General features: G+C 40.7%; 2 protein-coding genes and 2 long non-coding RNA genes across 15 annotated transcripts; 1 reads left to right on the top strand and 3 right to left on the bottom strand.

The window, feature by feature from the left end:
* Positions 1–14,892: 14,892 nt before the first annotated feature.
* On the bottom strand, positions 14,893–22,994 carry B3GNT6 (UDP-GlcNAc:betaGal beta-1,3-N-acetylglucosaminyltransferase 6). 2 transcript variants are annotated; one of them, XM_055281342.1, is made up of 2 exons: positions 22,523–22,603; positions 14,893–17,335 (listed from the first exon to the last, which is right to left on the bottom strand). In XM_055281342.1, exon 2 carries the CDS (start codon positions 17,333–17,335, stop codon positions 16,163–16,165), a length of 1,173 nt encoding a protein of 390 aa, XP_055137317.1. In that variant the 5' UTR covers positions 22,523–22,603; the 3' UTR covers positions 14,893–16,162. The 2 variants fall into 2 exon arrangements, with proteins under 2 accessions (XP_055137317.1, XP_063497863.1); XM_063641793.1 differs by lacking the exon at positions 22,523–22,603 and adding an exon at positions 22,912–22,994 and having other exon boundaries at positions 16,163–17,335.
* On the top strand, positions 19,875–21,963 carry LOC129483928 (uncharacterized). Its single transcript, XR_008658332.1, has 3 exons — positions 19,875–20,078; positions 21,318–21,422; positions 21,897–21,963. It is a non-coding gene; the product is annotated as an uncharacterized lncRNA (long non-coding RNA).
* Positions 22,995–33,460: 10,466 nt separating the features above from the next.
* ACER3 (alkaline ceramidase 3) lies at positions 33,461–190,085 on the bottom strand. Of its 11 annotated transcripts, XM_063641397.1 has the most exons (13): positions 189,010–189,277; positions 182,683–182,830; positions 137,343–137,453; positions 107,357–107,479; positions 102,387–102,439; positions 85,777–85,829; positions 76,098–76,179; positions 71,258–71,293; positions 63,064–63,122; positions 41,985–42,086; positions 40,330–40,434; positions 37,324–37,369; positions 33,461–36,831 (listed from the first exon to the last, which is right to left on the bottom strand). In XM_063641397.1, the coding sequence occupies exons 3-13, from the start codon at positions 137,428–137,430 to the stop codon at positions 36,778–36,780; spliced, it is 801 nt and encodes a 266-aa protein (XP_063497467.1). In that variant the 5' UTR covers positions 137,431–137,453; positions 182,683–182,830; positions 189,010–189,277; the 3' UTR covers positions 33,461–36,777. The 11 variants fall into 11 exon arrangements, with proteins under 11 accessions (XP_063497467.1, XP_063497465.1, XP_063497466.1 ...); XM_063641395.1 differs by lacking the exons at positions 182,683–182,830; positions 189,010–189,277 and adding an exon at positions 189,848–190,071; XM_063641396.1 differs by lacking the exons at positions 182,683–182,830; positions 189,010–189,277 and adding an exon at positions 189,848–190,060 and having other exon boundaries at positions 33,461–36,884.
* Positions 190,086–206,599: 16,514 nt separating this feature from the next.
* LOC134736898 (uncharacterized) lies at positions 206,600–235,103 on the bottom strand. The gene is made up of 6 exons (XR_010121361.1): positions 234,834–235,103; positions 218,482–218,619; positions 213,849–213,998; positions 211,062–211,183; positions 210,064–210,128; positions 206,600–207,376 (listed from the first exon to the last, which is right to left on the bottom strand). It is a non-coding gene; the product is annotated as an uncharacterized lncRNA (long non-coding RNA).
* Between the last annotated feature and the right edge of the window lie 18,786 nt (positions 235,104–253,889).

Below are 253,889 nucleotides of genomic sequence, written 5' to 3'. Positions count from 1 at the left end.
GTGGGGGTGGGGGCATATGGCTGGATTGGGTGTGCAAGGGGTCCTGGCTGAGCCTTAAGATATTTAGGCCCAGAGGAGGGGTCGATCTGGTGTCCCCTTGGGTGTGGGGACAGGAACCCATTTGCTAGGAAGCTTTGGTTTCACCTGAAGGTTTCAAGTACTCTGGCAACTAGAGGGTCCCCAAAGTGTGGGAAGGAGCCCCTGCCCCACCACAGCTGGGCCCTTGGGCTCCCATTTGAACAGGTATTGGGTGAGGGCTGCCAGCAGGAGTCTCAGGCCACCCAGACAGCTGTGCTGCATCCCCAAGAGTTTAGGGGCCGGGGGCTCCCTTTTCCCCACTTCTGTGCAGAGCCCAGTATTGCTCAGCAGGGGCAGGGCAGTGCTTCAGAACACTTCAGCCTGGACCCAGCAGTGAGGACGGAGGGGATAAAGGAAGGGGACACAGGGAGGGGCCTGGCTGACATCTGGCGCAGAGCATTCGGGCAACACTCAGAGCCCTCACCTCACCTGCATGCTGGGAAGCTATGGGAGAGGTGGGGTAGGGTCAGAGGCAGTTGGGGTGTGGAGAACTCTCCATGCCCCTAGGTGCTTCCACAGGGTCCTAGGACCACTCACTTTCTAGGCACAGATGCTCAGATCTTCTCCAAGCTCCAGGCCCAGGGGTCCCAGTCTACTGAATCCTCCTACCCTAGTCACTGCACTCCAAGGGCCAGAGCCGAACCAGTCTTCCTCTGGGCCCTGACAAGCACACCCCATCCCCACCCCCCACTTTCCAGGGACCAGCCCTGCAGGTCCAAGATCACTTCCTTCTCTCTTCTTCTCCCCTTTCCTGCCCCTCAACACGCCAAGGCACCATGCCCTGCTGGGTCCTGCTCCTGTTACCCCTGGACCCCTCCACTCCTTTCTTCCCACAAGAACAGGTGCACTACTGCGCACCACCTCCCCACCATACCCAGGGCTCCCTGCCCCAGATCCCGCTACCCCAGCAGTGCATGAACTTGCTCAAATCCAAATCCAGTCCTTTACTCTATTGCCTAAAACTCGGCGGGGCACCAGGTCTCACGCCTGTTGTCCTAGCACTTTGGGAGGCCAAAGCAGGTGGATCACCTGAGGTCAGGAGTTTGAGACCAGCCTGGCCAAAATGGTGAGATCCCATCTCTACTAAAAATACAAAAATTAGCCAACCATGATGGCGGGGACCTGTAAACCCAGCTACTCGGGAGGCTGAGGCTGGAGAATCACTTGAACATGGGAGACAGAGGTTGCAGTAAGCCGAGATTGCGTCATTGCACTCCAGCCTGGGTGACAAGCACAAGGCTCTGTCTCAAAAAACAAAAACAAAAACAAAAACAAAACAAAATGAAAAAAGAAAAAAAACAGCCTCTTGAGAGCAGGAGTCAATAATCAAGGATGACATTTTAAAAACTGACGTCATCCCTGTGTTCTTGGGAGCATCAGAATTAATCTTCTGGAAAGACTGCTCTTCTGCTGGGAAAATAGGTTAATGGAGCTGTTTGTTATTCACAGACTAGGCTGAGTCTGGGCTGCTGGGAGGAGGGGGCCTGCATCACGACAGAATTATTCCATAAATGACTGTCCCAGGGTGCAGAGGGGCATCTCTAAAGAAACCGTTCTAATGTTGATTTAACGCTAAGAGCCTGGCAGTTTTCCCTGCAGCCCTGGGGCAAAGAGAGGTTGACCCTTCAAAGCAAGTGGTGTTTCCTGATCATCTGGCTTCCCTGGCACACAGCCTAGCTTTGGGCAAGGGAAGGTGTCTATAGGGACCAAGGGGGCTATATCCTCACTTTGAGGAATGGGGTCTGTGGGGTAGCCTCCGCCTCCAGGTTGAAAGGCAGCTATGGAATCAGTGTGACCCACTTCCCCGATATAATCAATAGAATAGGCATGGCCTGCCTTCCCAGGCCTGGAACAAACAAGCACCCTGACCTCTAGATTAGCAGAGCATCCAATTTCTCTGTATTAGAGCCCTCCATCCAATTATAAAGAAGAATCCAATGGGGAGCGTGCTTCCTCTATCCAAGGGACCAGTAGTGCTTCCAAATCTCCACAAGTAGTGCCTTGTGGAGATATTACTGGAAAGGACTCCCAATCCAGACCCCAAAAGAGAGCTATTAGATCTCAATCAAGAAAGAATTCTCTCTGAGTCCACACAGTGAAGTGAAAGCCAGTTTATTAGAGAGGTAAAGAAACAAGAGAATGGCTACTCCACAGGCAGAAGAGCAGCCCCGAGGGTTGGCTATTTTTTTTTTTTTTTTTGAGACAAAGTCTCACTCTTGTCCCCCAGGCTGGAGTGCGATGGTGCGATCTCGGTTCACTGCAACCTTCACCTCCAGGGTTCAAGCAATTCTCCTGCCTCAGCCTCTCGCGTAGCTGGGATTACAGGTGCCTGCCACCACACCTGGCTAATGTTTGTATTTTTAGTAGAGACGGGGTTTCACCATGTTGGCCAGGCTGGTCTCAGACTCCTGACCTCAGGTGATCCACCCGCCTCGGCCTCCCAAAGTGCTGGGATTACAGGCATGAGCCACCATGCCCCTGCCTAGAGTTGGCTATTTTTATGGTTATTTCTTGTTATATGCTAAACAAGGGATGAATTACTCATGAGTTTTCCAGGAAAGGGGTCAAGGTTTCCCAGAACTGAGGGCCCCTCTTTCTTTTAGACCATATAGGGCAACTTCCTGACCTTGCCATGGCATCTATAAACTGTCATGGCGCTGGTGGGAGTGTCTTTTAGGATGCTAAAGTTCATAATTAGTGTATAATGAGCAGTGAGGGTGACCGGAGGTCCTTTTCATTGCCATCTTGGCTTTGGCAGGTTTTGGCTAGCTTCTTTACTGCATCCTGTTTTATCAGAGGGGTCTTTATGACCTGTATCTTGTACTGACTGTGAAATCCTAATTAGGGAGGGGGAGTCAGGCTGGAGGGACCAAGGGAAAGCAAAAAGAGAAAGCAGATGAGCTATAAATCTGCCTTTCCTCATGGTCCAAGACACGTAGCCCTCCTTCACAAATAACTCACAATCTTCCTGTGCCCAGCTATCACCAGACCCTGATAGAAAATGCAAGTTATCTCACTGCAACCCTGCCATTATCAGTACTGCACAAAGACCTCTCCAGCACACAGCACAAGCATCATCCAATAAAATCCCAAGCAAGCCTTTGTCTCCTTACAGTCAGCTCTGCTCTTGCCTGCCTGCCCATTGCTTTCTTGCAACGTATTTTCCTACTTTCTCAAATAAATCTGCCTTTCTTTATCTACAATTGTCTTGGTAAATTCTTTTTACTGCCCACTCGACACTGGCCCCAGATAACCACTACCCGAGACGCTGATCTCCTATCTCATCCTCTGACAGAGAATGCCTAAGCTCCTGCGGATGCAGCCCAGCAGGTCTCAGCCTCATTGTACCCAGCCCCCGTTCAAAATGGAGTTGCTCTGGTTCCAAGGCCTCTGACAGAGAGACCTGGAGAATGGGCTTCTGTGCCCCACCTGGGGGATGTGGCCGCTAAGGTGTGGTGGGGAGGTGACCCGAGTGCCCTTGGGTGTCTCAGCTCTGGGTAGAGCTCTGTGGGCCTGCAGCAGGCTGGCCAGCTAGGGCCTACCAGTGCCTTTGCTTCCTGGGCCCTGTTTGTCCAGCAATGCTGTGGGAGCCCATCTTTCTCTCCCTTCCCCATGCACTCTCTTTTGGGAACCTTTGAACATGTCCCTGCTCCCTCCCCTCTCCCCCAGCTTCCCCATCTGGTCTAGGCTTAGAGAAAGAGTCTCCTGCTGGCCTTCTCCACATGGAGCTTCCCAGGCTGGTTTGGCCCTGGTACAGAGGCTGACGTGCCCACTCCTTGGTCCTTGGCATAACATCACCATCATGGTTTGATTGCTTTATTCCCTCTATCCCCATTCCCATTCCACCCCTGCCAGAGCCAACTGATCTAAGGTGGTTAATGTGCATCTTTTTGCAGGTGTGCTTGGGTAATGTGTCTTGTTTATTTACAAAAATATAATTTTATCTCCTTCTGTTTCTTACTTTTTGCACTGAGCACTGTTTTTAAGATCCCTCCTTGCTGCTATGCATAATGTATTGTTGGCTCTAATGACGGTGCAGTATTTTGCCATGGCGTCTCCCCCACAGCTTACTGCCTACTCCTCGGGGGGTGGACACCCAGGTGGCCACCAGCTCCCTGCCACCTGGAATCACTCTGCAATGAACATCCTCCCACATGCGGCTTATGAGCTCTTCTTTGGAATGCGTACCTCAGAGTCCTGCCGTTGGGTGGCATGAGACACATGGGCCACCTAATTTAACAACAAAGACAAGATATTATTCAGAACGCCACCCCCACCCCGCCCCCCCATTCCTCACTGACCCATATCCGCACATCCTTGCCAACACTTGGCATTTTTAGGTCTTTCTAATTTTTGCTCATCCATAAGTGCAGACATCTCATTGTTTTAATTTGCCGTTTATTCCGGTCATTCACAATTTTGAGGATCTTCTCACGTGCTGCGAAAGTGGGGCATTTCCTCTTCTGTAAATATAGCGTGATGTTGGCCTCTTTTGCCCACGCTTCTGTTGGGGTTTTGGTTTGTATATTCTAGATATTGATGCCTTGTGGAGTTTAGACAGTATACGTGTCTCTCCCACTGTCAGCCTCTATTATCTTTGTCCTTGTTTGTCATCAAACAGAAATCTTTAATCTTGATATATTCACATTCAAACTTCAGGCCAGGAGTGATGGCTGAAGCCTGCAATCCCAGCACTTTGGGAAGCCAAGGTGGGAGGATCACTTGAGCCCAGGAGTTCAAAACCAGCCTGGGCAATATGGTGAGACCTCATCTCTACTAAAAATACAAAAATTAGCCAGGCATGGTGGTGCACGTCTGGAGCCCCAGATGCTTGAGAGGCTGAGGCAGTAGGATCCTTTGAGCCCAAGAGATGGAGGCTACAGGGAGCTGTGATCATGCCACTGCACTCCAGCCTGGGCGACAGAGCAAGACCGTCTCAAAAACAAACAAATCTTATGGTTTACAGCTTTGAAATTTTGTTTGAAAAGCCCTTTCCCACACCTAGGCTGCAAGATAGTCTCTGATAGTTCCTTCCACTATCCCTAGAGTTTCACATATCAAATTTAGGTCTTTAACTCAGCTAGAGTTCATCCTTGAATGAAGCATTGGGCAATAATCCTGATTTATATTTTCTGTAGAGTTGAGCCAGTTTTCCTCACAGCATCTACTACAGAGATGTCTCCCTGCATGCTCCATTCCCACAGAGGCAGCATCTACCTCCGAGTTCACTCCTTTGTTCACTGGGCTGTTCTTTTATTTGTACCATGCTGTTTGTATCACCACAGCTTTGTGGTGCTATTTGTGATATCTAGTAAGGCAAATTTAACTCTTATATTTTAAGATTAATTTTGCTATTTATTTACATTTTAGAGTAAGTTTATTGAGCTCCTTAAAAAAAATCCAAATGGATTTTTTTATTAGGGTTGCTTTGAATTTAAAGATAAATTTGGGAAAAATTGATCTCTTTATAGTATTACATAGTTTATTTTTACATTTTTATTTATGGATTTAAAGTGACAAAATTGTACATATTTACCATGTGTAACATGACGTTTTGAAATATGTATATGTTATGGAATGGCTCACTGGAGCTAATTAACTTTTATTTTTTTGAGACAGAGTTTCGCTCTTGTTGCCCAGGCTGTAGTACAAGGGCGCAATCTCAGCTCACTGCAACCTCCACCTCCTGGGTTCAAGCGATTCTCCTGCCTCAGCCTACCAAGTGGCTGGTATTATAGGCATCAGCCAGGCATGGTGGCGCACACCTGTAGTCCCAGCTACTCAGGAGGCCGAGGCAAGAGAATTGCATGAACCCAGGAGGCGGAGGTTGCAGTGGGCTGAGATGGTGCCACTGCACTCCAGCCTGGGCAACAGAGCAAGACTCCATCTCAGAAAAAAAAAGGGCCGGGCGTGGTGGCTCACACCTGTAAGGACTTATACAGTCACTTAATTCCTAGATGCTTTCTAATTTTTGTTGTTATTGTGGTTGGTATTTTCTCCCAACTTTTTATTTATTCTTTACAATGTCAATCTAGGCCGGGGACAGTGGTTCACGCCTGTAATCCCAGCACTTTGGGATGTGGAGGTGGGAGGATGGCTTGAGCCCAGGAGGTCAAGATCAGCCCTGGTAACATAGGGAGACCCTATCTCTACAAAAAACCAAAAATTAAAAAATTATCTGGGCCTGGTGGTGCACACCTGTAGTTCCAGCTACTCAGGAGGCTGAGGTGGGAGGATCTGCTTGAGCTCAGGAGGTCGAGCTTGCAGTGAGCCGTGACTGCACCATTGCACTCCAGCCTGGGTGACACAGTGAGACTCTGTCTCAAAAAAAAAAAAAAAAAAACAAAGAAAGAAAAATCAACCTTCAGAAAAGGTGAAAGACTAGAACAATGACCTTTCTTTCAGAAACTATGTCCCTCACTTGGACTCATGAATTGCTAATGTTTTGCTGTATTTACTTTATGCTTTATGCTTGCTTACAAACATTCATTCTTTTTTTCTGAACCATGGGAAAGTTCCAGACATCATGAATGGTATATATATTTTTTAAATTTTTCTAGCTGATTATGCCTGGTATAGAGAAAGGCTGTTGGTTTTTTATGTTGACCTTGAATCTGGCAATTTTGTTGTTACAAGGCAAAACATTTTTTTCCTTTCTTTTCTTTTCTTTTTTTTTTTTTTTGAGATGGAGTTTTGCTCTTACTGCCCAGGCTAGAGTGCAGCGGCGTGACCTTGGCTCAATACAACCTCTGCCTTTAGGGTTCAAGCGGTTCTCCCGCCTCAGCCTCCTGAGTAGCTGGGATTACAGGCACCCACCACCAAGCCTGGCTATTTTTTAAAAAATGTTTAGTAGAGACGGGGTTTCACCGTGTTGGTCACGCTTGTCTGGAACTCCTGACCTCAGGTGATCCTCCTGCCATGGCCTCCCAAAGTGTTGGGATTACAGGTGTGAGCCACTGCACCGGGCCAAAACATTTGTTTGTTTTTAAACTACAACCACAATTAGAATTACATTTTATATCATGATCCTATATCTTTACTCTCTTTAATTCACTTCATATTTCTATTTCATTGTTTTTAATTTTTTTATATGTGGGTTTCAGACTCTGAATTGATTTCAGGACCCAAACGTGGGCCTCAGTTCATGGTTTGAAAACCACCACTGAAGACTGGGGACCTGTCGTCTGGGCTCCCCCAGGCAGTACACCCAGTTATAGGCCCTGGCCACGCTCCATGCCTTCCTCCGGCCGGAGGCTGTAGCCCTGGCTGACTGAATGCAGAAGTCCAGGGGCCGACAAACATTCACAGTATTTGTGTCATTCAAACCCCTCACAGACCGCCTTCCCCAGGGCTGGATTCTGAGCGAGGGTCACACCTGGGCTCCCTGCCCTGCCGCAGATCGGCCGTGGGACGCTAGGCTGGCCGCCACTTCTCTCAGCGCCCTCTTTCCCATGCATGGGAGCCGGGCAAGGAGGGCATTTCTCAAAACCTTTCAGGCTTGGACTTCCTGTCTCTCCATCATTATTATTTGCTCTCTCTTCAGGGTTTAGGGGAGTGAGTCGGTGAGGCATTGGGGTGGAGGAACTGAGGTGGGGCCTTGCCTTTGAGCTCTGCCATCCACCCTGCCTAGCTCTGCATGCATCTGAGGTGGCAGGGGCTGGGACGCTTTCCTGCCACTGAAAGCGTGAACAATGCTATGGCTGGTTTATTTTTTCCTCACTGGTGTGTGTTCTATTTTCAGTAAGTTTTAATTGAAATGTGGATTCGGGTATATTGTGTGAGATAGAACACTCCCAGGTGCCCCAGTGACTAGACGGCCAGATTATTGTCTGCCTCCTTTCTCTGAAGCTTGGAGACCCGGCCTCTGGCCTTGTGCAGCTCTAGCCTGTGGACTCTGGGAGTAGTGGGCCCAAGGCATGGTGGCTGGGGTGGTGATTAGGGCCCAGGAGTGGCAGGCAGGAGGCCCAGGCCCTTAGTCCTCGATGCCCAGCAGGCTCCGTTGATCTTGGGCGGGTCTCTTCCCTACCCAGGCCTCGGCCTCCACGTCTTTCAAGTAGGGACGATAATCCTGTTTTCTGGTTGCGGTGAGGACACAAGGAAATCAGGGGCTTAGAGGTACTTTATAACATGATGTCTCTCTACATTACTTTATGCATTTAAAAAAAATATCTTAATACAGCCAGGCGTGGTGGCTCATGACTCATCCCAGGACATTGGGAGGCTGAGGTGGGAGGATTGCTTGAGCCCAGGAGTTCGAAACCAGCTTGAGCAATACAGGGTTAGTGAGCCATTAGTGATCAGTGAGCTGTGATCTATTGCACCACTGCACTCCAGCACTCCAGCCTGGGAGACATAGCTATAAGACATAAAGATACATAATATTTATACATATAAGAAATGTAAGATACATATATCTTAATATAATTTTTAATTATTTTCTTGCATTTATTCTTTTAGATTTAGCCCTGAGTATAATTTTGTTTCTATTGACTTTAAAAAATGACTTTTCCTGGCATACATATACCATAGAATACTATACAGCCATAAAAAAGGATAAGTTCATGTCCTTTGCAGGGACATGGATGAAGCTAGAAACCATCATTCTAAGCAAACTATCACAAGGACAGAAAACCAAACACTGCGTGTTCTCACTCATAGGTGGGAGTTGAACAACGAGAACACATGGACACAGGGTGGGGAACATCACACACTGGGGTCTGTCGGAGGGTGGGAGTTTTGGGGAGGGATAGCATTAGGAGAAATACCTAATGTAAATGACGAATTGGTGGGTGCAGCAAACCAACATGGCACATGTATACCTATGTAACAAACCTGCACGTTGTGCACATGCACCCCAGAACTTAAAGCATAACGAAAAAAAAGAAGCTAGCTGAAACCTACCAAAACCAAGATAGCAATGATAGTGACCTCTCGTGGTCCTCACTGCTCATTACATGCTAATTATAATGCATTAGCATGGTAAAAGAGAATCTCACCAGCGCCATGACAGTTTACAAATGCCATGGCAACGTCTGGAAGTTACCCTATATGGTTTTAAAAGGGGAAGGACCTTTATTTCCGGAAATTGTCCCCCTTTTACCGAAACCTCATGAATAATCCACCGCTTGTTGAGCATATAGGTATACTCAGTCAAGTAGCCTGCATTGCTGCCCTGCCTATGTAGTAGCCATTCTTTTGTTTATTTACTTCTCTAGTAAACTTGCTTTCACTCTAAAAAAAAAAAAAAAAAACTTTTCCTGACAGCTTGTTGCTACTATATAGGAATTAAATAGTTTTTTTGGTCTTTTTCTTTTTGAGACAGGGTCACCAAGGCTGGAGTACAGTGGCACGATCAGGGCTCACTGCAGCCTCGACCTCCCGGACTCAAGCGATCCTCCCACCTCTGCCTCCCGAGTAGCTGGGATTACAGGTGCCACCACCACTCCCTGATAATCTTTGTACTCTTTGTAGGGATGGGGTTTCCCCATGTTGCCCAGGCTGGTTGCAAACTCTTGGGCTCAAGAGATCCACCCGCATCGGCCTAGATTTTTGTATATTGATTTTTTATCTGGAGAAGTTGCTACCTTTTCTTAGTAATCTAATAAATTATCTGGAGGGTTTGTGCGCGTGTGTGGTTTTTTTTTTTTGGTGGTTTTTCTATGTAGACTAATAGTTCTTGAAGAGGTGTACTGCCCCCTAGGGAGAGATTTGGAAATTTGCAGGGGAGTTTTATTTTTTGTTGTTAGGCCCAAGAATTCACACATCAAAATGAACATTTTATTTTAAAGTATTTTTCTGTTATTTACCTCATATTTACATAATTTACAGTAAAAGCATTGTATTGGCTTTTTGAAAATATGTGTGTGGAGGGCTATATTATCTAAGTATTTCATTTCAGGATGGAGAGAGTGGCATTAATTTGTTACAGAAAGGGAAGTTGGATCTGATAGGGTTCTAAACTTCTGAGATTTTGAAAAAGTTCTTCCTCTATTTCCAATTATTATATTTCTGTATCTTTTCTTGTCTTGGTGTGCTCTCAAGTTCTGGACAATTCTGAACAGAAGTAGTGATAATGGGTATATCTCATCTTGCTCCTAACTTTAAACAAAATGCTGTCAAATGCTTTCACCTCTTACTAAGATTTTCTTTAAAATCACTAATGGATGTTGAATTTTAATCAACGTCTTTCCCATTGCCTCTGAAATGCTCATATTTCTCTTGATGTAATGTGCCTCATTGACGGATCTTCCTGTCTTATTTATGTAGTTTGGCTGTTTTTCTAATGCTAAGCCCCTCTGGAATTTCTGGTATAAACACACCTCCGTCCTGATAGATTCTCCTTTTTACATGTCACCGCATTTCGTCTGCTAGCATTTTGTGTAAGATTTTTGTTTCCATCTAGGTTCCTGAGACAGGCGCATCATCTTCCCTGCTCGTGGGATCCTTGAAGGGTTTAAGTGTCAAAGTCATGCCGGCCTCACAAGGGGCGTTGGGGGATCGCGCTCCGGGGTTGCTTCGCTGAGTCCGCCTGTGTGCGGGATGCGGGGGTGCGGGGCGCGCCCCCTGGCGGCCGCGGGCCGCATGAGCCGAAAGAGCGGGGCGGGGAGCGCCGGGCCAGTACCGTGGGGAGCCATGCGCCAGGTGGCGCGAGGTGATGCCGGGGCTGCGCGGGTACTGCAGGCTTCCGTGGACCTGGACACGCGTGCAACCCAGCTTCGGAGACGGGGTGGCCAGGACCCAGAGTCCCCTAGCCTACCCGTAACGGCGGCTTCCCGAATCTCGGGGCCGGCAAGGTCCTGAATCTTCATCTCTAGGAATAGAATGGGGATAATCCGCCTGTCTGTCAGGGAAATGGGAGGAGGCTGTAAAAGCATTTTTTGTGTGATTTTGTGTCAAAGCACAATTCGGACCTTCCAGAGGACCCGTCCGCATTCTGGCCTCAGCATTCTTGTTTTCTCCTGTTTCTTGTAAGCCCTTGACAAATGGGAGCTAGGGGCAGGGAATTCAGAATTAATGACACTCCGTAATCCAGAATGAGAGCTCGCATCATGAAGGTCTGTGTGGAAGAAGCACTCTCGTTTGATTCATTTCTGTGCATTATTTCATTACTGTTGATTTATTCCACAAATATTGACTGGGCACTGTGGTGGGCATAATAATGGCCCCCCAAAAAGTTGCCCATATCCTACTGAATACCTGGAACCTGTGACTGTTACATGTTACCTGAGAATGTTACATGTCGCATGCCACCATGTTACACGGCAAAGGGAAGTAAGGTTGGAGGTAGAATGAAGGTTGCTTATCAGCTGACTTTAAGATAGGAAGAGGATCCCAGGTTATCTAGGTAGGCCCAGTGTAGTTACAGGGTCCTTGGAAGTGGAAGGAGAAGGCAGGAAAGTCAGAGAGTGATGTGGTTGTGGAAGCAAGGCACCAAGAGCTGCCACAGGGTCGGTTTTGAAGATGGAGGAAGGGGGTCTCTGCAAGCTGGAAAAAGCAAAGAAATGGATCCTTCCCTAGCACCTCCAGTAAGGAGTGCATTTGGCGGGTAGAACTGTAGGGTAACAGATGGGTGTGCTTTTAAGCCAAGCTTGTGGGAATTTGTTACAGCAGCAATAGGGAACTAGTACAGTATCCTAACACAGGGGTCCCCAACCCCTGGGCCAATGACCGGTATTGGTTGTGGCCCATTAGGAACTGGGCTGCACAGTGGCCGGTGAGCAAAGCTTCATTTGTATTTATAGCTGCTCCCCATCGCATGCATTACCACCTCAGCTCTGCCTCCTGTCAGATCAACCACAGCATTAGATTCTCATAGTAGCATTAACCCTATTGTGAACTGCGCATGTGAGGGATCTAGGTTGCGTGCTCCTTATGAGAATCTACTGCCTGATAATCTATCACTGTCTCCTATCACCCCTGATGGGACTGTCTAGTTGCAGGAAAACAAGCTCAGGGTTTCCACTGATTTTACATTATGGTGAGTTGTATAATTATTTCATTATATATTACCATGTAATAATAATAGAAATAAAGTGCACAATAAATGTAATGCACTTGAATCTTCCCCAAACCATCCCCCACATTGGTCTGTGGAAATATTGTCTTCCATAAAACCAGTCCTTGGTGCCAAAAAGGTTGGGGACTGCTGTCCTAACAGATACAGTCCACACCACTGGGACAGATGGCACTCATCCACTCATCCATTCACCCCTAAAGCATGTAGGAGTATTTGTTATGGCCTGCTCAGAAAATAGATCAGCAAGGGACAAGTGGCTGTGGCTACTAAAGGCCCACAGCAAGGGCTGCAGAAAGGTCACAGAAGTGCCACCTCCTCCTGCTTCCTTCAACCTCTCAGAGCTGCCAGTAAGCCTGCAGAATGACAGTGCCTTCCTATGTGGTTTACAGAGGACTTACATGTCCCTGGCATGGAACATCACCGTGGAAAGTGTGTTAGTCCATTTTTACACTCCTATAAAGAATACTACCTGAGACTGTGTAATTATAAAAGAAAGAGGTTTAATTGACTCACAGTTCTGCAGGTTTAACAGGAAGCATGGCTAGGAGGCCTCAGGAAACTTATAATCATGGCGGAAGGCGAAGGGAAAGCAGGCACCTTCTTCACAGGCAGCAGGAGGGAGTGTGTGCCAGAACGAGGAAGTGCCGAGCTTTAAAATCTTCACCTCTCGTGAGATCTCACTACCACAACAAGAACGTGGGGGAAGCCGGCCCCATGATCCAATCACCTCCCGCCTGTCCAATCCTACGTGTCCCTCCCCTGACATGTGGGAATTACAATTCAAGATGAGATGTGGGTGGGGAAACAGAGCCAAATCACATCAGAAAGAGAGGCTCAGAGAGGTGAGCTGACCTGCTCAAGTTCCAGGAGCGGGAGTGATGGGACTAGCCATGGGTTCCCTCTGCATAAATCTGTGACAGCCCTGATGTAAATCAGACATGGCCTCTCCCTCTGAGAGCAGCCAGTCTACTTGGCGAGAAACAAGGGATGAAAGGGGACACAGCAGGTGACTTAAGTGCTATGGTAGGAATGTTTATGTTTCCCCGGAATTCTTTTTTTTTTTTTTTGAGATGGAGTCTCATTCTGTCGCCCAGGCTGGAGTGCAGTGGTGTGATCTCGGCTCACTGCAAGCTCTGCCTCCCAGGTTCATGCCATTCTCCTGTCTCAGCCTCCTGAGTAGCTGGGACTACGGGTGCCCGCCACCATGCCCGGTTAACTTTTTTGCATTTGTAGTAGAGACGGGGTTTCACTGTGTTAGCCAGGATGGTCTCTATCTCCTGACCTCGTGATCTGCCCGCCTCAGCCTCCCAAAGTGCTGGGATTACAGGCCTGAGCCACCACGCCCGGCCCCCCAGAATTCTTACGTTGAAATCCTAGCCCTGAAGGTGACATGGTGATGAGGTGATGACGACAGAACCCTCACCAGTGGAATCTGGGCCGCTGTAAAAGAGGCCGTGGGAGCTTGCTTGCCCCTCCCACCATGCAGGGACACAGCAAGAAGGCAGTAAGGAATGGGCCCTCACCAGACACCAAACCTGCCGGGACCTTGACCTTAGACTTCCCAGCCTCCAGAACTTTCAGAAATGTTTGTAAGACACCCAGTTTATGGTATTTTTGTTACAGCGGCCTCAACAGACTAAAATACTAGCAGGGCAAGGCTGCTGTAACAGAGTACACAAACCCCAGAGGCTCAAAAATCATAGAAGTTTTTGTCTATATTGTTCTGTCCATAATTTTTTTAAAAGCATAAAAGTTTATTTTGTCTTCCTCAGGAGTCTGAACTGAGTATTCCAGGTTGGTCCCCGGGCTGCTCTGCTCTGTGCAGGAACTTAGGAATCCTCTTTTCTCTGCCTTCCTCTAGGTCAGCGGTTCTCTGCTAGGGTGAATATGCCCACCAGGGTAAATTTGGCAATGTCTGGAGATATTTTGGGTGTCATGACTTGGGCTGTGATACTGGTATGTAGTGAGTGGAGGACATGGATGCTGCTGAATGTTTTACAATGCACGGGACTGCCCCCTACAACAAAGAACTGTCCTGCCCCAAATGTCAGTAGTTGAGAAACTTCCACTTGGGCCTGGAGCATTGTCCTCACCTGCAAAGTCAGAGCTGGGTCCCAGGCCCATCCATGTTCCAGCGAATGGGAAGGAGGAAGAGAGCATACGCAGGCCCAGGTGCCACAGTGATCCTCATCCACTCGCGTCCATCCATGAGGGCCTAGTCACAGGGCCACATCTAACTTCAGGGGACGGGGTGCTGGGAAATGGAGTCTAGGTGAGTGCCCAGGAGGAAGGGGGCAGCCGACTCAGGTGGGCAGCTGGCAGCTTCCCACACAGGCGTCCTAACTGGTGCAAGAGACATGAAGGATGGAGGTGGCTGGAGGACATTTCGGTAACCAGGTCAGGGCTTGTGCAAAATGCAGAGGCAGGAGAGAGCCTGACAAAGCGCAGGCACTGCCACCTGGATGGAGGCCGACAGTGGGAGGGAGGGAACAGTGAGTGGCAGCTGGGTGGCAGGAGCCTGAAATGCAGGACTGAGGAGTCTGGTCTTTGTCCTGAAGGCAGGGAAGGACCTGTGGCCAGTCTCCTGACTTTCTGCCCAGGCTTTTTCCTCCCTGAAGGTGAGTCCCTCGTGTCCATCTTACATAGCTGGGACCTTGCTGACACACACCTCTGCCTGCCCTTAGGCCGTTTCCTTGATTTTCTGTGTTGCCAAGATGACTAGCAGCTGCTGGAGGTCAGGACCACAGCCTGGTTCTCAGAGCCCCAGGCACCAAGTTCCCACCCACCCCTGCAAACTCTTTTTTTTTTTTTTTTGAGATGGAATCTTTCTGTGTCGCCCAGGCTGGAGTGCAGTGGCACGATCTCGGCTCACTGCAACCTCTGCCTCCCAGGTTCAAGCGATTCTCCTGCCTCAGCCTCCCAAATAGCTGAGATTACAGGCACGAGCCACTATGGCCGGCTAATTTTTTGTATTCCTAATAGACAAGAGGTTTCACCATATTGGCCAGGCTGGTCTCGAACTCTTGACCTCGTGATCCGCCCTCCTCGGCCTCCCAAAGTGCTGAGATTACAGGCGTGAGCCACCTCGCCCGGCCCCACAATCTTAACCACTGTCCACTTCGGTCTCAGATCCCCCACCTCCCGAACACAATTCTACACACCTGCCTCCACAGGCTCCCCAACACTGGCCTCCATGTTCCCACCAGCGTTTCTCTACTTCGGACTCCCCGGAACTCCCTGCTGGGTTGCCCAAGGCCCACTGACCCTGAGGCCCAGACCCCGGCAAGGAGCCTGTCTCTGACCCGTGGGGGTGAGTATTGGCGGGCAGGACCCAACCAGGCCATTAGCTTTGGTTGGGGTGAGTGTGGAGGGGACCACAGTGGTGTGCTGTCTGGGAATGCCATGGCCCTGGATTAGTCAATGTCTGACCGGGCCTCTGGTTTCCACTTTGCACGGTGAAGATTTCTACCTCACGGTGTATACCGTGGGAAGAAGGCCACCACATGCGTCTCAATTGCGTGCTGGCTTACTTCTTGGGGGAGGGGGAAGCGGGATCCACCTGACACTGTCAGCCCAGCTCCAGCTCCACTCACTTGTAAACAGTGGAAATCACAACTGACATTTGTAGGCACATGGCAGGGGACGCTGATCCTGGCTCCCACGCTCCCAGGTCTCCCTTGCTCCACTGCTCACGAGGACCCGAGTGTGGGAGCTAGGTGCCAGGAAGTCTTGCAGAGAGGGCGGTGGAGCTGGGTTTGCGAGGATGAACAGATAGTCTAGCCGAGTGGTCCCCAGGCCTAGCTGCCCATTCGCATCACTGGAGGAACTTAAAAAATACTTAACACGTCTGGGTCCACCCCAGACTAATCAAATCGAAACTTCGGGAGATGGAGCCAGGCTGTAGGCATTTTCCACACCCCCCACCCCAGCTGATTTCAGTGCGCAGCTGGGGTTCAGGTGCACAGAGCTGGGCAGGACGTAAGGTACCCAGAGCGGGAAAGCTGCCTGCCTTCTCAGCACGGACACCGTCATGGGTGGAGGCCCGGGGCTGAAGCCGCCCAACTGGCCTCAGGAGACCCGGTGTCCCCGGTCACAGCTGAGCGCGGGGCTGTGCAGCGCCTTCCACATGAGCAGCATCTCGTAGGGCGCGAAGCGGTGCACCAGCAGCAACTCGCGGTACATGCAGGGGTCGAAGGAGGACTGCCGCGCGCCAGGCAGCTGCACGCCGTAGGGCCGGATGCCCTCGTGGCCGCTGGGCGCCAGGCCGGCGCGCTCCAGACACATGCCCATGTAGGCGTCGTCGATGGGAAAGAGCGGGGTGTGGCGGGCGGCCGCGCGCAGGGCCCGGGCAGTAGGGCCGGACAGGAGGAAGCCGCCGCCGCTGCAGTATACCGGGTAAGCGGACCCGGGGAAGAGCTGCGGCGGCACGAAGTACTTGCTCCAGCTGTCACGGATGGGCACGGAGCCCTCCATGAGCTGGCCGGAGAACAGGTGGCGGCCGGGTGGCTGCGCCTGCAGGAAGCGGACTACGTTGGCGGTGTGCACGAACACGTCGTCGTCGCCGCTGAGCAGAAAGCGCGCGTGCGGGCAGCGCGCAGCCAGCCAGTCGAGCAGGTGCAGGTGCTTGAGCGTGAGGTTGAGGAAGGTGTCCGCGAAGGCCCACTGCAGCACGTCGCCGTGCTCGCGCGCCTCCAGCGCCACCAGCTCCGCCAGCCGCTCCACGCGCTCCTCGTCCTCGGGGCCCGGGGTGCCCAATAGGAAGAGGCGGCGCACTGGCCGCCCGCTGTAGCTGTGCTCCTGCCCCCACGTGCGCCGGATGAGCTCGCGTCGCTCGTAGTGCGCAGGCGCCGACTTCACGGCCAGGAGCAGGAACACGCCTCGGCCCCCGGCGCACTTGGCCGGTGCATCCCAAAGCAGCGGGAAGTGGCGGCAGTGGCGGTACCGCAGGAAGTCCTGGATGCGTGCAGGCAGCTGCTCGAAGTCGGCCGTGGCGTTCGCCGAGGCGTTCGCCACGCACGGGGATCCGGGGACGAGCTCCGAGGGCGGCGCGTCAGCCGCGGGAGCGTCGGTGGTACCCTCTGGCGTCTCCTCCTGCGGGGACCTCTCCTCCCGCGGGGACCTCTCCTCCCGCGGGGACCTTGGAGCCTGGAGGAACCACTGCTGCAGTGCCAAGAAACTCACGCCCACCAGGAGGCAGGCCAGAGTCTTGGCAGTCAGGGACCTGCGGCAGGGAAAAGCCATCTGTGGGGGAAACCGAGTCAGAGGTGAGCCGGAAGTCGTCTTTGACACCGGCGGGACGCCACCCGTACCCCGTCACTTCTCTCCCAGAACCCAGCTTCAGCCCCTTCTCAACTCTGCTGTTAAGTGGTAAAAAGGAATCAAAATCCAAGATTACACTGACGGTCTCTGGTCTCCCACACTCCGGACCGTTCCTCTGACCTTCAGATCTGTGTCTCTCTTTGCCTCCTGACAACACCGCCGCACAACCCATCACGTAGCCCAGCGGACTCATCGTCTGAGTCTCCATCTTCCCCTGAACCCATACCCTGCTGTTCCCATCTCCGTTCACCTGACTACTACAGCCAGAAGCCCCAGCCTTCTTCCTTGTCCTTCTCAGCTGCTACCTGCTCTCCGCATCCTGTTGATTCTGCGCCCTACATCCCTCTCACTTATTCCCTCCTCTCCACCTCTGTCCAGCCCGGATCATCTCTAATCTCTTCCCCTCGTTGGCACCTGAGTCGAGGAAGCATGAGGTGATAGCACTGGACTCAGACCCAGAGCCGAATTCTACCTTCCCGACTTCCATCTGCACTGTCTGAACAGTCAGTTCCGATGGCTGGGTCTGAGTGTTCTCATCTGTGACAAAGCGTTAGTGAATTCCTACTGCAGGGCTATTGTGAGCATGAAATGAGCATGAAGTGGCCAGTGACTGGGTGACACGGGTGATATGACCTCATGGGTGAGATGACCTCCACGGCATCCTCTAGCTCTGCCTCCTCATTCTACCTGCTGGCATTATTTGCTGTTCCCAAACATTCACCCTCAGGCCCTCTCCTGCATGTAGCCTGCCCAGGTGCACCTCAGGCCTGGCCTTCATGAAGACCCCCAGGAGGAATCCCAGGTCAGAACAACCTTTCCCGTATTTAACTGTGCCCTGCTAGAAATTCAGTCACATCAGGTTCTGCATCTCAGACCGTTGGCTATTTATTTATTTGTGACAGGGTCTTGCTGTGTCACCCAGGCTGGAGTGCAGTGACGCCATCATGACTCACTGCAGTCTTGACCACCTAGGCTCAAGCAGTCCTCCCACTTCAGCTTTTGGAGTAGTTGAGGCACTTTACAGGAGCGCGCCACCACACCTGGGTAATTAATTTTTTTTTTTTTCTGTAGAGACGGGTTCCCACTATATTGCCCAGTCTGGTCTTGAACTCCTGGGTTCAAGTGATCCTCCCACCTCAGCCCCCGAAAGTGCTGGGATTACAGGCATGAGCCACTGTGCCCCGTTCCTACTCTCTCCTTAAAACAGACTACACGCTCTCCTGCCTTTCCTCCTTTCTTTTTGACCATGTTTCTCAGTTCCCTTTGCTCAGTTCCCCCTCTCTAATAACCTCCTCCTCCTCCTCCCTCCCCCTCCTCCTCCCCTCCTCCCCCTCCTGCTCCCCCTTGTCCCCCTCTTCGTCCCCCTCATCCCCCCTCATCCCCCTCCTCCCCCTCCCCCTTGTCCTCCTCCTCCTCCCCCTCCCCCCTCCCCCTCCCCCCTCCCCCTCCCCCCTCCCCCTTGTCCCCCTCCTCCTCCCCCATCCCCCCTCCCCCTCCCATCCCCCTCCTCCTCCTCCTCCCTCTTCCCCACTCTTCCTGCTCCCCATTCCCCTTCTCCTCCTCCTCCCTCTTCCCCCCTCCCCCTCCCTCTTCCCCCCTCCCCCTCCCCCCTCCTCCTCCTCTTCTTTCTTTGTTTCTTCTTCTCCTTTTTTTTTTTTTTTTGAGACAGGGTCTCACTCTGTCACCCAGGCTGGAATGCAGTGGTGTAATTGTGGCTCACTGCAACCCACACTTCCCAGGCTCAGGTGATCCTCCCACCTCAGCCTCCCAAATAGCTGGGACCACAGGCATGTGCCACAGTGCTTGGCTAATTTTTTCTATTTTTTGTAGAGACAGTGTCTTGCCATATTGTCCAGGCTTGAGCTCAAACTCTTGGGCTCAAGCGATCCTCCCGCCTTGGCTTCCCAAAGTGCTGGGATTACAGGTGTGAGCCACCGCACCTGACCTCTCTAATAATAACCTTTAATAGTGGAAGGCCTCTAGGGCTCTGACTTAGACACTCATTTCACCTTTGTCCAAGACAATCTCCTTCACCATTAGGACCTCCGAGCTCCAGAGCCACATGTCCATCCAGCCCCCTGACTTAACAGCTCCATATGGCTGTCCACAGCTACCTTGGATGCTACTTGAACTCTCATCTTCCTCCCCCGAGCTGTCCCAGAGTGCTGCCATCCACTGGGTTGTTCAAGCCAAAAACCTTGCTTGACTCCCTCCTTCCCCTCATTTCCCCACCCAAGCCCCGTTGATTCTTCTGCATTTTTCATCAACCTACATGCTTCCATTCCCTCTGTCAACAGGTTGTTCCAAACTAACATTCCCACCTCACATGAAATAGCGTCCTGCTTGGCGTTTCTACACACTGTCTTGCTCTTGGCCGACCTCTCCCCTCCCACAGCTGGAGAAACCTTTGAATTATGTAGATTTATGTGCCGCTCCTCATGCTCTTTTCCTTAGCTTCCCTGTGATCCACCTGGCCTTGCCCTCAGCCCAGTGACAGCTGTTCAGACTGCCAGACCTCTTGCTACCTCAGAGCTTTTCCTTGTGCTGTTCCCCTGCCTGGATTGACTTCTCTCTCCCTGCTCTGTCTGCTTAAGAACTCAGTCTGTGGGTCCGCTTGACAAGGCATATTCTTGAGGAAGCTTGAATGAAGCTCAAAGTAGACCAGGTACCCTGTTAGACATTCTCAGCATGTGATTTGTTTAAAGATTATCTTCCCTCCTAGGCTGTAAGCATTTTAAGGGTAGGAATCACACCGGTGTTCACCGTTGTATTACCAGCGCCCTGCATATGGTGGGAGGTTAGGACGGCCGAGTAGTAGGAAATGCCGGCTGCCTGGATTCAAATTCCACTGCCGCTGCTTTCTAGTGTCGTGATTTTGAGCACGTTGACTTAAGCTCTCAAATACCTGCCTCTGAAGAGTTACTGTGAAGACCAAATGATAATGCGTGTAAAGAATTTACTACGGTCCTTGGCACATAGTATTCAGTAAATATTAGCTGTTAGGATTATCAAGGTGCCGATAAATATTTGCTGAAAGACTGCTTTTCCAAGAGTATGTGCTCAATAAATACTTCCAGGTAGTTTGCACATAGGTGTTATCAGATTGAACCCTACTGCTTGTGTATTACAGTCCATACACAATGTCTAGCACACAAGGGGCACAAAGCAGGCCATCAGTGAAAGAATGGGAGTGGTGAACTACAAATGCAAGTGTGAGAACCCTGCAAAGATGTGGATGTAATCACCGAGTGCTGATAAGAAATACTAGAGTATTATATAGTATATCGCTCTTCACTTATTCCTGCTTCTGTGTTAGAGGAACTGTGAGAAGAGGGCCTGCGAGATAAGCTATGTCTCTTTTACCATCAACTGTCTACTCAGTGCATAGTCCTGTGCATGGCACATTTGGGGAATGCAGTATTTTTTTTTCAATGAATGAAAGAATAAAAAATGAATGAAAACAGAATTTGGAGTCTGAATAACTGAGTTTGAGCCCCAGCTTCTTTCCTGAGTTAATCTCCTAGGTTTCAATGTCCTCATTTGAAAAATTGAGAAAGTTAACACTCATTTTTCAATGAGGAAAGAATCCTGTTTATGTTAAAGTGCTACACAAATACTAGTTAAAAAAATTAAGCATCCCCCATCATTTCTGGAAAGAAAAGTAGTCTTCTTAAGGTAACAAATCTTGTTTCAAAGAAATTTGCATTTACTCTGATAAAACGGATAGAAGATCTTGGATCACAGCCAACTTCTGATGTAAAGGAAAAGGTGTTGGTCCAGGCCCTGTTCCCGAGGACGGTGCTGGCTCACTCAGCTCTGTTCTTGGATGCCACACTGTGCAGCCTGAGGGCTTTGACTTGCTGTGAAGCATTGGGCATTTCTCTCTACGGTTCTTTTTCATCAGGCATCCTGGAGCCCGTGCACCTTAAACTTGCCCAGCCTCTGCTGGCCCTGATCCCTTGTCTCTCAGGACACAGCTCAAATACCATCTCCTCCAGCTCACCTCACGGTAAGTCCAGGTCAACAGAACCTGTCTCCTTGTTGATGTCATGGCTGTCGAGTAGCAAGTTTGGTAAAGAGGACAGATCTGCCACTTATTCCATCCCTTTGAACCTCAAGTTCCTTGTTGGTGAGACTTTGGGCAACTCCTTTATCTCAGTGTCTCAGAATTATATGAGTTAATTCATGTAAGGCATTCAGAGCCATGCCTGGCGTGTAGTAAGCACCAGAATAACATTAGTGGTTGGCTAACACAGGAGACCATCTTTTTATGGATGAAGTCTAGCCTTCTCACACAGTATGGTATAAATTTCCTCTTTATAAGCTTTATAAAGTTCCTCTGTGATCCTCTACAGGCATTTCTCACTCTATTTATTGCCCCACACATATTAACACATCCATTTATTGCTTGCCTTTGCAATGCTATTCACTCTGCCTAGAATTCCCCCTTCTTGTTCTTTTTCTCGGCTCACTGCAACCTCAGGCTCCCGGATTCAAGTGATTCTCCTGCCTCAGCCTCTCGAGTAGCTGGGATTACAGGCGCCCACCACCATGCCCAGGTAATTTTTATATTTTTAGTAGAGATGGGGTTTTACCATGTTTGCGAGGCTGGTCTCGAACTCCTGACCTCAGGTGATCCACCCGCCATGGCCTCCCAAGGTGCTGGGATTACAGGCGTGAGCCATCTCACCTGGCCAGGAATTGCCCCTCTTCTTTTCCCAGGAACTACTTTGGTCATTCCCTCCTCTGCTTTGATGCTGAGATAGATAGCTGGAACACAGACTCCTGGTCCACCCACCCACCCCCTACTATCCCAGGGTATTCCTGGAGGAATATTCGTATAGCAGATATTCGTATAGCAGAATATTCATATAGTAGAAAAGGCAAAGAAACCTTTTATTAGCTATTAGGGCCTTGGCCCCAACCCCCAGCATGAAGCCCTGAGCCCTGGGGTCTGCACTGGACCTGTGCAATAGGGGCAATTCTGTCCTCATTCCTCTCCCCTTGGCCTCCCCCTGTTTCTTGTTTGGCACTCTGATTAGAGGGGAATGCGAAGAAGGAAAAATGCACCTCCTTCCCAATAGGAGGAAGCCCAGGCCCCCAGCTTACCTGCAGTGTCTGAGAGAGAAGAAATAGACAGGAGCCATCCCCAGCCTGAGACTAGCCTTTAATCCCTTTACTTCACACACTGAGGTTCCACCCCAGGCCTGTGGCTTCGTTCAGTCCTCTTGAATCTGACCAATCCATGACATCACCCCTCCTCCTTAGGGGTAAGGTGAAGAGGGGGAGGGCACTACAGGCTTCCTTAGCCACCAGTGACTGCCTGCTTCCTCTTTAAGCTCAAATGTCCTTAGAGTGTGGGTCCAGTGAATCTCCTTGGAGGAGATTCTCTACTAAAAATATAAAAATTAGCTGGGCATGGTGGTGGGTGCCTGTAATCCCAGCTACTCGGGAGGCTGAGGCAGGAGAATCACTTGAATCTGGGTGCAGTATTGTACCTGTGCTCCTGGAGAAGGTGCATCTTGTCTGTAAAGACAGTGTGTGGTGACGGACCTCACGTGGAGGCCCCCTGCGAGTTGCCTGGAAAAGTGTATTGTGTGCCTTCAGAGGCAGAGGCAAACTGCCTGAAGGGCTGTGGAAATAGGCACAGAACGTAACAGGTTGGCCACATGTGTAAGAGTAAAGTATTTATTGTTGTTGATTGAATAAAATCAGTTTAATTTTAATATTAGGTATGGGGCCCTAATGGATGGGATCACAATGTTGTAGTGATCCATCACAGGGTACCATATATACACATTTATATATTTAAAATAGAGATAAAATCTATATTACATTTATATATTAAAATATATAAATATATTTAAAAATATAAATCTATATTAAAATGTATAGACATAAAAAATATATATATATTTCCAGATTTGAGCATAGGCAAAATTGGGCTGCCAAATGGAGAAGTAGTAGGGGATAATCACCCTTTTTAAAAATAAGGTTTTTTATAATGAGTTTTAATCCTTGAAGGGCCTGCTTCTACTTACATTGGGCCATATTAACTATAAAATGGGGGCTCATGGGGTCCCATTTTATCAAGCCAATTTGCAAATGACAAAGAGACACTTTAATTTTAATTTATTATTATTATTAATATTGAAACAGGGTCTTACTCTGTCTCCCAGGCTGGAGTGCAGGGGCACTATCAAGGCTCACTGCAGCCTCAGTCTCCTGGGCTCAGGTGATCCTCCCATCTTAGCCTCCCAAGTAGCTGGGACTATAGGCACACACCATCACACATGGTTAATTTTTGTATTTTTTGTTGAGTTGGGGCTTTGCCATTTTGCCCAGGTTGGTCTTGAACTCCTGGGCTCAAGAGATCTTCCTGCCTTGGTCTCCGTAAATGCTGGGATTACAGGCATGAGCCACCATGCCCAATAGAAAATATTTTATAGCAGTGGGTATATGAGCATGGGAAATTTAGGCAAGGCTACACTTAAATTGAGGCATACGCATTTAAAAATTGTTATATGTCGTTACCCTCTCAAGATTATAGGGTCAGAGTGTTTAGTGGGATCCCCAGGTATAATTATAATTTGACCCCCAATATTAAGTTCATGAATTTTTGACAATTAGTACATTTTCACAAATGTTAAGTTAGAACCTATGTTGTAGAGGCACAAAAACCAATCAGTGCTGTTTTTAATCTTTTTGTTATACAAATTCTTTAGTATATAAATTAGGAATCTTGAATTTCCAATTAAATCAAATTGTGGAAAATATAGCATATATACAACTTGCCATCTATATGTATATTTATTTATTTATTTATTTGAGATGGAGTCTCGCTCTGTCACCCAGGCTGGAGTGCAGTGGCTTGATCTTGGCTCACTGCAACTTCCGCCTCCTGGGTTCAAGCCATTCTCCTGCCTCAGCCTCCTGAGTAGCTGGGATTACAGGCATGCACCACCACACCCAGCTAATATTTTTGTATTTTTAGCAGAGATGGCGTTTCTCCATGTTGGCCAGGCCAGTCTCAAACTCATGACCTCAGGTGATCCACCCACCTCAGCCTCCCAAAGTGTTGGGATTACAGGCGTGAGTCCCCACACTCAACCTATTTATTATATTTATTTTAAAATATGTATATAATTTACATACATTATTTTATATGTAGTTTATATTTAAATTATATACATTTATTTATATATAATTTATACGTACCTTTTATTTTCCTCTGTATCTAGGGGTTTGTTCATAAATCAGTAAGTAATCTAAGGCTAGCATTATGTTTCCTAGATTTGGTGTTTGCTCAGTACCTAAAGTTTAAAGTTCTAGGCTGGGCACGGTGGCTCACACCTGTAATCCCAGCACTTTAGGAAGCTCAAGTGGGTGAATTGCTTGAGCCTAGTAGTTTGCAACCAGCCTGGGCAATATAGTAAAACCTCTTCTCAACCAAAAAAAAAAAAAAAAAAAAAATCAGTCAGGTGTTGTGGTGCACACCTGTAGTCCCAGCTATTTGGGAGGCTGAGGTGGGAGGGTTGCTTGAGCCTGGGAGATTGAGGCTGCAGTGAGCCGTGATAGCACCACTGCACTCCAGCCTGGTCAACAGAGTTAAATAAATAAATAAATAAATAAATAAATAAATAAATAAATAAATAAGGTTTCTCTGCTTTTCTTGGACTTGTAGCTACCTAAAGCATTAGTCTCTCTTGTTTGATTTTTGTTGTTGTTGTTTTTAAGGCTTTTAGCCAGCAGAAGCTGTGGGTGTTAATTTCAGCCTCTAGTTGATAAGAGGAAGGAGGAAAGGGACCCACTGTCTCTAGGAAGGAGGCGCTGTCTGGGATGGCCCCCTCTGCTAAATAACCAGTCCATTTTTTCTCCTTTTAAGTAAAAATTTTAGAATGGCTAGCATTTCTAGGTAACTAAATAGGAAGATTTCTCTCTCTCTCTCTCCTCTCTCTCTTTCTCAATGTTTGCGTGACAAACTCTTGGTGGTATCCAGTAGCCCCCTATTGTTTTGACCTTACAAATTGTTACTGGAAAAACTTTGGGAGTGACCTGTAGCATACTGGATTCACAGACAGCTGCTTCCCTTTCCAGGGTGCCCTAATCGACATCTGAGGGGTCGGGATGGGGAGCAGGAGCGACCACAGCAAGGAATGCAGCAAAGGAGGCCCTGGCCTCAGCAGCCCTCACTCTTGGGAGGCGCTGTGGGACTCCGGTGAAGTGACTCCACCAGCGGCTAGGACTAGGCAGTTAGATCCTTTCCCCTGTCTCCACTCACTGACACAGAGAGCCCAGTGTCAGATCACCCCTTTCTGACTGTTACTCAGGAGGAATGCTGCTCTCCTAGAGCGTGATAGCCCATGTCTCTCAGTAGTGAGATGGAGGTAGAGCTACACTGTCCTCGCCGCCTCACTCTGGCTGGACACCAGGACTTCGTCATTTATAGTCAATACAGTCCTGACCACTACTAAGACCCTAGGTCACAGGGACAGCATGCCTGGCTCAAGAGGCAACACACCCCCAAATAGTGGCCCACTGTTTAGGATCCTCATAATCTGAGGAAGGGAGGCTGAGGTGGAAGGGAAACACACCTTCCTTGCCATGGAACCTGCCCTATGATGGCTCAGGGGAGCCCAGCGGTTCAGAGGTTGTCTGTAGCCACTGCAGTTTCAGGTGACTCCCCAAGACAGCACCGACAGCAGCAGTAAGCAGATGGCAGAGCAGCATGTTGGAGTGGCAGCAAGCAGGGTGCTGCCCAGACTCCCTGGGCTGTGTGATACAGACAGCCACTCACAGCAGACTTTGGAATTGTGTCCCAGCCACAACCACAGTCCTGCCAACTACTACAATTGTTTCCAATGAAACTCTTTGTGTTTCTCTATTCACTTAGCTGGTGGCTGCTGGAGACAGTAGCTACCTTAACGGTGATAGAGAAATGTGAATAGTTTCATTCCAAACAGCATCCTCATAGCTTGGTGACTTAGTGGACATTCTGTGACAATGTTCACCTCTCATCTCTCAGGCTCCTCGTCCCTCTTACTAATTTACCTGGGGGAGGTGCCTGGATGAGAAGAATGATGGGGGAAAGAGGTGGGAGGAAGAGAGAGAGAAGGGGAGGGACTGAGTGCGGGTTTCTGATGGGGATGGTGAGATACATCTAGAGGATTAGGAAAGCCCTAAGACTCATGGGCAACTTCATGGTGGGTGAAGGACTAAATACGGAGCTGGGAGTACTAATTAAATCTGAGAACAAATGAGGGCAAGAGAGCAGCCCCCAGGGAGGGACATGACCACTTTCCTCCCAGTCTGTGCCCCACTCATGAGAGTCCAGAGCAGGTTGACTGAATGACTAAATGAATTTTGTTAACTTGTTGTCTTCAAGCCCCCTAAAAACTCATCTTTTCTCCTTGGCAGATACATCTTTTGGGAAATTTGGGAATGATTCGAAGTGGAGAGAAAGTTAAATGAGAGTAAGGTTATTGGAATAAAATGAACAGACTTTAAGACAAACAGCTCTGACCTCTCCAGGAGGTTTCTGGAATGGCCAGGGAGGAACTTAGTGAGACGTATGTAGTGGGTGTGAGTGCCAAGGGTGGCTTCAGAAAGGTATGTACTGTTCAGAGACGGAATTAACGCACTTCTGACGCCTTTTCAGCCTTCCCCTTTACAATGGGTGGGTGTTTTAATCTAGCAGAAAAAGTCTTAGTCCAGTGCGTGTTCTGCCACACCCTGGTCTGAAAAACTGGGGCGGGATAAGGCAGAAAAACCCATCTCCACCTCGAAGGCAAACAGGTTCTGTGAGCACAGGCCAGCATCTGATGACCAGGAAGGAGAGAAGGCCGGACAGTCCCTTGTTCAAGGTTGCACTGGTCAGTGAGAGAGGGAAGAGGGGTTGACTCCTCTCGTTTGTCCAGTTTTGAGGTACCCCTACAGGTCCAGGCCAGGCAATCTTATAGGAAAGATACCATTCAGAAACCGTTATGATTAGATTCACACTACACCGTGGTGCTAACCCCTAAGACAATCCTACATTTTACAGATGTGGAACCCAAAATTTAGTTGTGACTTGGCCATAACCACACAGCTTTTCAGTGGAGGACCAGGATCCTAAGCTAGGTCTTCAGATGCCCCAAAAGGAGATAACTTTTCTAACAGTAAGTACCTTCTCAGGGTTAATGCCAGTGGGCATCCTGCTTGGAGCCTGCTGTTTCAATGCAGTGTCATGTCAGGGTTATTGCCTTCTACCCCTCAGCCATGTAGCTATCTCTGCTGACAGCCACTGTGCCTCTAGCCCAGCCACGGACATCCAGACTTTGAGGAACTAGAACCCAGGCCCTCACCCAGGCTTCCTTTCCAAGTGACTGGTGATTGTCTTTGGTTTGAGATGCTCTTGTCTTTAAAAATTCCTCTACCTAATCCTTAAATGGTTTGGTTTCTAGGACTCAGTCTGAGACCCTCTTTTCTTCCGTGATCTCATCCACTTCCATTTCAATTAATATGTATGTCCATGATTCTGGTTTTTTTTTTTTGAGACAGAATCTTGCTCTGTTGCCCAAGCTGGAGTACAGTGGCACAATCTCAGCTCACTGCAACCTCCACCTCTAGGGTTCAAGTGATTCTCCTTCCTCAGCCTCCTGAGTAGCTGGGATTACAGGCACGCACCACCATGCCTGGCTAATTTTTGTATATATTTTTTTTTTTTTTTTTTAGTAGAGACGGGGTTTTGCCATGTTGGTCAGGCTGGTCTCGAACTCCTGACCTCATGATCCACCCACCTTGGCCTCCCAAAGTGCTGGGATTGCAGGCGTGAGCCACCGCGCCCGGACGCATCATTCTTAAATTTACATCTTCAGCCCAGATCTCTCAGCTGAGCTCCAGATCCACATTTATTATGTTTAAGCTCTCTGCCAGGATGTCTCACACAGTCTACAAACTCTGCAAATCCCAAGTGTACTCTATAATACCCTAAACCTTCTTCCCATGTACCTCTGATATATTGGAGTTTGTATCTCCACTGCCACTATCCACCGTTCTTCCTCTATCTGGTATCCCTACATCCATACTAGCTCCCTTTAATCCATCCTCCATCTTTTCCAGAGCTTTCCAAATTCTTTTTTTTCTTTCAAAGATGATGTTTCTGTTGTCCAGGCTGGAGTGCAGTTGATTTTAGCTCATTGCAGCCTGGAACTCCCGGGTTGAAGCGATCCTCCCACCTCAGCCTCTTGAGTAGCTGGAACTACAGGTGAGTGCCACCATACCTGGCTACTTAAATTTTTTTTGTAGAGATGGGGTCTCGTTGTGTTGCCTAGGCTGGTCTTGAACTCCTGGCCTCAAGCAGTCCTCCCACCTTGGTCTTCCTAAGTGTTGGGATTACAGGCATGAGCCACCATGCCAGGACAACCAAATTCAAATTTGTAAGATGGCTTTCAAAGCCCTGTGTGATGTCATTCCAGTCCATCTCTCCAGAAACTCACCTCTGGTTCCCTCTGCTGTAAAGGGCCTTTCCCCTACCTTCCTTAATACCTCTCATCCTTCAGTTCTTGGTGTAGATATTCATCTTCAGGGATGTCTTCCCTACTCCAGCTCCCTCGTATACCCTCCTAGAACTCTCTATACCCTTCCTCATGACACTCATCCCAAATGTAATTGGCACAATTACTTGTGAGACACTAAGTGCCATGAGGGTAGGTATCTGTCTTATTTTTCACTGTATTCCTAGCACCTAAAACAGACTTTCCAGTTCATTGAATGGATGGCACATAGTAGGGCTCAATAAATGGATCCCCCCATTTTCTGCTTTCTCATTTCCTTTGAGAATCAAGCCTTACTTTGGGACTAGGCCACCCTATCAAGTGAGACAGGTCTTGCTTTCTTTCTCATCTAAGAAGACCCACTTGAGGTAGACTGCATTCCAGTCCAGGGCAAAAGAAAGAAAAAAAGAGCTGAAAAGGCCATCCCAGAACTTACTGGAGAGAAGCCCAGAATAAGTTCATAAAATTTGCTAAATCAAATGACAGATGCCGCAGGTGTGTACTGTTCAGGGTGAAATAAAGCCATCCAAACTCCTTTTCAGCCATTCCCTTCACAAAGCACAGCCCAAATGGCTTTGCATACTCATGTCTGTGTTTTGTCAGGTAAAGGTTCCTGGTTCGCCTCTTGCTAGCATCCATCTGTTCATTTAGGCAAGGCTGCCCCACCCTGACACACAAAGGAGGGACTAGCTGAAGAATGAACCATATGGTCAGCAATGACTAAAACCACCCATTCCAGCAGGCTTGGCTAAGAAAGCTAATATTTGAAAAGCTGTGGTTTGAGGAACTAGGTGAGTTGTGGGAAATTCTAATTTGTTTTATATCTTGTAGATGGTACGTCAGTTAAAGTTATAAACCACAGACACACATGGCTTATGCAGGACCATTTTTTCTGTTCCTGATCTGTCCCTCTTCATTGTGTGAAGCTGGACGGTTCATGTGTTTACTTCACGGCTCCTAAAGTTTAAGATGCTGTGTATTTAATATAAATGTTTAACTAAAAAATTATTAGCTTTTAACCTTGTAACATACTCAGGTTTGGAGTAGAAAGGTACTGCAGTACAGTGTTAGGAGCCCAGTGACAAAAAATTCCCAGGATAATGACTGGATGTCATTTCCATGAAGAGGCTTGCTGCTGGCCTGTACTGCCAGCTTAAGCAAACTAGGAAAAGATGTGTCCTCTGAGATGCAACCCTATCTTTGGCAGGCTAAGCACAGGCTAGATTTCAGCCCCTCATTCACCCTCCTTCCTCTCTCAACTGGGTGCCTTTGTGTAGTAGATAAACTCTATAATTACACATGGTAGCCCTGCCTTTATATGAATGTATAGATTTTAAAAATATAAATCAGGGATGAAACACTACCAGTAGTCTTATTCAAAACAATATCATTTAATTTAATATTTTCACCTATGAGAGGTAATGAATACGGAAATATAGTCTCCATTATAGCAGACTGGAAAAAATACATTATCCTACTATTTTCTAGAAAAATGACTGTGGCATTAGCAAATCAAATGGAAAAAGTGAATAAGCAGACTGAGATTACCTGAAAATAGTTAGTTGCTAATAAGATTCAGTACAATGTATGTTTATTAAATAATCACTACCAGAACAAACATCTGCAACAACTATGAAGTTAGGAAATGCTGTATTAGCTTGAACAGTTTATCTGTTGGTCACATTAATAAGTGACTCAGAAATATTAAAATTATGGAAATGCATGACAGTGAACAATGCCACATGAGTACAATAAGCAAAAATAGATAATGGCCTCTATATCTTAGAACAGACTCACTTATACATTGGTATGAATAATTTAGTTCTAAAAAGAAAAATCCAAAAGAAGCCAAGACTAACTGTGGAAAGGACTTTGAACTTTTCCCTTTAGAAAGTTTAAAAAAAAAAAAGAAAAAGAAAAAAGTGTACATGACTACCACAGCTTGACAACTACCATGTGGCACATTTTATATGACATGAGAAAAAATGGTCAAAAGATCTCAACTTTCTGGAAGTCAACTCAAAAGCTGAGGGCAACTAGCATTTTTGGATTTTACAGTATAGAATGGAATTCCCTTTATATTGAAAACTAAATCATGGACCTTGCTCATAGTAATTTTTCTCAAAGGTTTAGGCACTTTGCAACAGGCTATTGCCAATCTAGAAAAACTGATATGAAAAAATAATTCAGTCATGTAACTATTAAATACAAATCATGTGATTACATTCAACAAAGACATGAGATGTCTTAAATGGATAACATATTTTCATTCTGACAAGTGCACACTAGAATCACCTTGCAGAGAAGTGCAGTTGGGCAGTACTGCTGTACTGTACCACTGTACCACTTGCTGACAGTCTAGAGCAGGGGAGACAAACTCCCAAGCCAGAAAATAAACATTTTAGGCTTTGCGGGCTACGTACAGTTTCTGTTGCATATTCTTCTTCTTTCTCTGTTTAAACTTCTTAAAATGTAACAACCAGCTGGACGTGGTGGCCCACGCCTGTAATTCCAGGACTTTGGGAGGCCAAGGCAGGCAAATCACTTGAGGTCAGGAGTTCAAGACCAGCCTGGCCAACCCAGCTCTACTAAAAATACAAAAATCAGCCAGGCATGGTGGCATGGCGGCATGTGCCTGTAGTCCCAGCTACTCGGGAGGCTGAGGCAGGAGAATCACTTGAACCTTGGGAGGCAGAGGTTGCAGTGAGTTGAGATCCTGCCACTGCACTCCAGCATGGGTGACGGAGAGAGACTGTCTCAAAAAAAAAAAAAAAAAAAATATATATATATATATATATATAAAGAATAAAGTAAAATAAAATAACCATTCTTACCTTGCAGGCCATACAACTGCAGCCTGGATTTGGCCCATGGGTTGTAGTTTACCAACTCCTGATCTAGACCCCTTTGATATTATGACACATTTTTATCATTTTCTTTTAGGCACAGATGATCTCTGAATGAATGCTTATAGGGAACCATATGTATATGCATAAAGATTTCTCTAATAAATATGGTTGCTGCAACTTTAGAGTTAATTCTGCAAACTCAATTTAAAAGTGATGATTACAGATCTGGCATTGCCAGATGTTTCAGAAGCTTTATGACAATTTTGTGATTATTTAAGTTACCAATGACTAAATTCAGTTCAAGTATCAACACTACATTTTTAAAGCAATGAAGCAGGTCTTGTAAGGGTCGAAAAGGAACTGTATGCAGAGCAGTGATCTGTGGCTGGTGCTATACTGACTGATGGCTGCTGAGCTAGAGTGGGGGAATTTTAGGTCACTTGTAACCTGTAACTGAATTTCTTGATTTGGATTTTAGGGTTTTCTATTTAAAAAAAATTCTTGTGACCAGTCTTCTACACTAGCTGCCTTTGAAATCAGGTAGTAATTAGCTGAATTTAATGACAAAATGAAGACCTTGAGAAATAATATTTGTTATTTAAAGTACATGAAAATGAGTGGTCAGTACTGCTCAGCTTTCCTCCAAAATGGCTAAATGTGTATCACAGCAACAGAAATGCTGTAGCTAACAAACGACTTAAGTTCTTGAATGATGTCTTCTCCTTAGCTGCTTTGCTGGCCTATCAGAGAAGACTGTGCCTTGGTGAAACTTGTTGTCCCTTACAGTTTCCACTTTTCTTTCAGCAATGTCAAGGTTTCATACTCAAGGCAAAAGTTTATACTCCAAAGTCAGAGTTTTATCTTCAGTTTGAATTTCACGTGTAGAAGTGCCCATATCTGGGTATATGAAGCTGACTGGGCTGATAATTTTGGAGAAATGGTGAAGTCCAGTGGAATGCTCCCAAGGACCTCAGCAACACCAGTGGCTCCCCCATGTAGCAATTACGTAGTCAGATATTTTAACAAGTATTTCCTAATTTTTTTTTTTGAGACAGGGTCTCACTCCGTTGCCCAGACTGGCTGGAGTGCAACAGTTAAAAGACAGTATTGAAAATTTCCAGCCAGCTGGGTCAAGATGACATGATTCCTTTTTTTTTTTTTTTTTTTTTTTTTCATTTTGCAGCTCCTTCCATAAAGGGGTTTAACTACTTTAAATCAAATTTTAGTCTTTTTTTTTTTTGAGACAGAGTCTCGCTCTGTTGCCCAGGCTGGAGTGCAGTGGCACGATCTCGGCTCACTGCAAGCTCCGCCTCCCAGGTTCACGCCATTCTCCTGCCTCAGCCTCCCGAGTAGCTGGGACTACAGGCACCCGCCACCACGCCCGACTAATTTTTTGTATTTTTAGTAGAGATGGGGTTTCACTGTGTTAGCCAGGATGGTCTTGTTCTCCTGAACTTGTGATCCGCCCGCCTCGGCCTCCCGAAGTGCTGGGATTACAGGCGTGAGCCACTGTGCCCGGCCCATTATTTTTAAATAGTTAGAACATAGTGAATAAGCTATAATTGTAGACACTGAAAAACAAGACAAAGTGATCAAACTAATTATAGCATTGACAGGATGCAAAATGGAAGATGGAGGTGGATCTGCAAACAGCCACACAGGTGGAAATTCCAATTATAAATGGTTCTCTTTGAAATGTCAGTTTTACATAAATGCTCATCCAGCAGCATGTCATAAACCACAGGGTCAAAACAATTTCTTGTCATGTAAACATGGAGTTGGTAGCTAAAACTCAAATTTAGCAACAAATAATTGTTTTCATCAGACTCATAAGATAACCTTAAATTGTTAGATGCTTTTAGGGCATTGGCTAATTTAGAATTGGCTGGTATTTTAACAGAACTTAATTTTTGCAGGCATTTAAAGATTTTCATGCATTATGTACCTGAAGTTTTTGTCTCCTAATTTTCTTTGAACCACACCTCTTCTCCTTATTATAAGAAAAACCTTCTTAGGGTAAGGGAAGCCCAAATTAACTGTCCTGAAATTTTGCATTATATTTAAACCATAGTATTTGATTTACTTCTGTCAAACAAAATACTACTATTTGGGTTCTCATTTGTAGATTATTTAAAAGCAAATGTTTTTCCTGTTAATTATCAATGCATTTACTATCACAAGGGTTAAAAAGATCACTTCAGGTGGTGGGGATGTTTCATGAAACACCACCGTGGGGAGTAGGTAGTGGGCAGGCAGAGTGACAATCAGCTTAATCTCCTTTCACCTAGCTGTTCTTTAGAAAACCAAAAATAAAAGTCAAATTGCTTTCAGTTTTCCAGAGTGAAAATGGAGGCACAAGAAGGATATTCAGATGTGCAAACAAATTGCTTCTTTTACATTCTTATAAAGTATTTTTTTTTTTTTTTTTTTTTTTTGAGACAGAGTCTTGCTCTGCCACCATGCCCGGCCTCACAAAGTATTTTCTAAAATATAATTTGCTGTAGGGTTCACAGATGAGCACTTTTCACATTAGGTGATATGCAAACAAATCATTATTGGCTCAGCAGGAAACAGACTTTTTGTACACTCTAGTTAACATGAAAATTTCCAATAAAACAAATGACAGCGGGAGGGGGTAGTGAGGAATCCAACCCTGTAATGTCCACCTAGAATCCGAGTAGGAAAAAATAAAGCTATTGAAATAAAGATAATTTAGTAGTATCCTATAGGTCACCAGTGATTTCCATAAAATGCTGCACAGATACAAACTCTTGAGTGTGTTACTTAGTTGCTAAAAAGAGAGCCTTGTTTGAGGCACAGCTGACTTGGAACATTAAAGAGCCTGGCTTCCCTTTCTGCTTTCCATTCTCCCAACAGAAACAAGGGTCTTCAAAGAATTGGGCAGTCTTACAGTTCACCTTGGGGTGTAGATGACTCTCCACTGTGGTGCTGGGCAATTTTATTGAACAGGTGGCTACTGGTGGTGATGGCTGAACCACTCATTAAACAAATTGCTCTAAATGGCCTCAGTATCAAGGTATGCTCTCTCTACCCTTAATCTGACTTTAATCCTGCAGAACCTCAATCTTACCATGTTTAACAGCATTGCCATGTAGGATATGCCTTTATTCTACACTGTATATATAGTCTTTATGCAGAAGTATATCTAACTGAAAAGTATAAAAATATAATGGTGGAAAACAAATGAATTAAAAAATGTATCATGGCTGATAGCCCAGGTAACTGCAGGTGAAATGTAGCCAGAAGTCAGAATCTTGGCGCAAAATCAAGTATAGTCTTACAGGCTGTGCCTTCAAATGGTTTAGTTTTATACCCTCTTAAGGCAGAACCAAAGTTCTCTTAATGTTTTGGCAAGTGTTTTTCTTCCTGGAGGATCATAAAAGTAGGCGGAAGAATCAGTCTAATGGCTTGTTGGCATGCTAAGGGAAGGATGTCAACTTGACATCCTTGGATGCTTGGTTAAAAACTAAGGTTAGTAGGTGAAGAAAAACAACAGAATAGTTTTTGGTTTTAAATTTGTACAAAGGCTACTTACTGAATACTGGAAAAAATGACAAAAGTGTTTTACCATCTTTGCATAAGAAAAAATGATTTTCCTTTTGAAACTGTAGCTCAGGATTTAATCTTAAGTCATGTCATCATGTGGTAAAAACAATCTGGATTTTACAATAATTTATATAAAGCAAAAAAAGTCATAAAAATGCTAAATGATGCAGAGCTACAAATATGATGATACATGAGCAGAGGGGTCAAATCAGATTTTTACTCCAGGCAGGTGTTAAGTTTGTGAAAAGTGACGCAATTTGTTATACATTCAAATGCAAATTAGAACTAGCTGCCTTACGATGAGATTTCACTGTCATTTCTTAGCACCCTAATTTTTGTGGGTTCTGTAGGTTTCAAGTAACAGAAACTTACATCTATTTCCTGCAGCAAATTAAGGAGCAGATATTTTAATACGCTTTATGTAAATAGGATTCTGATCATTTTAGCTTTAGTTAACGCAACATACTTCCCTGGGCACAATCATGACCTCTCTGAGAACTGGAAAATAGTGCATAATTTAAAAAATCAGAGTGTAATGACATTCCCTGACAACTTCAAATAAGTTATGTGAGGAGGATGAACTATGGGTAGTCTAGACCACCAGTCATATTTGTCTAGTCGTAGAAACAGTGACAACTTAAAGATCTGCAAAGATCAGAGCAGAGCTGGCTGAAGGTACAGCATTCTATACATGTCCTCATGGAGCTTCAGAAAGGTTATAAGATGACCCACTCATTCTGGTTGGCTGTGGCCATAGACAGACACCATAAATCCTGGGATGTGGTTAAATACTGGGGCAGGTCTGAGCTTGCTTATGATCCCCCGACTAACCCTGGAACAGATAATGATGAACTACACAGAATCCCACAGCTAGCTCTCTCTCTCTCTCTTTTTTTTTTTTTTTACCTTTGAGAACCATCCACGAGATTAATACAATATTAATCAAATCTGACACAGCTGAGTGCTGGCTCACAGCTAACTATCTGGATATGGGGTTTTGTTGGCTCTTAGCTGACTGTTTGCATTATTTAATCAAATATTAATAAAGGTATAATTCACATGCAACCCTTGACAAAAAGAAAAAAAGGTTAATTTCTTATAACCAGCACAAACTGTTAACCTGTTAAGAAAAGCTCAACTGTTTCTGCATTTGAGGTGTACACACACATCATCTCTGTTTCTTTATAAACTGGAGCGTGAAAGGAGGAGGGGGACAAATGAGATAAAGCCATGAGCTAAACACCCAGCAGGCCCCACTCCTTATTCTCTGTGTGGGTGGCAGCATTAGTCAGAAAGTCACTCCTCTGCTGTGATGGTCATGACCTATTTGAACTTGTAGATCTTTAAGGATTTCCTTATTTATTCTGCCAGGTCTATGGTAGGTGCTTGTTTGTTTTCTTGGTGGAATGATTCATCAATGCTTCCTGAGAGGCTCAAACAGGATCACTGGCCAGATTCCAAAGATAAACTGGGGACAAATTAGGACAAAATGAGAAAAGACAAAATTGTTCCATGTTATCCCTGAAAAAGAATGAGAAAGAATCCATGGGGCTATGACTGTACATAGGTTTGCTAGTGATTGTCCTGGTATTAGCAGCCTGAGCAGAGTTTATTCCTTCTAGACTTGGACCAGATATCAGAGAGTATTTTTATTGAGTTTATTTAAATTTATTAAGCTTTGACTTTGTCAAGCATGGAGCTGGGCATATAAATTATCTCTGATCTTTAAAACAACTCTGCAATGTAGTTACTAGCAGCTCAATTTTATTGTTGAAGAAACTAAGGCTTAAAGAAACTTGTCCAAGAACATGCAGTAGTAAATGAAAGATTCAGTGCCTTTGGTTCCAAAGCCTGTGTTTGCCCCACTACCTCTCCAAACTCCCCTTTCTTCTTCCACCTCCATCCTATACTCCCAGTACCATACCCCAACACACACACAGGACCTAAGAAGTGGACTTACCTTCACTTTTGGCCTATATCTCAGGTAAAGTGTTCTTGTATACAAACTGAAAGAAAAGTGGGAGGGGGAAAGCTTTTCAGATTCATTTTTAATTCATGCAAACAGGCGTACTGACAAACTTAACCATAGGGCTTCTGCATGTACGAAGCAAAAACAACATGAGTATATATGCTTCATTTGTTCAGCAACTGTTTTTTTTTTGAGCATCTACTCAAAATATTCAGTAAACCATGCTGTAAATGGATGTGCTGTAATCTAGGCTTTGTTGTTCCATTTTATAGAGCACAAGCAGAGTACATTTAGCATAATTCTTTTTTGTTTTTTTTTTTTGAGATGGAGTCTTGCTTTGTCACCCAGGCTGGAGTGCAGTGGTGCAATCTCGGCTCACTGCAACCTCTGCCTCCCAGGTTCAAGCAATTCTCCTGCCTCAGCCTCCTGAGTAGCTGGGATTACAGGCGCCTGCCACCACGCCCAACTAATTTTTGTATTTTTAGTAGAGACGGGGTTTCACCATGTTGGTCAGGCTGGTCTCGAACCCCTGACCTCGTGATCCACCCGCCTCAGCCTCCCAAGGTGGTGGGATTACAGGCGTGAGCCACTGCGCCCGGCCATATTTAGCATAATTCTTAAGGGCCATAGGACTTTCAAAATAGAAAATGAGCACTGACTTCAGCTTAAGGTCATCAGCTACATTAACTCCAAACAAGAGAGTCACAACCTGTCCTTTGAAGCTTTGAAGCCAGGCATTGACTCTCCTCTCTAGCTATGAAAATCCCAGATGGTATCTTCTTCCAATAGAAGCCTGTTTCATCTACATTGAAACTGTGTTGTTTAGTGTAACCACTTTCATCAATAATCTTAGCTAGATCTTCTGGATAACTTGCTGCAGCTTCACCTTGCACTTTTATGTTATGGAGATGGCTTCTTTCCTTAAGCCTCATGAACCAATCTCTGCTAGCTTCAAACTTTTCTTCTGCAGCGTCCTCACTTCTCTCAGCCTTCACAGAACTGAAGTGAGTTGGGGCCTTGATCTGGATTAGGCCTTGGCTTAAGGCAATGTTGTGGTTAGTCTGATCTTTTATACAGACTACTAGAAATTTCTACACATCAGAAATAAGGCTGTGTCACTTTCTCATTATTCATGTGTTCTCTGGAGTAGCACTTTTAATTTCCTTCAAGAACTTTGCCTTTGCCTTCACAACTTGGCCAACTGTTTGGCACAAGAGGCCTACCTTTTGGCCTATCTCAGCTTTCAACATACGTTCCTCAGCTTAATCATTTCTAGCTTTTGATTTAAAGTGAGAGATGTGTAACTCTTCCTTTCACTTGAACACTTAGAGGCGTGTAGGGTTATTAATTGGCCTATTTTTAATTTTGCTTTCTCTTAGGGAGTAGGGTGGCTGGAGGAGAAGGAAAGAGACCGGGGAATGGCCAATTGGTGGAGCAGTCAAAACATACATTTATTAAATTCACCGTCTTATATGTGCATGGTTTGTGGTGCCTCAAAACAATTACAATAGTAACATCAAAGATCACTGATCACAGGCCAGGCACCTTGGCTCACAACTGTAATCCCAGCACTCTGGGAGGCCGAGGTGGGATGATCACTTGAGGTCAGGAGTTTGAGACCAGCCTGACCAACATGGTGAAAGCCTGTCTCTACTAAAAGCACAAAAATTAGCCAGGCGTGGTGGTGGTGCATTGCCTGTAATCCCAGCTACTTGGGAGGCTGAGGCAGGAGAATCACTTGAACCCAGGAGATGGAGGTTGCAGTGAGCCAAGATCATGCCACTGCACTCCAGCTTGGGGGAGACTCTGTCTCCCAAAAAAAAAAAAAAAAGATCACTGATCACAGATCACCATAACAGATATAATAATAATAAAGTTTGAAATATTGTCAGAATTACAAAAATAAAACACAGAAACATGAAGTGAGCACATGCTGCTGGAAAAATTGTCACCTATAAACTTGCTTAATGCAGGGCTGCCACAAACTTTCAACTTGTAAAAAACACAATACCTGAAAAGCACAAAAAAAGAAAAAGTTATGTATGCTTGTTTATTTTGAAATCAAGAAGTGTGATGTTTCATGTCTGCTCTTTTTCAATATTTATCTGGCTACCTGTGGCCTTTTGTGGTTCCATATGAATGTTTGTTAGAATTATTTTTTCTATTTCTGTAAAAAAATGCCTTTGGAATTCTAAATGAGATTACATTGGATCTGTAGATGGCTTTGGGTAGTATGAACATTTTAACAACTTTGTCTTTTAATCCATGAACACAGGATGTCTTTTCATTTATTTGCATCTTGCTTAATTTCTTTTTTGAATATTTTGACCTAGTTAGAGGTCTGTTCTGTTTCTTCACAACTCATTCTTGGTAGGTTCTATGTTTCTAGGATATTGTCCATTTCTTCTAAGTCATCCAATTTGTTGGCATATAATTGTGGGATTCTTCTTATCTCTGTGGCAGCACTGTAATGTCTCTTCTTTTATTTCTGATTTTATTTATTTGAGTCTTCTCTCTCTTTTTTTGTTAGTCTAGCTAAGGTTTGTCAATTCTGGTGATCTTTCAGTACCCCAACTCTTAGTTTCACAGATTTTTAAAAATTTTTCTGTTTTGTTTATTTCTTCTCCATGTTATTTCTTTCCTTCTGCCAAATTTGGGCTTAATTTGTTCTTCTTTTCCTAGTTCTTTGAGGTGTAAAGTTTTGTTGAGATCTCTCTTCCTTTTAAATGTGGCATTAACTTCTATGAACTTCTCTTAGTACTGCTTTTGCTGCATCTCATAAGTTTTGGTATGTTGTATTTTTGTTTTCACTTGTCTCAAGGTATTTTCTAATTTTTTGACTTCTTTGACCCAATGGTTGTTCAAGAGTGTACTATTTAATTTTCATGTTTGTGAATTTTCTAGTGTTTAAAAAATATTTACATCATCCTATTTAAAGAGTAAATAAAAAACAAAACAAAACTCTAGTACGAGGCTAAAAAAGTCTCTATTTCCTACCTGAAAAGGATGTGAAGATAGGAACCAAGGCCAGTTAAAATATGCCACCATGCATGAAATTGTGTGGTAATACCTATGATAGGTGGTACCTTCTTTCGAAAGTTCCTGTGTGGAGAGAGGGAGAAAATCACCATGTTAAATTTTTAAAATATTTAGCAACTAATGCTGACAGTCTTAGAGCATTTTGAAGTATCATTCTCAAAACAGCAGTTATTTAATTGCCTTAAGTTTCCTGTAGTCTGCCACATTGTTATCCAAAGTACATTCTGAGGAACAGTATTCAACAATGATAATTTATGGTCAATCTGTGTCATCTAAACCCTCAGCGACTTCTCTCTCTCATATCTTTTTGAAGCAAATCCCAGATACTATATCATTTTATTTCTAAATATTTAGTATGTATTTCTAAAATATGAAAACCTCCCTAAAACATAACCACATTTTCACACCTAAAAATAATAATACTCCCTTAATATCATAAAAGATTCAGTTACTGATTGAAGTTCCAAATTTCTCATACTTTATTTTTTTAAATAGTTGGTTTGTTTGAATCAGAATCCAAAAAGTGCCAACACATTGTATCTGGTTGGATATATCTAAGTCTCTTAATCTATATGTTCCTCTTCCCTCTTTTTTTCTGCCTTTGCAAATTTTTTTTTTTTTTTTTTTTTGAGACGGAGTCTTGCTCTGTTGCCCAGGCTGGAGTACGGTAGCATGATCTTGGCTCACTGCAACCTCCACCTCCCCAGTTCAAGCAATTCTCCTGCCTCAGCCTCCCAAGTAGCTGGGATTACAGGCACACGTCACCACGCCCAGCTAATTTTTGTATTTTTAGTAGAGACAGGGTTTCACCATGTTGGTCAGGCTGGTCTTGAACTCCTGACCTCAAGTGATCAGCCCCCTCGGCCTCCCAGAGTGCTGAGATTACAGGCATGAGCCACCACGCCTGGCTGTGCCTCTGCAATTTATCTGTCGAAGAGACCAGGTCATTCATTCTGTAGATTTCTCACAGTCTGAATTTTGTTGATTGCCTTCCTGTAGTACTGTTCAGTACCTTCCTCTGTTCTCTGTTTATGCAAAATTTTTAGTTCACAGGATTTAGAGTTGGAATGACCCATCTGTTTAACCTATTCAGCATACTCATTTCATGGAAAAGAGGGCCAGAAAGACAGTGTCTTAATGACAGACTAGAATCCAGAGACCTAAGTCTAAGATTCAAACTCCTGTCAATATATGATTGCTGACAAGATGGTAAAAGGAACACTTGCTTTTTTAGAAAATAACATTAAGCACATGAAAGTGTATATTTATATACATATATTTCATATGCTTATTACAAATCAGTCTTCTTTATTCAATGAAACAGATCAGGCAGGTTTCAAAGGAATAGTCAACATTTGATTAACTATACAGTTCTGTGATGCCCACACACACAAAACCCAAACTCTACAGAGGTTATGAAATAGTCTTAGGTCCAAAATTTTAGGTAATTTAAACAGGTATTCCAATAACCTCACTTTATTATACTGTACACATCTTTTAAATGTCAACAATAGTAAAAATTCATTTCAGGGCACTACTATTTCTATATGTTTATAAAATTCTCTACTTAATGCTTCCAAAAATATTTCTGAAGGAATGAAAATATATCTTACCTCAGTGACTCACAAAATATGTTATCTATATTCCAAAATAAAAATCCCAATAAAAATATACCCAATGATGTATAACCCAGTCCTCTAAGCCATGGATAAACCCTGTGGGGGGAAAAAAGAAAAGCAAAATAAAATTTTCTCAAGTCATGTCACAATCAGAAATTGAAGCCATCACTTTCTTCCTTTTTTATAAGGGCTGGGATCTCACTATGTTGCCCAGGCTGGAGTGCAGTGGCTATTCACAGGTGTGATCATTGTACATTCCAGCCTCGAATTCCTGTGCTCAAGGGGATCCTCCCATCTCAGTCTCCTGAATAGCTGGGAATACAGACATGTGCTACCACGCCTGGCTGGAAGACATCACTTTCATGAGAAGGAAAAGTTTTTGTTTATAGTAAAAGCAGACCTGTCAAGTTTTCTAATAATTTGCCTACTATATGTAGCCATTAAAAGGTGCTGAGAAATAAGCCACTAGACTTTAATAAATGTATTGGGAAAGTACCTGATAACTTTTTTGGTCCCATGGAAAAGGCAGGGGGATAGTGGATTAGCTATCAATGTAGGTTGAGTCATATGCTCCATGTAAGGCAATGTAGTTACACATACAAAGACACACACATTCATTCATTAAATCACTTAATAATATATATGGAGTGCTTACTGTGCACCAGGCATTGTTCTAAGCATTTGGGAAGGTAGTGGTCAATAGGTAAAGTTTTTGCTCTCAAAGAATTTACAGTATAGTTGGGGGAGGTAAACAATTAAATATGTAATTATAATTGCTTTGAAGAAAAATAAGGCCTGATAAGGAGACAGTGATATGGAGGTATTGTGGATGGGTGTGCATGCACACACATACCACACACAAAATGTTCAAATAATCCCTGTGAGGCAGGTATTACTATTTTTACTTCACTGATGAGAAAATTGAAGCTTGGTGAGGTACTGAAAATAGTATCAGCTTACCTATGTTTTATAGCTTCAGTGAGGTATAACTGACTTACATTTAAACTATTAAATATATTTAAAGTGTCTATCTGATCAGTACATCTGTATATACCCATGAAACCACCACCACAATCAAGATATCCACCACCTCCAAAAGCTCAATTTGCATTTTTTAGAATGCTATATAAATGGAATCATACCATATATACCCCTGATTGTATAGCTTCTTTCATTTGACATAATTCTTTGAGATTCATCTATGTTACTATGTTATCAATACTTCATTTCCTTTTATTGCTGAGTAGGTACTCCCTTGTGTGGTCACAGCACAATTTGATTCTCTGTCCAAATGTGGGTTTCCAGTTTTTGACTGTTACAAATAAAGCAGCTATGAACATTCACAAATAACACTTTATATAGACATATGTTTTCATTTTTCTTGGGTAAATAGCTAGGAGAAGAATGGCTGGATTGTATGGCAGGTGAATATTTAATTTTTCAAGATACTGCTACACTGTTTTCCTAAGTGACTGTACCATTTTACATTCCCACCAGGCATGTATAAATGTTCCAAATGTTCCACATCTTCATCAGCAGTTGAAGTCAGTCTTTTTCATTTTAGCTGTTTTGGTAGGTGTGTAGTGGTATCTCATTGTGGTTTTAATTTGCATTTTCCTAATGACTAATGTTTTTGAGCATCTTTCATGTAGTTATTTACTACCCATACATCTTCTTTGATACATTGTTGTTTGCCTTCTTATTATTCAGTTGTAAGAATTCTTTCTATATTTTACATGTAGGTCCTTTGTTGGATATATATTTTGCAAGTAGTTTCTCCAAGTCTGTGGCTTGCCTTTTATTTTCTGAATACTATATTTTGAAGAACAAAAGTTTGAAATTTTGATGAAGTTCAGTTTGTCAATTTTTTTCCTATAGTTTGTGCTTTTTATTAATAAATCTTTGCCGAACCCAAAATATCTCCTATATTTTCTTTTAGAAGTTCTATAATCTTAGTTTTTACAGTCAGAGATATAATTTACATTTGGAAATAGAATTCACTTCTATTTAATTTTTATATTGGTGTCAGGTTGAAATTCATTTTTTTTGTCCTAAGAATATTCCTTTGTTCCAGCACAATTTGTTGAAAAGATTATCTTTCTCCACTGAATTACCTTGACATATTTGTTGAAAATCAGGTCAGTATGGGTGTGTGGGTCTATTTTTGGATGTTCTATTGATTTATATTTCATTATTACCACCAATACAGCATTGTCTTAGTAGCAGCATAGAGTAAGTCAAGTCATGCAAGCCCTCTAACTTTGTTCCTTTTCAAAAACTGTTTTGGCTATTCGCAATCTTTTGCATCCCCATGTTAATGTCAGAATCAGTTTCTCCATTTTTACCAAAAAGCCTGCAGAACCTACAAATCAGGATTGGAGAACTGGCATCTTAACAATATTGAAGTTTCTAATCCATTGAATGGTGTATCTGTCTATTTGTCTAGCTCTTCAATTTCTCTCAACAAAAAAACTGTACAGTGTAGTTTTCAATGTACAGATCTTGCATATTTTGTTAAATTTAATCCTTAAACATTTAATGTATTTTGATGTTATTGTAAATTATACTTTACAAATTTTACTAATAGTTCACTGCTAGAACAGAGAAATAATGATTTTGAATATGGGCTAGAATCTTGTGACTCTGCTAAATTTCACTTATTGCTTCTAACAGCTTTTTTCTTTCTTTCTTTTTTTTTTTTGAGATGGAGTCTTGCTCTGTTGCCAGGCTGGAGTGCAGTGGCTCAATCTTGGCTCACTGCAACCTCTACCTCCCAGGTTCAGGCGATTCTCTTGCCTCAGCCTCCCAAGTAGCTGGGACTACAGGCATGCGCCACCATGCCCAGCTAGTTTTTGTATTTTTAGTAGAGATAGGGTTTCACCATGTTGGCCAGGATGGTCTCGATCTCTTGACCTCGTGATCCGCCCGCCTCGGCCTGCCAAAGTGCTGGGATTTCATGCATGAGCCACCGCACCCAGCCCTCTAACAGCTTTTTTTTATACATGTCCTGTGATATTTTCTATAAATGATCATGTCATTTGCAAGTAAAATGTTGGGTAGGATTTCCACCAGTATAATGTTGAATAGAAGTAATTATATATTCTAGTTTTATTCTTGATTTTTAAAGGGATTAAAAAAATACATGTCATGACTAGGTGTTTTATATGCTACAGAATTTATAGGTTAAGAAAGTTCTCTTCTATTACTAGTTTGTAAAGGGTTTTGTTTTGTTTTAGAACATAAATAGGTGTTGAATTTTATGGAATGCTTTAGTCTAAATCTTGGTATCATTTAATTTTTCTCCTTTTAATTTTTTTTCTAATTTTCTAAAGACTGGTCTGCCTCTGTCCTTTATTTTTTAAATATGAATGGCAATAATAAATTTTTCAATTTTTTTTTTTTTTACTTAACTGTAAGTATTGGCATATAAGTGAACGTAAAAAGTGATTAGTTTAAAAATGATCAGGAAAGCACAAACCTGGCAATGTATGGAAAAGGCATTATTACCACTGTTTGATGAAGGTTCTCAAGAGAAGATGAGCTTAAAAGAGTCACAGTCTGGCTTCAGCTTTTCAGAGTTTATCATAGCCCCCATTTGAGGAAGGCAAGAATGAGTCCCAAGAAACATAGGCCTCAACACAGTGAAGGCTTCTGGCAGTGTGGGCCAGGTACTGAAATATGACAGGAATATGATCAGTGGGGGTAGGGTGCTATCTGTTTTCTGCTTCTAAACTTACTTACCATGGCCAATCTTCAGCTCTCAGGGGCAGTTCAAAGCAAAACTCTTCTGTGGGGTAAAATGAATGTCTTTGGTTATCCAGGTAGCAGGGTGGGAAGGGGAGAGCAAGAACATCAGCACATGATCCATGCAAGGCTAAGGGGACTTACTACCCATATAGTATCAGGTGCAAGAGTGTAGAATACAGAAAGCACTCAATATATGTCTCTCTGTATCTCTCTCTCTATCACACTGCTTTATTCTGGACTGCCTGCCTGTCTAGCATACAGCTTTCATCTGAGAAATCCCTTTCCGTCACCTGCACCTTAGGAACTGACTTCACCTCTCTCTTTCATTGGATCTCCTGTCTTGTATCCCACGCGCTCCTCCTTTTTGTAGTACTCTCATTTTGGTGACGCACATCTTTCAGTAGGTTCTTGAGCAATATTTAGTGGGATGTAAGTTTTTTGAGATCTTGGAATGTATGAAAATATATTTTTCTCTGTATTTTACTGATAGTTTGGCTGCTTGTAGAATTCTAGCTTAGAAATACTTTTCCTTTAGAAATTTGAAGGCATTGGTCTCCTAGTTTCAATGTTGCTTTGGCAAGCCCAAAGCCATTCTGATTCCTGATCCTTTGTATATATTGCTGCCTCTCAACTTATATACTTCTGGAATCCTTCCTTGTTCTAGAACTCTGAAACTGGCATAAGTCTATTTCCATCCATTGTGCTGGGTATCCAGTGGGCTCTTTCAGCCTAATAACTCATGCTCATCAATTATGTAATGTTTTCTTGAATTATTTTGGTAATTGCCTCTCTTCCATTTTCTCTATTCTCTGCCTCTGTCTCCTTTTTGACATGGTTCTTCTATTCTGGCTCAACATTATCTATTCAGTAATATTGCTATTGAGTCTATTCTATCTGCCATTTCTTTTCTTTTTTTGTCCTATACTCAGAGTGGCTTCTTTAACTGTGTCTTTTAAACACTTCAATTCAGCTTTTCATTTTATAATTTTTAAAAAAATTAGACAGAAAGTCTTGCTTTGTTGCCCAGGCTAGAGTGCAGTGGTGTGATCATAGCTCACTGTAACCTCAAACTCCAGGGCTCAAGTAATCCTCCCACCTCAGCCTCTCGAGTAGTTAGGACTACAAGAGCATGCCACCATGCCAAACTAGTTATTATTATTATTATTTCTGGTAGAGACAGGGTCTCACAATGTTGCCTACTGGTGTCAAACTCCTGGCCTCAAATGATCCTCCCACCTTGGCCCCCCAAAGTGCTGGGATTATAGGTGTGAGCTACTACACTTGGCTCATATTTTTAATTTTTAAGATTTTTAAAATTCTCTGAACGTTCATTAAAAAATACCATCCTATTTTTGATTCATAGGCACGGTATATCGCTAGGAATATTAATGAATTAATGATATTTATTGTTTATGAAGCTTTCTTCCTTCTGCATAAGTTGGTTCCTCCTTCCCTTATTATTTGTTTTGGCTTCCATCTATCATATTGGATTCATTCATCATGTGTGACACGTCGCCTCATTTTTAATAATCTAAAAAGGGAGACTAAAAAGGTGATCATAAAAGCCCTAAGCATGTGGTTAGGTCTTTGGACTAGTAACCTTCACTGTAGGGCTATTTTGCTGGGACAGATGTTGAGGAAATCCCCAGTATCAGTATTTTTAGGTCTTTTAGGCCGACCATATTCCCTAAAAGAAGACTCTCATTTTTTTTTGCCTAGAGTTCTTTGCAGTCAGCACTCAGAATGTATAACCTCACCCAATTTCCCTGATTTCAGTATGCTATTCATATGCTCAATTGTGCCTGGCAGAATTTAGTGTAGACATGTTGTTTACCCTTTCCAGAGAATAAACCTTCAGACTTCTGTAATTACTCAGTGCTATGAAATGGATGAGGGGATCTGCTTTTAACCAATTCTCCTTATTTTAGATCTCTCTTCTATCTCCTTTTCCAAACTGCCTGTTACTGCTAATGCCTAATACTTGAGAAAATTCTGTGATGTAAACCGAAGGTTCCTGGCTCAGAATTTGTCTTTCTTGGGCCTGTTAAGGCAGTTAGCAGTACAGTAGTCCATCTATGTTCCAGCTTCTAACATTTTATTGAGTCTCCTCCTTGTGGGCTTATTTCTTTTAAGTAAATTTCTTTGTTGTAGTTTTAGTGGAGTTTCAGAAGGGAGCAAAATTAGATACCTAGTGATCTTCAGTATTGTGTTTCTGTTTTGCCTTTCATTAATTTCGGCCCCTTATTTCCATTCTTCATTTCTCTTCAGGTGTACTCTGTTGATCTGTTTTCTAATTGTTAAAAAAATTTTTTTAAAGGGGCAATGCTAATCTTTGTATTGTTCCAGTTTTAGTATATGTGCTACCAAAGCGAGCTTTGTTTTCTAATTCTTGAAATTGAATGCTTAGTTATTTTTCAGCCTATTTCTAATGTAAACATCTAATGTTATAAATTTCCCTCAAAGAACCACTTTACCTATATCCTGCTTAGATTTGTAGAATTTTCATTATGATTCCATTCTAAGTATTTTAAAATTTCCATTATGATTTCTTTTTTTACTCATGAGTATTTAGACATGTGGTTTTAGGTTTCTAAAAATGTGGGCCATTTTGACTAATTGTTTTGTTTTGTTTAAACTAATTACACTATAGTCAGAGAACACCTGTGCATGATACCAGTTTATATTATTTTATTTTATTTTTTGAGCCTGAGTCTCGCTCTGTTGCCCAGGTTGGAGTGCAGTGGTGCGATCTCAGCTCACTGTAACCTCTGCCTCCCAGGTTCAAGCGATTCTCCTGCCTCAGCCTCCCGAGTAGCTGGGATTACAGGCACCCACAACCATGCCTGGCTAATTTTTGTATTTTTAGTAGAGACGGGGTTTCACCACGCTGGCCAGGTTGGTCTCAAACTCCTGACCTCAAGTGATCCACCCACCTCAGCCTCCCAAAGTGCTGGGATTATAGGCATAAGCCACCGTGCCTGGCCAATGATACCAATTCTTTAAAGCAGGGGTCCCCAACCCCGGGGCCATGGACTGGTACTGGTCTGTGGCCTGTTAGGAACCAGGCTGCACAGAAGGTGAATGGTGGGCAATGAGCATTATTGCCTGAGCTCTGCCTCCTGTCAGATCAGTGGTGACATTAGATTCTCATAGGAGCACGAACCTTATCATGAACTGCACATGCAAGGGATCTAGGTTGTGCACTCCTTATGAGAATCTAATGCCTGATGATCTGTCACTATCTCCCATCACCCTCAGATGGGACCGTCTAGTTGCAGGAAAACAAGCTCAGGACTCCCACTGATTCTACATTATGTTGAGTTGTAGAATTATTTCATTATATATTACAATGTAATAGTAACAGAAATAAAGTGCACAATAAATGTAATTCTCTTGAATCATCCCGAAACCATCCCCCAACCCCAGTCCGTGGAAGAATTGTCTTTAATGAAACCAGTCCCTGGTGCCAAAATGGTTGGAGACTATTGCTTTAAAGTTTGTTGAACCTTGCTCTAAAGCTAATAATATCGAGTAGAATTAATAATTATTCTATGCATGCTTGAGAAAGGCGTACATGTTTTAAATGTTAAGAGTACAAGATCATTTTCTTATTGTGTTACTCAAATTTTATCTATATCCGCATTTATATATTTTTTTGTCTGAGTTACTGTGTTAAAGTATCTCAGCATGATGGAGCATTATCTATTTATCTTTGTAAATTTTGTCAATTTTTGCTTAAAAATTTCCATATCAGTTTAGAATTGCCATTTCTTTCTGGTAAATTGAATCTTATTACTAATCTAGTGAATGCAATTGTTTTAAATGATGCCTTAACTTTTTGTTTGTTATTAAAAGTTCTAGTCCAACTTTCTTTTGGATTCAGTTTTTAGAATCTTATTTACTCCTCCCTGTTTCTGAAAGATATTATAAAGTCAATTACCATTTTTAGTGGTTAGGAAAAATGCTTATGTAAACATGAAAACTAATCATTGAATGTATTCTCTTCCCAAGTAACAAGTTTCTTGACTTAGAAACTATGTAACTTTGATTATCCCCTTCCATTGTACATGTTATTTTGTCCATTTGTTCCACTTTGTATATTTTTATTTTCTCAAATGACACATTATTTTAAGCAGTCACAATATTTTGTTCAAATATTCCCATTGGTTTATCATTTTTTTTCTCCTTTATTTTTCTTTCTTGCATCTCAGCTCTTCTGCCTAAAGAGTATCTCTTAAAAAGTCTTCTAGTGAAGTGTATTGGCAAACTCTCTCCATTTTTGTTTGTTTCAAATTATCTTTATCTTACCCTTGTTCTTGAAAGATATTTGGGTATAGAATTCTAAGCTGATGGTTAATTTCTCTCAGTACTTTAAAGATAACCGTCCATATGTGTTTTGGCTTCCATGGTTGCTGTTGGTAAGTCTGCAGACCAACAGTTATTCCTTTGTTGGTAATATGTGTTTTTTTTTTTTTTTTTAATCTTTGAATGCTTTTAAGATCTTTGTCTTTGGATTTCAGCATCTTCAGTATGCTTTTTCTACAGTTATCAATGAAGATTCAATTGTAGATAATAGTAACAACTAGATTGTAAACAGAAAAGAATTTAATACTTTCAATTTCAACAGAAATTCTGAATGAGCAAGTCACAGGCTTTTCAGGAATGACTGACGAACACTACCACAGAAAAATCTTGCCAAAGGAACTTTTTTCTTTGTCACAATTAGGAATCTAGAGAATTGGGAAGCCTCTGGACCAACTTCTGCACCCAGCATCAAACTACCTCAGTATAATTCACAGATCAGGAAGCTGCCATCAGACCTGTTTGCACCAGTCATGATGCATACCCTAGATCCACACCAGTAAATGGATGTGTTACATACTACCACTTCTCTTCCCTCACTTAACTGGTTCTGAATTCAAGCCTCATGTTAATACATGTGATTGGCAGAACCTGCAAAGTTCTGTAGGTTGGAATCTTACCTGCAAAAGAAATATGGGAAATAAAGCTTTTAACCTTTTGGCATCTGTAGTACTGGAAGGCACACTAGAAGGAGGTTGGAACCATGCTAATCTATCACATCTGCCACACCTGGGAAAGATTTCCATTTATTTGTCTTGCTTGGAATTTCTTGTTTTTGAAGTCTTTGTCCTTTGTCAGTTCTAGAGAATTCTCATCTATTATCCCTTTGAATACCTCTTCTTTTCTCATTTTTGCTATTCTCTCATTTTGGAAATGCAATTAAATGTTATTTCTCTGGGATGTTATCGGGCTTATTTCTTTAGGTTATCTTCCAGTTCACTAATTTTAACTTCAGCTGTGTTAGTGTATTTTTTACTTATCAATTTTTTTATTTCAATGATTTTATTTTATTTTTCTTTTCTTTTTTCTTCTTTTTGAGATGGAGTCTCATTCTATCACCCAGACTAGAGTGCAGTGACTGATCTTGGCTTACTGCAACCTCCACCTCCCAGGCTCAAGTGATTCTTCTGCCTCAGCCTCCCAAGTAGCTGGGATTACAGGCACCCACCACCACACCTGGCTAATATTTGCATTTTTAGTACAGATGGGATTTCACCATGTTGGCCAGGCTGGTCTCGAACTTCTGACCTCAAGTGATCTGCCTGCCTTGGCCTCCCAAAGTGTTGAGATTAAAGGCCTGAGCCACCGCACCAGGCCGATTTTATTTTTAATGTCAGAAGTTCTTTGATTCCCTTTCATATCTTGATTTTCATTTTTGATAATCTCCTGTGCCTTCGTCTCATTTTTGATTTCTCTTTTATTAAATATTTTCTAAATTGTTACTTTGTATTTCAGCATCTGATTTGAGGGAGGTTATTTGTTTTTCCTGACTTTTGTTTATGGTGGCTTATTCCTTCCCGTGGTTTTAGAATTATTGATTATGTACACGTTTGATCTCCATCTACAGAAATCCAGAGGGGCCTCCATTAAGAATACATTTCTTTACAAATTCTTAGGGGAGTCATTTTTCCTACCTAAAACTGAGGCTGAAAGACAAGTTGCCTGTCAGTTCTTTCTATTGGAGAGCAAATTTTTTCTAGCCCAGCCCTTCACTGACAATATACCTCTTTAATGGTCCTGGCTTTATTTGTATATGTGTGTGTATGGTGATGAGGAAATAGTTCCAATTGCTGGTCTGAAACATACCAAAAACTTTGCCTTCTGTTTTGTGGCTATTCAAACCTAAGGCTCTGGTTTCGTGATATCTTCAAATGCCTTGAAGTTTACCACAATCTCTCTCTCTCTCTCTCTTTTTTTGTTGAGACAGGGTCTCACTCTGTTGCCCAGGCTGGAGTGCAGTGGTGTGGTAACGACTCACTGCAGCCTTGACTCCCTGGGCTCAATCAATCCTCCTGCCTCAGCCTGCTGAGTAGCTGGGACTAAAGGTATGTGCCACCACACCTACCTAATTTATTAATTTTTTTTGTAGAAGTGGGTTCTTTCTTCTTTGCGAGGCTGGTCTTGAATGGCTGGGCTCAAGCACTCCTCCCACTGTAGTCTCCCAAAGTATTAGGATTACACGTGTGAGCCACTGTGCCTGGCCAGTTGACCATGATCTAAGTACTCATTTGTCACTGTAGTTTGCAGCTCCTTCTTTGGATTTGATGCCCCCTCCAGATCTCATGTTGAGATGTAATCACCAGTGTTCCAAGTGGGGCCTGGTGGGAGGTGTTTGAGTCATGGGGGCGCTCTCTCATGGCTTGGTTCTGTCCTTGCGGTAGTGAGTGAGTTCTTAAGAGATATCGTTGTTTAAAGTGTACGGCACCTCCCCTACTCTCTCTTGCTCCTGCTTTTGCCATGTGGCATGTCTGCTCCCCTTTGCCTTCTGCCATGATTGTAAGCTTCCTGAGGCCTCCCCAGAAGCCAAGCAGATGCCACACCATGCTTTCTGTAAAGCCTAAAAAATTGTCAGCCAATTAAACTTCTTTTCTTTATAAGTTACCTAGTCTCCAGTATTTCTTTATAGCAATGCAATAATGGCCTAATACAGATACTTTGGATTGTTATTATTTGGAGACAGGGTCTTGCTCTGTTGCTCAGGCTGGAGTGCAGTGGTACAGTCGTGGCTCAATGCAGCCTCAGTGTCCTGGGCTCAAGTGATTCTCCCATCTCAGCCTCCCAAGTAGCTAGGACTATAGGCATGCATCACCACACCTGGCTAATTTTTAAATTTCTTTTTGTATAGACTAGGTCTCCCTATTATTGCCCAGCCTGGTCTCAAACTCCTGGGCTCAGGTTATCCTCCTGCCTTGGCCTCCCTAAGTGCTGGAATTATAGGGATGAGTCACCATGCCTAGCCTGGAATTTTATGTTCTTTTGAACTCATCTGGGCATTTAAAGGATGTTTTTGTTATATTATATTTAGAATTTCTAGGTGTTTTGTTACAGGAGGAATTTTCAGATGTTTCATCAGACAAAAGTAACAAAAGTTTTAAGAGTTTCAATTTGATTTTAAAAACATTTATGGATAAACAGTATCCTGGGATCCAGGGATTGCCAGGATAACTAAGACTTTAAGAAGCTCACAGTCTAGTTGAGCAGACAGATAAGGAAATAATGACCAGTGCTAAATGAAATGATCAACAAATGGACATACAGGAAAGAAGTTGTGGCAAGACAGATGGAAGAAAGTTGCTTTTATTTCATAGGATTGCCACTGTTAAGTGCTTTTTAAAGGTCTGTCATTTGTGTTTCTAAAAGTATTGGTACCCTATCAGACTTGATTTAAGTCAAGGACTGTATTTCATGCTTCTTAATATTTACCTAAGGGGCCTAAATTAAAAACAATAAACTGAGACTTGGGCTTCTGGGAAGATGAAGTAGATATACTTTTTCATATTCATTTCACTAAGTAAAACTAAAACTGCTGGGCATTATATATAAGACAAACATAAGAAGACCCTGAAAGGTGTTGAGAAGAAGCAGACTAACTAGGGACTTTGGGGCCTGAGAAGTGGTGAGTTCCATGTGTTTTCTTTTTAAAAAATTAATATTATTTTAAATTGATAAATCATAATTATATACATTTATGGAGTACAATGTGATGTTTTGACATATGTATACAATGTGGAATGATTAAATCAAGCTAATTAACATGCCCATCACTAATTTTTTTGTGGTGAGAAATTTGAAACTTGCTATCTTAGCTATTTTGAAATATATAATACATTATAGTCACCCTGCCATGCAATAGATTCTCCACTTATGCCACAAAGGCTGAATGGGGAGCCTAGACTTCCATCCTTATCAGGGTATTAGAAGGTGCTTCAATCCCATGCCAGGTTAAGGAGGCCGAGTAGTGAGGGCTTGCGACTCTCATCCCCACCCACAGTAATTAGTTCCTCATTCTCTTAGAGACCATGTGAGGAGCTTGGATATCTATCTTCCCGTGGCAATGATGAGACACTGTTTTCCCTCCCTATTGGGGTAGTGTCAGAGACCTACTGGAGAGTCAGAATTTTCACCACTGGCCGGAGATACCATGGCCACACCACTTGGGTGTCAGTGGAAACCAGATGAAATAATAAAGCAATCGTTCCCCTCTCAGACAAAGCAGTGGCCTAGTAGGGAGAGGGAGCTCCCATCTCAGCCCAGCAGTTAATCAAGAGCCTCTTCTCTCCCTGACTTGCCAACAGAGGCCAAGGAGGAACCTAGACTTCTACGAGTACCTGGCAGTAATGAGGTGGTACTCAGGGACCTGTGGGACTATAACAAAAGATCTAAGTGTCTTGTTATTGGTGTCCCCCAGAAGGAGAGGAGGAAGAGAGCAGGGCTGAAAAGTACTTGATAAAATAATGGCAAAAAACTTCTAAATTTGTTAAAAAACAAAATAAAAACAAAAAAACTCAACAATTCCCTAACTAAAAACAACAAACACACAGATTCAAGAAGCTGAGCCAACCTCAAAATATGTGATTTTTTAAGTTATTTTTTTTTTTTCCCAAGAGACGGGGTCTTGCTCTGTTGCCCAGGCTGGAGTGCAGTGGTGCAATCCTAGCTCACTGCAGCCTCGAACTCCTGGGTTTAAGCAATCCTCCTGCCTCAATCTCCCAAGCAGCTGGGACTACAGGTATATATCACAATGCCTGGATAATTTTTATTTTATTTTTTAGAGATGGGGTATCTCTATGATACCCAGTCTGGTCTTGAACTCCTGGCCTCGAGCGATCCTCCCACCTCAACCTCCCAAGTATCTGGGATTACAGGCATGAGCCCTGCTCAAACATGTTAAACCCAAAGAAATTCACATTAAGACAAACTATAGCCAAACTTCTGAAAACTAAAGACATAGGAAAATCTTGAAGTAGTGAGAGACAAACAACATCTTTCAAATGATAAAGGATTTTTCATTAAAAAAATGTGAAAGGCAGAGGAAGTGCCATGACATTTTTCAAATTCTGAAAGAAAATAATTGTCAACCTAGAAATTTATATATAGTAAATACATCCTTTAGGGACAAAATAAATATCAAGACATTTTTAGGTGAAGGAAACCTAAGAGACTATATTTCCAGGAGACCTACCCTAAAAAATGGCTAAAGAAAGTTCTCTAAACAGAAAGGAAATGATGAAAAAAGGGATCATGGAACATCAGGAAGGAAGAAAGAGCAATGGAAATGAGTATAAATGTGGGAGGACACAACATGTTTTCCTTCTCGAGTTTTCTAAACTATGTATTATGATTAAGGCAAAATCATAACACTGTCTGATATGGTTCTAAATGCATAGAGACAAAATATTAAAGACAGCCGGGCGTGGTGGCTCACACCTGTAATCCCAGCACTTTGGGAGGCTGAGGTGGGTGGATCACCTGAGGTCAGGAGTTTGAGACCGGCCTGGCCAACATGGTGAAACCTTGTCTCTATTAAAAATATAAAAATCAGCCAGGCATAGTGGCAGCGCCTGTAATCCCACCTACTTGGGAGACTGAGGCAGAAGAATTGCTTGAACTCGAGAGACAGAGGTTGCAGTGAGCCAAGACTGCGCCACTGCACTCCAGCCTGGGAAACAGGAGCAAAACTCTGGCTCAAAAAAAAAAAAAAAAAAAAAAAATATATATATATATATATATATATATATAAAATACATATATATATTATACATATATATATAATACATATATATATTATACATATATATATTATACATATATATTATATACCAATTATATTTTAAATGGGTCACGGTAAAGGCGTTCTTATGAGTTGAATTTTTCACCTCTCAAAAAGATATGTTGAAGTCATAACTCTAGTACCTCAGAATGTTACCTAATTTGGAAATAAAGTCCTTGCAGATATAATTATTTAAGATGAGTTTATATTAGAGTAGGGTGGGCCCTACTCCAATATGACTGGTGTCCTTATAAGAAGATAGCTATGTGAAGACACAGAGACATGGGGAGAATGCCATGTGACAAAGGCAAAGACTGGAGTGATGCAGCTATAAGTCAAGGAATGCCAAAGCTTGCCATCAAACTACTAGAAGCTAGGAAGAGAGGTAAGAAAGAATTTCCCAACTGGTCTCAGAGGGAGCATGGCCCTGAGACATTTTCATCTGGGACTTCTAGCCTCTAGAACTGTGATACATTTTAGTTATTTAAAGCCACCTAGCTTGTGGTACTTTGTCATGGTGGCTCTAGGAAATGAATACAGACACGTGAAAGGGAGGTAAGTTTTCTGTACTTTACTGGAACTGGTAAAATGCTGATTAACATTAGACTCTGATAGGGTATGTATATATAAAGTAATACTGAGAGCAGCCACTAAAAAAGCAATACAAAGAGAAACATAAGCACTATAGACACACTAATAGCGGGCAGATCGCAAGGTGAGGAGATCGAGACCATCCTGGCTAACACAGTGAAACCCCATCTCTACTAAAAACACAAAAAATTAGCTGGGCGCGGTGGCAGGTGCCTGTAGTCCCAGCTACTCAGGAGGCTGAGGCAGGAGAATGGCATAAACCCAGGAGGCGGAGTTCGCAGTAGGCCGAGATCGCGCCACTGCACTCCAGCCTGGGCGACAGAGCGAGACTCCGTCTCAAAAAAAAAAAAAAAAAAAAAAAAAAAAAGAATAAGTTTAAGTAACTCACAGGCAGGAAAAAGCATACAAAACAAAAAACCAGAGAGAACAAATAGAAAACAAAAAATAAAATGGCAGTTAAGTTCTAATATATTAATAATTACGTTAATATAAATGATCTAAATACACCAATTAAAAGAAATTGGAAGAGTGGATTAAAAACATGACTCAAACTAATTCAACTATATAATGTCTAAAGGAAATGCATTTCAAATATAACAATATGATCAGGTTGAAACTAAAAGGATGAAAAAAGATATGCCACACAAACATTAATCAAAAGAATGCTATGCTAATATGGATATATTAATCAGATAAATTAGACTTCAGAGCAAAGAAAATTACCAGAGTCAGAGAGGAACATTACATAATGACAAAAAGGCCAATCCACCAAGAAGATATAGCAATTCTAAATGTCTGTGCATCAAACAATAGACCGGCAAAATGTGTGAAGCAAAAACTGATAGAATGAAGGAGAAATAGTCAAGTCCAAAATCATGTTTGGAGACTTCAATATTTTTCTGTCATCAACTGACAGAACAACTAGATAGAGAATCAACAATGATATAGAATAACTTAAAAATGCCATTGAGCATTAAATAGCTAAGTCGATGGGCTTGGAGCACAAACACTGCACATTTCAAAGAAAGGACTGGCTCTTGACTGGCTCCTGGGAGATAACTTCTGAGACCTTAGAAAATCCTGCCCAATAAGAGTGTCTTTGTATACTTGACACTTTGGGCCATGCCAGATAGTTTATGCAACTAACGTGATTTATAGGAAACACCTATTTTTATTTGCCTGGGGTCTTGGGCCATGCTGTATCAGTTTGACCTTTAGGTAACAAACCTTAACTATGAGTATAACAGCTTTGCTGAGTTCTGTGAATCCTAGTGAATCATCAGACCTGAGGGTAGTCATGGGGAACACTGACACAACCATCAACCAACAGGATCTAACTGAAATATGTAGAAGATTTTATCAAACAATAGCAGAATACATATTCTTTTCAAACAAACATGGAACATATGCCAAGATATCCTTGGCATAAATATCCTTGGTATAATCTGATCCATAATACAAACCTCAACAAATTTAAGAAAAATGAAATCATGCAGAGTGTGTTCTCTGACCACAATGAAATCAAACAAGAAATCAAGAATGACAATAGGAAAATCTCCAAACACTTGAATGTGAAACAACATACACCTAAATAATCCGTGGGTCAAAGAGGAAGTCTCAAGAGAAATTTTAAAAAATACACTGAACTGAATAAAAATGAAATACAACATACAAAAAGCTGTGGGACACTGCTAAAGCAGTGCTGAGAGGAAAATTTATAGCACTAAATGCTCATTAGGAAATAGGAAAGTCTGAAATAAAAATTTAAGCTTCCATCTCAAGAACCTTGAAAAAGGAAATGAAAATAAACCCACAACAAGCAAAAGGAAGAAAATATAAAGAATAGAAATCAATGAAATTGAAAAATGAAAAATGGAGAAAATCAATCAAACAAAAGTCTGGTTTTTAAAAAGATCAATAAAATTTGAGACACTTCTAACAAGGCTGACCAAAAAAGAAAGACAGAAGACTATCACATTACCAATATTAGGTATCAAACAGATTATCACTACAAGCCCTCTCAACATCAAGAGGAAAACAAGGGAATATTGTAACCAGTGCTACACACATAAATTTTGATGACTTAGATGAAATGAACCAATGCCTCAAGAAACACAAACTACCACAATTCACCCAAAATCAATCATTTGAATAGCTGCATGTCTTCAACAAGAGTGGAAGAAAAAAGAAAAAAGTGAATAACTGTATGACTATTAAAGAAGCTGAACCTGTAATTTTATTTTTCTGCATATGTTTAAACATTTTATTATGTTAAAATATTCATAAAGTTTAACTTTTTAACCCTTTTAAAGTATATAGATCTGTAGCATTAAGTACATTCACATTGTTGTGCAACCCTTACCACTGTCTATCTCCAGAACTTTTTCCATCTTCCCAAATTGCACTTTGTACCCATAAAACAATAACTCTCCAATGCCTTCCCCAGGGAACCCCCTCATCCTACTCCCCACCAGGCCCTGACCACCATTTTATTTGTGTCTCTATGAAGTTGGCTACTCTAGGAACCTCATATAAGTGGACTCATGTAGTATTTGTCCTCTTGTGACTGGCTTATTTCACTTAGCCTAATGTCTAATAGGTACATCCGTGTTGTAACAGGTGTCAGAATTTCCTTTATTTTTAAAATGTGTAATTTTAAAATGCCCCAAAAAAACAGATTTCCAGGCCCAGATGGTTTCACTAGAGAATTCTACCAAACATTTAAAGAAGAATTAACACTGATTGTACACAATTTATTCCAGAAAATAGAAGGGAGCAACATTTCCCAATTCATTTAATGAAATGTATAGTATCCTGATGCCAAAACCAGAAAAAGACAGGACAAAAAGTAAAAACTACAAACCAGTATCCTTCATGAATACAGATACAAAAATCCTTAACAAAATATTAACAAGTGAAGAATTCAGAATATATAAAAAGAATTACATATTATAACTAGTAAGATTTATCCCAGGATACAAGGCTGGATCAATATTCCCGTATCAATTAATATAATCCACCTTATTAATAGACTACAGAATAAAACAGTATGATAAAATCAATTGATACTGAAAAAGCGTTTGACAAAATCCAACACCCATTCATGATAAAGAAAATTAGTAACAATGTATTATAGGTCCATCTATGATAATGAAAGTTACGATAAAAATAAAGAATAGAGGATATAGTGTGTCTCCTCTGATATTCATATGTTAGAGTCCTAACCCCCTGTACTTTAGAATGTGACTATTTACAGATAGGTTCTTTAAAGAGATAATTAAGTTAAAATGGGGTCATTAGGGTAGACCTTAATCCAATATAACTGGTGTCCTTTATCAGAAAAGGAGATTAGGACACACACACAGAGAAATCAGACCCAGGCATGCACAGAAAAAAGACCAAATGACCACCTTCTCTCTGTGTTCTCTGTGTGGCCAATTGCATGCCAAAAAGCGGGGTGTCAGAAGACACCAAACCTGCTGACACCCTAGTCTCAGACTTCTAGCCTCCAGAACTGTGAGAAAATAAGTTTGTTGGTTAAGCCACCCAATCTAATGGTATTTTATTATATGTGGCAGCCCTATCAAACTAGTATAGAGGGCAAATTCCTCAACCTAATAAAGAACATCTATAAAAAACATACAGCTAACATTTAACTTGATGAAAGGTTAAATGCTTTTCCCCTAAAATTGGGAACAAGGCAAGGAGATCTGCTGTCACCACCCTTACTCAACATAGTCTTGGAAGTTCTAGTCAGGGCAATAAGGCAAAAAGGAACTAAAAAGCACACACATCAGGAACGAGGATATACACTATTTCTATTTGCAACAAATCTTAAAAACAAATCTACAGGGCCGGGCACATTGGCTCACGCCTGTAATCCCAGCACTTTGGGAGGCTGAGGCAGGCAGATCACGTGGTCAGGAGTTTGAAACCAGCCTAGCCAACATAGTGAAATCCCGTCTCTACTAAAAATACAGAAAAATTAGCTGGGCATAGTGGCGGGTGCCTGTAATCCCAGCTACTCGGGAGGCTGAGGCAGGAGAATCACTTGAACCTGGGAGGCGGAGGCTGCAGTGAGCCAAGATCGTGCCATTGCACTCCAGCCCGGAAGACAGTGCAAGACTCCGTCTCAAAAAAAGCAAAAAACAAAACAAAACAAAACAAATCTACAAAAAAAACTTTCCTAGAACTGACTTCAACAAGGTGGCAGAATAAAAGATAATCAACTGTGTATCTATATAATAGCAATGAACATGTGGATACTAAAATTTAAAAATACAATATCACAACTGCTTAAAAAATTGAAAACTACAAAATGCTGATGAAATAAATTAAAGATCTAAATAAATCAAGAGACATACTGTGTTCATGGATTGGAAGACTCAACATAGTAAAGATGTCAACTCTGCAAATTGATATGCATATTTAATGTAATTCCTGTAATTCCTAAAATCTCAACAAGATTTTAAATTTAGACAATATTATTCTAAACTTTATATGGAAAGGCAAAGGAACCTGAATAGCTAGAGCAATTTTGAAAAAGAAGAATGAAGTGGGAGGAATCAGTCTGTATGATTTGAAGACATATGGCCACAGTAATCAAGACTGTGTGGTATTGGTGGAGGGGGAGACATCAATCAATCAATGGAACATAACCGAGATCCCTAAAACAGACCCACACAAATCTACCCAAATAATTTTTGACAAAAGTGCAAAAGCAATTCAATGGAGAAAGGATAGTCTTTTCAACTAATGGGTCTTAGAACAGTTGGACATCCACATGTGAAAAACAGAACCTCACCCTATGCCTCACACCTTATACAAAATGAGCTGAAAATAAACCACAGACTTAAATGTAAAATGTAAAACTATACAATCTTTTAGAAAAAAAACATAGGAACAAATCTTTGGGATCTATAGGTAGGTATAGAGTTCTTAGACTTGACACCAAAAACACAATCCATAAAACTGATAAATTTGACCTCACTGAAATTAAAAATGTTTGCTCATTGAAAGAGAGGATGAAAATTTATAGATTGGGAGAAAGAATTCACAAATCACATATTTAATAAAGAATTAGAATCTCACAACTCAACTGTAAAAACAATAGAAACTGTCCTTATTATCTCTTATAAAAAAAGAGAAACCAGGCAAAGACATGAGCAGAAATTTTACCAGGGAGAATACATATACATATGGCAAATAAGCACATGGAAGGTATGTTCAACATGATTAGCCATTAGGGAAATGCAAATTTAAAAAAACTTCATTAAAAATAGTGACACTACCAAATTCTGGTGAGGATGGAGAGAAACTGGATCACACATATATTACTGGTGGGAATGTAAAACTGGTGGAGCTACTCTGGAAAACAATTCAGCAGTTTTGAGGAAAACTAAACATGAATTACTACAAAACCTAGCAATTTCACTCTGGGCATTTATTCCAGAGAAGTGAAAACTTGTGTTCCCATAAAAACCTGCATTACAATTGTTCATAGCAGCTTTATTCATGATTGCCCAAAACTGGAAACAATCCAGATGTTATCCAACGGGCGAATGGTTAAACTGTGGTACATCTATACCATGGAATACTATTCAGCAATAGAAAGGAATGAATTATTGACACACTCAACAACTTAGATTAATCGCCAGATAATTATGCTGAGTTCAAAAAGCCAATCTCAAAGGTTATATATATGATACCATTTATATAACATTCTTGAAATGACAAAAACAGAAATGCAGAACAGATAAGTGATCACCAGAGGTTAAGGACAGGGAGTGAGGAGTGAGGTGGGGCAGGAGGGAAGTAGGTCTGGTTATAAAAGGGCAACACAGACATCCTTCTGATGATAGAAATGTTTTGTATCTTGACTGTATTCATATCAAGCCTTGGTTTTGATATTGTAATATAGTTTTGTGAGATGTTACAAATGGAGGAGATTGGTAAAGGATACTGGGATCTATTGTTTTTTACAAATGTATGCATTTCTACAGTTATCTAGAAACTAAAAGTTTAATAAAAAAGAGAAAAAAGAACAAACCCACAAATCATACTACTTATTTATTGAACACCTGTTGTGTGGCCAGGCCCTATTTAAGGTAATCTCATGAATGTTATTTCTTATTTAATTTTCATGAACGCCTAAAGATTATACCCATTTCCCAAATAATCTTTCATGAAATACTAATTCTTTGTGACATTAGCAGCCTTCCTTGGAGGTACTATGTAAAAGGAATTCCCTAGTCAAGTAGGTTTAAGAAAGACAAAAACAAATTTTTTTTTAACTATAAGATTTTTAAGGTCTCTAATATCTAATGGATTTTATAAATATTCAAAATGAGGCCATCATAGACAGCTCTCTTTAATTTTCGCATGTCTTTAATTTTGGAACCCTAGTTTTCACATGATGCCCATTAGCAACTTATCTGAAGACCCAGTATTCCTTATAATATAACAATAAATGTTGGGTTATAGTTTTCTTGCAACATCTCTACTGAAGTGAGCTTTTATGTGTTATTTTGATTTAGGCTATAGATTTACTGTTATAGGTCTGAATATACTTCAATCATAGTGCAGATGATCCAAACTACTTACCATGTAACAATATAAATAGATCGAAGTACTAATGTAAAGACCAACATTCCATACATGACCTAAATAGGAACAGAAAATGAGGTTAGTACAATCATTATTCTTTGGCAAAGGAAGTCTATTTTGCCTACCAAAATAGCCTTCCCAATTAAATGTAAATATTTATTATCCTTCATTATATTTTAAAGAATAGAATTTTAAAAAATGTGTTAAATCACTAAATCATGCTAACTTCTGAGGAAAAGTTAAGAGCCTGCTTAACTTTATTAAATAACCAGTATCAGAAGTCCTATATCAATTTTAATTCTGAATGGATCCTTGAAATTTTAAATATCTGCTGAAACCTGAACAAATGCTGTAATTTTGCCTCATACTCTTTAGCTCCTCTCTTTAGCTTTGCTTTCAGCAAATACAGTAATTGTGCTTCCCACTTTACAATAGTATAAACCTGAATTCTTTTAACTCTTCTAAATGCCTCTGCATTCATATGCATCCTCCCCTGGCATTCTTTTTCATCCCTCGTCTCCAAAAAAGGTGCCCACTTCTTGACTAAGGTTAATCCATTTTCCTGTGTTCTTTATTCTATATGTTCCCACATCTTCCTAGTGTTGGCTCTTCTTTCTTTTCTGTATTGAGTATTAGATGAGTATTAGTACCTGGAAAATTGAACCTAGTGGGAAAATATGATTTAGCAAATACATATAAAGCCAATAGTTGGGAAAGCACCAGCCAGATCAAGAAGTAAATCCTTGTTAACCCCCCAGAAGTGCTGCATGTGTGTCTTCCCAGTCCAACCCTCTCCCTTCCTTCTTAGAGGAAACCACTCTCCTGACTTATATAATAAACATTGTTTTGCTTTTCTTTATATAATTACTAACTTAAACTAGTCATCTACAAATGCATTCCTAAGTAATAATAATACTGTTTGCTTTTGAGTTATAATAGAATTTTGATTAAGTTTTATTTTATTATTCTTATTTCTTTTGAGGCGGGGTCTTTTGTTGTCTAGGCTGGAGTGCAGTGGCATGATCAGAGCTCACTGCAGCCTTGATCTCCCAGGCTCAAGCCATTCTCTTGCCTCAGCCTCCCAAGTAGCTGGGACTAGAGGTGTGCGTAACCACATCCTGGCTAATTTTTTTTTCTTTTTAGTACAGACGAGGTCTCACTATGTTGCCCAGGCTGGTCTCAATCTTATGTGGATGAGGGTACAAAAGAAGCTGTGTATATGAATAGCTCTGGGTCTTCTGATGAGATGAAGAGGCTACATCTGCTATAACTCTCACCCTGTATCCTTCTATAAAGCTGAGTAAACATAGTATTAGATTAAAGTTTATTAGGGTCTCATTGCCAGCTTAAATCCATAACCACAGCTATACTGCTACAAATGGTGGACAAGAAAGGCATAATCCCTATACTCACAGCAATTACAATCTAGTAAAGGGAGAGAGAAGTAACCAGGCAATTATAATATAGTCTTATAACTCTATGGCAGGAACTGTACAGAGTACTTTATAAACACATAGGAAGGCCACCTAATCCAGATTTATACAGTAGAAAGTCTTTCTGGAGGATATGGTGTTTAAAATTTTATACCTGAAGCTCATGTAGCAGTTACCTTAAAAGAAAGTGGAAGAGAGTTATTGTCATATCTTATATTCTAGAGACAAGGAGGAAAAAAAGATCCTTATAGTATATCGTTGGAATATAGAAAAGGAAAAATGGAGTCAGAGACCAGAGGTCAAATCTGGCTTTTCAAGTCATGTTAAGGAGCTGGACTTTATATAAACAGTAACAGAGGCCAGGTGTGGTGGCTCACACCTGTAATCCCAGCACTTTGGGAGGCCGAGGCAGGTGGATCACTTGAGGTCAGGAGCTCGAGACCAGCCTGACCAACATGGTGAAACCCATCTCTACTAAAAATGCAAAAATTAGCCAGGTGTGATGGCAAATGCTTGTAATCCTGGCTACCTGGGGGCCTGAGGCACAAGAATTGCTTGAATCCAGGAGGCGGAGGTTGCAGTGAGCTAAGATTGCACCACTGCACTCCAGCCTGGGCGACAGAGCAAGACTCTGTCTCAGGGAAAAAAAAAAAAAAAAAGGCTGGGTGGGGTGGCTCACGCCTGTAATCCCAGCACTTTGGGAGGCCGAGGTGGGTGGATCACCTGAGGTTAGGAGTTCGAGACCAGACTGGCCAACATGGTGAAACCCTGTCTTTACTAAAAAATACAAAAAATTAGCTGAGCGTGGTGATGGGTGCCAGTAATCCCAGCTACTTGGAAGGCTGAGGCAGGAGAATTGCTTGAACCCGAGAGGCGGAGGTTGCAGTGAGCCAAGATTGCGCTATTGCACTCCAGCCTGGGCAACAAGAGCAAGACTCCATCTCAAAAAAAAAAAAAAAAAAAAAGGAAAAATAATGGAAAGCCAATGAAGGTTTCACCAATAGATAACATGGTCAGACTCATGTATTAGAAAGATGTCCCTGTTGTGCTGAGTGGAGAAAGAGAGGGAGGTGAGACTGACAGGAAACAGACCAATGATAACATGTTGCAGTAATCTAAGTGAGAGACAGAGACCTGAACTAGGTTAATATCAGGGGAGATGCAGAGAAGTGGCCAGATTAGAGAGGGATTTAGAGTTCAGACTAATCATTAATTTGAATGGAAGTTAGAGAGGGGGAAAGACAAGGATGGCCTGGTTTGTGGTATGGACAGTTAGGTGCATGGCAAAATTAATTATTGGATTAGAGAATATATGAAGAGAAGAAAGACTAGGGAGAAAAGTAGTGAGTTCACTTCTGCATATACGTTCAGAGTTTGATGTGCCAGCGAGATATCTAAGTAGAGACCTCTAGCAGAAGTTGGATACCTAGGTCTATAGTTTAAAAGAAAAATCACAGCTGAAGAAATAGAACTGTCAGCATATAGGAGTCAAAGGGAATGAATTTCCCAGGGAATATGTTGAGCATATGAAATGATGGATTAGGAAAGAACCTATGCCTTGGCAACATCATGGGACTTTTTCACATTAACTTTCTGCTCTCCAGAGCACCCCTACCCCATACTTTTGATGCTCCCCACTGCTGGTGGCCTACCTAGTATTCATTCTCTCCTTCCGAGTATATAGAAACTGATTTTATCTGGCTGGCAGCATGTTCAGCTATGTAAGTTTGATTTCTCAACTTATAGAGGTTTTTTTTTTTTAAATAAAAGGATGAGAGAATATATACTTTTCTGCTCCTTATAATTTTTATCTAACAATACGTATATTTTTATAGTGAAATTTTCTTTCTATATTTAATAGTCATTTTCAGTCTCCAAACGCCAAAGGCTATAAAAATATTATTAGTGTTTTCTCTCTACTAAAGCAACTAATAAAAGTTAAATCAGGATAACACAGAGAAGGATGGGCTGTAATTTTAGACAGATTTGTTAGGTAAGGCCTCTCTGCTAAGTTAACATTTAAGCAGAGACCTGAATGAAGTGAGGATATAAACCATGTAGATAGCTGGGGTACTAGTATCCTAGGCAGTGGCAACAGTGAGTGCCAAAGTCCTAAAGTGGAAACATGCTTGTTCTGTTTGAAATATAAAGCAAGACTCAGTGTGACTGGAGAGAGTGAAGAAGGGGCAAGTGGAAGGACATCCCCGTAACCTAACATGGTTTTTCTTTTTTATAGCAGTTATCACCTTCTAGCATGTATGTATACTATATAAATTTACTTGTTACATCTATAGTGTATTGTTTCATATCATCCTATAGCACTGGTTTTTTAAAAATCCTTTCGCAATGGACTAGGGCAACAGAAATCAAACTTGTCTCTTTCCTTGGCTTTTTACTTCCTTCCTCCAGCCCCTAGATAGCCTTTCAATGATCTTTCTAAAATGAGAATCTGATTCGGTCATACTGCAGCTTAAAACCCTTTAATGGCTCCTGACTGCTTATAATTTTAAGCATAGTATAAAGGGCTCCTCATGACCTAACCACCTCACCGTAATCCAGACCCATCTCCTATAGCTAGGGCCAGCCATACCAAATATTTATAGTATACCAATGCTTTTAAAACTTTTCTACGAAATACTCCTAATAGCAAAGGAAGGGTGACTTATTCCCAATGGACAGAGATGGGAGAGGCACACTGAAAACACAAACTTCTTTGAAGTTTCTTACTTCATCCTAAAAATTCATGTGGTCATTGTATTCAGTTCTGTAACATATTTGTATTTGTTTTAACTTTAAAAAGTTTAATCCCAGCTGGACATGATGGCACATGCCTGTAATCCCAGCACTTTGGGATGCCAAGGCAGGCAGATCACTTGAGGTCAGAAGTTCGAGACCAGCCTGGCGAACATGAAAAAACCTTGTCTCTACTGGAAAGTACAAAAATTAGGCCAGGTGCGGTGGCTCATGCGTGTAATCCCAGCACTTTGGGAGGCCAGGTGGGCAGATCACTTGAGGTCAGGAGTTCAAGACCAGCCTGGCCAACATGGCGATACCCCGTTTCTACTAAAAATACAAAAATTAGCCGGGCGTGATGGTACACACCTGTAGTCCCAGCTACCTGGGAGGCTGAGGCATAAGAAAAATGAACCCGGGAGGTGGAGGTTCCAGTGAGCCAAGATTGCGCCACTGCACGCCCGCCTGGGTGACAGAGTGAGACTCCTTATCAAAAAAAAAAAAAAAAGTTTAATCCCTACAATATAGTTGAATAAAATAAATGTTATAGGAAAACAGGAATGTTCAGATGCAGTCAGTGATTTTGTAAACACCTCAGCACGCTACCACAAATCCCTGGGTGAACTTGTACTCCTGTTTCATGTGCAAGACTTACCAATTCACACTTGTGTACCTTAACACAGGGATCCCCATCCCCCAGACTGGTACAGGTCTGCAGCCTTTTAGGAACTGGGCTGCACAGCAGGAGGTGAGCTGCAGGCAAGTGGGCATTATCACCTGAGCTCTGCCTCTTATCAAATCAGCAGTGGCATCAGATTCTCATAGGAGCGCAAACACTATTGCGAACTGCACATACAAGGAATCTAGGTTGTGTGCTCTTTATGAGAATCTAATGCCTGATGATATGAGGTGGAATCCCAAAACCATCCCCTGGCTGTCCGTGGAAAAATTGTCTTCCACGAAACCAGTCTCTGGTGCCAAAAAGGTTGGGGACTGCTGCCTTAACACATGCTTCTCTATAGATGGAATAGCCTTTCTCTACTTCTCTGCCTGTGACATCTTGTTCATCTTCAGGACTCTCCTGAAGCCCCTCTCTGAGTCATCTAAGTAGACAGAGCATACCCTTGTCTATATTACCACTGCTTTTACATATTTATCACAAGACTTATATACTGCAATTATTTTTTACAAGTCTGTATTACTGATTAAACAATGATCTTCTTGAGATTAGTGGCCATCTTATTTGCCTATGTATATTAACGTTAGTTAACATTTATTGGGTGTTTACTATGTGAAAAGGGTTTTATACACATTATTTCATTCAATCCTCAAACTTAGGAGGTTATTATAGAGATAGGGTATAAGTTCCTTGAGGGCAGGGCTTGTTATTTTATTCACTAGTGTATGTATCTCTTGTGCCTAGTACAGTGCCTGGAACATTGAAGGCACTTAAAAAGGGTTTGTTCAGGCTGGGCACAGTGGCTCACACCTGTAACCCTGCCTGAGCTTCACCGAGGCAGGGGCTGAGGTGAGCAGATTGCTTGAGCTCAGGACTTTTGAGACCTGCCGGGCAACATGGTAAAACCCATCTCTACAAAAGATGCAAAACAGCCTGTTGTGTATGCCTGTAATCCCAGCTGCTTGGGAGGCTGAGGTGGGAGGACTGCTTGAGCCCAGGAGGTCAAGGCTGTAGTGAGCTGTGATCGAGCCACTGCACTCCAGCCTGGGTGACAGGGCCAGGCTCTATTTCAGAAAAAAGGTGGGGAGATTGTTGAACAATGAGGAAACCGAAGCTCAGAGAGGTTAACTAACTTGTCCAGGGTATACAGTTAGTAAGTGGAGGAGACTAGATTTTAAATTCAGGTCTGCTTGACTGTATGTAGATCATAAAGTCTTTGTTTTGCTGACTATCTCCAGATTCCAGCTCAGAATTTGGTACAGAGAAGGCAGACAGTAGACATCTGTTGAATGAATGAATGTCTTTTACCTTTAGATTGCTTATTTGCTTCACTCTAGCATTCCCTTATTTCTTCATTTCTGTATCCTGATTTTTAATCTCTAGGCCTAGGACACAAGCCACAGTGGGCATGGATAGACCTAGCTTTTATCCTGCTTCTCTTCTTATCAATAAATATTACTGCTATACATAGAGAAGAAAATCTTTATTAGTGGAAAAACACATGGATATTGCACTAGGGGCAGTTACTTATTAAGAGATATTACATAGTGTCAAATAGTTCTAAAACACAAAATGAAAAATAGATGGTCATAAAACTTGTAAAAATTAACCCAGAATTTCCAAATTTTATATTTTTGTGGTCATTATTTTTCTTTCTTAGTAAAGGCAAACAAGAAGTTTATAAAAACTGAGGTATTTATACAAATTAACTTCATTTATTTATTATTATTTTAAGAGATATGTTGCCTGGGCTGGAGTGCAGTGGCACAATCATAGTTCACTGCAGCCTCAAACTCCTGGGCTCAAGGGATCCTCCTTCCTCAGCTTCCTGAGTAACTAGGAATACAGGCATGTTCTACCATCCCGATTAATTTTTTTTCTTTTTCTTTTTTTTGCTACGTTTCCCAGGTTAGTCTCGAACTCCTGGCTTCAAGCAATCCTCCCACCTCAGCCTCCCAAAGGCCTGAGATTATAGGCGTAAGCCGCTGTGCCTGGCCAACTTTGTTTTTTATACTGTCAATAAAACTTTCTAAATAAAATAGTAATTACATAATGGCATCATTTCAAGTTACAATAAACAAGAAAGTGAGGTGTCTTTTCTTTTCTTTGTTTTTTTTTTGAGACAGAGTCTCATTCTGTCGCCCAGGCTGGAGTGCAGTGGTGCAATCCTGGCTGACTGCAACCTCTGCCTCCTGGGTTCAAGCGATTCTCCTGCCTCAGCCTCCCAAGTAGTTGGGATTACAGGTGCACGCCACCATGCCCGGGTAATTTTTGTATTTTTAGTAGAGATGGGGTTTCACCATGTTGGCCAGGCTGGTCTCGAACTCCTGACCTCAAGTGATCCGCCTGCCTTGGCCTCCCAAAGTGCTGGGATTACAGGTGTGAGCCACCATGCCCGGCCGTGAGGATGTCTTTTCTGTAGCATTTACTTTAGTTCATCTACCTGCAGCTGATCTGGAGAAACGCAGGCATAATAATGTGGTTATAGAATATATTTGAAAAGCCAGGTTCCAGTTAGATGATTATTATATAGCTTGAATTGTAAAAGTTACAAGAACATTAGTAAATGTTTATATAAGCACAAAATATTTTAAAACTCTTGCACTTCTGAAAAGCGTGCTTATTTATTCATTTTTGTTTGGTAGTTTGTTAAAAGAATGGTGAAAAGGAGTCAGACAAATCTGGGTTATAATCCTGGCTCTCCCCCTTAATAACTGTGTCACCCTAGGGCAAATTACTTAATATTTCTGAGCTCATTTTCCTTGAAATGTATATAATGACTCCCAATTAGTAGGACTGTTGGTGAGATTAGAAGTCTGTGTAGTAGTGAGCATAGTACCAGGCACATGGCAACACTCAAAGGCCTGCTTCTTTATTTCACTCTGGTTTCATAATGGCATGCACTTAAATCACCATTTCCTATAATAAAGTTTCCTGTGTCTGCTTCCTTCAATGTACATCACCTCCCATGTCAAAAAATGTGTTAAAAAATATTCAAGGAATTTTCAGTCTGTCTTTTCTAGATGTCATAAAAAGACTTTATGTGTATGTGCATAATGCTCCCTGGTTCTTTCTGCTTATAATAGCAATGTTGCACCTGTATTACTGAATACCAACAGCCAGCTGGACCTGCGCATTGGCTATGTCAGGTATATTCCTGTTACTTACACACAACTCCTGTAAGCATTTGAGTTTTCAACCTCCCTTTTAAACACTGAACTTCCTTAGAACATCTACCATTTCATTAAAAAAAATTTTATTTGCATATCATTTCTTAGACAAGGAAATCACAAAGCAGCCATGTATCATTAAACAATCTAATGTGTAATAACTTACAAAAAATTACCTGATGGAATATCGGCTCTTTTACCTTAAGGTAAACCTGCAAAATATTAGAAAAAACACATGTGAATGAAGTACATTATGAAGGGGGGAAAAAACCGAATCCAACTACTCTGCAGATCCCAAACCTCTCCTACTTCCCCCATCTTACTCAGACTTGAATCCAGCCATGTAAAAGCAATCAGATCAAGTGGCATGCCACAGGAGGGCTAGTATCTACAAGAGGATTTCCTCAGTGCTAGCCCTGTTATGGTGAGTAGAATGCTTTAGATCTGTTGTGGACCACTCCAAACTCTGCATCGGTATCAAGGAGGGATAAGGATACATGGATACTCATGAGGAGTGAAGAGGTTATGTTGACAATCCCCATAGCATATCTGTTCTACAACAGAGAGAACACTGGACTTAGAGATAGGAGTAAATTTCAACTTCTGCCACTTACTTGCTACATGCCTTGGACAAGTAATTTAACTAAAAGACGCATCCTTCCTCATCTGGATAATGAACAATAATAGTGGTGAGGAATGATAAGCTAAAATACTTGAAAGTGTCTAGCATACAGTAGGTGCTCAGTAAGTGAAGACATTTAAAACAAATTTCTTGTGCTTTCTTATGCTTCCAGAAATCTCTAACTCACCTTCTAGATGCATTTGCAGTTACACAAACCCTAGTTGTAGGTTCCAATGTCATGTGGATGATTAAGTTCAATGCCTAGTTAAGATTTAACATGCATGTATTGCCCTACAGGAGCACAATTTTTAAATGATATGGTACAGGGGAATCAAAATTCAAGTCATGACCCTGCCATGACTCTCATCACTTGCAAGACAAAGTTCAAATTTCTTAGCCTAACATTCAAATTCTTCCATGATTCCTTCCTTTCTGTTTGGTCTCACTATTGTCTTCTTGTCTCCTCCTCATCCAAGTCTCCAGAAAGTACTGTGCTTCCTCAAATGTGCTAGTTTCACGCTTCTGTATTTTTAAACATGCTGCTCCTTACTTTGTTCAGAAATCCTCCTCTACTCATTACTCATCTTTTAGGATTCAACTCAAACTATACCTCCTTCTCGAAGCCTTTTCTGATCCTTTCTCTATACAGCAGAAGCAACCAGTCACCTTCCTTTCTACCATTACTCTTCATGTATAAACTTTGTGGCATTTAATAGTTTGTTTCTCTCCCTATGAGACTGTAATATCTTTGATAGTAAGTACTGGATTTAGATATTTCTATATCCTCATTTAATGTAGCAATCCCATAAAGTTTTATATAATTTTATTATTTGGCTACAGAAGTTTCTACCCTCAGTACAAAAAAAAAAACCAGATTATTTCCTTTAAGCATTATGAGCTTTAAAAGTATGATGTGTATGAGATATTATATATCTGTAACTCTAAACCCAGTAAGGGAAAATGCTTTTAATCTCTGAAATTTCTTATTTCAAAATACTAATTTCCATTTATATAGGTAATGCTGTCAGATTCCTATTGTTACTAATAAAAGAAATGCAAAAGGACATGCCTCTTAAAGACATTTTTTAAAGCAAATAATTATGGAGTCCTTCCTATGTGTTAGGTATTAATTTTCACAACTAACACAAAATATATACTACTATTTTCTTCATTTAATAGATAAAGGAAACTAAGGCTGAGAGAGATTAAGTAATTTGCAAGGTCCCAAAGTTTTTAAGTAGCCTGGATCCAAACTTAAATCTGACTTCAACGTCTGTCTCTCCCACCAATTCTCTATATAAACTTGATTGGCCAGGCAAGTCACTGACAATCTCTAGACTTGATTCTCTTCTTTGATATCATAACAAGACTTCATTTCACCTCTGAAATTCTACAATTCTTTCATGATTAATCAATATGTAGTTGATATGGTTTGGTTGTACGCCCACCCAAAATCTCATCTTGAATTGTAATCTGAATTGTAATCCCTATGTGTTGGGGAAGGGACTTTGTGGGAGGTGAACAGATCATGGGGGTGGTTCCTCCATGCTTTTCTCATCATCATGAGTGAGTTCTCATGAGATCTGATGGTTTTATAAGGAGCTTCTTCCCCCTTCGCTCTGCACTTCTTTCTCCTGCCACCATGTGAAGAAGGATGTGTTTGCTTCACCTTCTACGATGATTTGTTAAGTTTCCAGAGGCTTCCCCAGCCATGTGGAATTGTGAGTCAATTAAACTTCTTTCCTTTGTAAATTACCCAGTCTTGGGTATTTCTTTATAGCAGCATAAGAACGGACTAATACAGTAGTTTAGGCAAAGTAATGTGGAAACAAGTAAATAGTGCATATGTGCCCTTTCAACCTCCTATTCAACATCTCAACTAACTGAAATCTAGCTTCTGCCTCCATCAATTTACTACTGACAGCATCCTCATTAAGGTTACCTGGTCTTCCAACTGAAAATTTCTGTTAGCTCTCAATCTTCATTGTACTCATCCTTTCAGAGGCAACTGCTCTTCCATTTTTCACTTCTAGAAATCTTTGTACTCAATGACATCAGGCTCTCCTGACTTTCTTACATCTCTGATTACTTGTTCTCAATCTCTTTTGCTAGCTCCATTTCTTCCACCTAGTCCTCAAATGTAAGTATTTCATTAGGTTGTACTTTTAGTCTTTGTTTTGAGACAGGGTCTCACTCTGTCACCCAGGCCAGAGTGCAGTGGCACAATCATGGCTCACTGAAGCCCTGACCTCCTGGGCTCAAGCAATCCTCTCACCTCAGCTTCCTGAGTAGCTGGGACTACAGGTGCATGCCACCACATCCAACTAATTTTTAAAAAATGTTTTGTAGAGACGAGGTCTAGTCACTATGTTGCCTAGCTGGTCTTGAACTCCTGGGCTCAAGCAGTCCTCCCATCCCTCCCAAAGTGCTGGGATTACAGGTGTGAGCAACTGTGCCGGGCCCCTTTAGTCATCTTAATGGCCCATGCTACTTTTTCTGGTCATCTATTCTCATATTTTTGTACTATCTATACCCTGACAATTCCCAAATCTACATCTTTAGTCCAGCCTAACTGTTAAGCCTCAGATGTCATTAATGTCAGGCACCTCAATCTTAACACATTTCATATTGAATTTATCTCTACCCCTACCCCATGGTGCAAACCTACTCATTATCTATCCTGCAAAAGCTGTTCATCCTCCAAGTTTCCTGTTTTGATTAAGGACATACTATCTATCCTGACAACCAGGCCAGGAGTCATTCTAGACAACTCCTTTTTACTCTACTTTCACCCCCTCTACTATGAAGTGGGTCACATATCCTGCAGTTTCTTACTTATGACTGTTTCTTTTCAACCCCACAGCTATATTACTCTCACCTGAGTCTCATATCTTACTAAAGCAAATACAAAAGTCCCTGGGTCTAGCCTCATACTCCTATAATCCAGCCTCCATAACCAGAGCAATCTTTCTAAAACACGTATCTGATTACATCTTTCCTTTAAACCAGTTATTGGCTCCACACTACCTTTTTCTTTTCTTCTTTTTCTTTTTTGAGATGGAGTCTCACTCTGTAGCCTAGGCTGGAGTGGAGTGGCACGATCTCAGCTCACTGCAGCCTCCGCCTCCCGGGTTCAAGCAATTCTCCCACCTCAGCCTCCTGAGTAGCTGGGATTACAGGGGAGTGCCACCACACTGGGCTAATTTTTCCATTTTTAGTAGAGACAGGGTTTCACCATGTTAGCCAGGCTGGTCATGAACTCCTCCTGACCTCAAGGTGATCCACCAGCCTCAGCCTCTCAAAGTGCTGGGATTACAGGAGTGAGCCACTGCGCCCAACCGCTCCACACTTCTTCGAGGATAAATATTTGAACTCGTAAGGCATAGAAGGGTATTTATAATCTGACATTTGTCTAATTCACAAGACTCATTCACTGCTCTTCAATTACCATATGTTCCAGCCATATTAAATCTTGCCCAATTCTACCAGTGGTGATGATTTAATGAGACAATAAAGGTAAAGTACATAGTTACAATATCTGGCATATAGTAAGTGATTGAAAATGGTAGTTCACTATGTTGTTTCAAAGTTCTCTGCCTATGAACAAACAATAGTGCTATCTACAAATTCTTCACTGCACTCTTGCCCAGGGGTCTGATGAACTCCTAATCATCAGTTAAATTCTAGTTCAAGTGCCTCCTTTCGGAAGCTTTCCTTGACCCATGCATGAAGCCTTGATTGAACTTCCTTTATCTCATCACCATGTAAGTAGTTTTTACCCCTATTATTGCAATTATTATCTTTTGATGCAATTCTTTGTGTACATGTCTAAAATCTCTAATAGAATGAGCTCCTCACAGATAGCAACTGCTTTTAATCATCTCTGTATTTCTAGTGCCTGACATGGTAAGTTTTCAATAAATGTTTTTTGAAATAAATATTTTCATAATATAAAATGCAATTTACTTGAGGAAAAAAAAAGCATTAATGTAGAATTAGAAGTCACTAGCTATCTCAACTTACTAGAGAAAAGTTAACCAATAAAAGTCACATTAGGACCAATGGAGCAGAGCCTATCTCTCATTTTTAACAAATAGGAGTTAATATGTCCATCTATGAGAAAAATTAATTTTTCCCAATTATTGCTACTAAATATTTGCTTTTTTGCTTTTTCCCTTTAAAAACTAAACAGATTTTTAAAAATATTTCAATTACAGTGAGAAGTAACATTTGAACAGGGAACAAGGGAGCAATATTTGTCAGTGTGATATTCTTGTTTTGTGTAGAAAGATTTCAGTTTGACAGCATGAGGCAAATACTGGAAGTAAAATATGTCAAACTCCATAAATGGTGAATTTACATGCTTAATCTGTTAGAAACAAAATATGACTTACTGTGGTTACTATTAAACTGAATAGAACTAAGGTAAAAAGCAGATGGTAGTTTACTGAGTTCTTGATCTTGAAGCATTCAAACCTTGAAAAAAAGAGAGAAAGAAACTTTTAAAAGAATATATAAGTAGGAACATAAATAGAATGCTGCTTTACCACGTGCCTGTATCTCTCGATGATGATAAGTGATATCCATCATTTCTTTCCACTCATAGTCTTAGAAAACCTGCACTGCCTATTATCCTCTAAGAGGCTGGAAGGACTAGGAGTAGACACATGACTTAAACTGGGACAATGAAAGGCTCTCGCCTGAGAGTCTGGAGTTTGGGAGGGAGAGACTGAATTAATTCAGTATAGAGAGTCAGCTGGGCGCGGTGGCCAATTCAGGAGGATCACTTGAGCGCAGGAGTTCGAGACCAGCCTGGGCAACAAATTGAGACCCTGTCTCTACAAAAAATAAAATAATTAGTGGGCATGGTAGTGTATGCCTGTAGTCCCAGCTACTCGGGAGGCTAAGGTGGGAGGAGAGCTTGAGCCTGGGAGATAGAGGGTCCAGCCTGGACGACAGAGCAAGATCTTTTCTCAAAAAAAAAAAAAAAAAGGTATAGAGAGTCAAAGTCATATGGACTCAAGGTCTGAGGCTGATATTTGGGGGCAGCCAAATTGAATGAAGAAGTAGATGAATGAGCAGAAGTAATCTGCAGGGAGAGAAAAATATAGCAGATACAAAGAGATGAAGCCATGTGGAGAGGAAGGAATGGCAAAAAGAGGGAAGGGGGAAGAACCTGTCCTTCCGGTTCTAGTAAGGTGGGGCCGTACTTCCTGCTATTGGGTTCCATATAATTTCCTCATATCCTTACAATAAATAAGGATATAATAAATAAGGATATAATTTCCTCATATCCCTACAATAAATAAATAAATAATCTCTCTTAATTCAAGCTAGCTTGAATAGGTTTCTATATCTTGCAACTAATGATTCCTAAGGAACATTATTGGAGAAAATAGCAGTCTATTATAATTGTCTCTTTTCTTATCTATCTCAACTAGCCTGTGAATTCCTTGTGTGCAGGAATAAATTTTATTTTTTTCATATATCTAGCACAAAGATAATGCTTAACACATAGGAGGTGTCTGGTAAATAAGCAAATATGAACAGACAATTGGCCATCAGTGAGTATCCAATCCAACCTTTGAGGACCGTGACTTGGTTTAGGCAGCAAGAGTGTTCTCTCAGTTTACTAACTGGCTGTGGGAATTGGACCAACTCTTATTTTCTTATTTGTAAGGAAAGGTGGTTAGAAGAGGCACTTTCTAAGATCTCTTTTACCTTAAATTTTGTGACTTGGACGATGAAAATATTAGGTGAAATATTAGTTTTTACTTTTAAACTCTATTATTCCAAATTCTAAAGCAAGTTATCTGTTAAGAAACCAAAGGTCTTTAGGAGGCCTGGCTTGTATTTATTACCATGGTTATTTCACTTTACTAAATATAGTCACTTTCTTATCTGTCCCCTTCCTCAGACAATGAGTTCCTTGATTCTGTATCTACAGAGCCTAGGATCATGCCTAAAATAAAGGAGGTTTTCCAGTACATGTTTCACAAATGAACAAGCACACAGAAGGCAAGACAGATTTAAAAATCATTATAGGCCGGGTGCAGTGGCTCATGCCTGTAATCCCAGCACTTTGGGAGGCCGAGGTGGGCAGATCACAAGGTCAGGAGTTCGAGACCAGTCTGGCCAACACAGTGAAACCCCATCTCTACTAAAAATACAAAAAAATTAGTCGTTGTAGGCATGTGCCTGTAATCCCAGCTACTTGGGAGGCTGAGGCAGGAGAATTGCGTGAACCCGGGAGGCAGAGGTTGCGGTGAGCCAAGATCGCGCCATTCATTGCACTCCAGCCCGGGCGACAGTGCAAGACTGTCTCAAAAAAAAAAAAAAAAAATCATTAGAGGTCTAGACTGCTTCACATATTTGATATGTTCAAAGAATATCCTAACGAATCAACAGAAAAATGAATAAGTTATCAAAGTGATAAAAGGTCAATATACAAAAATCACTTCTATTTCTAAATGCTGGCTATGAACAATTGGAATATAGAGCTTTTAAAAAGCAATACTATGGTCAAGTGCGGTGGCTCACGTCTGTAATTCCAGCACTTTGGGAGGCTGAGGCGGGAAGATTGCTTGGGGTCAGGAGTTCGAGACCAGCTTGGGCAACATGGCAAAATCCCATCTCTACAAAAATTCAAAAATTAGCCAGGCATGGTGGAACGCACTTGTAGTCCCCAGCTACTTGGGAGGCTAGGTAGGAAGATGGCTTGAACCTGGGATGAGGAGATTGCAGTGAGCCAAGATCGTGCCAATGCCCTCCAGCCTGGGTGACAGCCAGACCCCATGTCAAAAAAGAAAAAAAAGCAATACTATTGAAAATAGCATCCTAACCATGAAAAACATAGGGTTAAATTTAACAAAGATCAATTCACTGAAAATCACAAAACGTCACTGAGATAAATTAAAGAACCACATTCATGGTTTGGGAGACTTAGTATTGTTAAGATATTAACTTTCCTCAAACTGGTCTATAGAGTAGAAGAAATTACAGTCAATCTTCCAGCAGGCTATTTTGTAAAAATTGACAAGCTGACTCTAAAATTTATGTGGAAATGCAAAGGACCTAAAATTTCCAAAGCTATACTGAAAAAGAACAAAATTGAAGGACTTACTCTAACTGACTTCAAGATTTACAATAAAGCTACAGTAACTAGACAGTATGAGGATACACCCAGTGATCAATAAAACAGAATCGAGAAAAAAGTCAAGATAATTTAATGCAGAAAGAATAATCTCAAAAGATGGTTCTGGAACAACCAGATACTGGTAAGGAAAACATGATCTTTGACAAAACTAACTCAAAATGGATCATGGACCTAAATGTAAAATAAAGTTATAAAACTTCTAGAAAAAATAAACAAACAAAATATCTTTGATCCTGGGAAGGCAAAGATCTCTTAGGACACAAAAACACTATTCATAAACATTTAAAAAATAAATTGGATTTCATAACAATTTAAAACTTCTGTTCTTCAAGAGACATTAAATGAAAAGACAATTCACAGACTGTAAAAATATTTAAAATACAAATATCTGACAGGACTTAAACCCAAAATAGATAAAGAATTTTTACAATTCAAAAAGAAAAAAAGCTATTTTATAAAAATGGGGGCTGGGCGCAGTGGCTCATGCCTGTAATCCCAGCACTTTGGGAGGCCGAGGCAGGTGGATCACGAGGTCAACAGATTGAGACCATCCTGGCCAACATGGTGAAACCCTGTCTCTACTAAAAATACAAAAATTAGCTGGGGGTGGTAGCAGGCGCCTGTAGTCCCGGCTACTTGGGAGGCTGAGGCAGGAGAATCACTTGAACCCGGGAGGCAGAGGTTGCAGTGAGCTGAGATCGTGCCACTGCACTCCAGAGTGGCGACAGAGCGAGACTCCGTCTCAAAAAAAAAAAAAAAAAAGGAAAAAGGTTTGAATAGATAGTTCTTAATATAGCATATACAAGTGCACAATTAGAATATAAAAAGATGCACATCATTAGTCACTAAGAAAATACAAATTAAAACACCACAGAGATGGTATAGAACGACTAAAATAAAAAAGACTGATAATACCAAGTCTTGGCAAGGATATGGAGCAAATGGAAGTTTCATATATTGCCAGTAGAACCATAATAAGGTGCAACTAAATTGAAAAACAGTTTGGCAGTTTCCTATAAAGTAAAATATATACTTACCATACAACACAGAAATTCCACTTCTAGGTATTCCACCCAAGAGAAATGAAGTCATATATCCATACAAAGACTTGTTAACAGATGTACATAGTCCCTTTATTCATAGTAGCCCCAAACTGGCAACAACCTTAATGTTCAACACTGGTAAACAGTATAAAATGGAATACTACTAATGATATATGTAACAACATAGATGAATATATTCATCAAAAGTAATTGGCAAATTAGTGCCCTCAAAAAATATTATACTGAATAAAAGAAGCCAGTTACAAAAGAGTACATATGGTATAATTTCTTTTATATAAAATTCCAGAGCAAACTAATTTATAATTATAGAAAGCAGATTAGTGGTGGCCTGGAGGCCAGGGTAGGCATCAGTATTAACTGTAATGGCTCAGAAAAGAATGTTCTAAAGTGACAGAAATGTTCTGTTTCTCTTTCTTGCCATAAGGGTAATGGGTACATAGGAGTATACATTTGTCAAAACTCATCAAACCATACACTTAAACTGGGTCCATGTAAACTATGTGTCAATACAGTGGATTAAAAATTATTTCACTTCTTTCATTTCCTTCTAAGTGTCACTTAAAGTGTACTACAGCAGGCTCTTTCTGAATGGGGGAATATGATCATAAACAGATACTGCAGAAGATTGTTGAGGAAAGATTAGAATCCAGAGACACAGTTTTTGAGAAACAAAAGCTTTGCATGCTCTTTTTATATATTCTTTTTTATACTCTGAGGTGGTAGCAGTGATGAAACTTATGTTTAATTCACTATGACAGGACACCATGCTCCATAAAATGGCAAGCTCTATCCCTTTCTACTCCACTGTACTTTGTATGTCTCGGTTATAGTATTAATCACATCACATGAAAGCTGCTTGTTTCTGGTTCTGTTTCCTTTACTAAACTACAAATTTCTTGAGGTAAAAGGACTATTTCTTACTTAATTTCCCAGTTCCCAGTGCCTATCACAGTGCATGATACATGAATAGCATACAGTAAGTTTGTTTTATGAACAATTAAATCATTTATTTTAATCTTCATGGGAAATTTGTAAGTACTATAGTCTCCACTTTTACAAATGAAGGAACAAAGATTGACTTACTTAAGCTCATTCAGTTACTAAATATCAGAGCTGAAAATTGAACTACAGTATCAGTATCGTTATCTTCTAAGTAATATCTGCTGTTCCCTAGCACTAAAACTGTTTTTCTTTTTCTTTTTTTTTTTTTTTTTGAGACAGGGTCTTGCTCTGTCCCCTAGGCTAGAGTGCAGTGGTGGCACAATCATGGCTCATTGCAACCTCAACCTCCTGGGGCTCAGGCAATCCTCCTGCCTTAGCCTCCTATGTAGCTGGGACACAGGTGTGCACCACCACGCAAGCTAATTTTTAAATTTTTTTGTAGTGACAGGATCTCACTATACTGCCCAGGCTGGTCTTGATCTCCTGGGCTCAAGCAATATTCCTGCCTTGGCCTTCCAAAGTCCTGGTATTACAGATGTGAGCAACTATGCCCGTCTCCTAGCACTAATACTTATGAGTTCTTTGTACCCATTATATGATGGTTATCTGATTCTTTTCAATATAGTCATAATTGCTAGCTAAAGAATATCTTCTCCTAAAGATATATAAACATCAGAATAGTTTTGGCCGGGCGCGGTGGCTCACGCTTGTAATCCCAGCACTTTGGGAGGCTGAGGCGGGCGGATCACGAGGTCAGGAGATCGAGACCACGGTGAAACCCCGTCTCTACTAAAAAATACAAAAAAATTAGCCGGGCATGGTGGCGGGCGCCTGTAGTCCCAGCTACTCGGAGAGGCTGAGGCAGGAGAATGGCGTGAACCCAGGAGGCAGAGCTTGCAGTGAGCCGAGATTGCGCCACTGCACTCCAGCCTGGGCGACGGAGCAAGACTCCATCTCAAAAAAAAAAAAAAAAGAATAGTTTTTAAAATATGTTATTAAAAGGAGTTTACTGTATTTTTTTAGATCAAGGTGACAAACTATGGCTCAAGAGCCAATCTCTTGGCCTGAGCCTGCTTTTTTTGTTAGTTTGGTATTGTTTTTTGTTTTTCTTGAGACAGGGTCTCCCTCTGTTGCCCAGGCTGAAGTGCAGTGGCACAATCATGATTCACTGCAGCCTCAACCTCCTGGGCCCAAGTGATTCTCCCACCTCAGCCTCCCAAGTAGCTGGGATTACAGGCATGCACTACCATGCCTGGCTAATTTTGTAATTTTTGTAGAGACGAGGTCTCCCTATGTTGCCCAGGCTTATCTTGAACTCCTGGGCTCAAGCGATCCTCCCACCTTGGCCTCCAAAAGTGTTGGGATTACATGTGTGAGCACTGTGCCCAGCTAAACCTGTTTTTTTAAATCAAATGTTACTGGAACATAGTCACATTCATTTATTTACATATTATCTGTGGCAGCTTCCAAGTTGCAACAGCAGAGTTGAAGAGCTGCAACAGAGTCTCCTGTCCCACAAAGCCTAAAATATTTACCATCTGGCACTTTACAGAAAAAGTTTTCTGATTCCCGTTCTACATCTTTTTTTTCTGGTGGGGACAGGGTCTCACTCTGTCACCCAGGCTGGAGTGTAGTGGTACCATCTCAGCTCACTGCAGCCTCTGCCTCCTGGGTTCAAGCGATTCTCCCACCTCAGCCTCTCGAGTAGCTGGGACTACAGGCACACACCACCACACCTGGCTAATTTTTTGTATTTTTAGCAGAGACAGGTTTTCACCATGTTGGCCAGGCTGCTGTTCTATATCTTCTTACCTAACTTTGAAATAGGGCTTGATGCCATATGGGTCATAGCAGCTAGATGGGCATTCTTACTTTTATTGTTTCTGGATAAAGATCAGTCTTAGTAAAAGTAAGAGCCAACAGTGATATAGTTGGTTATAGCTAACTAAAAATAAAAGAAAAAAATCTTTCAATTACTTTAGTGTGTACCATTAACTTTGAGAGAGGTATCAGGAAGTAGAAGTCAGATATGAACTGCTTTAAATTGTGGCTCCACCACTTAAAAGTGTCTCAGGATCCTTAGGGTGTTGCTTTTCTAGCCAGAAACCTCTGTGGCTGGTGGCACCTTTGCCCAAGTTTTGTTCTGGCCCACTGGGCTCATTCTGCCCACTTAGCCTGGCAGGCTGCACTTGGCTCATGCTACCAGCCTGGATCCCATGCCTGCTAAGGGGAAGCCAGGCATGGAGCAGTGAGAGGTGTATTAATGAGCAAGCTTGGGGTCTGGCCACTGTGCACAGCCAGGCACACTGGCTATTGTAGCAGGGCAGGCAGCTCCAGAGGCCGGCATAGGCACTGGCTCCATGCAAGCCTGCGGTTTGATCAGATACACCATAAGCATCTTCCACTGTGGGCACCCCCATCTGGACAAGGGGAATGCAGTGGTGCCTGGAAACTTGGAGATGCCAGAAACCACCAAGACCCCAAAAGGGTGTCACAGCCCTGGCTCGCAGAGCCCCTAGGTCTGGGCTCCCCGAAGGGCCACAGCTCTTCTCTCCTTCTCATCGCCTGCAATGTGGCAAGCTGGGGAGAGGGATATGTTTCAGCCTTGTTTGTGTTACATCTCTTTCAGCCCACCATTTGGCAAGTCCTAAGGTCTTGTCCTGTGTCCAGGAAGAATGAGGTATGCGGACAACTGGAGGGTGAGCAAGGTGGAAAGGAGCTTTACTGAGTGACAGAACAGCTCTTGGGAGACCCAAAGTGGGTGGCTCCTATCTGCAGGCAGGTCATCCCAACAAATGTCCAGCTCTCAGTGGAGAGGAGACCCAGAGTGGGTAGCTCCTATTTGCAGGTAGGTCTTCCAGTCATCTGTGTGAGTCTGGCTGGATCTGGGGTTTTTATGGGCTCAGAAGGGAGGAAGTGAGTGCTGACTGATCCATGGGCAGCCATGGGAGGGCTTGGAAAAAGCACTGTAAGTTCTCACTCTGGGCCACAGACTCCACCTGGAACTGACAGCCTGGCCCCCAGGCTTCAGGCTGTCCCTGGCTTGAAGGTGGAGCTCCACCAGGGACTGCCCCTTTCTGCCCAGGAGCCTGTCTGCCTCCTGCCACCATCAATGTATGGCCTATGGTGCCCAGGCTGTTCTTGCCGAGGGGTGCCTGCAGGCCCACACCAAGCTGCCCTCAGTCCCTGCCTCGGCCTCCCTCCCGTGCTTGTTGGTGCCTAAAGTCCAGAGGGGGTGGAGGTGGCGGGGGGCTGGCATTTCAGCACCACCCCAAGCACATGCACACCTGGCCAGGTTGCGATAGCACCCAGGCTTGGCCACAGCTTTGCTCTGCCCTGGAGTGGGTGCTGGGAGCGGAGAAAGGCCAGGCAGTGGGAGCAGGCACTTTCAAGCCTGCAGGGGCAAGGGGCTTCCTGGAACTCCAAGAGCACAGGGATGCCCAGGTCCAGAGCCGTGGCTGGGCAGCTGCACCTGTGCCCAGGAGTGTGGGGCTCCTGCCCCACCAACTAGTAGGGGATGGGGTTCCCAACTGTTCCCAGTCCCCGCCAGCTCTGCCTCCCCTGCTGCAGCCAGCGTCTTTGCAGTGGCTGCTCTAACTGGGCTACTGCTGCCCTCAAAAGCCTTGTTACCAGGGCTTGACTCAGGCATGTGGGTCCTTACATAAGCTAGTAATTTTTTGCCCCTCCAAACACATATTCTTAACATACTTGTCCAACATTTAGAGAAGGCTGATGCTGCAGGGTAATGGGTGAAGGAGGCTTTCTCTAATATTCCCCGTGAGTTAGCTAGAGCCCAAACCTGCATACCCTAACTTACTCACATACAAGACTTATAGCTAACCTCACCTACCCTCCTTAGAAGGCACATTATTTGATCATGCAGTACAGGAAGGGTCTCACTTCCAACTTCCACACTTCTGCCACATACCCAGGCAGCCTATCAAAGTGTTCTTCCAACCTCTCCTTGAGAGGAATTGTGATCATTGTAATTTTCTCCATCATGATATATTTCCAGGGATATTTCAGTGTTCCTTAGAGACTGCTTACCTGGACAATGGCCTGGCTGGTATGCTTTTAAATCAAGCTCTGTTTTTGTCCATAGACAAGTTACTACATCTCTCTTTGCTTTACTTCCTTGTCTATAAAATGGGGACAATACCCATTTATCTTGCATAGTTGTTGAGAATTAGAGATGGCATTGTACACTGCCTAGCACAGTACAAAGTAGATAAATATTAGCATTTACTAATGTTACTATCATAATCGTTTTTATCTTTCAAGATTGATTTTTTCCCTGACATTCCGGAAATACAAATTAACTTGATAATAAAGTAAACAGAATATAATACAGTAAGAGAACTTTGGATTGGGAATGGCCTGTAAACTGTTTCCATATTTGTAAATAACCAATCAAAATAAGTATATTCTTGAGAGCATTTAGTCTACTTTAGAATAAGAAAACAAGTATCTATTTAAAAGATAACTTCAAACAAAAAGGAGATTAAGTTGACACGATCACTATACAACTAGAAGTGTACCTCACTTTTCTGGTAAGCGTCTTGTTAAACTATATTGTAGAATACAGAAACTTTATCTGAAAACTTTTATGGCACAATATGAAAATCTTTATCTAAATTTGTATACATTATTCACTTGGGAAAGGCAAATTATGCAATTTAAGCTATTTAGATTCTATCTAAATTGGCTACAGGGTTTTGAGATCACAAAAGCTAATAAACAACATTATTGTAACTTCCCAGAAATTATACTCTATATTGATATCATAAAATTTATAATCTTCTACATTATTAAAATATCCTAGTAATATAAATGTATCAGTTATATTAATCCACTATGAGGTAAATATAAATTTAAAAATATATCAAACAATGAAATTTTAAAAGTACTTACATGCAGTACACAAATATGCAACAGCTGTATATCATTGGGAGTTCATCCAATAGCTATAAGAAACAAAGATAGATAACAGGCTTGAATATCATGGAGCCGCAATTATTATGCAAATCAAAATAAAACATCAAAATGATTAAGATTTTCAGCTCTTAGACCAGGCACAGAGGCTCACACCTGTAATCCCAGCACTCTGGGAGGCCAAGGTTGGAAGATCGCTTGAAGGTCGGAAGATCGCTTGAAGGTAGGTGTTTGAGATCAGCGTGAGTAACACAGTAATACCCTGTCTCCACAAAAACTTAAAAAAAAAATCAGCAGGGCATGGTAGTGGCATGTGGCTGTAGTCCCAGCCACTTGGGAGGCTGAGGTGAAAGGATTGCTTGAGCCTGAGAGGTCGAGGCTGCAGTGAGCCATGACTGCACCACTACACTCCAGCCCAGGCAACACAGCAAGACCCTATCTCAAAAAAAAAAAAAAATTGGTTTCAGCTCTTATTTCATTTCTTTTACTAATTCTTTTTATATATTTGTCATCAAATTTACTCTGAGTATGTGTGTGTAGTTTACTGTTTTTGAACAAACAAGGTTATCATCCAAGTGTCCTAATGTACATACCTAAGCAGGGTACCTGACTCACTATTCCTGGAGGGCAGACTTGTCATTGTGCTGCTCATATCATCTGGTATTACAAACTATGATATTGTACCTCCAGAAAAAAATGATGTCCATCATCTACAGGTGCATAGGTCCTATCAGTATTCTTTTGCATTTCCATCCTTCCTGTATCACCTTAAATGGGTAAAGTGTCTACTAACATACATAAGAAGAGGTATTAATGGCTAGGGAAATAATTTTATTAATCCAAGTAAAGTATACTTCTGAGAAATAACATTTATTATTATTAGCAATGATAATAATAGTAGTAATAATAATTACAGCCATTATGTGTTAAACTGCGAGCTAGACACTAAGCTAGGTGTTGTAGATACCAATCTTACAGAGTTTATTTATCACTAGATACACATTTAATTAATTCTTTAATAAAATGTCCACTACGTGCCAAGTAATGTGTTAAGAGCTGAGGATACAATTTTAAGACACAGTCACTGCCTTCAAGATTCTAATTCTAACTTCTAATTAGAGGTTAAAGGAATGAAAGCATGATTAAATATAGAGTAAGGATTCCAACAAAAGGGGCACACAAAAGCCAAAGAAAGTGATGGCAGGAATGAAATGAAATGGGGTGGTGAAGAAAGGCATTCTAGGAAGTAGGAAGAGAGCTTATGTAAAGTGAATGATGTATTCTGGTAAATTATTAGAATTATGAAAATAATAGCATTTGTGCAAGTTAACTATTTTTAGTCATTAATTTTTTTTTTTTTTTTTTTTTGAGATGGAGTCACACTCTGTCACCCAGGCTGGAGTGCAATGGCGCGATCCCAGCTTGAAATAGGTCTGTGGATTACATGTGGTAATAAACCAATGTTAATTATTGATTTTGTTGGGAGTATTGTGGATATGTAGGTGAGTTTTTTTTTTAAGATATAACTTACATACCATAAAATTCACCCTCTTTTTTTTTAACCCCTTCAACAACAGTAAAAATTTATATCCCTTCTCTCCCTCACTAATTAAGTTTCAACAATGTTGGGCTTTCAGTTCTTCACATTTCTTTCCTACCACAGGACCTTTGCATATGCTGTTTCCTCTACTTAAGCTTCTCCTCTTCCCCTAGTCCCTCTTTACCTTAATCACTTCTGGATATTTTTCAGGTTTCATTGTATGTGCCACTTCTTCACCCTAAGGATCCTGAGACACGTTTAAGTGGTGGAGCCACAATTTAAAGCAGTTCATATCTGACTTCTACTTCCTGATACCTCTCTCAAAGTTAATGGTACACACTAAAGTAACTGAAAGATTTTTTTTCTTTTTAGTAAGCTATAACCAACTATATCACTGTTGGCTCTTACCTTTACTAAGACTGATCTTTATCCAGAAACAATAAAAGTAAGAATGCCCATCTAGCTGCTATGACCCATATGGTGTCAAGCCCTATTTCAAAGTTAGGTAAGAAGATATAGAACAGCAGCCTGGCCAACATGGTGAAAACCTGTTCCATCTACCTTTTTGCAGAAATTGACAAGCTGATCCTAAAATTCATATGAAAATGCAAGGGACCCAGAGTAGCTAAAACAATCTCAATAAAGAACAACAAACTTGGAATACTCACACTCTCAAATTTCAAAACTTGCTACAAATCTACAGTAATTAAGGCTATGTGGTAATAGCATAAGAATAGATATATAAGTCAATAGAATAGAACTGAGAGCTGATAAACTCACACATTTATGACCAGTTGATTTTCAATAAAAGTGCTAAGACAACTCCATAAGGAAAGAACAGTCTTTTCAACAAATGGTTTTGGGACAATTAGATATCCAAGTACTAAAGAATTAAGCCAGACCCCTACCTCACACCACATAAATAATTAACTCAAAATGGACCGAGACCTAAATGTAAGACCTATACTCGTAGACAAAAACACAGATATAAATCTTCATGACCTTGGATTAGGCAATAGTTTTTTAGCTATGATACCAAAAACATAAGCAACCAAAGAAAAAAAAAGACAGATAAAATGCACTTCGGTAGAACTGAAAACTTTTTTTTGCATCAAAGGACACTACTAAGAAAGTGAAAAGATGGGACAGGCCATCCGTGCTGTAAGCCTGGCAAGGGCCTGCTTGCCTGTGTCCCACATGGTAGAACTCAGCATCTGTAGGGGGCCTGCTAGGGGCAGGAAGGGACTGGCACCCAACCCTGAGCTGGGTGCTCATGCTTCCCTGGAGCTGGGTGAGGAGCTGAGGGTGTGGACAGGCATGAGGTATGGACATGTCTGTCCCTTTGAGGACCAAGATCATGACCACCACAGGGCGAGCACCCCTGGGGTCCTCAGATAAAAAGTCTGACAGCCACTGAGGATCCAGTCAGGCTCACCAGGCTACTGCAGCAGTCCCAGCAAAAGCAGGGCCAGGCTGAAGCAGTGACACCACAGACTTGGGGCACAGGGGGGTATCTCAGTGTCTCAAGGCTGCTGTAACAAGTCACCATAAATGCAGTGACTCAAAATGGCACAAGCTGATGACAGTTGTGGAGGTCAGAAGTCCAGAATGGGTCTCACCAGGCTGAAATCAAGGGGCCAACTTCAGGAGAATCAGTTTCCTGCCTTTCCCGGCTTGAGAGGCCCCATCATGGCTGTCACCTGGGCAGCTGCTCTGCTCCACGGGTCTGGCCTCACTTACGGGGCTCCAAGAACAGTGCCTAGATCATCCTGAGAGCCCTGTGGCATCACCATCACGACAAAGGAACATTTGGGATGCACTGGAAGCCCAGAAGTCCAGAGATGGGGATAGGAACCATCAGTTACTGTCGGGCACCTTGGGGATCCCACACACACCACTGTGGGTGTCAGACCCTCAGATTGTTGCCACTTTGGGAAGGGCGTCAGCAGTTTGCAGAGGACTCTGGACAGCAGCAGGGAGGAGCAACAACACAGGGGTTCCCCCCAACCCCTGACCCTGCAGACCTTCACCCCCTGGTACATGGAGAAGGTGTCGTGCCCCTGCTTCAGGAAGCCTTGAGGGAGACACATGCACCCTCAGAATACCTAGCTGGGGGCTCCTCACTGGAGGGCACTGGCAGAAACTGGTGTCAGAAAACAGCAGCACAGAGTGGATCTGGAATAGATCAGGGTGTCACAGAAAAGATGCTTCATAAGATGTGTTTCGATGAGGATATTTAAATAAATGTAATTTATGTTAAAAAAAAAAGAAAGTGAAAAGAAAACTCACAGAAGAAAATATTTGCAAATCATATCTGTATCCAGAGTCTAGTATCTAGAATATAGAAAGAAGTCTTACAACTCAGTAAGAAAAATACAACTATGGCTATTTTAAAAATAGGCAAAGGATATCAACAGACATTTCTACTATGAAGATATACAAATGGTGTCAATAAGCACATGAAAAGATATTCAACATTAGTCATTAAGGAAATGCAAATCAAAGCCACAATGAGAGAAACTACTTCATACCCACAAGATGGCTATACTAAAAAGATAAACAATAACAAGTATTGGCAATGATATGGAGAAGTTGCTGGCGGGAATGTAAATGGTGCAGCCACTTTGAAAAACAGCCTGGCAGTTCCTCAAAAGGTTAAATGACCCAGCAATTCCACTCCTAAGTATAGGTCTAAGAAAACTGAAAACATACATCCACAATGAGGGAAACTAAAAATATTTCACCCCCAAATATATTTCTTTGATATATTTCAGGACAGCGATTCAGAGGGACTAGAAACCAAAGAATAGCTAAAAAGCTGTCTTTTCTAGGGGAGATGTGCATTTGTAGAGGAAATAAAGTCAAGTAAACAACAGATGCAAACAGGCTTTGAACCACCCCCCCACCCCTTCATCTGGATCTAGGAAAGATTAACTGAGAATCTGACACCTTTAAAGGTCTGACAGAAACATTTACCAAAGGCTACCATCTATTCTTTCTGAGAGCTGCTACCCATGAAGTTTCATCCATATAACAAGGCTGCCTTTGCTAGCCAGGCCTTTCCTCTTCTCTTCCTCTTATAACCAGTCTTGCTACTGTAACCTGTTTGGCCAAGCTCCAAGCCCCTATTCTTTCTGTGACCTCAAGATGGTATAAAAGTATCAATCTTCTGACCATTTGAGTTTTTCATATTTTGTATGCCATGCCCATACACATGTTAATAAGACCTGTATGCCTTTTTTCTTGTTAATCTATTATCATTTTTTTTTTTTCTTTTTTTTGAGATGGAGTCTCACTCTGTCACCAGGAGGAGTGCAGTGGCATGATCTTGGCTCACTGCAACCTCTGCCTCCTGGGTTCAAGTGATTCTCCTGCCTCAGCCTCCCGAGTAGCTGGGACTGTGGGCATGCGCCACCACACCCAGCTAATGTTTACATTTTTAGTGGAGACGGGGTTTCACCATGTTGGCCAGGATGGTCTTGATCCTTGACCTTGTGATCCACCTGCCTCGGCCTCCCAAAGTGCTGGGATTACAGGCATGAGCCACCACGCTTGGCCTATCAGTGTGTTTTATAGACTCAAATCATTGAGCCTTTGGGGAAAAATTTAAACTTCCCTACAACACAACTTGTACACAAAAGTTCATAGCAACATTATTCATTATTCATAATACTTGAAATGTGCGAACAACCCAAATTTCCATTAATTGATAAGTGGATAAAAGAATGTGGTATATCCATACAATGGAATATTATTCAGGTAAAAAAATTAAGTACTTCTTTCTACAGCATGGGTGAACTGTGTGAAAACATGCTAAGTTAAAGAAACCAGACATAAAAGGCCACACATTATATGATTCCATTGATATGAAATGTCTAGAATGGGCAAATCCATACAGGAAGAGAGTGATTGTCAGGGGTCATTGGAGGGAGTAATAGGGAGTGGTTGCTAATGGGCATGGATTTCTCTTTGGGGTGATGAAATGTTGTGGCATTAGATAGTGGCAATGGCTCCACAATCTGTGAACATACATAAAACCACTGACTTGTACACTTTAAAAGGGTGAATTTTTACTGTTGTATGATAGGGTAAAAAAAAAAAAGGGTGAATTTTATGGTATGTAAGTTATACTTTAAAAAAAAAAACTCACCTACATGTCCACAATACTACCAACAAAATCAATAATTAACACTGATTTATTACTACATGTAATCTGCAGACCTCATTCAAGTTTTTTAAGTGTCTCAATAATATCATAAATACAAATATGAACACACACACATGTACATTGTATTTAGTTGTCAGGTCTTTTTATCTCCTTTTATCTGGAACACTTCATCAGTCTTTGAATTTTATGACTATCATACTTTTGAAGATGATAGGCCAGATATTTTGTATAATGTCTTTCAATTTGGTTTTGTCTGATGTTTTCATAATATTAAATTCAGATTACACACCTTTGGCAAGAGTATCAGAGAAGTGATGACATTTTTCTTGTCACTGCATCCTATTAGATGGCATATGTAAACCAAAAATAAAGTTCTGAGCTCTCCAACTGACTGGATGGACCCCTCTTGGCCAAGGGGACCCCAGAGAAACATGAAAACTGAATTTTTAGCCATGATGGGGAAAGGAGGTCCGACATGCCTCGTTATAATCCTCACCCTTTTGGAGTTTAGGCACAACTGCCCATGATTAAGGTTAAAATAGAGATCATAAGACTGACAAAACAGACTGTGGCAATAAACAGTCGTTACCAAATTATAATCACGGTAAGAGTTGCAAAGTAGCCATGCTAGCTAAGAGTTAAGTTACACCCTGCAAACCATAAGATCTTATTAAACAGGTTTCTTTTCTTAACCCACTATAATGTGGCTTACTTTTCAACCTGATTTTGGTATAGCATCACATGACAAGGAAATCAAAGGACCTCTTGAGACTCTGTTGTCCTGAGATAGGAATAACACAGGGTGGAGAAGAAATTCCAGGCAGCAATTTCACATGACTTAGAGTCTTTGGGCTGGTAAGATCCTGAAAAACAGGGTGTGGACCAAGCTGGCTAAGACCGATTGGATCCAGCATGTCACTGGATTTGACCTAGGTTTCACCTAGGACCTCATTACATGCTCATTAACATACTAAACCACAAACCCAGCAGCACCATTGAAATAGGTCAGGGTCACTGGTCTCGTCTAATGTGTTATCCGAGCTTGTGGTCTCAAGAAAATTAAGGAGTGTGGACCCAAAGAATGAGGTTGGAGCAAAAGTTTCATAAGCAAAAGAAGAAAAGCTGAATTGAAAAGCTTTCATAAGAAACTGCTCTCATGTCTATAAGTGTTTGAGAAACTTATCTATAAAACTGCGTAACTCCCCTTTATCTATGTAGTTGTGGGTATGTCTCTAGGTAAGCATAAAGTGAAACTTTTTGGTTGTATAATTGTGGGTTTGTTTAAAGTAAGCCCCCCTGGGGCCCACTGTGTACATGTCTGAAAAGCGAAGGAAACTTCCTGGGAGCTCGCTAATCATACAAAGAACAAAGGGCTTCTATGCTGGACTTTTCCTGCCTTGCCTGCTTATCTGTGGCTTATCTGTGCAGGTGCACTGTAGCTGCAATTTTTCAGGCACGTAGCTTCTACAGTCTGAGTTTTTCTTTTTTTTTTTTTATTATACTTTAGGGTTTTAGGGTACATGTGCACAATGTGCAGGTTTGTTACATATGTATCCATGTGCCATGTTGATTTCCTGCACCCATTAACTCGTCATTTAGCATTAGGTGTATCTCCTAATGCTGTCCCTCCCCCCTCCCCCCACCCCACAACAGTCCCCGGAGCATGATGTTCCCCTTCCTGTGTCCATGAGTTCTCACTGTTCAATTCCCACCTATGAGTGAGAACATGTGGTGTTTGGTTTTTTGTCCTTGCGATAGTTTACTGAGAATGATGTTTTCCAGTTTCATCCATGTCCCTACAAAGGACAAGAACTCATCATTTTTTATGGCTGCATAGTATTCCATGGTGTATATGTGCCACATTTTCTTAATCCAGTCTATCGTTGTTGGACATTTGGGTTGGTTCCAACTCTTTGCTATTGTGATTAGTGCCGCAATAAACATACGTGTGCATGTGTCTTTATAGCAGCATGATTTATAGTCCTTTGGGTATATACCCAGTAATGGGATGGCTGGGTCAAATGGTATTTCTAGTTCTAGATCCCTGAGGAATCGCCACACTGACTTCCACAATGGTTGAACTAGTTTACAGTCCCACCAACAGTGTAAAAGTGTTCCTATTTCTCCACATCCTCTCCAGCACCTGTTGTTTCCTGATTTTTTAATGATGGCCATTCTAACTGGTGTGAGATGGTATCTCACTGTGGTTTTGATTTGCATTTCTCTGATGGCCAGTGATGAGGAGCATTTCTTCATGTGTTTTTTGGCTGCATAAATGTCTTCTTTTGAGAAGTGTCTGTTCATGTCCTCTGCCCACTTTTTGATGGGGTTGTTTGTTTTTTTCTTGTAAATTTGTTTGAGTTCATTGTAGATTCTGGATATTAGCCCTTTGTCAGATGAGTAGGTTGCAAAAATTTTCTCCCATTGTGTAGGTTGCCTGTTCACTCTGATGATAGTTTCTTTTGCTGTGCAGAAGCTCTTTAGTTTAATGAGATCCCATTTGTCGATTTTGGCTTTTGTTGCCATTGCTTTTGGTGTTTTAGACATGAAGTCCTTGCCCATGCCTATGTCCTGAATGGTATTGCCTAGGTTTTCTTGTAGGATTTTAATGGTTTTAGGTCTAACATATAAGTCTTTAATCCATCTTGAATTAATTTTTGTATAAGGTGTAAGGAAGGGATCCAGTTTGAGCTTTCTACATATGGCTAGCCAGTTTTCCCAGCACCATTTATTAAATAGGGAATCCTTTCCCCATTTCTTGTTTTTGTCAGGTTTGTCAAAGATCAGATAGTTGTAGCTATGCGGCATCATTTCTGAGGGCTCTGTTCTGTTCCATTGATCTATGTCTCTGTTGTGGTACCAGTACCATGCTGTTTTGGTTACTGTAGCCTTGTAGTATAGTTTAAAGTCAGGTAGCGTGATGCCTCCAGCTTTGTTCTTTTGGCTTAGGATTGACTTGGCAATGCGGGCTCTTTTTTGGTTCCATATGAACTTTAAAGTAGTTTTTTCCAATTCTGTGAAGAAAGTCATTGGTAGCTTGATGGGGATGGCATTGAATCTATAAATTACCTTGGGCAGTATGGCCATTTTCACGATATTGATTCTTCCAACCCATGAGCATGGAATGTTCTTCCATTTGTTTGTATCCTCTTTTATTTCATTGAGCAGTGGCTTGTAGTTCTCCTTGAAGAGGTCCTTCACATCCCTTGTAAGTTGGATTCCTAGGTATTTTATTCTCTTTGAAGCAATTGTGAATGGGAGTTCACTCATGATTTGGCTCTCTGTTTGTCTGTTATTGGTGTACAAGAATGCTTGTGATTTTTGTACATTAATTTTGTATCCTGAGACTTTGCTGAAGTTGCTAATCAGCTTAAGGAGATTTTGGGCTGAGACAATGGGGTTTTCTAGATATACAATCATGTCATCTGCAAACAGGGACAATTTGACTTCCTCTTTTCCTAATTGAATACCCTTTATTTCCTTCTCCTGCCTGATTGCTCTGGCCAGAACTTCCAGCACTATGTTGAATAGGAGCGGTGAGAGAGGGCATCCCTGTCTTGTGCCAGTTTTCAGAGGGAATGCTTCCAGTTTTTGCCCATTCAGTATGATATTGGCTGTGGGTTTGTCGTAGATAGCTCTTATTATTTTGAGATACGTCCCATCAATACCTAATTTATTGAGAGTTTTTAGCATGAAGGGTTGTTGAATTTTGTCAAAGGCCTTTTCTGCATCTATTGAGATAATCATGTGGTTTTTGTCTTTGGTTCTGTTTATATGCTGGATCACATTTATTGATTTGCGTATGTTGAACCAGCCTTGCATCCCAGGGATGAAGCCCACTTGATCATGGTGGATAAGCTTTTTGATGTGCTGCTGGATTCGGTTTGCCAGTATTTTATTGAGGATTTTTGCATCAATGTTCATCAAGGATATTGGTCTGAAATTCTCTTTTTTGGTTATGTCTCTGCCAGGTTTTGGTATCAGGACGATGCTGGCTTCGTAAAATGTGTTAGGGAGGATTCCCTCTTTTTCTATCGATTGGAATAGTTTCAGAAGGAATGGTACCAGTTCCTCCTTGTACCTCTGGTAGAATTCAGCTGTGAATCCATCAGGTCCTGGACTCTTTTTGGTTGGTAAGCTATTGATTATTGCCACAATTTCAGAACCTGTTATTGGTCTATTCAGAGATTCAACTTCTTCCTGGTTTAGTCTTGGGAGGGTGTATTTGTCCAGGAATTTATCCATTTCTTCTAGATTTTCTAGTTTATTTGCATAGAGGTGTTTGTAGTATTCTCTGAAGGTAGATTGTATTTCTGTGGGATCGGTGGTGATATCCCCTTTTTCGTTTTTTATTGCATCTATTTGATTCTTCTCTCTTTTCTTCTTTATTAGTCTTGCTAGCGGTCCATCAATTTTGTTGATCTTTTCAAAAAACCAGCTCCTGGATTCATTAATTTTTTGAAGGGTTTTTTGTGTCTCTATTTCCTTCAGTTCTGCTCTGATTTTAGTTATTTCTAGCCTTCTACTAGCTTTTGAATGTGTTTGCTCTTGCTTTTCTAGTTCTTTTAATTGTGATGTTAGGGTGTCAATTTTGGATCTTTCCTGCTTTCTCTTGTGGGCATTTAGTGCTATAAATTTCCCTCTACACACTGCTTTGAACGTGTCCCAGAGATTCTGGTATGTTGTGTCTTTGTTCTCGTTGGTTTCAAAGAACATCTTTATTTCTGCCTTCATTTCATTATGTACCCAATAGTCATTCAGGAGCAGGTTGTTCAGTTTCCATGTAGTTGAGCGGTTTTGACTGAGTTTCTTAATCCTGAGTTCTAGTTTGATTGCACTGTGGTCTGAGAGACAGTTTGTTATAATCTCTGTTCTTTTACATTTGCTGAGAAGAGCTTTACTTCCAACTATGTGGTCAATTTTGGAATAGGTGTGGTGTGGTGCTGAAAACAATGTATATTCTGTTGATTTGGGGTGGAGAGTTCTGTAGATGTCTATTAGGTCCAGTTTATGTAGAGCTGAGTTCAATTCCTGGATATCCTTGTTAACTTTCTGTCTCGTTGATCTGTCTAATGCTGACAGTGGGGTGTTAAAATCTCCCATTATTATTGTGTGGGAGTTTAAGTCCCTTTGTAGGTCACTGAGGACTTGCTTTATGAATCTGGGTGCTCCTGTGTTAGGCACATATATATTTAGGATAGTTAGCTCTTCTTGTTGAATTGATCCCTTTACCATTATGTAATGGCCTTCTTTGTCTCTTTTGATCTTTGTTGGTTTAAAGTCTATTTTATCAGAGACTAGGATTGCAACCCCTGCCTTTTTTTGTTTTCCAGTTGCTTGATAGATCTTCCTCCATCCCTTTATTTTGAGTCTATGTGTGTCTCTGCACGTGAGATGGGTTTCCTGAATACAGCACACTGATGGGTCCTGACTCCTTATCCAGTTTGCCAGTCTGTGTCTTTTAATTGGAGCATTTAGCCCATTTACATTTAACGTGAATATTGTTATGTGTGAATCTGATCCTGTCATTATGATGTTAGTTGGTTATTTTGCTCGTTAGTTGCTATAGTTTCTTCCTAGCCTCGATGGTCTTTACAATTTGGCATGTTTTTGCAGGGGCTGGTACCGGTTGTTCCTTTCCATGTTTAGTGCTTCCTTCAGGAGCTCTTTTAGGGCAGGCCTGGTGGTGACAAAATCACTCAGCGTTTGCTTGTCTGTAAAGTATTTTATTTCTCCTTCACTTATGAAGCTTAGTTTGGCGGGATAGGAAATTCTGGGTTGAAAATTCTTTTCTTTAAGAATGTTGAATATCGGCCCCCACTCTCTTCTGGCTTGTAGAGTTTCTGCTGAGAGATCAGCTGTTAGTCTGATGGGCTTCCCTTTGTGGGTAACCCGACCTTTCTCTCTGGCTGCCCTTAACATTTTTTCCTTCATTTCAACTTTGGTGAATCTGACAATTATGTGTCTTGGAGTTGCCCTTCTCGAGGAGTATCTTTGTGGCGTTCTCTGTATTTCCTGAATCTGAATGCTGGCCTGCCTTGCTAGATTGGGGAAGTTCTCCTGGATAATATCTTGCAGAGTGTTTTCCAACTTGGTTCCATTCTCCCCATCATTTTCAGGTACACCAATCAGACGTAGGTTTGGTCTTTTCACATAGTCCCAAATTTCTTGGAGGCTTTGTTCATTTCTTTTTATTCTTTTTTCTCTAAACTTCCCTTCTCTCTTCATTTCATTCATTTCATCTTCTATCAGCGATACCCTTTCTTCCAGTTGATCGCATCTGCTACTGAGGCTTCTGCATTCTTCGCGTAGTTCTCGAAACTTGGCTTTCAGCTCCATCATCTCCTTTAAGCCCTTCTCTCCATTGGTTATTCTAGTTATCCATTCTTCTAATTTTTTTTCAAAGTTTTTAACTTCTTTGCTATTGTTTTGAATTTCCTCTCGTAGCTCAGAGTAGTTTGATCGTCTGAAGCCTTCTTCTCTCAACTCATCAAAGTCATCCTCCATCCAGCCTTGTTCCGTTGCTGGTGAGGAACTGCGTTCCTTTGGAGGAGGAGAGGTGCTCTGTTTTTTAGAGTTTCCAGTTTTTTTGGTCTGTTTTTTCCCCATCTTTGTGGTTTTGTCTACTTTTTGTCTTCGATGATGGTGATGTACAGATGGGTTTTTGGTGTGGATGTCCTTTCTGTTTGTTAATTTTCCTTCTACCAGACAAGACCCTCAGCTGCAGGTCTGTTGGAGTTTACTAGAGGTCCACTCCAGACCCTGTTTGGCTGGGTGTCAGCACCAGTGCCTCAAGCAGAAATGCAGAAATCACCCGTCTTCTGTGTCGCTGGGGCTGGGAGCTGGAGACCGGAGCTGTTCCTATTCGGCCATCTTGGCTCCACCCCCAGTCTGAGTTTTTCTCCAAGCTGCTCTATCTTGCCTGTAGCTGTGATTTTTCAGGCAGGCAGCTTTTCCAAGGACCAGCCTTAACCGTTTACCTAACTAATTTTTCTTTTTCTTCTCCCTCACTGACAGTTCCAGGAACACCTATATTTGATGTAAAAATGGGTGGCACCACAGTTCTGATAAAACTCTACCTTTTTCCAGGAATTTTCATGAATATTCCATTCCTTGGTTAGAGAAACACATAAAGGTAGCAGCCCCAAACCCCACTGCATGACACTCTCTCAAGTACACCTGCACTCCCTTTTCTTGAGTGTGTACCTTTTCTCTTTGCAATAAATTACTTTCATTATTTTTCGACTTGTCCTTGAATTCATTCTTGTGATGGTGTCAAGAGCCTAGACATTGGCTAGGATAGAGGTCCACTGGTGTTTGGGGACTTCCCCCAGCCCACCAGTATCACACCATGCCATGGTCACTAATATTGGCTCAGAATAAACCTTTAAAAAATATTTGACAGGCTGGGCACAGTGGCTCAAGCCTGTAATCCCAGCACTTTGGGATGCCAGGTGGGTGGATCACCTGAGGTCAGGAGTTCAAGACCAGCCTGGCCAACGTGGTGAAACCCCGTCTCTACTAAAAATACAAAAATTAGCGAGGCGTGGTGGCGGGCGATTATAACCCCAGCTACTCAGGAGGCTGAGGCAGGAGAATTGCTTGAACCTGGGAGGCAGAGGTTGCAGTGAGCTGGGATCACACTGTACTCCAGTGTCGCTCTGGGTGACAGAGTGAGACTCCATCTCAAAAAAAATAAAAAATTAGCTGGGCATGGTGGTGCATGCCTGTAACCCCAGCTACTCTGGAGCCTGAGGCAGGAGAATCACATGAGCCTGGGAGGCAGAGGTTGCCGTAAGCCAAGATTGCACCACTACATGCCAGCCTAAGTGACAAGGGCGAAACTCCATCTCAAAAAATAATAAGAAGAAGAATTAAAAATAATAAAATAAAAAATTTGACAGGGTTTAGTTTTTCCATTAACACATATAATTTTGATTTGTCCCATTAGCGATGATTAGGTTGCTTGATTAAGGTATTTCCCACTTGGCTTCTCCACTGTAAAGGTATTCTTTCTCTCCTTTTTAAGTATTTTGTGGAAAGGTACTTTAAAACTATATAAATATACTCTTCAACATCAAACTTTTTCTTCATTTATTTATACTCATGTATTATTTCATTTAATACATCATTTATTATCTTAGTATGGACTCAGATTTCCCATATTACTCATCGGGTTATATTATAACTATTATAACTCATTACCATTTATTTTGATGCTCAAATTGTCCCAGATTGGGCCACCAGGAACTCCTTCAGGTTGGCTTCAGTGTCCTTTTGACATATTCCCATAATTTTTTGAGCCTTTCTATTTTTTCTGGCATAAAAAGATGATCTAGGCTGATATTGTCCTTTTTTTTTTCTGCCCCAGCCCTTGGAATCAGCCCTGGTTCCTTTTAAGAAGAATGACTTTTAGAAAACAAGATCTGGATACTAGGTATATTCTTTGGCTTTGAAGTTCCCCATTCCCAGATCCTCTCATGGACAGAGCTTGAGAATGTATGTACATATGTGTGTATTAAAATATTTAAGTACGTATACATATACACAAAATACATACATATGCATATCACATATTTTCACATCTATATTTATGTCTATTATATATGTATGTATTGAACACAGGAGTTTGCACTGTTAACTCCAATTTCAATTTGTCACCACAGAGTTCATTCTAGTTTTCATCTTTTCCATATTTGCGACTTTGTTCTCTAACAGTAAGAAACCTGGCTCCCATTCTCCTTAATGTATTTATTTATTTGATTAATTACCCTGTATGCAGCATGGCTTCCACTGCTACCTCTCCTTTTCCCAAGCAATGCCCTTCTCACTCAATTCAGGCTCCAACACTCGGTGCCGGACTGCTGCTGCACCTCCACTTAGATGGCCTCTCGACTCTGCTTGTGCTCTCAGATCCTGCACTGGGCCACTCTGCCATGTAGAAGTCACCCTCACCTTCCCAGGGTACCAAAACATGGCACAAAGATGTCCCCACTATGTGGCACTCTCCCCATCCCACTCAGATTCCAACCACATGTCAAATGACCTCCCCAACTTGTGAGGACACCCTCCTTATTCTGCACTGAGCTGTCACCTTTGCATGGATACCTTGTCAACCCTGGTCTCTAATACACTGTCCCTGGGCTGCCTTGATGTGCAAATACCCTCCTCACTCCTAATTAGGCTCTAACACCCTACACTGGACTATCCCCCTATGTTGACACTCTCTTTAACTGGCTCAGGTCCCAGAGTTCTGTGATGGATGGTCCCCAACCCATGTGGCTATCCTATAAGCCACACTCAGGTTTTGACACTCCAATGTGGCTACTGAGCACTTGAAATAAGCCTAATCTGAACTAAAAAGATATTGCAGGTATAAAATATAACCAGATTTAAGAATGTGAAATACTTTATTCATAATTTTTATATTGATTATATATATATCCAGAAGTAATATTTTAGATATACTGGGTTAAATAAAATGTTATTATTATTATTATTATTTAAGATGGAGTCTTGCTCTGTTGCCAGGCTGGAGTGCAGTGGCGTGATCTTGGCTTACTGCGATCTCCACCTCCCAGGTTCAAGAGATTCTCCTGCCTCAGCTTCCCGGGTAGCTGGGATTATAGGTGCACACCACCACACCCAGCTAATTTTCGTATTTTTAGTAGAGATGGGGTTTCAACATGTTGGCCAGGATGGTCTCGATCTCCTGACCTCGTGATCCACCCACCTCAGCCTCTCAAAGTGCTGGGATTACAGGTGTGAGCCACCACGCCCGGCCAAATAAAATATATTATTATTTTCACCCATTTCTGTGTACTTTTTTTCAATGTAGCTACTAGAAAAATTTAAATTACAAATGTAGCTCAGATTTTATTTGTACTACTGTTCTAGAAGTTTCTGGATTAGTGATGGGAAATCAAGAGCTCAAAAGACTGAGGACTTGACATATATGCCCTCCTCAGAGTAAGGATGGAAACTAAAAATCCTTGGCTAGCTCTGCAGGGGTATCCAATCTTTTGGCTTCCCCGAGCCACACATAAAATTAACACTAACAGCCGGGTACAGTGGCTCACGCCTGTAAGCTCAGCATTTTGGGAGGCTGAGGCAGGCAGATCACCTGAGGTCAGGAGTTCGACACCAGCCTGGCCAACATGGTGAAACCCCGTCTCTACTAAAAATATAAAAAATTAGCTGGGCTTGGTGGTGGGTGCCCGTAGTCCTACCTACTTGGGAGGCTGAGGCAGGAGAATTGCTTAAACCTGGGAGGCGGAGGTTGCAGTGAGCCAAGATTGCGCCACTGCACTCCAGCCTGGGCAATAAGAGCAAAACTTCGACTCAAAAAAATGAAAAATAAAAATAAAAATAAATTGCAAAAAAAACCCTCATAATGTTTTAAGAACGTTTATGAATTTGTATTGGGCTGCATTCAAAGCCATCCTGGGTCACATGCGGCCCACAGGTTGGACAAGCTTACTCTAAAGTCTTGCTACCTAGAGGGACTCAGACCATTCAAATGGATGCCATAGAGACATGAAAGAATCCAGGTATCTCAGAATAAGAATATATTGTTTTGGTGAACTGATTATGTCTTTTTAAGATGTCCCCATGTGACTCTGCTCTCTAATGCTGCTCTCAATTCTATATGCCTGCACAGAGATGGCCAAAAAGCCCTATGCTATTTGTACTTGTTTTCTTTATGGACTCACCTGCTTATTTCTTTACTTCACTTAGTCAGTTTGGATCCGCATACTTGAAGTAAAAAACTCCAGAGATTACAAATCCCATCTTTTAGCCATAGTTATGTGCTCTTTTCTCAAATCTGAAGTACTTCTGAATTAAGAGAAATAAGCATTTGTCAATTTCATCATTACTAACCTGCATTTCATATTTCAGAGTCATGTGGAAGCACCAGGATCCCATTCCTACCACTGAAATTAAACAAATGAAACAAAAAATTAGCATGAAATTCTTTGTGCGTGGCCAGAGTGACCTGAGAAGACAATAAGACATTTCAAAGCATTGAGTGAAGGATAATGAAGTTTATAAAATCTAGTGGCAAGATATAGCTGACTCTTGAGTTAAGTGCTATAATTGATGAAATTTTGGTGTAGAAGAGAAGTACAATGTAAGTTATCTTAAATTCCCTCTACTAAGTGACTTGCTAGACTAACAATATTCCATTTCTGTAAAATGTATTATCTGATGCTCAGGATAAGTTTTAATGCACATAGCTGGTTAGCTACTCCTTTGCACTTCTGACCCAAATGGCTAAGGTGTATGCTTACTAAGAGCCGGTCAGTTTGTTCCTGAACTTGTTGATGCCATTGTATTTGGTTATCAGAACTATGACTGCAAAAAGAGTTGTTGCTTCTCCGAGAACTATTTAAAATGCTTAAAGTAGACTCAATAAAAATGAGTTGCTGGCCGGGCACAGTGGCTCATGCCTGTAATCCCAGCACTTTGGGAGGTTGAGGCGGGTGGACCATTTGAGGTCAGGAGTTCAAGACCAGCCTGGCCAACATGGTGAAACCCTGTCTCTATGAAAAATAGAAAAATTAGCTGGGTGTGGTGGCAGGCCCCTGTAATACCAGCTACTCGGGAGGCCGAGGCAGGAGAATCATTTGAACCCAGAAGAAGGAGGTTGCAGTGAGCTGAGACTGTGCCAATGCACTCCAGCCTGGGCAACAAGAGCAAAACTCTGTCTACAAAAAAGAAAAAAAAAAAAGTTGCTAATAAAAATCATTGTTGAATTAGGTGTGGTTGGATATCTGTTACAGACTTGGAAAAATAGTAAAAATCTAAAAAGATTCTGTAGGCAGGGCACAGTGGCACAGGCTTGTAATCCCAGCACTTTGGGAGGCTAAGGCCAGAGGATCGCTTGAACTCAGGAGTTCAAGACCAGCATGGGTAACATAGCGAGACCTTATCTCTATTAATACATAAGATAATAATAATAAAATTAAAAAATAAAAAGATTCTGTGTTCATGTCCTAAGTTTGTCCCAAGTGCCTCCATTTTAAATTATTTTCATTTTAGGGTTTTATAAAATATTTGGTTTTTAAAGCAAAGAGTAAGTACAACTAAAATTACGGTCTCTCATTCAGTGGTCATGCCCTATGTTAAATAATTGTCAAAGAATTATTTGACATAAATAATTGTCAAAATTGTTAAAACATAATTGTCAAAAATAAAACTTCAGGCCCAGCGTGGTGGCTCACACCTGTAATCCCATCACTTTGGAGGCTGAGGCAGACAGATCACCTGAGGTCAGGAGTTCGAGATCAGCCTGGTCAACATGGTGAAACCCTGTCTCTACTAAAAATACAAAAATTAGCCAGGCATGGTGGTGCACACCTGTAGTCCCAGCTACTTGAGAGGCTGAGGCGGGAGGATCACTTAAACCTGGGAAATGGAGGTTGCAGTGAGATGAGATTGTGCCACTGCACTTCAGCCTGGGTGACAGAGTGAGACTCCCTCTCAAAAATGAAAAAACAAAAAAATAAAAATTAAAAATTAAACTTCATGTATATATGTATTCAATAATTCTGTGCTTCAATATATCAAAGGTTTAATATCCAAAATTTAAAAAATTCTATGCTTCAACTTAAAAAAATTAACTGATCAAGTATCAGCCCCTATAACATCTAATAAAGCTTTTTTTCTGATTCAGTTTAGTTCAGAATTTACTGAGTGCATCCTATTTGCCAAATTCAGTTATAGATGCTGAGGTACAAAGATAAGATCCAGTCATTGGCTTCAGTGAAACATATAGTCTAATGGAAGAGACAGGCAGATAAACAGACGGTGCCTTTACATGGACATACGTGTTGAGTACCATGGAAGCACAGAGAAGGACGCTTGTGAAGGAAATCCAAGAATGCAAGAATGATGGTACAGATTAAACTTAAGGATACATAGGACTTAGCCCAACAAATGTAGTGAGTAGGGGTGTCATTAAATAATTTGTATGAAGCCACCTAAGAAAAATTTCAAACTATATGTTATTCTTGCCTTTAAAAAAATCACTATATAGATTGTAATTTTTATTCCTCAAAATGAAATGAGGGAAATAAGATAGTTATTGCACTCATCTCATTAGAGAAATAAGGAAGTGGGCTGGTTCGTGCCTTTTTTTCCCAAAAAAGTAATTAGAAGGTACAAAGGTGGATAAAGTATTCAATGCAAAGGAAAAAAAAAAACTTTTAAGTTATTTAAAGTCACACAATAACAATATACTATGAAGTAAAAAAAAAAAAAGTGAGATGGGATGATTATTCATTTGGTAGAATGGCCACTTTATCATGCCTTACTCAAGGACTGTTTTTATCAAAACCTTTTCAAAGTGGTCTCTTGATACTGTTAAATTATATAGCATTAAAGGTCTGATTTTTTTCCCTGCTTTTGCTCACAGAGCCATTAAACATCTGACTTTTTAGAGATCTCTACAATTTATTTCCTTTCAACAATCTGGGTAACACATAAAAAAAGTATTCTGATGGAAAATCTATTCTGGTGGCTACTCAGAGGTTTCAAATTCCTTTCAGGAGAGGGTAGCACTAGGTTTACTCCTCCTTCTCCTTTGTTATTTTCCTTTCTTTTAAAAAGTACTCTTCTGCAACTGACATTTCTAGACATTTAGAGTCCAAAAACATGTAATAGAACAGCATTCTCTATGCAATATTTTATATTTTGCCCCTTTAAAGCAAACCACCAAGTTTTGCTGAAGTTTATCAGGTTTCTCGAGATATAATTCACATAAAATTAATTCAAAGTATACAATTCAATTGTTTTCAGTATATTCAGAGTTGTGCAAACATCACCTCAACCTAATTTTAGAACATTTTCATCACCCCTAAAAGAAAGCCTATACCCATTAGCAGTCATTTTCCACTTTCTCTCAACCCCTCCAGGCCTGGACAATCATTAGTCTACTTTGTCTCTACAGACTTGCCTACTGGGGACATTACATCTAAGTGGAATCATACATCATGTAGTCTTTTATGTCTAGCGTCTCTCCCTTAAGCATAATGTTTCCAAGGTTCATTTATGTCATCACATGCATCAGTAATTCATCCTTTTTATGGATGAATAATAATATTCCATTACATGAACATACCATATTTTACTTATCCATTCATCAGGTGATGGACATTGCTATGTACTGAATGTTTCTATGCCTGCCTCCCCCACTCCCCAGTTCATATGTTGAAGCTCTAGCCCCTAATGTGATGCTATCTGGAGGTGAGACCTTTGGGAGTTAATTAGGTTTAGATGAGGTCATGTGGGTGTGGGGTCCCCAGGATGGGATTAGTGCCCTTATAAGAGTAAGACACTGAAGCTTGCTTCTTCTCTTTCCACAGCACAGACAGAGGGAAGGCCACATGAGACACAGCAAGAAAGTGACCGTCTGCAAGCCAGGAAGGAGACGTTTTTTGGTTTTGGTTCCTCACCAGGAACCAAATTAAATGCCACCTTGATCTTGGACTTCCAAGCCTCCAGAACTGTGAGAAATAAATGTGTGTTGCTTAAGCCACCCAGTCTATGGTATTTTGTTATGGCACCCCGAGCTAAAAAAGACATTTAGGTTGTTTCTACATTTTCACTATTATGAATAGTGCTGCTGTGAACACTTATATACAAATTTTTAGGTGGACATATGTTTTTATTTCATTCATTCATATACACTTTGGAGTGAGATTTCTGGGTCACATGGTTTAGTATTTTGAGGAAGTGTTTTTCAGAGTGTCTGTACCATCTTATATTCCCATCAGCAATATACTAATTTCTCCACATCTGGCCAATATTTATCACTGGCTGTCTTTGTGATTACAGCCATCCTAGTGGATGTGAAGTGGTATTTCATTATCATTTTGATTAGTATCTCCTTAACAAGGACCCCATTTGTTTTCAATAAATATTTACTATGTACTTAATACTCCAAGCATTTCCACTGGGATAAGTGAGTGTACAAGAGAAATATGGTTCCTGTCTCAGAACTTTAAACAAACCATTAAAAATACCAAAAGGGGGCTGGGTATGGTGACTCACACCTGTAATCCCAGGACTTTGGGAGGCCAAGGTGGGTAGATCCCTTGAGCTCAGGAGTTTGACACCAGCCTGCCCAACACAGAGAATCTTTGTCTCTACAAAGCATACAGAAGGTTAACTGGGTGTGATGGCATAGTCCTGTAGTCACAGCTACTTGGGAGGCTGAGGTGGGAGGATCACTTGAGCCTGGGAGGTCGAGGCTGCAGTGAGCCATGATTGGCCACTGCACTCCAGCCTGGGTGACAGAGTGAAATCTTGTCAAAAAAACAAAAAACAAAAAAAAACAGACAAAAAAGCCCCAACCAAACCACCAAACAAAAAAACATAAAGGGGAGTTATAGAGCTATGGGAATCTATGCAAAGAGTAATGTTATTACCTTGTCTAGGGGGTCAAAAGAGGGCTGTCTTAGAAAGTAACACTTAAGCTAGAATTTGAAGAATAAATTAAAGTTAACCAGATCAAAGAATTTTTTTAAAAAATGAGATCATTCTATGTAGAAGAGTCATCTAGAATAAAGGCAAAGTTCATGCATTTGAAGAACTAAAAGAGTTTGGCTTAAGCCATGAACAACTTGGTGTAGAGATCCAATGATGAAATTTGCATGCATGGTTTATAGAAAATAGATTAAGAAGAACTTTTAGGCCGGGTGTGGTGGCTCACACCTGTAATCCCAGCATTTTGGGAGGCCGAGGTGGGTGGATCACCTGAGGTCGGGAGTTCGAGACCAGCCTGACCAACATGGTGAAACCCCGTCTCTACTAAAAATACAAAATCAGCCAGGCGTGGTGGTGCAAACCTGTAATCCCAGCTACTCGGGAGGCTGAGGCAGGAGAATCGCTTGAACCTGGGTGGCGGAGGTTGCGGTGAGCCAAGATCACGCCATTGCACTCTAGCCTGGGCGACAAGAGCAAAACTCCATCTCAAAAAAAAAAAAAAGAAGAAGAACCTTTAAAGCCATGTTAAAATCTGATTCAGATTTGGACTTTATCCTAAGGAGAAAGTACAGTTGTTAAAAAATGACAAATACACATAGGAATTGACATAATCAGTTTTGCATTTTAAAAATATCACTGGTTACAAGGCAGGAAAATGTCTAAAGACTAGTTTTCCAATTTCAATATCAAAAACATTTTAAAGCAACCCCATATATTTATTTGTCAACTGGATACAAACTGTGGTGCCAAGATACTATACATTTTAAAACACATAAAATATAAATTTTTAAAAAGGTAAAGAAGTAACTATATACAAATAGAAGTTTTTTTGTCTTGTTTTGTTTTGTTTTTTGAGACAGAGTCTCACTCTGTCACCCAGGCTGGAGTGCAATGGTGCAATCTTGGCTCACTGCAACCTCCGCCTCCCAGGTTCAAGCAATTCTCCTGCATCAGCCTCCTGAGTAGCTGGGATTACAGGCACCCACCACCATGCCCAGCTAATTTTTGTATTTTTAGTAGAGACGGGGTTTCGCCATGTTGGCCAGGCTGGCCTCGAACTCCTGACCTTGAGTAATCCACCCACCTCGGCTTCCCAAAGTGCTGGGATTACAGGTGTAAGCCACTGCACCCAGCCACAAATAGAAGTTAAAGAGTTTTCTTCCTGCATTCCAAAGGATTTTTCTCACTCCCTGTAGTGTGTGCATCCTGCTTTAACTGCTAGCTTAAATAATGAATAAATTCCTTGCAAGGCATACATGGAGCTTCATAATCTGGCTCCGCTGATTTCTTCCACTGTAGCTTGTAGTTCAGTCACAGCTGATTGATTGCCTTTGGTCTCTGATCTCACACCATTAACTCGAGTCTGCTTTGCCTTTGCGCATCCTGTGCTCATTCTGTCACTTCTGCTTGGAATACTTACTCTTTCCATTGTTCAATCCCACTTGCCCCCAACCTATCTCTCTGTTTATTGAAATCTTATGCAACTTCATGGCTGGGTGTGGTGGCTCACACCTGTAATCCCAGCACTTTGGGAGGCTGAGGTGGGCAGATCACTTGAGGTCAGGAGTTTGAGACCAGCCTGGCCAACATGGTGAAACCCTCACTTTACTAAAAATACAAAAATTAGCTGGGCATGGTGACAAGCACCTGTAGTTGCAGCTACTTGGGAGGCTGAGGCAGGAGAATTGCTTAACCCGGGAGGCGGAGTTTACAGTGAGTTGAGATTGTGCCACTGCACTCCAGCCTGGGTGACAGAATGAGACTCTGTCTAAAAAAAAAAAAAAAGAAATCTTACAAAACTTCTACAGCCATTTTCTTGTTTGCTTTTTGTTTCTTTCAATTTTTTTCTTTTGAAGTAATTTCAACTTACAGAAATGTTGAAAGAATAGTATAGCAGATGGGCACAGGGGCTCACGCCTGTAATCCCAGCACTTTGAGAGGCCACGGCAGGCAGATCATGAGGTCAGGAGTTCGAGACCAGCCTGGCCAACTTAGTGAAACCCTGTCTCTACTAAAAATACAAAAATTAGCCGGTGTGGTGGCAGGCACCTGTAGTCCCAGCTCCTCGGGAGGCTGAGGCAGGAGAATCCCTTGAACCTGGGAGGTGGAGGTTGCAGTGAGCCGAGATTGTGCCACTGCACTCCAGCCTAGGTGATGGAGCGAGACTCCATCTCAAAAAAAAAAGAAAGAATAGTATAGTGAATTCTTGTATATGTTCTACATATTGGTTCAGATTCACCAATTTTTATCATCTGGCTAATTTTCATATATATATATGTGTGTGTGTGTGTATATATTTATAATATTTTTTCTGAACATTTATAAGTAAATTGATACATCATGTCCTTTTACTCCTTAATACTTCAGTGTGTATCCTAGATCCATTTTAAGTGCCATCTCCTAAGTCAAGTGTTTCTCTGCTTCCTCTCCAGTTAAGTCTACTATACAATGCATCCAAGAAATAATGTTTGATAAGGCCAGTAGTTATCAGCTTTTGGATCATACTGTTTTGGCCATACAGCTTTTAAAATGCTAGGCCAGTCCAGAAGCTTCTGATTCAGTGGGTGCCCTGGTACATGTATTTTAAAGGGCTGTCAATGACGGTTGCCCATGAAAAGCCAAAGATCACTGTTGGATTCTAAGGTTCATAAAGGCATAGTCTAGGTCTCCACAGTTCACTGTCACCAGAAACTAGCCCAGTGCCAGGCATATAGAGAACACTTACTAGGTATTTGATGAATGGCTGATTTTTTTCCCTTGTCCTTTGATAATCCAGCATTTCACAAGAAATAGGGCAGGAGGAGAGAAGGAAGGGGGAAAAATAAAATAAGGTGCCTGAAATTAGCTCTCTAAAGTGAACCAGATGGGGGAAACTCAGTCACATCTCCACATTTAATAAGAAATCAAGGGAGAATTCAGAAAGCATTTTGGTCACTTTCTCTCTAGTCAATGATGAACTCAAATGTTCTCCAGACACATTAAAATACTGGAAAGAAAAGAAGACCAAGAGGATCAACACTGCTATTGTGAGCTTCTTAAAATGTTTCATCATGTTGACTATATCCACTTCAAGGGAATACTATGATGTTTTAATGGGAAAGGGGAGAGTAAAAAACCCTTCTAGCTATAAAAATCAGCAAGACACAAAAGTAAAAGAGCAATAAAAGGCCGGGCGCGGTGGCTCACGCTTGTAATCCCAGCACTTTGGGAGGCCGAGGCGGGCGGATCACGAGGTCAGGAGATCGAGACCACGGTGAAACCCCGTCTCTACTAAAAATACAAAAAGTTAGCCGGGCGTGGTGGCGGGCGCCTGTAGTCCCAGCTACTCGGAGAGGCTGAGGCAGGAGAATGGCATGAACCCAGGAGGCGGAGCTTGCAGTGAGCCGAGATTGCGCCACTGCACTCCAGCCTGGGCGACAGAGCGAGACTCCGTCTCAAAAAAAAAAAAAAAAAAAAAAAAAAAAAAAAAAGCAATAAAAATATCCCACCAAAGTTAGCAATTGCTGCATAATTTATTCCAGTTAAGACTTTTATTTATGAATCTTGTGATAAAAAATAAGTTGTAACTTAAGGCTGTACATAAAATTGTTTTTGATAAGATACAGGCACTTTAGAACCTCTGATTTTAGTATATAAATTTAAAAAAGTCAGGGCTGATGCAAAACTTAGGAGAGGATCATTTCATGGTAAGGATATGAATCAAGACAAAATTAGAGGAACCAAATAAAATAATTCAAAAGGCAGAAGTGCAAATATAAGGCACATATTTAGAATCAAACATATTTTCATTAGATGGGAAGAAAAATGAGGGCAAGTATAATTTTTAGATCTTAGTAAATTCAGGAAAAGACAGAAAACATCATCCATATTATCTTTCTCTCAACAAAACATACTTTCTGTGGTTATAACAAGGCTATCAAGAGAAAATCTCCAAATCAACTTTGGAATTTTTTTCTTCCTTTGTAAATTCTGGGCCTGGCATGGTGGCTTACGCCTGTAATCCTACAACTTTCGGAGGCCAAGGGAGGATTGCGTGAGCCGATGACTTTGAGACCAGCTCAGCCTGGGCAACATAGTGACACAATGTCTGTACAAAAAATGTAAAAAATTAGCTTGGTGTGGTGGTGCACACCTATGGTCCCAGCTACAAGGGAGGCTGAGGTGGCAGGATCACTTGAACCTAGGAGATTTGAGGCTGCAGTGAGCCATGATTGTGCCACTGCTCTCCAGCCAGGGTGACAGAGTGAGATCCTGCTTCAAATCTATATCTATATTTAGATATAAATATACATACACACACACTTATATGTGTAAATATATATGTGTGTGTGTGTATGTGTATATATATATATATATATATGATCATGTCATGTCACTCTCCTGTTTAAAACCCTCCATTGGCTTTCCATTGCTCTTAGAATAAACTTTAGACTCTGGCTTATGGTGAGGCCCTGTGTGATCTAGCTCGTGCCCAAATCTCTCTAACCTCATATTCTACCGCTTTCCCTCTTGACTTCTAAGGCATATTAGGAGAAAGTTAGGAAGTACACAGATAATTACAATATGGTGCACTAAATGCTATATTATGCACTGTATTCTGTGGGAGAGCAGAAAAGTCATCTGATCCTAGCAGGAGACTGAGGAAGATTTAAAAGGCGGCTTTTAGAGAAAGCAGAGTCCTAAGTGATAGCTATGCAGAGTTCATCAGACAAAGAAGGTTAAAGGCAGAAATGTGAAAATATATATGGTACTGAAACAGCAAGTAGTTTGATACAGCTGAACTGCTGGGTATATGTGGGAGAGTTACGGAAGACGAACCTAGCAAGGCAGACAGAGTCCAGATTAGAACCCATGCGCTAAGGAATATAGATTTTCAAATAGGTGATCTCACTTAAACAGAAAATGGTTGAATAGAAAGAGGTAGGCAGGGCTGGAGAACAGGTGAAGTTTAACACCGTAGAACAGTTTTCATTATTGACACACTACAATTTATCAGAAAGTACATCTTTTCTGAAAAATTATTCAAATCACCACAAATAGGAAAATAAAGAGTGGAGAAGTTATTTAAGTCAAAGGAACAAATGTCAAATGTGTGAAAACAAAATGGGATTTATTGGTCCTTAATTTATAAAAATTAGAAATTCTGGAGATAATTTAAAAAAGGAATCTAAGCATTTTTTCTTTCTTCTTCTTGCATGCACACTGATTTAGTCACATGAAGAATAAAACATTTTATTAATATTAGGGTGACTCTTTTAGCCAACATTTCATGATGATGAAGAGCTGCATTTGACTTGCTTGTTTGTGACATCAAAGTTAATATAAAATTCATATCTGTAGAAATTATCCAGCACACTCCACAAAATAAGTAATAGGGATACGTTTCCCCATATGGTCATGTCCAAAGTGAAGACAGATACAATCAAAACAGAAATGAAATTGGAACAAGAAGGTCAGGGTACCATTTCCATCTTCTAATTAGATGTTCATATTCACACTTTACTATAGTTTTAAGAGTTTCTCAAGTGTATAATAGAATTTCACTCAGTTGGAACCTCTGGATTAAGATATCTTGGCAAACTACCAGCCAAAGTTTTTCAAGGTTACAATAAAACACAAATAGGCTCTGACACACATTTATTTTGACTCATCTGATCACAATGGAAATAGTGTACAAGGGTTTTGGCATCAGACCTAGACTAGAATCCCAGATTTATCACTTATTACTTACCAACTGTAGAAAGCTGCTTAAATCTCTTTGAGACTCAGTTGCCCTAGCTATAAAATAAGGATAATATTTGTCATGAAAGGTTGCTATGAGGATTATCTACCATGTGTCTGGCATACAATAGATATCAATGAATTTTATTTTCTAGTCTAACTCAAGCTATGAAAAATTCACGTACAAAGATGACATAATTAGATTTTGGAAGCAAGTTAGCTTATTTGCCATGACAGAAATTTAAAAGCCCAAGAGTTACAAGTTTCTTTTAAATCACATCATGGTTTACCATAATGCATAAGAAGGGACCTAGAATACATGATACAAGAAGAAGGTCATGTTTCTATAAAGTGTCAAGGCATCAGCAGCCTGGTATATGATATAAAAGCTACATATTCAGAGGTTTTAGTGTTATTAGTACTATCAAAACAATGCCAACTATGACTTCCAGGGCATGCATGGCTGTAGCTTTCCAAGTGAAGACAGCATTCACAATAGAAACAAAATGCACTATCATATTAGAAGGGTAGTAGAGTGCAGTAATTGAAAGCATGAAGCTTGGAAAGTTGTCCTAAGAAGTTTGGAGTTTATCATTATACTGATAAGAAGCCATTTAGGCTATTTAAAAAGAACTTTTTAAATTGTTCCCCATCTACCCTCAAGGGAACAGATCATTCTCTAATTTATTTTTTAACTAGTATGTAACCTTATTATAGTAACCTACACACCTACACACACACACACACACACACACACACACACACAGAGAGAGAGAGAGAGAGAGAGAGAGAGAGAGAGAGAGAGAGAGAGCCAGAATGGAGCTACAGCAATAACATACATGGTAATAGCAAAAATGAGACTAGATGTTACAATCTTTTACACCTTTTTTCTTAGAAAATAATTTGTTATTCAATTATTGTCTTATTCTAGCTCCAGCCTAAAACCCTGTGAAACACAAGCCACAACTGAGGCCTATAGGAACCACATGAAGAGCCACTGCAGCTGTCTGCTTTCCGTCTTAGGCAATTCTACCAAGCTACGTACCTGGCCATCTCATTTCATTTCCTGTTCACCGACTACATGGGCTACTTAGCTATCTGTGGTTTCTGCATCTCTGATTGGTCCTGTCCCTGGGTTTGGGCTACTAGGTTAAACATGTTTATTCAAAATGTAGTTATCTGAAAATCATACTTCCATATGCACAAGTACTGGAACTATTAACCAAAAAATAAAAATATTATTTCTGTTGGATGATGGGATTATGAATATTTTTCATTGCTTTCCCCAAATTTTTCTTCAATGTTACTATTTATCAGATTAAAAAACAGGAGGTCACTAATATTTTTGGCAAATTGGACTAAAAAAAAGAGGGGGAAATAAATGAGCTACTAAGCAAGCTGTAAAATGATTTCCAAAAATCCTTTCCATGGTACATTGATTTGATGCCTATTTCAATACTAAGTGTAATTGCTACAATTTAAAAGTCTATTAGACCAGGATGTAGTATGTTAAAGCATCCACTCAATTTCTCCTTGATAAGAGGTAAAATGTTGTTAAGATCACTTAAGATGACTTTTATTTACTCTGGCAGTGACAGACTATAGATATGATCACACTAAACTTAATTAAGCTTGCTCCATGCAAAGAATTTCCAATGGTCCTTTTCTGATGAAAATCACTTTGGGTCCTGGTGCTTCCCCATGAGGCCCTGCATAGTGTAGTGTATCCTCTCCTCTTGGGAACTGTCATAAATTCCTCTGGCTCAGGGAAGGTGTGTTGTTCATATTTTCATTGCCAGTACCTAAGAATATCAGGCACTTTGAAGGAAAAGAGGGAGAGATGACTGACAAGACACAGGTAGTGTGTATCTCCTCCGCAGAGAGGAACCAGAATAGTAAGCAGATACCTTTCAAACAGATTGTCTAGGAGAGAACACGAGGATTCACTATAGAAGTGACAAGATGCACCAAAAGTGAATAAAGAGAGGGTTCAAGGCAACTTGCCTAGCCAGGGACTGACTGAAAGCCTGGAGAGGGTCCTGGATGTAGAAAGGCAAGAAGAGAGAAACCCTCTGAGTTTCACACTCCAAAATGGGCTTTTACAATCTTGGCTAGGGAGTACCCCTCAACCTTTGTGGGCCTCAGGCCTGACACAGAAAGCTACCTGGAGATTGCCCAGAGATGTTGCTCCAGAAAGGGAATCAACGTGAAATCCCACAGGCATCCAAGCCTAGGCCAGCGCTGGCTAAATGCCATTGTGACAGCCTAGATACCAGGAATCTACAGATGAAGCTGCTCATGCTACACGGCTTCAAGGAGGGGAGGGTGCTCCCATATACCTCTGGGAGGGTCCTTACTGCCCTGCTTGGGGCTACTGTGGACCACACTCTCCAGAGCCTCTGGCTCACACTGCTTACCTGGAAGGGGCCCTGCCCTACCTAGTCCCGACCCTAGGCACCATATTGAGTTTAATGCTGGGCTGTGCTCCACCTTCAGGCTGAGTTTGGGCTGATGTGGCTGCAGCCACCACCTGGCCAAGGAGTGACAGAGAAACTAAGCTCTCCTATTCATGCTTAGGACAATACCCACCATCCTGCTGCATGCAGACTGCTGTGAAACTGAGACTCAAGCAGATCGTATTCCCCACAGCTTCTTGCCCATGCTGCCTTCCTAGGATGCACCCTTCCCTCCTGGGTCGCAGGTCCAAGGCATCGTTTAGAAAGTTTAATGCTGGGCTGTGCCTTGCCCTTTGGCTCAGTTCGAGCTGATAAGGCTGCATCTCCTGCCTGGCTGAGGAGGGACAGGGAAATCAGGCTGTCTTACATGTATCAAGGATAATACCCACTGCTCTGCTACAGACTGCTGTGAGACTGAGACTTGTGCAGAACACACTCCTCACACTTGCCCATGCTACGCACCTGAGAGGGACCTTGCTGGTCACAGGCTCCTGCTAGCACCATTTTGAGAGTTTAATGCAAGGCTGTGCCCTCAGACTGAGTTTGAGGCTACCCGGCTGCAACCACCAAGCAGCCGAGGGAGGCACAGGGAAAACAGACTCTCCTGCTCATAACTAGGACAATACCTATCACCCTGTTTGAGGCAGCTGCGGGACTGAGGACTAGCCTGCCCAACCCATCACAGCTACTAGCAACACCGACAAAGACCACTTGGCTCCCAGTGGATTGCTCCACTACCACTATTGCCGTTACCCATATCACACCAGCTGCCCAGGATACCTGCCCACATACCTGCCCACATACCTGGAAGCTGTACTTCCACTACTAGCTTGTAAGCAAGTGAAGTGCAGGCCCAAGAATCAGCCCTCCAGGACCCACTAACACTGGTGCCAGTGTATGCTGCTTTGGAGACTAAAAACAGACAGCCTACTTCTGCCACCAGCGGGGTGTGAATACTGGCTCAGCAGGTGCCCAAGCCCCCAGCAAAACTTCCCCACAGCCTCAGCTAACTATACCCTAAGCCATAGAGGAAATAACAGATACCACTGAACCTGTGTACCGCCAAAGAAGTCTTATAAAGATCACACTACTGCAGGCACCCAAAATCAAAGCCAAAGCATCCTATTCAACCAACAACATATATCTATCTTCAGGAAAAAATTCTGCCCTACAAAAGCAATTTCAAAAAATTGGAACAAGTGAATACTAAACCAGATGTTTAGATATCAATGGAAAGACATGGGAAACATGAACAAGCAGGAAACTGACACCATCAGAGGACCACAACAGTGGTCCAGCACCAGATCCCAACCAAAAATAATGCCAGATAAAAAATTCAAAATATTGATTTTGAAGAAGCTCCATGAGATACAAGAGAAATGTGAGAACCAATACAAATAAATCAGAAAATCAATTCAGGATATAAATGAGAAATTTACCAAGGAGATAAATATCTTAAACAAAAACCAAACAGAAATTCTGGAAATGAAAAATTCATTGGAAAAAAAAAACAAAATACATTTAAAAGCTTCAATAATAGACTAGACCAAGCAGAAGAAAGAATCTCGGAGCTTGAAGACAGGTCTTTTGAAATAATCCAATCAGACAAAAATAGGGGAAAAATAATAAAAAAGAATGAACAAAGCCTTCAAGATATCTGGGACTACATAAAGTGACTGAACTTATAAATTATCAGTATTCCAATGGGGAAGAGAGATCAAAAAGTTCAGAAAACATATTTAAGGAAACAGTCAATAAAAACTTCCCAAGTCAAGCAAGAGAGTTAGACATCCAGATTCAGGAGGCCCAGCAATCCCCAGGCAAATACACTGCAAAGAGGACATCACTATGGCATATTATATTCAGAATGTCAAAAGTCAAAGTAAAAGAAAGAATTTTAAAATTAGTAAGAGAAAAGTATCTAGTCACCTATAAAGGAAACCCCATCAAACTAACAGCAGACTTTCTAACAGAAACCTTACAGGCCAGAAGAGAATGGAATGGGATTATCAAAGTGCTGAAAGAAAAAAAGAATCAGCCAAAAATTTTATATCCTGCCAGAATAAATTTCACAAATGGAGGCAAAATAAAGTCTTTCCCAGAGAAGCAAACACTGAGAGAATTTGTTACCACTAGACTGGTCCTTCAGGAAATGCTCAAAGGAGTCTTAAACATGGAAACGAAAGGTCAATAATCACCATCCTGAAAACACATGAAAATATAAAACTTGTAAGTCTTATAAAACAATTGCACAAAGGAGGAAAAGAATCAAATAGGAACACAATAGAAGTTCATTAAACCACAAAGACAAAAAGACAACTAGAAAACAATTAACAATGGACAGGAACAAAGCCTCACATATCAATATTAACCTTGAATGTAAATGGATTAAATGATCCACTTAAAATATATAGATTGACAGAATGGATTTTAGAAAGCATGATCCAGCTATATCTACACACAAGAAACTCACCTTACCTGTAAAGACACATACAGACTGAAAGTAAAGAGATGGAAAAAGACATTCTATGAAAACAGAAATCGAAAGTGCGCAGGAATAACTATACTTGTAACAGATAAAATAGACTTTAAACCAAAAACAGTAAAAAAAAAAAAAAAAGACGAAGGTCATCACATAATGATAAAGGTATCAATTCTGCAAGAGAATATGAAAATCTTAAATATATATGCACCCAACATCAGAGCACCCAAATTCACAAAATAAGTATTATTAGACCTAAAGAAAGAAGTATACAGCAATATGATAATAGTGGGGGGGGTCTTCAACACATCACTCACAGCACTAGATAGATCATCAAGATAAAATTAACATAGAAACATTGGACTTTAGACCAAATGGACTTAACAGATATTTACAGAACATTCTATCCAACAACTACAGAATATATATTATTTTCATCAGCACATGGAACACTGTATAAGATATACCATGTTAGGCCACAAAATAAGTCTTAAAATTTTTTAAAAAATCAAAATCGTATTAAGTATCTTCTCAGATCACAGTGGAATAAAGCTAGAAATCACTACCAAAGGAACTCTGCAAACTATACAAACACACAGAAATTAAACAACATGCTTCTGAATGATCGCTAGGCCAATGAAGGCAGGAAGATAGAAATTTTAAAATCTTTTGAAATAAATGAAAATCTAAACAACACACCCAAACTGGTGGTATACAGCAAAAGCAGTGCTAAGAGGGAAGTTGATAGCATTAAATCCCTACATCAAAAAAGCAGAAAGATCATAAATTAACAATTCATGTCACACCTCAAGGAACTAGAAAAACAAGAACAAACCAAACCCAAAGTTAGCAGAAGAAAAGAAATAACAAAGAGCAGAAATAAATGAAACAAACAAACAAAAAAAGCAAAGGATCAACAAAATGAAAAGTTGGTTCTTTGAACAGATAAATAAAATTGATAAACCACCAGCTCGACTAACCAAGAAGAGAGAAGATCCAAACAAAAACAATCAGAAATGAAAAGGGAGACATTACAATTGATACCACAAAAATACAAAAGATCATCAGAGACTATTATAAACAACTATACACTCTGCCTAGAGGAAATAGATAAATTCTGGGAAACACACAACCTCCCCAAATTAAACCAGGAAGAAATGAAACTCCTGAACAGATCAATAATTACTAGTGAGATTGAATCAGTGATTAAACAAAAAAAATCTCCCAACAAAACAAAGTCTAGGACTAGATGGATTCACAGCCGAGTTCTACCAAACATACAAAGAAGAACTAATACCAATCCTCCTGAAACTACCCCAAAAAATCAAGGAGGAGGGAATTCTGCTTAATTCTACAAAGCCAGAATCACCATGATACCAAAACCAGACAAGGACACAAAAACAAAAAAGAAAATTACAGACCAGTATCTCTGATGAACATAGACATAAAAAACCTCAACAAAATACTAACAAATCAAATCCAACAGCACATCAAAAACATAATACACCATGATCAAGTGGCATTTATCCCAGGGAGGCAAGGATAGTCAAATATATGCAAATACAAAAATCAACATATGCAAATCAATAAATGCAAAACATCACATAAAAAGAATGAAGAACAAAAACCATATGATCATCTCAATAGATGCAAAAAAAGTATCCATTAAAAATCAACATCCTTTCATAACAAAAATCCTCAACAAGGCATAGAAGGAACATATATCAATATAATAAAGGCCATATACAACAAATCCATAGCCAACAACAAACTTAATGGGGAAAAGTTGAAAGCATTCCCTCTAAGAACTGGAACAAGACAAGGATGCTCACTTTCACCACTCTTTTTCAATATAGTATGGAAGTTCTAACCAGAGCAATCAGGCAAAAGAAAAAAATAAAAGATATCCAAATTGGAAAAGAAGAAGTCAAATTAGCCCTGTTTACTGACTATATGATCTTATATCCAGACAATCCTAAAGACTCCACCAAAAAAACTCTCAGATTTGATCAATGAATTCAGTAAGGTTTCAGGATACAAAATCAATGTACATAAATCAATAGTATTTCTATAAATCAACAATGATCTATTGGAGGGCCAAATCAGGAAAGCAATCCCATTTACAATAGTTAAATAATGATAATGATAATAATAATAATAAAATACCTAGAAATATATTTAACCAAGGAGATAAAAGAGCTCTACAAGGAAAATTACAAAACACTGATGAAACAAATTGTAGAGGACACAAATAAATGGAAAACATCCCATGCTCATGGATTGGAAGAATTAATATCATTAAAATGATCATACTGCCCAAATCAATCTACAGGTTCAATGAAATCCCTATCAAAATATCGTAATTTTCCACAAAATTAGAACAAACCTATTCTAAAGCTCGTATGAAACCAAAAAAGAGCCAGAATAGCCAAAGCAATCCTAAGTGAAAGAGAAAAGAACAAGGCTGAGGCATCACATTGCCTCAAGTGAAAAGAACAGGCTGGAGGCATCATATTGCCTGACTTCAAACTATACTGCAAGACTGTCTCAAAAAATAATAATAAATAAACAATTAACATTAATTAATTTCTGTCTCCCATGCTAGACTATAAGCTCCAATGAACATTGGTTTTGAGAATTGTAACTAGCACATAATAGATATTCAGTAAATATTTTTCAAATAAATTTTAAAATGACTAAATTCTTTTTTTTCTATCCTTTATTTATTTATTTTTTATTTATTTATTTTTTATTATTATACTTTAGGTTTTAGGGTACATGTGCACAATGTGCAGGTTTGTTACATATGTATCCATGTGCCATGTTGTTTTGCTGCACCCATTAACTCGTCATTTAGCATTAGGTATATCTCCTAATGCTGTCCCTCTCCCCTCCCCCCTCCCCCCAAGCTATGCTGTAAACCAGAAACCTCACAAATTACTGTCTGTTGCTGAAATATTTCTCCACAAAGCCAAAATTCCCACTTCTTTCTACAAAATCTCTTTCAACACCAACAACTAAGTGCATATCAGTTAAGGAGTTGTTATGGGTTTTTGTCAAAAAATAAAAAACTGAAAATCTTGTTATGGTATTCAGCAAATATCCTTGATTTGAAATAAAATCTCTGTTCCAGGTGAAGTTGTGTTTCTCTCTCTTCTCCCCTTCTCTTCCCTGCTTTCTGTGTGTGTGTGTTTATACACACATATTTGGTGGGGAGACTTAACTCAGTGTAAAATTCAAACATGAACATAAGAAAAGAAGTTTTAGCAAAATTTGCCTAATGTTTAGAGGTGTTTAAAATAAAGCATTCATTTTTTTCATTCACTCATCCATCGAACATTCTCATGTGTTTAGTTTGTACCAGGTATTGCTGAATGCAGAAAATCCAGAAGAATAAAACTCAACCCCATTTTTAGGAAGCTTCGTCTTATAGAAGGGACAGATACTTAAAAACAGATTATGACAGTACTATATACAGTGATATAAGTGCAATCCAAAAAGTAAGAATAAGGTATAGAAGTAGCACAGAGGAAGAAGTCATTTACCACAAGAGTTGGTGGATAAGGATTGTTAAGTCAGAAAAATACTCCTATAATCGCTACCCACTTCTGTTCCTAGCTTTACTTATTCCAAAACTCTCATTCATTGCTAAGTTGCTTGGTATACTATAGACTATACACACTATTGTCTACATGTACTTAGATTTGATGATAGTATACCAATAAATCTTTTAAAATGTTCAACAATTCTTTTAAAACAATTAAACATTTTATTTTAAAAATATTTTAAACCATTGCCCATTTAGAAAAAAAAGTTACAAAAGTATTACAATGAACTCCTATACACCCTTAAATTAGGTTTATTCATTATTAACATTTTGCATTTTATCTTTATCTCTCAATATATTTAAAAAGTTGGCTGGGTGCGGTGGCTCATGCCTGTAATCCTAGCACTTTGGGAGGCTGAGGTGGGAGGATTGCTTGAGGCCAGGAGTTCAAGACCAACCTAGGCCAACATAGTGAGAAGCCATCTCTGTTTAAAAAAAAAAAAATTAAGTATATAAAATAAAGCAATAAACACATTGTTATGTTGTTCAACTATTTGAAAGTAAGTTGCAGAGAGCATGACTCTTTACCTCTAAATACTTCAGCATGTATCTCCTAAGCATGGACATTCTCTTATATGATCATATGATAATAAGTAAATTCAGGAAATTTATCATTAATGTAGTATTATTGTCTATTATAAAGTCCTTATTCAACTTTCACTGATTCATCCAATATTGTCCCTGTAGAGCTTCTTCCCCTCATGCCCCAACCCAGAATCTAAGCTGTGATTACATATTGCATTTAGCTGTCATGTCTCTTTTAATCTGGAACAATTCAAGATGAATTATTTGTTTTTCATGACACTAACATTTTAGAAGCACACAGGACAGTTGTTTTATAAACTGCTCCTCAATTTGTTTTTTTCTGGTTATATTTTCTTAATTTCATTCAGCACTTTTGGCAATAATACTGTATAATGATGTTTCCTTTTCGGTGTATCACACCAGGAAGAACCTGCTGTCAGTTTGTACCTCTGTTTTTGTTTGTTTGTTTTTAGAGATAGCATCTCACTCTGTCACCCAGGCTGGAGTGCAGCGGCACAATCCTGGCTCACTGCAGCCTCTACCTCCTGGACTTAAGGAATCCTCCTGCCTCAGCCTTCTGACTAGTTGAGACTACAGGCATGCACCACCATGCCTGTCTAATTTAAAAGATTTTTGTTTTGCAGAGACAAGGTCTCACTATGTTGCCCAGGCTGAATGTACCATTATTAATGCTGTTAACTTTGATTACTTGAAAACAAGATGGTATCTGCCAGATTTCCCCACTGTTAACATTCTTCCCTTTGTAAATAATGAGTAATCTGTGAGGAAATACTGTGAAGTTGTAATTATCTTGTTGACCACACACTCTGACCCAATAGTTTTATATTCACTGATGACTCTTGCCTAAATCAGTTATTTTATCATTCTGTTTACATTTATTAGTTGGCATTCTACTTTTTTTCAGCTTTCTCTTCTCACCCCATTTGTTTGTTTTTTAGAATCATAAGAACTCATGGATTATTTTTTATACCACATGTTAAAATTTATTACTGTTATTTTTCAGATTATTAAGTTCTGATTGTCCTGGTTTGGCCAAACTGCCTTCTGTGTTATTTTGACATGATTCCCTCATTTTTTTTTTTTTTTTTAGCTCTTACTTTCTGACAAGATGTTCCAGGCTTATCTTGTACTTTCCCTGCCTTAGCCCAAAAATTGGCCACTTCTCCAAGAAGTTTTGGTTCCTTTCAGTGCAGAAAGACTTAAAAACCAAAGCCTAGCATTATTAATAGGTATGTTCATTGCTACTATGCTGCTATTGCTCCCAGCCCCTTTCAGACAATAGAGCATTTGAAATCAATAAAAAAAAAAAACAAAAAACATGCTGATACCTCTAACTCCAATCCAATACCACAGGGTTTTTCTTGCCTTCGCTCATCCAAATCTGTACCTCCCTTCTTCCACAGTGAGAATCCTAGCTCCTAACAATATCAATATAATTTTTCAAGGCCAGACATGCTGGCTCACCTGTAATCTGAACGCATTGGGAGGCTGAAGCATGAAGATTTCTTGGGGCCAGGAATTCAAGACCAGCCTGGGCAACATAGGGAGACCTGTTTTTACCAATAAATAAATAAGTAAGCCAGGTGTAGTGGTACGCACCTGTAGTCCCAGCTACTTCAGAGGCTGAGGTGGGAGGATTGCTTCAGCCTGGGAGGTTGAGGCTGCAGTAAGCTATGATAGTACCATTGCATGCCAGCCTAGGTGACACAGCAAGACCCTGTATCAAAAAAAAGTTTTTCATTTGCTTTTCTAACGCAATGGGTCAAGCCTGTAATCTCAGCATTTTGAGAGGCCAATGTGAGTGAATCGCTTGAGCCCAGGAGTTCCAAACCAGCCTGGGCAACATGGTGAAACCCCATCTCAACAAAAAAATACAAAAATTAACCAGGCATGGTGATGCATGCTTGTAGTCCCAACTACTAGGAAGACCAAGGTGGGAGGATTGCTTGAGTCCTGAGGTAAAGGCTGTAGAGAGCCGTGATTGCACCACTGCATTCCAGCCTGGGCAGCAGAGTGAGAACCTGTCTCAAAACAACCACCACGACAAACAAACAACCCCAAAAAACAAAATCCTAAAATGTACACAAAGACAGCTTCAGACAATGGCAAAGACTTGGAACCAACCCAAATGTCCAACACTGATAGACTGGATTAAGAAAATGTGGCACATATACACCATGGAATACTATGCAGGCATAAAAAAGGATGAGTTCATGTCCTTTGTAGGGACATGGATGAAGCTGGAAAACATCATTCTCAGCAAACTATCACTAGGACAAAAAACCAAACACTGCATGTTCTCACTCATAGGTGGGAATTGAACAATGAGAACACATGGACACAGGAAGGGGAACATCACACACCAAGGACTGTTGTGGGGTGGGGGGAGGGGGGAGGGATAGCATTAGGAGATATACCTAATGCTAAATGATGAGTTAATGGGTGCAGCACACCAACATGGCACATGTATACATATGTAACAAACCTGCACATTGTGCACATGTACCCTAAAACTTAAAGTATAATAATAATAATAATAAAAAAAATTGCTATACCCATACCACTACCAACAATAAACATATAGTAAATAAACGTAGCAAAGCGAGGTTTTCTTTTCTTTTCAGATTGGGGATATGTAATGAGAATACTATTTCAAAAGTTACTCAGATTTAGTCTGGATAATCTAGTTACATTTTTGAATATGTGAAATAGTAACATACTTTTGAAGTAAAAATACAAACATACATACTCAGAAGTGTCACTCTCTCCTCTATCTTTTCCACACCATTTCTATCCACCCCCTGCAGTAGACAGTTTCATTATTTTCTGGTTCATCTTATTTCTTTTTGAAAAAATAAGTAATGTGTATATTTTCTTTTTACTAGGAAAAAAGTTGTATACCAACTTTTTAAATATTATTTTACATTCTCATCTTTTATTTACTTAACATATCCATATCAGTTCAGTGACGTTTCTCATCCTTTCTACATCTTCATAGTACTCATGATGTACATATACCAGTTTATTCAACCAATTTTCGTAAGTCTGTTCACATTATTTTGTAATTACAAATAATACTGCAGTAACTGTGTACATTTAATTTTGAACTGTTGATGGCATATCTTCACAGAAAATTCTTAGAAGTGTGATTGTTGGGTCAAAGGATAAATGCATATATAGTTGTCAGATATTGCCAAATTCAGCTTCAAAAATTTTGTGTTCTCATCAGCAATGCATGAAGAATGCCTGTTTCTCCCACAGCCTTGCCAAAAGAGTGTTGTCAGGAGTCTGACATTTTGCCCATCTAATAAATGAGAAATAATGTATCAGTGTAGTTTTCATCTGCATTTCTCTTATTAAGTAAACTGAATATTTTTTCTTATACTTGTGAGCTATTTTTTATCTTTCTTGGAGAATTTTGTCTTTGACCACTTTTTCCTATTGAATTTTTCATCTTTTTATAATTCAATGCTTAAAATTATTGGCCGGGCACGGTGGCTCATGCCTGTAATACCAACATTTTGGGAAGCTGAGGTGGGCAGATCACTTGAGGTCAAGAATTCAAGACCAGCCTGGCCAACATGGTGAAATCCCATCTCTACTAAAAATACAAAAATTAGCTGGGCATGGTGGTGCACTCTGTAATCCCAGCTACTCGGGAGGCTGAGGCAGGAGAACTGCTTGAACCCAGGAGGGGGAGGGTGCAGCCAGCAAAGATTGTGCCACTGCACTGCAGCCTGAGCGACAGAGTGAGACTGTCTTAAAAAAAAAAAAAAAAAAAAAGAAAAATTGTATATTAGGAATATTAAACCTTTTATTGTGAACATTTTTTTTACCATGTGGCCTTTTGCTTTTGAGTTTGCTTATGCTATTTTTTGTCATGCAAAAGCGACTTTATTTTTTAATACAACGTAAATGTTATATAACAAAAGTTTTTTTATTTTTACATAATTTGTCAACCTTTTCCTTTCTTATACCTGAATTTTGAATCATAGAAAGTCTTTCCCCAAAGATTCTTCCCTATGTAAGAATGCACACACGTTTTCTTCTAGTAGTTGTAAGATTTTTATTTTTACTTTTAGGCTTCTTATCAATTTAGAATTTATTCTTATGTATAAGGCACACATCCAGTTCTTTTCCTCAGCATCACTTATTAAAACACATCATCTTTGCCCCAGTGACTAGAGATGCCATCTTTATTAATACTAAACCCCAATATAGATTTCGGTCTATTTCTGTGCTTCTTAAAAACTCCACTGTATGGTCTATCGGAATATCAGTGCTATACTATTCTAATTCTAATCTACTCTTTGCCTGCCACCATCCATGTAAGAAGTGACTTGCTCCTCCTTGCTTTCTGCCATGATTGTAAGGCCATGATTTCCCAGCCATGTGGAACCATAAGTCCAGTAAACCTCTTTTTCTTCCTAGTCTTGGGTATGTCTTTATCAGCAGCATGAAAACAAACTAATACAGGGTGTTTTGTTGTTGTTTTAGGAATTACTTTTGCATCAGTGCTATACTAAACCCCAATATAGGTTTTGGTCTATTTCTGTACTTTTTAAAAACTCCACTGTATGGTCTATTGGAATATCAGTGCTATACTATTCTAAAAATTTGTTTTCATATCTGGTAGGGCTAGTACTCCCTTAGGGCTCTCCTATTTTTTAGGGATTTCCTAGATATACTTACATGTTTATTTTTTCATACAGACTTTACTATCAACTTGTCTAATTCAAGGGAGAAAAAAGCTTATTGGTATTTTTATTAGAGTCATTTACGTTATTTTTTTCTTGGTACCACTGGCTTCTGTCTCTATTTTGTTAATTTCTGCTTTTATCTCGATAATTTCCTCCTTTTAATGTTCATTTGGTTTACTTTGTTGTCTTGTTTAATTACCTTTTGAGTTGAGGTTTTAATTAAATTTTCTCCTTTCACATTTTCTCTTTTATTTTCATTAAATGTTTAAGTCTATAAAGTATCCTTGATGGCTGCTTGAAATAAATCCCCATAGATTCTGATATGCAGAGTTTTCATTGCAAATATATTTCAGAAATTCCATAATTCAGTTTCCATTTTCCCTTTTAACCAATAATAAATAGAATATTCAATAATTCTATAATAGAAGCCTTTTTCTAGTTTGATTTAGTTGTTGATTTCTAGTGTAGATGCATTGTGATCAGAGAATGTTGTTTTAATATTTCTACTTCATGGACATTACTGTTTTCTTTTTTTTTTGGAATTTTTTAAATTTTATTTTTTAATTGACAAATAATTACATATTCGTGGAGTACATAGTGATGTTTTGATACATATAATGCATAGTGATCAAATTAGGGTAATTACTATATCCATCATGTTTTCTGTTTTTATGAACATTCTATGTGCACTTGAGAAGGGGGTATAGTCTCTATTATCAGGATGTAAAGTTCAGCATAAATCTTTAAGATTTGCCTTATTAGTTGTGTTGCTTAAGTCTTTTTAATATTTTTTTTTGTCACTTGACTTCTCTTGTACCTAGTGTAGCATAAAATCTTCTATTATTTATATGTTTTTATTTCTTCTTGTACCCGCCCCCCCCCCACAATTTCTGCCATATAAAGGTGGTGGCTATATTATTTGTTACAGAGACATTAATAACTGTTATATTTTCATTGTAAATCACAGCTTTTAGCATTATAAAGTGCTTCTTTGTCACATATAATGCTTTTTGAAGGGAATTCTACTTTATATGGTATCAACATCACTACCCCTGCTTTTTTATTATTTCTATTTCTTTGATATATTTTTGCCCATTATGTCAAACTTTTCTGAATCACTTTGTTTTAGGTGTATCTTTTGCATATAGCATGAACTTGGGTCTTGATTTTGCTTCATGAGCCAATTTGAAAATCTTTTTTTTTTTTTTTTTTGAGACAGGGTCTCACTCTATCACCCAGGCAGGAGTGCAGTGGTGAAATCTTGGCTCACTGCAGCCATGACCTCCTAGGCTCAAGCAATCCTCTCACCTCAGCCTCCTGAGTAGCTGGGACTACAGGCATGTGCCATCATGCCTGACTAATTTTCTGTAGAGACAAGGGCTCACTATGTTGCCCAGGCTTGATGAAATATATCTCTTTTTTTATAGTTAAGTCAAACAACTCTGTCATATTGTTTTATTATAATTATCACATTTTATTTTATATTTACCATCTTTCCCTAAGTAATGTGTCTTTTTTACTTTTTTCTTTTTTGTTTCTTTTCTTTTCCTTTTTTTTTTTTTTAAAGAGACAGGGTCTCACTATGATGCCCAGGCTGGTCTTGAATGCCTGGGCTTATGCAATCCACCTGCTTTGGCCTCCCAAAGTGCTGAGATTACAGGCATGAGCCACTGTGCCCAGCCCTTTTTCACTCTTTTAGATAAATTCTTTTGATATTTAGGAAAGGGGTGCAATATGGTTTGGCTGGGTCCCCACCCAAATCTCATCTTGAATTGTAACACCCACAATTCCCATGTATCATGGGAGGAACCCGGTGGGAGGTGATTGAATTATGGGGATGAGTCTTTCCCATGCTGTTCTCATGATAGTGAATAAGTCTCACAAGAGCTGATGGTTTTAGAAAATGGGAGTTTCCCTGCACAAGCTCTCTCTTTGCCTGCCACCATCCATGTAAGAAGTGACTTGCTCCTCCTTGCTTTCTGCCATGATTGTAAAGCCATGATTCCCCAGCCATGTGGAACTGTAAGTCCAGTAAACCTCTTTTTCTTCCTAGTCTCAGGTATGTCTTTATCAGCAGCATGAAAACTAATACAGGGTGTTTTGTTGTTCTTTTAGGAATTATTTTTGCATTAAGCCTTTTTCAGTACTCATGACCAGATGGACATTCTAGTACAGTGTGGCCGGTAGAACTTTCTGCAGTAATGAAGATGTTCTATACCTGCACTGCCCAATATAGTAGTCACAATCCACATGTGGGTATTGAACACTTGAAATGTGACTAGTGTGACAAAGGAACTGAATTTTACATTTTATTTAACTGTAATTAATTTAAATTGCAACATATGACTAGCAGCTACTAAATTGAACAGTGCAGTAACAGTGGATTCATCAGGAAGGAGTCATATGTACAGTATTCAATGAGTATTTGTAGGTTTAAAACTGTTTTTCTATAACTAGAGCACCAGGAGAACAACCTAGTTGGAATATAAAATACTTGGCTTATACTTCCGCTTCATTTTTTAGAAAATGCTGCTCCACTGGTATTTTCTTTGTATATTACTGATAAGGTCTGATGCCTGTGTAATTTTTGGTCCCTTGTAAGTAATCAAGGCTTATTTCCAAGAGCTTTGAGAACAATTTCATTTTTACAATCCAATAGTTTTACTTGGCTCTATCTCAAAATTGATCATTCTAAGTCAGTTTACCAGGCAAAATTGGACCTTTCAATATACATATTAAAGTCTTTTTTCATTTCTAGAAAGTTGTCTTGAATTATAATTTTAAATATAATTATGTTCCACTGGTTCCCCCCACACCACCTAGGGACTCCAATTATATGCATGTTGGATCTTTTCTGTCTGTCTTCCATTTCAATCCTTTTTTCTCTGACTCTTTTGATTTCTTTATCTCCTTTTAATTTCCTTGCTTGTTTCTCTGACTTTCTGCCACAGCCCTTATTAAATATTCAGTAGACTCTACTGTCCCTCAAGCACACTGTAATTTAGTCTTAATTTCTTTATTAAGTTCGATGAATTCTAATTTTGTTTCATCTTTTTTGAGGGGAGGAATTGAGCTATTTCTGTTATTAGTTTTTAAATTTTTGATTCATTTCTTTGTTTGAGGCTACTTAATTCAGTTAGGAGTATTGTATTAAATCTTCCTTCTGTTTCATAGTTTGTTGTGGGGAAGAAATTCTATCACCCAAATGGTTTTGATTCTCATTTTCTGTTTTTACCCTAATTTTGTATGGAAATGGGCTGCATTTTGGGGGGTCTATTTTATAGAAAGAGTAAAGATTTTAAGTGGCTTACAAGATTTCTCATTCAAGACTGCCCACTTCAGTCAGAATAGTGAAGTTTCATATATATATATATATATATGAAATATATATATATGAAATATATATATATATGAAATATATATATATGAAATATATATATATATGAAATATATATATATATGAAATATATATATATGAAATATATATATATATGAAATATATATATATGAAATATATATATATATGAAATATATATATATATGAAATATATATATATATGAAATATATATATATGAAATATATATATGAAATATATATATATATGAAATATATATATATGAAATATATATATATGAAATATATATATGAAATATATATATGAAATATATATATATGAAATATATATATATGAAATATATATATGAAATATATATATGAAATATATATATATGAAATATATATATATATGAAATATATATATATGAAATATATATATATGAAATATATATATATATGAAATATATATATGAAATATATATATGAAATATATATATATGAAATATATATATGAAATATATATATGAAATATATATATATGAAATATATATATATGAAATATATATATGAAATATATATATATGAAATATATATATATGAAATATATATATGAAATATATATATATGAAATATATATATATATGAAATATATATATATGAAATATATATATATGAAATATATATATATGAAATATATATATATGAAATATATATATGAAATATATATATGAAATATATATATATGAAATATATATATATGAAATATATATATGAAATATATATATGAAATATATATATGAAATATATATATGAAATATATATATGAAATATATATATGAAATATATATATATGAAATATATATATATGAAATATATATATATGAAATATATATATATGAAATATATATATGAAATATATATATATGAAATATATATATGAAATATATATATATATGAAATATATATATATGAAATATATATATATATGAAATATATATATATATATGAAATATATATATATATGAAATATATATATATATATATGAAATATATATATATTTGGGGAAGCAGTGAAGGGAGAAGTTGATGTATTTTGTAATTCTTTGTTTTCAGTAGGATCTTAATTCCCCTCAACGTTCTTCTTTTCTTTCACTAACACATCTCCAAAGGGCACCTCCCCCTTTCTACTTACCTCTTTCCCAAAAGTGATGCCTTTCCAAAACTACCACCTTAGGTCTGACACACTTTCAAGTCCTTTACCTTTAGACAGTACTGTGATCTACCAGATCTTAGACTGCTTTCATAGATTCTGCCTTTACTGTGGAGTTTTATCTTTCTATTGCTATTTTTGTCAAAATTAGGCCCTTGAGTCCTCTCTTCTCTTTTCCATATAGTTTTTCAAACATCTCCAAGTCTGAAACACTGAAAACAGTTCCGTTGGAACTTGGTGTTTATTTCTTACTTTAAAATAAATTGAAGTTCATGATATTCTTTCTCCTAGTAAGGCTGAAAGTGTAGGTTGCATGTAGTTCTATTTGTTTTCCTTATTAATCTGTATGTTTTTCTGGGAGAATAAGTGGACAAACTCCAACTTAGGAGGCCACCATTATTCTAAGGCAATTGGAAATCCCTCAGGTCTTTTTATTCTTATTGTTGTTACAGATTGTGATTTGTCCATGTTTTATAAATATTATGAAAACACCCTAGAAAAAAAGCAAAGGGATAAGTCCGTAGACAAGTCTTCCTTTTAAAGATAAATCAACTAACTTTCTTAAAATGCATATGAGCAACAGATTCTGAAATTAAAGTCTCTCATACCTAATAAGTAATCTAAGGTAGAATCTGACATGATTCACTATAGCTTACAGTTTTGGGATAATTAGAAGTCCTTTCTGTCAATGTGGAAATACTCACCATTAGCTAAAACAAAAGAAAGAGACTTTAGAGAGTTATAAAAAATAAATAGGGCGAGGCACAGTGACGCACACCTGTAATCCCAGCAGTTTGGGAGGCCATGGCAGGAGGATTGCTTGATCTCAGGAGTTTGAGATTAGCCTGGGCAACATGGTAAAATCCTATCTCTACAAAAAAATACAAAAATTAGCCAGGCATGGTGGCATACGCCTGTAGTCCCAGCTACTTGAGAGGCTAAGGTAGGAGGATCGCTTGTACCTGGGAGGTTGAGGCTGCAGTGAGCCGACACTGTATCACTGCACTCCAGCCTGGGTGACAGAGTAAGACTCTATCAAAAAAAAAAAAAAAAAAGCAACTCCAAGACACATAATTGTCAGATTCACCAAAGTTGAAATGAAGGAAAAAATATTAAGGGCAGCTAGAGAGAAAGGTTGGGTTACCCACAAAGGGAAGCCCATCAGACTGTCTCTTGACAGAAACTCTACAAGCCAGAAGAGAGTGGGGGCCAAAATCAACATTCTTAAAGAACATAATTTTCAACCCAGAATTTCATATCCAGCCAAACTAAGCTTCATAAGTGAAGGAGAAATAAAATCCTTTACAGACAAGCAAACGCTGAGAGATTTTGTCACCACCAGGCCTGCCCTACAAGAGTTCCTGAAGGAAGCACTAAACATGAAAAGGAACAACTGGTACCAGCCACTGCAAAAACATGCCAAATTGTAAAGACCATCGAGGCTAGGAAGAAACTGCATCAACTAACAAGCAAAATAACCAGCTAAAATCATAATGACAGGATCAAATTCACACATAACAATATTAACCTTAAATGTAAATGGGCTAAATGCTCCAATTAAAAGACACAGACTGGCAAATTGGATAAAGAGTCAAGACCCATCAGTGTGCTGTATTCAGGAGATCCATGTCACGTGCAAAGACACACATAGGCTCAAAATAAAGGGATGGAGGAAGATCTATCAAGCAAATGGAAAGCAAAAAAAGGCAGGGGTTGCAATCCTAGTATCTGATAAAAAAGACTTTAAACCAACAAAGATCAAAAGAGACAAAGAAGGCCATTACATAATGGTAAAGGGATCAATTCAACAAGAAGAGCTAACTATCCTAAATATATATACACCCAATACAGGAGCACCCAGATTCATAAAGCAAGTCCTTAGAGATCTACAAAGAGACTTAGACTCCATACAATAATAATGGGAGACTTTAACACCCCACTGTCAACATCAGACAGATCAACGAGACAGAAAGTTAACAAGGATATCCAGGAATTGAACTCAGCTCTGCACCAAGTGGACCTAATAGACATCTACAGAACTCTCCACCCCAAATCAACAGAATATACATTCTTCTCAGCACCACATTGCACTTATTCCAAAATTGACCACATAGTTGGAAATAGAGCACTCCTCAGCAAATGTAAAAGAACAGAAATTATAACAAACTGTCTCTCAGACCATAGTGCAATCAAACTAGAACTCAGGATTAAGAAACTCACTCAAAACCGCTCAACTACATGGAAACTGAACAACCTGCTGCCAAATGACTACTGGGTACATAACAAAATGAAGGCAGAAATAAAGATGTTCCTTGAAACCAATGAGAACAAAGACACAACATACCAGAATCTCTGGGACACATTTAAAGCAGTGTGTAGAGGGAAATTTATAGCACTAGGTGCCCACAAGAGAAAGCAGGAAAGATCTAAAACTGACACCCTAACATCACAATTGAAAGAACTAGAGAAGCAAGAGCAAACACATTCAAAAGCTAGCAGAAGGCAAGAAATAACTAAGATCAGAGCAGAACTGAAGGAGATAGAAACACAAAAAACCCATCAAAAAATCAATGAATCCAGGAGCTGGTTTTTGATAAGATCAACAAAATTAATAGACTGCTAGCAAGACCAATAAAGAAGAAAAGAGAGAAGAATCAAATAGACACAATAAAAATTGATAAAGGGGATATCACCACCAATCCCACAGATATACAAGCTACCATCAGAGAATACTATAAACACATCTATGCAAATAAACTAGAAAATCTAGAAGAAATGGATAAATTCCTAGACACATACACCCTCCCAAGACTAAACCAGGAAGAAGTTGAATCCCTGAAGAGACCAATAACAGGCTCTGAAATTGAGGCAATAATAGCCTACCAACAAAAAAAAGTCCAGGACCAGATGGATTCACAGCCGAATTCTACCAGAGGTACAAGGAGGAGCTAGTACCATTCCTTCTGAAACTATTCCAATCAATAGAAAAAGAGGGAATCCTCCCTAACTCATTTTATGAGGCCAGCATCGTCCTGATAGCAAAGCCTGGCAGAGACACAACAAAAAAAGAGAATTTTAGACCAGTATCTCTGATGAACATTGATGTAAAAATCCTCAATAAAATACTGGCAAACCGAATCTAGCAGCACATCAAAAAGCTTATCCACCATGATCAAGTGGGCTTCATTCCTGGGATGCAGGGCTGGTTCAACATATGCAAATCAATAAACGTAATCCAGCATATAAACAGAACCAAAGACAAAAACCACATGGTTATCTCAATAGATGCAGAAAAGGCCTTTGACAAAATTCAACAGCCCTTCAGGCTAAAAACTCTCAATAAATTAGGTATTGATGGGACGTATCTCAAAAACAAACCCACAGCCAATATCATACTGAATGGGCAAAAACTGGAAGCATTCCCTTTGAAAACTGGCACAAGATAGGGATGCCCTCTCTCACCACTCCGATTCAACATAGTGTTGGAAGTTCCGGCCAGAGCAATCAGGCAGGAGAAAGAAATAAAGGGTATTCAATTAGGAAAAGAGGAAGTCAAATTGTCCCTTTTTGCAGATGACATGACTGTATATCTAGAAAACCTCATCGTCTCAGCCCCACATCTCCTTAAGCTGTTAAGCAACATCAGCAAAGTCTCAGGATACAAAGTCAATGTGCAAAAATCACAAGCATTCTTATACACCAATAACAGACAAACAGAGAGCCAAATCATGAGTGAACTCCCATTCACAATTGCTTCAAAGAGAATAAAATACCTAGGAATCCAACTTACAAGGGATGTGAAGGACCTCTTCAAGGAGAACTACAAACCACTGCTCAATGAAATAAAAGAGGACACAAACAAATGGAAGAACATTCCATGCTCATGGATAGGAAGAATCAATATTGTGAAAATGGCCATACTATCCAAGGTAGTTTATAGATTCAATGCCATCCCCATCAAGCTACAAATGACTTTCTTCACAGAATTGGAAAAAATTACTTTAAAGTTCATATGGAACCAAAAAAGAGCCCATATTGCCAAGTCAATCCTAAGCAAAAAGAACAAAGCCGGAGGCATCACTCTACCTGACTTCAAACTATACTACAAGGCTACAGTAACCAAAACAGCATGGTACTGGTACCAAAACACAGATATAGACCAATGGAACAGAACAGAGCCCTCAGAAATAATACCACACATCTACCACCATCTGATCTTTGACAAACCTGACAAAAACAAGAAATGGGGAAAGGATTCCCTATTTAATAAATGGTGCTGGGAAAACTGGCTAGCCATATGTAGAAAGCTCAAACTGGATCCCTTCCTTACTCCTTATACAAAAATTAATTCAAGATGGATCAAAGACTTAAATGTTAGACCTAAAACCATAAAAACCCTAGAAGAAAACCTAGGCAATACCATTCAGGACATAGGCATGGGCAAGGACTTCATGTCTAAAACACCAAAAGCAATGGCAACAAAAGCCAAAATTGACAAATGGGATCTAATTAAACTAAAGAACTTCTGCACAGCAAAAGAAACTATCATCAGAGTGAACAGGCAACCTACAGAATGGGGGAAAATTTTTGCAATCTACTCATCTGACAAAGGACTAATATCCAGAATCTACGAAGAACTCAAACAAATTTACAAGAAAAAAACAACCCCATCAAAAAGTGGGTGAAGGATATGAACAGACACTTCTCAAAAGAAGACATTTATGCAGCCAACAGACACATGAAAAAATGCTCATCATCACTGGCCATCAGAGAAATGCAAATCAAAACCACAATGAGATACCATCTCACACCAGTTAGAATGGCCACCATTAAAAAGTCAGGAAACAACACGTGCTGGAGAGGATGTGGAGAAATAGGAACACTGTTACACTGTTGGTGGGAGTGTAAACTAGTTCAACCATGGTGAAAGACAGTGGGGCGATTCCTCAAGGATCTAGAACTAGAAATACCATTTGACCCAGCCATCCCATTACTGGGTATTTACCCAAAGTATTATAAGTCATGCTGCTATAAAGACACATGCATATGTATGTTTACTGCGGCACTATTCACAATAGCAAAGACTTGGAACCAACCCAAATGTCCATCAATGATAGACTGGATTAATAAAATGTGGCACATATACACCATGGAATACTATGCAGCCATAAAAAAGGATGAGTTAATGTCCTTTGTAGGGACATGGATGAAGCTGGAAACCATCATTCTCAGCAAACTATTGCAAGGGCAAAAAACCAAACACTGCATGTTCTCACTCATAGGTGGGAATTGAACAATGAGAACATTTGGACACAGGGTAGGGAACAACACACACTGGGGCCCGTCGTGGGGTGGGGGGAGGGGGGAGGGATAGCATTAGGAGATATACCTAATGTAAATGATGAGTTAATGGGTGCAGCACACCAACATGGCACATGTATACATATGTAACAAATCTGCACGTTGTGCACAAGTACCCTAGAACTTAAAGTATAATAATAAAAAAAAAACAGAAAAGAAAAGAAAATGAAAAAAAGAAACTACTAGAAAGAATCCACTTTATTTGGTATTTTTTATTTATTATGATGATGCAAGAACATGACAGAGGACAGAAGTGATTTCACTACGTTAGGCTCTGGTAGTGATTTACCCATCCATCCAGTACTTATTGAGGAACACTAAACTGCCAGACAATGGGGACGCAAAGATGATTAAGACAGTCCTCCACCTCACAGTCAAGTAGAATATAACATAAGTCACAAAAGGTTTGATGGTATCCTTTCCAAAAAGTTTAAAACTATGCAAAACTATACTATGTATACTTTTAAGGATATATACATACATAGTATAAACATGAAAACATGCGAAAATGATAAGCATCAAATTCAGCTCTTGGGGATGGGCTGGGAGGCTGAGGGGGATACAATCAGGGAGGAATACAAAGGAGTTTCAATTTTATCTGTAGTAATTTCCTTAAAAAAGAAAAAGATCTGAAACAAATATTATAAATTGTTAGGACCTGACAAAACTGGGTAGTAAGATATGTGGGTATATTTGTTATATTATCTCTATTCTTTTTTGTATGCTTAAAATATTTTGTAATTTCTAAAACATTTTATTCAAAATGCAGTTCAATTCACTGGCAAGGTTTTTGGAGTTTTAACTAAGAAGTTTCAGAATATATTCAAGTTATGTAATAACACAAAATTGAAAACTGCTTTTAGAAATCAATGAGAAAAATGGCCCATTTGAATACTGTACATTTCTTCAGATATAGTGTTATACATACCTGTGAGTGCTAAATAAGAAGCAATGTACCGTTTTTCCAGACCGTCTCTAACACTCTGAACTGCACCGAACATTGGAGGTATAATCATGATCAGGTTACTCACTGTATTCCCTTTAAGAGAAAAACATAAGAAGACATTTAGGTTAATCAATAGCACTTTAAATAAAGATACATTCATGTAGCCTTTAACAACAATTACACAAGTAACTTCTCAGAAAGACATTGGGAAGATATTTTCAAGGTGCTGAAAAAAAATTCTGTACTCACCAAAAATTTCTCACAATAATCCAAATAAAATAAAGATACTTCAGACAAATAAAACTAAAAATTTTCCACCAGCAAACCCACTAAAGGAAATTCTAATTTCTAAAGGCAAGCAAGAAAAAGATCTCAGGAAGAACCTCAGAGATACAGCAAAAAATGAGTTGGGGAAGGCAGCCTATACCGATGCACTGAAATTGTGGTCCATGGATGCAGTATGACACGATGAATACAGGATTGGCTTAATTTTGTTACTTGGAATACAAAAGCAACAAATTGCAGTTTACATTTTGTATATCTCTTTAACATTTCATTTTTCTAGTAATGTTTTAATTTCTAGTTTCTGTTTCTAGTAAAACATAGAAGGCTTAATTAATGGATCTTAATTTGATCTTTGCTCCTGTCTTCACAAAAACAAAGTGCAAACATGAATAGCAAAGGAATAGTAAAAAACCCCAGTAGAATTTATAAGTAAATAACATGGAGAAAGAAATGGCTAAACAGTATTTTATAAATTTGATTATCGGAAGAATAAAGTGGCACAATATTTTCCAAATTTCAAAAGAATGATTTTCAGCAGAGGTGCTAATATCAAGACAAACAATCAATTCACTGAGAGGGTAAAAGAAAACATTTTCAGTCAAGGATTAAAAAAATATACTTACAACATATCTTTTCTCTGGAATCAACTGGAGAATGTAATGAGTGCAAACAAGGAAACTGACCATGAGAAAGGATGACATGAGAGCTAAGAAACATGGGCTGCAATACAGGAGAGAGGTTCAAAGAAAAGGCTCAAGACTGCAAAGGGACCAGGGACCACACAGTCCATCCAAACTGCGGCAGGAGAACCAAGAACTGCAGGAAAGAAATTTCCAAGAAGAAAAGGAAGAAAAGGATAGACAATTTGATAAATTAAAAAATTTCGGGAAAAAAATGCCAATGGGCATTTGACAGAAGTGTTGGAAAAATTTTACTATAACTCATTCAACCAGTCCTCTATAACTGTAAACATTCAGGTTATTTCCCATTCTCACTATTACAAGCAATATTGCAATGAATAACCATATATATTTACAAGTGCAGGTAATACTGCAATGAATAACCATACATATTTACAAGTGCAGGTATATCTGTAAAATAGATACACAAAAATGAGATTGCCCAGTCAAGAAATAAATCTATTGGCCCAAAAAGTAGTAAAAGAAAACATGGACGCGTTGTTCTTTCTTTTACAATGAATAAGGATGGGTATAATTTTACGTTCTTTTGTATTTCTTCTCCTATGAAAGGTATTTCATGCCCTTTGCCAGTTTTTCTATTGGTTTTTCCTTTTTCTATAAGAAGGAGCCCTTCTTGTAAAAGGGATATTAATATTAACCCTATGTATTTGCTGTGGACAAATTTTTGGTGCTTTTTTTTTTTTTTTTTTTTTGACAGAGTCTTCCTCTGTTGCCCAGGCTGGAGTGCAGTGGCGTGATCTCAGCTCACTGCAACCTCCACCTCCTGGGTTCAAGAGATTCTTGTGTGTCAGCCTCCCGAGTAGCTGGGAACACAGGTGCATGCCATCATGCCCAGCTAATTTTTGTATTTTTAGTAGTCTACACAGAAAGAAATGTTACCATAGAGTACACTATCTGGCTTAGCAGTGCACATTATTTACATAGCCATACTGATATTATGGATGTTACATCCTAACTACTTATTTAGTAAAAAATTATGCTCTGACTTTATTGAGAAACTATAGTGGGGAAAGCAGGGATGGTATAAAAAAGCAAAATCCCCAACCACCAAAACTAGAAGACAACAGACAGTATCTTAAATTTACAGATCCAGAAATAGGACTGTAAGCAAGTTATTCAGAAATCTGGAGCCAAATTAATAAAAAAAAAAAAAAATAGCTGGCCAGGGGCAGTGGCTCACACTTGTAATCTTAGCACTTTGGGAGACCAAGGTGGGAGGATCGCTTGAGCCCAAGAGCTCTAGAGCAGCCTGGGCAACACAGACTCATCTCTATAAAAATAAATAAATAAATAAATAAATACATACATACATACATACATAAAATAAATGTTAACAAAGTTATTGCCAGACTTCTGTTTCCACACAAGATGAAGAAACAAGAACCAGATTTATCCTCTTACCTGAAATAAGGAGAAGAGGGGAGAAGAGGGAAGGGGAGGGGAGACAAAATATATGAAACAACTATTTTCAAGACAATAGACATTAGGCAATGATTCCCAAGAAACCAAGAAACAAACGGAGGCCCCTATGATTGCCCCTAACTTACTGCCTGGAGTACTCAAGCCACAGCATAAGGAGGGAGTACCCAGGGGGAGCTTGGCAGGCTGCCTGATGAGGAAACAAAGCGGGGAGTTCAGGAAGACCAAGGTGACTAGATTTCACAGGAGACAGTATATGAGAGACAACTTCAGAGAGAAAGAACTCAGGAAATCTATAAAGGGCCCCCTAACTATTCAGCAGAAGACTGATCAGCAGATGTATATGAGCAAACTAGTCGAAGCCAGGAAAGAATCATGGTGAAAATATGAGAGGGAACAGTACCAGGTGTTCACACATAGCCAGTAGACACATAGCCAGAGACAGTGCCTATTACCACAAGCTGAAATATTAAAATTTGTATCACACTGGGCACTGGATAAAGGAATCAAGAAGGCCTGGCCTCTGTAATAGGGAATAGCTAGTACTAGATTGAACCCTGTTCCAGACACACCTAACAAATCACAAAAGCAAAATCCAAAAGGATCAAACTGTTTCCAAGTAGCTTCACTGAAAATCAGAACAAAATTCAAGACTATTTATAGTAATACAAAAATTATTCAGCACCTAACAAAGTTAAAAAAAGCATGTTGTCTGGTATTCAATCAAAGATTACCAGGCATACAAAAAAAGCAAGAAACATGATCCATGAGGGAAATAATCAACTGGAACTAACCCAGAACAGATGTTAGAATTAGCAGACAAGGACTAAAACAGATCATAAAAAAGGCTAGAAAATGAAAACTAATCTACAGTGACAGAAAGAAGATCAGTGGTTGCTGGGGGAGAAATGGTGGAAGAGTTCAATGCAAAAGGAGGGCTTACAAAGGAATAAAATAAAACTTGGAGGTGAAGGATATGTTACTATCTTGTTTTTGATGGTTTCACAGGTATAAGCCAATGTCAAAATTTAATTTGTACACTTTAAATAGGTGCAGTCTGTTTTGTATCTCAATTATACCTCAATCAAGCTGGTTGTTTTTTTTTTTTTTAATTTTGCTTCTGGGGAGTAGAATTGGACAGTGGGAAGCAAAGAAGGGTTGGGAAAGAGCATTGCCTTCTGGTTTTGCTAAAGTTGTTTAGCATTATCTAGATTTTTTAATCTTTTTTTATATATTGCTTTGATAAAATAAAAATTGATACAGAAACCATTTAGGAGAGGGAGTAAGATCGTTGGGAACAGTTTCATAGATGTATTAAGATTTGAGCTACACCCTGAAAGGAGAGAAAGGAACAAAAATATGCTGAGCCTATTAAGTACCAGGTACTGAACTTTATATTTTACATGTGCTATCTTACTTGCTTCTCACAACCAATCTTGTGAAGTATTATTGTCCCTATTAAAAATAAACAGTAAAAGCAGGTTAAGAAATTATACAATTTATAGTATACAATTCCAAGTTCTCACAATAAGCAAATGGTGGTGGCAAGATTTTATTCCAGGTCTATCTGTTCTTATAGCCAATGTTCCTCTCACTAGATGTACTAGCACAATGTTCACACAGAGGGTGCTTATTAATGTTATTGACATTATATTATAATATATTATAATATTGACATTATATTATAATAATGTCATTATTATATTAATAATTAATTATATTAATAAATTGACATTATATTATAATACATTAAATCATAATGTTTTAAAAATTGTATCAAAGAGTATTTTACTCATAATATATTAAATGAATTTCAAACTATACAAAGAATAAAGTAATTTTCCTAGGTGGAGTATGAAAACGTAAGGCGGGGAGCCAGATAGATTGAGAGTTATATATCCAAACAGCAGTTGTCAATAGTTTTAAGTAAACCTGTAGGAGATGTTGAATATTTTACCATTCAGGAGTGCCCTAAGATTCAAACTAATGAAAATCTTTACTGATGACTAAGATAAAGCAATGGAAGCATGTCCAAACATACAGATAATATTAAATTTAGCTGAAATGTCAATAGTATGGAAGTCAGTATTACATTCCAAATTACCTGCAGGCAGGGAGTGGAGGAGGATCTTACAAACTATATGAAACTCATTTAAGGACAATGCACAAGTTTTACAAATTAGAATGAGGAAGTGCAAACCACAAATACAGGCTTGTTAGAGAGAGTAAGGACAACCCTGACAGAAAGTTCCAAAGACAGAAAGATGACAGTAGGCTATTCTGGGAGGAAAATCTCAATATACTAGTATTCAGAGGTAGAAATGGAAAGAGCTAGATAGTGGTCCTCCTACTTTTCTCTGCTTTAATTCAGCTTCTCTTTGGGATGTTTATCTATTTGTGGCAGCCTAAACAAAACAGAAATACTAAAGCATTCAGAGTAGAGACTCATATAAAGGCATAATATACTAAATAAATAAAACACAACATATAAGAAATGGAACGACTGCTATCTTCAAATATCTGAAGGATTCCTGGGTCAGATTGACAATCTGAACACGTAACTGCAGTTTTGGTGTTACAGATATAATTTACAATAGCATCAAAACACATCACATATCTAGGAATAAATCTGACAAAGACGTATAAGACATAATACTAATAAAAATCCCAAATGGTTTTGGGTACAAATTGAAAAGCTGATTCTAAACTTTATATGAAATACAAAAGGCCAAGAAGAGCCAAGACAATCTTGAGTAACAACAAACCTGGAGTATTTACACTACTAGATATCAAGGCCAACTAGCAAGGTTAAATAGAACAGGTAAGATTATAAGAACATACTAACATTTACGGTCACCTGATTTATGACAAACATAAGCCTGCAGTGTATTAGGGAAAGGATGGTCTTTTCAATACAGGATACTGGATCAACTGCATATTTATATAGGAAAAAAATTAATCTGGATCCCAGGTTCACACTCCTTACCCAAAAATAAATTCCAGATGGGAGCTTCTCTGAACCCATTCTGGTTCAAGGGCTGCCCAACTCGATAAACAATTAAAAATTTGTTTTAATTAAAAATAAATTCCAGATGTACTATAGATCTAAATGTAAAAGGTAAAACAATAAAACTTTCAGAAGAAAATATGGGAGAACATCTTTATCACCTCGGAGAGGCAATGGTTTTTTTAAGTAGGACATGAAGAGGATTAACCACAAAGGCAAAAAATTGATAAATCAGGTAAGACTGTAAAGTCAGGAAAAAAGAATAAAAGGTTACTTTTAAAAAGCTGATTTAAAGAATAATAGATATGTAATTGCTTTGTAAATAAGCAATGTAGCTCATATAGCTATACATGTTAGCTAATTTAATTTTACTAAGCAAAATAATGAACATAAAATGATCGTGGACTTAAAACTTTGGGTAAAAAAATGGTTTCAGCCCAGGCATTGTGGATCATGGCTATAATCCCAGCACTTTGGAAAGCCAAGGGGGGAGGATCGCTTGAGCCCAGGAGTTCGACACCAGCCTGGGCAACATAAGGAGAACCCATCTCTACAAAAAATTTTTAAAAATTATCCAGGCATAGTGGCACTTGCCCGTGCTCTTAGCTGCTCAGAAGGCTGAAGTGGGAGGATCGCTTGAGCCTGGGAGGCTAAGGCTGCAGTGAGCCATGATCACACCACTGCACTCCAGCCTGGGTGACAGAGCAAGATCCTGTTTGTAAAAAAAAAAAAAAAAAAAAAAGTTTAAGCCAGAGTTCAATCAGAAAAGATAAACCAGAGTAATTTGAATAGACAATTATTAACTTATAAGAGTACGGAGAGACAGGCTAGTCACAAGTAAAGAAAACTCTACAGAATAAAGGAATAGCAGATGTAAGGAGCAGCCACTACCCCTAAGGCTGAGATAGAGCATTAAAAAAGAGGTTTCCCCAAGGCTGAGATGCAGACCTTGCTGGAGAAGGCATGACCATGGTTCACTGAATAGCCGAGAAGTTGCTGTGGTGCTATGCCCACAGAGCTTGCTGAAATCTACTGTTCAGAACTTGTCATAAATCTGCCCTCTAGGGTGCCAGCTAAAGCTAATCACATAGAGCGGGGAGGTAGGTGGGCAGGGGAAGCTACTAACCACTAGGTGCTGCTGACTGCCACGTTCTGCAATAGCCTGGCACCAGAAGCTGACCAAGCTTTAAGAGCTGGGCACTGGGGAAGTCTCAGCACTGTAGGAGCCAGAAGCTATTAAGCCACTTGGACTGCAAGAGCTGGCGCCAGAGAAGTTGCCAAGCCAGCACACCAGAATCAGGAAGGAAAATCTCTTCCTCTTGCAATGTCTCTCTAGCGCCCTCTATTGACAAAATTTAACATCCGGCCAGCTGTCAAAGGAAAATATTTGACAGCTTAGGTCCATTTTCACCAACCATGCAATGAATGTTGAACTCAGAGCTAAGAAGTAATAAATTGATAACTATCACAATTATAAAACTATGTTTTCATCAATCATGACTTGGCAAAACTATAGTTGGTGAGGTTTCCCTAACCAAGAAATTAAACGTCTAAGCAGGTTAAATAATGAATTTCCCCCTTTTTCCATATTTTCTACAATGTTGCTGTATTGTCTTTATAATTGAAAACTAAAGTATTAAAAAGATGAATGGTAGAAAATAAAATTACTTCTACTCAGAGTTTAATTGGATTTGAGGTTAACTGCTTCCAGAAAATTCAATTAAAAGTTTCTGTTCTGGAAATAAAAACGAGATATTCATTCATACACCACACAATAGTGTACTAAAATATTTTGAAAACTTTTTTTCTAGAGGGAAAGTCTTATTTTGATATAGATTTAGATTTTTGAAAACTATGATATTTTTATACCCCCAAACACATTCTCCTTATAATATAAATTACAGGCAAGACTGACAACGTTACAGTAATTTCACGATTTCTTAATAGGCAAATTTATCTTTCAGCAAGGTAAACGGAAACTCAAATACCAAAAATATGAGAAAGAAAGTTTGGGGAAAAGCACAATGTGCAAAAGGGTACAATTTAAGAGAATTCTGAATGAAGATACTGTAGGAAGGTGTTTTCTCATAGGACAGTAGGTGGAGCCAGTGTGCTCCACAGTCTAAACGGTTTTCCAACATTTGGCTGAATACATAAAACCCTGAGGTGACTGGATAAACAATTTAGAGCTCGGTTGTATTTACAACTGCAAAACCATCACCCAGAGCTAAAGATAAATAAATAGAAGCATTAAAATCTAGTGAAGCTGAAAAATGATCTATATTGCTTCATTGCCACTGTGAAAAGCCCTCCTGCACAGTTAGCAAATTAGCTTGATGAAAGCTGTAACTGGTTTGAGCCTGAAAGCAACCCAGCACTTTTCCCCAATGCAAGTTCATTTTGCCAAATATTTTACTGATTCTGCAGATGTTCAAATAATGTTAAACATTCCCAGAGCTTCAGAGACTTCAGAGCTGGATGTAGATAGGGAGATCATCTAAATTCATCTTCACAATTTAGAGTAGGCATCACTGTGTTCCTATCTACTACCACCTTCTAGCTGTGTGAACCTAGGCAACTTATTTATGCTTAAGCCTTAGTTTCCTAACCTGCAAAATGGGTAAAAACAATTATATTTAAATTATTTAAATAATTGAATATGATAAAAATAATAAATATGACCAAATAACACATATAAAGATTATTTGATATGAGAAAGATCCATTGAATATTATATAGGAACTTCCACAATCTTGGTGTGTTAAGAATTAATATCTATATAGTGAACCTGCACATGTACTCTTGAATTTAAAATAAAAGTTGAAAAAAAAACCCCACATAACTACTTATGATATAAATAAAAAGTAAAAAACAAACAAAAACAGGTGCAACCTGGGAATTGTGTTGGTACTTGCACCAGCTCAAGAACAGTTATCACAAGGGAGAAGGTTTGCCTTCTAATCCAGGCCAGTAACAAAGAAAGTTATAGGGTACTCTGGTTCACGCTAAGCTTAAAGAAAAAAATAATAATAATAACCATCATATAAACGCATATTACAGTACAAGGGACTCCTTCCAGTAGCTTTAAATTAAGATAGATATCAGAAGAAAAAAAAAACAGGAAACCAAGTGTGTCTTACTTTAAAAAATGCTAAACACAAATGTAATTCAATTTGACAAACATTTATTAAGTATTTTCTACAGGCAAGGCACTAAATTGGGAGCTAGAAGAAAAATTAACAAGTGAATAACTTTGGTACCTATCCTGAAAAGTATATATAAATGTAGCAGGAAAGACAGACAGGTAAACAACTAGCAAAAGAGAGTGATAGGAACAAAGAGTACAAAAAAACCAATATACTTAGGGGGAGGGAGAGAATCCAAGATGGGCTTCAGGAATTAGATAACACGCTATGCTTTGAAAGATAAAAAGATATGCAGGAATGCGGGATTTTTTATTACTACAAATCATTCTATTTTCTTTTTTTTGTTGTTTTTTTTGAGACAGGGTCTCACTCTGTTGCACAGAGTGAGTTCAGTGGTACAATCATGGCTCACTGCAGCCTCGACCTCTTGGGCTCAAGTGATCCTCCCACCTCAGCCTCCTGTGTAGCTGGGACTACAGGCATATGCCAACACTCCTGGCTAATTAAAAAAAATTTTTTTTCTGTAGAGACAAGGTCTCATTATGTTGCTCATGCTGGTCTTGAACTACTGGACTCAAGCAATCCTCCCACCTTGGCCTCCCAAAGTGCTTAGATTACAGGCATGAGCCACTGTGCCTGGCCAATTATATATATTTTGTTTTTTTTGTGCCGACAAGGTCTTCTTATGTTGCTCAGGCTGGTCTCGAACCCCTAAGCTGAAATGATCCTCCCACCTCAGCCCCCCGAAGTGCTGGGATTATAGGCATGAGCCACCGTGGCTGCCCGAAGTTATTCTATTTTCTTTGGGATATATATAATAGTTTAGAAAAATATTTAATTTATGAAAATTAGTTTTTTCACATTATTTTTTAAAAAATGCATTACACATTCACTTTATTGCATGTTAAGTATTACTAAAAATATTTTCAAACCACCAATATTGCAGAGAAATATTTCCTGGGTAAGGGGGAAATTGTGCAGATGGCTTCTGGAAGACCTCCGGTCTAGGTAGGTTTATGGTGAAACATTTCATCTAGAAGTCTGGGCCTTTTGTCTTCAGTTTGCTGGAACCCACATTCATTAAGCAGAGCTTGTAATGATCATTGGGACTCAGTAAAAATGGAAATGTTCATGTTAAATTCAAGAGGAAGTACATTGTAGGTTTGGGAAGAAAGGCCAAGTACACAGTGGTAAAGAGCTAAGAGAAGAACTTGGGAGCTCCATATCAGATATGGCTTAGGTAAACTCTTGCCTAACAAGATGGAAGTTACAGGGGAGGGGAATGACTCTGTACAAACAGCATTTACAGGTCTAAAATGCTGCTTTGGAGAAGAATCAAAGACGAGCACACTGAGAAAGATTTAAAACAGATAAGCATGATGAAGTCATGAGCCAGAGAAGAACAAGGTAAGTAACAGGGTCTTGAAATCCCTAGAGAAATAGTTGGTGAAATGAACATTTTTGATTTATTCAAAGGTCAAAAAGGGAAAGTTTCCAAACTATGTTCAGGAATGAAGAGGCATTATTGAAATGACATAATCTGAAAATGGTTATTTCGATAATCCCTTCTTCCTCTCCACTTTTACTGAATCAAATCCTACCTACATTTGGTGAATTTTTGTTAATCATCCTACTCAAAATGACCACTCTTGTTACAGCACTTACCATTTTAATCTCTCACCTGGCACTTAGCACAGATTGCCTTGCATAGACAGATCTCTTTTCACTAAATCTGATCAACTGATATTTATGACTTATCTCCTCAGTTACATTTCTTGAAGGCAGCGGCCTTATATTCATTCAATAGCAAATACCCACTGATCATCTACTACAAAAGGCTCTATAAAGGAATACAAAGGAAAACCAGACAGACTGCCCTCATGCAAATTAAACTAGTTCCAACTTTTCAAGAGTACAGATATTTAAAACCTAATAGATATTATTTCAGATGTGGTTCAGTTATGATGTAATAAAGTTATTCTTTACCCCAAAATTAATTTAACAGATTCATCCTTCACCCCAAACTAATTCCAGTATAATTTTTCATTCACTTAGAATTAAAATGCATCAGTCAAAAATCATGAATGTATAAGACCTTTAAAATGCATTTTAAATTTAGACTAAATTAACCTTAATTACTAAAAATACAGATGACTTATTACTGTTAAAATCTCACAAAAGATACCTTCTATATTTGATATGGTTAGGTTTTGTGTCCCCACCCAAATCTCACTTGAATTGTAATCCCCAGGTGTTGAGGGACCTGGTGGGAGGTGACCAGATTATGTGGGTGGTTCCCCCATGCTGTTCTTGAGACAGTGAGTGAATTCTCACAAGATCTGATGGTTTTATAAATGGTAGTTTTTCCTGCGCTTGCACACACTCTCCTGCTGCCATGTGAAAAGCTCCAAGTTTGCTTCCCCTTTGCCTTCTTCCATGACTAAGTTTCCTGAGGTCTCCCCAGCCATGTGGAACTGTGAGTTAATGAAACCTCTTTTCTTCATAAATTACCCAGTCTCAGGTATTTCTTTATAGAGGTGTGAAAATGGACTAACACTGTTACAGGTAGTTAGGCAAGAGTGAGGCAGGGGAGGGCTCTCCCCCCACCCACTAGAAATGTCAGGTGATAGTTCAGCAATTATTGCATTGCCTCTCTAAGCAGTAAGGGTGCCAGGGAGAGGTTGTTTCCAGATAGTCCACACCTGTTAACATCGAGACAAACATGGTGAAGTATGATCTCAGTGGGGGTGGGTACGCTCCACCAGAAAAGGGAAGAAAGCCTCAGATGGGCCTGTGTATAACTCCCTGAACACACTGCACATGCTCAATTCCAAAGGGTAAGGAAAGCACTGGGCATGAGAAAGCCCACCCTAAGGGAAGAATCACGGGAAAGAGGCGAGCCCATAAAGTCCTAGGATCAAGGTAAAAGGGCCTTTTTTTTTTTTCTGTCTTCTTCTGATTTTTTTTTTAAACTTATTTATTTTTCTTTTTTTTAAAATTATACTTTAAGTCCTAGGGTACATGTGCACAACATGCAGTTTTGTTACATATGTATACATGTGCCATGTTGGTGTGCTGCACCCATTAACTCGTCATTTACATTAGGTATATCTCCTAATGTTATCCCTCCCCCCTCCCCCCACCCCACAACAGGACCTGGAGTGTGATGTTCCCCACCCTGTGTCCAAGTGTTCTCATTGTCCAATTCCCACCTATGAGTGAGAACATGCGGTGTTTGGTTTTTTGTTCTTGCGATAGTTTGCTGAGAATGATGGTTTCCAGCTTCATCCATGTCCCTACAAAGGACATGAACTCATCCTTTTTTATGGCTGCATACCATGGTATATATGTGCCACATTTTCTTAATCCAGTCTATCATTGATGGACATTTGGGTTGGTTCCAAGTCTTTGCTATTGTGAATAGTGCCACAATAAACATACGTGTGCATGTGTCTTTATAGCAGCATGATTTATAATCCTTTGGGTATATACCCAGCAATGGGATGGCTGGGTCAAATGGTATTTCTAGTTCTAGATCCTTGAGGAATCGCCACAGTGTCTTCCACATGGTTGAACTAGTTTACAGTCCCACCAACAGTGTAAAAGTGTTCCTATTTCTCCACATCCTTTCCAGCACCTGTTGTTTCCTGACTTTTTAATGATGGCCATTCTAACTGGTGTGAGATGGTATCTCATTGTGGTTTTGATTTGCATTTCTCTGATGGCCAGTGACGATGAGCATTTTTTCATGTGTCTTTTGGCTGCATAAATGTCTTCTTTTGAGAAGTGTCTGTTCATATCCTTCACCCACTTTTTGATGGGGTTGTTTTTTTCTTGTAAATTTGTTTGAGTTTTTGTAGATTCTGGATATTAGCCCTTTGTCAGATGAGTAGATTGCAACAATTTTCTCCCATTCTGTAGGTTGCCTGTTCACTCTGATGATAGTTTCTTCTGCTGTGCAGAAGTTCTTTAGTTTAATTAGATCCCATTTGTCAATTTTGGCTTTTGTTGCCATTGCTTTTGGTGTTTTAGACATGAAGTCCTTGCCTATGCCTATGTCCTGAATGGTCCTGCCTAGGTTTTCTTCTAGGGTTTTTATGGTTTTAGGTCTAACATTTAAGTCTTTGATCCATCTTGAATTAATTTTTGTATAAGGAGTAAGGAAGGGATCCAGTTTGAGCTTTCTACATATGGCTAGCCAGTTTTCCCAGCACCATTTATTAAATAGGGAATCCTTTCCCCATTTCTTGTTTTTGTCAGGTTTGTCAAAGATTAGATGGTTGTAGAGGTGTGGTATTATTTCTGAGGGCTCTGTTCTGTTCCATTGGTCTATATCTGTGTTTTGGTACCAGTACCATGCTGTTTTGGTTACTGTAGCCTTGTAGTATAGTTTGAAGTCAGGTAGCATGATGCCTCCAGCTTTGTTCTTTTTGCTTAGGATTGACTTGGCAATATGGGCTCTTTTTTGATTCCATATGAACTTTAAAGTAATTTTTTCCAATTCTGTGAAGAAAGTCATTTGTAGCTTGATGGAGATGGCATTGAATCTATAAATTACCTTGGGCAGTATGGCCATTTTCACGATATTGATTCTTCCTATCCATGAGCATGGAATGTTCTTCCATTTGTAAATTAGGTATTGATGGGACGTATCTCAAAATAATCAGAGCTATTTATGACAAACCCACAGCCAATATCATACTGAATGGGCAAAAACTGGAAGCATTCCCTTTGAAAACTGGCACAAGACAGGGATGCCCTTTCTCACCACTCCGATTCAACATAGTGTTGGAAGTTCTGGCCAGGGCAATCAGGCAGGAGAAAGAAATAAAGGGTATTCAATTAGGAAAAGAGGAAGTCAAATTATCCCTGTTTGCAGATGACGTGATTGTATATCTAGAAAACCCCATCGTCTCAGCCCAAAATCTCCTTAAGTCGATAAGCAACTTCAGCAAAGTCTCAGGATACAAGATCAATGTGCAAAAATCATAAGCATTCTTATACACCAATAACAGACAAACAGAGAGCCAAATCATGAGTGAACTCCCATTCACAATTGCTTTAAAGAGAATAAAATACCTAGGAATCCAACTTATAAGGGATGTGAAGGACCTCTTCAAGGAGAACTACAAACCACTGTTCTTTTGCTCTCTTCTCTTGGACCTTCAGGTCTCTTTCAAGCAAATTTTCCTTTCTTTCCTATCCTAAAACCTTTTAAATAAGCTTCCGCTCCTGATCTGAAAATTGCCTCAGTCTCTTTTTCTGATTTCTGTCAAATTCTTTCTTCTGAGGGGAAAGGACTGAAGTTGCTGTGGACCCGTATGGATTCACTGCCAGTAACTTGGATCTCTTCCACCGCTAACAATACAATATTTTTATGATTTATTGTCATTAAATGGCATAAAAATTTCCTCAATTGCCTTAATACATGCAAAAAAAGTTTTTCAAACAGCTATTTATTATATAAACACAAGAGAAAAATTTTTTTCTGATGACTGCACTGCCTCCACGTTACTCAGACCAAGATTCAGGATTCCCCAAAGATTAGTGATCTGGGTTCTATAACCTTTTTAAAAACAGTATGTCATTGTCTTCTTTAATCTATAAATAGAGATCACCATTTTTTAAATGATCACATAATATTACATTATATGGATATATTATAATTTGTATAATCCCTTATTGGCAGATAGTTATGTTATTTTCAGGTTTTCACACCAGAAAAAAGCAGTATTATGAACACCTGTATTAATTTCCTAGGGCTGCCATAACAAATTACCACAAACTGAGTGGCTTAAAAAACCAATTCAATTTCTTACAATTCAGGATGTCCACAGTTCAAAATCAAGGTGTCAGCAGGGGTGGTTCCTTCTAGAGCCCCTGAAGGAAAAATTGTGCCATGCTTCTCTCTCAGCTTCAGGTGGTTGCTAGCAATCCTTGGCATTCCTCACCTTGCCTTCTGCTCTCTATGTCACTACGTTTTCTTCTAAGGATACCAATCATTGAACTTAAGGAATACTCTAATTCCAGTAGATTTGATCTCAAGATCCTTAATTATTAATGTATCTGCAAATACCTATTGTCAATTAAGGTCACATTCTGAGGTTCCTGACGGACATGAACTTTGGGGAGACATTATACCACCACTAGAACATTCTTAAAAATATTTATTTCTTCATACATTTTATTAAGTTCACAAGATGAATTCCTTAGGGTGGAATCTCCTCTTGGAGAAACTCCCCAGCTTCCCTCTAAGAATTTTCTTTTTAGCCTCTATTGGGTAGGCAGCAAATTATAAGACCTTCCCCACTCCCTCATTCCCCTTGCCAAATCTCACACTAATCCCAGATTCTTTGTCTGGAAAATTAGAATTAGGACTCAAATAAAAATTATACTTTTTTGGATACTTGTAGTGAAGGTAGTGTAAAGCTAAAGCTGAGGCTTCCATATTCAGGCCAAGTATATAAGGAATGACAGAAAGCTGTTCTATAGAGGAAGAAGAAAAAGGCAGATTAAACAGATAGTAGCGGACATGAAACACCATGGTAGTGTCAGAGGCATTTGAACCACAGCAACTCCATCTTGAATAGTGGCTGGATAAAATGAGGCTGAAATCTGCTGAGCTGCATTCTCAGGAGGTTAGGCATTCATAATCACGGGACAAGACAGGAGGTCAGCAGGATGGGATTTTGGCTGATAGAGAAGCCAGCCAAAATCCACCAAAACCAAGACGGCAAAAAAAGTGACCTCTGGCCCTGGCACTGCTAATCATATGCTAATTATAACGCATTAGCATGCTAAAAGACACTCCCACTAGTGCCACGACAGTTTGCAAATGTCATGGCAACGTCTGGAAGTTACCCTATATAGTCCAGAATGGGGAGGAACCCTCAGTTCCAGGAATTGCCCACCCCTTTCCTGGAAAACTCATAAATAACTCACTCCTTGTTTAGCATATAATGAATAAATAACCATAAAAATAGCCAACGAGCAGCCCTCAGGGTTGCTCTGCCCTTGGAGAAGCCATTCTTTTATTCCTTCACTTTCTTAATAAACTTGCTTTCGATTCACATGGACTTGCCTGGAATTCTTTCTTGCGCAAGATCCAAGAACCCTCTCTTGGGGTCTGGATCAGGTAACAGTAGCAGAGACTGTAGAGAGTAATCTTAATAACTATAAACAATTTTCATCTCATTTTCATTAGAAAAATGGTCATTGTTTCTGATTTTCCTATAATCACGTAAGTATTCATCCATGTAACTTAATAATCTTTGAAAATACAATTTCGATGGCAGCATAATGTTCTACCATATAATAATCACTTAATCATTATATTTGTGGGTGCATTACACAGTACAACCAAACTACTTTCCAGAATGGTTGGACCAATTATAATCCTATTAGCAGTACATAACGGTGATTGGTTCACATATTAACTTCAGTAACATTGAACAATATAATGTCTTATTTTAAGAGGTAGAAAATTATATTATTTTTTAATATACATTTCTCTGAGCTACTAAACTATTTATATGTTTATTATTTTCTGTTTATCAATGGTATATTTTCTTTGGCGAAATGTTTATCCAGGTTATTTAACCACCTTGCGTCTTAATTTTCTCCTCTGTAGATTAGGCATAATACCTATCATGATGATTAAATATTGCAAAAGTGAACTGAGTAAGCAAGGAATAAATGTTAGTTCTCTTTTAAAGAGTTTATTCTATAATGAGATAAAACAGTTTTATTCTAATAGGGTGAAATATCTTAGAAAAATATACAGTCTATAGTAATTTGTTAGAAAAAATAATAGATTTATTGGAATTATATGTAGTCTTTTTAGAAAGCAGTAAGAAATAGTTACTCTTAAAACTTATCTGTGAAAATCATAATTTTATTATTATTATTATACTTTATGTACTGGGACACATGTGCAGAACATGCAGGTTTGTTACATAGTTATACATGTGCCATGGTGGTTTGCTGCACCTATCAACCCGTCATCTACATTAGGTATTTCTCCTAATGCTATCCCTCCCCTCGCCCCCCACCCCCCCACAGGCCCCAGTGTGTGATGTTCCCCTCCCTGTGCCCATATGTTCTCATTGTTCAACTCCCACTTTTGAGTGAGAACGTGGTGTTTGATTTTCTGTTCCTGTGCTAGTTTGCTGAGAATGATTCTTTCCAGCTTCATCCATGTCCCTGCAAAGGACATGAACTCATTCTTTTTTATGGCTGCATAGTATTCCATGGTGTATATATGTCACATTTTCTTTATCCAGTCTATCATTGATGGGCATCTGGGTTGTTTCCAAGTCTTTGCTATTGTGAATAGTGCTGCAATAAACATACGTGTGCATGTGTCTTTATAGTAGAATGATTTATAATCCTTTGGGTATATACCCAGTAATGGGATTGCTGGGTCAAATGGTATTTCTGGTTCTAGATCCTTGAGGAATCGCCACACTATCTTCCACAATGGTTGAACTAATTTACACTCCCACCAACAGTGTAAAAGTGTTCCTATTTCTCCACATCCTCTCCAGCATCTGTTGTTTCCTGACTTTTTAATGATTGCCATTCTAACTGGCGTGAGATGGTATCTCATTGTGGTTTTGATTTGCATTTCTCTAATGACTGGTGATGATGAGCTTTTTTTCATATGTTTGTTGGCCATATAAATGTCTTCTTTTGAAAAGTGTCTGCTCATATCCTTTGCCTGCTTTTTGATGGGGTTGTTTTTTTTCTTGTAAATTTGTTTAAGTTCCTTGTAGATTCTGGATATTAGCCCTTTGTCAGATGGATAGATTGCAAAAATTTTCTCCCATTCTGAAAGTTGCCTGTTCACTCTGATGATAGTTTCTTTTGTTGTGCAGAAGTTCTTTAGTTTAATTAGATCCCATTTGTCAATTTTGGCTTTTGTTGCCATTGCTTTTGGTGTTTCAGTCATGAAGTCTTTGCCCATACCCATGTCCTAAATGGTATTGCCTAGGTTTTCTTCTAGGGTTTTTGTGGTTTTAGGTTTTACATTTAACTCTTTAATCCAGCTTGAGTTAATTTTTGTATAAGGTGTAAGGAAGAGGTCCAGTTTCAGTTTTCTGCATATGGCTAGCCAGTTTTCCTAACACCATTTATTAAATGGGGAATCCTTTCCCCCATTTCCTGTTTTTGTCAGGTTTATCAAAGATCAGATGGTTGTAGATGTGTGGTGTTATTTCTGAGGCCTCTGTTCTGTTCTATTGGTCTATATGTCTGTTTTGGTACCAGTACCATGCTGTTTTGGTTACTGTAGCCTTGTAGTATAGTCTGAAGTCAGGTAGAGTGATGCCTCCAGCTTTGTTCTTTTTGCTTAGTATTGTCTTGGCTATATGGGCTCTTTTTTGGTTCCATATGAAATTTAAAGTCTTTTTTTCTAATTCTGTGAAGAAAGTCAATAGTTTTTTGTATTTATTCAAATAAAAGCTTGATGAGAATAGCATTGAATCTATAAATTACTTTGGGCAGTATGGCCATTTTCACAATACTGATTCTTTCTATCCATGAGCATGGAATGTTTTTCCATTTGTTTGTGTCCTCTCTTGTTTCCTTGAGCAGTGGTTTGTAGTTCTCCTTGAAGAGGTACTTCACATCCCTTATAAGTTGTATTCCTAGGTATTTTATTCTCTTTGTAGCAATTGTGAATGGGAGTTCCCTCATGATTTGGCTCTCTGTCTATTATTGGTGTATAGGGATGCTTGTGATTTCTACACACTTTGTATCCTGAGACTTTGCTGAAGTTGCTTATCAGCTTAAGGAGTTTTTGGGCTGAGACGATGGGGTTTTCTAATATACAATCATATTATTATTATACAATCATATGTTTTCTAAATATAAAATCATACTATTTCTAAATATACAATCATATTTTCTAAATACACAATCATACAATCAAGATGGAGTCTTGCTCTGTCGCCCAGGCTAGAGTGCAGTGGTACGATCTCAGCTCACTGCAACCTCCACCTCCCAGGTTCAAGTGATTCTCCTACCTCAGCCTCCCAAGTAGCTGGGATTACAGGCATGTGCCAACATGCCCAGTTAATTTTTGTATTTTTAGTAGAGGCAGGGTTTCACCATGTTGGCCAGGCTGGTCTCGAACCCCTGACTTCAGGAGATCCACTTGCCTTGGCCTCCCAGGGTGCTGGGATTACAGGTGTCAGCCACTGTGCCCAGCGAAAATTATAATTTGTATATAATGACAAGCAACAATAGCTTTATAAAACTGGAACTTATTGGCTTACTTTTATTTTTATTTTTTGAGACAGGATCTCACTGTGTTGCCCAGGCTGGAATGCAGTGGTATGATCTCGGCTCACTGCAAGCTGTCCCTCCTGGGTTCAAGTGATTCTCCTGCCTCAGCCTACCAAGTATCTGAGACTATAGGGATGCACCACCATGCCCGGCTAATTTTTGTATTTTTTGGTGGAGACTGGGTTTACCTGTGTTGGCCAGGCTAGTCTTGAACTCCTGCCTCAAGTGATCCACCTACCTTGGCCTCCCAAAGCACTGGGATTACAGGTGTGAGCCACTGTGCGTGGCCTTATTGGCTTATTTTATCCAATTCAAAAATAATCTTGTAAATCTGAACAGTGAGAAATCAAGGTGAAAACAATAAAAGCACTCAAGAAAATCACATACATACATATTACTTAATGTGCCCATGAGTTTAACAGTCATCCTTATTGGAAACAATATGAAAGAGAACCACAAAAATAGAGATATAAACACAAACAGCATGTCCACTAAGAATAAATTGGCTAAATAACACTAGTTTCACAATAAATTTGTTTGAAATAGTGTCTAGTGAGCTGTGATCTACAGAAGACTTTCAAGTACAGAAGCAATAACCAGATAACACAAAAGGTGCTGCGATGGGGCCACTGATCATACTCGTAAGAACTAGTTCCTGTCCCTATCATAAAGAATGCTTGTTTCCTGAATTTGTACCTCATTGGAGGGATTCACTTTTTTTGATCCTCAAAACAAATCTATGAAGTATTTTCTCTCTCTCTCTGTTTTTTGAGATAGGATCTCGCTATGTTGCCCAGGCTGGTCTCAAACTTCTGGGCTCAAGCGTTCCTTTGCCTCAGCCTTCCTGGTAGCTGGGATTACAAGCACGAGCTACTACATCCACCCTATGAGGTATCTTCAATCCAATTTGACAGCCAAGGAAGATGAAAATCAAAATTAAGTAATTTGTATAAATATATATAAGATCACACAGCTTGTAAATGGCAAAGTCAGGATTCAAATATAAGGATATTGATTATAAAATTTATTTTCTTTTACTCATTTATTTTTTTAGAGATGGGGTCTTGCTTGGTCACCCAGGCTGGAGTAGAGTGGCGTGATCATAGCTCCCTGCATCCTTGAACTCCTAGGCTCAAGTGATCCTCCTGCCTCAGCCTTCCAACTAGTTGGGACTACAGGCACGTGTCACCATGCCCAGCTAGTACTGTCATTTTAGCAATATTAATTCTTCTGATTCATGTGCATGGGATGTCTTTCCATTTGTTTGTATCCTCATCAATTTCTTTCATCAGCATTCTGAGTTTTCCTCACAGAGGTCTTTTACCTCCTTAAATTTATTCCTGTGTAATTTTTTGTAGCTAATATAAACGAGGCTGCATTCTTGATTTATTTTCAAGCTAGTTCACTGTTTGTGTATAGAGATGCTAATTTTTGTATATTAATTTTATATTCTGCAACTTTACGAATTTATTGATCAGTTCTAAAAGGCTTTTGGTAGAGTCTTTAGGTTTTTCTATATAAAGGTCACGTCATCCACAAACAGGGACAATTTAACTTCCTCCCTGTCAATTTGGATGCTTTTTATTCCTTTCTTTCTCTTGACAAACTGCTCTGGCTAAGACTTTCTGAATTTATTTAATTTAACTTAATTTCTTAAACAGTGTTTAATTTATATCAAGTGCCTCAGCAGTAAGACAAAAATTAGACTAGAAAATAAAAGTTTTAAAATTTAAAAAAAATTCCCAAATCTCTCAATCCTTTGGGCCAAGTTCTACTGGAACAAGATATTATTTTCTAGGGTACTCACTGCCCAAGTGTCAGCTTTTAAAGGTCTGAAAAAAACTGCTTTAAAGAAAACCAGCAAAAATGGGATCAGTCAGCCAAGACAAGTGTGCCACAGCAGCAAACAGAGGTTTCTCTGTGATCCAACTAAAATAGCAGTGTTGTTAAACCCCCACACACATATAACTGGAATATTTGCATGATCTTTACTATTAAGCTTCAATCTAAATACTAAATTTTTATTTTAAAACCTGGTTTTTATTTTTTTAAAAATAAAGAGAATGAAAGTGGAAAAAATACAGGGTAGATAATGAAAGAAAGAATAAAGCAGAAGGGAACCAAGACCTACTGAGTTTATATTCCTATAACCATACTAGTGACTTTATTTACATAATATCTTTTGATATAAAATATCACCTTATAAGGTGGGTGTTATCATTCTCATTCTACATATTAGAACACTTGAGGCTCAACGAGGTTAAGAAATTTTTCCAGTATATTATAGTTCCTAAATGGGAATATCTGGATTCAATCTTATGTTATATCCCTTTAACAAGAAGCTGTATTCTTCATGCCGAAAAAGCAAAGGACAAAAAAGAAAACAGAAGAAATACAACCTTCCTGCTGAAAAAGCAAAGGAAAAGGAAGAAAACAGAAGAAATACAATCATGAGTGTTGGTCTATACTAATAATTGTTAAGAGGCAATCCAACTATATAATTCTGGCAACTATAACTTGTGAGTGTGAACAAAACAACACTCGACGTGCTTTTTCCTATTTTAATCACTCCACAACAATCATTAGCACAGAAGACTTCTGTGACCAAATATGTGGGGGTTTCTCTCACAAACCAGGCAAGCAATCAATTCTACAGCAGACACCAGCTGGGTGTTCTCCAATTCAATTCAATTCTGAAGCTATCTAATTGGAGATAGCCTCAGAAACCACAGGTTGAGGGCTTGGTCCCACAAAAGAGCCTCCTCTTTTCATCAGTCACAAGTCTAGACCTCTAGACTGACCAACTGGCTTCAAGTTAGGGTTCCTACAACCCCCTCTTTGGGTTCAATTAATTTGCTATAATGGCTCACATAACTCAGAGAAACACTTACTTATGTTTATCAGTTTATTACAAAGGATATTTAAAAGGATTCAAATAAACAGCCAGATGACTCACAATCAGATTAGAGTCCTGCCTTGGTCAGGTGAAAGGAGGGCAGCAGAAGATCAGAGAGACAGATTCTGTTTCCTGAGGCCTGATTCTGAGGCCTACAGTGTCCCAACATTAGAACAAAAGCCTATAATAAGGGTTATGAAAATTATGAGCCAGGAACCGTGGATGAAAACATTTATATATATATTTTATATATATATTTTTTATATATTTTATATATCTATTTTTTATATATTATATATATATATAAAATATCACAATACTGGATTCATCTGAACCTCTATAAAATTTATTCAATTGTATTCTATATGATTAAAGAAATGATACTGTTTTAAGACAATTCTTTTATTACTGTAATAAATTTTTTTTTTTTTTGAGACAGAGTCTCACTCTATCACCCAGGCTGGAGTGCAGTGGTGCAATCTCAGCTCACTGTAACCTCCACCTCCTGGGTTCAAGCGATTCTCGTGCCTCAGCCTCCAGAGTAGCTGAAACTACAGGCGCATGCCACCATGCCTGGCTAATTTTTGTATTTTTTGGTAGAGACAGGGTTTTGCCATATTGGCCACGGGTCTCGAACTCCTGACCTCAGGTGATCCACCTGCCTCAGCCTCCCAAAGTGCTAGGATTACAGGAGTGAGCCACTGCACCCAGTGATTACTATAATAAATCATTTATCTTGTGTCCTATTTATCCTTTTCACATTTTTAAGTTTATACCTTAGTTAGCATATAACATACTGGGAAAAAATATATCACATAACTTGCAAACTAATATACATATAGTAGATGTTTGGAACATATTTATTGGATGAACATTTTGTATACTCACTATGCCTTGAAATCTGTAAGTACAGGAATAGTTAATGTGATTAGCCTTCAGTGACACTGAAGATTTTGGAGTTCAGTCTGGAAAATGGTTCTGCTTTAATCTATCATGAACAATATGTGCACTAGTTATGTGAGGTGATTCATCATTTCTCTAGTATCCTCCATTTTATTAAAATGACTTTATAATGACAAACAGGCAAAATAAGTCTTATTTATTCTGAAGATTTCATTGGGCAGAATATGCCAAGCAATTCCTCATTCATTCAACAAATATTTACTGTGAACTTAATCTATATTAGACTGTGCTAAATGCTGGGGATACAGCATTAAAGCCAGAAAGTTCTCTAACTTGAGGTATTATCAATACAGTAGAGAAAATAAACATATATATAAATAATTATAGTTCTGTCTGTAAGGTGTGGGCATGTAATTTATTCATCCAATAAATATTTATTGAGAGTCTCATGTACTAGACACTGTAATAAGCCCTGGAATACAGCAATGAACAAAACCACAGGGGCCCTCCCCTCATAGACTTTACAATCCAAGATGGTCTCAAAGATTTCTCAAATCTCCAAAACAATGAATTAATGGTAAAAAATCACAAGAATACGTGAGGAAACATGCAGCCATAAAAGAGAATCAGCAAAACAATAAACAACAGAATTAGACAAGCAAAAATGAAATATACTGAAATTATTGAATACGAAATATTGTTAAGTGTTTTTAAAATATTTAAAGAAATATAAGATAGCAAGAAAAAATAACCAAGGAAGAAAAAATAACAAACATGGCCAGGCAGATTTGAAAAAAAGAAACAATACCCCTAGAAATGAAAAATAGAATAATTAAAAATACAAAAAAGTGAATTTAGAAGAAAAAAGAAATAAGGCTGAGTTAACAAAATAAAGAGAGATGGGAGGCATAAAGCAGAACATTCCAGACAAAGACAATAATGTATGCAAATACATGAAACCATGAGCTGCATTCTGTGTTCAGAATACAAAAGCAGTACCATACAAAAGTGCAAGTGTTTAGAAAGGCCATTAGAGAGGGAGTCAAGGGGCAGATTGTTAAAGTCTTCATACACTATACTTCTCAACACTATATTTCCATGTGTGCTAATACTGATTATCTGATGCACTTACATGTTTGTAAGTACACATATGTGTATATAGCATTTAGTATTTCCAGTACTGAAATAAACCCTTGGCTAAAAGAAAACAAAGAAATAGTTATTAAGCAATGTGACAGAAAACCCTAAAATTCTCTCATTACGAATACCTAGATGAGTTGTAAAAATTTAAGAAATAATATTTTTAAATGCACAGCTGGGCTCCAAAAAAAACTAAAAGTACTTCTTAAAAGGAAAAAAAAACCAAGAGGCAATTGAAAACTAATACAGTAATACCTCAGTTATGACTGCCCTACAGAGTGTAAGAGATAAGGCAGTGAGTTGCCTATCTCAGTACCATAGGAGGTTGGGTTTCAATGCTCACACAGGAATGAGAGATGAGGCCTTGGACCACACAAGGATAGGAAATGGATCTGAGATCATCTATACAGAGCTGAGATGCTTGTGGGGCTACTTAGTAGCTAAATGAAATAGAAAAGTAAACACCCACTAGCACAAAGGAACAAGAAGACCACTGGTCTTTATTGACCTGGTTACAGGGTAAAAAGTAAAAAGAAAACAACAATTACTTCACTTGCAAATATAAAAATAAGGTATGTGAAACACAGATATCTAAAGTGGCCCTCAGATCCCCATCATCTGGTATCCACAGGCTTGTGTAACTCCCTCCTTTAGTGTATAAGCAGAAACTGTGACTTGCTGCTAACCAAGAGAATAAGACAAGGTGACAAGAGATACATGATTATGTGTATGTGATGACATTACCTAAGATTGTAGCACCCATCTTGCTGAAGTCTCTCATTTCCTTGCTGGCTTTGAAGAAGCAAGCTACTATGTTGTGGTCTGCCTATTTTGGTAGTCCCATATGTGAAGGGCAGCCTCCAGGAGCTAAGGGCAGCTTCCATCCAAAAGCCAACAAGAAACTGAAGCTTCTCAGTCCTATAACCACAGGAAACTGAATTCTGCTAATAGATTCTGCCATAGTTAAGCTTCAGATGAGACCCAGCTAACACCTTGATTGCAGCCCTGTGAGATCATAAACAAAGGACTCAGCTAAACTGGATCCAGACTCCTAACCCACAGAAACTGTGAGATTATAAATGTGTGTATTCCCATATATAAATATATGGTAATATAATTTCTGAAAGTAAGAGACTGGGGAAAAAATATGCCAGGCAAAAGAAACAGAATAGATTTTAAGGAATACATTCAATATACAGCTTAAATTTCAGATCATTTTTTAAATTAATGCCATGTTTTGTCTAGCATCTTAAAAAAGCAAATCATTTATTTATTGATTATACACAACAGCTTTATACCAGTTTCACAGCTGGTAGAGCAATTCATGAAGATAGCTATACAGCATGCTTACCATACATATAACCTAAAAAGACTCTCTTAACAGAGGGCAATAATAAGCAAGGCAGGCTATAATTCCAGCACTTTGGGAGGCTGAGGTGGATGGATCACTTGAGTCCAGGAGCTGCCAAGACCAGCCTGGGCAACATGGCAAAACCTCGTCTCTACAAAAAATACAAAAACTAGTCACGTGTGGTGGCATGCACCTGTAGTCCCAGCTACTTGGAGGCTGAGGCAGGAAGATGGCTTGAGTCTGGGAGGTCGAGGCTGCAGTGAGCTGTGATCGTGCAACTGCACTCCAGCCTGGACAACAGAGTGAGGCCCTGTCCCCCCCCCAAAAAAAAAAGTTACCTATAGTAATTAACATCCACAGACTCCAAAACAGCTTCAATTAGTTATAGTAATGTCTAGACATGTAGAAGTTTTATGCAATTTATGCACATGTGTGAGCATCATAAAAACTCATATGTACCCTTCTGAATGGTAGCACTTTTCAATGTAAGGTTTGAAATACAACATCAATTTGTATTAATTTCCTCATTTGACCTTCACAACAATCTTATTACATAAGCAGGACAAATATTGTATGCAAATATTTTACAACAATGTCTTTTCTTAATGTTTTAAATATATATATTTGAAAAACTATATACTTTTAAAAATGATAGCTACCAATTATTATTTTCTTTATGAAGATCATTTTCTTGATCCATCTAATGCAAGGCATATAAATTTACTTCACGCAGTCTCTGAGTTCTCCTTTGCTTTCTCATCACCTACTCTTATAACCTTTACCCCCTTAAAACCAATCTATCTTTAGTCTCCCAATCTCTGACTGAAAATACTTTCTAGAAAGTTAAAGACAAAAAGCCTTATCTGACATACACATATATTTGCAGACAGGGTTTTGCTCTGTTACCCAAGCTGGAATGCAGTGACATGATAATGGCTCACTGCAGCCTCAACCTCCCAAGCGACCTTCCTACCTCAGCCTCCCGAGTAGCTAGGACTACAGGCATGCACCCAGCTCATTTTTGTATTTTCTGTAGAGACAGGGTTTCACTATGTTGCCCAGGCAGGATTTATAGCTATTCTGTATCTATTTTTTCTCATCACTTATTTTGGTCATTCTTAAACTTTATATATTGTTCTCGACAGTAAGTTCTTATACTTAAAAACCCATGGTGGTATGGCTCACGCCTGTAATCCCAGCACTTCAGGAGGCCAAGGTGGGAGGATTGCTTGAGTTCAGGAGTTCGAAACCAGCCTGGGCAACATGCCAGAACCCCGTTTCTACAAAAAATACAAAAATTAGCCAGGTGTGGCATACGCTTGTAATTCCAGCTACTTGGGAGCTTGAGGCACAAGAATCGCTTGAACCAAGGAGGCGGAGGTTGCAGTGAGCCAAGATGGCACCACTGTACTCCAGCCTGGGCCACAGAGTCAGGCTGTGTCTCAAAAACAATAACAGCAAAACCCCCATAGTACCTTGAGTACCTAGGCCTGCTTTGTATGATTTCTCTCCTTTGAAATTCCATTCTCATTCTTCATCAATCCTAGTCTCCCACTATGATCAAAATCCTCCTTTGCAGCCATTTGTTTCATGAAAACGTTTCCAATTTAACAACATCTTCCTTTTTAATTATATAATTGTAACATGCTAATAAATCTCCCAAGTGTTATACTGTCAATGGTATTTGTATCTGACTTGTTCTGAACTGAGTATAAAAAGTTTACTTTCCCGGCTGAAAACACTCCAAAGGCTTTCAACTGCAAATAAAATAAAAGCCAATCTCTTTACCATGGTCTACAAGGCTAACACAATCAACCCCTGCCTATCTCTTCTAATTACTCTCCTTCTTGCCCATCATTCCCAAAACACTAATCTTCCCAAAGTTCCTAGACCAAACCAAGTCTATTCCAGCCACAGGGCCATTTGCAGTACTGCCTGGAACATCATTACCCCAGATTACCACATGCACCATCCCATTCTTCAGGGCTTATGCCAGATGCCACCAACTCAGAGAAGCCTTCCTTAACTACCCTATCTAAAGAAGTCCTCTAGCCATTCTCTATCATATTACCTAGTTTTATTTACAGCATTTATCACAATTAGAAACCACTTATATACTTGGTTAACTGTTTATTTGTCATCTTCTCTCATTAGAGTGCATTCTCACGACTACGGCTTTCTTATCTGCTTTCCTCACTGCCATTATGAACAAGTACCTAGAACAGTGCTATGATAACCACATTTTCTGGTTTCTGTATTTTACACTTTGGCATCTGGGGCCTTGCTTACCCTGGTGGAATCGCTCCTCCCAGAGCTAGCCAGATAGCAAAGGAGTGCACCTTCCGTATGCAAACCAAACAATCCAGAGCCCATAGTCCCAAATACCACATTTATCAGACTCTTACATGCTAGGCTACTATTCTCCTACCCAAATTACCCCAGGGTCACGTACCATACAACTAGTGGCAGCACCTACATCCCAGTGCCCACTGAAATTACTCAAAACTAGCCAAACCTAAGCCTACTCATAATGCCTTGCCTGTTCCTTCCTGCAGGAAGAAATAAAGCTGTATGCCCATGTTTCTCCCCACTTCCTCTGTCCCCCGACTGACCCTGGTGCTTTCCCAAGTGGCCCTACATGGTGTGTTATTCATCCTGTTTCTAGGAAACTGAGCATAAAAATTTCTTCCTGGGCAAGGGGAGGGAGAGCATTAGGACAAATACCTAAGGCATGTGGGGCTTAAAACCTAGATGATGGGTTGATGGGTGCAGCAAACCAGCATGGCATATGCACATCTATGTAATAAACCTGCACGTTCTGCACATGTATCCCAGAACTTACAGTAAAATTTAAAAAAAAACAACTTCTTCCTTCATGACAGTCATTTCTGTGTCTCTGTGTCTAAACATACCTGATTAAAACAAATCCCAGGCACCTTTAAATTAAGTGCCTAGCATATAGTACATGCAAATAACATATAAGAATGCAGAAAGGTTGTAAGTAAAGAATAAAAAATGATAATAAGTACTTCAAACCAAAAGAATTTTAAAACAAAAAGCATTAGAAAAAGAAGGATCTGGCTGGGCTTCGTGGCTCACACCTATAATCCTAGCACTTTGGGAGGCCAAGGCAGGTGGATTGATAACTTGAGCCCAGGAGTTTGAGACAGCCTGGGCAACATGGCAAAACCCCATCTGTACTAAAAATACAAAAAAATTAGCTAGGCATGGTGGCATGTGCCTGTAGTCCTAGCTATCCCAGAGGCTGAGGTGGGAGGATCAGCTGAGCCCAGGAAGTCAAGGCTGCAGTGAACTGTGACTGTGCCACTGCCCTGCAGCCTGGACAACAGAGTGAGACCCTGTCTCAAAAAAAAATTAAAAAAGAAAAATGAAAAATAAGAATCCAATTCACCTGGAAGACATCATAATCTTAAACATATTTGCACTAAATTATGCAAAATACTTAAAGCAAAAATACTTAAAGCCTCAAAATACTTAAAGCAAAAACTAACAGAATAATAATGAAGAAAATAAACAAATCCACCAACATGGTAGAAGATTTTAACACACCTATTTTAATGTTTAATAGATGAAGCAACCTTCACATGCTCCCCCTGTACAAATCAGCAGAGTTACAGAAGACTTTAACATCACAATGGGCTTGATCCAATAGATATTAAAACTAATGAACATAAGAACACTACAATGATTTGGGGGACTTTTACTGCTAGCCATAATAGAGCAACTGGGACTGGATTTTCCCTCACAGTTAACAAGTATAAAAGAGGGCAAATTCTATGAAAAAATTCTTTTCAGGCGTTGAACAACTAGGTAGCAGAGCAATGTGATCTCTGAGAAAAGGGAAATAAATGAGGTAAACTCAGCTTTCTGGAGGAAGTATTTCTAGACTTTGGTGCAAGGAAAAAAAATCCAAGCATAGCACAGCAGTCTTGCAGAGAAAGAGCTCCCAAAATTTACAAGGAATCTTTGAGTCTACCGCCAAATAAAAAACGGCACATGCTCACAGTCTCTTAGGCTGAGAAAAGAACTAATAGGGGAAGAAATAATTACTATAGAGCTGTAAACCAAACAACTACCATAACACATAGGGTTTGAGACCTTCACATTTTGACTAGAGAGAACAGTGATCATGCTGAACACTTAGAGCATCCAGTAGAGATCCTAGAACATTTTGGTAATGAAGCAAAACTAGCAAAAGAATAAAGACAACAACTCTAGAACTACTCCCAAAATATGCTTTAAAACAAACCTTGAAAGGGATCAACTGATCAGAATCTAACTCCCGGGCAGAACAAAATCCAACACACTTTAAGAGAAGACAACAAAATCTATTCACTCAACAATATCCCATTACCATGTCTGGCATCCAAACAGAAATTGCTAAACAAGTTAAAAAGCAAGAAAATTGGCTGGGCACAGTGGCTCACATCTGTAATCCCAGCACTTTGGGAGGCCAAGGTGGGCGGGTCACTTGAGGTCAGGAATTCGAGATCAGCCTGGCCAAAATGGTGAAACTCCATCTCTACTAAAAATATGAAAATTAGCCAAGCGTGGTAGCACACACCTGTAATCCCAGCTATTAGGGAGGCTGAGTGAGGCAGGAGAATTACTTGAACCCAGAGGGCAAAGGTTGCAGTGAGCTGAGATCGTGCTACTGCACTCCAGCCTGGGCGACAGAGTGAGACTCCGTCTCAAAAAAAAAAAAAAAGAAAAGCAAGAAAATCACAAAAGAAGCAATGCCAAAATGACAGTGATGAAACTGACAAAGATTTTAGATCACCTATTACAAGTATGTTCAAGAATCTGAAGAAAACATGGACACAATGGGGAGAGAAATGGAACATAGTAAAAAGGTCCATATAAACTTCTGCTTCCAGCAATGACAGAATAAGGCCCTACTAGCTAATTCCCCCTCAGAAAAATATGGTAAAATCAAGGATGATACAAAAAGAGATTGTCTGGAAGCATCGTAGTGTAAGAAGCAGACAAATTCTAATGCAGGGTACACATTTCAAGAAGGGGATTGTACAAAGTGAATTCCCATTTTCACAGCTTTTAGCCTTGGGATAAGTGCAGCTGACACAGTACATAAGAAACAGTGAAAAGTAACACCACAGGCTTGCTAGTCTGGGGAACCAAAACACTGAAGCCAGAAAAAAAAAATATGGCACTGAAGAGAATTGAGGAATCTTGAAAGGGAAAACAAAGAAAGGATCCCTAAATTCTGTCTGCCCATGTCTCTGATTGAACCATGAACCACGTGCATATAACAGATTGAAAGAAGTTCAGCTAAAGACAAATGAGATGCTGGTCAAGAAACAAGAGTGTACAGTTCAAGTCAAGTCAGTCAAGATAACTAAATGCCAGTTAAAACAACAGAAACAACACTCATAAGAAACAAAGATACCTGAATCTCCACAATTTAACATTCTTTATGTTCAGAATAAAGTCTAAAATTACCTAACATATGAAGAACCAGGAAAATGGTTCTTATTCTAATGAGAAAAGAATATCAATTGAGACTGATCCCAAGATCATCTAGATGTTAGAGAAAGCAGACAAGGATGTTAAAGAAACCGCTATAACTAGCCTCAAGGAATTAAGATAAATATGCTAACAATAATGAGAAAGATAGGAAATCTCTGGAGAAAGAAAGAAATAATAAAGAAGAACTAAGTGGACACTCTAAAACTGAAAATATAATATCTGAAATAAATTATGCACCAGATGGACCTAACAGACAAATAGATGACAGAGAAAAAACTAAGTGAACATAAAGATAGGTCAATCAAAACTACCCAATATGTATATGCACAGAGAGAGAAAAAAAGATTTTGGGCCGGGCACAGTGGCTCACGCCTGTAATCCCAACACTTTGGCAGGTTGACGCGGGCAGATCACGAGGTCAGGAGATGGAGACCATCCTGGCTAACACGGTGAAACCCCATCTCTACTAAAAATACAAAAAAATTAGCCAGGCGTGGTGGCAGGCGCCTGTAGTCCCAGCTACTCGGGAGGCTGAGGCAGGAGAATGGCATGAACCCAGGAGGTGGAGCTTGCAGTGAGCCGAGATCACGCCACTGCACTCCAGCCTGAACAACAGAGTAAGACTCCATCTCAAAAAAAAAAAAAAGATTTTTTACAAAATAATCCTAAACAGATGCTAATGAACCTATAAACTATGCAACATATCTGTAATTGGTGCCAAAGGATAGAAGAGAGAGAATGAAGCAGAAAAAAATTTGAATACATAATGATCAAAGTTTTCAAAATGTAATGAAATATAGAAATTTATAGATATGAGAAGCTCAACTTGCTGAAGGAAAATGATACCAGAAGGAAATGCAGATCCTCAGACAACGGTGAAGAACATCAGAAATGGTAAGCTACAAAAGACAGTAATGTTTCCTTTTTCTTTTAATTTATTTATAACTTGTTTACTTTTAATATGCTGATATTTGGAGGTTTATAACATATAGATGTAATACATATAACAACTATAGCATAAAGAACAAAGTAGGTAGGATATGAGCCTATATAGTTGCCTTATTCTGCAAGCTTCTACATTTTTCATGAAGTGGTCCATGAAGTGGGCTGTGAAAAGTTAAAGACATGTATTGTAACCCCTAGAGTAACCACTAAATAAATAATGCAAAGAAGAATGGCTAAAAAGGCAATAGTAAAATATTTTAATTCTAAAATAATATTCAAATAATTTGTTAAAATGCAGGAGAAGAACAAAAAAAAAGCTAGTATAATTACAATAATAAAATGATAGACCCAAACCAAACCATATAAACCAAAGATAAACCTGATAATTTGTTGCCCTGTTAATAACATTTAAATTGTTATCTGCTTGGGAATTCTACTTTTTTTTTTTTTTGAAACATTATCTTACTCTGTCATCCAGCCTGGAGTGCAGTGGTGCAATCATACCTCACTGCAGCATTGACCTCCCAGGTTCCAGCAATCCTCCCATCTTAGCCTCCCAACTAGCTGGGACTACAGGTGTGCGCCACCATGCGGGGCTAATTTCTTTTATTTTTGTAGAGATGAGTTTCACCATATTGCCCAGGCTGGTCTCGCACTCCTGGGCTCTAACAATCTGCCTACCTCACTCTTCCAAACTGCTGGTATTACAGGTGTAAGCCACCATACCCCGCCCTGGCATCTTCTTACAAGGGCACTAATCCCAGTCATAAGGGTAGACCCTCATGAACTAATTATGTCCCAAAGCCCCCACCTCCAAATACCAGCACAATAAGCTTAGGGAGTGCTGTGATAGTATACATACATAATATATATATATATGTTTTCATCCACAGTTCCTGGCTTATAACTCCTACAGTCCTTGTTATTTCTCCCCATGGCAGGCCATATAAACTAGAAAATATACTCTAATCTTCCCTCACCTTTCTGTCTCAGAGCTGGACATAAAGAAATTCTCTGCTACAATCACTGCTGTGATTGTAGATCACAAGACCCCCATTTCAGAAGAGGCCCCATCCCATACCCTGGAGGAAGGCATGCTGCACAGAGAGGCCAAGAAGAATCTGAATCTGATCCTATTTATAGCAGGTTAGTCAGAAACACAAGTAAAACAACATGGGGCTTCCGACTGGCATGGGAAGTGGAGGACAGTCTTGTGGGACTGAGCCCTCAACCTGTGGGATCTGATGCTACCAACTAGATAGTGTCAGAATTGAATTGAAAGATACCCAGCTAGTGTCCACTGCAAAACTGATTGCTTGTCTGTTGGTGGGGAGAAATCCCCACACATCTGGTCACAGAAATCTTCTGTGTTAATTGTGTTGTGAGCAGAGGAAAAACAGTTTGTGTGCCAAGAGGAAAATTTACAACTTTAAATGCTTCTATTAACAAAGAAAGATCTAAAATCAGTGTTTTAAGCTTTCATCTCATGAAACTAAAAAAGGAATACATTAAATAAAAATAAGTAGAAGGAAAAATAAACAATAGAATAAGAATAGAGAAAATTAACAAAGCCAAAAGTTGTTCCTCTGACATAATAAAATCGAATAAACCATTAGGATGATTAATCATCAAAAAACAGAGAACATACAAATTACTGATTTCAGGAATGAAAGAACAGAGTTACCCCCAGATTCCACAGACATTAAAAAAGCAATAAGGAAATATCAGAAATAATTTTATGCCAATATATTCAACAATTTAGAGGAAATGAACAAATTTCCTTGAAAAACACAACTTAAAAACCTGAAGCAAGAAACCTAACAAAAAACAAATGTCAAAAAAATATCTCTTATGAACAAAGATGCAAAAATCCTGGCAAAAATCAGTCCTGCCAAAAATACAAGCAAATCAAATCCAGCAACACATAGAAAGGATAACATATCATGTTCAAGTGGGCCAGCGAAACAAAGTTTATCTAACATTCAAAAATCAATCAATTAATCAGTCATATTAACAGAAAGGATAAAATCACATGATCACTTTGATATAGAATAATATTTGACAAACCCAACACCTATTCATGATAAAACTCAACAAGAACTTCCTCAATCAAATAAAGGATATCTGCAAAAGACCTATAGCTAACATTATACCTAATAATGAAATATTGAATTCTTTGCTTTTTAGATCAAGAAAAGGCAAGGATGTTCACTCATGATGTCATTTCTACTCAACATTGCCCTGGAGGTCCTAGCCAGTGCAATAGCACAAGCAAAAGAAATAAAACGCATAAATATTGGAAAGAAAGAAGTGAAACTTCTATTTGAAGATTACATGATTAAATGATGCTAAAATAACTGGATATGCCTATGAGGAAAAAACAAACTTCAATCCCTACCTTACACCATATGTGACAATAAATCTGAGATGGATATAGACCTGAATGTAAAGCAATTAACTATAAAGCTTCCAGAAGAAAACATGGGAATAGACAAGCTATGAAAAGCAATAACCATAAGAGAAAAAGCTGATCAATTAGACTTCATCAAAATGTACAACTTCTCATCAAAAAAAACACCTCAAAAAAATGAAGTAGGGAGACAAGGAGAAAATAGTCACAAAATATCCATCTGGCAAATGGACTTATATTCTGGATATGAAAGGAGCCCCTATTACTTAATGATAAAAAGATAATCCAATTTTTTTTAATGAGCAAAAGATTTGAAAAGATACTTCACAAAAGAAGATATACAAATGACCAGGAAGCACAAGAAAATATGCTCAACATCATCAGACATCAGGTAAATGCTAATTAAAATTACAATGAGATACCGCTACACACACTCCAGAATGGATAAAATTAAGAAGCATGACAACACCAAACATTGTTGGGGATGTGGAGCACCTAAAACTTCCATGATGAGAATGAAGAATGATACATCACTGTGGAGAAAAAGTCTTACAGGCTCTTAGAAAACTAAATATAAACCAACCCTAACCTGGCAATTCCAATCCTAGATATTTATTCAAGAAAAATGAAAATATACATTCACAAAAAGACTTGTATAAGAATGTTCAACTTCATGCATAATAGCCAAAAACTGGGAACAGCCCAGGTATCTGTCAATAGGAAAACAGATAAACGATTACATTCATACAGTGGAATACCACTCAGCAATCAAAAGAAATACACTACTGATACAACACATGGAAAAATCTCATTTCTCACAAATATGAATCTTAAATGGATTAATAAAGATTTAATTTTTTTTCAGTTTTAACTTCTAATACAGTAAATACCAATAGATTTAACTCACAGAGCTCTTTGGGGTCTTCAATAATTTTTAAATGTGTAAAGGGGTCATGAGACCAAAAAATTCGAGAATTTCTATTAGGTCACTGCAAAAGTAACTGAGGCTTTTGTCATTGAAAGTAATGGCAAAAACCGCAATTACATTCGCACCAACCTAATAGTTAAAGTTGAATATGAGCATGACCTATATTCTAACAATTACACTCCTAAGTATACACAGAAACCCTTACATTTCTGTGTACCAGAAGATGCACAAGAATGTTCACAGCAGCCTTATCTGTAACAGCAAAAACCTGGAAACAATAAAATGTCCAATGATTAAAGAATGGATAAATGAATATATTCATACAGTGGAATTCTAAACAACAGCAAAAATAAATGAACTATATTTACATCCATCAGCACAGTCAATTCTCAGGAGCATGAATGATACTAACAAGCAAAATTTGTGTTAAAAAAAAAAAAGCAAGTTGTGGAAGAATGTACATATAGTACAATTCCACTTATATAAAATATAAAACAAGCAAACCTAAAGAGTTTATTTTTAGGAAGCAAAGTGGCAAAAGCTAGGAAATGATAAACACTAAATTAAGTATACTGGTTATCTCCAGAGGAAAAGGAAGAAGATGGGATCAGGGAAGGACACAGAGGGAGCTAAATGTTTCTTTAATGATGACTGCTCTTAACCAAAGGACTGTCCTCCTTTATCAAGGTCATAATTCTCTTCATTTGTCAATCTTTAGGTTGGACTTTCTGAACACAAAACAGCCATCTGATTGGCAAGATTAATTAGATCAACTCTAGTGATCAATGGGATTTCAGAAGACAAAGTGAGATTGCCCTCATATCTGCTTAAAAAAAGAAATGGGGGGAAAAAAAGGAAAAATTGCTACTCAGAAGGTGAAATAGCTTAGAAACCATAATGTTTCATTTCAGGAAAAGTATCTTATCTAGAATCTGTCCTTATCATTTTGTATAAATGAATAAGTGAGTGAAGATCATAAAAACACAGCTTTTATAGCAGCATCAAGATTTTAACATGCATAGTTTTGGAGTTCTGACTCTAGCCAGTCCTTCTACTTGCTGTTAAAAGCAGCATGCTCTGAAAAGTTAAAGAACATATGTTAGAGCAAGAGTCTACACCTATGATGAGTCAAAGATTTTTTTTTCTAGCTTCATAACTGAATTATTTCAACCATTAGGTACTTACTTGCTTTCATTGGGTAAAATAACTCTTTTGAGTCTTGAGTATATTGCAGGTATAAATAAAATGATGCTTATAAAATTTTTTGAAATCTTCAGATGGGCTTATAAAAGTACTAACCTTTATTCTTTAGTCTCATCTTCTAAGAATAAAAGGCATGGTATAATATGACATACTCTGAGTTTTCACAATAGAAAATCAAAATTTCTCAAAACTCAACTTCAGACAGTTTTCAGTTATTTATTGCTGAATAACCATCACAAACTTCATGATTTTAAAACAAATTTATTATTACCTCTCATGGGAACAATATGAACAATAAAAAGCGCACAGGGTATTAATGTATATGTAAATAGCTTGTTTTGGCAAGAGTGAAATGTAAGTATGGCAAGGAAACGAAAGAAAGACTGAAGAATTAAAAATAAACTGGATAGCACAATGAGATACAACCACACATCCACCAGAATGACTAAAATTTGAAAGATTGACACTAAATGTTGACCAGGATGTGGATCAAATGCTCTGTGTGTAAAATAGTACAACCACTTTGGGAAAAGGTCTAGCAGTATCTAATAAAACTAAACATACACATACTCTATGACCCAATTATTCCAATCCTAAGCATTTACCTATGAGAAATGAAAATATATATCCACAAAAAGATCTGCCCAAGAATGTTTATAGCAGCTTTACTTATAATTGTCCACACCTAAAAACAGCCATGTGTCCATCAACAGGAAAATGGGTTAACAAACTGGTATATTCATACAGTGGAATCCTACCACATAGCAACATGGATGAATCTCAAAAACATGCTGAACAAAAGAAGCCTTACCCCAAATAGTAAATACTAGATAAGTCCATTTCTATGCAGTTCTAGAACAGGCAAACCTAATCTATGGTAGGGAAAAAAAATCATCAGAACAGTGGTTTTGCTGGAAAGAAGGGGTAAGATGGAAGTGGGGATTAACAGGGAAGGGGCATGAGGGAACTTTCCTGGCTGATGGTAAAGTTCCACATCTTGACAGAGGTTGTTACATAGGTGTATGCATTTCTCAAAATCCAGCAAAACTAACTTAAGATTTGTGTATTACAGGCTGGGCATGGTGGCTCATGCCTGTAATCCCAGCACTTTGGGAGGCTGAGGTGGGTGGATCACCTGAGGTCAGGAGTTCAAGACCATCTTGGCCAACATGGTGAAACCCTGTCTCTATAAAAAAAATGAAAAAATTAACTGGGTGTGGTGGCACGTGCCTGTAATCCCGCATCTCTACTAATAATACAAAAATTAGCCGGGTGTGGTGGTGCTCTCCTATAATCCCAGCTACTTGGGAGGCTGAGGCAGGAGAATTGTTTGAACCTGGGATGGGGAGGTTGCAGTGAGCTGAGATCATGCCACTGCACTCCAGCCTCGGCAACACAGCGAGACTCCATCTCAAAAAAAAAAAAAAAAAAAATTGTGTATTACATTGAATGTAAATTTTACATCAAAAGAAAAAAAACAAGGAATTAAACTTAAATGATATGCTTTAGTATTTAGAGGAAAGCAAACAGATGTCTGCAGTTTACTTCGAAATGTATCAAAAAATAAAATGAACTGATGGATGGAGAAAGGAATGGAAAAATGAATCGGTATGTAATAAAAACAAGTGTAATAAAATGTTAATGGTAGAATTGAGTAGTGGGTGAATGGATATTCACTGAAGAATTCTTCCAACTTTGTTGTACGCATAAAAATTTCATCTTAAAAAAACGAAATGTTGGCCGGGCGCGGTGGCTCACGCCTTTACGTAATCCCAGCACTTTGGGAGGCTGAGGTGGACAGATCACGAGGTAAGGAGATCGAGACCAGCCTGGCCAACATAGTGAAACCCCATCTCTACTAAAAATACAAAAATTAGCCAGGTGTAGTGGCGTGCGCCTGTAATCCCAGCTACTAGGGAGGCTGAGGCACAAGAATCGCTTGAACCCAGGAGGGGGAGGTTGCACTGAGCCAAGATCGCACCACTGTACTCCAGCCTGGCAACAGAGTGAGATTCCGTCTCAACAAAAAAAAAAAAAAAAAAAAAAAAAAGAAGTGCTTTTCATGCCATGTTAGAATTTGGTCTTTATCCTTTAGTCAATAGAAAGTCCTCAAAGGGAAACAGAAAAAGCACCTAATTATCTAAGAAGTAATCAGTCAAGGTTTAAAGAGATATCCACTGACTCAGAGAATGCAGTTACAAACGACAAACGAAAAGCCAACAGCATGTGCAAAAGCATCAGGTTAAGGATATGTGACATATAGATAATCCAATTGAACCTCCCACAGAAAACATCTAAAAATCCTGAATTTAAAAACAAATCAAAGAAGGAAGAAAGAAGGGAGGGAGAAAAGGAGAAATGGAAAGTCCACCAAAGTAAGGAATCACGTAGACCTCCCAAAATAAAGCTTTAACTGCCCCCGTCCCCACCTCCCACACCCTAGAAACTCAGGCAGGAGTTGATGCTGCAAACTTAAGGCAGAATTTCTTATCCTGGAAACCTTAGCTTTTGCACTTAATGCCTTTTAAATGATTGGATGAGGCCATTCATGTTATTGAGGGTAATCTCCTTTACCTAAAAAGTCAATTGATTACAGATATTAACCACATTTACTAAATACCGTCATAGCAACACCAAGATAAGTGTTTGACTAAATAAGTGGATATTATAGCCTAGCTGAGTTCACAAATAAAACTAATCACCACAGGTAATGAAGCCACAACTATAATAAAGCATGGGTTAGTTTTGCTTTTTTTTTTTAACTTATTTTTATTAGATTCCAATTCAACCCATCTTTACTGAGTACCTAATATTTGCCAGGTACTTCACAGTATGTTTTCACATGCATCTTGCCACTTAAATCTCATAACCATTCTTGTAAAATGAGAAAAATGATATTTGATAAGCTAAGTGATTTGCCCAAAGTCACAGGCTCAACGGAGTGAAGTCCAGATAGGAATCTTGATTCTGATTCCAAGTCCAATGGCCAGCTGTGCCATTATACCATGTACTTTCCCCAAAATAAAATATCTAGGACTTTCATGCAACCATAAAATGCTTTTACTGTCCCTTTTGGATCTATCATTTTGCTGGGTCTTAAAATGTTTCTTCATGCCTTTACTTCTTTTGAATGTTCTGCACTACCTAAAACTCTCCAGGTGAGTTTTTTCCCACTATTGGAAATAGCTGGCAAAGGAACAAAGGTAGATTCTAAAAATTGAAAACAAAAAAACAACTTAAAATCTTAACCTGAAATAAGAATGGAGTGGACAAGACTTTCATTTAAATGTTTACTATACTATGTATTCTATTATCTCAGTGATGTTCCCCAAATTACTGTTTGAGGAATTCTACTGTTCTCCTTATTTACTTACACACACACACACACACACACACACACACACACACACCCCACAATTACTGTTTTTTTTTTTTTTTTTGAGACGGGGTCTCGCTCTGTCGCCCAGGCTGGAGTGCAGTGGCGCAATCTCGGCTCACTGCAAGCTCCGCCTCCTGGGTTCACACCATTCTCCTGCCTCAGCCTCTCCGAGTAGCTGGGACTACAGGCGCCCGCCACCACGCCCGGCTAATTTTTTTGTATTTTTAGTAGAGACAGGGTTTCACCGTGGTCTCGATCTCCTGACCTCGTGATCCGCCCGCCTCGGCCTCCCAAAGTGCTGGGATTACAAGCATGAGCCACCGCGCCCGGCCCACAATTACTGTTCCACTTAAAAAAAAATCAATCATTTCTTCCAAAATGTGCTACCAAATGACAATTCTTCCCAGTTAATACCTTTGAAGACTTGAGCAAATACTAAGATTAGACTTCCAAATGTATTTAGGCTTCAAGTACCTACTAAGCTCTAGCTGCTAACTACAGACTTGAGTCTAAAAGGTGATTTCATTTAAGCTTGGGAAAGGTACTAAGAGAAAATAAGGATGAAAATTGTTTCTGAAATAAAAAAGTTCAATTTAGTTCATTACCCAGAATGATCCTTTTCAAGCTTTCCTTCACATACAGGTTTTCAGCCTACTGTTATTGTGCAGGGTAATCAACACCTAACTTGGTTTGCAAAGTTAGAAACCCAGGTTCCAGTACTAGCCCTGTGATCCTTAACAAACTGCTTATCCTTTTGAACTTACTTTCCTTACATACAAACAGAGATAACACCGAGAAAAGATATAAAAATGCTTTGTGTATGTTAAAGCCTTGCTTCTCCAAGTGTAGTCTGCAGACCAGCAGCACTGGAATCACCTGATAGCTTTTAAGAACTGCAGACTCAGCCAGGCATGGTGGCTTATCCCTGTAATCCCAACACTTTGGGAGGATCGCTTGAGGCCAGGAGTTCGAGACCAGCCCGGGCAACATAGCGAGATTCCCTGCATCTCTACAAAAAATAAAATAAAAAAATCACCAGGTATGGTGGCAGACACCTGTAGTGCTAGCTATTCGGGAGGCTCAGGCAGGAGGATCCCTTGAACCCAGGAGTTTGAGGTTACAGTAAGCTATGATTATGCCACTGAACTTCAACCTGGGCAACAGCATGAGACTCTGTCTCAAAAAAAAAAAAAAAAAAAAGAAAGAAAGAAAGAAAGAAAAGAAAAAGAAAAAAGGAATGCAGACTCTAAGGCCACATTCCATATCTACTAAACCAGAATATGTTTTTACAAGATTCCCAGGTAATCCACATACATATTAAAGTCTGAGGCCCATTGTTGTAAAGCACTTCATAGATGTTAGGTATCTTCACCATAATAAAACAGTTCATTAGAAACTTTTTGTTTGGAGAAGTCCTGTGATCTGGTAACCCATTAACAATATGACATCAACAATAACGACATCATCATCCTCAGCTCCATCATTTTCCAGACTGAGAAACTACTAAACGTGGATTCTGATCTAGGCTTCACCACTAATTTTCAATGTAATCTTAGGCAGACCACTTCTTAAGGTCTTTTTCCTTATTTGTAAAATGAGAACATTAGATCACCAGTTCCCAACATAAGGTCCCTGGACTCACTGGGGTCTAAAAAAGTGGTAAGGGAGGAAGACAGGGTAGTGTGGTAGTTAAGTGCATAGTTTTGGGATTAAATGGCTACTTCAAGACTGGGTGTGGTGGCTCACACCTGTAATCCCAGCACTTTGGGAGGCCAAGGCAGGCAGATCACCTGAGGTCCAGAGTTCGAGACAAGCCTGGCCAACATGGGGAAACCCTGTCTCTTCTAAAAATATAAAAATTAGCTGGGGATGGTGGCACGTGCCTGTAATCTCAGCTACTTGGGAGGGTGCGGCAGGAGAATCATTTGAACCCAGGAGGCAGAGGTTGCAGTGAGCCAAGATGGTGCCACTGCACTCCAGCCTCCGCGACAGAGCGAGACTCAGTCTCAAAAAAAAAAGTTCAGCCCATGCCAGGGTTTGGGGGGTAAAGTTGGGGGATGAGTGGGGGTGGTGGGTGGGGAGAGAGGTCAGATATGCCTCATTATACTCTTTGGAGTTCAGGCACACAATTGACCAGCATTAAAAAATAGAGATCCTAAGACTGACAGAACCGACTTTTTGTAGCAACAAGATACCAAATTCCAACCTGACTCTAATAAACCATCACATGATAAATAGCAAGGCCCTGAAACAAATCAAAGTACTTTATCCAAAATATACTTTTTGACATAATTTGAAATGGCCCTGCAAAGCTGTCTCTTGTAGAGGAAATTTACATTCTATAGAGAATTCCCTTCCCTTTCCAGCTTGTTTTCTGATCCTGAAGAGATTAGCTGAGAGTCTAGTATCTTTTAAAGGTCTGAATAGGAAACATTTGCCATCTATTGCCTCTAAGGGCAGCCACCAATGAGACTTCATCTACATAATAAGAACCTTGGTCTCTAAAACCCCTTATCTTAACCCAGATACTGATTTCTATTGATTCCAGGGATTTAAATAATAACTTAACTCTTTCAACCAATTGCCAATCAGAAAATCTTTAAATCCACCTATGACCTGTAAGCTGTGCCCCCTACTCAGCACTTCAAGTTGTCCCACCTTTCTAGACTGAACCAATGTATACCTTACATGTACTGATTGACATCTTATGTCTCCCTAAAACATAAAACCAAGCTGTAACCCAACCACCTTAGGCACATGTTCTCAGGACTTCCTTAGGCTCTGTCACAGGTCATGATCCTTAACCTTGGCAAAATAAACTTGTAAATTGACTGAAACCTTTCTCAGATACTTTTTGCTTTATACTATATACTTAAAACAGATGCATTTTTTTGTAAGTAAATTATACCTCAAAAAGCTAATTGCAAAAGTAAAACAGGAAGAGAGAGAATGAGAATGCACTCTGGAAGTCAGAGAGCATGAGTTTAAATCTTCGCTTTGCCACTTGCAAAGTGGAAAACTTGAGACAAATTATTTAATCCCTCTCTGCCCTAAATTTCCAGATCTTTAAAACAGGACTACAGAACCTAACTTAAGAGTTGTTGTAAGGATTGTAATAAGAGTTATTACCAGATAATACACTCATAGAACTTTGTACATTAAACCCCATAAACGTTAGCTATTATTATTTCTATTGACTATTTTTAATATTTCAAAAATCACATTGATCCACAAGAAGACTGTAATGAAAATATTATGCTGTTTTGTTTTATATCAATGCATTAAACTAATTAGTGGCTGTATCTCATATAATCATTACAGCATGGTAATAGTATCTAGAACTTATCTGATTGGGTTACATGTACCTTTGATTAATTAAAATAGGGATAAAGTATATTAACAATTGTAATTTATGTAGGAGTAATAATAAATTATAATTTATGTAAGAGTGATAATAAATTCATGGCACCCATGAAACAAATTTTTTAAAAGGTTTCTTTATAATGAAAAGGTTAAAATAGCTACTCTGCTACCACATCGTCCAGCAGTTCCACCTTTGGGGTCTTGAAGAGATATTTGTACACCCATGTTCACAGCAGCATTACTCACAATAGCCAAGTAGAAGCAACCCAAGTGTACACTGACAGAAGAATGAATAAAAAATGTGGCCCGAGCATGGTGGCTCACACCTGTAATCCCAGCACCTTGGGAGGCTGAGGTGGGAGGATCACTTGAGCTCAGGAGGTCGAGACCAGCCTGGGCAACATAGTGAGACCTCATCTCTACAAAAATAAAAAAAAAAAAATAGACAGGTGTGGTGGCACGCATCTGTGGTCCCAACTACTTGGAAGGCTGAGGTGGTGGGAGGATCACTTGAGCCCAGGAGGTTGAGACCAGCCTGGGCAACATAGTGAGACTTCATCTCTACAGAAAATAAAAAAATTAGCCAGGTGTGGTGGCACGCATCTGTGGTCCCATCTACTTGGAAGGTTGAGGTGGGAGGACCACTTGAGCCCAGGAGTTCAAGACCAACCTGGGCAACATAGTGAGACCTCATCTCTACGAAAAATAAAAAAAATTGGCCAGTTGTGGTGGCACGCATCTGTGGTCCCATCTACTTGGAAGGCTGAGGTGGGAGGATCACTTAAGCCCAGGAGGTTGAGGCTACAGTCAGCCATGATCACGCCACTGCACTCCAGCCTAAGCGACAGAATGAGACCCTTTGTCAAAAAAACAGAAAATGTGGCAAATACATACAATAAAATATGATACAGCCTTGAAAAGGAAGGAAATTCTGATTGCTACAACATGGATGAAACTTGAGGACATTACACTAAATGAAATAAAACACTCACAAAAAGACAAGTACTATATGGTTCTACTTATATGAGGTACTTAAAGTAGTCAAATTTATAGAGACAGAAAGTAGAAGGGTGGTTGCCAGTGACTAGAAGGAAGAGAAAATGGGGAGTTGTTTAATGGATACAGAGTTTTAGTTTTGCCAGATGAAGAGTTCTGGAAATTGATTGCCCAACAGTGTGAATGTACTTAACACTACCGACTACTGAACTGTATGTACATTTAAAATGGTTAAGATAAATTTTATGTTATGTGTACTTTTCCACAATTAAAAATAAATAAATAGCTGGTATGGCAACTCTTGCAGCACTAACGCTATAAAACCTTTATGAACCTATCTATGTTTTAAGTTTGTAATAAGCGATCATAGCACCTAAAACAATTAAGTGGCAGTCTGACTTGGATGCTGTCTGCATAAATCAACTCAAACTGTGTTTTTCCTCTGTTCTCACAACCCAAAAATCATCACAGAAGACTTCTGTGACCAAGTGTGTGTGGGGAAACCCAATCAGTTCTATAGCAATCAGTTCTACAGCAGACACCAGCTGGGTGTCCTCCAATTCAATTCCAACATTATCCACCTTAAGATAGTGTCAGCTCCTACAGGTTGAGGGCTCAGTCCCCAAAACTGCCCCCTTCCTTCAGACACCTGTCCCAAGTCCGGGGCTGGGGCTAGTGCAGCTTACAGAACCCAGGGAAACAGGTCTATTAGTTTATTACAAAGGATATTTCAAAGTTTACAAATAAACAGCCAGAAGAAGAGATACACAGGGGAAGGTTTGGAAGGGTCCTGAGCACGGGAGGTTCTGCCCCCATCGATTTGGAGCGCAGCACCCTCCTAATATGTGGATGAGTTCTTGTTCACCTTCCTGTCAGCCTCCACGTGTTCAGCTATCTAGAAGTTCTCCAAACCCTGTCCTCTTGAACCTTTGATGGAGACTTCACTGGACAGGCATGATTGAAGCATGAACAACCATGTTGAAATACAATTGGACAAAAAAGGTATAGTCTAATATTAATAGATTGGGGAAACCCAGCAAAGCCTGTCTGTTCAGATTCCTCTTGGCTTCTCTCTGCAGCATTCCTTCCTCCAGGGTATGGGGCAGGACTCTCTCTGTAATGAGGGTCTTGTGACCCACAGTCAGATTAGAGTACTGCCTTGGGTGGGTGAAAGAAGGGCAGGGAAAGACCAGAGAGACAGAGATTCTGTTTCCTGAGGCCTGCTTTGAGGCCTACAGTGCCCCAACATTATAATAAAAGACTCTAAAAAGGGATATGAGAGTTATGAGCCAGGAACCATGAGCTATACACACACACACACACACACACACACACACTCACAGATATATTAAACCTAAACTCTTTTGTACACTCAATTTGTCCTTTCATTTGGCCTTCATTCTTCAGTTGACTTTATGAGCTTTTGAGTTATAATTTGGAGGCAGTGCTGCTTGCCTGTCAATAACCTTCAGAGAAAGGAGCATCTTCCTTCATATGACAGGGATGTCACCTCTGCCAGCCCAGAGTCCCAAGACCAAAAAAGAAGCCTGACGTGTGCTCACTAACTTGAGGTTGCTCTTCAGGGAGGATGGTAAGAAGGAACCTGAGAAAGGAAAAGAAAAGAAATATAGCAAAGGGCTACAAGCAGTCAAATGCCTTCCATGGCATACCTGTATGGCAGAGGTAGCTGATTAAAGCCCCTTTTGTCTTGTGCTGCAGCAGCAAGGGAAAAAAAGACCTTGTTGCCCCATCTAAGTGAATCCCATAGCAAAGGTATAGAGACTGAGGGCTGCCCTACTTTCCTTCTGCCCACTTCCTATGAATAGGATGGGGAGAGGGGCAGCAAACCTATGAGAAGGAACAATACTTAGCTTGAACCATTCTCACTCGTGGACAAAAGGATATGGCAAGATGATCATACAAGATCGTAACAGCCATTCTTCCCATCCACGAAAGTCATACCAACCAGGTTACCTCTTCAGAGTGACGTAAGCCCTATAAAAACCATAACGGAATTTTCAAGTATTTTTTAGCTTCTTTTTGTTTATTTATTTTTATTTTTTAGCTTTCTGATAAACCCTTCCTCATAATATGTCAATTCTTGGACATTCCTTGATCAAATACATTTTCGGGAATGCATTTCACCTGAAAGAAAGAATGCGCCTGTTTATACCTGTCTGTTCATACTCCTGTTGGCCTCTCAGCTACTTTTTTTTTTTTTTTTTTTTTTAAGACAGAGTCTCACTCTGTCACCGAGGCTGGAGTGCAGTGGCACAATGTCAGCTCTCTGCAACCTCCACCTCCAGGGTTCAAGTGATTCTCCTGCCTCAGCCTTCCAAGTAGCTGGGACTACAGGCACACACCACCACACCTGGCAAATTTTTGTATTTTTAGTAGAGACAGTGTCTCATCATGTTGGCCAGGCTGGTCTCCAATTCGTGACCTCAAGTGATCTGTCTGCCTTGGCCTTCCAAAGTGCTGGGATTACAGGCATGAGCCACCATACCTGGCCCTCTCAGCTACTTTGAACAGAGAAGCCATCTTCAAACGGTTTTATAGTCTTAGTCAGTGACAAAATAGGTAATCAGTAAATATCTGCTGAATAAATAAAACATTTTGAATGATTTTTAACCGGGTAATTCTTTTCTGAACACCCATGTTCACAGCAGCATTATTCACAATAGCCAAGAGGTAGAAGTAACCCAAGTTTATGCTGTCAGAATGAATAAAGAAAATATGGCCTGGGCATGATGGCTCACATCATGAAGCTGTAGGTAAATCTTATTCCCCTCCATTTCCCTTTATGTAATATTTCTTCCATTAAATCAACAGCACCTAACACTCCACGTCATATAGATAGTATGTCTTGGTAGAAGGAGTTTTGAGACCTAAATTTGAATACCATTTCTGCCTCTTAATAGCTGTATGATGCTGAGCTGCTTATTTAACTAACTTCTCCAAGACTCAGCGTCCTTCTCTTTACAATGTGGTAACAACATCTAACATTCCTTGATAGGAATGTTCTGAGGATTAGAAATACACAGTCTGCACTTTGCAGGGTTTCAATATGCTCAAATTTCAGTTATCACAGTTTAGTTAAATAACACCAATTACCCAATGACGCAATTCAAATTTCAGTTACCACTGTATACTAATTGTGAGTAGCTGAATATAGTACAAACTTCACTGCTACATCTTAAGTCCACAAATCACTATACAAATAACAGAAGTACATCACCATCAGTGACCAACCAGGTCACTTCTTTCAATGTCTGTTGGTGATCAGTCACAGTGAACCTGGTACCAGTTATTCAGTTCATGTACAGAAAGCAAAGCATGTAGTTGAGTTGCCTTCTTGTCTCCTGGAGATAAACTTATGTGCCATGTTACAAAACTGAGTAACAGAAAGAGAGAATTGGCCAAGAATGATGAAAGGGTAGCAGAGAAACAAAAACGTATAATGTTGGAAGTGAAATTCCAATCAAACATAAACAGAATTATAGAAGAAACAGCTGACCATAAGAATGCTGACGCTACTGCCATTCAAGGGACTCTAAATATGTAGTCTGAGGGGCTGGGTGCAGTGGCTCACACCTATAATTCCAGCACTTTGGGAGGCTGAGGTGGGCGGATCACTTGAGGCCAGGAGTTCAAGACCATCCTGGCCAACATGGTGAAACCCCATCTCTACCAAAAAAAAAAAATACAAAAATTAGCCAGGTATGGTAGTGCGTGCCTCCCAGCTACTTGGAAGGCTGAGGTGGGAGGATCGCTTGAGCCCAGGAGGCGCAGGTTGCAGTAAGCCAAGATCACGCCACTGCACTCCAGCCTGGGTGACAGAGTAAGACTTCGTCTCAAAAAAGAAAAAAAAAAAAAAGATTCTGGGCAAGGTGGCTCACACCTGTAATCCCAGCACTTTGGGAGGCCGAGGCAGGTGAATCACTGGAGGTCAGGCATTTGAGAACAGCCTGGCCAACATGGTGAAACCCCATCTCTACTAAAAATACAAAAATTAGCTGGGCATGGTGGCACACTCCTGTAATCCCAGCTATGTGGGTGGCTGAGGCATGAGAATTGCTTTAACCCGGGTGGTGGAGGTTGCAGTGAGCCAAGATTGCGCCATTGCACTCTAGCCTGGGTGACGGCGAGATTCCGTCTCAAAAAAAAAAAAAAAAAAAAAAAAAATGCAGCCTGAGGAATTCAGAGAAAGAGAAGGCAAACTTATCAACATAAATGCATAAAGTAGTTGTGGTAAAAAGGATAAAGATGTCCCAGGAGAAATTATGCTAACAAAGAAAACCTTTGCATTAAAGGAACTCTCGGAGAGATTTCACAATCTTAAAAATGCAAAGGATAAATTTTAGAAGCTGATACAAATTATTAAAGAATTCATGAAGGGATAGTACTCATCCCGGCTGGGCATGGTGGCTCATGCCTATAATCTCAACACTTTGGGAGGCTGAGGTGAGAGGACTGCTTGAGCTCAGGAGTTTGAGACCAGCTTGGGCAACATGGCAAAACCCTGTCTCTACTAAAAATCCAAAAAAAAAAAAAAAAAAAAATTAGCTGGGCATGGTGGCACACACCTGTAGAGTCCCAGCTATGGGGTGCTGAGGTGGCAGGATCACTTGAGCCTGGAAGGTCGAGGCTGCAGTGAGCTGTGATTGTGCCAGTGCACTCCAGCCTAAGCAACAGAGGGACACCTTGTCTCAAGAAAAACCCAAAAACCTGTTGGCCTCATTAGTGTAGCTGTAGCTGGCCAAAAAAAAATTTTTTTTAATTTAAAAGAAAAAAGACAAGTGGGCATGGAAGTTCACACCTGTAATCGCAGCACTTTGGGAGGCTGAAGCAGGTGGATCACTTGAGGTCAGGAGTTCGAGAACAGCCTGGCCAAAACGGCGAAACCCCGTCTCCACTAAAAATACAAAAATTAGCCAGGCGTGGTGGCATGCGCCTGTAATCCCAGCTACTTGGGAGGCTGAGGCAGGAGAACTGCTTGAACCCAGGAGGTGGAGGTTGCAGTGAGCCGAGATCGTGAACTGCCTTCCAGCCTAGGCAACAGAGCGAGACTCTACCTCAAAAAAAAAAAAAAAAAAACTCATTCTATATTATGAATTATGTGACAAAAAGGCAAACACTGTTTTAATTACTCTTGATAAGTGATTTTTATAAACAAAAAAGTTTATTTCTCAATGCTTTTAATGTTTTAAAGTGTACTAAATAAATATGCTTACTTTTTTCATTTCCCTATCTATTCATAGCCAACAGTAAAAGAGTTTACAATGTTTGACAAAAAGTTTTAAAGGTCACAGAACAATCATAACTTTTCCCATTGATTATTAACATAGTGTTACCTGGTTTTAACTTGCATAGTCATTTGTGTGGTCCCACACTATGATGCAAAGCAAGGACTGCCTGTACCTCTAACTTCTGGCAGGTCAAGGGGCTTATTATTTTACAATGAGAGACCTTTTCCTCTGGTCTTTACGATATGCTCAAACAAAAGGAATTTAAACTGATCCTGGCTGATGCTAGGAAGAGTTTTCAGGTGCTGAAAGTGACTGAGAACTACTGCCATATCTGAATATGCAATCCCCCAAACTCTTCATTATTCCCTAAAATACATATATTCTAATGCTGAAAGATAGTTGAAAGATGGCTGAGTAAACTGAATAGTTGTTCAATTTGTCCTTTGTGATAGTATAGTATTTCATATCTGTCTTCCTTTCTTGAATATAGGGGCAAACAATGAATGTGTGATAGAAGTAATGATGGAGAGGTAACATGGACAGTAGCTTTAGAGTCAGACCTCAATGTGAACACTATCTCTACATCACTTACTGTAATCTTAGGTAAATTATTTCTTAGAGCTTCAATGTCCTTATCTTTGAAATGGGGATAATAATACCTTCTTTTTGAAATTACTGTAAAGATCAAAAGAGATAAGATATATGAAGTGCTTAGCAAAGTGTAGTACATAGTGACCACTTAGATAATAGCTATTATTACATTATCCTTAATATTAGCATCAATACTATCATTAATGTAAATACTATCATGATGTTAAAATTGCATTTGCTTTAAACACATATTTTAAACATATTATTAATCAGCATATTTTTCAAAGATCAAATTATCTTAGTTCAAGATATATTATTATAGATACTCATGACTTGCTATGGTAAGATGACTTGACCTCAACTTCCTCCAGATGATTTTCTCCCAAGGTGCATGCGCAAAGGACTGCCAACATTCACTCATCCTCTTCTTGCAACCCCTCTGTTTCCTATGTCAAAACCCTCCCTGTAGTCTGCTCAGAGTTTCCTCTTCTGAGCACATTGAGAACAAATGTCATTTCCCATTTCTCAGAGCTATCTGCCAGAACACAGTATCTTGCTCTCTCAAAGTCCACATGCCAGTTTTCTCTCTTTGCATTTTTTATTTTTATTTTTTGTAGAAATAGGGTCTAACTCTTGCCCAGGTTGGAGTGCAGTGGCACAATTACAGCTCACAGCAACCTTGAACTCCTGGGCTCAAGTGATCTCCCCACCTCAGTCTCCTAAGTAGCTGGGACTACAGGCACAAACCACCATGAAGATCTAATTTTTTTTATTTTTTATGGAGACAGGGTCTCACTATGTTGCCCAGGCTAGACTCAAACTCCTGGCCTCAAGCAATCCTCCTGCCTTGGCCTCCCAAAGTGCTGGCATTACAGGCATGGGCCACGATGCCCAGCCCAGTTTTTTCTTTTGATTTGAATCCAAAACCTTGGTTCTAAACTAAGAGTCATTATTACCTACGTAGACCCATAAAGCTGCAACTAAGGCCAGCCCCTTTTTTCTATTAAACAATTTTTTCCTCTGAAAATATTCACGAGTTTATTGAACAATGTCTGATTTAACACTTTCAGTGACAGAAAGTCCTCTGCCCCCCAAGTCAAACTTTCCCATATCATTGGTTAGGTTTTTCCTTACATTGAAGCAAACTTTTCCCCATTACAGTTGGTTTCTGCCCATAGGCCCTAATTCCAGATTCTAAATAAATTTTTAAAAAATTATTCTATATGATAGCCCATTCAATATTTGAAGACTCTTGAATTCCTCTTTTCCATGTTACACATTTCCAGCACAGAGTGCATGGTTTTACGTCTCTTTCCTTGTGGTCATGGTTCTCTGAACCAGGCATGGGCTTGCCAAAGTGATCTAACAACAAACTGGTAAAGTGCTTCCTTTGCCAACATGTGGGTTCCCAAGTAATTGCATTACAAATGATCCCTTTGCCCATATTTCTTCATGATTATGTAAAATTTATTAATTTAATAGTTCAAGAAAAGTGACTCTTAGCCTAAATCATGGTCATAAGAGAATAGTACTAAAGTCTTGAAAACTGCAAAAAGTGTTCTTTTTTTTTTTTTTTAAACTTAGCCAATTACCAGAACAGAATAAAGTGGGACCATTTGTCATGATATGCTTGCCGCTTTCCTACAAAGCCATGCACAGATGCCTGGGAGCAGGACTCAACAATGAGAAGGTTAGCTAAGAAGAGTTTCACTTCACGTCCTGAGAAGTAGATCCAACTAAAAGAAGGCAGTAATCATTAGCCAAAGGATATTCTCTGCACTTTGCCAGAAGCAGGTACCTAAAAGAAGGATCAAATATTGTGCTCTCAAAACCGGATTAAATGATAGAAAAAGAAGTGGCAGATTTCTCCTAGCCTGGCAGGAAAAATCGTCTATGAAAACAGACAGACACCCACACAGACACAGAACAAGCCCAACCTGACCAGCGGTGCCTGACAGAGCAGCAGCTAAAGAAGAATTCTTAAATCCTCAGAAGGTGCAGTCGGTGGAAGTAGTGTCCTCAGATGACCCCTAACTCCTAGATAGTTGGATAGGACAGAATGGAGCAGGGACTTGGTCCTTTGTGCTCTTGGGAGCCTGGCAGGAGCAGAAGGTACAGACTAGGTGCAAGATGCCTTCGACTCCTGGTGCAAGATGACAGTTGAATAACCATACTCGGAGAGCAGATGACCTCTGGTACTTGAACACATCCTGGGGGATAGAGGTGGGATGGTTCAGATCTCAGACTAGTGAAACTGTTTCCTGGAGGTAAGCGAGGAGGTCTAATATTCCAGTGAAAAGGGAACGGAAAGACGGTAGAATTCTCACGGACTGGGGGAAAGACGAAGCTAGGAACTGTCCCCTTCTGGTGGTGGCAACAGCAGAGCAGGTGTCCTGGGCCCTCATTCCAAGGGGCAGGGTCCTCCACTCTCCCAGCCTGGCCCCACTCCGCTCTTGGGCAGGAATTCCCATTCCCAACCCGGCTCCTCAGGCTTTCCCCCTTAGGTCCAGCAGGGGCTCCCCACTTCCCACTGCTCTTCTGCCCCCCCCAATCCTCAGGCCCCCTTCCTCCCTCCCAGACCCCGGCACTCCTCCCTCTACACACTGGACTCGCGGCCCGCTCCTCTCAGCCTCCCGCTGGCCCAGGGCGCCGCATTCCAGCTCCCGGGGCCAGGCCTGGCACCTCCCCTCGCGGCCAGGTTCGCCCTTTGCCTTCCTCACACGGCGTCTCCTCAGCCCGGTGCCCTCTCGCCCCCGCTCCCCTCCTCAGGCCACACTCACAGAACTCGGCGATGTACCAGGTCACGGAGTAGTTCTCCTCGCACCAGTCCAGCGTGGAGGTCGTGGGGCCCCAGTAGCCCTCCCGGTCCGCGGCCGGAGCCATCACGCCGCCGCCGCCGCCCAGGCGCTCAGCTCACAGTGCCGGGTTAGGCTGGCGAGCAGGCCGGCTCCGGCCCAGCCCGCGCGCTCGCTCGCGCGCTCGCTCGCGCCCCGCCCTGCCCTGCCCTGCCTCCCCGAGGGGCGGGGCCTGGCGCCGTTACTCACACGGCCCTGACGGAGGCCCCGCCCACCGGCGCCGCTGGGCCGCGGGGCCGGGCCAGGCCTGACCTGGCGCTAGGCCCACTCGGAGGGCGCCGGCTGGCCCCGCCCCTCTTCACCCTTGGGCGGGGCAGGGGCGTGATCCAGGAAGGAGCCGGGGGCCTGGGCTTCCTGGCCCGCGTAGACACGCCAATGGCCGTAGGTTGGGGGTTGCTGACATCCCAGAGGCTATTCTGTCAGGATGTGCCAGAGCCTCTATTTGTGTGTGTGTGGTTTGATTTAATCGGGGCGGGGGTGGGATGAATACTTCTATCAAGCCCTTGCTTGATTAAACCTGTGCAGCGAAGCGCCTTTATGTCTTCTATTGAGCCACAGGCCTCAAATGGAGCCCCAAAACAGAGTACCCCCAACCAATTCCCGCGATTCTCAGGAAATAAACCGTGATTTTCTGATAAAGGTGTAAGTATCTCTTTGGTACAAAGGGAAAGGGTGAACAACCCAGGACCGAAAAAAGAAAAAAGTAGGTTCTGAGATCCTAAAAAAAAGAATGCTGCTAGCTAGAGCAGTAAAGCAAAGTTTCCCTGCTTCGTTTGGGCCTCCAAGCGCAGAGGTTTCCATGTTCTAACTATAATTGTGCCCTGCTCTTCAGGCAACCAACAGCCTACCCCTACTTCCAACTTCAAAAGTCTAATACTCTCAGCCACCATCTGGGAGTATCCTAGACGGCAAAACCCCGTGTCTACGAAAAACACAAAAATTAGCTGGGCGCGGTGGCTCAGACCTGTGGTTCCAGTTACCTGAGAGGCTGAGGTGGGAGGATCACTTGAGCCCCCGCGGTGGAGATTGCATGCAGTGAGCTGAGACTGTGCCAATCCAGCCTGGGAGAACAGAGCGAGACCCTGTCTCTAAATAAATAAATAAATAAATAAATAAAAAGTCTAGTACTCCAGAGGTCTGCCAGAGGGCTCTTCCTAAAACAGATGCAACCACCCTTGCCCCTAGTGTTCAGCTACACCAAACTCAAACTTTCCCCTCTCCTAGAATGTGCTGGGTCACCTACCTTTGTTCCCACAGTTCAACTGGGACAGCCTAACTCTCTTCTCCGTTTGACCAACTCCCCACTCTTCTTTTAAAATCCAGCTCCCTGAAGCCGTCCCAGATGTTTACACCCGAGAGCTTCCTTGCCCTTTGTCCACATCCTACTGTGCTACATCCTGATCAGAGACCTTGCTTTCCATTCTTTATGGTCTTAGTATTAGGACTCTGCCTGAATACACAGTAAGAAGTGAGTATAAATGAAGGATGATACAACTGCTATTTTCTAAATAAATAAGTCAGATGTGGTACAAGTCAAAGGTAAAAGAGAGAACAAGGAGAGATGAAGAGCCCACAGCCTTTCTACAAAATAACCATAGCCAATTAGCAGGAAATAGATGCAGAACTTTTATTTGCTAGGTGCAAAACCTAGGGAAGCAGTGTATTTTTTTTTTTTTTTTTTTTTTTGAGACAGTCTTGCCCTGTCGGCAGGCTGGAATGCAGTAGCATGATCTCGGCTCACTGCAATCTCCGCCTCCTGGGTTCAAGCGATTCTCCTGTCTCAGCCTCCAGAGTAGCTGGGACTACAGGCGTGCACCACGACTCCCAGCTAATTTTTGTATTTTTAGTAGAGACAGGGTTTCACCATGTTGGCCAGGCTGGCCTCGATCTCTTGATCTCATGATTCACCCACCTCAGCCTCCCAAAGTGCTGGGATTACAGGCGTAAGCCAACGCGTCCGGCCGGAAGCAGTGTATTTTAATAGGAATAGTAGCCTCTCTGAAATTTTTCTTTTTTGAGACAGTCTTGATCTGTCGCCCAGGCTGGAGTGCAGTGGCGCCATCTTGGCTCGTTGCAACTTCTGCCTTCCGGGAATCGTGCCTCAGTACCCCCTCATCCCCATAGCTGGGATTACGGGAGCCTGCCACCACACCTGGCTAATTTTTGTATTTTTAATAGAGACGAGATTTCACCATGTTGGCCAGGCCAGTCTTGAACTCCTGACCTCGAGTGATCCACCCTCCTTGGTCTCCCAAAGTCCTGGGATTACAGGCCTGAGTTACACGCCGCCTGGCCTGAAATTTTTATTTTGAATGTCACTGAGCTTCTACTATATACCAGGCCCTGTTTGGCTGCCTGGGTGCTAGGACCACACAGAGGTAAACATGAAAGATCCAAGAAGGCCGTCTCCAGAGAGATAAAAGCCATCGAGGTGTGGGGAAACATCTATTTCTAGTCATTTTATCTCATCATCTAAAACTTCCGTTTTGTTTATGTGTTTATATAATAATCATGAGCATATATAATTTATAAATGAATGAAATATTTATATATTTGTACGCTCAAAATGAATACGCAAAAACTCATACTCAAAAGTGATTTGCCAATGAGGTGTGCAATCAGAACAGTGCAGAGACCACAACAATAGAGTATGATCATTCTTAGCTAGGAGTAAAAAAAAAAATAGGGTGTTGTGGAACCCCCTATGTGAAAATAACCCCTGACCCAGCCAAGTGACTCAAGGCAGGATGAGGCCTTGGCTGAGTCAATACTCTGCACAGTGTTCATCAATAGTGATTGATGAGGACGGAATTTAGGAGAGAGAAATTCCCCCATCCAAGAGAAAAGGTGCATTGCAGAAGTTTCACTCAGAAAACACAAAATGAATTTCACAGTTCCTTCAGCAATATCTACCTTCCTTTTTCTTTTTTTCTAAAAAATTTCCCCCCTTGAGCATAAAAGCAATGCCTGGAAATGTAAGGGACCCAGACTAGTCAAAACTATTTCAAAAGAGAACAAAGCTGGAGGACTTACACTTCCCGATTTCAACACTTACTATACTTACTGTAAAACTATAATAATGAGGACAGTGCAGTACTGGCACAAAGATAGACCTGTAGATCAAAGGAATAGAATTGAGAGTCCAGCAATAAACCCTTACATTTATGGTCAATTGATTTTTAACAAGGATGCCAAGACAATTCAATGGGGGACGAATAGTCTTTCAACAAATAGTGCTGGGACAACTGGATATCCACATGCAAAAGAATGAAATTAGAATGCTTCCTGTTACAATAAACAAAATTCAACTCAAAAGAGATCATAGACCTAAATGTAAGAGCTAAAACTATAACATTCTTAGAAGTTTACATAAAAATAAATATTTGTAACCTTGGAGTAGGCAATGGTTTCTTATATAAAACACCAAAAACACAAGCGACAAAAGGAAAAATAGATAAATTGGACTTCATCAAAATTAAAAACTCCTTTGCTGAAAATGATACCATCAAGAAAGTGAAAAGACAACCCACAGAATGAAAGAAATTATTTGCAAATCATATATCTTATATGAGACTTGTATCCAGAATATATAAAGAACTTGTAATTCAATAATTAGAAGACGAATAACTCCCAATAACCCTATTAAAGGATGAGTAAAGGATCTGAATAGACATTTCTCCAAGGAAGATATACAAATGATCAATAAAAACATGAAAAGCTGTTCAACATAGCTGGGCGTGGTGGCTCAAGCCTGTAATCCCAGCACTTTGGGAGGCCGAGGCAGGCGGATCATGAGGTCAGGAGATCGAGACCATCCTGGCTAATACAGTGAAACCCCGTCTCTACTAAAAATACAAAAAATTCACCAGGCCTGGTGGTGGGCACCTGTAGTTCCAGCTACTCGGGAGGCTGAGGCAGGAGAATGGCGTGAACCCAGGGGACGGAGCTTGCAGTGAGCGGAGATTGCGCTGCTGCACTCCAGCCTGGGCGACAAAGCAAGACTACGTCTCAAAAAAAAAAGAAAAAAAGAAAAAGAAAAAGAAAAGATGTTCAACATAATTAGCCATTAGAAAAATGCAAATCAAAACCACAGTGAGATGCCACTTCACACACCCTAGGGTGGCTATAATCAAAAAGACAAATAACAACAAATGTTGGCAAGCATGTGGAGAAAGTGGAACCCTCAAACATCGCTGGTATGTAAAACGGTGCAGCAGCTTTGAGAACTTTTTCAGTTCCTCAGAATGCTAAATGGAGTTATCATATGACCTAAGTAGTTTTACTCCTAGGTATATGCCAAGAGAATTAAAAACATATATCCACCAAAAACTTGTACAAGGATGATCATAGCAGTATTATTCACAGTAACCAAAAAGTGGAAACACACCAAATGTCCATCAATTGATGAATAGATTAATAAGTGTGATATACCCATTCAATGAAACATTATTCTGCAATAAAAAGGAATGAAATGAAATACTGGTGCATGCTACAACATGGATGAACCTTGAAAATTTTATGCCATATCAAAGAAGCCAGACACCAAGAGGCACATATTGTGATTCCATTTATAATATATGGAACATCTAGAATAGGCAAATCTGAAGAGATAGAAAGTAAATATCTGAAGAGATAGAAAGTAAATCAGTGGTTGTCTGAGAAGGGGAGCAGGAACGGGAGGTGACTGTTAATGGGAATAGGGTAAGTTTGGGGGATGATGAAAGTGTTCTAAAATTAGATTGTGGTGATAGTTACACAACTCTGTGAACATGCCAAAAAAAAAAACCCACTGAAGTGTATACTTTAAATGGCCAATATGTATGGTGTGTAAATTATATCTTAAAACTTTTTATTTTATTTTATTTTATTTTATTTTGAGATGGAGTTTTGTTCTTTTTGCCAAGGCTGGAGTGCAAGGGTATGATCTCGGCTCACTGCAACCTCTGCTTCCTGGGTTTAAGTGATTCTCCTGCCTCAGCCTCCTGAGTAGCTGAGATTACAGGTGTGCATCACCATGCCTGGCTAATTTTGTATTTTTAGCAGAGACCAGGTTTCACCACGTAGGCCAGGCTGGTCTTGAACTCCTGACCTCAGGTGATCTGCCCACTTCGGCCTCCCAAAGTGCTGGGATTGCAGGCATAAGCCACTGCACCCGACCAAAACTTTTGTTTAAAGCAATACATTCTTAAGTTGAAAAATTTAGAAAATACCAAAAAAAAGTATAAAAAAAGAAATCACTTATAATCCCACCAACTAGCAATGTCCATTGTCAACACTTAAGTACATTTTCTTCCATTATTTTATCTAATGACTTGTTTACATGATGGAGCTATTTTTGTATTTATATTTCATATTCTTTCATAAGCATTTCTCATGCTATTAAAAGTACTCATAAATATCACTTTAATAGTTACATTAGGGAGGGTGCAGTGGATCGTGCCTATAATCCCAGCACTTTGGGAGGCCAAACTGGGAGGATCTCTTGAGCTCAAGAGTTCAACACCAGCCTGGGCAACATAGCCAAACCCTGTCTCTACAAAAAATTTTAAAAATTAGCTGGGTGTGTTGGTGTGTGCCTGTAGTCCCAGCTACTCAGAAGGCTGAGACGAGAGGGTGCCTGAGCCCAGGAGTTTGAAGTTACAGTGACATATTATGCACCACTCCACTCCAGCCTGGGCAACAGTGAGACCCTGTTTCTAAAAAAAAAAAAAAAGAAGTTGCATCATATCCAATTTTATAAATAAATCACAATTTACTTAATTATGATATATTACTATTCCCTTACTACTGGGTATTTAGGTTATTTCCAGTGCTGATATTTTTTTTCAACTAACAACCCAAATTTTGAAAGCTTTCAACTAGATTCCTACTGAAAATTCTTTTTATCAGTTTTCAATGTGACAAAAGAAATCCAAGCTGTAATTAATTTTTCCATATGAGATATGTTGTACCATTTCACAACTGCAAAGGAAAATTTGAAACCACAAAAACCAAATGTGTAGGCTCACCACAGGATAAGTGATCTTAAGATCTACAAGTTACCTCTTGGCCTCTTTTACAGCTCAGTGCATTCATGGCAGCCCCTTAACACTGCCTAGCCACCTCTCTATGGGAGACATGGAGTGTCACCAAAAGACAACAGACCTCAACCTGGGGACAGAACCTTAGCCTTTCTGGGAAGGCTCCCCTGACCCTCAGACAGGGTTGAAGAGCCTCCTGTGTTCTCCTGCAGACCCTTGGTTTCCCTCTGCCGTACTCCTCTCACTTTTGGTAATAGTCTATTTAGGAGTTGGCCTTCCAGACCCTGTCCCACTCTATCTCTATATCTTCATCTGGACCTGACACAGGATTGATGCTCAGGAGATACTTATAGAACAATGTAACAATAGTGTTTACCGAACATTTACCATGGGCTAGACCCTGTTCTGAGTTTTATGTATAAATATATAAACTCAGTAAAATCTTACAGCAATCCTATGAGGTAGACACTGTTCTTTTTCTCATTTTGCAGTTAGGGACATTAAAGTACAAACAGGTTAAGTTACTTGCCCAAATATATATAACTAGTTCATAGCAGAGCAAGGATTTGAATCTAGCAGGCTGGCGTTAGAGCACAGGTGCTTAATAGCTACATTAAGAAAAATTTCTAATGGATTTGTGAAATCTTGATAATGAAGCCTACTTAGAGGATTTTACAGGGATCTAGAGAGCACTGATGAGGGTAAGTGCCATTAGGATAGAAATCATATGTCACCACTGTATGCCTAACACACAACTTGCTGAAGATTACATTGTCAATAAATACACAGTGAATGTGTATATATATATATATATATATATATACATATATATAAAAAGGCAAGGATGAGAAAAGGCACAAGAGAATACGAATTTTTAAAATGTTATTACATTTATTATTTACTTTCTCTGTTTAATATAACCAGTAATGTATGTTCCTTATGGAAAATTTAAAAATACAGATGGGAAAAAATAATTTTATTATGAATATATAATATACTAAAATAATATCTATAACTTACATAAATTATTCAGAAAAATAATGAAATGAATCTTGACATAGCCATCACCCAGTTTAAGAGATGGACCATAGCCAATTACTTGAACCCCTGTGTATCCTTCTTCAATCTCATCACTTTCCTTTCTCCATAAGCAACTACCCTCCTGAATTTTGTTTTTATCATTCCTTTACTTTTCTGTATATTTTATCATATAAATGTATCCCTGAACATATATGTTTTTGAACTTGATATAAGTAGACTCGCATGAAATATATTATTTGGAGACTTGCTCTTTTTTTTTTTGTCAAAATACTGTACTTGTAAGATTCATCCATGTTGTTGCATAAGGCATTAGTTTATTTATTTTTACTCTTATTTTTTTGGAGACGGGGTCTCACTCTGTCCCCCAGGCTAGAGTGCAGTGGCACATTATAGCTCACTGTAACCTTGAACTCCTGGCGCAAGGGATCCTCTCGCCTCAGTCTCCTAAGTAGCTAGGACTACAGGCGCATCACCATGCCTCACTGGTTTTTATTTTTTAATTTTTTTGTAGAGACAGGGTCTGGCTATGTTGCCCAGGGTGGTCTCAAACTTCTGGCCTCAAGTGATCCACCTCAGCCTCAGAGTGTTGGGATTACAGGTGTGAACCACTACGCCTGGTCAAGTTTTACTCTTTTATGGCCTTCTTTTGTATGACAATACCACAATATATTTATCAATTCTGCTAAGATGAATATGAAGTTGTTTTTCACCTTTGCTATTATAACCACTGCTATCCTGATGTTTATTTTTACATACCTTCTGACACACGTACAAGCATATTACCTTTAGCATGTTACCTATGAATGAACGTTTGCACATTTTCAAATTAGTAGATAATGCAAAGATTGTACCAATGTACATTTTCACAATTAAATTACATTTCACACTGAAAATATATTTATTCAAAAAAAATCCACAGTGAAAAAATATATAAAGAATCACCTGAGACTGGGCACAGTGGCTGATTCCTATAATCTCTGTGCTTTGGGAGGCAAAGGTGAGACAATTGCTTGAGACCAGGAGTTCAAAATCAGCCTGAGCAACATAGTAAAACCCCACCTCTACCAAACAACTAAAAATCAGTCAGGTGCGGTGGCACAGGCTTATAGTTCTAGCTACTTGAGAGAATGAGGTGGGAGGACATCTTGAGACTGGGAGTTCGAGGCTGCAATGAGCTATAATCACACCACTGCACTCCAGCCTGGGCAACACAGCAAGAGCAGGATCCTGTCAAAAAGAAAGAAAGAGAGAAAAAGAGAGAGAGAGACAGAGAGAGAGAGAGAGACAGACAGACACAAAGAAAGAAAGAAAGAAAGAAAGAAAGAAGAAAGAAAGAAAGAAAGAAAGAAGAAAGAAAGAAAGAAAGAAAGAAAGAAAGAAAGAAAGAAAGAAAGAAAGAAAGAAAAGAAAGAGAGAAAGAGGAATCAGCTGGGTGCAGTGGCTCATGCCTGTAATCTCAGCACTTTGGGAGGCTGAGGGGAGTGGACCACCTGAGGTCAGGAGTTCAAGACCAGCCTGGCAAACATGGTGAAACCCCATCTCTACTAAAAAATACAAAAATTAACCAGGCGTGGTGGTGGGCGCCTGTAATCCCAGCTACTCGGGAGGCTGAGGCAGAGGATCACTTGAACCCGGGAGGTGGAGGTTTCAGTGAACCGAGATCGCACCACTGCACTCCAGCCTGGGCAACAGAGCAAGACTCCATCTCAAAAAGAAAAAAGAAAGAAGGAAAAAGGAATCAAGAATCACCTGGAATTTCATCACGTAGTAAACACTGATAATATTTTGGTGTATAATTAGCCAGATATTTTTCATACATATACATGTTTTATTAAAATAGTTATAAAATGCAAATCATTTTGGAGCTTTCTATTTTTACTTAAAATGCATAAGCATTGAAAAATAAATGTCTTATGTACCTGCTGATGCTTATGCTTCCAGAAACATTATTAGACTAATCATCACTCCTAATTCCAGACTTTGAGACTCTACTCTGATGCCATCCTGATGATCCCAGGAAGGCATTAGACCCCAACAGCAGGACCCCAAGCCCCATTCTCCAGGCAGCGTTAGTGCTAGGGCCTGATTTTCTCATAAGGCCTGATTCTCTCATAAGACTTATTTTCTAAACTCAGAAGAAACTTGGATTACACAGAACAAAAGTCAATTTCAAGCTCCTTGAGTTAGCTAGACTTCCTGGGCCCCTTGTCTCCCAGGATTTCCCCTTGCAGACCTCTTCTATTACCTTCTATATCTTGGCCGCAGGCCACCTGCCATGTCTCCTTGCCAGTGCCCTTACGTTCTCTCCCGTTTTCTCCCGATTGGAGTCTCCTCTAGTTACATCACATCTTTGCAAAACTTGAATAAATGAAAGTCAGTTTACATGGGAATCTGCAAAATGAATTGAACGTCTGTTATCAAGCAAGCTTAGTGTTGGGAATACAGAGTATTCCCAATTTTGACCTGGTAATAAATGAAATATGACAAAACACACAAAGCAAGTTAGTAAATTCACTTTCTAATAAATATTTAAGGAATCCCAGCTGTGTGTCGGGCACTATTCTGGGCAATAGAGGAGGTAAAACAGACAAATCTCAAAGGTCAAAATGGGGTTTTCTTGAGACTGAGTCTCACTCTGTTGCCCAGGCTGGAGTGCAATGGTGTGATCTTGGCTCACTGCAACCTCTGTCTCTGGGTTCAAGCCATTCTTCTGCCTCAGCCTCCCAAGTAGCTGGGATTATAGGCGTGCACTACCATGCCTGGCTAAGTGTGGTATTTTTAGTAGAGATGAGGTTTCGCCATATTGGACAGTTTGGTCTGGAACCCCTGAACTCAGGTGATCCACTTGCCTCGACCTCCCAAAGTGCTGGGATTATAGGGGTGAGACACTGCGCCCGGCCCGGGATTACCTTTTAAAATCTTTCTAACAATCCTGTGAATTAAGTACTACTTTTAGCCCTTGTTTACAGATGATGAAACTGACACAGTGAGGTTAGGTATTTCACCCAATGGCAGCCAGATCATAAGCAGCTGAGCCTAGGCTGGAATCCAGGCAGTCTGGTGCCAGAGGCCATGTTCTTCTCTGCTGTGCCAAGCTGGCTGTGTGAGCTTGGAAGAAAGGGCTGTGCTGGACAGAGAGAACTAGAGGTCTCCTTAGAGGCCAACACTGTGGTTTTACCTTGCAGCTGAAGTGTAGGCAATGAGGCTTATGAGGTCTGCAGGGACAATGCCATCAAGGGCCTACAGGGTTTTAAGTGAGATCTTGATGTGGGTATGTGTGCAGAAGGGAGGACAGATCGACTGAATTGGGAAAGACTGAAGACATGGAGCCTGCAGAAGAGACTATTGCAGTGATAGGGTGAGTAGCAATAGTGATGGAAAGGAGAGGACAAATTCACAGATGTTTAGAGGGTAGAATCAACAGGAATTGGAGACAGACCTGTGAGGAAGGGTTGAAAGTGAAAGAGAAGAAAGTGGTAGGTTTCCAGCCATTCCTAGCTGCTAGGAAAACCAGAAAATTAATCTGGCTGTAGTAGATTGTTGTGGGTGGTTGGTCAGAGCAGAAGGCAGAGAAAGCATTTCTGGGCAAGAAACAGACTGCAAGGGCTTGAAAGGGCAAGAGAAAAACAGGCAGAATGAGACATTCAGAGTGGCTGAACTTGTGTGCAGACAGGAGGGAGGAGTGAGGACAAATATCAGAGACTAAAGATGGAAAGGCTGGGGCCCAATATGCTGTGATAACGCGTTTGGGGTTAATCTTAGTGTTCAAGAAAGGGAATAACATGTTTAAATCCACGTGTTAGAAGAAATAAGTTTTTGATGTGGGGATTTTTTGTAGTAGGGCAGGGTAAGGAGGAGGCGAGAGATCAGGAAAATCAATTAGAAGGCTGTGGCAAATAATCTTGGCAAAGGATAGGACAGTCAGATTAAACTGCAACACAGGTCCTGGACAGTCCTTGCCCCAAATTTCCGGGAGAGAACTTCAGAGTTCCTTGCTTGGTGGAAGATAGAGAAGAGCTGAAGTTTACCAAGTCAGTTCCTGAGCCCAAAATACGCCACACCCTGGGAGGTAAGTCACCACACATATGAACAGAGTCAACAGCCTTTTTCCACCTGGAAAGTTGTTACAAAATAAATTTCACGAAGTTGAGTATTAATTGAATAGCTCTAATTTGATTGTTTTGTTTTGAATGAGGTTATGGAAACATCAACAATTTTAAAAGTACCCTAAAGACACTTGCCCTGTGAACAGGAATTCCTTCCTTTCAACATTGCCTATAAGCCAAGCCCTCTCTTTTCTTTAACTCATAATTTCTATCTGTGCATAGATGGATGTCTGATTTTCTTGTATCTACCCTAGCACTGTTACCGTCTAGAGGCTGACCCAAATCTTTATCTCTAACCCAGATCAGTTTCCACAGCTTCAGCTCTTCAATCAGGATCATGTTTTGCTGCAGGCGACAGAAAAGTAGTTCCAGTGCCTTAACCAAAGAAGGGTTTGTTTTTCTCAGGCAGTAGACAGTCCAGGGCCCTGCCACAGCTCCACAGTGCCAGAATCCTTCTTCTTGCTCTGCCCCCTTAGGGTATGGTCTTCAGCCTCATGGTCACAAGATGGCTGCTTCTTGTCTAAGAAACCCAACTCTGTTTGGGTAAGACAAAGGAAGAAGGGCAAGGGTAAAAAGCAAATGCCAGCCAGGACTGTCCATTGCTATCATGAAAACAATAGCCAGGCCAGGCACGGTGGCTCACACCTGTAATCCCAGTACTTTGGGAGGCTGAGGCAGGAGGATCACTCGAGCGCAGGAGTTCCAGACCAGCCTGGGTAACACAGTGACACCCTGTCTCTGTGAAAGAAAGAAAGAAAGAAAAGAGAAAGAAAGAAAGAAGAAAGAAAGAAAGAAAGAAAGAAAGAAAGAAGAAGAAGAAAGAAAGAAAGAAAGAAAGAAGAAGAAAGAGAAAGAAAGAAAGAAAGAAAGAAAGAAAGAAAGAAAGAAAGAAAGAAAGAAAGAAAGAAAGAGGGGAGGGAGGGAGAGAGGGAGGGAGGGAAGTGAAGGAAACAGCCTCTTCAGAACCTACACCCATTGATATCCACTTAGAACGCTTTGGTAGGAACAGGGGTCTCATGACCAACCATAAATAGTCTGGGAAGACTGACAAAAGAGTCTAGGAGAGTGGATGTTTTAGCTGGGCACCACACTGTCCAAACAAAATTGGCTTCTGTTAGGAAAAAAGTAGGGGGACAGGATATTCAGTGACCAACTGACAAGATCTCCCATAGACCAGCATTTCCAACTATCTTCTGAACAGCTCTCCTTGGATATTTCTTTTTCTTTTTTTTTTGAGATGGAGTCTCATTCTTTCGCCCAGGCTGGATGCAATGGCGTGAGCTTGGCTCACTGCAACCTCCGCCTCCCAGGTTCAAGTGATTCTCCTGGCTCAGCCTCCCGAGTAGCTGGGATTATAGGCACCTGCCATCATGCCCGGATAATTTTTATATTTTTGCAGAGACAGGGTTTCTTTTCTTTTTTTTTTGTTTGTTTTTTGACAGAGTCTTGCTCTCTCCCCAGGCTGGAATGCAATAGCTTGATCTTGGCTCACTGCAACCTCCGCCTCGCGGGTTCAAGCAATTCTTCTTCCTCAGCTTCCCAAGTAGCTGGGATTACAGGCACCCACCACCACGCCCAGCTAAGTTTTTTGTATTTTTAGTAGAGACGGGGTTTTACCATGTTGGCCAGGCTGGTCTTGAACTCCTGACCTCAGGTGATCTGCCCGCCTCGGCCTCCCCAAGTGCTGAGATTACAGGCATGAGCCAGGGCGCCTGGCCGGATATTTCATAAGGATCTCAGATTCGTTATGTTCTAAAGTTATCTAATTTTCCCTCCACACTGGCTTCTCTTCCACTGTTTTTTTTTTTTTTCATAGTGAAATTCACAACCATTGACCCAGTTTGTTAAAGAATGAAGCCTTGACTGGGTGCGGTGGCTCATGCCTGTAACCCCAGCACTCTGGGAGGCTGAGGAGAGCAGATGACTTGAGCCCAGGAATTCAAGACCAGCCTGGGCAACATGGTGAAACCCCGTCTCTACTAAAAATACAAAAATTAGCCAGGTGTGGTGTCATGCGCCTGTAGTCCTAGCTACTCAAGAGGCTGATGTGGGAGGATCATTTGAGCCCAAGAGGTTGAGGCTGCAGTGAGCTGTGGGCGACAGGGCAAGTCCCTGTCTCTAAAAAAAAAGAAAGAAGCCTTGACACCTCCCTATCTCCATGCAGCTTTATCCAGTGATAAGACCCTATGAATTCTTCTCTCTGTCCATTTTCCTCTCTCCCCTACTACCATTATCTCTGTCCAAGTCATCATTGCCTATGCCCTGATAACCCTAAAGAATGTCTTGCCCTGCTCCAGTCCCACAACCTATTTATTCTTTACACTGTGGCTGCCAGAGGGCTCTATCAATGTCTTCTTCCAAACAACAAAATAACTTTCAGTGATTTTCCACAACCTATGGGATAAAGGCCAGACTCCCTGATATGACCAGCAAGGCTCTTTGTGACCTAATTCCTGTCCATCTCTCAAATCTTGTTGTTGCATTCCTAAAATACTTTCTCTTCCCTAAAAGAACCCCTTCTCTCACTCCTGGGCTTTTGTGAACATTTTCCCTTCAGGTTGAATCTCCCCTTCCCTTTCTGCCACTTTGGCTAACTATTGTTTAATCATTCAAGTCTCAGCTCAAACCAGACTTTCTCCAGAAATTCTTCTTGATCGTAACATCACTCTGTATTGTATTCATCTGTCTACTTGTCTTCCCCACCAGCAAGATCCATTCCTCTCAAACTTAAGAGAATATCACAGTGGCTGCTTGTTATGTTTCAGCTGAGACCTAAAGAATCAGAATCTTGGCTAGGCACAGTGGCTCACACCTGTAATCCCAGCACTTTGGGAGGCCGAGGCAGGTGGATAACTTGAGGTCAGGAGTTTGAGACCAGCCTGATATCAACATGGTGAAAACCTGTCTCTATTAAATACAAAAAATTAGCCGAGTGTGGTGGTGCGCACCTGTAATCCCAGCTACTTAGGAGGCTGAGGCAGAAGAATCGCTTGAACCCAGGAGAAGGAGGTTGCAGTGAGCTGAGATTACATCATTGCAGTCCAGCCTGTGCAACAAGAGCAAAAACTCCATCTCAAAAAAAAAAAAAAAAAAAGAATCAGAATCTCTGGGGCCCTGGATCTGCAAGCTTGGGTCATTGTGAGACAGGAACCACATCTTGAGAAACTGAGGCAGACTCCAGGCAGCCTCAGGGCAAGGAAAGTGTCTTGGCTCTCAGTGTATCCCTCGTGCCTAGCACAGGGCAAGGCGCAGAGTGAGCCATCTGTGTAACTCCAAATCCCTTCTCTTTCCACTACCTGTACGATAAAGTCCGAACTCCCTTACGTGACGGATAAGGCTCTTTGTGACCCGGTTCCTGCCCACCTCTCAGGCCCTGTTGCTGCATATGTGAATGAGGTAGAATGGTGTCATCCACTTAAACGAATGATTACTAGTTATAGGGTACACAGACGTTGATGTCAGATAGGTAAAGCAATCAATCAATCAATCAATCAATCTTTGGTGATTCTCTATTGCCCATGGGATCAAGTCCAAACACCCTGACAGATCTCAGATTTGAAGCCAGCAATGCCTCTTATTATTTCTGTGAATTTGAGTTATTTTCTTATGCCTTGGCTCCTTCACCTGAAAAACTAGGCTAATACCTACATCAATCTCACAATGGTGCTGTTAGAAGTAAATGAGATACTGAGTTTAAGGCACTTAGGGCAATGCCTTGGAATATAGCAAAAACTCAATACAAATTGACCATTTGCTACTACTACTACTACCACCACCACCACCATCACTACTACTACTATTTATGAAGTGTCTGTTTAATTCTAGCCAGGAATTTACAATTTTTATTTTACTTTTTTTAGAGACAGAGCCTCTCTATGTTGCCAAGATGGAACCTGAACTCCTGGGCTCAAGCAATCCTCTCTCTGCAGCCCCAAGTTGACTGAGGCTATAGGTATGCACCACTGCACCTTCTAGCCAGGTGTTTAAGTAAGTATATATAAACTTATGTTTTTTTTAGATGGAATTTCTCTCTTGTTGCCCAATTTGGAGTGCAATGGGGCAATCTTGGCTCACTGCAACCTCCGCCTCCCAGGTTCAAGTGATTCTCCTACCTCAGCTTCCTGAGTAGCTGGGACTACAGGCACCCACCACCACACCTGGCTAATTTTCGTATTTTTAGTAGAGAAGGGTTTTCACCATGTTGGCCAGGCTGGTCTTGAACTCCTGACCTCTGGTTATTCATCTACCTTGGCCTCCCAAAGTGCTAGGATTACAGGTGTGAGCCACCACGACTGGCATTTTGTTTTTTTGTTTTTTTGTTTTGTTGTTTTGTTTTTTGTTTTTTGGTTTTTTGGTTTTTTTTTAGACAGAGTCTGGCTCTGTTGCCCAAGCTGAAATGCAGTGGTGTGATCACAGCTCACTGTAACCTCCCTTTCCTAGGCTCAAGCTATCCTCCCACCTCAGCCTCTCAAGTAGCTGGGACTACAGGCACACACCACCACACCTGGCTAATTTTTGTATTTTTTATAGATATGGAGTTTTGCCATGTTGCCCAGGCTGGTCTCAATCTTGTAGGCTCAGGCAATCTGCCTGCCTGGGTCTCCCCAAGTGCTGAGATTACAGGCGTGATCCACCATACCCGGGAGTAAGCATTTTTATATGCATTACTTTATTTAATTATTCCAGTCACTTACCAAGATAAATATCACTATCCTCATTTTATAGATAAGAAAACTAGGTCAACTGAACAATTTGTCTGTCCAATGGACTCAACTGAAAAACTTATCTCTGGATATTTGTAATAAAACATGCTAAAACCCTAAGTCAAAACATGATACTAATTAACAGGAAATTGTTAATTGTTCTTCTGATATATACAGCAAAAGGGAATTGAAAGCATTATTTCCAAATTGATTGTGCCACATAAATTTGGCTACATATGAGTCCAACATATAAAGACAAACTCTTCTTATGATCTTGTACTTTGCTTTACAGTTTGTTCCAATAGAACTCGACGTTTTGTGTATGCACAGCAACAGGTGACACAAACACAAGTTGGGATCATTGTGGGTAACCTGAGTATGTTGGAAACCAAGGAGGTGCTGAATATTATTATATGAAGCTTATGAATTGAAGTGAATGGTAGAACCAGGCCAAACCACACATTGCAAAACAGGCAGCAAAGTTTGGGCCAAACGTGGCCAAGAATTTCCAAATAACATATAGCTGGTTGATAGGTAGTATCTACAATATCCCAAACCCATATTTTCCTCTCCAGAGCATCGTGGTGATGAAACTTGATTTTGTGACTAAAACAGAACCTGTCGATTTGCAAGTAATGACCCAGAACACCAAGTTGTTAGTGTATGCAGTTCAAAGTAGTGCTTGCATACTTGGAGACAGAAATTGTAGATATTGACCATAGTATGTGTTACTGGTGTAGGGTGTCCAGGTTCTTGGTGTTTTGAACAAAGAATTGAACAAAGTACACAAACAAAACAAGGAAAGAATGAAGCAACAAAAGCAGAGATTTATTGAAAATCAAAGTACACTCCACAGGGTGGGAGCGGCCGGAGCATAGGGGCTCAAGAGCCCCATTACAGAATTTTCTGGGGTTTAAATACCATCTAGAGGCTTCCCATTGGTTACTTGGTGTACACGCTATATAAATGAAGTAGTGGCCCACAATTAGTCTGTTTGGTTTAGGAAAGCAACCAGTCAGAGGCTGAAGTTACAAAGGTTACACTTATGCAAGTGTCTGATTGGTTGTGAAAAGCAACCAATCAGAGGCTGAAGTTACAAAGTTACACTCCTATGCAAGCCTCTGATTGGTTGCTTTCTGCAACCTGCAACCTCTCAGAGATACTTTAAATTTTCCATCTGCCATGTAGAAAAAGGGCTGCAGGGGGTGGTTTGCAAAGGGAGTAGCCTCCAGTCCTTTTGTTACTTAGGTGTGGAAAGTTGGGGTTTTCCTTTTGGTTTAGTTCTAGGAAGTCAGTGTGAATCAGCCTTATGATCCCTGCCTCCAGAGCCTATTCTCCTGCCTTATTTTTCCCTGAGAGATGTGATCCCCATAAATCTTTATGGGAGGCAGAGGGACCAATGGTCTTTCTTCTGTAATTGCCTCATGCTGATTGGGGTGTAGTCCTTACATATTGGGAATCATGGAATCATGGAATTCTTGCCCTCTTCTGTCTAGTGGAAACAAGGTATCTTCTTCAGGGTGTGGTGTCTTCACCTGGAACTGGCTGGAACACTTGTCGCATGATCATCTGGTTTGATGGTCTCTAGGAGACAGGAAATTAATTTGGTTAAAAGATTTAATGGGAACTTCAGTGGGTGGATACCTATGCTGTCAGGAATGTTTGTTACAGAGATTTGCAAGAGACGAAAAAAACTGGTATGTTCTAGGATCTATGTGTTTCCTTAAAGTCTTAGCACAAGCAACTCCATTTTGGTTCGGTTTGATCTGTTGGGGCCTAGTGCATGAGCTCAGTCCAAGACAATGGCCTCCCATAATTTTGTTTTAAAAAAATTCCCGCTTTTGTCTGGGCGCGGTGGCTCACGCCTGTAATCCCAGCACTTTGGGAGGCCGAGGCGGGCAGATCACGAGGTCAGGAGAGGAGACCATCCTGGCTAACATGGTGAAACCCCGTCTCTACTAAAAATACAAAAAAATTAGCCAGGCGTGGTAGCGGGCACCTGTAGTCCCAGCTACATGAGAGGCTGAGGCAGGAGAATGGCGTGAACCGGCGAGGCGGAGCTTGCAGTGAGCCAAGATCACGCCACTGCACTCCAGCCTGGGCGACAGTGGGATACTCCGTCTCAAAAAAAAAGACAAAAAAAAATTCCGCTTTTGGGTCACGTTCTCACTTAGGTGAGAACTTAGGGCCTTAGCACCACTCTCAGTTACCATCATTTTGGGTTTCTGGTCTCAGCACGTCATTCACAGGTTATGACGTCCTCATGGTCGCACATTTCTTTCAGCTCTTGTCATTCCAGCTGAAGAGAGACATCTGACATTCTAGAGATGGCTGCATGCAAACATTTAAAACGTTTGAGAGAATACAGTGCACCAGGGAGACTATTATCATGACTATTGGGAGGATAATACCAAGAGTCTGGAGCACACGCCTTACCCAGGGTCCCCATAAACCAAACTTCCTAAAATTAAATAGATTGAAGGATGAGCTAAACAGTCTGCTTATAACTAAGCAATGTCTTCATTAATTCCCTGCAACTAAATCTCCATAATCTTCATTTGATGTATTTGTCCATAGGCCAGGAGTGCCAGCAGCTGCAGATACTTCTCTGTTCATTGGTTCAGCCAATTCTTTTTTCTTTCTTTCTCTCTTTTTATTTTTATTTGTTGTTGTTGTTGTTGTTGTTGTCGTTGAGATGGAGTCTTGCTCTGTTGCCCAGGCTGGAGTGCAGTGGCACTATCTTGGCTCACTGCAACCTCTGCTTCCCAGGTTCAAGTGATTCTCCCACCTCAGCCTCCCAAGTAGCTAGGACTATAGGCATGCACCACCATGCCCAGCTAATTTTTTTGTATTTTAGCAGAGATGGGGTTTCACCATGTTGCCCAGGCTGGTCTTGAACTCCTGAGCTCAGGCAATCTGCCCACCTTGGCCTCCCAAAGTGTTAGGATTACAGGCATGAGCCACCGTGCCCAGCTATTCAGCCAATTTTTTTTTTTTTTTTTTTTTTTTTTTTTTTTTTTTTATGAGATGGAGTCTTGCTCTGTCACCCAGGCTGGAGTGCGGTAGTGCAATCTCAGCTCACTGCAACCTCTGCCTCCCAGGTCCAAGTGATTCTCTGCCTTAGCCTCCCAAGGAGCTGGAATTACAGGCATGCACCACCACACCCAGCTAATTTTTGTATTTTTAGTAGAGACAGGGTTTCACCATGTTGGCCAAGCTGGTCTCGAACTTTTGGCCTTATGTGATCTGCCCGCCTCGGCCTCCCAAAGACTAGAGGCGTGAGCCACTGTGCCTGGCCTGTTCAGCCAATTCTACCATAACTTCCACAAAATCATTTAAAGTCTGTTGTGTAACCATAGCCTTTACAGTAGATGTTCTCAGAAGATCCAGTCCTTGGGTTCTAGATTGTGAAGGGGTTAATTGTTCTCAGTGAACCATAAAAACCTTTCTTTACCTGGTGAAAATACACTGTATCATAACAATCTACTGTTACAACATCAGCCCTCTTGCACGGGAAAGCTTTTATACAACAAGAAAACATGCATTGAACATTACAGTGGAATGAAATCCCTTTGTAAATGTTTAAATGGCCCATCAGGTAGCCAAATGTACCTGAAGCTTTGATTGCCTTCCCAGGAATATGAATTGGACAATCCAAACATTGCTTATAAAATATTTTAGCAATTTATAAGTCAGCACATCCATGTATATTTAATTTGGATCATTTTATCTTTTCCCTGATGAGTCATGGAATGCAGAACCTTTAGTAACAAAAGCTTTAAGGACTCAGGAAGGACAAGGTGGCTGTCCTGGTTCTCCGTAAGTCCATGCTTAACATTGGCTTTATATCCTCTTGTATACCAGTTGTTTCTCCAATTTAGGTGCATAGCACTGATAGCTCATGGGTTATCATAGGTAATTTGACATAGACCATGGAGTTCAAATGACTTTTAGTTAAAAACACTATTGACAAGACGTATATTCAGACATATTAGAATTTTAGAAAGCCCATACAATTTTGGAATATATATTAATATCATTCACTAAAATATAATCTGAAGAAGATTAAACATTTTTTATTTTGACAATGTTTCCCATGTAACTAAACATGTACAATTTTGAAGCTGAAATTAAACTTTGGGAAGCCTACTAAATATGTTAAAGGTTTATAAAAATTTATATTCCATGCCTTCTTATAATCTTTTACCATTCATTTAATCAGTTTACACAGAGAAAAAGAGGCCAGAGATTGACTGTTAAAAAATTCTTACCATTTTGCTGGCATGCCAGGCTTCTGGGTTCTCTTTCCCTGAGCGGCCCAAGCAACCCTGCTTGACTGTATGCAAACAAACACATTCCCATGAATTAAGAATATCCACAAATAGTTTACAAATTTTGGATAAATTTTGTAAATGCTATTTATGAAAGTACACACTTAATATATCAGGAAGCCTAATATCCAAAAAGTTAGTTTAAAGTGAAAAAGCTAGTGTGCATCATCAATTCCTACGGATACAACAAAGGTAGCCTAGGGATTCCAGATAAATGGAACCAATGATGACTTGCTAAAAATGCATAGGAAACAAAATAACTCTCCGCACAATGAAATAAAAGCCTTCCATTAGAAACTTTAAAAAATCATGGTTTTATATATATGCATACATGAGCAAAGCCCAGAGGAGAATAAACAGTAAACAAATGAAAATTAGAAGCAAAAACAAACAGGAAACCAACTCTAAATTTTTCCTATTCGATCTACCCTGGAGGCTATGGGGTTACCCAGGGCCCCCAAAAACCCACATGATGAATATTTTATTCTTGATACACAATTAAATATCCTTAAATTTACCAATATCATCATACATTCTGTGCAGTCAAGAAATTCACTGTAGGCACATGACCAATAAGTACTCCAGTGTCAGCACTATCCAGGCAAAACAGTAAACATAGTGTGAAGCAATGCAAGCATGGATGTGCAATTTGGCTCCACACTAAATCCAGCTTCATGCTTAACTATACTTAAAAAGATTGCCAAAGTGCTGATGCATTTTTACAATATGTCAAATAAGACTTTAATCAAGACTAAGAGCTTTAACTACAAAAATGTTAATTTGGCTGGGTGTGGTGGCTCACACCTGTAATCCTAGCACCTTGGGAGGCCGAGGTGGGTGGATCACCTGAGGTCAGGAGTTTGAGACCTTGCCAACATGGCAAAACCCCATCTCTACTAAAATTATTTTTAAAAAACTAGCTGGGTGTGGTGGCGCACCTGTAGCCTTAGCTACTGGAGAGGCTGAGGCAGGAGAATCACTTGAACCTGAGAGGTGGAGTTTGCAGTGAACCAAGATCACACCACTGTGCTCCAGCCTGGGCAACAGAGGGAGATTCTGGCTGAAAAAAAAAAAAAAAGTTAATTAGCCAACTGTCTCCAATTCTCTACCAAGTTTTAAAGGATATTTTATAATCTAAACTTTTCTACATCTTTCTCCCCTACTTACTGGTTCCTTACTACATTGTTTCATAAATAACCTTTTCAAATCTGTAATTTGAACCAACTTTTAGTAACTTCTGAATTAGATAAAATTATTCTTTTTCTCAGCAATAACACGACCCTTTTGGCACATTTTTGTAAATAGAATTATGTGTTAACTAGAATTCTTATGCTTAGTAACCTAAAATTTTAGTGAAACCCTGAAAAAAACAAGAAATCCTGAAGTATCAAATATGGGCATTTATAGATAAGAAAAATTCCACCATTTTTAGAAACATATTTCCCCATATCACAACTCTTTCTTAATTGGAAATCACCCAGATATTCAATGAGCATCAAAAATAATCTTAAGATTTTAATTTACACAAAAAGTTTACCTAAAACATTTATCCCATTTATATGCACTCAATTCTTTCATTTTTAACAGTTTATCTAGATTAATTCTGTAAACTGAGATCTTAGACACTATCATTTAAAGTTAGTTATTTCTTTGCTGACCATGTTTTTAATCGTCAGTGAACATCAGGTGCTCACCTAAACCTAAGTAAGAGTCTCAGAGTTAAATACATAGGTATTTTTGCAAATAACTCAGAAGATTTAGCTAACATTAAATTTCTCTCATTTGTCAAAAAATGAAAAAGGCACACAAACCAAGATCATTTTGTTTTGGCTGGGTTTGTCGTTTTATAACCTTGTATGTCAAAACCTGACACTTCAAAATATCTAGCAGAGACAAATATAAAATCCAGACAAGGCTCGGTGTGGTGGCTCATGCCTGTAATCCCAGCACTTTGGGAGGCCGAGGCGGGCAGATCACTTGAGGTCATTAGTTCGAGACTTGCCTGGCCAACACGGTGAAACTCCATCTCTACTAAAAATACAAAAATTAGCTGGGCATGGTGGCACATGCCTGTAATCCCAGCTACTTAGGAGGCTGAGGCATGAAAATCGCTTGAACCTGGGAGGCAGAGTTTGCAGTGAGCAGAGATCAGGCCACTGCACTGCACTCCAGCCTGGGTGACAAGACCAAGACTCTGTCTCAAAAATAAATAAATAAATAAAATTTTAAAAAATAAAATAAAATCCAGACAAAAATGTATGCTGACAATTCTGAAGGCATTTCTATTTTTATTTTACCAATTATTTTAAAGCCAGCTTGTTTAGTAAAGTTATACTTAAGTCATGTGAACTTGAAAATTGCTTAGACTTACTTGCTTAATTTATGAGCACTCTTTTACTTATGAGCCAATTTGGTAGACACAACATATAACAATAAGTGTACATACAAATAAACACATCTCAACATGTATACACACACACACACAAATGAAGATCCAATAGCTTGGAATCCTCGCCATGAGATAGCAATACAAGCTCGCCGGTTTTACTTTGTTTGCCCCAATAGGTAATCCAATGAAGGCTGTGAACCAAAATTTTGGGAAAAGCATTTTCATGGCAGTTTGATTTTTACAGACCAAACCTCCGCAGATTCCAACAAACATTGGGGCCAAATAGTACCAAAGGAGAATATTACGTACTAACTAGGCCTGACCCTGCTTAGAACAGTAGCACCAAAGTCCGGATACACGCAATGCATCCCACTTTCCCTTTCACCAGCAAACTCCAGATTCCAAACAATATTGGGGCCAAACAGTATAGCAAAAGTTCCCATTGTCATCTGTGAGAGAAAATTCTAAGGAGCGCTTAATACTAGGCCTCAGAACCTCTGCCAAGGGCGTTCCCTTTGGAGAGGTTGAGGACCGGAGGATCTCCCGGAGCATCCCCCTTTGGGGTCCAATCTTAGAGTGTCAGACGTCTCTGACCTTAGGTGGGCACTGGTGCCACTGGCAAGTTTTCCCACCAGAGGCGATGGCCCACTGTGAGCTTTCCTTTTGTCCGTAGATGAAGGCCTCAACATCTAGCATCTTTATAATTTGATTAGGCCACATTTTCCCATGCTTCCCGTTCCACTAGAGTGATAGCCATGAACCTTAGTGATAGGAAACTGGAGGCTGGGTGGGTTTCTTTTGCCCTTCGCCAGTTGACTAGGGGAAGGGAAGAATTTAGCGTAAGAAAACAAGGTTTAAGTCAACTGAAAAGCATGTGAGTTTGCCCCAGAGGAGCTGTGCACGACATGTAAGGATCAGGGACCACAACCAGCAAACACAGAAAAGAGTCACTCTCCTTTCTGGGCAGGACAACTATCCCCAGTCACTCCTTGGCTTTAAGGCAACACCAGAGTGTGGCCCCAGCCAGTTGCCCCCAATTTCCAAGGAGCTACTAGGAAATAACTGCTGAAAGACTGAAAAATAAAGGGAAAGAAAAAAAAAAAGGGAAAAAGACCCAGGTCCCTTAAACGAACCAGGCGGTGGCAGTTAGGCACCTCCACACGGAAATCCCTTAGTTTCACTGGCCTCGACCAGAAACCTGCAGTTGCCTCCGTGTTTAGGCGCTGTCCACCAAGGGTCCTTAGTTGGAAAGGAAAAGAGAAAGAGACAGATTCCCCTGTATAGAGCAGAAAGGAAAGGGAAAAGCAGAAAAATAAATCCCAAACTTTGGGCTTACCTCCTAGCTGGCTCACCAAAATCTGTTACCGGTAGAGGATGTACAGGCAACAAGGCGAGACTCCGTATAAAAAAAAAAAAAAGTTTATCTCAGCATTTTCAAAGTATCAAAAGCTTGTAAACCACCTGAACTCCATCAGTACCAACAGATCTATCAAAAAAAAAAAAAAAAGTTTATCTGAGCATTTTCATAGTATCAAAAGCTTGTAAACCACCTGAACTCCATCAGTACCATCAGATCTATATTCGTGGACATGAAAAGATGAAATATGGCATAAGATATTGATAAGCATAAAAGTCAGGTTATAAAACAGTATGTTTAGTATGATCTCATTTTTAAGTGTGTGCATGTATGCGTAGAAAAAAAAACCGGAAATGAGTATCCACGTAAAGTGAGGTTAGCAATGATTTTTATTACTGACTGTATTTGCTAAATGTTCTACTATATTTTGCTTTTAAGAGCTACGTTAACAAAAAATAACTGCACAGGTTTAAAGAATGCTCAAAATAAGTTGTCTTCTTATCCCATCCTTAGCCCTCTTACCCCTTAGCCCTCTTCCCCAGAGGAGAACGTTTATTTATTTATTTAATTTTTTTACTGCTCCTTGTAGAGCAGGGCTACCCCATAGGCAGTAGCTTCCCCAGAGGAGGACTTTTATATTCAGAACCATTTATCATAATCAGAAACAAAAGGACATTTGCATTTTGATATATAAATGAACAAAATACTTGTTTTCTGGGTTTGTATCTCCCATTAACAGACTGTGGAGATTCTTAGGGCAAAGAAATAACTCAGCTTTAGAATGAATCAGGGTTTTGAACCATAGCTCTGCCGTTAAGTGTGGTCTTGAGCAAGTCGCCAACTCTAATTCTCAGTTTCCTCATCTTTAAAATAGAGGTAATCACCCACCTCATATTCTGTTGTAAAGATTAGAGGAGATAAAATGTGATGAAATACTAAGTGTGTAAAGCACTTAGCATCATTGTGCACATATAAATGCTCGATAAATGCCAACTGTAGTCTTTGTAGCAACTATTACTGGTGTGTGGCACATGAGCTGGAGTCTTTTCTTCAGAAACATTGGTTGGACTACTGGACCAGAATAAACAATTCATTCATTTGGCAGGGAGTAATTTCTGAGATGAAAAGCAGGTATTAAAGAATTTCCTTGAAGGTGATATGGGCTTCAAAGAATCATACATTCTTTTGTAGCTGAGTGGCTGGGGAGTGGGCGATAGGTTTCAGTATGGGAGAAGGTTGAGATTATGCTCTATAGTTAATGCAGGCCTCATAAGGCTGTGGACAAACCCAGACACATAAGTGCTCAGAAGTCTTGGGAAAAGCAAGCCACCAACCAACCAGAGGAAGATAAAGAGCTGGACCCAGGAGTAAGGAAATTAATATGCATTCATCCTTTGTGCTGATTGCAGTGTCTTCTGTAGGCAAGCAATCCCCCGCATGCACGGACTGAACTAATACTTTGGTTTCGAGCACAGCGTTTCAATCTCTTGGATTATCATCACAGGGATTGGAGGCCGGTGAAAGCAAAGTAGGGCCAGATAAGGGGCTAACACTTACTGAGCCTTGACTATATGTGAGACAATTTAGACATTCTTTTTTCATTAAATCTTCATAATTTTTGAGGTAGGTATTACTGCCTCATTTGCAGATGAAGCACTCAGGACTAGGGAAATTAGTGGCTTGATGAAGGTCACATAATTACTGAGTGATGGAGCTAGAGCTCAAACTCAAAGGCTGATTTACTCCAAGCTGGCACCCTTTCCCACTACAATGTGTTGCCTGCCAAACTCCATTGCCTTGAGTAAGGCTTCATGGAAGCAGTGGCTTAATGGAGTAGAAAGTCAAGGACTCTGAAATAAGAAAAGTTGAATTTAATTCTTTCTGTGTGGACTAGGGGGAATCCCTTGTCTCTAGGTCTTGGTTTTCTTAACTGTAAAATGGGGACCATAATACCTGTAGCACTGGAGGCTTAGGCAGATCAGATAGGTCTGAAAGTGCTTACACTTGCTTAAACTTCATAAAAGCTATGTAAATGTTCATGGTGGTTGTTAGGAAATGGTAGAATTTTAGGATGTCTCTGAAGAGGACTGTGCCCAGGAAGGTACCAGATCAGGGTTGGCTCTCTGCTTGAATCTGGAGACATGAGATGGAGGGAGTGGTTTGACTCACCTGGCGCAGGAGGGCTTTGCCCTGTATTTGGTACTTTAAAGCAGATTAGTAAACATTAACTGAAATTAATCCAGGCACCGCACAAAAAGTGGTTTGGGTAAGAATTGATCCTTTCATTAAATATTTGTTAACTCAGTCTGTGCAGGACTCTGAGCAGGGCCCTGGAGAGATCTGGAAAAATGAAACAGGTCCTTTAACATGAGACAGAGCATGCTAAATACCACTAGAGAGGTTCTCTGGAACTGCAGTGGAAATGGAGATGAAAGGCACAGACCCTTGCTCAAAGAGCTTCCACCTCAGGGAAGGATACACTGCAAGCTGGGTAGAGTAATCAGAATCATCACAGAGGTAGAGCAGAGCTGTGGGTGGTCAGAGCTTGGGGACAAAAGACTGAGTGATAGGAAAGGTGGAAAACATTGGGTGGGAGATTAAGGCTTTTTGTTCTAACTCTGAATGGGCAGCATCAATTTGAAATGGAATCATGGTGGGTTTCAGGGATTGAGAGGAAGGGGACAGGGAAGGATGAGGCTGGAAGGGAGAGACTGGCGGGATGCTGTGAGAAAGGGGATGGGGGAAAGGGGGACAGGAATTGTCCAGAGAGGAGCTGTTTGCTTAGAGAATGGGTCAGTGGATAGGCTTCCCTTCTGAAAGACAACTTCATGACATGGGGAGGTTTAATGTATCAAAGTCTCGCCCCTCTTATTAGACTCATGTCTTTAGTCATTTAATTTTTCTTAATCTCAATTACTTCATCTCTAAAATGAGGTTGATTATACATACTTCATATGGTTGTTGTAAGGAATGAATTAAATCAATGGCATAGCGTGAGTGCCCTAAGACACATATATGAGAATGTTCCTGGCTGGGCACAGTGGCTCATGGCTATAATCTCAGCACTTTGGAGGCTGAGCTGGGAGGATTACTTGAGACCAGCCTGGGCAACACAGGGAGATCCCTGTCTCTACAGAATATTTTTAAAAAATTTGCTGAGCGTGGCGGCATGCACCTGTGGTCCCAGCTGTTCCAGAGGCTGTGGTGGGAAGATTGTTTCAGCCCAGGAGATACAGGCTGCAGTGAGCCATGATCATGCCACTGCACTCCAGCCTGGGCAACAGAGCAAGACCCTGTCTCAAAAAAAAAAAAAAGGATGTTCCTAGCCATGCTCTGTGCAATGCTGGAACCCTGGAGCCATTTAAGTGTCCGTTCACTCAATGGATAAATTGTAATGTATTCATAAAACACAATACTATGTAGACAAGAAAATGAATGAATGAAAACTCTAGGCGTCAACAAGAATGAGTCTCAGGAACATAATGTTGAATGAAAAAAGTGAGGCTCACTCCTGTAATCCCAGCACTTTGGGAGGCCAAGGCATTGGAATCACTTGAGCCCAGATTAAAGTAATTTATATAAATAATGTTTTTAAAAAAGAAAAAAGTGAGTCACAGAAAGATACATACTCTCCACTTCCTTTAACCTAAAGTTAGGAAACATGAAAAACTAAAAAAAGCACTTTGAGGATAAAAATATGTGGTAAAACTATGAAGAAGAGCAAGGGAATAAAACACAGAAAATTCAGAAGAATGGTTATCTCTGGGGTGAGAAGGAAGGTGATAGGATGGAGTGTTTCTCAGGGCGGAACACTGAGGAGGTTCCAAAGGTAATAGTAATGTTCACTTTAAAAAACTGGTTTTGGGTGCGTGCGTTTTGTTGTATCATTCTTTATACTTTGTACCTACTTTGTAAGTATTTTTACCTACTTAATTTTATTACAACAATTTGAAAAACCTATCCCATCTAATACCAACTGCTGTGAATTATATAATAGTTGAAAAAGACATAAGCAAATTTAGAGAATTAACTTTGAATGACTTGGCTTTTGGTGAATTAGCTTCTAACATATTAATCATTCAGCAAAGTGATGGTTTGAGGAATTCTTCATTTGGGCAGCTGGCTTTCTGTGATTTACTTGTCAGAAAAAATGACCTAGATTCTGGTGTTCAGTAAGATTAGAGCTATTAGAAGGAAGAAAGAGTGGACAGGCCTGGAGCAAGGATCATAACTCCGCCTGGAAGAGGAGGGGAGGTTTGTTGGAGATCTGTGTTGAGTCCGGAAGAATGAGTAAGCACAGACCAGGTCTGTATCTGTGTGTGTTCTGTCATGTATATGTATATATGTGATTATATACGCATGCTGTTGGGTGTGTATTGATTCAGAATTGTTTTATCCTTCTGTTGATTTGAACATTTTATCATACCTAGGGACCCTCTTTAATTCTGGTAATGCTCTAGCCTTAAAACCTCTTTTGTCTAATATTAAAATAACTACTATACCAGCATTCTTTTGCTTGATATTTGCCAGGTATAACTCTTTCTTTACTCTTACTGTCACCTTTTTTTGGTATTATTTTATCTTAGGTTTCTATTCAGCAAGCAGCAGATACCTGGTTTTAAAGTTTCACTTGAGGAAGATGGTATTTTCCAAAGATGGCTACACCAGCCTATGCCAGTCCCAGTGTGACGCTGATCCTCCTCCTTTGAGAACTGCAGTCTGTGTTCACTGCCCTTTGATCTGGGAGAGCCTGTGGAAGTGACACTCTATGACTAATGAGGCTAAGTCACCAAAGGCAATATATTCTTAGGACACACACTTTTGGAGCCCGGGGCCGGCATGCTGGAGACACCAAGGGGAAGGAACACAGAACTAGAGGAAGAAGCTTGAGGAACCCTGGCTACTAGAGTCTTAGTGGAGGCATGAGAAATGCAAATGAGAAAGCCTTTAGGACACTCCATTCCCAGCCACTGCCTGACTGCAAAATGAGGAGACTGAGGGTCAAAGAAAAGGGGAGGCTGAGAGTGGGAGAGGAGAGAGTGAGCAGCAGGGAGGAAAGAGTGAGGGGCAGAGAGAAGACGACACCAAAGGACATGAGAAGAATGAAGTCATTAGAATATAAACATTCCAGAATGTATTTATGAACATGTTATTCATGAATATGTTTGAGAAAAGGAAACATCACTGATATAGTCTTATTCAGGAGTAAGAATGTATTCTTCAAGAATGTATCTACATTAGAATAATATGTTCTGGAATATTAAGGATTCTTCCAGACATATTCTTTTCTGGTCCCTGCATTTCCCTCTCTGTCCCTAAGGCTTTCCTGCTCTCTGCCACTCCCCAGCAAACTTCCCTCTCTCTCTGTCCCTTGGTCTTCTCCCTTTTGACCCCAGTGTGTCCCCTTGTGCCTCCAGCCTCCCTCTCCCCACTGGATGGGGCCATTGTCTGCTGGTACTGACTCCCCGCTGCTAGCAGAGGGTCCCTTCTGTCTACTCCAGGTCCCTCCAGTTGCAGCAGCCAGGAACCAAGCACAAACTGAGCCCAGTGAGCATTCCTCAAAATACTATCCTGAAGATAAAGTAAAGACCAGTCAGCTAAAAGCAGCTAGAAATCTTAAAAAATTGTTCAAGCCATCCCATCCAATGAAAATCTCCATTTACTTCTTTTAAATAGTTAAAAAAAGGAAATTTGGAGACTTGCTCTTTGGGACTTAGCCATGCAGTGACTTTCTCATTCAGGGCAGTGTCTTTGAACACACTGGCCTGCTTCCCCAGACGGGGCGCTTCTCCAGGGCAAGATTCTGGTCTAGTTTATCCCTTTGTCCACAGTGCCAAGCACAAAGCAGCCATCGGCAAAGCTTTTTTAAAGAGAAGAACAGACACATTGAGTTTGCACATTTGAAGCCAGGGCCAGAACTTATTTCCTGCCACCCTGATGGTAACAAAGATGCATTTTGCACTGTGCTGGGCTGTCAGCAGCCTGTATAACCTGTTCATTGATTAAACAATTTGGGGGTTGTAGGGAATTTCCCAAGGATCTTGCCACTGAAAACCACTCAATGGAAGCCAGGGCACAGGAGCCTCAGAACAGCGAAGCTGAAGTATCTTTTTGCTATTGATCAGTAGGATCCTGGGCTGTAAAATAAGATGTGAGAGACTCTGTCAGCTTGGGTGGGACCTTGGCAGCTGTCCCACTCTGGTTCTCACTTGACCTCCTCCCTCCCTCTCCCCTGTGTACAATGGGGTTCATTTTCAGTTCTCCCACAGGCTGGCACTGTGTGAGGACTCAGTGATGAGAGTCAGGGTAGCCCCTAACCTCAAGGCTCCCAGACTTGGAAATAAGGCAGGTTTGAACCCCATTCATGTCCATATGGCGGATGGCTGCAACCATAGCAACCTGACCATACAAGCACTGCCTAGAGGGAGTGTCTGGAGCATAGAGAATGCCCAATAACATTTGTTGGGTGAATGTGTGGTTAGTGTGGGTTTCTCTTCCTGGGTCAGCCATCTCCTCCTTCACAGAGCAAGTTTTCCTCAGAACTGGGTTAGGAGGCATGGACACCTGCTTGTCAGATGATGGGAGCAGGGAGTGGAGGTGGGGGTGTCATTTGAAGAAAAGGAAGCAGTAGGTTCCTAGACAGAGAGGTCTGAAACAGTGTAGGGCTACTGTGGCATTATAGGTAGTTCAGGAGGAATGCAAGGAGATGTCTCGGGGGAGATGGGGAAAAGCGGAAACAAAAGATATCAGGCTGTAGAGGGAGGCTGAGGCTTTTTCTTGTGGCACTGGGGAACTCATGACAGGTTGTCAGCAGAGGAAAGACATGACCTGATTTTCATTTTAGAAAAATGGCTCTGGTCATCTGTGTGGGGCTTAGATGGAAAGAGGGGAGACTGTTAAGAGGCTGTTGTCACAGGCCAAGTGAAAGTTGATGTGGCCTGGCTTAAGGGAAACAGGAGACTCATTCAAGACAGCTTTACAAATTAGAACAGACAAGACGAGGTGACTGATGCGTCTCTCAAACATGTGTTATGTTCCTGCTGTGTTCAAGAAAACACAGGTATGTGAGAGAGATGAGAGGTTCAGAGATGGAGGAGACATGTCCTTGCCCTTACAGTGGGGACATGCATTCATTATCACGTTTACTGAGTGCCCGCTCTGTCATGCGCGCAGGTAAAACACAAGGTTCAAAGCAGCAAGTGCACAGGGAGCAGGACTGTGAAGTGCTGTGAAAATTTAGGCGCAGGAAGGACCTTGGAATATGAGGTGTGTGATGCTCACGGGAGGCTGCTCCAGGCAGGGGAACATTGTGAGCAGAGGCACAATGATGTCAAAGCCTAAGGAACTGTGGCTTGGGGGGTGTGGGGCAGAGGGTTAGAGGGGGACAGAGAGTGAGAACGTAGCAAGGACAGCCAGGGGTGGACCGTAGTGAGCCTCAAACCCCAGCCTAAACAGCAGTGGTGAAGAGGGCCAGTTGTAGGGGTCACAAAGCCTTCCAAGCAAGACAGAGTCATGGTCTGAGCTGTGTTTTACAAAGACAAATCTCACACCATGCTCAGGACAGCTGGAAGGGAACAAGCCCTTCCCTGAAGGGGACTACCAGTAGGTGGCCATTGGCATGGCTTCCATGAGAGAAGATGATGCTCTGAGGGAGGTTTCTGGCAGAAAAAGATGAAACTGAAGGAACAGATATGTGAAATATTGCAAAGGCAACCTCAAGAGTCTGCATATGTTTATTGTTTGTTCACTGGGCTCTGTGCCTGGTGCTAAGGGTGTGGGCAGATTCAGGCACCATTAACAAAGATCCTGTGCTTGGCAAGCTCACAGGCCAGTGGGGAGAAGGGAAAAAGGAAGTAACATTTGTTGCCTGAGGATTAGGTCTGGGTACTATGCCAGCAGCTTGACCTGCATTATCTCATTTAATCTTAAAGCCACAGTCTCTGGAGGGTAAAGTGATTAGTCCAAGGTCATACTGACTAATTACAGGGACCCTCCAAAGATGGCGTTTTGCCTCCTACACCAGGTGTCTCTGTGGGAGCCATCTAGGTCTTTCTTGCATTCACACTCCCTCACTGTATATGTAGACATCACCAACCTGCTTACATCCCATCGGTGACTCTCTCTTGCTATCTAAATTCCATGCCATGCCCCCGTGTGATCCCACCTCCCTCTTATCTGCCATGTTAACTGCCACTTTCCATGTTTTTAATCTGCTCCAGCCACATTAATCTCCTTTCTGTCCCTCAAATAGTCAAGCTTGTTCCTGCCTCAAGGTCTTTGCACCTGCTGTTCCTGAAGCCTGGGAAGCACTTTTCCTACATCATTGCATGGCAAGGTCCTTCTCAATCTTTTCATCTCTGCTCAAATGTCACCTCCTCATGGAGGCCATTTCTGACTACCTTAACCTACACAGATCCCTCAGTCACTTCTAGCTTATATTTCTCCTAGAACTTATAATAAACTGAAATCATCATATTTAGTTGTTTATATCTTTACTGTCTCTACATAAAGTTAAAAGATGAGCCAGGTGTGGTGGCATTCGCCTGTGGTCCCAGCTACTGGGGAAGCTGAGGTAGGAGGATCGCTTGAGCCCTGGAGGTCAAGGCTTCTGTGGGCCATGATCGTGCCACTGCACTACAGCCTGGGCAACAGAGGAAGACCCTGACTTTAGATAAATAAATAAAATTTAAATTATTAAAAGCTCAGATCTAAGGAAGGAAATGGTCATGTGTTCTCCTGACTTAATCTTTTTAATTTTTTTTTTTTAAATCATGGAGTTACAAACTGTTCAGGTTGGGTAGGAACCATTTCAGTCTTTAGAACGAGACGAACCTGGACTTAAATGCCAGCTCTGCTATTTGCTAGCTTCATGAGCACAAATAGGTCACTTAGCCTCTTGAGCCTCAGTTTTTACAGCTATAAAATGGAGATAATAATGTCTACCTTACATGAGGTATTTAATTAGATATGGGGTATAAATTGCCTGGTATGCACTTGGTGCTTATTAAATGTTAATTCCTCTTCTCTCCATCAAGGGACTATGTGGGTGTGAGCCTGTTTCATTTTCCAGGCTGTGACCTCCCAAGGGCAGCTCTGTCTTTCATCATTTCCCTGCCAAGGAGAGCCAGTGTGTCACAAGGACCTGAAGACAAATACGTTTGTTGAACAAATGGTGAAATCTACTCCAAGGCCCTTGTTTTAGTTCTGGCTGCTATTTTTTTTTTTTTTTTAGAAAAAATACCATAGACTGGTGGCTTATAAGCCATAGAAATTTATTTCTCACTAATTTTTAGGTTGGAAGTCCAAGATCAGGCTGCTAGCATGGTCAGGTTCTGGTGAGGGCCCCATTCTGGATTACAAACTGCCTTCTCCTCCTTGTATCCTCACATGGAGGAAAGAGGGCTAGAAAGCTCTCTGGCATCCCTTTCATAAGGGCACTAATCCCCTATTCATGGGGCGGCTCCACTCTCATGGCCTAATCACCTCCCAAAGTTCCCATCTTCTAACGCTATCACCTTTGAGGTTAGAAATTCAACATACGGGTGGGCAATATGGCAAGACCTCGTCTCTACACAAATTTTTAAGTAAAAATGTTTTATCTTAAAAATGGATTAAAAAAAGAATTTCAACATATTAATTTTGGGGGACACAGACATTTGTCTGTAACAGGCCTCATTCTGCAGATGAGGAAGCTATAGCCCAGAGTGGCAAAATGACTCTCATGTGAAGGTTTTTTCCATTGTTCACATGCAGCATTCTGAGTCCTGTCCTAGGTTTCACATACGTCCACACAGCTTCCAAGGCTCAGGGGGATTTTTAGGCTGTAAGGAAGCCTCTGCCAGAGCTAGTAAACAAAGCTGAAATATTTCACAAGCTTTATAACAAGTGTTTATACACAGGCTTACTAACTGGCCTACAGTGGTAAACTGTTTCTGAAATAAATTCTCACGGGCTGGAAGTGCAGGCAGGCACACCATTATAGCCACCAGCCTCCAGCCTGCTGCTGGATCATTCTGTTCAGTCCACAAGGCTTCCCGAAGCCACCACAGTGCCTGGCCTTGTGCCGGGCCCTGGACTCCTAAAGACCAGCGAACCTAGGCTGAGGGGAAAAGGAAAACAAACCAGAGGGATGTGAGCCCCCTTTAATTATCAGGCCTAGCGAGGCACTGAAATGTGGCACCATATGACAGCAGTTACATTTCACCACCCCCTTGAGCTGAATACTTAGCTCTCGAAGCCACTCGCTACGTGGGCTCTAGACTCATTGATGCCAAGTAGCCATAAAATGCCACACACTGGACACCATAACTCATACCCTATAGTTCAACAGTTATAGCCAATCACTAATCAATGTTATTTCTATAAACCAGTGAGAATCCCTGTCAAGCAACTTTGTTTTGCTGTTTTTTGTTTTGTTTTGTTTTTTGTTTTTTTGAGTAAGAGTCTTGCTCTGTCGCCCAGGCTGGAGATCTCAGCTCACTACAACCTCTGCCTCCCAGGCTCTAGTGATTCTCCTGCCTCAGCCTCCCGAGTAGCTTGATTACCAGTGCACACTACCATGCCAGGCTAATTTTGTATTTTCAGTAGAGACAGAGTTTTGCCATGTCAGTCAGACTGGTCTGAAACTTCTGACCTCAAGTGATCTGCCCGACTGGCCTCCCAAAATGCTGGGATCACAGGCATGAGCCGCACTAGCCCTTGTCAAGCAACTTTGTATCAGCCCGTTTCTTGTCCCCTTGTGCCTTTAAAGCCTGCTTATAACAAAGGTGGAACAGAGAACTCCCCAAGGCAACTTGGAAGTGTGTCCTGGGCAACCGTCCTGAGCCTTGGCCTGAATAAACTGTCTAAATAAATTTTGCCTCAGCCTCTTTCCTTAGGTCGACAAGGATGTGTTAGTCCATTTGTGTTCCTATAAAGAAATACCTGAGACTGGGTAATTTATAAAGAAAAGAGGTTTATTTGGCTTATGGTTCTGGGGCATGTACAGGAAGCATGGCAGCATCTGCTCCTGGTGAGACCTCAGGAAGCTTACCATCATGGCAGAAGGCAAAGGGGAGCCTGTGTGTCCCATGGCAAGAGAGGGACAAGATAGAGAGGAGGGCTGGGCACAGTGGCTCATACCTGTAATCCTAGCACTTTGGGAGGCCAAAGCAGGTGGATTGCTTGAGCCTAAGCATTCAAGACCAGCCTGGGAAACACAGTGAGACTCCGTCTCTACCCCCCAAAAAATAAATAAATAAATAAATAAATAAATTAGCCGAGTGTGGTGGCATGCGCCCATGGTTCCAGTTACTCAGGAGGTAAGCCTGGGAGGTCAAGGCTGCAGTGAGCCACGTTCACGCTACTGCACTCTAGCCTGGGTGACAGAGGGACACCCTATTTCAAAAAAATTAAAAAGAGAGAGAGGAGGAAGACACCAGACTCTTTTTAGTAGCCAGATCTCGTGTGAACTTATTACTGTGGGGATGGCACCAAGCCATTCATGAGGGATCCACCTCCATGAGCAAAACACCTCCCACTGGGCCCACCTTGAACATTGCAGGTCTTGTTTCAACATGAGATTTGGAAGGGACAAAACATCAAGCCATATCAAGGGAGTAGGAACAGACATGGACATGGGGCAATGACCACATGATATAAAGCGGGCTGATCCAAGACAGACACAAATGCAGAAAGCTGAAGGATCCTCTAACCCAGTCTGGTGGAAACCTGCAGGGAGCACTTTCTGGAGGAGGGGACACGTTAATTTCATATTTTCTATGTAAAGAGTATTTTCTTCTCCTGGTAACATGGCTTTCAATGGAAAACTTGTGGTTGAGGAGAAATGAACTAGCCCCAAAGTACTTTAGTCTTGCATCTTAGAAATTTGGGAAATTCAGATTTGCCCAGGGGCTCCTGATGGATGCATTTTTGTCTCAACACCATATATATCATCCTGAAAACAAAACAAAGAAAAACAAAATCCTTTTGCAAAATACTATGCTGTAAAAATTATAGGGCTTAACAACAACAACAACAAAGTTTGGAAGAGATCATTTAAAACGTATGGTCTTTGTAAGCACAGCTCTAACAAAAACAGCACCAATCCTAGTAAAACAGCCTCAGGGTTAAATCACCAGCATTTTCACCCAGCATCATAGTCACTTCATCCTGGCAGCTTTAAACCTTTGGTTTTTGTACTTTCTCCCAGATGTGGGACCTTTATGGCATACATTTGTAATGGAAATTGGATTCATCAAAGTGAAAAATATGATCTAAAGTTTAGATTTCTTAAAAAACTAAACTTTTTTTTTCTGAAATACAAGAGGAAGTCTCTCCACAGCTTCTTCATCTGCACTCTTCGCTTCCCCAAAGAGCCTAACATAGTGGAAAGGGTAGTGTGTTCTTTTTTTTTTTTTTTAATTAAAAAAATACTTCTTGTGGAGACAGAGTCTCACTGTTACCCAGGCTAGTCACAAATTCCTGGGCTCAAGTGATCCTCCCACTTCGGTCTCCCAAAGTGCTAAGATTACAGGCGTGAGCCACCATGCCCAGCTGATACTGGGTTCTTAAAGACACTAAATCAGCAGCTACTTCCACCAGTGAAAGGTGCTTTTGCAGGATTTTCAATGTTTTTATAAGGTCTTCATACTTCCTCCTTTATTAAGAGAAAGTTTGCTTCTGATTGCTTCAAAACATGAACTTGCTGGAAAATAATGCATGTGAACCAACATGACTTTCATATAATATGGACACTGTGGCTCTCTTTACCAATTGGGTGGGAGCTATTCCCACAAAGGAAACACACATTTTGGGAGATCAGACTTAGGAATCTTCCTTGGGGATTGGCTGCTTCTTCAGGAAGTTTTCAGAGAACCTCTGGCCTCTTCTTTTATCCTGCCAATGATCAGAGCCCACTTTCCCTTCACAGTGCATCACCCTTTACAGCACACATACCTGCACACTCATTCCTTCAACTGTTACCACAGTTTTGTGGATTAAGACATGTAGGAGGCAGATGCCATTCCCAGCACTCCATCTCATGGGACAAGGGGAAGGGATTAACAACTGCTGAGGGCCCCCAGGCCACAAGCCTTGTGCCAGACATATGCCATATGTCCCCTAATTTCCTTCTCACAACAGCCTGGTGAGGCCAAGAAGTGCTTATTTCTGAGACAGTTTGATGTTATCCTCTCTTTTCAGGAGAGGAATGCGGATCTCAGAGAGAAGCAATAGGGCAGGATGGAAACCTGGCCCTGAATGAAGATAACACCTGTGGTCTTTCCCCACCACACCTCAAGGAGCCAAACTAGCAACTCGTAGCATAATGGATGAGGTTATCCCACTGCAGAAAAGCCCTTGAAAACCTGAATGTCTCCCTGGCCAAGAGCAGCAAGCCGACATCTCAGCAGGACCATATGAGTAACGATTCCTATTTGGTGAGCATTTATATAAGCCAGGCACTCTGCCAAATGCTCTGCAATATTCTCTCTCCAAACTTCTCCCAGACTCCGTGAAACAGGATTTTGAAATCCAACTTGCAGGTGAGGAATCTGAGCCCAAGAGAAGTTCAGCAGCTTGCCGAAGGACATGAGACTTGTTAAGCAAAGGGCCAGGGTCTGAAGCCACATCAGACTGACTCCATGCGAATCTAAGGGGGAGTTGAGGGCTGAGACAATTTTATGTTTGGCTCAGGTGTCCGCATTGGCACCAGAGACCAAAAGCAAGACCACCTCCACAGGACAACCTCAGAGACTAAATCCCCACTGGGAAGGGAGAAGGCTGAGAATTTGGGCTGGGCTGTAATCCCAGCACTTTGGGAGGCTAAGGCAGTGGATCACCTGAGGTCAGGAGTTCAAGACCAGCCTGGCCAACATGCCTGTAATCCCAGCTACTTGGGAGGCTGAGGCACAAGAATCACTTGAGCCTGGGAGGTGGAGGTTGCAGCGAGCCAAGATGGCGCCACTGTACTCCAGCCTGGGTGATAGAGTGAGATTCGCTCTAAAAAAGAAAAAAAAAAGAAGAAGAAGAAGGCTGAGGATTGGGTGGATTAGGAAGGGAGTGGTGAGGTTTTTCGTTGGAAAGTGGACAGTATTGTTCACTGTTCTGCCAGCCCGTGTCTTGTCCTGACCCCTACGTGAGGAGGGGAGAAGGGGAGCTTCTTTTTTACTGATGCCAACTGAGGGGGCTCCCAGTGAACCATCCAGAGAATGTAGCCTGTGTGCCATGACATTTAGCGGGTATAGGGACTGGTCACGAGATGGGGACTTTGGGAATGGCCTAGAGACTGGCTGGGCAAGGATGCCTGGGGATTTCCATGGCCCAGATGGACCCCCATGGCAAGGAGCAGAATTAAAATGGTCACAACACAGTTCAAGAGGACTCCTAGAAGGGAAGATGACCCCTCAGAAGGGACAGATGAGAGCTGGGCTGAGGGAAGAGGCAGAGCACCCAGCCAGAGAAGCCAAAGCCAAGTCAAGGGACCATAGGTGGGAGAACTCCAGTGACAGGGAAGGGCTGTGGGGGCCCAGGGACCTTCATGCAAGATAAATGCCAATAACCACATAGCTATCTTGAAGAGGGTCCCAGTGCCAAACTCTGCCTGCAGCAGTCAAGTTAGGCCTTATCTGCTTCTTGTCTCTCACGTCCACCTGCACTTGATGGAAGTGGTAGTGAGGGGATAACAACAGCTAGAGAATGGGGGTGGAGGTGCCCAGTCCACCAAGAGAACCCCTTAGAGACGACAGAGCTCATTGCCACATGCCTTTGGACACTCAGTTACTTGCTTCTCATGCAGAAGGACAATCATTCAAAATGGTTAATTTTCTTATAGTGAATACCCAACATCTAGAATGAATTGTCAGCTGGGTGTGATGGCTCACACCTGTAATCCCAGCACTTTCAGAGGCCAAGGCGGGAGGATCACTTGAGCCCAGGAGTTGCAGACCAGCCTCAGCAATGTAGTGAGACCCTGTCTGCACAAAAATAAAATACATTTAGGGGGCAGTTCCAAGATGGCCAAATAGGAACAGCTCCAGTCTACAACTCCCAGAATGAGCAGCGCAGAAGATGGGTGATTTCTGCATTTCCAACTGACGTACTGGGACACATACACCCTCCCAAGACTAAACCAGGAAGAAGTTGAATCTCTGAATAGACCAATAACAGGCTCTGAAATTGAGGCAATAATTAATAGCTTACCAACCAAAAAAAGTCCAGGACCAGACAGATTCACAGCCGATTTCTACCAGAGGTACAAGGAGGAGCTAGTACCATTCCTTCTGAAACTATTCCAATCAATAGAAAAAGAGGGAATCCTCTCTAACTCGTTTTATGAGGCCAGCATCATCCTGATACCAAAGCCTGGCAGAGACACAACAAAAAAAGAGAATTTTAGACCAATATCCCTGATGAACATGGATGCAAAAATCCTCAATAAAATACTGGCAAACCGAATCCAGCAGCACATCAGAAATCTTATCCACCATGATCAAGTGGGATTCATCCCTGGGATGCAAGGCTGGTTCAACATATGCAAATCAATAAACGTAATCCAGCATATAAATGGAACCAAAGACAAAACCACATGATTATCTCAACAGATGCAGAAAAGGCCTTTGACAAAATTCAACAGTGCTTCATGCTAAAAACTCTCAATAAATTAGCTATTGATGGGACGTATCTCAAAATAGTCAGAGCTATTTATGACAAACCCACAGCCAACATCATACTGAATGGGCAAAAACTGGAAGCATTCCCTTTGAAAACTGGCACAAGACAGGGATGCCCTCTCTCACCACTCCTATTCAACATAGTGTTGGAAGTTCTGGCCAGGGCAATCAGGCACGAGAAAGAAATAAAGGGTATTCAATTAGGAAATGAGGAAGTCAAATCGTCCCTGTTTGCAGATGACATGATTGTATATTTAGAAAACCCCATCGTCTCAGCCCAAAATCTCCTTCAGCTGATTAGCAACTTCAGCAAAGTCTCAGGATACAAAGTCAATGTGCAAAAATCACAAGCATTCTTATACACCAATCACAGACAAACAGAGAGCCAAATCATGAGTGAACTCCCATTCACAATGGCTTCAAAGAGAATAAAATACCTAGGAATCCAACTTACAAGGGATGTGAAGGGCCTCTTCCAGGAGAACTACAAACCACTTCTCAACAAAATAAAAGAAGACACAAACAAATGGAAGAACATTCCATGCTCATGGGTTGGAAGAATCAATATTGTGAAAATGGCCATACTGCCCAAGGTAATTTATAGATTCAATGCTATTCCCATCAAGCTACCAATGACTTTCTTCACAGAATTGGAAAAAACTACTTTAAAGTTCATATGGAACCAAAAAAGAGCCCGCATTGCCAAGTCAATCCTAAGCAAAAAGAACAAAGCTGGAGGCATCACTCTACCTGACTTCAAACTATACTACAAGGCTACAGTAACCAAAACAGCATGGTACTGGTACCAAAACACAGATATAGACCAATGGAACAGAACAGAGCCCTCAGAAATAATACCACACCTCTACAACCATCTGATCTTTGACAAACCTGACAAAAACAAGAAATGGGGAAAGGATTTCCTATTTAATAAATGGTGCTGGGAAAACTGGCTAGCCATATGTAGAAAGCTGAAACTGGATCCCTTCCTTACTCCTTATACAAAAATTAATTCAACATGGATCAAAGACTTAAGTGTTAGACCTAAAACCATAAAAACCCTAGAAGAAAACCTAGGCAATACCATTCAGGACATAGGCATGGGCAAGGACTTCATGTCTAAAACACCAAAAGCAATGGCAACAAAAGCCAAAATTGACAAATGGGATCTAATTAAACTAAAGAACTTCTGCACAGCAAAAGAAACTCTCATCAGAGTGAACAGGCAACCTACAGAATGGGAGAAAATTTTTGCAACCTACTCATCTGACAAAGGACTAATATCCAGAATCTATAAAGAACTCAAACAAATTTACAAGAAAAAAACAAACAACCCCATCAAAAAGTGGGTGAAGGCTATGAACAGACACTTCTCAAAAGAAGACATTTATGCAGCCAACAGACACATGAAAAAATGCTCACCATCACTGGCCATCAGAGAAATGCAAATCAAAACCACAATGAGATACCATCTCACACCAGTTAGAATGGCCATCATTAAAAAGTCAGGAAACAACAGGTGCTGGAGAGGATGTGGAGAAATAGAAACACTTTTACACTGTTGGTGGGACTGTAAACTAGTTCAACCATGGTGGAAGACAGTGTGGCAATTCCTCAGGGATCTAGAACTAGAAATACCGTTTGACCCAGCCATCCCATTACTGGGTATATACCCAAAGGACTATAAATGATGCTGCTATAAAGACACATGCACACGTATGTTTATTGTGGCACTATTCACAATAGCAAAGACTTGGAACCAACCCAAATGTCTATCAATGGTAGACTGGATTAAGAAAATGTGGCACATATACACCATGGAATACTATGCAGCCATAAAAAAGGATGAGTTCATGTCCTTTGTAGGGACATGGATGAAGCTGGAAACTATCATTCTCAGCAAACTATCGCAAGGACAAAAAACCAAACACCGCATGTTCTCACTCATAGGTGGGAATGGAACAATGAGAACACTTGGACACAGGGTGGGGAACATCACACACCGGGTCCTGTTGTGGGGTGGGGGGAGGGGGGAGGGATAACATTAGAAGATATACCTAATGTAAATGATGAGTTAATGGGTGCAGCACACCAACATGGCACATGTGTACATATGTAACAAACCTGCATGTTGTGCACATGTACCCTAGGACTTAAAGTATAATAATAAAAAATAAAATAAAATACATTTAACATAGATTGAATTTTTTTTACACTTGTAAGATTTCAATCTAATATTCCTTTAAATATTGCCCTTCCTTTGCCCTCGAGTAAGGGGCAGGATGTGGCTGGTGCTTTACATTAACATCTGGCTTCACCTTCACCTTAGCTGCTCACTTTTATCCCTCACCTGCTGTGGGCATGCGTGTTCCCTGAAGGAAAAGCTTTGCTCTGGGCAGGAATCTCCATATGCCATAGTTGGGAGGAGAAGGTCATGACTAGAACCCAGCACTGAGCATCAACTTTGTATCAGGAACTTGCTCCTGCTTCTGGGGAAATGGTTGGGGAGGGCTGGTATATAAAGAAATGAGGGAGAATGCCTGGCCTCGAGGCAGAGCTCACAGGTCACAGTATCTCTGCAAGGTCCCCAGGGCTTCTTATTAGCTTTGCACTTCTTATGGTTCCCAAGAAGTCCCTGGGTGTCACCCTGCCCAGGGACAACTGTGCTCAGGGGGACGGTGCCAAGCTAACCAAGCCCAAGGGAGATGCATCACTTACTTCGGGGTGAAGGTGGGAGGCACTTGCTCTTACAGAAAGGTAGATACTATGTTTTCCATTTTCATATTGTATTTATTTATTAACAAATATTTATTAGCGACAAATACTATGGGCCAGTCGCTGTGCTCCATTCTGTGTATAACTTGCAGATTTAACAAGAGGCTTTTGGAAACACAGGAAACGTCCCCTCAGTAACTGGCAATACCAGATACATCCCAATTTCAAGAAGCAACACAAGGAGGACATGCGCGTGTTGGAGGTGAGGAGCTGTGGCAGCTCGCTGGGGTGGTGACGGGAACTTCTCTGGTGCCATCCTGGCTCTCACCAGGCCTCTCTCCAGAGCTGGGCCCTCTACCTGTTCCCCTACCTTGGCCAGAATCCAGCTCCAAAGCTGCCTGGAACCCTGAGAATCAGATGCTCAGGCCCTGCCAAGGCCCTACGAGGCCATCTGGGCAAGCCCTGGATGCCAGAGCAGGGTGGGGCCCGTGTCTCTAGACAGTTCCGCCAAACAGCTCCATTTCTGGAAATTGCCCATGAGTCCTTTCCCACGACACGTCAGGCTAGGATACTGAGTGCTCACGGGATTTGATGGGACCGAGAGACTCAAGATGGATGACAGTGGAATACAGTGAATTCCTTTTTAAGATTTATTACATACGTCATACATGTTCTTAGTAGAAAAAGATAAGGCAAAAAAAAAATAGCTATAACTCCACCACCCAGAGATAAACACTTTTATCATTTTGATCTGTAGTGTGAAAAACAGACCTCCCTTCCCCTACCTGCCTACAGCCCTCCCAACACACACACACACACCACGCACACATACACCACAGTCGCACACATACACCACAGTCACACACATATCACACCATACGCACACACCAAACTTACACACTCACAACACACACACACACCACTCTCACACGCCACACCACACCACCCACACTACACACATATACACCACACTTATACACACATCACCCAATACATATAGCACACTCACACACCACCACACACATACACCACACTCACACATGCCACACCATACACATAACCACATCCCTCACACACACCACACCACACACACATACACCACACTCACACACACCACATTATGCACAGGACCACAACTCCCCACACCACACCATACACACACGCACACCTCTCACACACTACACACATACCACACACATACACCACACACACCATACCATACACATAACCACACCCCTCACACACACCACCACTCCACACACACACCACACTCACACACACACCAAACAATACACATACACCACAGTCACACACACACTATCATACACACATACACCACAGTCACACACACACTATCATACACACATACACCACACTCACACACACACAATGATACACACATACACCACACTCACACACACACAATGATACACACATACACCACACTCACACACACACTATCATACACACATACACCACACTCACACACACACCATGATACACACATACACCACACTCACACACACACCATGATACACACATACACCACACTCACACACACACAATGATACACACATACACCACACTCACACACACACAATGATACACACATACACCACACTCACACACACACAATGATACACACATACACCACACTCACACACACACCATGATACACACATACACCACACTCACACACACACCATGATACACACATACACCACACTCACACACACACCATGATACACACATACACCACACTCACACACACACCATGATACACACATACACCACACTCACACACACACCATGATACACACATACACCACATTCATACACATATCACACCCCTCACACACACACCACACCATACACAGGACCACAACCCCCCACACCACACCACACCATACGCATGACCACACCTCACAGCCCTCCCACCACAGCACACAAACACACACCTCACAAACCACAAACACACACCACACCACACATCACCCACATACAAACACCTCACACCCCACACAGCCCAGACTTGAGGTACCGTGTGACAGCCCTGATGAGCCCACCTGCTGAGGAGCAGGGCATTGCTCAGAGAAATGTGCTGGGGGAAATGGGTCCAGGGAGCAAGACCCCCACCCTGTGTAGGAACTGGTTTTCAGTGGGACTGGAGTAGAGGCCAGAGGACAGGCTCGAGAAAAGGAGGCTCCCTCTCTTTTTTGAGACGGAGTTTTGCTCTTGTTGCCCAAACTGGAGTGCAATGGCACGATCTCGGCTTACAGCAACCTCCATCTCCCAGGTTCAAGCGATTCACCTGCCTCAGCCTCCACAGTAGCTGGAGTTACAGACATGCGCCACCACGCCCGACTAATTTTGTATTTTTAGTAGAGACAGGGTTTCTCCATGTTGGTCAGGCTGGTCTCGAACTCCCAACCTCAGGTGATCCTCCTGCCTCAGCCTCCCAAAGTGCTGGGATTACAGGTGTGAGCCACGGCGCCCGGCTAAGGCTCCCTCTCTTGGGGGAAGAGAGCTGTGATTCTGAGGGTGAGGAAGGGAGGGTGGAAACCGGGGCACGCCCTGAGGGAACTACCCCCTTCTGTACCTGGGAAGTGTCAGGAGAGTATGAGCTTTCATCTTCCTCTTGGACACTGTAGCTCCTCTTATGATCGTACCAATACCCTGTGAAGAAATGTTCATCCCCTGCCCAGCTGGCTGTGTCATCTCAGAGGGAACCAAAGGGACGGAGCAGTGAGGGAAAGGAGCCCTGCTCCCTCCTGCCTCCTCCAGGGCTTCTGCGGAGAAGGCCTGCAGCCCAGGTCCCTATGAGAGAGCTAGAGCCAGCAGGCAGCGGCCTTGGACAGCAGGGAGTGCTTCTGGGGGGACGGCGTGGGAGAAGCAGGAAGACTGAACCTCCTCTGACCCCAGCCTGCTGAAAGAAGTTTCACTTTTGAAAGGAGAAAGAGGTAAAGAAACATGAGTACTGGGCCACCTGTAGCCCACTTGGTGCCTCCGTGCAAATTAGAAAAAGGCACCCTTCTTCAAGACACTTCCAGCAGATGCACATTGTCCTAACATTTGAGAAAACAAGCGCTTCACTTTCATCCACTGGGAAATGTCATGAGAAACTCTTGGTGGCGAAGGGCACCTCCTGAGAAGGAGTCCCGTGCCACAGACTGCAATGTGACAGTCCTGCTCACAGGTGTCTGTGAATTTTATAGACAAGGAGGCTGAGCTGAGAGAGGTTGGAGAACTCAATCAGGGTCTCCCAGCTGGTTAGGGGTGAATTCAAACTCAGTCAGTCTGACTCCAGAGCCCACACTCCTCACCGTTAGGTCATTCTGTGTTTGCTGGAAATGTTTGTTTCTCAATGGTGCCTTCTTCCACCTCACCGAGTCGAACTGGCCATTTCCTCCTCTGTCCCAGGCTGCCTGCTACTGGACTTTATACAGCCCTCCACCAAAGCCTTGCCCTACTGAGTGAATTTAGTAACTTTCACTCTGTCTCTTCCCCTTGACTGTGAGCAAATTCTTCAAGGGCTGTTGGGGAGAATGCGGGGTGCCATCTGTGCCCCTACAGTCTGGCACAGAGTCTGGCACAGAGAAGCAGCACAGTCATGATGGATGAAAAGAAATGAATTTGCACATGAGGGGATTGGGCCCACTGCCCTTGTAAGACCCCTCCAGCTCTGACCTTCCGTGAATCCATGACTCAGGTTTGGATTCTTAGACCTCCGCAAATGCTGGGGAACAGAAACCGCAGCGATTGGGCCAGAGCAAGGCAGGATGAAGGGTAAGTGACAGAAAATAGCAATGACATCTGCTCAGGAGATGTCAGAGTGATTAAATGGAAGTTAGTCTAGCATGAAGTTTCTTGGAAGGCTCACATAAGCCCATTAAATCCCACTGAATGCCCAAGAGTTCCCTAGACAGAGCAGCTGGAGAAGCTGTCGAGCTCATCACCGACTTTGAAATCCCCCAGATGCTCCTACATTAATAGATTTTCAGGAAAGGAAGAAAAAAAATACCAATGGGCTGTCATTCTGGAATTAGAGTGCATTAACGACACTCTCACTGGGAAGAGGTCTGCGGCTTTTTGCCAGTTTCAGTTGTGGCCAAGGATACCCCATGTACACAGGACTTCTGTAAGGAAGTGTGAGTAGGACTTCAGGGGAGAGACAAGACACAGCGAGTGAGGGCCCTGGTTCTATCCCCTTCTCTTCACTTTCGTGAAATGTAACCAAGCTGCCACCGTAGACTGGACCCTGCTATGGGGGCAGAGAGAATTCAGCTGGACCTTGAAGGGCCAGTGCTGTCTCTTGTCACTGGATCTTACTAGGATCTGAGCTGATCTGGGGCAGCTGATATTCTATGACTGGAATTTGATGTTGAATTTAATTTCCTTATAATTCTGTTGAATTCACTCATTGTTTGAAACAATAATTCCCAATATATGCAAAAGATTTTAAGTTGATCTCCCCCCTTCATTAATTAACTCAGTCATCCAATGGGTTTTTACTGAACATCTGCCACGTGCTCCTGGGCCAGCTCAACATCACCTTCACTTTGTCCTTTTCTTCTTACAGACTCTTGGCCTTGGCAGGTTGTCCTCACTGTAGCAGCAGTGAGCTCCTTGGGCCATCCTAGGCCAGAGGTCCTGATGCAACCTTTTGCTGGTCTCTGTCTTGTCTAAACCAAAACCCAAGAATCAAGTGGGACTGTGCCTCTCAGAATCTAGAGACAGGGATATTCAGCTGCTGCTCGGGCCCAAGGGGCAGCTTCCTGACATGACAGAACATGCGGGATGGGGACACACTGGGGGCAGGAGGACCTTCAGACCCTTTGTCATTGTGACTGTCAGCTCAGACTCCACATCTTCTTCCTCACAGAGGACATAGGTAAGTAACAATTGTTGTTACTTTTTAGAAAAGAATGAGGAAAATACACAAAGGTGATGGTAAAAATCCCCAGTGATTCCTTTTAACATTTTGGTCTTTATTATTTCAGTTTTTTTAAAATTCATATATAGACACATACATCTTTACAAATACAGGATTATTCTGCCATCCTTTATGACTCACTTTCAAAACATCACTTATTATGACTATTTCTCCATATCTTATCTTTCATAGTATTGCCTAGTATGGATCTAACAGTGTACTTAACTTACCTCTCTACTGACTCTTTTTTTTTTGAGACAGGATCTTCCTCTGTCACCCAGGCTGGAGTGCAGTGGCATGATCTTGGCTCACTGCAACCTCTGCCTCCCAGGTTCAAGTGATTCTCATGCCTCAGCTTCCCAAGTAGCTGGGACTACAGTCACGTGCCACCACACCTGGCTAATTTTTGTATCTTTAGTAGAGACAGGGTTTCACCATGTTGGCCAGGCTGGTCTTGAACTCCTGACCTCAGGTGATCAGCCCACCTTGGCCTCTCAAAGTGCTGGGATTAAAGGTGTGAGCCACCGAGCCCAGGCTTCTATTGACACTTTATTTATAATTTTTTTTTCTACTATGCAAAAGGTGAATTTTTAAAAGACATGATGGGAATTTCCTGCTTATCTCCTGACTTATTTTATATCCCTCTTCCCTGATTTATTCTTCTGTGTTTCTACAGCCTACATGTCAGCCAAGCCAGAATTCTGGAGTTCACCCTGACCCCTGTAAATCAAAACTTATCTGAGACAGGTCTCAATCAACTGAGAGGTTTATTTGGCTAGGTTAAGGACCATGACCCATGACACAGCCTCAGGGTGTCCTGAGAACACGTGCCTAAGGTGATTGGGTTGCAGCTTGGTTTTATATTACACATTTTAGGCAGACAGAAGTTACAAAGACATAAATTGATACTTGTAAGGTGTACATTGATTCAGCCCAGAAAGGTAGGACGTCTCTAAGCTGGGGGGTTACAGGTCATAGGTGGATTTAAAGATTTCCTGATTGGCAGTTGGCTGAAAGGGTTGATCTTTTCCTAAAGAATTCAGTCAGCAGAAAGAGAGGTGTGCGTTGAGATAAGGGGACTGGAAGCCAAGGTTCTTGCTATGTTCTTGTTATATAGACAAAGCCTCTAAGTAAGCAGTAGATGGTAAATGTCTCTTATGGAAACTTAAAGGGTGTTAGACTCCCTGGAAAAGACCCATGTAAGTGAAGGAGATTATCTACAGAATGCACATTTCCCCAGCAAGAGACCAGCTTCGCAGGGTCATTTCGGGATATGTCAAAGAAATATATTTTGGGCTAAAATACTCAGATTTCTTTCAGGGCCTGCTATCCGTCGTGTGATGCCATACTAGAGCTAGGTTGGAATTCGGTATCTTATTGCTACAAATAGTCTGTTTTGTCAGTCTTACGATCTCTGTTTTAATATAGACATTGGTCAGCTGTGCCTGAACTCCAAATGAAGTGGTTATAAGGAGACATGTCGGACTTCCTCTTCCTGTCATGGCCTGTACTAGTTTTCCAGGTTTTTGGGGGATCCCCTTGGCCAAGTTGGGGGTCCATTCAGTTAGTTGGGAGACTTAGAATTCTACTTTTGGTCTGCACCCCTCCCTATGTCTCACCCCCATATTCAATCAGTCACAGAGTCTTGTGTGACTAATTGAATACGGCCCAGCTCAGACCTCAGCCACTGTCTCTAGACCATCACAAAGGCCTGGCCTCCTAGAGATTACCCTCCAAATTCCTCTTCCTCTCCATTCTGAGTCAGCTTGAACCAGGATAATATTCAGTTTACTCAGCTACTGTCCTTGAGGGCACAGAAAGAAGCCAAAAGCTCCCAGTCTTGGCAGGGGAGGAGACCAGTGCTTAATGGGGATGACTGGAACTGTGTTTTCAGGGGCAGATCTCAGGGGAATTAGGGACAAATTGATTATAGGCATCAGAAGGAGAAAGACCTCTGTATCACGGGTGCTAGTTGGGAGTCCTCAGAGGTCAGGATGCTGGCTGGGCTGCCTCTGCTGCTGGGAGTGCAGGCTCTGGCCATTTCATCTTGGCCCTTCCACATAGCCCACACCTAGCCCACACACGCTTTAACAGGTTTTTACTCAGGCTGAAGGCCTGGGGCCCAGGCCCTCCCTGGAAAAACTCAGAATGGGATGCTAAGACTTAATTATGGGAAGACAAATGCCCTCAGGCCCCTGGCAAGAGAGGCTGTGGGTGTTTGAGGTTGCCTGCCAGGGCATGCAAACCTCACTTGTGAGTTCGGTAATAGCGTGACCCTGGCTCAATATTTTTCTTTTCTTTCTTTTCTTTTCTTTTTCTTTTTTTTTTTTTTTTGAGACAGGGCCTCATTCTGTCACCCAGGCTGGAGTGCAGTGGTGCCATCATGGTTCACTGCAGCTTCAACCTCCCAGGCTCAAGCAATCCTTACACCTTAGCCTCCTGAGTAGCTGGGACTACAGGCATGTGCCACCACACCTGGTGAATTTTTTTTTCTTTTTGTTAGAGACAGAGTCTCCTTATGTTGCCCAGGCTAGTCTCAAACTCCTGGGCTCAAGCAATCCTCCCACTGCAGCTTCCCAAAGTGCTGGGATTACAGGTGTGCACCACTGTGCCTAGCTCGAGATTTTTCTTTAGTCCTCAGATGTGGCACTGCTTCTTGGGTGCAGAGGCATAGAAACCTTATGCTTTCTTTCTACTCAGGGTTAACTCAGAGCTTAGACCTAAGAAAACCCAAAAGGCCTTGTATTCCAGCCCCTCCATTCACCATGTAATGCTGACTCGCCAGAGCATTCCAAACAAAGCTGGCCCCTTCACATGCCCTTCCTTTCCTAGAAGTCTTTCTCCCTCTTTGCACGTATCTTTAGAAAGCTCTTCCTGGAATCTGTCATGCACTGAGAGGGGGAGGTGCTTTTTCATGTCTATGCCTTTGCTTTGTAAGTCTGCTACGCCCTTCCCCATCTTGTGCATCAGGGCAAACTCTTATTACTTCTTCAAATCCCAGCCCCAGGTTACTTCCTCCATGAAGCCTGCCCTATGTTCTGCAGACTGAGTTGATTCCATTTCTCCCTTCCCCACCCCACATTACTACCACCACGGATACTCCTGAGGGTAATACCCTGGCTGACTCATCTCTCCATCTCTAGTGTCCGGTTCAGGGCTTGGCCAAGAGAGGAGGCATGAATGAATGAATGAATGAATGAGAAGGGAAGGAAGGAAGATTTCAGACCACTTTATACAGCAATAGCCCCTGTACCACCCTCTGCTATCTGACCCAGGTCCCTGATTTTTCTAAGCTCTTTTCTATTCCTGATCTTACTGGATCCTCATGGTGGCCCCAGTGTGGTTTAGGATAGGGAACCACACCCTGATTGGCAAATGAGGAAGCTGAGGTTCCAAGAGGAGAAGTGACTCTCATAAAGTCACCTCAGAACTTCTGTGGGAAACCCGGAACTGCCTCCTTTCTTCCTTTCTTTGTTTTTCTCAGCTCCTCCCACTGACTCATTTCCCTTAGGGCTACAAGAGCAGAGCTGAAATTCCTGGTGGGATATGAGGGATTTGGGAACCCTGGAAGTTGTTCCTGGGCAGTGAGGTGTGTGAATGAATACATACAGGCTCCTCTGTGTGTGTGTGCGTGCTGGGGAGGCTTGGCACTGAGATGCCTCCTGTGTCTCCCTCCCACCTCCTTCTCCTGAAAGGGGGATGGGTGTCATGTGTCCCTGCAGTGTCCAGGCAGGACTAGTCATATCAGCAGATATGGGGGGAGGGGTGGAGGCTGCAGTGAGTGGAGATCACGCCACTGTACTCCAGTCTGAGTGACAGAGCAAGACCCTGAGTAAAAAAAAAAAATTAAAGAATATTATATATTCTTGAAATTATATCGTATGTATGATTGGAATGTTACATACCATTCTTATAGTGTGTAAAGATAGTATAGTGTATTTTTTTGATTGCACTATAATGCAAGAAATACACTAAAGTGTGTATTTCTTTGATTACATACAATCTTTTGTTACATGCTATATGATTCCAAGAATATTATATATTCTACATAATCTTAACATATTTCAATATTATTATATTGATTATCAATAATATTAGATACTATTAATATATAACTATATAACATTAATATATAATATTATATAATATTAATGTTAATATATTATATATTGTTAGAATCATATAATACATAACATTTTGGGATTGGATATATTTCATAATTCCTTTGAAATCTTTACAAGTGTCAATAACGTGTTCCTTTATATTGCTATGCAGGATTTTATAGTATGGATATACTATTGTTTCTATACCTTTCACCTGTTGGAGAGCATCAGAGTTGTTTCCCCTTTTTGACTATTACAGATGATTATTATGAAGGTTTGTGTCCAGGTTTCATGTGAATATGTTTTCATTTCTCTGGGATGAATGCCTAAGAGTGTGATTGCTGGGTTGTATGATGAGTATATTGTTTAGTTTTATAACAAATTATAAGACTGTTTTCCAGAATGGCTGTGCCCTTTTGCATTCCCACCAGCTATGCACAAGTGATCCACTTTCTCCACATCCTTGCCAGCATTTGGTGTTGTCACTATTTTTTATTTTAGCCACTATGGTAGGTATGTAGTGTTATATCATTATGGTTTTAATTTGCATTTCACTGATGGCCAATTATGTGGAACATCTTTTAATGTGCCTATTTGCCTTTTGTATATTTTATTTGGTGAAATGTCTGTTCATGTTTTTTTGCCCATATTCTGATTGAGAGTTTGTTCTTTTTACTGCTGAGTTTTGAGAATTCTTTATACATACTACATATAAGTTCTTTGTTGGATGTGTGGTTTGCAACTATTTTAGGACAGCCTGTACTTTAATTTTTCATCTTTTTCACAGGTTCTTTTGTAAAACAAACTTTTAAATTTTGATGAGGTCCAATTTATCAATTTTTTTTATTTGTGGAGTCTGCTTTTGATCTGAAGTCTAAAAATCCCTTTGCCTAGTCCTTGATCTTAGAGATTTTCTCCTATGTTTTTTCCTAAAAATTGTAACATTTTGTTTTACATTTAGGTCTGTGATCCATTTTGAGTTAATTTTTATATAAGACGTGAGATAGGAATCAAAGGTTTTAAAAAAATTTTTGCCTATGTGCAGCTTAATTTTTTTTTCTTTTTCTTCTTCTTTTTTTGAGATGGGTCTCACTGTATTGCCCAGGTTGGTTTCTGACTCCTAGGCTCAAGCAATCCTCCTGCCTCCACCTCCCGAAGTGCTGGGATTACAGGTGTGAGCCACCTCACCTGGCCATGGAGCTGAATTTTTAATGGTTGCCAACATTCTGTCCTGAGACATAAGTTACTTAAACAGCCATGCTATTGATGAATCTTTAGAATGTCTTCAATATTTTTGCTATTATAAGTAGCAAAATCAGTATTATGGTAGCTAAATCTTTTACTTATCTATGATTGTTTCCTAAGAAGAGTATTACAGAAGTGAAATTACTGAGGCAATTTTTAAGGCATAGGGAATGTATTGCCAAATTGCTCCTCAGCAAGGTTTGTGCCAATGCTGTGTCTCGAGCTGGGTATGAAACAGCCTGTTCTCCTCCAAGCTAGGGACCTCCTCCTAGATATAAAACAAAACAAAATCCTTAGTTTTTAAATCTGTATTTCTTTGATTACTAAGGGCCAGCATGGGGGCAGCCACAGGGGTATTTTGGGTCCCTGATGCTCCTCTGTTCTTCTGAGGCAGGAGGCAGAGAACCTAAGGCCAATCCACATTGGACTTCCTAGAACTAAATCAAATGGAAACACTTCAGCTATGACAGGAAATATCCTCTCCATTTACATAGGGCATACACCAAGTAACCAGTGGAAACCTCTAGAGTATACTTCAACCCCAGCATACACTGTAATGGGGCTCTTGAGCCCCTATGCTCGACACCCCTATGGGGTGTACTTTCATTTTCAATAAATCTCTGCATTTGTTGCTTCATTCTTTCCTTGCTTTGTTTGTGTGTCTTGTGCAATTCTTTGTTCAAGACGCCAAGAACCTGGACACCTTCAACTGGTAACATATTTTGGTGAACCAGCCAGGAGGTAAGCCCAAAGTTTGGGATTTATTTTTCTCGTTTCCCCTTTCTTTTCTGCTCTATACAAGTGAGTCTCTCTCTCTCTCTCTCTTTTCCTTTCCAACTTGGGACACTTGGTGGGCAGCGCCTAAACACAGAGGCAATTGCAGGCTGCTGGCTGGGGCCACTCTGAAGGACAATTTTTTATCTTTTCCAGTTGTGGTCCCTGATCCCTACATTTGGTGCAGCTCAGGCAAACTCACATGAGTTTCAGGTGACTTAAATCTTCTTTTCTTATGTGAAATTCTTCCCATCCCCTACTCCACTGGCTAAGGGCAGAGAAACCTGCCTAGCCTCCAGCTCCTATCATTAAAGCTCATGGAACAGGAAACATGGGAAAGCATGGCCTTATCAAATTATAAGGATGCTAGAAGTCGAGGCCTTCGTCCTGGCACAAAAGGAAAGCTGACGGTGGGCCATCGCCTCTGGTGGGCCATCGCCTCTGGTGGGAAAACTTGCAAGTGGCACCAGTGCCCACCTAAGGTCGGAGACATTTGACACTCTAAGATTGGACCCCAAAGGGGGACGCTCCGGGAGATCCTCTGGTCCTCACCCTCTCCAAAGGGGACGCCCTTGGCAGAAGTGCTGAGGCCCAGTGCTAGGCCCTCCTGTGAATTTTCTCTCACAGTTGCAATACTGTTTGGCTCCAATGTTGTTTGGAATCTGAAGTTCGCTGTTGATTGGGAAAGTGGGATGGCGTTGCATGTGGCCAGGCTTTTGTGCTGCTGTTCTAAGCAGGGGGCCTGGTTAACCTGTGATGCTCTCCTTTGGTGCTGTTTGGCCCCAATATTCTTTGGAGTCTGGGGAGGTTTGGCTTTAAAAATCCAGGGAAACTTATTTACCTGCAATTTTGGTTCACAGCCTTCGTTGGATTACCTATTGGGGCAAAGTAAAACCAGTGAGCTTGTATTGCTATCTCATGGCTAGGATTCCAAGCTATTAGATCTTCATTCATGTGTGTGTATACATGTCTAGATGTGTTTATTTGTATGTAATTTATTGTTATATGTTGTGTCTACCAGATTGGCTTATAAGTAAAAGAGTGCTAATAAATTAAGCAAATAAGTCCAAGCAATTTTCAAGTTCACGTGACTGCAGTATAACTTTACAAAACAAACTGGCTTTAAAATAATTGGTAAAATAAAAATAGACATGCCTTCAGAATTGTCAGCATACATTTTTGTCTGGATTTTATATTTGTCTCTGCTAGATATTTTGAGATGTCAGGGTTTAGCATAGAAGGTTATAAAACTATAAACCCAGCCTGTATATATAAACCCAGTTTGTATATATAAAACTATAAACAAAATGATCCTGGTTTGTGTGTCTTTTTTTGACAAATAAGAGTAATTTAATGTTAGCTAAATCTTTTGAGTTGTTGGCAAAAATACCTATGTATTTAACTTTGAGGCTCTTACTTAGGTTTAGGTGAGCATCTGATGTTCACTGGTGATTAAAAACATGGTTAACAAGGAAATAACTAACTTCAAATGATAGTGCCCAATATCTCAGTTTACAGAAGTAATCTATATAAACTGCTTAAAAATGAAGGAATTGAGTACATGTACATGGGATAAATGTTTTAGGTAAACTTTTTGTGTAAATTAAAATCTTAAGATTATTTTCAATGCTCATTGAATATATGAGTCATTTCCAATTGAGAAAGGGTTATGATATAGGGAAATATGTTTCTAAAATTCTGGAATTGTTCTTGTCTATAAATGCCCATAGCTGATGGTTCAGGATTTCTTGCTTTTTAGGGTCTCACTAAAGTTTTAGGTTACTAAAGATAAGAATGCTAGTTAACACATAATTCTGTATACAAAATGTGCCAGAAAGGGTTATGTTATTAGTGAGAAAAGAATAATTTTGTCTAATTCAGAAATTATCTAAAAGTTGGTTCAAATTACAGATTTGAAAAGGTTATTTATGAAACAATGTAGTAAAGAGCTAGTAAGTAGGGGAGAAAGACATGGAAATGTTTAGATAATAAAATGTTCTTTAAAACCTGATACAGAATTGGAGACATTTGGCTAATTAACATTTTCATGGTTAAAGCTCTTAGTCTTGATTAAAATAGGATAAATATTGTAAAGAAATGCATTGGCAGTTTGCCAATTCTTTTTTAAATATAGTTAAGCATGAAGCTGGATTTAGTGTGGAGCCAAATTTCACATCCATGCTTGCATTGCTTCACACTATGTTTACTGTTTTGCATGGATAGTGCTGACACTGGAGTACTTATTGGTCATGTGCCTACAGTGAATTTCTTGATTGCACAGGATGTATGATGATACTGGTGAACTTAAGGATATTGAATTGTGTATCAGGAATAAAATATTCATCATGTGGGTTTTTGGGGACCCTGGGTAACACCATAGCCTCCAGGGTAGATTGAATAGGAAAAATTCAGGGTTGGTTTCCTGTTTATTTGTTTTTGCTTCTAATTTTCATTTGTTTGCTGTTTATTCCCCCTCTGGGCTTTGCTTGTGTATGCATGTATATATAAAACCATGAATTTTTTTAGTTTCTAGTGGAAGGGTTTTATTTGATTCTGTGGATAGTTATTTTGTTTCTTATGTGTTTCTAGCAAGTCATCATTGGTTCCATTTAGCTGAAATTCCTAGGCTACTTTTGTCAGGCTTTCAGGAATTAATGGAATGCACCAGCTTTTTAATCTTAAATTAGCTTTTTGAAGTTAAGCTTTCTGATATGTTAAGTGTGTTGAGCATACTTTCGTAAATAGAATTTGAGTCATATTTCTCTCTCTGCCTAATTTTTCCAAAATTTGTAAACTATTTGTGAATATTCTTAATTCACAGCAATGTGTTTGTCTGCATACAGTTAAGCAGGGCCGCTAGGGCCACTCAGGGAGAAAGAACTCAGAAGCCTGACATGCCAGCAAAAGGATAAGAATTTCTTACCAGTCAGACTCTGGCCTCTGTCTCTCTGTGCAAACTGGTTAAATAAATGGTAAAAGTCACTGTTTATCTCCTCTGCAAAGTTTTGATTAATACAAAAAAAGAATTCTAAGGCTGGTCTTAAACTGTAGTGAATCCGGTGTGCTTTGTGTGACTTTCTATACTGTTCTGTTATAAAGAGGGGTACCTTAGGATAAAAACCTATAGGCTCACTATTCAAGGCTGCCCAGCAAACTGGTCAGTCATGTCCTTGGGAGCTTGACCTTGTAATCATGTGGCTGTGCTTTCTCTTTTCACAGTGGCGGCCCAGGTTTAGTTTTCAGTTCCTGGCTTAGGGAGTGAGTCCTTTATCTTCTGCCTGTCTGTGTATTTATAGGTGTTGCGTGTGTAAAATAATCATAAGAGTGTTGTGGGAGGTCAGGGACCCCGAACAGAGGGACCAACTGGAGCCGTGGCAGAGGAACATAAATTGTGAAGATTTCATGGACATGTCTCACTTCCCTGATAATACTCTTGTAATTTCTTATGCCTGTCTTACTTTAATCTCTTAATCCCATTATCTTTGTAAGCTGAGGATATACGTCACCTCAGGTCCACTGTGATGATTGCATAAACTGTACAAATTGATTGTAAAACATGTGTTTGAACAATATGAAATTAGTGCACCTTGAAAACGAACAGAATAACAGCGACTTTAGGAAACAAGGGAAGACAACCATAAGGTCTGACTGCCTGCGGGGTCAGGCAAAAAGAGCCATATTTTTCTTCTTGCAGAGAGCCTATAAATGGACGTGCAAGTAGGTGAGATATCGCTAAATTCTTTTCCTAGCAAGGAATATTGATACTAATACTCTAGGAAGAGAACTGCATTCCTGGGGGGAGATCTATAAATGGCCACTCTGGGAGTGTCTGTCTTATATGGTTGAGATAAGGACCCTGGTCTCCTGCAGTACCCTCAGGCTTATTAGGGTGGGGAAAAAACCCCGCCCTGGTAAATTTGAGGTCAGACCGGTTCTCTGCTCTCGAACCCTGTTTTCTGTTGTTTAAGATGTTTATGAAGACAATACGTGCACAGCCAAACATAGACCCTTATCAGGAGTTCCTGATTTTGTCCTTGCCCTGTTTCCTCAGAAGCATGTGATCTTTGTTCTCCTTTTTGCCCTTTGAAGCATGTGATTTTTGTGACCTACTCCCTGTTCTTACACCCCCTCCTCTTTTGAAATCCCTAATAAAAACTTGCTGGTTTTGCGGCTCAGGTGGGCATCATGGTCCTACAGATATGTGATGTCCCCCCACAGTGGCCCAGCTGTAAAATTCCTCTCTTTGTACTCTTTCTCTTTATTTCTCAGACCAGCCGACACTTAGGGAAAATAGAAAGAATCTATGTTGAAATACTGGGGGTGGGTTCCCCTGATATAACAGCTTAAATATTTTGTCAGAAAACTAGAAAGTGTAATGCCTTTTTTTAAATTTTATTTTATTTTTGAGATGGAGTCTCTCTCTGTCACCCAGGCTGGAGTGCAGTGGCATGATCCCGGTCACTGCAACCTCTCTCTGCCTCCCAGGTTCAAATGATTCTCCTGTTTCAGCTTCTTGAGTAGCAGGGACTACAGGCGTGAGCCACCATGCCCGGATAATTTTGTATTTTTAGTAGAGATGAGGTTTCACCATACTGGTCAGGCTGATCTTGAACTCCTGACCTCAGGTGATCCACCTGCCTCAGCCTCCCAAAGTGCTAGGACTACAGGCATAAGCCACTGCACCCAGCCATCCAATGCCTTTTATTTAGTTCATGTGACTTCAGTAATGTTTGGGAACAAAGACAGTTTTAAAGATTATTGGTAAAATAAAAATATCTTCAAAAAATGTAAACATTTGGCTTAAATTATGCAGGTCAGATACTAGGTTTGCTAAATACTTTAGGTCATAAACTGCTTCTTTGACTTTTAAAAATTGTTCAATTTATTTTGGAGCATTAGATTCTAGATAAGGTCTGGGGATGTGTGAAATTAGCCATGCCCCCTAGCTATGCAAAGAAGGTTATAAAGAAAAGACGTTTTACATACGAAAGGATCCTATATGGTAAATTTTTGTCCTAAAGTAAAATAATTGGTTGTTTAAAAGAGGGATGTTTAGGACAAATCAGCAAGTCCAAGCATGTCATACATGGTCTGTGTATGTCATGAAACAATTTATGAAAGAGAATTTATGCAAGAAATGTACAATTTAAAGGTGATTAGGTCACCTAAATGCTTCATAAAATGACACCATGACTCTTAATTGTACAACCTGCCTGCTTTACAGCTAGGTAAGACCTGGGACACGCGGAGTTAGACACTGGAAGAAGTCAGACTTTATCTGCGCTTCTGTGTGGGTCCTAGGCTCCACACCTTGTACATAATTAAAATCCTAAACTTGGCCGGGTGTGGTGGCTCATGCCTGTAATCTCAGCACTTTGGGAGGCTGAGGCAGGTGGACCACGAGGTCAGGAGATCAAGACCATCCTGGCTAACATGGTGAAATCTTGTCTCTACTAAAAATACAAAACATTAGCTGGGTGTCGTGGCAGGTGCCTATAGTCCCAGCTACTCAGGAGGCTGAGGCAGGAGAATGGCATGAACCCCGGAGTTGGAGCTTGCAGCGAGCCAAGATCGCACCACTGCACTCCAACCTGAGTGACAGAGCGAGACACTGTCTCAGAAAAAAAAAAAAAAAAAATCCTAAACTTACCAAGGTTTTCACTAAAAGTAACATTGCAAAGAGTTAACATTGTAACATGTAATCAAGACTACTGAAGAAACTGTTTTACATGCAAAGTGTGTAAGAAGAGTAAAATGTGTTCTTGGTAAAAGATTATAAGAAGGCATGGGAATGTGGATTTTTTTTTTTGCCAAGTGTTAAAGAATTGTTTTAAGTTAAGATAAAGCTAAAGGTTTGAATAAGTTGTGGAAGGTTTTAAAAAAATAAACCTTATAAAAAATTCTGTGTGTGAAATGTTAATATATGTTCCAAAATTGTATGGTATTTCCAAAATTCTAATATGTCTGAATATATGCTGTCAATCATAATTATGGTTATTATGTTAACTGATTGTAAACCACAGAAATAACCAAATTTTCTTGTATAAGGCTACTAACCCAAGTAGAACAAAAAAGTAATTAAATACTAAGAAAATATTTTGTCAGATTTTCATGTTAAACCAGCTGATACTGAAATTGTTTAGATATACAATTTGAATGAACTCCATGGTCTAAGTCAAATTACCTATGATAACCCATCAGTTACCAGTGCTATTCACATAATTTGAAGAAACAACTGGTATTCAAGAGGATATAAGTCTAATGTTAATTAAGCATGGACTCATGGAGAACCAGGATGACCACCTTGTCCTTCTTGAGTCCTTCAAGCTTTTATTATTAAAAGTTCTGCATTCCACGACTGATCATGGAAAAGATAAAATGATCCAAATTGAATATATTGGTGTGGTGACTTATACATTGCTAAAATAGTTTATAACCAATGTTTGGTCCCATATTTCTGGGAAAACAATCAAAGTTTCAGGTACATTTGGTCACCTGATGGGCCATTGAAACATTTTATAAAGGAATTTCTTTCAATTGTTCTTTTCTTTTTTTTTTTTTTTTTTGAGTCTCTCTCTGCCACCCAGATTGGAGTGCAGTGGCATGATCTCAGCTCACTACAATCTCTGCCTCCCAGGCTCAAGGGATTCTCCTGCCTCAGCCCCCTGAGTAGCTGGGATTACAGGCATGTGCCACCACACCCAGCTAATTTTTTTATTTTTAGTAGAGATGGGGTTTCACCATGTTGGCCAGGCTGGTCTCAAACTCCTGGCCTCAAGTGATTGGCCTACCTCAGCCTCCCAAAGTGTAGGGATTACAGGCATGAGCCACTGAGCCCCGCCTCAATTGTTATTTTCAATGCATGTTTTCTGGTTGTATAAAAGCTTTCCCATGAAAGAGGGCTGATGTTATAACAGTAGATTATTATGCTACGGTATATTTTCACCAGGTAAAGAAAGTTTTTTATAGTTTGGATCTTCTGAGAACATCAGAGAAAGACTGTCCTTGCCATCCACACTACAGCAAAACTTTGGGACCTTGAACTTTGGGTTTATAATCTCACAACTGAGAAGGGTCCCTCCACATTCTCGGAACTGTATATCCATTGGAATCCTTAAAGTAAAGCTAACTAGGGAAGTTTCTCCCCAGAAGAAGATGGCATACTTGATGTGAACAGCTTTTCCCAAGATCATGAATCAAGACTTCTCAACTTTCATGAGACCCTTATCTTTGAATATTGTTTTCCTTGCCTATGCCATTATGAATAATAGAAGTGGAAAAGGGGTCTGTTGTGTGCACTTACGGGGTATACTTTTATTTGTGAAGGAGTTTGCAGCTAGTCTTATACATGGTTAACCTTGTACTTTGATAGATAAAAGATGGAGGCCCAGTGTAGGTGAGAAACTTTAATAGTGCATACATTGCCTCATAATAAGTCAGAAACAGAATATTGGTTCACTCCTCTTAATGCACATCATAGGTTAAAGAGAACATTGTCAGGAGGCCTTCACTCTTCTAGAAGGGCATCATTAGTTAGGTCCTTTTCCATGGTTTGGAGCAAAATCAGCAATGATTAGCAATGTATCCCTCAAGATAGGCTCTATAGCAAATTCTACTGTAAAGACTACAGTTACACAACAGACTTTAAATTCTCTTGTGAAGGTTATGATCGAATTGGCTGAACAGAGAAGTATCTGTGCAGCTGCTGGCCCTCATGGCCTATGGAAAAAACATTGGGTATTATAGAGATTCAGTTGTAGCAGATTAATGAAGACCCTGCTTAGTTAAGTGAGTAGACTCTTTATGTAGCTCATTCTTTAATGTATTTAATTTTAGGAGGTTTGGTTTATGGGGACCCTGGTTAAGGATCACACTCCAAACTCTTGGTGTTATCCTCCCAATAGTCATGATAATAGTCTCCCTGGTGCACTGTATTCTCTCAGATGTTTTAAATATTTGCATGCAGCCATCTCTAGAATGTCAGATGGTCTCTCTTCAACTGGAATGACAAGAGCTGAAAGAAATGTGTGACCATGAGGACACCATAACCTGTGAATGATATGCTGAGACCAGAAACCCAAAATGATGGTAACTGAGAGTGGTGCTAAGGCCGTTAAGTTTTGGTCACGTTCTCACCTAAGTGAGAACGTGACCAAAAAGGGGTAATTTTTTTAAACAAAATTATGGGAGGCCATTGTTTTGGACTGAGCTCATGCACTAGGCCCCAACAGACCAAACCAAACCAAAATGGAGTCACTCACGTTAAGACTTTAAGGAAACACATAGATCCTAAAACAGATCACAGACCAGGCTTTGTTTTTCTCCTGCAAATCTCTATAACAAACATTCCTAATAGCATAGGTACCCAGCCACTGAAGTTCCCATTAAATCTTTTAACCAAATTTATTTCCTCTTACTTGGAGACCATCAAGCTTCAGATGATCATGCAACATGGATTCCAGCCAGTTCCAAGTGAAGAGACCACCCCTGGCCATCAAGGAACTACCCTCCCTCCACTAAACAGAGCAGGGCTAGCGTTCCATGATCCCCAATAGGTAGGGACTACGCCCTAAGTCAGCATAAAGTAGTTAAAGAAGAAAGACCGGCCGGGCGCGGTGGCTCACGCTTGTAATCCCAGCACTTTGGGAGGCCGAGGCGGGCGGATCACGAGGTCAGGAGATCAAGACCAAGGTGAAACCCCGTCTCTACTAAAAATACAAAAAATTAGCCGGGCGTGGTGGCAGACGCCTGTAGTCCCAGCTACTCGGAGAGGCTGAGGCAGGAGAATGGCGAGAACCCGGGAGGCGGAGCTTGCAGTGAGCCGAGATCGCGCCACTACACTCCAGCCTGGGTGAAAGAGCGAGACTCCGCCTCAAAAAAAAAAAAAAAAAAGAAGAAAGACCATCTGTTCCTCTGCCTTCTATAAAGATTTATGGGGTCACATCTCTCGGCGGGGGGGAAATGAAGCAGGAGAATATGGCCTGGAGGCAAGGAACATAAGGCCGATTCACGCTGGACTTCCTAGAAATGAATCAAATGGAAACACTTCAGCCATGACAGGGAATATCCTCTCCATTTACATAGGGCATACACCGAGTATCCAATGGAAACATCTAGAGGGTATTTAGACCCCAGGAAATTCTGTAATGGGGCTCTTGAACCCCTATGCTTGGGCCACTCCCACCCTACGGGGTGTGTACTTTTGTTTTCAATAAATCTCTACTTTTGTTGCTTCATTCTTTTTCTTTGCTGTCTTTGTGCGTTTTGTCCAATTCTTTGTTTAAGACGCCAAGAACCTGCACACCCTCTACCAGTAACACTCCTGCCTCCTGGCCTCCTTCCTGGTGTCTTCCCAGTGACTTGCTCTCACCAGGCCAGGGAGCAGGGACAGGGTTCTCCTTTCCTCTCTGTCCTCATTTGTACAGGGAGTGGACAGTGCTAACAATGCAACTTCCTCACTAGGTTTTTGTGAAGATCAGACATATCTGGGACATCCAGTTGCTTTGAAACATTACATGCCATTCAGATAGTACACAGGAATTACTCATTTTACGATTGTTACTTTTAGTTTCTTTTCCTCCATAATTTCTGGCAACACTTTGAATTAAATTGTTTTATCAGCGCCCCCTGCTGAGTGCCAATGAAATAATGACCCAATCCTAACGGGACGGATTAGACCTAACATGTAGTGGGCAGAGAAAGCCAAAGGATTGACATACTAGCATCGCACCAGTACTGACCAGTCAAAACCAACACGGGGTCATGTCCTGGGATGTGCTCCCTGAACCCCAGCCTCAGGGAGTGCAGGAAGGAGTCCCTCAGTGTGCCAGGCCCTGTGACGGGGGCTCTAGCTGATTACCTTGGTAACTCTTTCAGCAGGCTCTGAGCTTGTTAGAAATGGGTTGTAAACAGTGTTTGTGTCCCCATGCTTCTGTGATGCAGCTTGAACATGGTAGGAGTGACTGAATTCAAGGTACCCCAGCTCTCTGCCACCCCAATTTGAGGAGCAAAATACCTTCCCTGCTGACCTACCTTTATGCCTGGGTGCCTCCACATACATAATCAATATTTTTCTTTTTCTTTTTGAGACGGAGTCTCATTCTGTTGCCCAGGCTGGAGTGCAGTGGCGTGATCTCAGCTCACTGCAAGCTCTGCCTCTCGGGTTCACGCCATTCTCCTGCCTCAGCCTCCTGAGTAGCTGGGACTACAGGCGCCCGCCACCACGCCCGGCTAATTTTTTGTATTTTTAGTAGAGACGGGGTTTCACCGTGTTAGCCAGGATGGTCTTGATCTCCTGACCTTGTGATCCGCCCGCCTCAGCCTCCCAAAGTGCTGGGATTACAGGCCTGAGCCACTGCGCCCGGCCAATATATATATAGATTTTTTTTTTTTTTGAGATGGAGTCTCCCTCTGTCGCCCAGGCTGGAGTGCAGTAGTGTGATCTCAGCTCACTGCAACCTCTCTCTGCCTCCTGGATCCAAGCAATTCTCCTGCCTCAGTCTCCCAAATAGTTGGGATTACAGGCTTGCGATTTTTTTTTTTTTTTGTATTTTTTGTTCCTTTAATAGAGATGGGATTTCACCATGTTGGCCAGGCTGCT

This window comes from Symphalangus syndactylus, chromosome 6 (genome assembly GCF_028878055.3).
Source record: "Symphalangus syndactylus isolate Jambi chromosome 6, NHGRI_mSymSyn1-v2.1_pri, whole genome shotgun sequence".
Lineage (NCBI taxonomy): Eukaryota > Metazoa > Chordata > Mammalia > Primates > Hylobatidae > Symphalangus > Symphalangus syndactylus.
Note: the sequence above shows the minus strand (reverse complement) of the source record. Positions and strands in the feature narration are given on the sequence as shown.

What these genes read in the sequence shown, in the direction of transcription:
- B3GNT6 (XM_063641793.1), bottom strand. Translation starts at nt 17,335, where the DNA reads ATGGCTTTTCCCTGCCGCAGGTCCCTGACTGCCAAGACTCTGGCCTGC.
- ACER3 (XM_063641395.1), bottom strand. Translation starts at nt 189,950, where the DNA reads ATGGCTCCGGCCGCGGACCGGGAGGGCTACTGGGGCCCCACGACCTCC. An exon ending in CTCTGAAATATGAAATGCAG is followed by an intron (nt 85,830 to 102,386) that starts GTTAGTAATGAT and finishes TGTTTCTTATAG; the next exon opens with CTATTGGATGAACTCCCAAT. An exon ending in TATCTTCACATCCTTTTCAG is followed by an intron (nt 37,370 to 40,329) that starts GTAGGAAATAGA and finishes CTTTTCTTTCAG; the next exon opens with TTTGTATACAAGAACACTTT.